Source organism: Epinephelus fuscoguttatus, linkage group LG14, assembly GCF_011397635.1.
Source record: "Epinephelus fuscoguttatus linkage group LG14, E.fuscoguttatus.final_Chr_v1".
Taxonomy (NCBI): Eukaryota; Metazoa; Chordata; class Actinopteri; order Perciformes; family Serranidae; genus Epinephelus; species Epinephelus fuscoguttatus.
This window is the reverse complement of record NC_064765.1, coordinates 18,003,035-18,245,998: the sequence shown is the minus strand read 5'-3', so window position 1 is coordinate 18,245,998 and position 242,964 is coordinate 18,003,035. Positions and strand designations below refer to the sequence as shown.

Sequence of the window (242,964 nt, the reverse complement as noted above, 5' to 3'; positions counted from 1 at the left end):
AAGCAATGTGTCCACATTAAACCCCTCCACCTCCTCAAGAATAATAATCTCTGATTGGCCTTTTTGCAAATGAAGTCGATGTTGGCATTGAAACCCAGTTTGTCATCCAGTATGATGCCCAGCAGCTGTCTTGTATTGTACTGTATTGTGTTGAAGGCTTTCGGCAAAAGTCAATAAGCATCACTTTTGTTTTAAAGACGTTGAGGTGCAAGGTGCAAATTTCTTGTATGACGAATGTTGTACATGTCTTTGCTATTGGTTTTTATAAGATTTTCTTTTTTTTCTTTTTTATTTGGAGAAAAAAAAAGAGAATCGGGATGCACCCCAACTGAGGGGAGCAAGATGATCATTTAAAACAAACAAACAAACAAACAAAATAAAACTAAAGTCTACCCCAGTGGTTTTCAAATGGTGCAAATACAGGTGATAACCACACGTTATTACTGAAATATTTAACTGGGCCTATACAAAAAAGTTATGAATGAATTTTTAAATGACTGTATCAGCATGTTGTGCGCACCCTTTTCCTAACAAAGAGAAGAGAGAATATCATTTCATTTAATTTAATTCAGTTCAGTTCAATTCACTTCAGTTTAATTCAAGTCAATTTCATCAAACTGAATTTAATTTAATTTAATCAAATTAAATTAAATTAAATTATTTATTAAATTTTAAATGACTGTATCAGCATGTTGTGCACACCCTTTTCCTAACAAAGAGGCAAACTCTGCCTAAAAAATATAATTTAATGTAATTCAATTTTATCAAATTGAATTAAATTAAAGTAAATTAAATTAAATTAAATTAAATTGAATTAAATTTCATTTTAAGGCAGAGTTTGCCAGTTTTTTGCTCCCCTTAATTTAATTTTAAAAAACCTTCACAGTGAACCTATTTGTTGCAAGTGGCAATTATAAGTGTGTGACACATCATATTATCTTACATTATCTTACATTATTTCCTGTTTAAATGGATGTGTTATTGGTGCTTTGATGTAATCTTAAAACATTTAAAATGGATTCTTGAATCATTTGGTTAATAAGTATTTCATGAGTACTAGTTGGTTGTCAATTGTTATTTGATATTAGTGAATACAAACAAACATTCATGTCGTGATGAGAGTGAGAACACATGTTATAAAGGCTATTGTGCACAGATACAAATACAGGTGTGCGTCATGACTTTAGCCTGCAGTCTGCAGTACCACTTCACGACAGTAAGCTGTGCCCTGGAGCTGGCACTGAGACAGTCAGTGATATTGATCCAAGAGCATTTACCGCTGAGGAAGAGGATATTGATCACTTTAATGAGTTCTCAAGTGACAGTAAATTGTCTCATTTAAAGCACTGCCTGGCGTCATTAGCCAGACACCCAGAACTCATCCAAACCTAATTACATATGTTTCAAAGTCTTAATATCAGACTACATGTCGGTGACACACAGGGCATTTCCTCACATCTTTAAAAGATCTTTATCTGACTGTATGAACAAAAGGAATAATAATGTCACAATAGCATCATATGATAATCCTGACTAACACTGATGGCATGTTTTGTGTCCTCTTTGTGTCACTGCAGCAGTGAAGGAGGGACACGGCAGCACAGTACGTCAGCAGCAGTGTTTCTATAACAGGAGCTGTGGAAAAAACAAAGGCAGGTCAATGAAGGGTGTGAGCGGCAAAGGGTGCAGGGTGTTTTTTTTCTTTCATATTTCTTATACAGAGAGAAATCATGGGGCCAACTGATGAGTCATTGCTTCCATGTGAAATATTGGCAAGAAATATGGCAAAGTGCAGAAGCTGTGGTGACACCAGTGAGAAGTGGTTCAAGGTTTCCATTTGTCACTGCTGTCTAATAGGCACGACTGAACCTAGACTAAAGCTGGCAACAAAAAAAAAACATGTTTATGACAATAGTCAAGCCTCAGATGTTAACTTGACTTCTGAATTGGAGGCAAAACTACAAAATGAGCTCTTCAATTTTTAACCCAAACTCTGAAATAACACTCTCGCCCCACATTTCATTTGCTAACCAGCAGAGGGAGTGGAACACCACAGCTGGAAGGACACTGTCAGCTTGTCCCATTGTGCTCAAATCGAAAGCCAACACATTCACATTCTCCGTTGTTGTTTGATGTTTGATTGGCATTTAAATTTCACTTCTTGCCTGCAACGATTTGACGCAGTGAATACCTGAATACTTCACATGAAAGTGAAATGAGGCATTAGGTTTGGTTTTTTTTTTTTAGCAAGCTGCTCCAGGTGTGCATGTTTTACAGGTGGATTGCACTTAGATTTTGCATGTATAATACACGTTATACAGATCTATAATTCATAAGTGCATGACAGAGCTGATTTAATTATATAGACGTATGCTTATGTGAATTAAGGTAAGGCATGGATAGCATTTTTCAATGACACAAAGTGCTTTCTGTGCGACATAAAAAGCACAAGGCAATGTGAAAAGACGCTCCTGATTTTCAAAGAGTAAAATAAAAACACAAGTAAGTTAGCATGGAATAAAATAGGCTGAACAGTAATGACAGAACACCTACAGTGTAGTGCAAGATGCGATTTCATGGAAGGCAGGTGCAAACTGAAAAGTCTTAAACTCTGCTAGAGCAGATCTCAAGTTTGTTCCAAGCACATGATGCATAAAAACATCCCTGTGTTTAATCTTGACTCTGTGACACAAAGCAGACGTGTCCCTGATGATCCAAGAGATCTGGATGTTTCATAACGGAGCAGCAGCTCAGACATGTGCTTTGTCCCTAAACCATTAAGTGCCTTATAAAGCAACAGCACAAGTCGACTCTTTGAGGCACAGGAAGCCAGTGTGTCATCAAAACATCCCCCTGTTACACTTTAATGTCCTTCACAACTTGTCGGAATGAGACGTGGTGCTGTTGGCTGCAGATATTTATCGCACAGACACTGATTACAGCTCATAGATGTTTGGTTTGAGCAGCGGAAGGGAAGGGAGGGGAGAAGGGGGGGTTAAATAGAGGCAGCGAACAGGTGCTTCTTCCTCAGGGTGTTAACAGGTGTGTGTGCAGGTATGCAGGTGAATGTGTTTTTCCACTGCATTGCCTCACATAATGTACGGATCATGCTATTCAAGGTGAATACACCTTTCAATTATCTTCATTATGAAAGCATGGAGAACATGATGACAGCAGACAAAGAAGTGATTCATTAACGCCGCGCTCACGAGGCTATGAATTTTAATTTGTAGTTTGTTCTCAGTTGACACAAAACTTGAGAAATTGGTTTCAGTTTTAACACTCGCACATCCATTTGTTTTTCTTGTGTTTTCTCTTTCTGTTTATTACATTTAGTTGTTTCAGTTTAATTAGTTAAGCTGTAATTAAGCAGTTTGGTTTAATTGCAGAGCCATTACACACATACATGTGACAAATAAATCTATAATCATCTTCTACAGCAGTCAGATTATACAAAAGAGAGCTGAATAAAACACAAGATAGATAGCTGCAGTTTTGGGGGTAATTTTGGTGTTGCATATTGTTGCTTTTATGACATTTAGCATGGTTTTATGTAAGTGTAAGATGCATGGTATATCTGAGTATGAATGTATGAGTGCATGTGTGTATAGATATGTATAGTTTTTATATTTATATAATTTAAAATCATGTACAGATACATTAATACTTTTCTTGATTTAAATTCTGCATCTATCCAGCTGTTAATTGTGAGCATGGATGTAAGAAAATTCAAACTCAAATTAAAAAAAAAATCTTCAAATATATATAAGAAAAATTAAGTGATACTTGGGGGGAAAAAAATGAAAGTAAAAAAAATCTAAATAATATTCTAAGTACAACAAGCCGAAAACAACGTTGAAAACAAAAGAACAAAAAAACAGATAAATAAAAATAAAAAAATCCCAGTGAAGTAATACAGTCAGGCTAATTGTGCACACACACACACACACACACACACACACACACACACACACACACACAACACATGAAGCACCACCAGTACATACTGATGCCTCTTATTATTAATGTCACTTCAGAATAATTTCTAATGTTTATTAAAAAAAGAAGAAACTTGTTTATGATGGATTCAATGCAATGCAGTGATTGATTGCTTCATTACAATCAATTGCAATTAGGAACATCAAAAGCCTCTGTCATGTTTTCTCTAATGTCATCGACAGACAACCATCATCACAGAAACATCAAGAAAACACATTTAATGTGCTTTTATGTCATTAAATATGCAAATGCTCCACAATTATCATGCCCTCACACTGCTGCCATCACACAATTATGACTATTTATCACGCCTCATGATGCTAACGGTCGATTGTTGGGAGATTTTTAATCATAAGTTGCGGGAGTGTTGTTATTGTCTTGAGTTCCTGTCGGGTCAGAAGTCGTGGTGAGTGAAGGTGTGTCCCTCCCTTAGGGCATCCGGTCATCCTGCATAGTGGACAGACCTGTTCACTGCCACCTGTGTGTGTGTGTGTGTGTGTGTGTGTGTGTGTGTCCCTGGGAGGCCCTGAGGATAAATGAATGGATGAGGCTGATGTGTAGATGAATGTGTGGATAAATCAGTGGAAGAAGCACATTTGACAGTAAGAGCTGACACAATTTTAGCAGGGGAGCAATCGAAAAAGAACCTGTGATAGATTAAACATGATAAAGCGTCCTCTACGGTGGCCCAGTGTGCAAGAAAATAAGATAAAGTGCCCTACGTGTCATGTGCAGCTGATGCAGATTTCTTTTTTGCCCCTGCCCCTCAGAAAGCCTGAGTCTGACACCATCTTGTTTTGACATATCAGTGGCCCAAACCCAATCATGTGTCATTTTACAGTTATATATAACGATGTAAAGCAGCAAATCCCAGAGGTGGCATCAAGTTTTCTTTGTACTCAAATTTAAACTTTGCATTTTGAGTCCTAAACAAGTCATAATGTGCTCTTGAAAAAAAGTACTGCCATTTAAACAACAGAGTCCATACTGTAAAGAGAAACTATTTGTTTTAACTTAAAAAAGTGAGTGTCCAGGCTGCCTTAAAATTTTAAGTTGACTGAATTTGAAAAATTTTCTTTTTTAAGTTCAGTTTTTTTAAGTTAAAACAAATTGTTTATTTTTACAGAGCATAATATATCCATAAAAAATGAATATTTTTTTTAAATTTGTATTTATTTGTGAAAACAAACTTGTTGGAAATTGTTGCATCTGTCTGTAATTTTCAAGCTGCAGTTCTTTTTTTGTTGTTGACCACTGCACAGTTGTGTAGGCAAATGAAATTATCTTTGGTATCATTTTTTCCAGCTGGTAATGTAACTTCATGGTTCTCTTCTGCAGCTTGACTGGATGCTGTCGGATTGGTTCTGGGGAGTTAAATGTCAGCTTGCTGTGAATGAACCATGTTGACAATTTTTTTTCCCAAGTTTTCAATTTTAATAGCAGTACCTGACAAACAAATAAAAAAACACATGACAGCAGCAGAGATAGAAATCAACACATCACGGACCTTACAGTATCAGAGGGCAGCAGCATTGCAGAAAGGCATACACATTACATGGGCAATCACTGTATAAAGATCACAGAGCCTAGATAAGAATCACAGTTCAGGGGGTACATAACTAATTCAGAGAAGCAAAATATAAAGGAGAGAGATTCAGACATTCACAGGGGAACTCAAAGGGTGCCAATGTGTGTGCCATGTCCTCTATGTACTAGGTCTGCGGTGCTATTTGGAGGGTAGTTCAGGAAAAGTGCCCACAGCTTATCAAATCTCTCTCGTGCACCTTTAAAACTGAGCTCAGTTGCTCCATTGGCAGAACTTTAAAGATTTCTCCATGACACTGGTTGTGTTAACATTTGTTGATTCAGGAAATGAAGTGAAATAACCTGACTTGTGGCACACTTTATAGATAACATGCCTTTTAATCTTTGGGCTTGGGGGAAGGTGTCAAGTATTTTCAAGTCAAAAGATTCAAGTCCAAGTGCGCTCACGAGTCATTGGTGTAAAAGTCCAAGTCAGGTTGCAAGGTTGGCAGTTTTTTTTGTTGCTGTTTTTTTATTTAGTCCAAAATTGTCAAATTTGTGACTCGATTCCAAGTCACATGACTTGAGTCCACACCTTTGGTAAATCCCTTTTTTTTTTCCCGTACTGGTGCAAAATGAACACAGTGGTGATTTTACAGGTACAAAACAAACAAAAAAAATGTGTAAAAGAAAATACACAAACACAAGGACAGAAAAAGAAAATAGGGTGACATATAGAGCTTGACTGGGTATAAATGTAAAAGACAAACCGAATAAGGATAATTCTAAAGAAAGAAATAATAGAAGTGAAGTGATAAATCAACAAACTGTTTTTATATTTGATTAATCTACTGTTATCTTGACTAATCAATGAATTATTAGGTCTACAAAATGTCAGCAAATGTCCATCATAGTTCCCCAGAGCTCATGATGACAGCATTACATTTTGTTCCACTATCGCAGACAGTTACGAAAATCAGACAGTTTTCACATTTGAGAAGCTGGGACTAGTGAATTTGCTTTAAAAAAAGATGTCAAATCAAAATTGTAGCTGCTAAAACTTCTGTTGAATTCCTGAATCATTTATCTCACTAAGTGATTCAGCTGCAAGCAATATGAGCCACCTTCCCTCTGTGTCTGTTGCAAAGCAGAGGTCATAGAGAGAACAGGTCACAGCTTCAGGTCACAAAGAAGTTTCCATTGACATCTTTTGAATTTCTTAAACTTTTACACCTCTGGCGCCAAGTTGAAGTGCTTTAGTGCCCTCTAATTTACAACAGACTGGGAGCTTTTACAGCTGATGCATAACTTACATTTCTCACCTTCAACTCTTTTTTTTGACCCACAAAAAGGTTTTTCTCAACGCCCTACTGTAAAAGACAATATATTTCAGAACTTGTCTCTCTTTAACAAAATATTCTTTGGGTCCTGTCTCTCCCACCAGTCGCTTGTGATGCGTGGGCGCCGTCCACCATCTCCAGAGGAATGCACGAACGTTAGCGACAAGCATGGCAGCGTGTGTTTAATAACTGCCAGGCCAGTTTTAGAAACCAAACAGACCAGCATGCATTTGTAATGACTGAAGAATGCAAGTACGTTAGGTAGGAACAGGGAATGAAGGGGATGTATTCATTATCATATGGCACCATGCAACAGGAAGTCCTCTCTCCAGTGAGGTGATACTCCTACCTGTGCAGGAATGTTAACACGTTATGAAGTGGCGGTGGAAGAGCCGGATTTTCCTAAATCCTCTGCGAGTCCAGGCTTGTCGGGAACATTTCTGGCGATGGCGACTCCTGAGTGACAGTGACAACATTATGAATAAAGGCTGGATTGAATATTTGCGTATAATTGAGCACAGCTTGTGACTGGTGACTGTGGGCGTAATGCGGATTGTGGTAACAAATCAACTTGCTATTGTGGTTTTTGGGCATCCCTCCAGAACTCTGGTTTCGATGGCATTGTGTGTTCTTCTTCACCATCAGCCAAACAGGATGAAGGGAATTGTGCGACAAAAGACACACTCACAATCTGTTTTTAGTCGCAGTAATAACACGGATATCACGAATAGGTAAAATTAAATATCCAACAATGAGAAAAGGTTTCTTTATTGTTATCGCTGTTTGCTTTGATGAATATCTGGTGTCCAAACGCTGGGAAGCAAATTGAATTAATGTAAAATTTCACCAGAGGAATCACACTGTGAGTATAATTCTTTGACGAGGAGCATCTCACACACAATTTCTTTAACTCATTTAAAATATTTCTGTGTTATTATCACCCTCTTTCAAACCAGCACACAGCCTCTTCATGAAAACTATCAACTAACTAACTGAATCAGCCCAAACTCTGTCGAATATTCAAACAAATTCGTGATAAAAGCATGCGCCAGAACATGTGACTGTTAAGATAATGATTACAATGACCGCACTGTGTCCATCTTACCTCCCGTTGGCCCTTTGCATGCCCAGCTCAGCCGTTTGTCAGTGTCATACCTGGCTATTATGTGTGAGAGAAGAATTACAGTGTGCTAATGTCTGTAATTATGGATCTCTTTTGCATGAACGCAGACGAAAGGTCACAAAGGCTGTAAAAGGACGCTTTTTCCTCGGCTCCATTAAAGAGCGTGTCAGATGGAGTGGAATTCATGAATAGGCTAATTAGGATACGAATATAGATCGTATATGGTCCTTTAGATTGTGGTCATTAGGCATTATACAGCTATTCATATGGCTGTCACATGTGATATAACGTGAAGCCAGAGTCCAACATGAGGCAAGAAAATTGTACTGTTTTACACACACACACACACACACACACACACACAAACCTTATTTCTTATTTTAAGTCAAGTTTAAGATTTTATTTTCATTTCAGATATACAAAAAACAAGCTAATTATTCCCTCATAGTAAATTTATAACTACCCTTGTTTTTTCAAAAATTACGTACTATATGAGAAAAATATTTTCCTAATATTGTCATTCTCCTTGTCAGTTTTCAATTAAGCATAGCGTTAGTTTAGGCAGGACACAATGTCAAGCTCAGCTCACATCCCAGCTACATCAGCTGATCTCAAACAACCCAATCAATTGATGGAGCAGCTGACTGATGGAAGGGAGTCAGCTGATAGATCACATGATGACTGTCTATGCAACCAGTTGGTAAATGTCATTCAGGGCACCCTATTTAAACTGCTCTGGCCTGCCTACTGTTGCTGCTTCCTCTGCAAGCTGCTTTGCAACCCACCTCCACCCCAGCTCCTCCTTTTGCTGTGTCTGACTTATCAGTGTCAGTGGGGGGGGGGGTCTTTACTGCTGCTCTCCCTGCCATAGGCTTTCCATGTAGGCACATTGAAGGGCAGGGAGGTTTGCTCTCTCTGCTTCAGGCTTTGCACGTAGGCGTGAGGAAAGGCAGAGAGGCCCCAGAACAGAGCCATGCCGCCAAATATAATCCAGACTGAAGTAGTCTTTTGTTGTCCTTATCCCTCTCCAAAGCCCTCTGAGGCAAACCTGTGATTTCTGGCTGTATAAATAAAATTGAATGACAAGGCGTTATTTTTATTACTATGCAGTATTTTCCTTAAAACATATGAGCTCATTCACAAGTAATTTCTCTCAATCATCACTTAAAGCCCACTATAAGTGTGTGGTGGTGAGAGATGAGAACGGGACTTTATACAAAGGTACAAAGATTTATTAAACAGTGCGTAGGCTCCACACTAAAAATGCATGTACTGACAAAAGCTAAAAATGGTGTGCGCCAAAAGATATTGGACCTTTTCTACAGTTAGGCTTCCACCTCACCTGTAGTTTCTAAACTACAAAATGTCCATAGGCATGGGCCAAAGTTTCTCCCATCAAGTCTGTTTTTAAAGATTACAATTTTCACATGAGAAGTGGCATAGCCTCTTTCAAGCCTCCTTTTGTGTGTATGCAGTGTTTATAAATGAGACCCCAGGTGCCAGACTGTAGGGAGAGCACGTATCCAAGAGATAGCTACAAAAACCGCAGACACAGCAGCCAAAACAGGCAAATATACACACTCTAGGATTTTGCAAGCTGTTTTTGGGATTGTTGCAGCCTGAAATGTCTGATTTTACAGCAGCTTTTCTGAAAGATTGAGGGGGTTTTTTGCATTGAAAATTGCAGGCTCAGGTAAAAATTGCTGTCATGGATTTGGAGTTTATTGTTGTTAGCATTCAGTGTTTCCCCCAGAATTAGAATTTAATTGTGATGGTGGGTGGGTAAACATGTTTACAGCCCCGTACAAAAAGCAGTTTTAATCTCTATAGCTAATTTCTCACCACATGAAAACTACACAGGGAGGTGAATTTTTATATAACTCACCTGTTTACATTTTATTAAGGCTTACAGTTATGGATAATTAAGGGCAGGCCTCTTTGAGTGACAGGCTGTCTGCGGCTAGTGCCCTCGGCTTCTCAGATCCACCGATTGCTCCTCTACAGCACTAGTCTCTCATCCAAATATGATCACCTCTGGCTCCAAAAAACACAAGATGGTAACAGCCAAAATGCCAAACTTGAGGTTTCAAAAGTCCACAAACCAGTGAGTGATGCCATGTTATCTACATCCACTATTTTAACAGTCAGTTTCCAAACAGTAGCAAACAGTTCCTGCATATAGCATACCTTTAATAGCCACATCATCAATGACATCAAATTGTAATAAATCTTAAATCATCTGACACAAAACTGTGAGCTGTCTTGAGTAATTTGTGCGTCAGATTATCAGTTCTTTCATGACATATTGAAGTATTTCTGTCAAAGGAAGAATTGACAGCATATTTGTGTCATGACTTATTATTATGACTCAGTGGAAGCTGCACGACCTGAAATAATCTCTCGACAGTCTTGAACCAGAGTCATAATCCTTCATGAAACGTCATGACAACACAATCTCTGATTCTAGTGGCACATGCAGTGACACATGATTGATCAACATTTAAACTGACAATTTTCCCTTCTGTTTCTATTGAGCGTAAAATCTTACACATGACACATATAGGTCACAAATGTGAAACTACAGTACTGCTATTACATATTTGGTTTAAGTATTGTTGGACAGTAAAGTTAAACAATGTGACTCTTCATGCAGTTGACCCAAACCCCGGATACAAAGCTCTGACACAGTGACGTATAGACAGACAGTGTTGTGAGAACCCACATTCAACACTGCTCACAGTTTGTGGCCTTTTCCTTTTTCTCACCCGCAGTTGTGAGAAGAGTAAGATAACACTTTGTCTCAACTCTTGACCCCGACGCACTGTATACGTTACACATCTCAGAGTGCGTGTGGGTGTGTGTGAGACAAGGTGACTCTTTTTTTTCCCGATCTTTGGTTCTTGACTGTAGACTTTTTGTATTACAATAAGAAATGACTTTAATTTCTGTCGCACTCAGTGGGTGCACATGATTAAGTTAACTGATTTAGTTCAGTGTGCAATTATATGTTTAGTTTTAGGCTGTTTCTCTGGCACGTTTGCAATTATTGGACCAGCAGAGAGGCAACATTAAAACTCTGCTTGATACATTAGTCATAGTAATCCAATAATATAACACTGTGAGAGGAGTCATTCTGCATATTTTCACTTTTCCTTTAGTGCTGGATTTTTACTTGCAAAAGAATATTTTCACTCTGTCACTGCTACTTTTATCTTATCTTACTATATAATGACGAAAACTGTCTGTGTGTCTGTGTGTCTGTTCCACGTTTTTCTCCTCACTGAGTTGGTCAATCCATGTGAAATTTGGCACAGTGGTAGAGGGTCATGGGAGGATGCGAATGAAGCAATATTACATTGGCCAAAGGGGGGCGCTATAGCAACCAATTGAAATTGCAAACTTTGAATGGGCATATCTCATGCCCCGTATGTCACAGAGACATGAAACTTTGTACAGAGATGTGTCTCCTCATGAGGAACAAATCTGCCTCAAGAACCCATAACTTCCAGTTATATAGATTTTCTGCCATTTTGAATTTTTGAAAACCACTTAAAATTGATCTCTTCCTAGGAAGTTTGAGCGATCTGCATGAAACTCGGTGAACATAATCTAGGGACCAATATCTAAAGTTCCCTCTTGGCAAAAGTTGGAAAACTTACTAAAACTGAGCTTCTATAAGGCAATGAATATTGCGAAGCGCGTGGCTGATCACATAAAGATGTATAACATCTCAAGGGTTTCACTGATCACCACGCAACTTTGTAGGCATATGACCACACATAAGCTGAGGGGACCCCTCCATTATTGACCCCATCAAACAAAATGGAGGCGCTAGAGAGCTAATTTCTTACCTAGGCCTAACTACCATATCGATTTTTACTAAACTTGGTAGATATGTAGAACAGGACGCCTCAAAGTGACTGGAGAAATTTAACTCTAATTGGCAACTGGGTGGCGCTATAACAACAGAAAAATGCTTAAAAATGGCTAAAATGCCACCAATCGCTGTGGCTCCCCCTGTGGCCCAATGTTTTGGGGGGGGGGTTTCTAATTTTTGGTATGACTAAGTCATGGTATGGTATGCTGTACTCAGTGGGTATGGACTAGTTTAACTAAATGATCTAAATACCTCTCCCAACATTCCAACAAGATGGCGCAGTGGTGCACAGTGTGTAATATGTGTTTCATCAACTGTCCTGAGGCATGAGCTTTGCACAAGGTTGCAGGATTGTGTGTGTGTGTGTGTGTGTTGGATTGGTGGCTCTTGGTGGGTTTTTTTACATTGTGGTGATGAGTGTGCAACTATCGTCCTTCACAAATGTGCTTTCATTGAGGTCAGCACCTCTCCAACATTGGAGTGTGTTCCTCCTCTCCCATATCCCCATAGGACTGGTGGTTTTTGTCTTCTTCTTTGGTGCAGTAGTAAAGTAAAGAGCAGCATGGAGGACTTGCACAAATAGAGATTCAGGCTAGTGTCTGCATTTTAAATATTTCTGTTTGGTGTTTTGCAGGGTTGTAGCTCCAGACAGAAAACATGCAGAAGTCCATATCACATTTTCCTCAGTGCAAAATGAGGCATGCATGATGAGATGCCCTGCATGTGGGTTACTCTACAGGTGCACCTACTCAATCATGCAGGGCTTGATTGAACACACATGAAGCCAATTGCCAGCAGGTCAAGTCATTACAAACACCACTGTGAGATTGGCTTCCTAACTGCCTGGCATTGCAGTGTGACACATGGGCGTCTTGCTAACTGAATCCTCTCTGCCTCTCTCCAAGCCTAAATAAACTGGCTTTTTTGGAAGTGAGGGTTTGTCTGTTTGTCTGTTTGTGTGTGTGTGTGTGTGTGTGTGTGTGTGTGTCAGAGAGCACTCTCGTCTGTCTGAAACCCGAGCAGAGAAAGACGAGCAAAACGAACAAAAGCCTGTGTTTAATTTTCTTTTTTTTTCTCCCCCCTCTCCATCTGTTGTCTTTGGTTGTTCTTCATATTTTCAGCACCCTGCAATCACGGCATCTTGTTAGCTTTGGATTCAGGTTAGACTTGTTGCAGGAGACGACAACTCCCTCCCTCCCTTCCTCCGTCCTTCTTCTCCTCCTTCCTCCCCCCCTCCTCTACTTTCTGTGTCCTCCACCCTCCTCATCTCCTCCTCACATTTTCTCCACTCCTCCATTCACACTTCTGCCTTGATTTGCGTTTTTCTTTTTAAACGGGTGACAAGCTGCATTTGTCTCGAAGGCATGACTATCTCTCCCGGCCTCGTCTATTCATTCTGTCCTTCCCTTTCTCCCTCCTCCCCTCCTCTCCTCCCCCCTTTGCACCAGCAGGTGAATTCTCTTTCAGGAGGGACTGTAGTCATACAATAGTAGGTGCATGTCTGACGGATATGACTCAAAAAGACAGTTTAAAGATTGTGAAATACCCCAACTATTGACCCTTGTCTAATTGAAACAGTGTTTAATTTAAGCTGTTCATCTCTGCGTGCAATGTTCCCATTAATATATTGTTGATGACTAAACTTTCAGCAATGTTAGAGTGAAAGTAGCAGTGTGAGACTGTGCCTTTTTCAGTCCGTTAAATAATTAAGTGGTCAGATACCCAACAGCTACCTTTCTGCATCTGAGCTTTTCACTTCTCTTAAATATTCTACATTGAGCCCTGTTCTGCTTTTTGACTAGACTGAATGTTTCAGAAAATGTTGTTTATGTGGTCATTTCATATTCAAATACAATCCCAAATCTTCAAATCCAGGGGCGTCGGTAGCTTAGTGGTAGAGCAGGCACCCCATGTACAAGGCTGTTGCAGCAGCGGCCCGGGTTCGACTCCAGCCTGTGGCCCTTTGCTGCATGTCACTCCCACCCTCTCTCCCCCCTTCATGCTTGCCTGTCCTATCCATTAAAGGCTTAAAAATGCCCCCAAAAATATTTAAAAAATCTTTAAATCCATGTAAACATACTTAGAAGATGGTGTTTCCAGCTGTCTGTTCCTGCTGCAAATAACTTCAGTTTGCTTGATCCCTAAAAATGTACTGACAGGTCTCAGTATTTGTGAGTGTTTCTGTTATTCTGTTGTTGTTGGTACACTTCCTGCTCTAGCTGTCGCATCACTCATAATGTGTGTCATTTCCTTCTTTGAGCAGTTGACACTTTCCATGGAGTAATTTATCCGGTTTGCGGCAGTAATTGCAATGTAAATGTCCAATCAATATGACATGCTGCTTTGTTACAGATTAAATATCATAATGGTGGAAAGTCTGTTGAAATATATCATTATATCATTATCCATTTCAAAGATAATTTCTACTCTTTTGAAACCTAAACAACGGAGAACACCCAGCTCAGTGTGTGATGCCAAACAGATGGAAGAGAGAAAGTATCTTCACACTTGGGCTTGAGCTTGTTGCATCAAACACAGAATCAAAATAACCATATTTTAGTTTGGATTAATAAGCCGGTGGCACGGTGCTGCAGTGGTTAGCATTAGGGCCTCACAGCAAGAGGGTTCCTGGTTTGAACCCGGGGTAAGGGAGCCCCTCGATGCAGAGTTTGCATGTTCTATGGGTACTCCAGCTTCCTCCTACAATCCAAGACATCTAAGTTAGGTAACCTGGTGACTCTTAATTGCCCGTAGGTGTGAGTGTGAGCGCGAATGGTTGTCTGTCTCTATAGCCCCTTTTACACTGCCAGATTTTCGGCAAACGTTGGGCCATTTTGCCGGCAAGATGTGAGCGTTTAGACACACAGAGCCGGAGTGGCGAGTTGATCCGAGGCGCTCAATTTTCCACCTCGTAGAGTAGTCATATTGGCGGAACCCTTTTTGGTTTAAACAGACCAAGGTGGCCTTCCGCAATGGGAGGGTTTGTTGAAGACTTGTGGGAGGAGCTGTTGATGATGCCACACGTGCGACCCACTGGTGGTGGATAAACAGGAAACAGCTGATAGCAGGAATTAGCGAGCAGCTAGTAGCAAGAGGGAAACACAAACCTGACAGACATTGTAAAGATGAGAAACTGGGGAGACAAGGAATTGCGCGCTCTCCTTGCCCTCGCAAACAAAGAGGCCATTAACCGCCAGATGACGGGGACGGTGAAGAACGGGCCAACTTACGAGAGAATTGCCGAAGGACTGACCAGCCGCGGCTTCCCTCCCACGTCACTGTTTACATCACATGCTGAGCTACACGTTTTGTTACTTGCTCACGCCCCCCATTGCCCCGAAAAAGGCGCATTCTGTATAAACAAAAGTAGGTAGACGGCATTTTGCCGCACTCCCTGATTTTGTTTTTATACCGCCAATGCTGAAAAAGACTGATTGGGCTTTCCTGCAAATTTGCACAATTCCTGTTTTAAAAAGGCTTATGTGTCAGCCCTGTGATAGTCTGTACCCCACCTCTTGCCCAATGTCAGCTTGGATAGATTCCAGACCCCCCACGACCCCGAACAGGTTAAAGCTGTTACAGAAAAATGAATTAATAACCCAACCGTAGCAAAAAAATAACAAACAAAAATAGGTGTAGATTTCATGGGGGAAGCAGAGGACACGTCCTCTTCGATATTTCGAACGTGAACCTCAATAACAACATGACAGTAGCAGAGGAGTTTTATTCTGACAAAATTAAAGACATTTACACCGTAAATTGATGCATAACAATTCACCAGAATGCAGAAAATTCAGTGTTTGATGCTCGAATTTTCTATCAGACGACCCTCAAACACCCCCCTTTCATAGGTATCCCCCCCAGATGTTGAAACAAGACCTATGCCCTTGCAAACAACCCATTTGTATTGGATAACCCAGCATCAGTGCCATATTGGCTGTAACTGGTTGGATATTTAGTATGCAAGCATTCTATTGCACAAACTTTCAAAACCTTTAGAAGCAATATCTATTTGAGTTATAGCTTTACATAAAAATAATTAAAAAAGGTTAAAAAAAAATCAATTTTAGACTCTAAAGATGTGAACTTTTGACTTAAGAAAGAAAATCCCTGTAATGAGCCTCTATTGGATCCTATAACAGACAAACAGATTAATTTATCTCCATGGCAGCAGATTTGTGGACCAAGCCTAAAGGTCACAGGGATTGTGCGGCAACACAGTACGTCAATCTTCCTTGTTCCCTGTTCTGCCATGGGGCACACCCTGCGGCCGCGCTTGCGCAGGGCACGTTGTGATTGTTCCAGAGGATTGAGGAGAAAAGGAGTGCGTGGTTCCTCTAAAACTCCGACAGGCAGAGACATGTAGAGCGAAACTGGGTGCGAGGCGAAGAAAGGAAAAGGGAGGGAGAGATAGAGAAATAGATTATGGGGAAGTATCGCAGGTGAACATGGAAATTTTCTTCTTCCCTGTAATCAGAGGAGGAATGTAGTGGGTGAAAGTCAATGTAAACTTTATTCAGACGGTGTATTTAGCTACTTTTTTTTCTTTTTTCGGATTATGAAATATGGAGAGGAACATTTACAGAAGCAATGCACATAAAATGTTAATATTTACACCCATATTTTTAGTTTGTGTTGCAAATTACAGCTCTAGACTGAATAAAACTGATATTAAAAAGAAGGGAATGATGCCTGAAGAGAGACAGTGAACAAGTGTGTGACAGCTTATATATAAAAGAGGTAATGTGTGTACAGGGAGGGCAGGACTGCAAAAAAAATGAGTTTCTGTTTGAGGGTTTGAACCCAGGGTGAGGTGGTCTGAACATGTTCGCTGCTTTATTTGGGATGATGAAGCAACAGGCCCTGGAAAGCTCTCCTCCTCCACTATCCCACGGGAATATCACCACTCATCCATAGAGGAAGAGGGACAGAGAGGGATGATGGGTGGACGGGGAAAAGAAGGAAGAGGAGGAGGGAAGGAAAGGGGTGATGGGAGGGTGGAGGAGGGAGCGAGATGTTTATCGTGAGGGAAAGGAAAGGTGGAGAAGAGTTGCCTGCTTCGTTTAAGAGTGATAATTGATCGAACCTGCACACATGCCTGATTGGGTGTCATTTCCCAGAAACATCTCCATGCTGCTGCCCTCATCTTCTACAGTTTCCACTTGACTTTGACCCGCCAGTGAACATCCATGCCTGTATATACGCTCTGACACTGCATGGTACACACAACTACAGACACACACCCAAAAAAGAAAAAATCTGACTCATACAAACAATTGAAACCCTGAGGAACATCTTGTCTTTTAATTGCATCAGAGTCTTGTTCTGTGGAAGATAAAGAGCAGATTGGTGCGACGCCAGAAACAATACTGCGTCTCTTTGTGGAGAATATGAGCTGTACTGTATCTGCTGTGAACCCGCAGCACCTGCGTGTAATGTTACTGCCTGCAGGAAATTTTTGCCAGAATATCTTTCTCCGCTTTCCTCCGGGGTGTCGATGGCCTGAGGCTACGGGGACGGAGTGAGCTTACCTGGCAGATATTTATTCTGCGTTAAAGCGACAAACGCTGTGATGTTTGATGCTTTGCTGATTCTTGGTGATCAAATTCCCCTCTCTTTAATAAAGTCGCTCAAGCTGGCAGAGATATAGACCAAGAAGTTATAGCACAGCGCAGGCAACTCTGCATGGGCATATATGCAATATCTATTTTATTAACAGCATAGCTAACTTTCTGTCACATGGCTTGTGTGTTAGTGCACACAGTGACTGTTTTATCAATATTTAATTTCTATTGCTGCTCTGCATGTCTGAATGTAGTGCTAATCTGTGTGTTGGTGCTTCGTTGCTGCTGCTATTGCTTGTTGCTTTGCATGGCTTCTGCTCTACCTTGCCAATTTCTAATTGCTGTAGTTAATGCTGTCTTTATGTCTTCATGCTGTCTTTGTCCTGTGAATGTGATCCTTTTATTGGTTTCAAAACACCTTGCCATAGGACTGCAGTTGAAAATCAGCCAGCTGGCTAACACTGATTAGTGTGCGTTGTCCCTATGAATAAAATAAATCTAAATCTAGTCTGAGAGCCCATTTCTCCCACGGCCCCAAAAACAAATGCCTATTGCTCTGAAATCCCGTTTCTCCAAAAATACACACTCTCTGCAGTTAGACAATCCAATCGCCAGGAGAAAAAATTGCATTGTAACACTGTGATGAAGGTGTGGTCAGGTTTAGGCACAAAATCCACTAAGAGATGTTTAGAAAAAGATAATGTTTTGACTTAAAACAACCATGTTTGGTGGCACAAAAGTCGCTGGAAAAGCAGGGACAGGTTGATGAAAAACACCTGAGTTTGGTGGGTAAACTGCTACTGGGAAACTGAAACTAACTGGACGGAGGACTTTGGAATAATGTCCGTTTGTTTTGGGGACAATGGGCTGTTGGAGAAATGGGCTTTGGGTCCAATTTTGGGCCATTGGAACAATGGCATGGTGGCCTTTTTCTTGGTGGGGTACTGTCACGTCCTGAGTCTCTTCTGGCTCTACTGGTCCACACAAGAAATTGTATGGCACATAAGCCACTGTAAAATCACAAATTGTTGTTTCTATGCTTTTTATTTTCAAATGAATTAAACAATTAAGATTTAGCGTGTTAATTTGTGAGCTTTACAGGTGCTGTTAGGTGGCTTTTGTTCCCTTTGGACAGAGCCAGTTTCCCGTCTTTATGCTAAGCTAAGCTAACCAGCTGCTTACTATAGCTGCATATTTAATGTACATACACAAAAGTGGTATCAACTTTCTCATCTAAAGCTCTGTTTGCATGAGATTGGTATCACCTGGGGACCTCTAGTAATTTGTAATAATTGTGGAGGTTGTCTGTGATCTTTATCCCGTGTGAATCTGCCATGTCCATAATGTGACCTATCATATTTCACCAAACACAGAGGTCGTGTGATGATATTAGTCCCATGCAAGTCAGCATTTCGTAATGAGGGGTTAATTTTTTTTAAATTTATTTATTCATTTAATTTTAATTTTTACTAGTTTTTTTTTTAGTTCTCTTTGCGTTTCTTCTGCCTCTTTCCTGGTTATGCAACCTGCTTTAGCAATTACAAATGAAATGTATGACTGAATTTTGGATGCAAATTCTGGAGGCTCATTTCGCAACCCAACCTTCAGACCCATTTGCAGAAAACAGATGAACAAACTTTCAAAAGATGATGAGATTGATGACTTGTAACAATGTGTGGCAGAATCAGTTCTGTTTGTTTAACCCACATTTAAATGAAAAACCAGAATTACCGCCCTGCAGTTATACACCTCCGTGCACCAGTCACGTTGCACTTATAGTTTACATCCATGTCTGTTAAAACATGGAAGCTTCACACACATCTTCCCCCCCAGCAGCACAGATGATCTATACAATCAGCACAGTTTCAATGTGGGCAGTGGAGATTAGAGTCACCAATTCAGTTTCTGATCAAATGTCTCCCCTTCTGTTCCCAAGATATAATGTCAAGTAATGGCCAGAAAAGTGTTTTATGCAGAGCAAGTTTGTGTGTGATTTTATCATAAATAGTTCTTGAGTTATAGCCAAAAACATGTTTTGTGTTTTGTCACACTGACCTTTGAACATCTAATCAGTTTATTGTTGAATCCAAGAGGATGTTTGTGCCAAATCTGAAGAAATTCCTTCAAGGTGTTCTTGAGACATCGCGTTCACAAGAGTTAGACAGACAAAGTTACAGTCATCTTTACCCTTTGACCTATGATTGCCAAAATCTACTCAGTTCATCATTTTCGCCAAATTTGCTAGAGCGTTCATGAGATATTGCGTTCAGGAGAATGAAACAGTCATACTGACCTCGACCATAGACCACCAAAATCTAATGAGTTCATCGCTGAGTCCAAGGGGAAAATTGTGCCAAATTTAAAGAAATTCACTCAAGGCATTCTTGAGATTTTGCGTTCACAAGAACCTGACAGGCTGACATTCATATGTACTTAAGTATGTATACGTATTGATGGACAGACAGATGGACAACCCAAAAACATACAGTAATGCCTCCATTCACAGCTGTTACCAGTGCAGAGGCATAAAAATTAGGTCAACCCTGTACGTTACAGCTGGTGGTGCTGTGTAGTGTTTGCTGTGTAGAGTTGAGTTACAAGTAACTGTATGCATCATATCTGAGGGATAATTTAAGTAAATTTTTTATCATGTGGGACTGCTCTGAATGAAATGGGGTAATTTCTAAGAGTGTTTTCACACCTGCCCTGTTTGGTTTGGTTCATTTGCGCTCAAGTTCGTTTGCCCCCTCAGCATGGTTCGTTTCGGCAGGTGGGAACACAACAATCGCACTCGGGTGTGCACCAAAACATCTGGACCGAGACCTTCTTGAAGAGGTGGTCTCAGTCCGGTGTTCCGTCCTGGATCTGAACCAACTGCAGTCACATGACACATTGTTTGGGTTAAACATGAGCATGTTACAGTCCTGGAGGATTATTAATGTGCACCTCCTCCTGTACTGCCTTAATATGCACATTCAGCACATCCAATGCATCAAAACATTGTTTTCTAGTTGGAGCCGCGCCTCGTTTTCAAACTGTATGGTTTGACTAAAATGAACAATGACAGCAATATAGTCCACGATGACCAGCGCTTAAATCAACCTGCGTAGTTGTCCCTCCATTGTGACATTAGAAAGTGTCACATTTATCTTGCAAGTGTACTCTTCTTCAACATTTTGTTTACTTCCTTGATTTTTCCCACATGGAAATTCTGACCAATCAAGAGCAGCTTTCTCGCGCAAGGCATTTGATCTGGTCCACTTGTAAATGCTGCTGTGAGAACACAAACCAACTCTAGGCAATTATGCAACTTTGTAACAAAATTAGTCCCTGATTCGGACCAAAGCAAGACAACTCTAGGGCTAAGCACCCTAAATCACTGAGGGTCCCTGGAAATATTGATCCCATGTGATTAGGGAATGGAAGCAGTTAAGCAAATTGTCCAAAATTTTCTGATTATTCTTTTAATGGGCCAAAACTTGCTAAACCCTTGATAAAGCCTTTAAACTATTCGACCAGCTTTCTGAGCTGCCCTAAGTTTCGTACACAAAAACTAGACAGTAAGGTTATAAATGTCCCCTGTGAAGCATGCTATTACTTGGGAATGTTTTGAGAATTCCCATCAGCTCAGGTCAGAGTGCAATTATGCACATTTCTTTGTAGTTGTTACTGCAGATAAGAGTGCAGTCCTCCAGAAGCTAAAGAAGAAGTGAAGTTGTATCTGCCTGGAGCCTGAGGGGTCCAGCATGAAACCTGATATGGAGATGAGCCCAATACCTGTTCTCTGCTTGGGTGGGACCACAATCAGTGGCCTTAACACCATAAAGTGTGTGTGTTTGTGTGTGTGTGCATGCATTTAGTTTAACTTTTTTTTTAAAAAAAATCCTGATATTTAAACACCCTAACCCTAATTTTCACTCCACTACAGTGTGTGTGTTTTTGTTTCATCTTATCTCCCAACCCTGACATAATGGATGTTGGATCTCACATGTTAACCTGCCGCAGTGTTCGTTAAATATGTAAACACACTCACACAGGTCTAAGATTTCAATTTACCTATTTGAATATCAAATATCAGTCTCCATTACTAAATCAATATTGTATCAGAGATGATGTTTCTTTAAATCTCGGCACTCCTTGAGTTTCTTGGCGGATGTTTCCCTCTGACTGGCATTGCCTGATTAATTTGTCTGTCAGTTGATACGGCAGGTCGGAGAGAATGCAGCCTGTGTGACAGCCAAGATTATCATCTGTCTGTATCTACCATTTTTGTTTGTGTATGTCTGTTGCTGTGCATGCACGTATGCTTGCAGACTTTATGTTTGTATGTAAGAGATAGAAAGTTTGCATGCTTAATTATGTGTGTGAGTGTGCCTACAGCCTGCATGTCATTCCACTGTGTTTGTTATCATACCGGTTGTGTTCATACCAATCCTCCAAAAAAAAAGTGCAGTCTGAGACAGAAATGAATGAGGAATGACAGACTATAAATACCAACAGACTTTCCTCTACCTTAAACAAACAGTTCATCTCTGAGTGTTTGGATTGGCCATACATACCAAACTTACTGTAGAGAAAACACCCCAGTTTGAAAGGACAGCGGGTACTGATGCACAAGTAATAGAGAATTAATGAAAGCTTGTGAAATGTCCTCTGAGTTCTGTCTTTTTTTCCGCTTTCAAAGAAGAAATCTTCAAAAGTCCTTGTGAACTTTACTTTAATCCACCTGAGTCACTCCGTTGAACTTTGCGTCGTCCTTGGTGAGAATTCAAATTATTTTTCAGAGGCTAAAATGTTTGCAGTTGCTCAGAGGCTCCTTTAAGAAAGAAGATTAAAAAACGCAGGCTTCATACATTTCTGGACAAAATACTCTAATGCATTTCTGCAGGCATCAATCTTTTCTTGAAAAGTTGTGCAACCTGGGAATGCTTTCGCACGTGTTACATAAGAAGCTAAGGTAATTTTAGGCAAGCTAAGAACTTATGTCAGAGTTTTATTAAGTTTGGGTAACTCAGAGTTTGGGATTTTGGCTGACCTTTATTTAAAGATGTGAAAATGTTATTATATTCACACCTGGATTATCATTTAAAGGTCCAGCATGTAGGATTTAGGGAATATATTAAGAGCAATGGAATATAATATAAAAAGTATATTTTCTTTCGTGTATGATCACCTGAAAATAAGAATTGTGTTTTCAGTGGAAATGTGTCTGTCCTCATCCTCCTTGACCTCAGTGCCGCATTTGACACCATCAACTGCAATTTTTTCCTGAACCATCTCGAGGAATGGGCTGGCTTATCTAGTACAGTTCTAAACTGGTTTCACTCTTATATTTCTGAAAGGTTTTCATGTCAGATGTGGGAACACATATCGTAAACAATTAATGTTGACTATGGTGTGACCCAAGGCAGTGTCCTAGGACCTTTGCTGTTTCCAGTTTACATTTTAACTTTGGGATTCATCATCCGTCAGTTTGATGTGTGTTTCCACAGCTATACTGATGACAGAGCTGTATGTATCTGTGAAGCCAGATGACACAAATACTCTGTTCATTCTAACTGACTGTTTGGATGAGGAAGAACTTCCTTAAGCTAAATGACGATAAGACTGAGATCCTCCTAGTTGGCCCAAAAAATGAGAGAGATCTCGTTCTCACTAAACTGGGTCATCGGAGTCCATGTTGCACCATGTTTCTACAGTGGCCCAGAATGGACAAACCAAACCCTGGCTCTAGATAAGACCATTCGCATTTTCATGTCAGCCACCATAGTAGCAGCTGCTCCTCAACGAGCTGAACAGTGTCGGAAAATCACAGATTTTTTTTTTTAACATTAAACTGCTTTATTCAGTGTTTTTACTGGTTTTAATCACCTGTTTCATTTGATCTGGAGAGGAAGAGACCTCCCTGTAAAAACCTCCTGACCAATGAGCACTAAAGAAATCCTAAAGAAAAAAGTTTCAGCTGGTTGCAATCTGCAGTCCTCATCATCAAATTCCACTAAATCCAACACACTGCTCCTTTAAAGGCAATATATATCTGGTATGCTATCCCTTACACCCTATGTGTTACTTTGCTTTAATGTCAGACACATACAGTAATTGTTTATAGTCAGTTTCCCTCCATACAGTCCTTTAATTTTCATGCACGAGGCATGCATTTGTCTTTATAACATCATGCTCATTTAATGAGACTGCAGGAATACACTCCTTATTTCATTCCTGTAAAATCCCCTCATTGCCTCTTTGTAAACACATTTGCCCTTAAGCAACGCTCAGAAAAATGCACTGAGCAACCCAACCACCATATTCTCCTCCACAGCTCCCCATTGCCCCAGGTGTGGAGTGTCCTAACCTCTAATAGCCAGCATGCAAATGTCAAAGTGCTGAAACTTTAAAGTGGCTGCAGAGCTCCAAAACTCTGTCGTTCCCTCCTGTTATCTCACCGTTTTCTCTCCTCTCCTACCCTTACTAACATTACCATCAGTTTGCTTTTTTTCTTATTCTCACTGACACCTCCTCGCCTCTCAGTTCTACCTTCTTGCCCTATTCGTACACCCCAAACCCCCCTCCTCTCCCCCCCCCAGCCCTGATCCCTCAGCCAGGGCAATGTGGAGTTTCTGGGAGTGGCTGCTGCTTGGCTGCTGGCAGGAATATTAAAAAGGAGTGGGGCTGAAGAGGTGGGGGGGTAGAGAGCCTGTCCAGACTGTTGGAGCCTCTCTAGTCCAGGCCAAACAAAGTGACAGCAGGATTCTGCTAAAGAGGTCTCACCATTCAGCGCAGTGTATCACAGCTCCGAGGAGGTCAGAGCTCCTGGCAGAGGTCAACAAATCATGCAAACACTCACATCGGTAAACCAGCTGCACACAGAGCCCCGAGACAAAAACAGTGGGCTGATGTCAGTGTCAAACACAGATGCACACACACTCTTAAGAAGATAGCTCCTCACAGAAATGGTCTCAATGGCATCCTTTAGTTTAGCAAACCACAGCTTGGGATGCTAAAGACTTATCTGAGCATGATGTCGCTTGACTGAATAAAAATTAAAGGCATAGGTTCTGTTTCAGCATTGTATATATATGTATAAAACACAGGGTTTGGGGGTCCTCTACTCCAAAATTTTAAGTGTCGGACACTTGAATACCTGCATTCTGGTGAATTTTTAAACATCAATTTTTACATTTGGTGTTAACATCTTTAATTTTTTCAAAATAAAAGTCCTCTGGTTTTTACTAGGACTGAGAAAGCATGTGTTCTAAATATTGAGGTCCCCCCTCCATTTCCCCTGAAATATACGACCATGATCTAAATGATACCAGATAGTATCACAACAAAAAGCTGTCAACAGCAATTAACATATTTAGATCATTATTTAAGTGAAAATACCCATACCTTGATGTTAAAATGTCCTGCACAAGCAAAATTCCTGCACTGAAAGCCTTAATTAAGCAAAAAATACACAAATACTATAACCAAAATTAACGTTAAGAATCAAAAATGACAATAATCTTCATGGAGAATGGCCCCTTTTAGTGTTATTGATGTTACAGGACTATTATTGTGACTATTTGCACTCCTTCATCTCTTCATGCCTGGATTACTGCAACAGCCTCTTCTCCTACCTGAATCAAAAATCTTTTAATTGACTCCAGACTATACAGAATTCAACTGCCAAGAGACGTGATCACATCACTCCAGTCTTAGCCTCTTTACACTGGCTCCCAGTCTGTCTTAGAATAGATTTTAAGATTTTACTGATTACTTCTAAGGCTCTTCATGGTCTCTCTCCAAGCTATATATCTGGCCTATTAGTGCCGTACACATCAGGCCATATGTTGAGATCCTCAGGCAGAGGTCTTTTGTCTGTTCCAGAGGCCTGGCTGACAACTAAAGGGGACAGAGCATTGGCTGTCAGGGCCCAAGGCTCTGGAGCGGTCTGCCTGGGGAAATCAGGTCAGCCAAGCCAGTGATTTCTTTTAAATCCCATCTTAAAACATACTTTTATCGGAGAGCCTTTCCTGATTTTGTAAAAGTAGAGTTTTAAGTTCATTTGAAATGTCTTTTATTTCCTCTGTTTTCATACACTAAAGTGTTTTTATCAGTTCTTTTAAAAGTTTTTTTTTTTAAGATTATTATTATTCTTGATATTACTGATGCATTCAAGGGTAATGCTCAAGAAATTAAACTAAAAAGAATAAGACATGTTGTGTCACTGAACAATGTGTCATCTTTTTGAGACTCATTTTATGTTTTCTACGATAAATAATCTGCTAAATAACCAGTTACCATGTAGATGATACCAAATACCTGCAACACACAGAAGTAACTGATACTAAGAGATATTGTTTGATATTATTTAGAAGCATAGTGATTTTCTAAACCACTCCATCTAGTGTGCTTGTTTCAAGGTTTCATGTCCAGCAAGTCGACTTTGAAAAGTGATTGCCATCAAAATGTTCAGATGTACAGTAGATTTGGTCTATAACTAATTTCTGTGCGTGCCAAATGCAATTTCAAAATAAAAGCCCTGCAGTGCTGCCAATGCTCACTATGGCAGTTCAGTGTAAAAAATGTATGTCTGGCCTCACAACAAACAAACTTTTTTTTTAATTTAATGTAATTTTCAAGGCAGTCTAACTGATATATGTCATGTAAAACCCATAGTTATGTCATCTTTAGTTACAATATAAATTTTCACAATTATGCAGATGACACACAACTTAATGTGCCTCTAACTAGTAGTGACATCTCTCTCATGTTATGGCATGTCTCTCCGATATTAAATGCTGGATGTCATAAAACATTCTCCAGCTCAATGAGTCCAAATGAGATCCTTGTTTTTTGGACAAACCTGACCTCTAATTTAAAAAATGAACCTTGGGAACCTGCCCTCTAACATAAAGCACCCTGCCCGTTACACTGGCTACCTGTTAAGCATAAAATTGATTTTTAACTTTAACTAATTACTTTAAAAGCCCTACATGGCCTTGCTCCACTGCCTGCGCTGCTCAGGTAGGACCCTCCTAACTGTTCCTGTAGCTTGCCTCATTATAAAAGGAAACCGGACAGCCCCACAGCTGTGAAACTCCTTACCCTTAGGTTAGCAAACTCAGTGTCTTTGTTTAAAACTCTCCTCAAAACATGATTTCAAGGAAAGCTTTTTTACAGTAAATTTGTTGTGTGTCTAGTTTTTATTACACACGCTGATTTATCTGGCCGTAGCCTATGTTCAGTGTTTCTATTGCTGTTTATATTTTATTTGTCCCATAAAACACTTTGTAACTGTTGTGAAAAGTGCTATACAAATAAAGTTGTTTCTTCTTCTTATTATTATTATTAAAATGAAATGCATTTACAATTTAGATATTTTAATGATATTTTAATTTTTCAATTTTATTTATTTATTTTTTTGCATTACTAGAAAAGAATAAAAACTATTCGAATGAGGAAGTATGATTTGTGGAAAATAAAAGTAGTTCAGGAAGAAGTTGTGCTAATGAAAAAGGAAAAGCACTGCAATTAAAGGAAACCTGTCAGAGCTTTACGGTAACAGGTGCACCACTCACTGATTTCCCAATCTGAGGAACGGATAGAGAGCAACATGCCCCGGGCTCCTTATATCTCTGTCAACCCTCAGCACACATTCCTCCATGACAAACAGGCATTGGAGCACATGCAGAGGAAAGAGACAGAGATGGAGAGATATGTGTGCTGTGTAGGAGTTGATGAGAAAGATCAGCCGCAGGTCAAAAGAGAAACGAATAAGCTTCCGTTTTGATTTGTTTTCATCATCTCGTGTGACTTATTCACTGCGGTTTGAGAGTTTAGATTTGCATGATCTTTATGTGCAGGGTTTAAGTCATGAGGGTAAGTGGTCAAACAGAGGTAAGGGAAAGGAGGAGCAGGAAAAGTAGGTGAAAGGAAGAGTCAACGGGAGACAGGAAAAAGAGAAAAGAAGATAGAGTGGGGGTTGATGAGAGGGCTCCTTCTCAGCAGCAGTCGTGCATAGAGCCAGCGCTGATCTCTGTTTGTATGCGACCATGCATGGCTGCGTGCTCACATGCACATGCACACAAACAGTCACACAACAGACCAAAGCGCCAGGACACTTGAGTCTTGGTTTCTCGCTCCAAGGGGGCCAGTTTCAAGGCATGAAAGGAAGTCGTTTGAACATCTTGTGACATCCATCCATCTTCCATTTCCACACACCGTTCCCACCTTGTCAGATTGGGTCAGAGATCTCTATGAGGACGCTTATACAATTTAGAACGTTCAAAAGAAGATTTTTAAGATATGTGTGTTAGATCCTTACACAGGGTAGAGATAGAGTTTGTCTAAAGGTACATGTTCTTTCCTTACAGTGACTGTACATGTGAATTAGGGAGTTAGGAAATTTCCCCTGTTGCAACCTCACCTTACTCATACTCCTGCAGACACAGTTTCGATATCTGGGATTACTTAAAACATTATATATGACATATAATGATAGTGTAGGAAGCCATGCCCTCATTTTGTCAGCATGGCTCTGTGCTCTGCAAGCTCGAGACACTTTTTTTAAGAGGCTAAAAAATTCCTGATAATTTCCTTGGAACTTTCCTGGAAAGCTTTAGAAGAGAAAGTAGAAATATTTTGCTTTTTAAAAGCCTCTTGTGGACAGATGTTGCAAATTAGCATTTTGCTACAAACACTTAATGCATTGCATCTGGTTCTTGTGCATAGATGTACAACCCTAATGCTATTGTGATGTCCATATCAACTCATATTTAACTAGGCAAGACCATCAGTCTCTTGTGCAAGGAAGACCTGGCCAAGACAGCAGCACAAAAAAAGTTACAACCAAAACAGCCACACAATATTAGAACACCTACGGACAATGACAAGACCCAACTGACTCATTCGTACCTGTCCTTGCAAGAGCTTTAAAGTCAGGTAGAGACACCAGTTCACGTAGTTTCCAATCTTTTTGAAGGTTATTCCAAGTAAGATGAGCAGAGCACATAAAGCTTCCTTTCCCAGCTCAGTCCAAACACTAAGAACAGACAGCAAAACTAAATCTTGAGTCCCAGACTATAGCCACAGTAAGACCTCTGTTCAATCAAAATACAAATGTACAAAGTGAACTAAGAAATATGTGATTTTAAAGCGATTATAGAAAATATAATACCTTGAATCCCTCCAGTGTGCTCTCGGTCTAGAGGGATTAAAGGTACTATATTTCCAGGAGGAACTAGAACGCGTTGCTGGAGAGAGGGACGTCTGGGGTGCTTTGCTTCCTGCTGCCGATAAGTGGATGAAAATGGATGGTTACTACCTTTATCGGAAGAGCTGCTTCATTCCTTTTTTCCCTGCATGTTAACTTGACCTGCTGTGCTCTAGGTAAAAAACTATCCATGCTAAACTACTGGAAGCTCACTGGAAGCTGACTGATTAAACAGTGTCCTTATACTATAATAAGTACCAAATTAAATAGTTTATTTTAGAAAACTACTTTGAAATTCTTATGTTATAATGTGGTGATTACACCCTAATTTCAAATTTTTAAAATCCTCTAATGTCTCACCTTCACAATTAAATTGATATCTCTTATATTTTCTGTTTTTTTAGAATTATTGTGTGACTAAACATATATTTAGGAAGTAAGTTGGCTGAGGAGCGCTACGTCACATATGTAGGTAACACAAACAGGTGCTCTATGGAGCCAAGGATATTTGTCACCCAAAAAAATGAAGGACATATTAGACTTTTAATTTGCTTTAATTACTCATAACCAAAAAGAAAAAGAAAAAAAACAAGGCACACTGCTTTGCAACAGTTAAAATGCCTTTAAATTTAGAGCATGGTACCATGTAAAATTAAAGGCTTTAGCAATTGCTGCTTGCACCTCACTGCAAATTTAAGAGGTTTTTAGACCTAAAACTATATTAAAATTAGTTTCAGAGGACATCTGTGTGGCGGGCTGTGTGCAGCATCAGGGCCTTCTAGGATTTGTCCTGTGTTTGAAGTGCAGAGAGAGAAACAGAGACTGAAGTGAGAATGGAAGTGTTGATCATTTTGATATGTTAATCTCGCAGCTCTAATGAAGGACAGATAGAGAAAATATAAGAAAGACAGGGTGAGAGAGGAAGAAACCATAGGCGAGAGAAACCGTTCACACCCTCAACGAGCTGATGACAAGTGTAGGAGAGGCTGACCCACGTCAGGTTACATCTCTGTTCACTTCTCTTCTCCCCCTTTTTAAAACTCAGTGTTTCACATTTGTCTGAATGAGATATTTGGTGAAGCATATGTGCACAAATTGACATAAGGGGTGTATGGAAACACAAAGACTTCAGTCAGCCGCATTCGGAGAGTCCAGTGCACAAAGATGGAGCTTTAATTACATATCAATCGTGAAGATGCACTTTAGGACATATACAGAGGAGTAATAAAGGTGTGCCGTACACAGAAAATCACCCTGCTTTCTTTTACTCTTCTGATTTAATGCCAACTTGCCTCTGGGCCTTTGTGTCTGTGTGTGTGTGTGTGTGTTACATTTACGAGGGTGTGTGTGAGTGTGTGGGCAAGCTGCACAGCACGCACTCTTGTGTGTTACCACGCCAGATTCCCTCAGGTGCCAGCCGCAAGAAGTGCTCGCACACACACGAATGAACAGATAAACAGGCCCATGCAATTACACACGCACATTACTCTGTGTGTGTGTGCGTCTCTGTTTGTGTGTTTGTGTAAGTGTGCATTAGTGTGTGGGTGGAAGATAGTATCCCTGAGTGACATGAGGACCTTACGAGCTTCACTGCTTTTGGATTCCAGTTAGCACGAGATGTGAGATTTGGCTGTACGTGCTGAGAAGTGTGTGTGTGTGTGTGTGTGTTTACCTGTGAAGTCAATGTGAAAGTGAACATTTCATCTTGAAGTGTGCATCGTAAAATCCACCTCCACTCATTTCTGAGACTTGTTTTATGATTGACATGTTGCATATTAACTGCACAACATTTTTTAGATGTCTATTGTAACTTTATGGATTTAATGTTTTTACAGCAAAATCATTTTACAAAATTGTTGTTGTAGATCAAAATGTGCAAAACCATTTAAAAGTAGTTAAGAATTGCTCCACTCGGATTTAATGCAACATTAAATTACAACTTACTGTGCATTTAAATGCACCAGTAACAATAATTACTAAATGATATAGTACATTATGACAATATAAACTTTTGATAATACCTCTGTACTTTGCTTAAGTATAATTTTGAATGCATGACTTTTGTTTGTAATGGAGGATTTTAAATTGTGGTGTTGCTAATTTTATTTCAGCTTATGCACTTCTGTCACCACTAGTAAATTAATACAGGTCAACTGGAGTGGGATAAACTGGGTGGGGATTTGCGATAAAAAATAAAATCTAAAAATAATTTAAAAAATGTCTATTAATTAAAATGATTTATTCAGCAGGATATTTGTTGTTTATTTTTAATGCTAAAATTATAGAAAATTGTGTATGTGTGCACATACGTACTGTATTTTGCTGTGTTACTGTGTAAAATTAAATATATTGATAAAAAAGCAGCTTTTTAATGCAGTTAAAGGACCTGACAGTGACTGCATAATTCTAAATTATTATTTTAATTTAAAATACATATAAGAATATATACATTTGTTTAAAATAATTTAAAATAAAATTAATTTATTTTATTTTATTTCCCGTTTAAATCCTAAGTGTACAACATTTTTAATTCTTGTAACTTTTCCACTTTATTTTGGTTGTAAAACCCTCATGTGTTAAACAAGCTTTCCTTAAGCCCAGCTCTTCACAGTATCCATTTTTGCATCTCTGATCCTTGGGAAATAAAGAAACCAAAACCTGAGTGTGACATGGAAATCCAGGGGGAGAGTGAAAAATGATACTGACAAAGCATTACCATGTTAAAGCTGAGTTCCAGAGTCATTACCAAACCTTTCACACCTCTGGGATCCCCAATCTCACTCTTTTATCCGCCGCCATAATGAGATTCATAACGCTCCTGCCTGGGATTGTCTTGCAAAGTGCTCTCCTGGCTGCACACACTCACACACATGCGAGCCAGTTTCTCTCCAGGCTGGGAAGAGTTAATGATCCTACACCTGTCCTATCAGACACCTGTTTCGCTCCTCCCAGCCAATCAGAGCAGAGCAAGTTCACACTGCTTGCTGAAATAAATCTGGGCCCCTGTTCAGAGGGAATCACAACACTTGACTCATCTGTGTGTCACTGCTCTTCTCTGCCAGACTGATAGACTCACTGACTCTCAGAGAGGGAAGCTCATAAAAACAGCGAAAGAGTTGAAATTAAAGGAACCTATCCCGGCTGACTTGGATTGGAGACATGACCAAAGAGACTGAGTAAGTTCTCAGAGGATATATTTTTTAAATGGCTGCTAAAAATATGTTGTTTTATCGGTGTGTTTTTAAACAAACTGCTTTTTATCTGTAACATAAAACATGTCGATACAGACTTTGTGTAACACAGTAAATGGCTAATGGTGGGTTTCTGTCTGGAGGGAAAGAATCCCCCCTTCTTCCTATTTGCAATGAGACCCCCATGTGAAAGATCCCAGTTTTAAGGACGGGGTGTTTTGCAGAGGAAATTGATACGGATACTTTTAACACACACACAGCTTTAAGTCTGAGGTTTTAGTGGGTCTGTTTCGGCTTGTGTTGTCACTCACCTAGGGGGCCACAGAGCACAAAAGGACTGGGAAATAAGAATCTCCTCTTGAGGTGTTGGACACAGACAGAGGGCAATGACAGCATGTAATGCATTGAATTACATAATGGCGAAACCCTAGACACGAGCCCCCCCCCTGACCCAACCTCTGTGTCTGTGTAAAAACATCTGCACTCGACTGGTTTTAGGGGGAAATGGAGAGTAACTAATGGAGCTGTGGTGTGTTTGCTGAGGCTGCTGGGTGTGAGAGGGAAGGAGACAGGTGCACCTCAGAGCAGGTGTATGAGTTTAGCTTTAGTGTTTGTAATGTCGCAGAAACATCAAGGAAATTTGGCGTTTGAATGTGCAGTATTTCATGCTTTGGTTTTCCAGGTGAGGCGATAAAATGCTCAGCTATCTGTCATTAAGAGAGTGAGAAATCGCCGGATTCCTCCTAAAGCTGGGGTTCTCCTGTGGTCGTGAACACCTGTGGTCTCTCCCTCCTGTCAGCACATTTAAATAGCTGTGTATCCAGAGTAAACTGCTGCTATTTGTTCATTAGCTACTTCAGACAAACTCCAAAGGAGGCTTATCCACATAGGCGGGATACTTACAATCCCAATGTCACTGCGAGTCTCTCCAAACAAATCCAATCCTCACAATCCCCCTTATTTTTACAATTGACATGGGAACCCAAAGCTTACCTCTTGTGGGTGTCTGTTTGCTTAGTAAGAAAATCTTGTCATCTCTTTTGAGGTCTATGCAAATAAGAGAGTTTGTGCAGGATTCAAGAATGTAGTTCTCGGGCCTGTCACAGTTCCAAAAACCACAAGATGAGTGCGTGTGTTTGGGGAAAGTAGTGGAGGAGGGTGGGGGGGTGTTGGTGGGTGGCCCTTGGCTCTTTAAACATTTTTGACACCACTGCTTTTGAGGGATGTTACTCAGCTCTGCGGTTTTGCAATCGAAACCCTCCATGCTCGGGGGCAAGCATGTGCAGTGGCCCGGGGCTCAGGCGCTACTGTTATACTCTCACTCTCACTCTGTCAAACCCTGTGTGTAATAGAAGCATTTTAATTACTTTATTTCATTTAATTAACCCTTGGATCAAAAGATTAACTACATTTTCACCATTTTTGTCCATGTACAGTATATTTTGATCACTCTAAACTCCGCTCTTCTCTCTGCAGGACTCTGGGACTGGTCTTTCAGAGCGAGAACTTCAACTATAACCGTTACAATAACTACGTCATGGACTCCTGGTCCTACCTGGACAGCCCTGTCCCCGAGCAGAACCACCCCAAACCCAGACTCCACCCAGGAGACGACCTGACAGCCTTAACCATGCTTTATGAACAGTGCAAGGTAGATAACGTAGCATCAGTAATAACTTTTAAACTGTTTAAACCTCTCTCAAACGTTCTCACTTTGACCAGTGTTTTAATATCTATTTTCTCGTACATTTCCAGAACCAGAAAGAGCAGAAGATTACTAGCTGCAACCGCGCCAACAACATCTGCAAAACAGAGAGGTAAGTTGAATTTATGCGTGTTTATATTACTTCCTGTTTATCAGGAAGTGTTAACTATAAATCAAGTGTCCCCCTATAATGCCCATCCTTTGTTGTCACTGAGTTAAGAGCATTAAAGAGTGTTAGGACAGAAAGAGAAAGGCAGGGCTCTGGGAGGCCATGAACAGGTGAGCAGGTAATCCCCAAGTCAAACACGGTCAGAGGGTTCATTGTCTTCCTCTCCCGTCTTTCCATCCATCTATCCTCTCTCTATCATCATCCCTGCCTTTCTTAAAGAGTTTCACAACAGGCGGACAGACGGTTGTTTTTCCTTCCCATTCCTCCTCCTTGTTAGAGTGGGTGAGAAATGGCCATTGTCGGGGCGCAGTGTTGTCCCCTCAAACATTTTGAGCAGAGAAACTCAAACACGGAGAAGAAAAAAAGGCGGATTAAGAGACAAACAGTACCCACCCAGACTGTCTTCCCATGAGTTCACCTCGCAGTAGCTGTGTGTGCTGACTGTTGTACGTTTGCACAAGGCCGTCTGCGGTGCTCCTGTAATGTTAGCACACGCTGCAGGTAGTCACTTTATGGATGTTTCCTTGTTCTCTTGGCACCTGGGTGGAGTATTACAGAGTCATGCTGATGTCGCGAAAGTGGCTTTCCTGTTGTGATTAATCTCCAACTTCCTCACCCATTTTTTCCCCTCCCCCCTACAGGACGCCAAGCAATGAGCTTGCTGCGCTGGAGGCGTCCGCCAACGTCATGAGGATCCTCTCTGAGAGCGTTCCCGTAAGCCATCCAGCCCAAGAGGTTCTGGGATCCAAGCCGAGCACCTCCCTGCCAATTTCTGTGCCCACCACCTCAGACACCTACGCCACCCTGACCAGTGTGGTGGCGGACACTTACGACAAACAGGAGCTCAACATCATCTTTGACTCCCTGCTGCAGAAGTGGCCTGAACCCGGTGCTTTCCCTGACCCCAGCACTGAGGTGTGTTTAGCATCATTATTCAAAAGCAGCTCCTCCAGGCCTCTTCCTCTTTCCTCTCACTAACAAATGTCCTTCTGCGGATTTCAGACTCTTCCCTACAGCGATCCTTTCCCCGAGGAGCAGCCCAGCCCCGTCTACTCAGGCTCCTACACCGGCTCCCCACAAGAGAGATTCAGGAGTGAGTTCCAGTTTTCCCTGGGAGCTCCTGTGGCTTCTCCTTACAAGTCCAGCGAGCTGCCCATGGTCTACCTGAACAAGGGCCAGTTCTACCCCATCACTCTCCATGGAGTGGACAGCAGTGCCTGCCTCGGTGTCACTAAAGTCAAGGTGAGTCATGGTGACACATCATCAGGAAAGGAACAAGCATTTTTTGTGCCAGTAATGTTTCTCCAGAGGTGTTGCTGTTTTTTCGGTCTGTAAGTCACGTAAAAATATTGGTGGCTTTTGTTTTTAGTGGCATCCTTCCCTTAAGGCTTTTTGTTCACTGGCCCATGAGTACATAAATTCCGTGCGTGCCACCAAACAAACCCTTCCCAAATATCTGTCCCTCCCTTGGAGCCAGCTCCTCTATGACTAATGCCCTGCTGACACCCTGCACACTGGGGTGGCACCATTAAAATGACAGTGTCCTGCCCTGTATAATTTATTCCTACGGTGGTGTAATGAGGCCAGAGTGCAGTGGAGCTCAGCTCTAAAGCAGGTTAGAAAAAAAAGAGGATCGGGGAGGAGGTGTGGCGTGGTTTTAAAACACAGGCGACAAACCTTTTCTTTGTCAGAGGAATCAGAGGATAAGAATAAACACAAACACACACCCGCTCACTGCAAATACCAGGTGACAATGTGGGCAGAAAAGAGGGATTTGGAGTGATAAATTAAACCTAACCTCAGTTTGATAAGCCAACCTAATCATCTGCTTCTCTGTCACCTTTCTTTCCCCACTTCAGACGGTCGTGATGGCTGTGTTCGAGAACGACAAGAGCCCAGAAATGCAGCTCCGCTTTTGGAATCACTGGCACGCACGTCAGCCAACCGCCAAGCAGAGGGTCATTGACATCGGTATGCTTGTCACACATGAAAAATACGCATGCAAAGTGACACCTGTGTGCAGACACGTACACCGAGGACACTAAGTGAAAGATTTCCTCACTTTTCTGTCAGGTGTTACATAAGAGAATCGACTCATCATTCTTATCTGATTATTCTGATTCAATTTTCTTTTTTTCTCTCGCAGCGGACTACAAAGAAGTGTTCAACGGCATCAGCAACATAGAGGAGGTGGCCTTCAACGCTCTCTCCTTTGTTTGGAACCCCAGTGAAGAGGCCAAGGTAAACACACACACACACACACACACACACAAACACACACACAAACATGCATAGATGTTTTTATATAACCCGGCTCTGCGAGGCCAGTTCTCCGAAGAGGGAAGGAACGCGACAGGTGGAAGGTTTAGAAGAAAAGAGAGGAAAGGTAGAATAGGGAGGTGGAGAGGAGAAGGAGTGGCTGAGGAGGGAGGGGAGGAATCCCAGAAATGTGTTTGGCCCTAAGGCTCCTGTCACCACAGTGGGCAAGGGCCACGGTGGCTTATTCGTGCTTCTCCGTGGCCCAAAGGCGCTGGGGCGGGGCCACCAAACCTGCTGCAGGTGGAGAGGAGCAGGAAGAAGGGGAATTATATGCAGAAAATATGAGGATATAGAGGCTTAAGACTGTGATTTAATGATTTAAAAAAGCAAAAATGCGCAAGGCAGAGTGTCATTATGTCTCTACACATGGACATTTAATGCAAGACATGGAGACAGGATGTCAACATGATGTACTTAAAATGCCTGCTCCTATTCCCACAGGTGTACATTGGCATCAACTCCCTGAGCACAGACTTCTCCGCTCAGAAGGGAGTGAAGGGCCTGCCTCTAACCCTACAGATCGACACTTACGACTTCAGCTCGGGAACCAACCAGCTCCTACACAGAGCCGCTTGCCAGGTCAAGATTTTCTGCGATAAGGTACGTCACTTAATTTGCCTTTTCTTACACACACATTCCAAAAAAATCTATGTGGAGTCATTTTTGTAACCATGTGATTGCATGCCCTCAGGGTGCAGAGAGGAAGATGCGTGACGAGGAGAGGAAGAGAAGCAAGAGGAGGGGAAAGGCCGATGCTAACAGTGAGTGTTGCAAACAGATGATCGTTTCGTGGTCTGATATACAAACGCAGAGTGTATTCTAACTTCCTGCTTTTGTTTCCAGCCAACAAATCTTTAGTGAGCAGCTCCATGGGCAGCGACAGCACCTTCTTTCAAACCCTGGATGACCACGTCACCCAGCCGGTCCTCTTTATCCCAGAAACACACATCAACAGCTTACAGCGCATGGTAGGTCCCCCCTTTAACTAAATCCTCTCCTACTGTGTTGAATGACTCATGCTCCCGACCCCTGTATCCCTGCAGGCACTAGTACAGGCACGAGAGGCGCAGGGAAAAAACTGTGGGAAAGTATGTAGTGGGAAAAGTGGGCTGGGAAAAGGGGAGGGGATGGTGCCAGGGAAAGTGAGGCGAAACACAGACATGATATTGGATGAGCTAATTGGAGTCGAAACCAGGCACAGGTACAAGCCGCTACAGCTGCTGTCAGTGAGATTAAGTTATGGGGGCTTACACACAAAAACACACACACACACACACCTGGTGCAACAGACGCCTGACATACAGTTTGCACCACCCTCATATTTTCTGTTTCTCTCACACACACTGACACATACACACTTTGTGAGGTTCAGACAGGCCAGTTTTCCCACACCATAGAGTCTATAGGGATGTGTATGAGTGTGTGTGTGTGTGTGTGTGTGTGTGTGTGTCCATGCGAGCAGAGGAAATGAGACACTGGAGGACGTCTCTGCATTTAGATTTCATGTAGACAATCACTCTGAATAATCTGTCTGTTATGAATGGCTAAGGCAGTAAACACCTTTGATTGGCCAGCACGATAATGCGTAAGATGGTCTCCTATCTGTGTCTTTCCATCAGTGTCCACGCTTACGTGGCTCTGTGAGACGTTATGGGAAACACAGTCCTTAAGTGATGATAACATTCCTTTTTTTGGACGTATTACACACAGACAGTGGTGGGAAAGGTGACTTTAAGCAATGCTTTTTTATCAGCAGAGTGGTTTCTAATCAGATCTCTGGTCTCTTTGTCTATCTAGGCCCCTCCCATGGACGAGACTGACAGGTAAGCGTAGTAAACATAAGGCAACAATAACAACATACAACTGAATTTCGAACAACTTTCCGGATTAACACCTAGTGCAAGTCTAATGCGAACGTCTGCTCTGCTTTTCTAGGAGTTCTATGAAGAGATTGTACCCAGACAGAGACCAGAACAGCTCTCCACCCAGCAAGCTAGCCCGCAGAGAAGACCCACAAAGAGGTAAAAGTCGTATATTTAAAAATCAATAATGAGAAAATGAGCTTTCCTCGTCTTTTGTGCTAAATGTTTGACTCCTTTTATCACTTTCCAATAGTTCTTCTGTACGTAAGGACACCCGCTGAAGAGGTCTTTGATGCACTCATGCTCAACGCGCCAACGCTGTCAGGCCTACGGGAAGCTGTAAGTAACAAACTTCAAACGCATTCCTGAATTATCTGACCTGATTACAGAGGTTGCGATAAACAGCTCCACCTCGTCTCTGTTCACGCTCACATAGCGCAAACTTTTCCATACGCTATCTCTCAAGTGTATCAAGTTTCTTTCAGCGGCAGATAATGCTAACCGTCATCTCGTATTCCTTCCCGTCCTCAGGTTTCAGAAAAGTACGGTGTGCAAAAAGACACCATTGGGAAGATCTACAAAAAATGCAAACGAGGGTGAGTATCTTATTGTCTCTATGATATTGTGTCTGAGTTGGATTAAAGTAGTCAGTGGTTTTAATCTTTTCGCTTTTTAAGGAAGCTCATGTCGACAGGCTGGGTAGGTATGTTGTTTGGCTCAGCCTCCTGGAATGTGTTAATTGCAGCTCATCCAAAAAAGAAAGACAGGTGACTGAGGGAGGATGAAAAGATTTCAAAAGTCCTGCAGATGAGTCATGGGCAATTGTTGTATTTATGTTTTCATAACCTCATCAGAACATCAGGAAGTTTTACAGTGTTGAAAGAGATTTCTGGTGTGGTAAAGTTGAAGCCTTCCAGTTACTTGCTGGAGGTTGTCCATTAAGTTGTGGCATTTTTTTGTCATGACAATGTTACGTGTCACATTGAGATAGGTGAAGTGAGTTCGTAAGAGTTGAAGGTGCTTTGAGTTAACTAAAAAACGGACTTTGATGTGTTTAATTTCCTTAAAAGTACTTGGAAAAAAGGTGGTACCTTCTCTTACGATGGTTCACAAAGATCTGCTATCGTCTCTTTCGGCAGGATTTTTAACTAATGCATCAACACACTCCTGCTGTCAAACTGATAATAGTCTGGGTCACCTCCTGTAAAATAACAGAGCAGATCAGAGGCCCTTTCTTGAGATGTAAATAAGACCTCCTGACAGAGACTGAAACACCTTTGGGTGATTTTCCTGCTGCGTGCTGCTGGCAGCTATCACTTCAGGGGGGGAGCAGCTAAGCTAACAGGTTGGGTGACATTCTCCCCGCAGTTCCCTCCCTCCTCTTCTTGCTTGTGTCTTCAATCAGCCATGTCCCTGCAGGCAGAATGCATGAGCCGCTGGTTAGTCGAGTCATTAAAGCCTTAAAGACTTTAAGGTTAGTGTTAGTGTTGGGGAGGAGAAAGACAGTGACCTGATTTACTACCCCTACCGACGCAGGAGGTTTACCGCCACCAGGTTTTTTACGCCCTGAGAAGCTTCCTTCAAATAAATGACATGTTGCTTACACGAACACATACTTGGGCGGAAAGTAGGGCACGGCACGTCTTGAAGCCGATTTGCACGTCCTAGTTTTGAAGATGTTTTTATTTATATACAGGAAGGCAATCCAGGCACTCCAAAAGATATAGCAGTGAGAAAAGAAATACTGAAAGGCCTCTATTGGAGTGGCTAAATCCTTAAGAGCCAAAATGATTCAGCCACTGTAGGTCTTCGTTTTTGAAGATCCGATGAGTTAGCCACTATATCCTGTTGTTTTCGATGAATACACGAACTAAGGTTTTAATCTACATTTGATTGCACAGATCAACCTGTCATTGTCCTCACGATCACTGAGGTTAACCTTGCATTTCTTGATTGTCTTTTCTTCAGGATTTTCGTCAACATGGACGACAACATCATCGAACACTACACCAACCAGTCGGCCTTCCTCATCGAGATGTCCGAGGTCGGCGGCGGTCAGTTCCAGGTCACCCTCATCGAAGTATGAGAGCCGGCGTCCCATCAGCCGCCTGCTCCACTGAAGGATGTAAACAGATCCCAGCTGCCAGTTTAAACCATCTCTAATAGCACTGCCCAGTCAAAGACAATGTAAGCTGTGGACCAATGATTGAACTGGGCCGAAGAGACCTCTCCAGTTTTTTCCAGTTAAAAACGTTTCTCGAGGTTGTGAATACCACTCACGCTATGATTTTGTTATTTGAATTTAATATTTTAACGTAAGAGCAATTAAGCCTGTATATATATTGTACATAGATTTTAATATGACAGTGTTTTATGAACTCGCCATGTGCATGTTGCAATCCATGTTACACAAACTAGCAATGTATTTCAAGTGTGTGTACAGGCAGTATGTTTTAAGCATTTTCAGAGGTTGCTATCCTTGCTGCTTTTAATGTATTCATCATTTCTTCTACAAGAGTCAATGGTGCGTTTCCTCACCCACAACCTGCTCACCGCCGCAAGTATCTTCCTGTAGGTTCCTGTTAGTTTCACGACTAAAATGGCCCAGACGCCGGGTTTAATTCAGAACCTAAAGTCAGACATTTCCACCCGTAAAACCACGCAAGACTTAGTATTGGCCATCATTTAGTCCAAAGTTGTGGACATTTCCTGCCTGTATGGTGTAACCACAGTTTTCCTGGAAACAGTTCAAACCCCACCCCAAAACCCTGACGCCTGCCAGAGGACTTTCAGAGTGTGCATGTGTACGTGTGTGTGTAAAAAGTTTCAGGATTTGTTTTTTTTTTTTTCCCCTTGCGCATCATTTCAAAACAAGCATGTATCCTTGTAATATTTCATTATTTTAACACGGCAAATCTGGTTGTATTCGTCACATCTTGCCTCTTTTGTACAAAAATAAAGAAAATGCATAATAAGGTGTTGTGGCTGTGTCTCTGTTATTACGCACACAGATCTGATTGAAAGGAACAGCGAGGATCAATTATCACCAGGACAAACAAAAGATAAGGACGAGAGATGCCTCCTGTTTGTGTGTGTGCAGCTACAATTATCTTCTCTTTCACGGCTTTTGACGTGAAGTGCATATTGAAAATGTACAAACAGCTGGTTGCTCTATCGGCTCTCTATAGATCAAACAAAAGTGTGAATCCCATCTGCATCAGAGAGGTTTGGTCTTATGTTCTGTACATGTGTCAGTGTGTATGTGAGATTAATGAGGGTCAGACATAGATGGAAATACAAACAAAAACAAATCACACTGAGAGCTCCAAAATAGGCATCACACACATGTTGGCATATTCAGAAAAGCTCTCCCTATTTGGTGACATTGACAGGGGAAAGCTGGGAGGCACTCCTGTCCTAGATAGAACGCAGACATCCTTCAGCAAGTCAAAGAGAGAGGCACACATGCACAGAAAGTGAGACAGAGAGGCAGACTGTCGGGGAGGCAGAAAGAAAGGCAAGCAGACGGGGAAAAAAAAGAAGGGGGACAGACACAAGGACAAACAGAGACAATTAGGAGGCAGAGACGAATGGGGACGCTGCTGAAGCAAGGATGAATGAGCAGGAAGAGAGCGCAGGAATAATGAAGAGGTGGTTGCACCATCTGCTGCCCGGGAGAGAAACATGTTAGCCTTTCAGACAAGAGCAGGGAGGCAGCCAGCGATTTGCAGTGAGATACCAACAACCCCTCCTGAATGGTAAGTGACTGTGACTCCACAGACTGCGTCTTAGTGTGTGTGTGTGTGTGTGTGTGTGTGTGTGTGTGTGGGTTTGTAGCATGAGAGAAACTGTTAGGGCTATTAATAACCCTACAGTATGTTCATCATTTTCAATTCATCACAAGCCTCTCCAGTGTTGTGCCTCTCTCTCTGCAGATGTTTCCATAACATCCCTCCTGCCATCTCTGCATCACAACAGATCTCAGCATCTGCTCAAGTCACTGCGTTTAAATGATCATTGAGAAAAAAACAAAGCTCAGTGATAACAAGTGTTACCGTAACAGAGAAGCTGTCCATGTCCTGACAGCTGGGTCAGGTCCCCGATCCTCATGTGTGTCATCACCCTTCCTTCCCGTCATAAAGTCAGAACATACCAGCAGCAGAGCAGGAATTAATGCCACGTTTCTAATTGCAATGTTGGCACATCAATCTGGATGCAGATGACATTTAATGGCAGGTATGTGTTTATGAAAATTACACTCCACTCACTTCGAGTTATGCAGCATCAACATGTATTCTCATGACACATTTTCACTTTATTAAATCTTTAGTATTCTATATTCTATTCTTGTATATTCAGGCACAGGGCAGTGAGTCTTAATTGTCTTTGATCTTTTCTAAATTGAATTTCCAATTACCCTAAAAGGTGATTGATCAGTCTAAATGTCATCCACCCTCCAGTGACATTTCCAGAGGTGAAATGTCCTGCCATTAATTAGATCAAATTTACAGATATGATTCATGTAGGCTGAGCATCCTCTCCATAAAATGATTTATGATTGTTTATGGTATGGCTTGTAAATGTGTTACACATGTGCTTTTAAAGTATAAAAATAAATGTGAATTCAGCATAGGGTTTGTGCCAGCACTGTTATTTTTGCGACTCTTTTATTGAATTTTTTTTTTTTTTTTTGCCTTTGCTAAAAACAAGTGACTTTAGTTGCTATTTAATTTAATTTAATTTAATTTAATTTAATTTAATTTAATTTAATTTAATTAATTTAATTTAATTTAACCTATTTTTAGTTCATTTTATTTTATTTTGTTTGTTATTTTATTTTGTTTTATTTTATTTTATTTTTTCGTACATAGTAGGCACATGCTTTGGTGTAAAATATTCCAGTCATTACAACTCAGCAGTTTATAACCCTACCCATCAGTGGGTAAAAGGTAATGCTCATTACATTACTCAAAGCGTAACCATATTCGATAGGGATAATTCTTTTATATGAAGTTATTTAGTTACGTTTTACATTTAAGTTTTAATGTTAAATTCCTTATTTTCTTATTTATTGCAAATAGGAGGTGCTTTGTTTTTGGATTCAATTAAAATCACAGAAAACTCAGAGAGAGTTATTTGTCTCGTATATGGTAATAAAATGAGAGTAGAGCTGTTGTTGAACTGTTTGTCATGGCTGTTTAAATACAAAAAAAAAAGAAGGTGATTCTTGTTAGTTGTTATGGTGACAACATATGTCAGTGGAGGCATTAAGTGCGTCAGAGTCACTAGTTTGATAACGCCATTTTGGACTATTCTCACACCTGGTTTTCTTATGAAACAGAAAAATACAACCCTGCACCAATCCGAGTTTGCTGGCTCTACATGTTGTTTATCCCCACGGTCTCTCTGTGCCTCTCAGCTATGTGCTGAGCAGTGACTCTCATTTCTTCTTTGGAGGCAGCTACAGTGCATCATGAAATAATGGCATCAGAATGAACACAGAAAAAACAGTTAGCCTACAGTGATATCTTTTTTAAAGTAATGGATCTGCAAATGTAACACTACTTCTCCACTGCTTGTTACGTCGTCCGAATGTAAACCTAATGACTTACACAGAAAGATATTTGCCAAAATATTATTTAAACTGTCTCTCTATGATTAAATTAATTTTGTTATTACAATCAGACGAGCCAAAGTAATTTGTATTAGGTGACAAATTACTAGGTGTTTTTTTGAAGAATGTCCTTCCTTTGTTTAAGTAACATTGGCTGTACTTAAGCCTTGCCGTTTGCCATTGTTTTGTTATTGTATGTAATGTTTGTTCTCCATACCATGTGATATAGTTGGTTCTTGGTTGGAAAATTCAACTGGAACACTCCTTGAAGTTGGATTTCCTACTCGGGAGGCTGGAGGAACCACACCAACAAACCTCAAAATCCAACATGGCTGCTCTGCACATTAAAGGCAGTGAAAGCTGTAATAATATTCTGTTTGTCAACACTTTTGTCTTACTTTGTCTCACTAAAACAGTTGACACAAAAAAACCTGTCCAGCTTCTATCTGTGGACATGTTGCCACAGTGTTTGTAAGCTCAAAATGCAGTAAAATGTTTTGTTATCAACTGGTATTGCTAACAATAGCTAACTTGGCTAAAACTGCTATTGCTAACAATGGCTAAATTGGCTAGAACTGTCTAAGTTGGCTAGAACTGGAATTGCTAACAATGGCTAAGTTGGCTAGAACTGGTATTGCTAACAATGTCTAAGTTGGCCAGAACTGGAATTGCTAACAATGGCTACGTTGGCTAGAACTGGAATTGCTAACAGTGTCTAAGTTGGCTAGAACTGGTATTGCTAACAATGTCTAAGTTAGCTAGAACTGGAATTGCTAACAATGTCTAAATTGGCTAGAACTGGTATTGCTAACAATGTCTAAGGTGGCTAGAACTGGAATTGCTAACAATGGTTAAGTTAGCTAGAAAGGGTATTGCTAACAATGTCTAAGTTGGCCAGAACTGGAATTGCTAACAATGGCTAAGGTGGCTAGAACTGGAATTGCTAACAATGCCTAAATTGGCTAAAACTGGTATTGCTAACAATGTCCAAGTTAGCTAGAACTGGAATTGCTAACAATGTCTAAGAACTGGTATTGCTTACAATGTCTAAGGTGGCTAGAACTGGTATTGCTAACATTGTCTAAATGGGCTAGAACTGGAATTGCTAACAATGTCTAAGGTGGCTAGAACTGGAATTCCTAACAATGTCTAAATTGGCTAGAACTGATATTGCTAAAAAATGTCTAAGTTGCCTAGAACTGGTATTGCTAGCAACTAGGGCTGGGCAATGTGACGATGTTATATATCATTGTTGAGATATAAGACTACATATCGTCTTAAATTTTGGATATCATTGTATCGTGATATGGCATAAATGGTGCCCCCCCACCCACACACACACACACACACACACACACACACACACACACACACACATTTTAAAGGCTGCATTACATTAAAGTAGTTAAAGTTTCTAATTGTTTTAACACTTGCCTCAACACACTCAGTGGTTATCCACATTATTGATGATTATTGATCAAAATCTCATTGTATTAATATTTTCTAAAAAACAAAGACAACCCAACAACAATAGTAATCCCCACAACTTTGTCGCATCAGAGAAGGTATTTGGCCAGAGATATTGTTATGTTAGATTTTGTCTCCCGGCCCTAGCATTAATGAATTGCTTTTGAGGAGGTTTAAAAACATATCGAGATATATATCGAGTATTGAGATATAGCTGAAAAATATAATTTTCAGGACATACTGCCCAGCCCTACGAACAACATCTTGGTTTTCTGATTTGCTGCACTGGAACGCGATCAACAGATGTGATGTCATTCCGAGCTCCGACCTCTGATTTCTGAGATACATTTAACACAGCATTAGCCCGCTATAATTGTTGCAGTAGTAGTTAGTACACATAAAAATGGCCGCCGCTCTGATCATCCATCTAAGATGATTTAATGGGAATGTCCATTCTACGTTCATTTTATTTTTGTGGTACAAATTTCATCATCCCAGTGGGGTTTTGGTTTCTAAAGAAAGTTGGTTAAGAAATTTGCACTATGAAGTGTGCTGACTGTAACATCTGTACTTCCTGCTGAGGAAAATTAAACAAGATTGATTCTCCTCATTAAGGACACCACTGATTGTGGCTGCCTGTGTGTTTGTGTGTGTGTGCATGAGTCACACGCATCTTCAAGTTGTTTTGCCTCCGTCCCAGGGGGCATTGTTTCTTTCTCTCCTCCTCTGGACTGAGACACCGTAGATGGACTCACTCTGCATTCAGACACTGGCCCAACGTAATTACTAACCCGACTGAATTCTTCCAAGGTCATAGCTGGCCATCAACTGTCAGGCTTTGAGAAAACAACAACACACCCTCCTACACACCCACACACACTGAACAGAATTCAGCTATGCCAACATTTGTATACCGAAGGCAATCAGGTCTTGTATATAGATGGGTCAAATAAAGCCACACACACACACACACACACACACACACACACACACTGTCACGTTGAGACTGGCCAGGTTATCGTATCCTAGCAACAGAGACAGGCATCGACCGTTCAGTCTTTTCCTGTCCAGCGCCGGAGCATTGAAGCCAGACCTCCTTCTGCTTTCTCCGGCTGCTGGAGCGGCTTGTCGTCTCTGCTCCGCTTCACACCTCTGTTGTTTCTCATATCTCCATCTCTCTGCTCCATCACTCGGACCTGACGAGCACTGCAACCACAACACTCTCTGACTGAATCTTTCTCTTTCACTCAGACAGACACAATGGAGAGCCTGCAGCTAAAAGGGAGGAGATTTTCAATGAAGAGGTAATGGACGAACTTGTCTTTATTAAGCGATGGAACTTTCATTGTGCATTTGCTAATGGCTGATTTAAACCTATATTGAGGGGAAATTTTAAGTTCTTTGTTTATTCAAAGACACAGATTGGCAGTGTCTAGTGAACACTGAGAAACAACAGTATCTCATTATCGTTGTAATCTTGTCTCATCCTCTCTGAACAGATCCACGCTGCTCTGAAGGGTCCCACAGTAATTACAAGCAGCAGCATCTTTGTTTTGCTCTCAGTGGAAATCACTTTGAGGACAGGTACGGTGCAGCTGGTATGTTTTAGTTTGACTAATTACTTAATCATCTTGAGAGCTTTGGTAAAGAATCAAGGTGGCGCCCCGTATAATGCACACTCCAGCCTCCATGGTGATGGGGATTGTCTTCGCCCCTTTGGGACTGGTGCTCGTCTTCACTGCCGCCATCACCCCTCAGTGGAGAGAAGGACAGGCAAGTCTGGGCATAGCTGTGTCGGGGTCGCTCCTTAGGTCGGGAGTGAAAGGTCAGGGCACAGGGGTCAGGTCTGGGTCGGTGGAGTCGCTGCTCTTACTGCGCTCCGATGGACTTTGGGAGAGCTGCCTCCAGGTGGAGCATTCAGAGCTGAAGCAGTGCTGGCCCGTGGCAGGTCCTTATCAGAGAGACCCGAGGGTTCGCCTGGCACAAGGTTTGATCCTGACCTCGTTGTTCCTGTGCGGCACTGGCATCGTTCTAGCGTGCATCGGGGTACGGTGTTGGACGGATATACCTCTGAGAGGTGTAGCAGCCACAGGTGGACTCCTGGTGATGATTGGCGGGCTGCTAAGCCTGACTGCCCTCGGGGTGTACACACACAACCTTGCAAGACTGGGGTTGGCAGATCCAAGTCAGGGGATCAATAACCCCAGGTTCCCTCAGCTGACCCTACGTGCAGCCGGCTCGCTCTACTTCGGGTGGCTGGGATCATGTTTACAGGTGCTGGGAGGAGGTGCTCTGCTGTTGAGCTTCAAACGACCAAGATACCCGACCTGCCCTTCCTGCCCTCATCTGCCTGTCTGCCCTGCATATCCTTCATGTCCAGAGATCACCAACAAGCCAGACACTGATGTGTATGAAGTCAGCTGTTAGAATGCGACACTTAAAATCCTTAAAGGAACAGTTCAACCCAAAATCTTCAATATATTTTCTCTTACCTGTAGTGCCATTTATCAGTCTAGATTGTTTTAGTGTGAGTTGCTAAGTGTTGGAGATAGCAGCCATAAAGATGTCTGCCTTCTCTCCAATATAATGAAACTCAATTTCACTTGGTTTGTAGTGCTCAAAGGACCAAAAATAATTAGGGCTGTCAAGATTAATGCGTTATTAACGAGTTTTATGACACGCAGTTAATGCATGTATGCTCTGTAATTATGACCCTCGGGCCACCCTGTAGTTTGGGAAATCAGGAAGTGATGCAGCAGTAACATTGTGGATGGCAAGCAGAAACAAACCTCTGTGAGCAGATATGGATAAAGAAAGGGTTTTTTTAAAATGGCAAGTTCAGCTTCAAAGCTTCAAATGGTTCTTTCAGCAAGACCAAAGTTATTTGCATGTACAGTCGATGCGAACTAAGTTACTGCAGGAGTACACTGAGGAGCTTAAAGAAAACAGGTAATGTTTAGTTAAGCTCTACAAGTGTTAAGTCGGACACTACATTGTGTTAGTATTACTACGTAATGTTACATTCAGGTCAATACGTCCATCTGTTGTTGCATGTTGGGCTTGAGTTTGCCATGGTGGCCCGGTCTCACTCCAAAGTCATTGAAATGTCGTCGCTTGAGCAGTAACTTGCAGCATCAGACACGGACTCAAAAACCTGTCCTTTAGCATCCTTTGCATCAGAAACCAACAAAAAAGGCCTCCTTTAACGTCAACATGACAAGCAGCTGGTTGCCATTAAAGTTTAACAGCACCCGACAATGTCAAGGGGAAACGCTGCGGGACATGGATGAAAGTTCAGGCGGCAAAAGTCCAAGTGGGGCGGGTGGGACAGGTGGTGGATGGGTCCAACAAACATCGACTTTCACCTGAGAGAGCAGTGTTTTCCTAAACCCATCCACGTGCGTTTGTTGTTGAAGGAAAAAAACATCAATTTGCGGTGTTGTACCTACGTAGTGCGGTTATTTCCTGTGAAAAAAGAAGTGTATCTTGAAAGAAGACAATGCATGTAACAGGCAAAACTTGACACGGTGTCCCAGAACGTCAACAACCACTGCACCCAGAATATCTCAAGAGTGCACGTCGTACATTAACGTGGAGAGTCCATGACCAAAACATCAATATGTGATGGGATCAGAGTATTGAAAACTATAAAAAAATATCCCTTTAAGGTACATTTAAAACAGATAACAAAATGTGCGATTAATTTGTGATTAATTGTGAGTTAACTGTGGACAATCATGCTATTATTGTTGATTAAATAATTTAATCAGTTGCCCTAAAAAAATACTTTTGAGCACCCGAGCAGCAGAGTGCCATCTAGTTCCATTATATCAGAGAGAAGGCACACATCTCTACGGCCCATATCTCCAACACTTGGCAACACACAGCAAAACAATCTAGTTTTAAAAATAGCACTACAGGTACACTCTAAAAGTGATCTATGCGGTTAGTGCATAACACTTAAAATTAAGGTGTTTTTTGGCATTTAAAAAATGAGTTTGTTTCATTAATTTCAGACAGTAGATAACTTATTTTAAGAAGTCGGTCAAAATCAAAAACATTTTTGACATTTTTTTAGTAGGATGTAATTAAAATAAACAAGTTGGAATATCTTAAATAAACTACTTTGGCCACTAAATGTCAACACAACTTTTGGATAAATATTAAGTTGGCGCAACGTAATTAATGTTTTTTTCAAGGTCAAAGCAAATCATGTTGGTTGTACATGATTAGATAGAGTTGGAACTACCAATTTTTTACCTTAGTTTTTTACGTTAAACCAGTCCATCAATTTTTAGACTATGTATGATGTATTTTTGATTTTGGGGTGAACCCTCTTTTTAAAGACAACATGAGTACAAAAACAAATAAACAAATCGGGACACGTGTGCACTTCTGAAAGTCACTTCCAGCTCATCAGCTGATAAATCTGCCATCTAATAAAATGAGTCAGTTCATAAATGACTATGACCCACAGGACGCTATCACTACCTGATGAATGGACTGTAATATCAGGTGTGAACATGATGGATGTAATCACCTCTTGACGTAGACAGAAACATAATTTTGGGGTGTAAAACTCAAAGCGATGAATGGTCATGGTTGAAAAGAGCTCAAGTTCCCGCTGCCTTTAAATGCAACATGTAGTGAAACATGACTGAAGTATCTCTTTGTGCTGCCTTTGACATTGTAGCCATGCCTTTGTACTGTTAGCAAGAAGCGTGACATTTTTTTGTGTCCGAACAAAACTGTGAAACGCAAAAAAAAATTTGTGATAAATGATGAGTTGCTTAGATAATGTTAGGGCTCAGTACAGTTGAAGGAGCTTGTTTTAGATTACCACTGTACATTTTTAAACCCTGGATTTCATCTGTAAATTGGTGAGAATGCTGTTTTCATTGCAAATATGGTTCTCTGGAGCAGAGACAGCAATCTTGAACAATTTTCTGCTGAAGTACTTGCAGTCTGCTTTCAATATTTTTTTTTTTTTCGATTCAGGCACTGCAAGCAATCAAAAAGACCAATTTTGGAAGTCAGCTCACAGTAAACACAACATAAATACTCTGCCAGTTCCTCAGCCTGCCAGGATTAAATCTTTGTATGATATTTCACTGAAGAGCCTTCATCTGATGAATGTGAGTTGAAAACACAAACAGTGAGACAAGTGTTTGAGGAGGAGGATGTACAACAGGGTGTTGTTTGTTCTCTGTAAATTATTCCTTGGTGTTTACAGTGTGTTCATACTCTGTGGTGCATTCTGCATTGAATAAAACGTTTCAACAAGACATCGCTGAGTGCTGCATCTTACATGCCGTCAAGAGTTAAAGCAGATTAAGGTAAATTTCAATTGGAAAAAAAAGCCTGTCTCCACACAACGCTGAGATCATGTCAGCCAACGCACAGCGGTCAAGGTCCCCTTCAGTGCATTAGCAGAAAGAACCTCGTTATGTGAACAGATCACGACCTGATGAGACAATGAAACAACTCACTTCTTTCCATCAGTCGCAAACAGCGTTGCCCAGAGAGTGACTAACGGTAAGTGAAATATTCGGCTGCCACTGGGAGTTCAATAAAGAGAATTTGGAACAAATGTGAGTCACTTATGACACGGCTGAAAAAACAAAGGACAGTTAATGTGGGCAGCGAGTGGAGTTTTACACTGAAATTAATAGAAGTCTGGAAAATGGATTATCTCAAACGATAAATTGGAATATGACGGTTCACTTTGTGCTTAAATAGGTCAAGTTTGAATTTGAGTGTGTTTTTGTATTTGAATAATTTGTGTGTGTATCCCCTCATACCTGCACCAATACACACAGTGCGCTGTCACACTATACAGTGCATTCAGAATATGCAACTTGATGCTAAAATCATTGCAATTCATTGTCGTCCTTTATGATTTTGTATATCCCACACTACCTATTTGTCCTTATCACACAGAAAAGTGGTGGACAAAACTCTGCTTTCTCAAGATTTCATTATGCTTTCGGTTCCAAATGCCTGTTCAGAAACTGGAAAAAGGGCATTTATGTATTCTGTACCCTCGGCATGAATTTGTTCCTTTAGATGCCGATGTTTTTAATCACCCTGGTTACCAAGCGACTTCTTTTAAATGTGAGTTCCTTTTGCTTTACTTCCCGTTCATTGGTCTCTTTTTGTGTATTTTGTGTTTTCTGTCTGTAGCTTTGTGTTTTTATTTATGCTGCTGCCTATCTTGGCCAGGTCCACCGGTGTAGATATGGACAGTGCAGGTCTGTGAGGGGGCCTGTGAGGTGGAGGGACCCTTGTGAATGATTCAGATTGCCACCTTGGAACCACACCTATATTTAAAAAATGAACTTGCATTAAATTTAAACTGGTGCCATTTGCTATAGGCAAATGCAAACTCATCTTTGTTATGATTTTATTTTCTTCTCTATAACAAATTCTATGCTTTTTCTACATAAGCTATAAAAAATATGAATAAACTAAAAAAAAAACATTCTATTAAATTAATAATTTCTTATTTCCTTTGATATTTGTGTCATATACAGGTATGCAATGATTGTTGGGTAGCATATATGTTGATGTTGCCTTATGTCAAGTCTCTATTTGATCATGTGACATGACGATACAATACAATAGCTAGTTTAGGCACCAAATCTGTCAAGACATCTACAAGCCCAGTGAGCAGTCATGCTTTTTCTACAGCAAAGTTGCAGTAAGAAAGGAAAAGAGAGAAACAAACAGGAGGAGAAAGAAGCAAAGCTCCCTAACTTTGCGCCTTATAACTAGTAACCAGTGTGCACAAGGGTCCGTCACAATAGCATGCACTAGGGCCTGTGGTAACTATCTTATGCCACTGGCGAGGCCTCCCCTGAAAACAAGATTCCTAATCTCAGTTGGACTCTCCTTGTTAAATAAAGGTTGGATAAATAAGTACAGATCAACCACCCTCACTGCTCCATAATGGCAAAGCTGAAACAGGAGTTCTTTACATTTCATTTTTGCAAATTAAAGACACCTGAAATTGAGCCCAGGCGCCTCCCGTTTCTCCTGCTCGTCTTTGAGATCTTTCTACACCTTGATTGGAGCCCAGCTGTGGTAAATTCAGTTGATTGGACATGATTGGACAGGGCACACACACACCTGTCTACACACATGTAAGGCCTCACAGCTGACAATGCATGTCAGAATCTGATGGAGCTGCCATCAAAGCTCAGAGACAGGATTACGCTGAGACCTAAAGACTAGTCACACAAACACGCTTTTTGAAGGTCTTGAGCTTGGGATCAACCACATTTTACTCAGCCTTATTTTGGTTTCAGACAAAGAGGACTGTGGTTTTATTTAAAGACCACAGCTGTGGGGAAATCACTAAATTGCCTGTGCAAAAAAGGAGTGTTGAATAAAGAAGAATATGTTGATTTAAACTCCCCAGTCGTCATCCTGAGCTTTGACTCCAACAGGAACTTCACAACACATCTCAGTGATGATCACGCTCCCTTTTTTATTATGCCTATCAATATTACAGTGAAAAGGTGCAGAACCATCTCTGACATCGTAGCACTTGAGGAGTCTTCACTTGTCTCGCTGCATTCACAGCAGCCTTGGGCAAAAAGGAACATGGAGCCAGAGCTGTCACACTGCTCCACTGTAGGGTTCATGTGCACAAGTCTATATATGTGTGTCTTTAAGTACAGAGTGTTCTCCACAGGGGGAAGAAAGCTAAAAATACCACAAAGAAAAAGCATCACCTTGACCAACAAGGGGCTGCAGCAGTGTTTCTGAAGCAAAGTCTCTGTGCAAAATATTTCCACTGTATACCTTTTTATTAAGGTAATGTCCATGAACAAATACATACAGTATTTATAGTAAAACTGTATTTACATATCACATTAAAACAGGCATTATTTATATTACAAATCCTCATTGAATTCTAAGAAAGGTTTCTATCATTAGCCTTAGAATCCCATAAATACAAAGTGAACTCACTGACACTTGGCAAATTGTTCTTGTCTCTTTTGTAAACTTGTCATATTTGTGTGTGTGTGAGCAAATCTAGGTCTAAATCTGCACTGCCGCATTTCACCGACATACTTGATTAAAGTGCTGATTCAATGGCAATTTTGACTAACCCTAATGTCAGCAGAGGAAATGCACCGCTCTCACATGGCAAATGTGTCACATTTGCCTGATTCTAGTAAACAGGGCAACTTTGCAGTGACGTGACTGCGTCTCAAATGTAGAAGTAGTTCTCCGCAGCCTCTCCGCTCTCCACCATTTCGCTCAGCTGCTCGTTTATCGAATCCTGCAGCGACCCCAGGGAGAGTTCTAACACTGGGCTGGTGCTCAGGGAGCCCTGCGAGATCTCCAGGAGAACATCAGATGGCTCCGCGTCCACTAGCTGCTCCCCGTCGCTCAGGCTCAGTCTGTGTGCGCCTTCCGTCTCTGAGGTGGCTGTTTCCGTAGCGACTGTTTCCAAGGCAACCGCCTCAGTGGGAGTGTCCTGGACTGCTGCGTCGTCCGCTGCTTTGGAAGCCTTGAGTGTGGCCAGTCTCTCGATTTCTTGAACTAGTTCCTCGTTTTGCTCCTTCCACTGACGGTACTTTGAAGCTGTGAGATCAGAGTCCTCTAAGATCTTGTTGATCTGCAGCAGCTCCACCTCTTTGGCCTGTGGGGTGAGACGGGTGTCAGTGACCACGCAGATATACTCATATATCAAACTTGCTGATTCTGGCTGTGGCTACAAGGCAGTTATTTGACATCAGTTCATTCTTATGTCCATGACCTCCAGTCAAAAGCAAAGGGAGTCACAGTGATTTCTAATTGACCAGTGTAACTTTGTCTATTAACAACTTAAAGGGACAGTTCATCCTGAAATCAAAAATACACATATTTCCTCTTACCTGTGGTGCTATTTATCAGACTAGATTGTTTTGGTGTGAGTTGCAGAGTGTTGGCGATATCTGCCATAGAGATGTCTGCCTTCTCTCTAATATAATGGTACTACACAGCACCTGGTTTGTGGAGCTCAAGTGCCAAAAAAATACATTTGAAATACTCAGCAGCAACGTCTCTTTCCAGAGATCATGACCCAGTTAGTTAAGATAATCCACAGACCTTGTTGTGAGCAGTTTCATGTTGGAACTATTTTTTGTATACCAAACTACACCTACTGACTGTATTATTGCACAGAAGGAAGGGTGCATCTACTGCTGGCTCACCTAGCACCACTGAGCTAGCTAACAGTACAGCTCAGCTGAGGATGACAACACATTCTCGCTACGACCTCGTCACATATTGACGTTTGGTCTTGGACTTTCCACGTCCACATGTGACATGCAAGGTTCCCTGGTTGGTTGGTTGTTGATGTTCAGGGACACCTTGTCAAGCCTGTTACATGCATTGTCTTTTTTCAAGATACACTTCCGTTTTCACAAGAAGTGTACAGTTTGCATACAGTCTCTTTCAAAATAAATGCACTACATCAGTACAACACTGCAAATTGTCATTTTTTTCCCTTCAGCAACAAACGCACGTGTTTGGGTTTCAGAAAAAAGAACAGGGTTTGGCTTTAGCATCTTACAAGATGCGAACACTGCTCTCCCGGGTGAAGGTCTGTGTTTATTGGACCCATCCACAACTCACTCCTGCCTGCCCCACTTAGACTTTTGCCACTTTAATTTTCATTCTTGTCCCGCCAGCTTTCCCCCTGATGCTGCCAAGTGCCGTTACACTATAACAGCAACCGGCTACGAATCATGCTGACGTTAAAGGACAGCTTTTTTCGTTGGTGTCTGACGCTGCAAGTCACTGATCAAGTGCCAAGTTTTGACAACTTCGGAGTGAGACCAGGTTGAGGACGATGCCATTAATGCTTACATCTCTGCTGTCACAAGCCTCTTGTCCATGAGTAGATGCATGCTTCCTTCTGCGCAGTAATGCGGTTGCTAGGTATAGTTTGGTTAAAAAAAATAGTTCCTACGTGAAACTGCTCACAACAAGGTCTGTGGATTATCTTGAGTAACTGGGTCATGATTTCTGGTAAGAGAAATTGCTGTTGAGTTTTTCAAATGTATTTCTTGGCGCTTTGAGCAACACAAGCAGAGTGCCATCTAGTTCCATTATATTCAAGAGAAGGCAGACATCTCTGCGGCAGATATCTCAACACTCAGTAAGTCACACTAAAACAATCTAGACTGATATACAGCACTACAGGTAAGAGGGGAAATTTAGCAGACCTGTTTCAGTGTATCAGTGATTTTGATTCTTCTCACCTTGAGAGTGCTCTGCAGCGCCCGCAGCGTGTGCGCTTTCTCATTAATGACTGGGTTCTTGTTGCGTCGAATAAACGATTTCCTGAAGTGGTCGTGTGTAAACGGCTGCTCCTGGCCCATCAGAGAAACCCCTCCTTCCTTTATGTTGTTTAACATCATGCCCATCTCATCCACTTGTCCTCCTTCTCACAGAGAAGAAGACACAGACAGGGAAAAGGGAATAAAGACACAAAAATCATGGAATTAGACACAAATAGAGAAGCAGGGTTTGGCTGACAACATTATGTGTTGATGGGTTGATGAGACAAAACATCCACAGGGTGAACAGGGAGGAAGAAAACAGCATGTCTTGAAGGAAATAAATTTTTTACTCACAGTATTATTAAAACATCTATCAGAGGGACTTTGAGTAAAGAAATTATTAATGGACAGAATAAGGAAGGAGCTGAGGCAGTCACACAGCACATACCTGTTCCTTTGCTGCCCCCTGTCGCAGGACTCGATAATGGCACCTTCGTCTTTGCCTTGGGGCGAGGCAGAGTGTGGGACTGCACTTTCTGAGCCACAGAATGAGACACAATAATCAGAACCATACTCCAAATGATGTGTGGTTATTTTTTATGCATGTGTAAAACTCTAAAGGCTGCACAGACCTTGTTTCTCCTGCGGGGCGAAGGTGATCCCTCGCTCTCTGATTCAGTCTCACTATAACACTCTGTCAGTGAACACAGGTGTTAAATTAATATCAATATTACACATCATATCACAGTAGGCTCACAATTATTCACACATACAACTTTTCTGATCATTTTCAACTGGCTTACAGGTCTGAAATCACACAAAAAAAAACTGCAGGTAACCATGGCAACAGCAATTATGTTTGTCCTATTTTGCCAGAAAACTGTGCCTGGTGAAACTGTCATATCCATAAATTAAAAGGACTGCAATGCTGACAAATACACAGACATTTATTGATTTTTTTGTCCTATAAATAACCATGATATGACTGAGGTATTCTGATGTTGGACATAATGGACTTAAAGGAGGAAACATCCCAATCTAGCCCATTATTTAGGTACAACAGGACACCTTATCATGCATTCTTAGTTGGTCAAGTTAAGTCAGTTTTAATTTTAAGTCATGTAAAGATGATTATATGTGCACCAAAGGCACTGCAAGACATTTTGGTGGAGTGAAACCACTACATGCATATTTAAGTGCATGACTTTTGATGATTAGAAGTACAAATATAAGCAAAGATTTCATTTATTAGACCTTAATTTATCTAGAAATACCTCTTGAGATTCAAAATCTCTTTTTCAAGAGCGTCCAAAATACAGAATAAAAATGTAAAGCTCTGAAACAAGCAATATAAAACACAAATTAAGATTACTACAAAGGAAAGCCAAAAAGTATGTTAATATACACTAGAAATGAACTAAAAAAATGCAAAAAAAGGGCAACTATGATAACAAAGACCAGCTATGACACACTGTGACATTGGCATATAGAAGTACGTGTACAAAAATCCTGCAACAGTGCTTTGAAAATGCCGAAAGGAACCAAAGAATGCAGCTTTAAGTCCTTCTGCAGAAGATTCCACATATGAGAAGCTGCGTACATGATTGCTCGCTTGCCAAACTTTGTACGTACCCTCGGTACAGATAATAAAAACATAGCCATTATAAAAAGAGAATGTTTCCTCACCTTCTTCACTGTCTAAATCTGTGCTGAACTTCTTGTGCTTCTGTATGGCTGTAATCAGACTGTTAATCCACCTGTAGAAAAAACAAACAAGCTACATCAACACAGATAAAGTAAATACAATTTCTCTTTCAGTAATCTTTAAGTTACACAGCTTTACATTTCAACAAAAGTGATCATTCCTTTATACAGCACAAAAAACAGGATCCTCTAAAGCCACCTGTAGGGGGCAGTGCAGACCAGCATCTGTTACAGGATGATATGACATCTCTGTTGAGCTCAGCGGCAGCAAAAAATGAATGAATGAAGACATCATGTCTTGTAGCCGAAGCTCCTAGTCCACATTTAGAGAGATGCATTTTAAAGCGGATCATTTATGTAAGAAATGTGGTGCTGGAGGCTAATCTGCATTATTAAACCACCTCAGCTCATCTGTTTAGGCTCTGGAGAAGAGAAAGAAAAGAGGAAAGGCTCCTCAGGTTGTCATCCATCCAACTTACTTGCCCATGTCACTGACATTGTCGGCAGCGAAGAACAGGTTCTGAAATCGCTGGTGGCACATTTTAAACACGCTTGTAGGGAGGAAGAACAGAGAGAGAAGAAACATGAGTCTCACTGCAGACAGATTAAAACACACAAGTCATCAATGTGCCCACATGGACATGATTCTCATTCTCCAGCTCTTCTGTCATTCATAAATTCAGATTCAGATACAACGGGTGCTTTTTATTTTAAAGGGAAACTTCTGTATTGTTGAACCTGGACCCTGTTTTTCCATGTTTATGTATCTATGTGACAGCTGAAGCTGAAGACAATACTTTGCATGCTAAGGCTGTAAGTTTCTTTCTCACCCTGCAATTCACTCTTTGCACGTATGCTCACTCACTATATCTAGGTGTCATTGTCTAGGTCTGTCAAGTGAGTCATCATCTGATTCACAATCAGCCAATAGCACAGCGACACACCTTCTCTGTCAGCCTATCATCTCACTGCTCCCCTGCTATTTTAATATGATTCTTTCTCTGACATCGTTCTTTCTTACTGCTGTTGTTCGCACCCTCCACTTCCCCATCGCCACTCAGGCCTTGTTTACACAGATACCGATACAAATAAAAACAGATTAAAAATAAAATAAAAAAAATTCCGGGTTTACATGATCCGTTGTGAAAATGATATGCCTGTTTACACAAAAACGCAAAAATGACAACTTTTTGCTGCAGTTAGCATGCCATGCCAGTACGTGGCGATACGCGAAATATCAAACACCATAGAAGAACGTTCTGCGCATGCACAGTGATTTGTTTTCCTCTTGGCGCTAGTGATAAAAACAATGATAAACTACATTTTAACCTTGTGTAGCATAGTGCTAAGTACATTTGTAAGCTCATAAGTACTCCCAAAAGTGCTAACAAAACATCAACAACCCGGCATATATCCACCATTGTTGTCGTGGCTCCCGGGCGCCTAATGGGCCTGCGTAAACTGGGTTGCAACATCATCGTTTTCCAAAATCTCCGTCTATCCTGTTTACACGTCTCCATAGACACAGATATTGTTAAAAACTTTCACTTTGGAAGCCATTTTTGAAAATCTCCATTTTTGTCGAGAAAAACGCCAGTTACGTGTAAATGACAGGTGCAAACGCAAAGATAAATACCCGTTTTCAGAAATATACGGAGCCGTATAAACAGGCCCTCAGTCTTTACAGATTCATCAGCCTCATACACCTCAGCAGCCTCAGAGTCAGCAGCCACCACAACCATCGGTGTCTGGACTCCATGGAGGGGGATTTATCCTGCTGCTGCTCAGATCTCCCTCGATCACGAAGTATCTCCTTCTGGTGTCTGAGCACCAAAGACTTCTGTTAATCTGTACACTCATTTTCTGCATTAAATATCATCTTAACTTCATTCTTCTGTCTCTCCTGATTGAAATAAGTATGTGGCAAAATTATGGAAAGGACCCTGGAGAGAAATGAAAGGTTTCTTAACCTTTGACTGGTCTGTTTGTTATAGTTACCAAGTCTCACTCAAGGAGAAATCTTGTTCTGAAATCTTGCGAGAGGTGACTTATTGTAGGAAAAACAACGGTGGAAGTATAGAGAAGTCACTCTTTGGAGAGCAGAAAACACAGCTGACCTGCTCAGTGAAAGGTAAGGGAAAACGTTTCATTTCTCCAGAGGGGCTTTTCTGTAATGTTGTCAGACACTCCTCATAACAATCTGTCTGTCAGCGGCAAAAACAAGCACTTTTAATAGAACATAAATTGACAGTTCACAATTGCCTGCAGGGATCACATTGCAGCCTGTTTCCATGCTGCAGCTGCCTCTGTCAATACTGAAAAAGTAATTTAAAAATTGCCATCTCCACAAGTCACTTAGATACAGAAAATGGGGAACTATAAAAATTCAAAAGTTTCCCTTTAGGAGTTATTTTAAAAATAGAGAAAAATGGTTTTGGTTTGCAGATTCCTGCATCATGTATATCACGTAAGCCATGTTGCATAAAGTCAAAACAGAGCATCCACTGTGCACAGGGACAGTAAAGGTTCTGTTTCACACTACCCAGTGGCGTCAAAAAGATTGAAATTCTTTATGAGTGCAGCACCCTGTCTTTGATAATACCAAGACACTAAAAAACCCTCCCATATTCCTGGATAAAGAGCATTTTAATGTGACCCATCACTGAGTTCATACTTACTATTTTCTCTTGTGCTCTCCGGCACTCTCGATGTTGTAGCTGGATATATTGACAAAACCTTCTGCCTTCTCATCCTGCAGAAAAAAAACACATACACACACATGATCAATTTTATTTTCAGGTAAAGAAAACATGGTACCACTTCAGAGATGAACTTTTCTCATAGTTTTATTCCCACCTGTTGGCTTGTGTACCAGTATAGGGAAGGCCCCTTGAGGATAAACCAGAAGCGCTGCCACTTCTGGGTGAGGAAGACGCTGCTGTCCTTTCTCTTCTTCCACAGCCAGCCGTCACAGTCAGGTCGACCCAGCTCGCGACAGGACACACGGCGCCGACTCATAGCCGTCGTTGATCCTGGAGGGACCAAAGGAGGGAAGAAGACGAGCAGAAAGCCATCAACAAGACATCAACGAACACATTTTTTAAAGAATAAACACTTGAACTTTTACATATTACTCTAGTTTCTTCCTAGCATGGCACCACATTTGGGAAATTAACCCTTGGGAAACATCTTCTAGAAACATGTTTATTCCCTATACTGCTTTTAACTGGGACTTAAATTGCTCTTGTTCTAATCTTGAATTTCAATGAACAAACTCTTACCTTTTGTAGAGGTTTTCTTTGTGTCCTTATTGCTCTGAAAAGACAAACCCATAGAATTTATTCTGTGTTTCATTCAAATTTAAACATTACCTATATGCTTTTAAATGTCTGGTAGTAAAAGTTTGCCTCTCTCACCGTGTGTCCCACCATCTCAGGGCAGGAGCTGACGCTGGCTCTTTGCTGGTCAATCCCCTGAGGTGAGGGACTTCTGAAAGTCCCAAATCCCAGGGATGGAGACGGACTTCTGGGTGAGGGAGACCGGTCTTTTCTTAGCCGTGGGGACAGTCTTGAAGGGTCCAAACTCTCAAACTCCCCTGAGAAACACACACGGATGTATGAGCTATTTAACCTGACTTTATAATATCAAACTGAATTTGTCAGCCGTCGGTGATCTACATTAAATATTCTCACTGTATCAAGATGACAAATCTCCTCATTGTGGTCATTGGTGGCCAGAAGGAGGCTTAGCCATGTACAGTCATGAATTCAACGTAACACCAGGTGAGTAACTGATGTACAAATGTGTACAGTGGTTATTATTCTTTCATGTCTCTTTAATAAAGATCTGCTGTCTTTGCAAAACCATCTCGGCTTTATGTCCCATCCAATATCCTGCCTCCAACAGTGGAAACAAGATGCTCCCTAGCAGAAGCCCCGAGCTCCCTCTGTGTTTCTCACCTGAGACTGACAGCCGTGACAGCCCCCCCTGTTGGCTTTGATATGAAGTGAGAGTCAGACTCCCCTCCCGCTCCCTGTCAGAGGCCAACTCTGACTCCTCCTGTCCCATAGGCTGCTGCTGTACCTCTGGCCCGTGAACAGCTTTCCTGCAGCGGAAAAACACACAGACCAATTAACATCTCACTGGTGGTGCATTCAGGTGCGTCTGAGAGGCTACCATGTCTGATATTAAAGGTTCAGCCGTAGTAATATGAGGTGAAACATAATGAACAACCTGTGTTGTCTTTTAAAAACATAAATATAACTCCTGACTGTTCGCCAGTGAAGTTTCTACTTGTTTTTCTTTACACTGGAGTTTTAGTTTAGCAGGATGTGACAGGATTATTTACAACCTTAATGCACCATCCACGCCTACTCCCTCCATTTGTCTGAGTACGCCTGCTCTCCATCAGCTCTCACTGTCTCCTTTCGCCTCTCCATCACTCTTTTTCCTCCCTTCGCCCATTTTTTTCTTATTCTCTCCCCCTTGTTCGTGTCTTTCTTCATCTCTCCAAACCCCCCTCATCTATTCATCTTTCGGCTCATCTCTTCATATGCTCTCACTTCCAGTCAGCCGTGGGTTGTGGGTGTGCACAGTGGAATTTATGGCATTTGCAGTGTGACCTCATCGCAAACCTACCGGGTCCTGGCAGATTAATGAGTTCAAAAGGGTTTGTGGGAGGTTGTGCTCTGCTGAGGAAATCACTGGTAGTTTAGCAAACCAAACTTACGTCAATGTAGAGTTATGACTCTTCTTAACAGACTTGCTTTTTATCGGTTATGTGAGAAATTCAAGCACTTCAAGAGAAATCAAGACACAGGTACGCCAGGATGATTTGCCTCCACGAAATTGTTTCATTCACTTTTTATTTAGCATATTCTGCTTATGTATGGTGTTTCTTATAATTCTGTTAACATTTGATGTTTCTCATATGTGCCTCTTGTCGGGTCTCCCGGATGGTCATATTACAAATATCAAACATAAGAGACTCTTCGATCTTCTGGCTTTTGCTGCCAGGAAATTATTCTTCTCTTTTGGACCAAGGCTGCTGCTCCAACAAAAAAGTTGTGGCACAATCTTATATTGCAATGTGTTCCCAATGAATATACATCCTGTATGCTTCACTCCTCAGCAGAGTCTTTTTATAATGTCTGGGACCCTCACTTGAAGTACATTGGACCTACATCGACCTGGATGTAATGCCCACCATCTTTTATTTAACTTCTCATTTTATTTGTTATGTCATGTCCGAGCTGCTTTGTTCTGCGGTGTTTATAAAAAATGTAATCACTATATTCTTGAATTTTTTTTCATCAATGTTTCTCATTAAAAAGTTTTGCATGTGTTCTTGTTTACATCGATTATTTGCTCACATTATTCGTCTTTCGTGCATTTTGTTGGTGTGTTGCTACATTTCTTTGCACATTACTGCCACCTGTTGACAGCGGTGGGTAGAGTAAACAAAAACAGTACTCAAGTAAAGGTGTTATTATTTTATAATTACACTGGGTAAAAGTAAAAGCAGTCATACAAATAAATACTTGAGTATAAAAAAGACTGAAAAAAGTATAAAAATACTCAAGTAGTGACTAACTTCATTAGAGCCCATTGATTAAATCAGCGTCTTACGTTTGGACAGGTTCTCAATAGGTAATGCAAATGTGAGGTGCACTTTACATCTACAGAACTTGCTGTTAAAGTTGTAGTTGGTAACTTTTATCAAAAAATAACTTCTGCCACAGTGGCTAAAACTGTTACTTTATCCATACAGCACTTAATGAGGCAGATAAAATGTAAAAGCTGGTCTGGCCGGTGGGCGGTGTGTGGTGCTGGCACTTTGGTTAACTGTGTCCAACAATGCGGCCAGGTCACAAACTTTCTCGTTTTACAGCTTATTAGTAAACTAATACATGTTTGTGACAACTTCTGGTGCAAAAAACAGGCAATGCAGTGACAGAATCTTGATTCATGACAACAAGAAAAAAAACTGTGTCACTAGCAGAGCGGAGAGACGCTTCTGGGACACGGTGCTGCGCATCTGGTTGAGTCACAACAAGCATTGTCTCGAGTGGCCGTGATCAGCAGGGGGTTAGTGTGTGGACAGGCTATCTTAATGCTTGTTTTTGGACCATTGCTGTGGTGTAAAAGTACATATATCTTGTTGCAAATTTACTCAAACAGGAGTAAAAAGTATTGCGAAAAACACTCCTATGGGCAAGTGGGTAGCCCTGTTGTAACGGAAATCCTTGCTGCGCTGGGCTGACATCCCAAACCTGACCAAGCCAAACCAAGCCAAGGCAAGCCAGCACATGACTGTCGAAAAGTCCCATTAGGAGTACAATTGTAAAAAAAAAAAAAAATTCAATTAATTGTTTTCATATGACCGGGTAAATATAACGTGTTACTACCCATCACTGCATGTTGATCAGTGTATAGAGTGAAACAGCTGGTAGGAATGTGTCTCATGTCACCTGTATGCATGTGCACTGAATATAAACAAAAAGGAGGACCCACTCACCAAGACATTGCTCCTATAATGCAACCAGCAAACATAATTTCCCCATGATAACTTTAATGTACAAACATTTTGTGTTTCTTTTATCTTGGTCATATAAATCATTTAGCCTAATGCAATGGCTGTCTTTTGATGATTTATGCCCTCACTCAAAGGACAAGTAAAAGAGGATTCTTGAAACGTGAAGGGAAGGTTCAGGTTGGTTAAAATCATATTAATATCCAGTTTTGCCCCCAGTGACCAAACACACTCAGAATATTAATATAAATTGAAAAGCTAATGTATGCTCTCACCTAAAAGACAGGGATCTGACAGAAGCTGCTACCCTCTCAAATATGGAGTGCCTCGGATTGTCCTCGTCCTCCTCTGAACTCTCTTCCTTCTCCTCTTCCTCCCTCTGAAAAGAAACCGGGAGAATACAAGCATGTGAATGTGCACACTCAACTGTGAGTGTGTATTTAGGGGTAAGCGGAGGGGTAAAGAAGCAAGTGTCATGTGGATTGTAATGGCAGCTTTCTCCTCAGGTCTCCATCTGCTCACTCTGCTTTAAGAGATGAGACAACAACACAGACACTGACACACACACACACACAGTCTGTGAAAGTCTCGGGCAGCGAGTGAGGGCAACAGGAGCTGAAACACACAGCTGATTCACATCTCCTTATGTGTGTTTTCTCACCCTACGGCGGCAGCAAGATCTGAGATAACATGGTAATAGTCACAAGGCGATGTGTGAAATGCAGTGTGTGTGTGTCTGTGTGTGTGTGTGTGTGTGTGTGTGTGTGTGTGTGTGTGTGCTCTTGTCAGAGGTTCAGTATGTAATCCAGTGTCTACAACAGTCACCATAGAGACTACTGAGAGTAAGTTTTCATGGAAACGGATCCCGAGAGATATCAAACGGAAACGGAGGTGAGGATTCTCATGACAGGGTTGCTTCAGGTTCCCCTGGTATAAACCGTGTAACCAATCCAGCTTTTAGAAAGATGATTTGATGTGTCACTCTCGGGTGTAATTATCCTAAACTGAAACTAAGTGGTAGGAAATGAAAATTGTACGCGTGCGACAAAAACGCTGTTGGCTTGGGGTTTATTCTAATGGCTTCACAAACGATTACACAATTTCCAAATGAAGTTTTCGAGCCCACAAGCTTCTGGAGGCAAAGTATGAGTAACAAGAAGAATGACATTCCTGAGAAATGTTGAAGTGCCTGTGTGGGCTCATCATGAGTAATTGTGCATACTGGTATACAGTGATGATATGCACAGTTTTGCCTAATGTTCTGTCAGAATGTGGCTGGTGGTGAAGATGCTGCGTTTGACAGCAAATGATGTATTGATGGATGCTGTTCATTAAATACCAAGATGCTCTGAAAGTGCTGGATGGAGCTGACACATGGTGAGAATTCTGCTTTCCTTCTTTTTCAGAGTTTTGCCAATTTCGTGAAGGATGAACCTTCTTGTGAACAAGGCAATCAGAACATGAGATTTTGATGTTCCTTGTGTGTGGATTTTTCTTTTGGGGCCAGGAATATCTACAGCAGGGTTGTCCCTTGTCACTGATTCTGTCTGTGATAATCATGGACAGGACCTCAAGGCACAGCCGAGCTAGGAAAGAGTACAGTTTAGGATCCTCAGAATTGCGTCTCTACTTTTCGCAGATGATGTGGTTCTGTTGGCTTCATCACACCATGACCTCCAGCATACACTGGGGCGGTTTGTAGCCGAGTGTGAAGCGGTCAGGATGAGACAATTTGAGGCCGTGGTTCTCTACCGGAAACCTGTGGACTGCACTCTCTGGGTTCGGAGAGAGTTACTGCCTCAAGTGAAGGAGTTCAAGTACAAGGGTCTTGTTCATGAGTGAGGGTAGAATGGACCATGAGATGGATCAGTGGTTTGACCGTCATGGTGAAGAGGGAGCTGAGCCAGAAGGCAAAGCTTTCAATTTACTGGTTCATCTACGTCCCAACCCTCACCTATGGTCATGAGCTCTGGGTAGTGACTGAAAGAATGAGATAATGGATACAAGCAGCTGAAAATGACTTTTCTCCATTAAGTGGCTGGGCTCAGCCTTAGAGATAGGGTAAGGATCACAGACATCCGGAGGGAGCTCTGAGTAGAGCCTCTGCTCCTTCATGTCCAAAAGGGGTCAGTTGAGGTGTTTCGGGCATCTGATCAGGATGCCTCCTGGGCGCCTCCTGTTAGAGGTGTTCTTGGCATGTCCCACTGGTAGGAGGACCTGGGGCAGACCCAGAACACACTGGACAGATTATATATCTCATCTGGCGTGGGAACACCTCGGAGTCCCCCCAGGAGGAGCTGGAAAGCGTTGATGGGGAGAGGGATGTCTGGGGTGCTTTGCTTGGCCTGATGCCCCACGACTCAACCCCGGATAAGCGGATGAAAATGTATATGTGTATGTTTTTGAAGGGGACCTATTATGCTAATTTCCAGGTTCATACTTGTATTTCGTGTTTCTATTAGACCATGTTTACAAGCTTTAATATAAAAAAAACCCCACTTTATTTCCCTCATACTGTCTGTGCTGGAACACCTGTATTCACCCTCTGACGAGACGCTCTGCTTTACTGTCTCTTTAAGCCCCACTACCGGAAAAGCCTCGTCTGTTCTGATTGGTCTGCATATCCTCGTCTTCCGCATCTGTGAATTGTTATTGCAGCTGAGGAATGCACATGTTCCAGCAGGAATATGATCCAAAATCAAGAGACTACGTGCTTCCCTGACATTAGCATGTGGCTACATGTAGCATATGGAATGTAGATACGTGCAGTAGTGTGCCTGGAGCAGACGACTATATAGAGAAATCTGTCAAACACTGAAATCAGCTTGTTTTGAAAGTAGAAAAAAACTACTTTTACATAAGTTACTTCATAATTTAAACTTTGGCCACATTTAATATGGACATCCAACACTGTAACATGACAGAAAACAAGGAAAAGCATAATAGGTCCCCTTTAAGACACCTCATCATAGATCAAAGTGTTGGTCGAGGGGATATTAATGAGCATCATTATGATCATCAACCTCTAGGAACCATTAATACATCCATACCAACTTCCCTGGCTAGTAGCAGAACTGAACACAGTTGTCTTTAGAAATCAGAAAAGCAGATACAGTACATTTAAAACTTTCCTACTTTAAGAAGTAGACAGAGTAATGAGTTGAGTCAAGGAGGACTTTGATAATCCCTGACCTGTGTGGAGGAGAGCTCGTATGGGTTTCTGCGTCGCAACGACCCCGGAATCTTCTTCAGGACCAGAGTCACTCCATTGGGATTCTCCTTCAGCTTCTTCACAAGGTTAGCTCTGCTCCAGCCCACCTGACGCAGCAAAGCACATAATTATTCCACCTTGAAGGTTATTGTTTCAGACGTGGAGACACTTTGCAGGAACGGTAAATGCACAGAGGTTTGTCTCAGATCTAAGAAGACTGCACATACACAGTGCAATGGAGCAGTGCAACATACCGTACATGCAGGCTTGTGTATACATGCTGTAACACTCACCACTATCTGGTCGTTCACTTGAATCACTTCATCACCAGCCAAAATCTTCAGATAGGCATCAGTTGAAGGCTGCAAAAGGAGACACAAATAACAACTCATTCTAAGTAAACCCAGCTAAATATAGTTCAGTGTAACTTTTGGTAATTTGTGTTCAATTCTTGGGAACAAATTATGTTCTTATTTCTGTCTGCTGGTGTCAACTACTGTATATTTTTACCTATTTTGTCGATGTAGGAGAGTTTTTTCAGGTATGAGGGCTTGTTTTTTTTTTTGTGAATGGTTGTTTATGAACTCCTGTTACACACAGTAAGAGTGCTGTTTTGATATATTATTTTCACACACACACACACCCATCTTCAATGCGGCAGCACAGAAGATCTAATAATATTAATAATAACACATTGGATTTATATAGCGCTTTTCTGGACACTCAAAGACACTTTACAGAGAACAATGAAATAATCCAAGAAGAGAAATAATGCCGAGAGGGAGAACAAGAACACCATTTTTTAGAGATTGTCAGCAGTTTCTTTGAGGTGTGTTTTGAGGGGTTTCTTGAAGGTGAAGAGTGAAGGGGAGTCTCTGATGTGTTTAGGGAGTGAGTTCCAGAGGGTGGGAGCAGCAATGAAGAAGATTTAAGATTTCAAGATTAACTTTATTGTCCCAGCGAGTGGGAAATTTGTCTTGGGCCCTACACCAATGCTGCAGCCATTGTTGAGAAAGTCCTGTCCCCCAAGGTGTGGTGGTTAGTCCTGGTGGTGGGGAGGTGATAAGGAGTTTTAAGTGGATACACTGGGGGATGGGGAGCCAGTAGAGGTTATGAAGGATGGGGGTGATGTGGTCACGGGTGTGAAAGTATGTGAGAAGACCAGCAGCTAAATTCTGGATATATTACAGTTTCCTAAGAGTTTTGGATGATGAACCGTAGAGGAGACTGTAGCAATAGTCCAGTCTGAAGGTGATGCATGAATGAGAGTCTCTGCAGCTGAAAACGAGAGGGATGTGCGGTGGCTGACAATATTTCTGAGATGGAAGCTTGCTGGTCAAATGAGGGCGTTTGATCAAAGATGACACCAAAGTTACGGACATGGGGGGAGGTAAGCACAGTGGAGCTGTCGATGGAGAGGGAGAGGTTATGGCTAAATCTGAGAACAGATTTGGGGCCGATGATAATGACTTCTGATTTGTCACAGTTACTGCTAAAAACATGTTTTGTGAGGTCACAGTGACCTTTTACCACCAAATTCTAATCAGTCCATCCTTGAGTCCAAGTGGACGTTTGTGCTAAAGTTGACGAAATTCCTTTAAAGCATTCTTGAGATACTGCATTGACAAGAATGGGACGTACGTATGTCTACAGACAACTTGATAACACAATGCCTCCAGCGATGGCTACCATGGTATGGCAAAATCTGACAGTAGTAAAACTTATATTGACTTGTGGTTTCTTCAAATCGCCCATCCCTGCTCTATTGTTCTGTTGTTAAGCAGCTGCACAGGAGACTAAGCATTGAGGGGCTCTCCAATTCATCCTGCCCACTCTGGTGTAACCCCATTCTTTCAGCCAGAGGAAACACTTTAAGTAATAAATCATGGCAGAGACTTGGCATTACTACAGATATTTAGACCTCTTGGACTCTTGCTTCTTAACATATACTTAATTATCTTATATTTTATATAGGAAATGTGAAGAGGGAGCGATTGCTGCCTCATGTCCAGAGTGGGATCAGTTTCTAAAGAAGACAATCCTGACAAGAAGTCTAGTCTCTGATATGTATAACTTAATGTCTATACCTGTCCCTAATGCATATTTTTCTGTCCAGCTGGCTTGGGAGCACGACACAAACACATCTCTGACTGCTTCCCAGTGGGACATAATTCGAAGGTTGGCTTTGAGATCCTCTAAATGTGTGAGATTAGATTATCCAGGATGGATGACAAACAGCAAGATTTATGGTGGCATAATTGTGGCAACCGAGGTTCTTTATTCCACCTGCTCCAGGACCGTCCAGCTGTTAAAACACCCTGGTTAGAAGTGATACCCAGTGCGCCCCAAAGTATGCTTGCTGGGCCTGAAGTTGGACAATAATGTTGGAGTAACTGTTGAGCGCCTATGGTTGCTTATCTTCTAAAAGACTAACTCTTCTAAACTGGAAGGAGTGTAAAGCAGCCTGCCTCACAAGGGACTCCTGGCTGAAGGAATATCTGGACTTAGTAAACATGGAACGGGCAGCCTGCCTGTTAGAAGACTTCGAGGGGCTGGAAGACCACTGGGACACGGTCTGTTTAACTAGCTGCCAGTTTAAAAGGCTTGAGATCCAATGTGTGTTACATATGCTACATGAATGTTACCCTTGCATCTTCCACACATCTGTGCCTTTCTGATCTGATTTCATTACAGTACCCAGGTTGATTTAAAATTATAAAGGTACTATCTCTGTGTGAGGCACAAAGATGCACACAGGCTGTGTTGTGTGTGTTCGTGGCCAGTGTCCACGTCTCTAACTGCAGTAGCAGGGGAGTCGAGGGTACTTTGCTGTTGACATCATGGAAAAATAACATCTCCATCTTTCTGTCCCACAGGAGAGCTGCCCTCACACTCATTTTACAAGCCCTCCTTCTTCTGGCTGACAAACACTCACTCCGTCTTTCCATCGCTGCAGAGTTTATCTTACCAGCCCCCTTTTATCCAACTGATCTTTGGCTTTCTCTCAGAATCATGTATCTCTGCTCCTTCTATGGGATGATTTTCCTGGAGAAGCTTTTATACAGATTTCCTCGTGGTTTTATCCAGTTTAACATCAGCTAATGTAAAGTGACTATCAAATTACTCAGCAAAAAGTAGCCCGATAAAGCTGTAACCTTATTAAACTAAAATGGACTTGCAACTAATACACACACATGGATATTATAAGCTGTGATGTGTCATGTTCTGCGAGATGTTTCTTTGTTTACAGGCAGTTTGCAGACAGCAACATTTGGTCCAATCAGCCCGAAGTAGATATTTATAAATGCAAAGCGTTTGCAGCAGAAGGGCTCAGATTGGTTTCAATTTCAAAGCAGTGAGGCAAAGAAAGATAAGCCAACAGCTAAAAATAATGTGTCACACAAAAGTACTTCCATGGGGATTTCTGCCGAGTCCGGAGCTAGTGCTTTCATGATAAATGAATGCAAATGAAAATGTTGTGTTTCCAGAATTCACTGTGTACTGATTCTGCAAACAACCACAAGAAAGTTAATGTGTTTTTGGAAAAGAGACAAGAAAAAGCAAACTATTGCTTTGTCTTTTTTAGTTTTGCTCCACACAACTGAAAATATACTTCCCATTCCTTCCTCATGAGACACCCAGACAGACAAGCAATAGCAGATTGAAACCTTTCTATCAGAGAAGTGGAAACAAGGGTGTTAACTAAGTGTTATCTCCTGCAGAAATATGTGACAGACCTGAGTCACAGCTTGCAACCTGTTAAACTCCAACATGCCTGCACACTTTTTAACAGAACTGGTTCAGGAGTGAAACATCGTGAGGCTCTTTTAGATGTGAGCCCGAGCTATTTCTCAAAGAGACAAACTGTAGTTGAAGTTAACCTTTTGGTCTGGAGTTCAAGAGGAGCAGAGGTGTAAGTCACGCTGCTCTTTAGAGGATTGGCTAAGAGCACTGAGATGGTTATTAACCCTGCGTGGGTTTGTGGGCTGAGTCAACAGTGAAAGTAAGGGAAAGAGTCTAACCTCAGCGACAGTTCCGGTCACGTAGTGGTTAATGGAGCCGGTGGAGGTTATCTCGATCCCCTAAGAGAAACAGAAAGACACATATCAAACAGATAAACCAGCATATTTTAGCAACATTGCGATACAGATTATCAATGTTGCACATCACTGAGTCAAAATGAGTCACCATAATGGACACATAAACAATGCTCTATATTGATACTGTCATCACTGATGGAGTCTGTGGAGATATTGATATCTGTCTCCAGATGTATTGATGGCTCAGCGTGTAATTACCCCTCAGCCGGCCCTGATTGATTATTTTTGAGTCATAATGGGCGTGGAGGGAACCAACAAATCACACCCCAGAACGCCCACATTAGGATCAATATGTATCACAAGGCAGCAGAAACATGAATGGATTTTAACTTTGAACTGAAAAGAGAGAAGCCTAAGAAAACATTTCTTCCCACCATTACTGATTTTAATTATTAATCTGTCAGCCTCTTAGCTGAGAATATCCAGGGATTTTACTGGCATTAGTTTGATGCATTACTGTAACACAGCATTTCAAAAGCTTAACGGTCTTAATGATAACATTTTTATGCAGACAAATCATTTTTAAGAATTAGAATTATCGCTCTGGGGTTGTATGCCTCTGCACACCAGTCAAGTTTCTCTGACAGTTTACATCCATGTCTGTGAAAACTTGGATGCTTCACAAACATTTTCCCCCCGACATCAAAGAAGATCTGTACAATCAGCAGTTTCAAGGTGGACACCCAGGGTAAGTATCACCAATTCAGTATCTGACCAAATATGTCCCTAACTGTTCCTAAGATATGACATTGAATAATGACTTTCAGACATTTGTGTGAGGTTTTGTCATAATTAGCATAAGAATTATTGGGTTATGGCCAAAAACATATTTTATGAGGTCACACTGATGTTGACTTTAGACCTATGACCACAAAATTCTCATCAGTTTATTCTTCACTCCAAGTGGACATTTGTGTAAAATTTAGAGAAATTCCCTTGTGGTGTTCTTGAGATATCACAGTGACGAAAATGAGACAGATGCAAGGTCACACTGACCTTGACCTTTGACCACCAAAATCCAATCAGTTCATCCCTGAATCCGAGTAAATTTTTGTACCAAATTTGGAGAAATTCCCTCAAGGTGTTCTTGAGATATCATGTTCACAAGAATATGACAGACAAGGTCACAATGACCTTGAACTTTAACCTATGTCTACCAAAAATTAATCAGTTCATTGTTGAGTCCAAGTGTACATTTGTGCCAAATTTGAAGAAATTCACTTATGCTGTTCTTGAGACATTGTGTTCACGAAGAATGAGACAGACAAGGTTACAGTAACCTTGACCTTTGACCCTTGACCACCGAAATCCCATCATGTCATCCTCCAGTTCAAGTTAATTAGAAATTAGAAATTTGCTCAAGCTGTTCTGGAGATATCAGGAGAATGAGATGGATGCAAGATCAGGAAAAGCTATAGGAAAGCTATTTGTCACATAAATGCTAACTACCCAACTAGTTCTCCAAACACAAGGCTTTCTATGCTATCATGTAAACATCTTTCTATACTAAAACTAAACTAGAAACTAAACTTAACTAAGACATTACCAGAAATGGATAAGGATATTGGCTGAGTTCCAATTTCATTAGTCACGTCCTGACACTACACGTACAAATTATAACAGACATATTCATGACACACACCACAACTGATTTTTGTCAAAGCTTAAAAAGTATTTTACATCCTCTCTTGATCTCAGCCTTCTCCTTTGTGACTGGAATAAATTTGAATTTGAGGAAAATGAAAGAGTAAAAATCGAGCTTTTACTTTTACTTACATTATGAATGGAACAGATTTTGTGCATTCAGTGAATTATAATTCTTCCGGCCTTTCACTTCTCTCTTTCTCTGTCTTTAGTTCCCATTACTTCTAATCAATTAGAGGGCAGACCTCGTTATCTCTGACATGCTCCGAGCAATTTCTCTCTGTCAGACGAGGATAATCAAGTTTTGTTGCTGGTTGTTGAGCACATTTGTTAAAATTATCCGCTGCAGAAAAATTGTGAAGAATTACCCTCGACAGTTATAGCTAAAACCCACTCTTTTTACCCGCCACACAGAAACACATACAAATATGGACACAAACTGAATGTATGCTTCGGTATCAGAGGTGATGAAATGAAACTAGAAAATCTGCTTCTAAGACAACACACACTGGAGATGATCAGGAAGACCAATCGAGCGAGCGAGCGAGCACAAGGAAATTGGAGTGCTATTATCATCTAACATGGGAGATTTTTAGCTAAAGGGCTGAGTACAAAAAGGGTAAAGGAAATTGGATGAACGCTTACTTAGAAATAAACAAAAAGCACACTAGATTATGTAGATAACAAGCAAAGGAGAGAGAGCTCTAATTGTTGCACTGAATGTACTGACTGAAGGCTAAAGCATTAAGAGATGAGACGAGGCAGAACAAAAGTTGTTTATGAAAAATACACTGACGTGAGACAAGGTTTAGGAGAGGATAAAGAGAACAGGAGCAGGCACAGGGAGAACCTTGAGTTAGATGAAAGAGGTGATGAGTGGAACCAGATGATGATGGGAAACTGCAGGCAGTGATGAAGGCAGAGAATAGATACTGAAAGGACAAAGAGAGTCAGAAAAAACAAGACAGAGAGTAAGAAGTGATTGTCAAGAAACACATAAAGCGATAACATGATGAGAGAATTTTTTAATAAGGTAATATTGAGATTATATATTAAGGCTGTATCCCCCCTGAAGTGAAGGGGGAAGCAGGAAAAAGGCTTTGACCAGAAAATGGATGATCCATGTTGGTGATGTGACAATGGAGATTTACATGATAGAAAAGGTCACTTTCTCTGTATACGTAAAGATGGATATTTTCATACAATTCTGGGAAAAATGGGTGCAATATGTTAAGCCTTTGAGACCTGACTTTGATTATTTTATTTGAAGGAACAGCTTTAACTTTCAATTATTAAGATTTCTCTTTTTCTCTACTGTGTTCTCTTCTTTGTCCAGATATTGCACTGTAAGGTGCAACTTGTGAAGCCAAGCTGCTGCAAGCATTTTATTTACTTTCATTTTAGCCTTCATTTTTAAGATTACTTATCTTTCAATATGTTTTTTATTTTTCATTTATTTTCTAAGATTATTTATCTTTCATTATTTTTTTATTTTTCATTTATTTTTTTAAGATTATTTATCTTTCATTATTTTTTATTTTTCATTTACTTTTTGAGATTATTTATTGTTCATTTTTTTAAAAATTTTCTCATTTATTTTTTAACATTATTTATCTTTCATTATGTTTTTATTTTTTATTTATTTTCTAAGAATATTTATCTTTCTTTATTTTTTATTTTTCATTTATTTTTTAAGATTATTTATCTTTTTTACATTTATTTTTTAAGATTATTTATTTTTCATTATTTTTTTATTTTTCATTTATTTTTTGAGATTATTTATCTTTCATTTTTTTTAAATTTTCATTTATTTTTTTAAGATTATTTATCTTTCATTACGTTTTTATTTTTCATTTGTTTTCTAAGATTATTTATTTTTCATTATTTTTTGATTTTTTTTATTTTTAAGATTATTTATCTTTATTTTTTATTTTTCATTTATTTTTTGGGATTATTTATCTTTCATTTTTTTCATTTATTTTTTAAGATTTTTTTTATCTTTCCTTATTTTTTATTTTTCATTTATTTTTTTAAGATTATTTAACTTTGATTATTTTTTCTATTTTTATTTATTCTATTTTTTTTATTTACTAACTTATTTATATTTGTAGCTTTTCTTTCTCTCTCTCACTGTTTTTATGTTGATCTGCACTGACAAAGGATATGTTAACACTGTATTTCAAAAATAAAATTTTAAAAATGAAATAAAAAAAACTTGCTAACATAGATATCTAGTTGTACTTTTAGTTAGAATAGTAAAGGGTACATGTCGATAATAATAATGAACCAACAATTCATTAGAAAAAATAAGAAGGGAGGGACAGCATATTGTATATTTGTGTTTATATCTGTTTTCATGATAATTAGTGTCCTGCTGCACCTTCACCACCCAGTTTCCCCTATCTGGGATAATAAAGTTTATCCTGACCTTGATTAAGATTTTTATTATTGATTAATCTCATGATTATTTTCTTGATGAATTTTAAAAAATCCCATCGTAATTTACCAAACTCTAAGATAATGTAAACACTCAAAAAAAATAAATAAATTAAAAAAATGTTCACTTATCATCAGATATAAAAATCAGCAAGTCTTCCCAGCTGAGAAGCTGAGACTGGGGAATATTTAATATTTTTGCTTGTAAAATGAACTGATTATTAATATAGTTCCCAACTACTACACTGTTGATCAACTAATTAATTATTCTGCGTAAGCTTTACTTCTTATCTACCATTTCTAGTGTATTGAAGTGACACAAAATAAATCCTTCCTTTGGTTGGACAACTTGAGGTAAGTGGCGCCCCAGAAATTTTCACGGGGGCGGCCAGATGGGGCCACTGACAACTAAAGTCATATCAGAATTTCAGGAATTTGCTCATGCTGTTGAAGCAGGCTGGTTAAAAACTATGTCAGTATGGCAAGTTAAGGCATCGAATACTGATATACGTTGGTTTATTATTATTTATTATTCATTTTACAGTTAATATTACTACTTATCTAATGTGCGTAGACTAATACTGGTACAGGTAACATTTTGAGTTCCACAGCAATCCTGCTTTACTGTCTTATGTATCTGCATATGCATGTTAGGTGACTTACTGTTCTTCGAATAGACTGGCTGTCCTTGAAAAGACAAATATACAGCTTTAATTTGATTGTGAGGAACAAAACATTCACTGGGAACAGGCCTTCTTATGTTAAGGTAAGACTCATGGGTACCCATAGAAATCAATTTCATTCAGGTATCTTGAGGTGAGTGATCAAGGGACTCCTTCAAATGGGCCATTTCAGGTCTTCCCTCACCAAATTTTAGCCTAATTTTGGATTCTCTTTCCAACAAGTGTCAGGGAGTTAAATTTACGTATAGCATGTGGAATTTACTGTAAATGCTACATGACATAGTGCAGTAAAAGAGTTAGCATTTAAAATAGTGAATTCACTTTAATTCTACTCAGCATGAAAAGTGGCTTTTCATGTGCTCTGTGTTTAATGAAGACAAATGGTCAGAATTGTTAAGCGCGAGAAGGCTTTACCAGCTGATCACCAGGTGCCACAGGCACTAGGTCGATGCTCTCAAGCTGAGCAGTGTGGGTAAGAAGCTTCTCGGGGCTGCAATTCAGGATCTCATCGCACACTGACACCAACTGACGGCACTACAGGATAAAGCATACCACCATTTACTATCAAGAACATCTCATTCAATCCTTTACAAAATAAAAGACAATAGATATTAGTTATTCTAAGATTCTAGAGCAGGAAAAAGAATCCAATACTTACCACAGATATGATGTCCTTCTCCTTTTCATAGACGGTGTTTTTCTGTTGGAAGAGTGAGACATGACCTGAGTTCCACCCGAACACTTTCACAAAACAGAGTACCAAAATGACACCACAGCAGCTTTCATAATGCCGTAATTGATTTGTGGAAATGGGGCAATCTGACTCAAAACACATGTCCTATTTCCTCTTCACAGCATGAGTCAGAAAGTGAAGGGCCTGAGGCAGAAAGGCATCACTCCAGACCTTTACTGGTGTTTTACCAGCTTTAATCAGAGCAGTGCTCTAATATAACTGAAAAAAGGCATAAAACGTATTCTGTGCAATTAGCAGTACAGCAAGTGGGCTATTCCTTTCTTAGTGTCTAATGTCCCCTAAACCCAAAGGATCACACTAATCCCCCACAAGCACACATGCGTAGAGACCACAGGAAGTCAGTGGTCAGTGTCACAGTCACTAGAGTCAGCTCAGTGGAACTAAACTGCTTAATCTCTGGATGGGAGGAAGGTGTCGATGACGCTCCTACAGCCTGTGAGTCGGCCTGGGAGCTAGAGAGATGAGGAGGAGGCTTTGAATGAAGGCGGATGATAAGAGGTTAAAAGAAGAGATGTTTACATGGCATACTGAATAGATTAATATCACACACCACTACAACCTACAGTAAGCTAATTTGCAATGCCTGATGGTGTGATGAGTTACATAAAGGACTGTAAGGGGAAACTAATCCCTGTGAAATGTAACAAGGGATCAACAGCGAACACGGCTGGATTTCGGGGCTAATTAAAGGCTGTGACACAAGGCTGCAGGGAGGGGGGTGACTCGGGAGGTTTCTGTCACTACTGCCAGTCAGTTCAACTTGTCTGTTGTTTGTTTGTGTGTGTGCTGATATTCCCCCTCAGGTGTTTGAGTGTGTGTGGTTGAGAAATGCAGAACCTGCGATATATTGATTTACACCACAACAAACCACTTATGGTTGTGTGTAAACACCTGAAGATGTTCAGATCTTTATCTTGATTCCTACTTGAGCTAAGTAGTCTTGTCATGGCTCATTGGCTGTGAGCTACAGTGACTGTCAGTGGGTGTGCTATCTAGCAGTCACAGCACAGTCCATTTTCTGATGGGGGTCACGCCAGTCGCAATACAAAGACGTGCAACTTAAAATGAATGTGGGCCAGGGCCAATGGCCCCTTCCTACCTTCTACGCCCCTACCTCTGGTACTTTTTCTTTAGTCTCTACATACAGACTCTACATTCAGTGAATGTAGAGTCTGTAGGCAAACCCCGGAGATCTTGCCTCTGGAAGAAGAGCGGAAGAGCCCTGGTTTCAGGTTGTAGGCTGTTTGTAGTCTGTGTGATATTGACCAATCACATTTGAGCCGGCTGCAGTTGTTGCCAGGTTAAACGGTCCGTGTAGTGAACTAACGAGGCGGAACATAATTGGCGTCACTGCAAACTCTGAATCCATCGCAATGGTTCAGTATATTTACTTATATATAAACGGAAGTCAGAAACGGAAATTTGCCCAAATCAAACCGGAATGCCAGAACATCGGGGTTCTGCCCCCAGAGGCTGAATACAGCCAATGGGTTCCGAGAATGCTTTTTCTTAGACTACTCCATGGAGGTATAAAGCAGTGGTTCGCAACCGGTGGATCACGGTCCAAAAGTGGGTCACGGGTCCGTTCTGAATAACCAACAGCTACTTGACAGAGACAGCAAACTGTGTCTCTGTCACAATATTATATATATTAAACTGTGTGGACCTTGAACTAATGACGAAGGAGAAACCTGGACCCAATGGCTGGACCAGTTGGGAACCGCTGGTATAAAGAGGATACAGCATTTGAGGCAGAGCCCTGTTTATTCCTCTGAAAGTTGCTCAGTGGCGCAAGAAGCCAAAAGAGTTTGACCTCCTAGGTGTGAAGTGACCCAGATCATCTACGTCATTGGGCCCATAAAGCAAGAGCACTATAGATTTTCATGAGCCAAGCGGCTAACTTCCAGTTTAGCGCTCCGCTAACTTAAATGGGGATAAAATTATTTAATTGTGCGGCTCTTCTAGACCTTCTAACGGTTACTGGACGAAATGGATCAAATTCTGACAGTGATACCTTTCATTTCATGGGGTTATGGTGCTAAAAATATATATTCACTGATTTACAGATGTCTCTTTCGCAATGTAAGTCTATGGGAAAAAGTCTTTTTAGGCCCAATGGTATCACATGTTGTACCAAGAAACTGTAATTCTACTGTTTGGCCACTATGAAAGTTGGCTTCAAGACTTGCTGCACTTCCCCGCAGACCTAAACTACGCCCATCTTCAAACTGAGCCTTCATTTTGATCTGAACTAAACATCTGTAAAGTTTCATGACTGACAAATTGTGTCTACAAACAGACAACAGTAAAGTACTCAAAACAACTTCTGTATAGCTGTCACCACAATAGGTTTCAACAGGACCACATTTTGCCATGCTGACGTACATGCGAATACATACTCAGACATGGTGAAAACAATACCAGCCGTTGTGACGTTGTCATGGCTGGTAATGCATTGAACACAGACATTCTAATCAGAGCATCATTACAATACAATACAAAATACGAAGGAGGTGAAGCTGTAACCTTCCTCAGGCCAAGTGCTAATGTCACCATCAACATATTATTAGTGCAAACAGACATGGGTGAATGCATCTGAAAAGGGATTTAGGGTTAATGTTAGCCATGAGGAGAAGTTCGTTTTCCCATAACACAATAAGAAACTCAAGGCAATCATAAGAAAGAGTTTTAAGACTACAGCCATACTAGTAGCTTAGTGAGGGTCACAGTCACAGTGATGTTTTGAGCTAAATGTCAGCATGCTAACATGCTCGCTATGGCAATACTAACATGCTAATGTTTAGCAGGTATAATAGTTGCCATGTTTAATATCATTAGTGTAGTGTGTTAGCATACTAATATTTGCTAATTAGTGCTAATAACAAAGTAAGCTAGGCAAGAGGGTTCCTGGATCAAACTCTACACCTCAGGGTGACACAGCCCTTTTGTTCTCCCTGTGTCAGGGTGGGTTTTCTCTGGGTACTCCGGGCTTCCTCCCACAGCCCAAAGACAGGTTAGGATAATTGACTCTAAATTGGCCGTAGGTGTGAATATGAGCATGAACGGTTGTCTGTCTCGATGTGTTAGCCTGTGATAGTCTGGCGACCTGTCCAGGGCGTACCAGGATTCACAGTTAAAAATGTTACTAACACTGAAACAACGGTTAAAACCACAGTAAATCTCATATCACTTTGCCAGATCCATGTTGTAAGTGTGATCTAGCAGTGGAGGTAACAGCAGCTGAGTTTTAAACCTTGTTGCCACCCCACCCTCGACCACACACCATCACTTCTCCTTTTGCCTCATTAGTAACACCTCTGTCTTTCTAGCTTCTCACCATTGCTTTTCAGACAGAAGGTAAATTTACAGCAACATCCACACCTCTCGGTTTCTGTTGTATTTGGAGCCACGCCACCGGAGGCTTCCCCACAACAGAACAACCTGTTCTGCATTTCTCTTAAGCAGGAAATGCCACATTGATGTGTGCAATGTGGGTGACAGGTACACTTCTGCCCTGGAACATATGCTTACAACCACAAACACACACATGCAAAATCACTGTCTGGTTTAAATGAGGCTGTTAAACAAAAGTCATAACATCTAGGGGTGTGAACAAAATCTGTTCCATTCCCGTCTGCTTTAAAGTGCATATAAGATTACGATTTATTTCCACACACACACGGATATTAAGCATATGACACTTATAAAGCATATGATGCCTTTAGCCACTGTTTCATTGCTGAGGCAGAGACACAAGAGAAGAGGAAATGGGATGACTGCGTGAGATGAGGAGCTGTGGGTTGGACGTTTAGTCCCGACAGCCTCCAGCATGTTCACGCTGCCTTCTATTTATTTCTGTCTGGATAAGATATTAACTAAAATACGTCCCTTGGAAAAAGCTGCTACTGTTTTTGAAGGAACGCCTCAGGTTTTGCGACACCAGATGTATGAATATGTAATATCAGACAGTACAGTTACAGAACAATTGAAGCAAATGCAGCTCTGGGTTTTTTTTTTTGCAATATCATTCCACTTATAACTAAAAAATTTTTTTTGCTTGGTCCTTTATGAGCAGCTCTGTGCCCAAACAACAGCACAAAAGTTCATAACACAGACCAACATTCAAGACTGACCTTTTATTCCCTTCATTGTAGCGACAGTAGTTACATATTAGCCACAATTTCACTGCATACATCAATAAACAACAGACAATCCCATGCAGCACGTCCTGCACTGAGATTCAACTTATCACGGTCATAACTCTGAAAAAACACCTGAAATGTTTCAACAACAGTGCCTGCAGCATCGCCACAAGAGGTGAGAAGCCTTCATTGTGTTGCCTTCTGCCGTACTGTAAAGCAGCATGCATCAATATCCCTTGATAAGAAGAAAGGCCTAGTGTTGTGTTGTGAAGGCTGGTGTGTGGCTTGATCAGGCGCTGAGCTAACTTTACAGCCGCGTTCTGTGCCTGAAAGCTGTTCTCTCTCTATAGTTGTCTAGGAAACAAAGACAAGCTATTATGTGGGTGTAACACTGAAAAAAAAAAGTGGACAACAAGAATGCACACAGGCATGCATGGACACACATGCACAAAAAGGCTGAAACTATGGCACAAAGATGCAAGAACGCAGACAGTTGATTAAACACAATTAATCAGATTTTTTAGACTTTCTTTTTTGTGTTATAAAGCAAAAGCTTAAGTCAAGTAAAGCCCTGTCATGTACCGTCTGTCTCTGCCTGTGTGTTTACATGCTTGGTCTTGCACAAGTGGGTATTTCCTATTTGTCACAAGGTCACAGACTTGCTATAAAAAGACAGCGGGTAGATCTCTTTTACACCTGCTCCTTATCTTTCCATCCAAATCTTACAACCCTGTCCATGCTTGTCCTTGCCTTAACAGCTCCTCTCAGAATGGGGTTTTTCTTTCTTATTACGGTCATTTTCTTCCAACAGGTCACATGGATGAGGCCCTTTCTTAATTTCTAGCTCGCTGTTTTAGCACAGTCCCTTTGAAATTCAAGCTTTTAACAAGTCTTTCAATAGCAGATAAATATTCATCATTGATTATTGTGCATCAATAGAGCAGTTTTTAGTGTATTGTGCTCTGTTTTGATATCTTTCCGGTCAAAGAAAAGCATTGCATAACCAAAATATAACCTTTTAAACAAACAGTCATAGATTTGTCTCAGTAGCTCCCAGTTCTTCAAATGTAACATAAATGTTAGAATGACTTTTAGGCAAAGGTTCTTCCATTTTAAGAGGTTAGATTTAGTGACAGAAATGTGCTCACGTACCTTAACGTAACGCTTCCAAATTCATTTTTGCTCCCACAGAGCCCTCTTTTTTCCTCCCTGTCTCTCTTTCCCTCTCTCGCCTGGACTTTGCTTGCTGCTTGGCTGGTTCAAAGCAGACTGAGCGTGTGTACGCTGCGAAACTCTGACTTGACAACTCCACTGTGGGATCCCAAAAACACCAGCTGACTAGCTGACCCTCATCGCCCTCGGGGTGTGAAAACACACACAGACAAACAGGAAATAAGAGACTTTTCTTTGGTATGAGGGATGTGGTGTAGCTTCTGTGGAAGCAGTTCCCCAGAAAGTGACGTCAGGATGAGGCTGCGGCCTCCTGACAGCACGTCAAAAATCTCACGGGGTGGGGGGCTGGGGGAATATCACGGGCCTCAATTAGCCAGGGGCGCATTTCATGACCCTGCAAGTCTGACTGTGTGCAATGGTCAATGCGTCACTGATGATGGTATAGACACACACAGGAGCTTATGTAACGTGACACAGCTGCATAGTACATGCAAGTATTCTTCTGCAAAGCCTGTGCCTGCAGATTTATAATGCTACGATGACAGCTTTACTGATGTGATGTGACCTGTCGTTTTCTCTTGTATGTTCAACAGGAGCGAACTCTTCTCAGCTGTCCAAAACTGACCTTTTAGCTCACCTGCCAAGGCTGTATGAATAACAACAAAACACCTGCCACAGCAAGTCCTGCGCAGGTTTCTAATACTATTACTGCTGTACCTGACTCAGAATTATGTCAGTCGAATCGGATCTAGCTCTTCAATATGAATATTCAACTATTCGGTCTTATTTTTTCCACATATTTTGAACAGGGTTGTTCACATACTATAGTACAGTGGTTTCTACCTGGTGCAGCCACAGGGTCCAGATTTCTCCTCAGTCATTAGTTCAAGGTCCACACAGTTTAATACATCCAGCATCATGCTTGCATTTAGCCATGTCATCAGGCTATATTGCTACTCTGACAAGTAGCTGTCTGTTAGTCACTTACTCCACAGCAGGAAACAGCACCTCAAAATAAAAGCTCTGTGCCGGAAATTCATTGTACTTCAAAATATAAAGTGTGTTTTTCAAACTCAACACATTTGTGACTCACTTGTGGTCCATTCAGAATGGACTCGCAACCCTCTTTTGGACTGCGACCCACCAGTTGGGAACCACTGATATACTACAGAAGCCAAGTTAGCCCACAGAGCTAATGCGTGCTACCCATGCTGATGATGATCAGAAGTATGCAACAACATTTTTTTGCCAACAGTAGATATCAAAGCCAGAGACTGTGTCGTATTAGGTTGCTGTGAGCCGTAAATTTACCACTTCTCAACAGAAGATAGAATATAATGGTATCTTGAAGCCAAGCCACTCTTCCTCCAGCAGCCTCTGTCTCACTCAGACTGACCCTGGGTCTTGGCATGGATGTATAAAAAAGACCTGAATACAGCATCTGAGGCGGGGTCCCGGTTATTCCTATGAAAGTTGCTCAGTGGTGCATAAAGCCAAAAAAGTTTGTCTTCTGTGTATAAAACTACCCAAATCATCCACTCTTCTGCATTGTTGAGCCCAAAGAGGAAGTGCAGTAGAGACTTTCAGTGTCTGAGCATCTAACTTCTGGTTTAGCCTTCTGCTTAGAATTTTATTCCAAGCTGTCTTTGATCACAAGATCATGACAACAGCCATCCTTGAACTTGTCTCACTGTGCAACGCAGGACCACCGTTTTAGAGCCACAACCAAAAATATCGCCACATTTCTTTCACAATGGTCATCTTTCGTCTGGGACAGCCAAAATCTTTCAGTGTATACCAGGCTTTAGTGAATGGGAAAAAGTCTTTTGGGGCCCAATGGTATCATGTGACGACCCAGAAGTTGTAATTCCACGGTTTTGCGGCAATGCCAAATTGGCTTAAAAGCCCAGCATTGCTCCTGGGGGCTTGAGTCTGGGTCTGCAGCATACTTCTGGGGACCGAAATGTACTTAGAAATACACTGCACACTGACTGACGAAAACAAAAAAAATGCTGCACGACTTGAGGAACCTCAGTTGACAAAGGGTGAGCCGTGATGCCAATCCAGCTGTGCCATGGGATTTTGTGATAACCAGACATTGTTATTCAGCTGGGCCTAGACAAAAAGATGTGAATGAATTTTTAATTGACTGTATCAGTATGTTGTGCGCAATCATGTCCTACACCGAAAATCTAATTTAATCTAATCTAATCTCTCTAATTTAAAACACCTTCACAGGGGACCTATTTGTCGTCTTTTGCATGTAGAAATTATAAGTGTGTGACACATCAAAAGCCCTGATTGGCAACCAGTGTGAGGGATGATAACAATTAAAAGGAGAAATCTGTGAGCGGGACAATGGATCGCTTTATTGTACGGAGCAAATTACAACAAAGCACCAGCAAAGACGACCTACCACCATCAGTAGACAGTATCATAAAAGCTACCTGTCTTCTATCTTCTTTTTTTTAATTGTCTTATGTCATGATAGAAGTGATAACACATGTTATAGAAGCGATTGTGCACAGATAAACATACAGGTGTGCCTTGAGATTTTGGCTCGCCCTTTGGTGTATTTTGGGCACAAAAAGTTTGACAACCACTGGACTAAGGGGTCTCTGACTGATGATTTGAATCTTCAACCTTCAGAGTGCAGCCCTGATTGATATGAAAGTACTTCATTTTCAATGTTATTTTGTGAATGAAATTAGCTACTGTTTGGTAATTAAAAAAATTGTATCTTCACTCAAAGAGTAAAGACAAGAAGTCTAAAAAATGAGCCCAACTGTTTCTAGTTCAATGACTACTTCACATCACACTGAACTCACTGGACAACATACTCTCGGTACAAAACTACTCACCTTTAAAACACCTGCGAGCACAAACACACAATGCGCACCAAAGTTCAAAAACAGGAATTGAGCAAACAATAGCCACACATTACCGAACGATGATCCAACTCTAAGAGGCACCGGCGACAAAAGCAGTGAGGGTTTTAACTTACTAATCACTCACTCATTCAGGGCCGAGCCAACAATGAATGAAAACAACAGTCAAGAGACCCAAATCTGATTCACTACGTGCGGCAAAAACATCCTATCACAGCCGACAAACTTAATAACTCTCTGAAATCCATACTTCCTTCCTGCCCCTCTGGTCCGTAAGAATAATGTTACTGTTACTGAACACCGACACACAGACCGCAAGTCTCATTTATCTCAGGCTAAATCTGCTTCAAGCCAACCCTGTATGGTTGGTACAGAGCTCGAATAATGCTTGAATGATCCCAGAAAAACAGAGCATCCAAAAAAAATCTACACAGACTTATTTCTACTTTTAAATTATAACCAACAAGCAAAAAACAGTGACGTACATGAGCGTAGGCTTGACCCATTCTTAGCAGTTCAGCAAAGTACAAAAGCAGCAAAAGAAGCATCACCTTGTGGGGAATTATCCAATCAGCGAGGTGAGAGCTGTACCTGTCGTGCTGGGCAGGCGTCCAAAGCTGGATATAGAGCGCTATATATAAACTCCTCTAAATACTGAGCCTCTTCTTTCACCCACAGTTCCTCTGCACCTCTGACTGCCTCCTTACCTCTCTCTAATTATCTCTCATTCTGCTGCTATCTCTGTAGCTCTGTCTTCTTTTTGTCTTCTCCTCTGCTTCACTGCTGTCAGGCCACTTATCTCTAATGTCACCACCTTCCACAGTTAATAGTCTCTCTCTGCCTGCTGTTCATTCAGTGACATGCGCTCCCCCAGGAGTCAGAAGTCATTTAAGAGCCGGTGCAATCCCTCCCTCAGTCTCCTCCTCCTGTCTCTGCCTTCCCCTTTGCTTCCCGCTCTGCCCTTCCCTCCCTCCCTCCCTTAGGCCTTACAACATATCCAGGCCTGTCCCTACTGTTACCTGTGAACTCTTTTCTCACCCTCTTTACATTCATTCACTTATAAATATTCCTTCTCCTCCCTTTTCTTTCACACATTTCACACTACCGTGAAGGAGTAAACAACAACAAACTCCAGCACCTCCTCTTTGGCAATCCTTCCGAACCTAAGCCTCTTCAAGGTACAGCTGCCTCCAAATATGCCAGGAATGTAAAGATAAAGAATTCATTACTCGAGCTAAGCCGAGGAGCAGGGGGTGTGTGTGCTTCTGTTTTTCTAGCTGCTTTTTAAGGAGTGATTTTAAAAAAGAAATCACACAACAGGTTGTAGTTCCTCTTTGGAAGTTTAGTGTGCATGACAATACCACTAGAAACATGGTTATATATGTGTGCTTCCTCTTAAGATAAAACACTGCACGTTTCCATGAACATCATGAACACGTGCAGTAACGTGACATCAGGTTTGCATCAAAGAGAAACATTCTTTGAGTTTTACTCCCAAAAGGCAGCCATTTGATGGACAGAGTATGGGAATATAAATGTAGCTGAAAGTTACTCAAGAGCTTTATGCACTTGACTGCTTAAAGGTGTAGTGTATAAGACTTGGGGGGATTTAGTGGCATCTAAAGGTGAGGACTGCACATTGCAACCAGCTGAAACCTCTCCTGGTTATAATTCCTTCAGTGTTCAGGAGGTTTTTACTGGGAGTAGAATTATACACATATGTCGCTTTCTCTCGAAAACAAACATACCAGGTGATTTAAACTGGTAAAAACACCAAATAAAGCAGTTTATGTTACAGATCTAGATTTTTCTGCCACTGTTTGGCTTGTCGCAGATGGGCTGCACAGCACCTGCTAATGCAGGATTTATACTTCTGAGTTGAATCGACGGCATACCTACAGTGTTTGCTGACATGCACCTCCCCAGGAATGTAACTACATGTTGCAGCTACGCAAACCTCTTGTCGATTTTTGTAAGCTGAAACCGTTTCCCTCAGTGGAAACAAAGCTTTTATTTGCTTAATTTCACAGATACGAAACAATAAATTGTGAGGACAATAAAGCCTCTACAAAAAAAGCATTTTAAGGATTTATCCTGGCTTCATATGAGTAGGAAAAAAGTCCGCTAGCTGCTAGGCTAATTTATACAATGTAAAACGCCATAGGCTTGTGCTAATAACATTAGCATGTTTATTTGTTTGGAAAATGTGTTTAGTATAAGACAGCTGTTTTGTCGGTGAACCTTGTGAGCTGTAATGGAATTTTGTAACATTACCTTTTGTTAAATGTTGCTGTTGTCCCTGGCTTTATATGAGTAGAGGAAAAGTCTGCTAGCCTCTAGGCTAATTTATACAATGTAAAATACCAAGACTTGTGCTAAAAACATTAGCATGTTGTATTTGTGGGGAAAATGTGTCCAGATAAAGACAAATGCTGTGTCTGTGAATGCTGTGAGTTATAGTGAAGCTGATTTGTGTACTTGTGTTTGAAATTGTCTCTATGAAGCCATGTTTAATGTTATTTCAGGTGTGTTTTGAAAAAACTAAACTTTACAGCATTTCACAGAAACCCCCTGCCGAATATTGTTTTGGAGGTGTAACTGCTCATCACAGAGGGACTGCTAACTACAGTAGTCAACGCAAAAACGCAAATGCCCTATCTAGAGCCAGTGTTTGATTTGTCCATTCTAGGCTACTGTAGAAACATGGCAGTGCAACAAGGCAATCTCCATAGGTTATGTAGATATAAATGGCTCATTCAAAGGTAACGAAAACACAACAATTCTTTTTCTCAGATGATTATATACACACACAAAAAATACTGCCAACAGATGCCCTTAAATCCTACACACTGGACCTTTAAAGCCATAAATGAACCAACCTTGTGGACAATGTCTCCCAGCTCTCTGCAGTAGCTGAATATATCCTTGCTGCTGGTGTATCCACTGAGCTGGGAAAACTGATACCTGGCAAGACAGGGATTACATTTCAAAGTAAGTCTGGGCAGAGACTGGAAGGATTTGCTGCAAGCGAGAACAATAATTTAATTTCACACAGGTAATTAAGAGGAACAAAGACAAATTAAGGATCTTAGAAAGTCAGACATAGAGAAAATGAAAGCAGGCAAACGGATAGGGGAGAACTTAACAGGTATCAGGTTTCTCTACAAGGCAATACAGCAACTCAGTGCACACACCAAAGGCTGCACCTCTAAATGATTTAACCCACAGTCATCCTTTTTTTACATAAAACCTACAGCAACAAAAACCCAAACTATTTTTACATGACACAGCAGAGAACATTTTCTGGGTAAAAAATAACTGCAGAATAAAATAGAATTTCGAGTACTGTATATATAACGGTTAGATAACTCCCTCTTTACAGACCTGTTGAGCAGAGAGAAGAGTCCTTTGGCGGAGGTGATGAGCTCCACAACAACCTGCAGAACGCCAGGAGGCAGCTTGATGGCGCTGCGTCCGTCGTAGCTGTTAAGGCGCCAGCGGCCCTGAATGCCCATCTGGAGGGTGTGAGCAACTGCACGCAGTTTCTCTGTCAGACCGCGTAGGTTCTCACCACCCATACCGTACGTCTGGAGAGCACACACACAGGTTAAAGGTCTAATCCACTCCTGAAATACTCCCACACTGTTATACATAATCTGATGTTTAATGCATGACTTCCTCTTTTTCCAACACCTCTAAGGGATCTGGTGTTTAAGAAGCTTCTTATTGTGATTTCGAAAATGGGTCTCTGCTGTATGTTGCATATCACTCCCTCTCATTTCCTGTGACCACTCTACTGTTCATTTTTGAATAAAATGTCCCAAAAGTGCAAAAAAAAAAAAAAAACCTTTGACAGAATCTTATTTCAGTGCAACTGTGAGTTTTGCAGCCGGGGGGGGAGAAAGCAATCTGGATATTGACTGAAATGTATATTGAATTAAGAGCAAGAGAGCACTTGTTCTTGTTTACAGAGCCACAGCTCAGTAAAAGCTCTGCTTCTCACACAAGAGACAGTATTTCTTGATGCAAAGTATTCTTGACTTGACTGTCGGCGTCGCTTCCTCTTCTGTCTGAGACCAGACATCGGACCTTTAAATGCACTCCCAATGCTGATAGGAAGAAAAAGCTTCTGCTATCGAGCTACATTACAGTAAAAGAAAATGACATAGACGTACATGTAGACAACCTATATCACAATATATGTAACTTTATAGCGTGATATTGATGTATACAGTATATCAATGTGACTTTCTGTGAAATCTATTGAGAAACTGAGTTAAAAAAAACCCACAACTTTGCCACAAAACAAACACAGAGTTTGCATGTTCTCCCTGTGTCAGCGTGGGTTTTCTCCGGCTACTCCAGCTTCCTCCCACAATCCAAAGGCATGCAGGTTAGTTGGTGACTCTAAACTGTCCGTAGGTGTGAATGTGAGTGTGAATGGTTGTCTGTCTCTATGTGTCAGCCCTGTGATAGTCTGGTGACCTGTCCAGGGTGTACCCCACCTCTCACCCAGTGTCAGCTGTGATAGGCTCCAGCCCCCCCGCGACACCGAACAGGATAAGCGGTTACAGAAAATGAATGAATGAATGAATGTTTTTGTAAGTGTCATTTGGGGCGACCATTTTAAAAATATGATCTCCTGTATATCAAAGTGAATGACTACTCTCCAGTTGCCAATTTGTTAATGGGCAATGTTAATTATTGTTTGTTTTAGTTTTTAAATGGTGATTTATGGATTATGGAGTTTTTACTGCTTTTAATTTACATTCCCCATGTTGTAGAATACACACAGTTCACCTGTAGTTTGTGGCCATATATATATTTTTTTTCTGTTTTTAGTGGTGAGCGCGCAGAACTTAAACTTTTCCCATGTGTCAAGCGTGTAGGAGAAAAGCGGGATTTACACCTTACGTCGTAGCCTGACATGCACCTTTCCCGAAATGTAACTATGCGTCGAGGTGACGCAGACTTCCTGTCTATTTTTATAAGCTGAAACCATTTCCCTCAGTGGAAACGAAGCTTTTATTACTTAAATTATACAGATAAGAAACAATAAATTGTAGGGTTGGGAACAATTAACCGATACGACCGGATATCTGGTTTGACAAGCGAGAGATACGGCTGCGTCAGTAGCAAAATCCTCAATCGATACGTTTCAGCCACGAATCCTGAGATGAATCGATTGTAGAGTCATGGATCGGGTATCGCGAGACTAGCAATCGGTTGACTGGCTTTAACAGTTTGCATCTCTAAAACAATGCGAGAGCCGGCGGCATGCTCCGTAACAGGCATTACTGACAACGACAATGGATGTAAACATCTGCGCCAGCTTGACTGGTGGAGCTGAGGAACAGAAGCTAATGCCGGTTGGATAAACCAGGGAGCAGCCAAGCCGCAGTAGAAACTAAAGGCGAATCCTGCCGGTTGTGGGTTGAACGGGGGTCACAGACACAGACAGAAATACGTATTCCTGTCAAATACGGCGGCCATAGTGCTCCGGGGCACAAGATAACGGCTTACCGGCGACCGAGAAGCCTGGTTCCAGGTCCGAGAAGTCTTCGTCAGTGTAATGACTGCCCAAAAATACCTGAACAGCCAAGCCGTGGCAGCACACAGGTATGTGACGTGTCAGAGGAGCTGTTCACATTTCCACAAACCTCACCGCACTTTAGGGACTGTTCTTTACTTGTCAGAGGAGGAGGGTGGCTGGTTGATTTTTATTTTATTCATTTATTTTATTTTGATCCCCCCCATTGTTAATCACTTATTGATGCTGTTTTTGAAGTATGAATAAGTCAATAAGTAATTTATTCCATTGAAATATCATTGATGTATTATAGAAAAGTAATTTATCTTTTTATAAATGACAAACACAGAGTGTAGCAAATAGAGAAATAGTCTGACATGCTGTCAGTGATAAGCTGCTAGTCATCACAGTCCATGATATCAACTAATAACAGGAGATGTCAGATTCTGCCCCTCCATTGCATGTTATTATTTTATTCTGCTTTATGTTTATATTGTACAGCACTATGATAAACTTTATTCCAGACTCAAGTCCATATAAGATACATACAAAAAAACAGACAATGTATGATTTTGTTGTTGTTTGTCTTTTTATTTTATTTTTGCCAGTGCCATACAGCAACAATGCTTGGGGATGTGGTCTTTTACAAATTTGAAAATACTCTAAAAATGTCACTTTTATAGAATTGGCTTCTTTATTTTATAATATATGATTAATGTCTACATCAACAAATGTTAACCATAGAATCGTATCAAATCGTATCGAATCATAGCGTTCCTACACTGTATCGAATCGTATTGAATCGTTCTGTATTAAAAATATATCGTTTTTGAATCGTATCGTAACCCGTGTATCTAGATACGTATCGAATCGTCTATCACAGAGAGATTCCCAACCCTAATAAATTGCGAAGACAATAAAGCCTCCACAAAAGTAGCATTTTAAGTCATATGTGTGATTTATCCTGGCTTCATATGAGCAGAGGAAATCTCCACTTGTCACTAGGCTAATTTATACAATGTAAAATGCCATAGACTTGTGCTAATAACGTTAGCATGTTGTATTTGTGGGGAAAATGTGTTTAGCATAAGACAGTTGTTTTGTCGGTGAATGCTGCTAGTTAGAGTGAAGCTGATTTGTGTACTTGTGTTTGAAATTGTCTCTATTAAGCCATGTCTAATGTGTGTTTATTGTATGTTTTGGGTGTGTTTTGAATCAATTAAACTTTACAGCACTTCACAGAAACCTCCGCCGCCAACTATTGTTTTGGAGGTGTAACTGCAGAGTGACATGGACACACCACCGCACAAGTATAAATGCTTACAATGGCATATGTTACATAGGCTACGGTGTAGACTCTGCATAGAGGTGACGCACAAATATAAATCCCGCTAAATACAGTGGCTGACAAAAACTTGAATGGCCCTATCTAGAGCTAGTGTTTGATTTGTCTGCTCTGGGCTACCATAGAACAACATGGCACCCTCTGTGGAAGAGGACCCGCCTCGCATGTAAATGTAAACGAGTCTTATTTTCAGGTGATTACAAACATAGTTTTGAATATTATTATACATATTTTTGATGACTTTGCAATAATCTCATAGTATTCTGATTAGACTACATTGTGTGTAATTCAATAGATTATGTTATAAGGTACAAGAACTGCCATGTAATTAGTATTCAGTAACTGACATTTCACAGTAACCTGACCCAACCCTGTTGATGAGACTATATCTCAGTATAGTTCATATAATACAACACAAATCAACCCAAGCTAATACATCAAACTGCAGCAAGGCATAGTATTTACAGGACAACACAGAGCCTGTCTCTCTCATATGCCCGTCCCCACAGTTTTCAGCCCAGCAGTGTGAGACGTGACTCTCCACAACCACTTCAGTAGAAGCAGGTTATGTTGTGACCCACTTGTCGGAGGTCAAGAAGTTTGGACCGGTCAGGCTTTGTTGTTACACATCAACCAGCCGGAACAATCGTCCGTCATCGAGTGCCCATGAATTTTTCATGGCCTGCATTGTGGCTGTTAATTATGTAACCGTGAATGTGTTTGGTCTGCTCCATGTGAGCGTCTGATGGTTGTTATTATAAATGAGAGCAGTGTTAGCACTTCACGGAGCATTAAGACACAGAGGCAGAGAGGCACACACACGTACACACACTCTACTTAAGGTAAAAACTGAAGCTGTACATGTGTGTATACGTTCTTGTCTTGTCTTATGTTAAACATTTTCATACGAGAGCACTTGTGTGAAGCTTTTACTACAGGGAGTATATATCCACGCACTCATTCATGCAGACTTTGAGTTAAACTGCTAATGCCTATTTCAATCAGTATTACAGTTACTTCAAAAATTCAACAACAAGCAGTTTCAGCAGCCCGAGCTTTAGCCTAATGTTCACAGACTGTTACAGCACCAGAGCTGGAGCTTTGCCTGATACTGTCCGGCTCAATTAGTCCTTCCAATGAAACAAAGGCCTCTCTGGAACCACACCAACACCCCCCCACACACCAACACGACTATTTAAGTGTCCTTAAACTCCCTCTCAAAATTGGACAGGGAGGGAAATTAATTAGGCAGCAGAAACAAAAACGGAGAATCAAAGGGGAGGTGGAAGCGCTTTTCTTTTTTTTTCTTTTTTTTGGATGACCACAAACTTCACCAGAAATTTGCATGTGAAGTATTAAGCACACGCTTTGCATTCTTAATCTGCTTTGTTTGCAGCTGAAGCATGACAAGTCTTTTGATATAAGCTAAAAGAATAACTATTTTACTATGATATGCTTGACTAAAGGGGTTTTTGATATGAAAGTGAAAGGCAAAAATGACGCAATGAGCTCCAGCTTGCTGCATGTTGCTAAGAGGTCTGAGTGCACTCCAGTGAAGCAGGACTTGTATGGCAATAAGTGCAGTTGTGTATTCTGGCTGGATTTGCAAAAGATTGTCCAGCAGCTGCAGGTTCTGCTGTGCAAACAAGAGCAGGGTCTAAAAACAGCGCGATGGGGGGGAAAATACACCTCTGCACTTTAATATCAGAACACGCACAACACCACAGCAGGACACAAAGATGACTGCTCTGTAAACAGCTCTCATCACACACACTACCTGCACAACACACCCTTGGATACACAGAGCACTGCTATGGACACAAACTGTACACAAACTGTCACACATGATTACGCGTCCTCCCTCACCAGAGAGCAGAGCTTCTCCACAGCCTCCAGTATCAGCTCCTGGTGTCCGATCTTATGTACTCCCAGCTTTTCCAGGTCTTGACAGGTCAGCTGGAGGAGGTCCAGACCCGACAAATGCCACTCTGACACTGGGTACTGATGGAGAGGGGCATCCAGACCTGGCAGCAAAAGCACAGACAGTTAGGGCTCTAACCGCATGCAGTGCACGAGTACAAATAGAAACCCCAGAAAGTCGTAAAGTCACATGTGTGTACATGTAGATACATGCAGAGGGAGCATGGACTAACAGATACAGCTGCTGGGAGGTAAGTTTGAAGCATGAAAAAAGGCTGCCGCTTCACATGTTGGGCAATTAAGTTTGGAAAGGTGAAGACGTGTCTGAAAAACAAATCAATTATAGAATTTACTTGCAAAATAGTCGACAAACTATATGCTGATGATATTATAAATGAATACCATACCCCTTAACTGTTTAAGTATTTGAAGTGAGGACTTAGTAACTGAAATCACTTCTAAAAAATCATCAAATGGGCTTATTAAACTGTCTTCATGTGTTATTACATGTCATAGAAGCGTGAGCGGATTATGAGACAATGGACCCCTACAGGCACAGACACATAAAAGACCCCACCACCTCTCCTATATAGGAGCAAAACACACAGACTTTGTGGTTTCGCCTCGTTTTTTGTTGTTTTGCATCTCTTTATAGTTGTTTTGTGTCCCTTTGAGATAATGTGTCTTTTTTGGTCATTTTTTGTGTCTCTTTGTGGTCATAATGTGTCTCCTTGTGGTTGTTTTGCCCTTTTTTGCAGTTCTTTTGCTTCTCTTTATGGTCGTTTTTTGTCATTTTGAGTCTCAGGCTGGTAGGTATGAATTCAAGTGATGGTTTTCAGGTTAAGGCCACTACTTTGGGCCCCTGTGCCTGTGTCTGGAAATCCTGTTCAGTTTCAATCCATGTATAAAATCATTCAAATGATTTACTTAAGTGAAAAACAGCAATACTTCACAATGAAAATACTCATTGTTCAATACAAATCCTGCTACTATTGTAAAAATAGTAGCTACAAAATGTACTTAAAGGTCCAGCGTGTAGGATTTAGTAGCATCTAGTGGTGAGGTTGCGGGACTGAAACTTCTACCATGTGCCAAGCATGTAGGAGAAATACGGTGGCCAAAGAAAAAAGACGCGAATGACCCAATCTAGAGCTGGTGTTTAATTAGTTTGTTCTGGTCTACTGTAGAACAGCAGGGTGGACTCTGTGGAAGAGGACCTGCTCCATATGTAGATATAAATGGATCATTTTAAGGTAACAAATTCTTATTTTCAGATGATTATATACTAATGAAAACATGGTTATGAATACTATACACAATTTCTGCCAGTAGATGCCCCAAAGTCATACACACTGGACGAATAAAGGACCAAAAGTAAAGGTACACGTTATGCTGAATGGCCCTGTCAGTTTTATATGTTATTGGTGCAAGTCAGTGGCATAGATATAGATGGTGCAGGCAGTGCGGTCGCACTTAGGCGTGTGGGGTGTCATTTTTAATTTAACTCACATTAAAGTAAAAATGACGCCATATACTATGGGGTATATGCCATTAAAAATGAAAAACCCATCTCTGTCATGATTTTCTTTTATTTTGTTTTCTTTCTATAACAAAATTATATTGTATTATATTACTTTGATACTATTGTTGTATACAGGTATGCAATGAGGATTGCTGCGTAAAATGTGTTGATGTCACTTAAAGCTATAGTGCGTAACTTCTGTCGCTTCCCATCGGATAATGCGTTATTACAAGTAATAAGCTTCCATGTACACAGAGTAACACTCGCCACACACCGTGTACACAGGGTAACACTTGCCTTTGTGGTAGGATCCACTTCTGAACCGTGTCTCAGCCGCTTCTCCACCATGTGGCTTTCTCTTTCTACCTGCGCTCTACCTCTTGCTATGACACTCTCCGCTCTTCCTCCCCCTCCCATCTTGTTGTGAGGAAGCATTTCCTGTGTGCCAGCGCGGGAATGTTGCCGGTCGACACACATACTAAAAATGATATATATTGAAAAATACTGCGAGATGTTAGAGGAGCCGATCGGCTTAATCAGCATTGTGTCATCTCCTCTAGCAGTGGCTTGGGTGAAACGGACATTTATGGACCTGTAGAAGTTACGCACTATAGCTTTAATGTCAAGTCTCTATTTGATCATGTGACAAGATGAAATGAGTCTAGTCTAGTTTAGGTGCAAAATCTGTCAAGACTGACAAGCTGGGCACATCTGCAAGTCCAGTGAGCAGTCACATCTCATACCTTTAAATATTTTACTGGGGGTCCTGGATGAAAACTGTCCCAAACTGTTCCTTATTTTTAAGGAAAAAATTGAGGTTTTCTGAAAAATACAGTGCAATGTCAATGTCTTATGGAAACAATTCTTGCTACAAACCATTGCAAAGTAGCACAACATAACATGAAATGGGAGAAAATTACTCTCGTAAAAAGTGGAACTATATATAAAATTATAGTTACACTCTACCTGTCATATACATTTAATTAACTCTTTTTTTACTAGTACTATTAACTTAATCATTTGAATTACTGATTTGATCCTACTAACTTATATGTCTTTTCTTTTATCCACGTTGGTATGTGTAAGTCTAACGTTTGTTAAGTTTTATTTGTTTGTTTTGTTTTGTTTTTCTTAGCAAGGCCATATTGTTATTTGCCAGTAATTAAAGGAAAAAAAGGGACAAGAGAGAAACGAACACGAAGAAAAAGTAGCTGAGCTCCATAAATCTGATTTTTTTTGGCTTTTTTTATAAACAGTTGCCAGCGGTGTGTGTGCATGCACCTTCTAACTAATGACTAGCATGCACTGGGGCCCCTGGTAACTATCTTAAACCACTGATGCAAGTGGTGCTTAAATCTCAAAACAATGCACCACACTGTAAAAATTCAATTAGTAGCCCAGGCTATTATTTACTTAACTCGATGAAATTAACAGGCCTATATTTGGGACAGGCGTTTAATAACTTTCACACAAAACTGTTGCTATGCAGCGATCAAGAAATACAATCAAACTGTTTATTTAAACCAGTATGGATATTACTTGTTTAGAAATTAGGCTTCAGATAATACATCAATTATGAATCACTCATTTGATCTCCGACAGACAGCAACAATACTCAGAACTTGGATTCATTTTTGTAAGAAAACGTTATTGTTATTGTAAATGTTATTGATAAAAAGTATATTAAATACCTATTTTGTTAAATGTTTATTTCATAGGGACAGGTGTAGTATACATAGAGATAATCCAATGCAGTGTATAAAGTGTGGGTTTAAAGTAGCTCAAAACTGTACTTAAGTTGAGTAATTGTACTTAGTTGCTCTCCAGCACAGGTAATACCTGTACTGCAGGCCAATACTCTCACAGGCTAGTAGTAATAGTAGTGCTTTTCCCACTGTAAACCAGCACACAGAAGAGAGTCCATATCTCCTTCTGGGATACAGGACAGAACTCCAGCTGCCCCGTGATTTCCTAGAATCCATAAAGACACTGTTGTCCCCTGTTTCTGATTAATCCACCTGAGTTGTTGTCCCTGATTAGAACAACACTACTGTGGCTCCTATCTCTCTCCCTCTCTCTTTCACACACACACACACACACACACACACACGCACAGGCCACTTCCTCATTCCACCTCCACCTTTCACTTCCAAGAGGATTTGCGTGACGCTTCTATTTCTGACTTTACCGTCCGAGCCAAAGTACCTGTGAGGCGATCAAGGCTTGAAAAAAAAACCCACACCACAACCCACCTCTGAAAAAAGCAAACACGCAATATGTTGCTCACCTTGGAGCCACTCGCTGACTCTCTCCTCGCTCCACGACGTGATAGGCTCCATGCTCGGAGTCCTGCTGCAGTCGCTCGTTCACTTTCAAGCCGTCCTGGCTGACTTCTACCTCAATGGGCTGCTGGAGGAAGGAAAAGTTGATCCCGATCTGGAGTCGGACGATGACGAATGGCACTCCTTCGCACAGGTACAGGTAAGAGTCCCCCCCCCCCACTGCTGTCAGCCAATAGTGCGGAACTGTCAGGGCTCGACCAGGAGCAAAGACCCCTCCCTCCTAACACCCCCCCCTTCCACCTCCTTACCTGCAGGGATAGTGAGTGTGTGTGAGAGGTGCTGCAGCTTTAAGGCGTCATAACTTCTCTCACAGTTTTACTTTCATGCACAATCATGCCATGCGCATTAAAAAGGCGCGGGGCCCAACGCAACACACAGCAGCGTGTGCAGACAGTGGGTGGACACAATAATAGCAACACCTGTGCAACAACAGTAATAACTCTGTAATAATGCTAATTATAGGAACATAAAATATCCTCACCACAATAAAATGAAAAATACTCACAACTTCTGATGCAGCTCCTCAGTGTTTCCCTTACACGGGCTGTCACAAGACTTGAGGGGATAAATAACTTGTTATCCAAACCAGCAGACCTAATCCTCTTTTCCAAGTCCACTGGTGAGGCTGCTCTCCCGGGAACCCTCCGGAAATGTTGTCTATTTTTATTCCTTGAACGGTTTTGACTTCTGGGCTCCAGTATATTGAAATCAAAAATAAAAACTGCCTCAACTGTATCAATATTTTATTGATGTCCAGTGTTTTTACAGCATGGGAACATCTGTGCTCGCTGAATTATTAAAAGTATCAATGATTATATCAAAAGCTTGCAACTGGAGGAATTTACTCATGAATAATTTACCCAGCAGATATAATTTCTGACTGAAGAGAGGACTGTTAATGTGTAATATTGCGTTCTGTGGTTGCTCACAGTTAGGCATATGGTTTCTCAGGGAATTAAATAGACAGCCTTTGTGTTTAACTCATTGTTATTTATTTTTCATAAATGCTGCAGGCTTTGGAGTTTAAAGTTCCTGTTGTGTTGAAAGATTACTTCCTTAAAATTCAATATTCTGCCTTTAATCCTAAAGGAGGCTGTGAGTCATAACAAGGCTATAACTATTGCGTTCTGTTTGCTCACAGTTAGGCATATGGTTTCTTAGTGAAATTAAACATGAATCAGTGTTTAGGTTTTAACTCCCATTTCCAGACAGGTAAATATACACAGGTAAATATGTCTATCTAGAGACAGAGAGATAGTAATCGTGATAATAAAATGAAGTAAAAAATACTTAATTAAATAATATTAGATAAAAAAAAATAAAAATAAAAGCTAAATAATGCACAATAATACATAAATAAATAAACATAAAAATAAATAACATCATTAACCCATTTTTTTAACTGTTTAGTAATTTATTTATTTTTTCCTTTTTTCCCCCTCTATCGTTATTATACTGTGAATGTATTGGTTGTTTATAGCTTCTGTATTTTTCTGTATTTTTTTACCCTTTTAACACTGACCGAAAAAATGCTTTTTTGGTGATGAATTGTAAAATAAAAAGCAAATAAGCTGTATATATGAAAATGGGCTTTAAAAAATAAAGTATAGAAAATAAATTAATTAAATTAGAGAGAAAAAAAATCTCAGTAAAAATTAATTAATTAATTTAAAAAAATACAATTTACAGTTTAAAAAAATAACACTAAAGAATTGTTAACTGAAAAGCAAATAAGATGTATATATGAAAATGGGCTTTAAAAAATAAAATATAGAAAATAAATAAATTAGAGAGAAAAAATCTCAGTAAAATTTAATAAATTAGTTAAAAAAATACAATTTACAGTTTAAAAAAATAACAATTAAGAATTGTTAACTAAAAAGCAAATAAAATATATATATGAAAATGGGCTTGAAAAAGTAAAGTATAAAAAATAAATTAACTAGATTAGAGAGATTGTCATAGTGATCCAAAAAAATCTCAGTAAAAATTAATAAATTTATTTATTAAAAAAAAATACAATTTACAGTTTAAAAAAAGAACAGTAAAGAATTGCAGGAAAATACCATATTTTTTCTGAAAGGAAAGCTATAACTGTAAAATATATAGTCTGAGTCAACAATTCAATTCCATTCATGCCTCTGACATTAAGTCGAGCACCTTAAGGGGTTCTGTGAATGGATCTATGCTGCGAGCTGCACTAGGAGATGATTGTTAATGTCTCACAGTATAAATTGCTCAACAGTTCCCAACAAATTTACAATTGCATGTTTCACTAGAAGTAAAGGGCAACTCCTGATGAAAAGGCTGTAGTCAGAAAGAGCTGCCCTCCGATATCTGGCACCCCCTGCTGTTATTCTCTTTGAACCAGGAGAAAGGGACAGAGGAAGGGGATAAGTTGGATTCATGTGTCAGCAGGTGAAATGGCACAGTGTCCCCATGCATGCAGCATATATGCTTTATGCTATATAGAAGATATTTAGAGGAAATTTGTTGGGCTGCTTACACAAAGTCCTGCTGAAGAATTGTTCATGTGCCTCCTACTAGTGTTGCTTCAAATCTACATGGTTTGACTTAAAGCACAATAAAAAACAATGTTGTTTGATACTATACATGCCTTTCAAAGTGAGTTTCAAAGTAAAAATAGACAGAACAGAAAAACAGAAAAAATAGATTTAATAGTGGAAAAGGGGTTCTGTAATTACAAATTCTGGCTGGATCACTGCTGATCATCTTTTGATTCAAGATGTTCTGTGCTGAAGGGAAAATAACTGAGCGTAAATGGAAAATAACTGAGCTTGAATGTAAGACATCGCTCCACTAGTCTGACAAATCAAGGCTGGTCTTATAATAGAAAACCAATAGATTGCAAAATTCTTGCTCAGTCTTGCTTAAAGTCTCCTTCAGCACCATGTGCTCCTGTCCAGTGCTCAGTGGCAGATCTTCCTAAAGGCAAAGACAGCACCCCCCTCTAGGTTTTTATTTTGTGACATTCAAAAAATAATAAAGGAAATAGAGGACTGGAGCAGAGTGTATTCAGAGAGGTTAAAGTACGAGGAAATTAAAAGGCAAAAGTCATCTGGAGTGCAGTGTTAAACAAGAAGAAAATGAAATTAGCAAATTTGCACACACCATATGCTCTTAGCTCTTTTTCTTGTTAGAAATAAATATAATAAATCAAAAATTATCCTCCTGAAGCCCTGTGTCCTCATACAAGGACATTGCATTTTGGGTTACCTGGACCTTATACTTCATTTTGCTTAACTTTAGCCCTTTTTAGATAGGAATTGTGCAAGTTTGCAGGAAAGCCCAATCAGTCTTTTTTCAGCATTGGCAGTATAAAAACAAAATCGGGGAGTGTGGCAAAATGCTGTCTACCTACTTTTGTTTATACAGAATGCGCCTTTTTCGGGGCAATGGGGGGCGTGAGCAAGTAACAAAACATGTAGCTCAGAGTGTGACGTAAACAGTGACGTGGGAGGGAAGCCGCGGCTGGCTGATTCTCTCCTATGTTGGCCCGGTCTTCACCGTTCCTGTCATTTGACGATTAATGGCCTCTTCGTTTGTGAGGACAAAGAGGGTGCACAATTCCTTGTCTCCTCAGTTGCTCATCTTTACAGTGTCTGTCAGGTTTGCATTTCCCTACTAGCTGCTCGCTAATTCCTGCTATCAGCTGTTTCCTGTTTATCCACCGCCAGTGGGTCGCACGTGCGGCGTCATCAACAGCTCCTCCCACAAGTCATCAACAGCCCCTCCCGTTGCAGAAGGCCGCCTTGGTCTGTTTAAACTGAGGGGTTCTGCCAATATGACTACCCTACGAGGCGGAAAATTGGGCACCTCGGATAAAACTCGCCAATCCAGCTCTGTGTGTTTAAACGCTCGCAGCTTGCCGGCAAAATGGCCCAACATTCGCAGAAAATTTAACAGTGTAAAAGGGGCTTTTGACCTTTTGTCCTCGTTTGTGGACACTTTTTTTGCCATCTAATGTTAGTAAGACCACAATACACAAATCCATGTAAAAACAAGATGGCAGCCATCTCCACCAAGTCAGCCTGCAGCCGATCCCGGCGCAAAAGTGGACAAGGTCCAAAACCTGATCACATTTTATGGTTGGAACTTGTTTATTTATGATTAATAACATATGTAGTTTGATATGGCAACTAATTTCATCAATTTTAGCAACGGTAACAGGCTAAGACTTGTTGAAGGACATTGAGACTTATTATCATCATGTTTGAGGATATAGGGACTTTATCATTGTTGTCAGTGTTTAATCTTTTATACTTATCAGGTGCTACTGATACCAAATAGCTGGGAGAAATTAAAGATGCGCCCCAAATAAAAGTTCAGGTCTCAGGAGGATACATTTCTTTGTGGCGGGGGGATAATGTGCTCAGTCCGAATATACTGCAGTGGTTTTGCTCCAGTGATAGCAGCACTCCTGCAACACATTATTGTGTTTATGCTGCACTTTTTCTTTATTTTTTCCAACTTGAACCACAAAAAAAGAAAAAGAAATCCAAGTCTGCTGATGTACTTATTGACTTTGAATCTTCCAATACTATACAATGGCTTGATCCATCCCTCAGTGAAAGTCAATAACCCAATGATGTGTTACTGTGGCTTGTTTGTGCTGAACTTGATCTCAGACCTTGTGCTCAGCCCGCCTTCTTGCCCTGCCCAAATACCAGAGATACAGATTCAAGCCTCGACATGCTGTCTTTGCTTGACAGCACACCCATTACGAGCCTACATTCATGAGGTTATGTAGTCAGCACTGTGTTATGCACTGGGAGCTGTTACTACAAAACATAGTGTTGACAAAAAAAGGAAACAAGATTGTATCTAACGAGCAACAATGGAGAAGTGTGTGAAACTATTGCCTACCAATCAATATTCCTCTCCCAGTCCATCTGCAGCCACATTGTTCTGTGACAAATGATAATTCCACTGATGTTTCAAGTACAATAACGCCATTTGTTCATCATCTTTGTGCGGCACAGAGCCGATTTTGAATCATTACAATGCCATCCTCTCCTGCCGTAGTCAGTCAGCAGAGATTGGATAATTACCCTCGCTCCACCATTGAGCGGCTAATTAATTTGTTCTATGCTGCAGCCCCTCTGATGGCGCTGAACCTTGCAGTGCAGAAATGAGCTCACTCAGCTCAGCTAAGGAGGAATCATTATCAAAGGTCAAGAAGCAATGTCGTGGAAACCCGACACACCCAGAATATTTATACTGAAATTACATGTGCTGAGATTACTGTATATAGTGTGATGTAACTAAGGATCCCATGGCCATTAGTCTCTGCATGCTGTATTTATCTGCACTGTAGACGGAGTATATTTAGTGTTGTGCTTTGGTGCTGCTTCTGTCTTTAAGTGGAGTCAGTTCCTGGTGGCTGTGTTGCATCAACAATTTAATCCCTCTGGATTAACTCAACATTTTGCTTGACGCATAAACTCTATTTTAATCTACTTTAGATGCAGCTCAGGTTTACTCATCCCTATAATGGGGGATCAGAAAAGGAAAGTAAAACAGAATCAAACACTTGATATCATAGTTGTATAGCTATTTTTTAACACACACACACACACACACACACACACACACACACACACATACAGATACACTGTGTTGCCTCCAGGAACATCTTTCAGTGTGGTGCATACCCGAGAGGCATACTCTTACTCAATTTAGTACAGAGGTCTTCAATGATTTTTAGGTCAAGGACCCCTTAGCTCAAAGAGAGATGGAGCAGGGCCTCCCACTACATATATTAAATAAAACTGATTTGCTCGTGAGATAATTCTCTGAATATTTTTTGGTCTTCTCTTGTTTGTGCTTGCCTGTGGCTGCTAAGCTAGCAGCAGCTGTAGCATGCCGAGATGCATTAGCCTCACCCTTTGCACTTTCATCGCTGGTTTTTGAGGTAGACATGATGCTCAAAAGTGTACGAGACGATCTGTCGATCCATCCACAAGATGTCCGTACACTTGGGATAAGAACTTAAATGTAAGCTAACTAGCTCACCTTGCAGTTATGGATGAGTGCCACACAGTGAGTTAGCGTTAGCTAGCTTACATGATTGCACAAGAATTCATGGGTAATGATTAACCCATAAATTACTGTTGTGTACTGTAAATTAAAGTTGTTGTGTTTTTATAAATAGTCTGATTTGTCTTTGCTAATAATGTGTTGGATTCATGTTAATGTGTAGTTCTGACCTATCTGGATTAAAAAACTTAAAGGTCCAGTAGAATTGAGAGACATATATTGTCAGAAATTGAGTATAATATAATAAGTATGTTTTCTTGTATACTGTATGTATAACCACCTGAAAATAAGAATCATTGTGTTTTAGTTACCGTTGTGTGGTCTTCGTTCATGGGGTCCGCCATGCACTGCCATGTTTCTGCTGTAGTCCAGAATGGATAAACCAATCGCTGGCTCTACATACAGCCATTCATGTGTTCGTATCGGCCAAGGTAGTTAGCCAACACATTCTCACATTGTCTGACCTCGTCACGTGTCGACGTGCAAGGTACCCTGGGTGCGTTAGTTGTAGACGTTCTGGGACACCGAGTCAAGTTCTGCCTGTTACATGCATTGTCTTCTTTCAAAATACACTTCCATTTTCACAGGAAATGTACAGTTTGCATCCAGTCTCTTTCAAAATAAATGCACTACATTGGTACAACAAAAGCACGTGGTTAGGTTTAGGAAAAAAGGACAGGGTTTGGCTTTACAATCTTACGGGAAGCAAGCACTGCCCTCGATGGAAAATGGGTGGACCTATCCACCACCGCTCCACCTACCCTACATGAACTTTCGCTGCCATAACTTTGGTTCTTCTCGTGCTGCATTTCCCCCTGACATCTCCAAGCACCGTTACACAATAATGGCAACCGGCTGCGCATCATACCAACGTGAGAGGATGGCTTTTTTCGTGGGTGTGTGATGCTGGAAGTCACTGCTCAAGCGCTGGATTTTGATGACTCCGGAGTGAGACTAGGTTGAGTTAGCAGCCCGTCTGCAACAAGCCGAACAGCATTGGCAAAACACTGATTCGTAACATGAAACTGCTTTATTCAGTGTCTTTACTGGTTTGTTTTGCAGAGGAAGAAACCTCTGAGGATAATTCCACTCACAGTAAAAACCTCCTGAACAATGAACATTGAGGAAATACTAACAGGTAGTCCATGCTTGGCACACAGGAGATGTTTCAGCTGCAGTCCTCACCAGCAGATGCCACTAAATCCTACACACTGCTCCTTTAAAACGTAAACTATCAAACAATAATTTGGCGACAATCCAGCAGTGTCTCCGAGGACTCCCTAGTGTTTGCGGACTTCCTGTTGAAGACCCAGGATTTAGTAACTTCAGTAGGAAGGAGGTCCTTACTTGAAAAGCAGGAACAAATAGTAGAATAAACTCAAGAGATACAGATGAAGTAACGTCTCAGGAAAGAAATAAAGAACCGAAGCCTGCAAATGAACAAAGATTAAAAATATACACGTCTGGCAGTGTGACAAAGGCTGAATAAAGTGAAAGAAAATAAGCAGGCCACATGTGAGAAAAGCAGCAGTGTTAAATGGACAGACTTTGAGATGCTGTCTCAGACCCAGCTGCCACTTCACAACTGGAGTGCGCATGTATTTCCATTATAATCGCTCTGTTTACTGCTGAGGAAACTACACATTGTCTGTATGATTCATTGTTTCTCCTTCTGCATACCCGACATCACTCACAGTCGCCTCACCTCTGCGGTTTCAACTCAAACTGAGAATGAGGTTAAACAGCAGTGTCGTCTTTGCATCACTTTATCTAATTTGCAGTGTGTCGTTTGGGGACCATATCTAACATCTCTTTAGTCACACTTCAGCACACTTCACTCCTGTAGCAATAGACCAACAACTCAGGATGGAGTTCTGCTCCATTGCACATTCATAACAAGCTAGACTGAGTCATATTACCCATGATGCTTCTTGTCTCGCTGAAAGTGAAGGATAGGGTATCCCTGGAGTCTCTGTCGCAGGACGGGAGACACCTCTGAGTCATTGCTGGACTGTCACCTGTGATGTCACTGGAGCATCATGAATAAAAGAAGAGATTCCCTGTGGTCAGAATGACAATGAACTTATGACGTCAACATGTCAGTCAATGTCAACGGACTTTCTGATAGGTTGCTTTTACAATGAGCTGTTTCCGTCTGGCCGCCAGCGACCCTCGTCTAACAGTGTATTGATCTGTGGAAGGTGTTAAAAAGAGCTCCCCCACATTCCCAGGCTTCTCTAGATGACTTTTCACCCTTCTGGATAATCTGCTTTTTATTCGTTCCCATGAATTGTCTTTATTAGTCCCTTGACTTTCAGCCCAGGCTCAAACTGAACATATGAAATTCATCATATCATACAGGAGGAGCTATAAACAGTGAGAAATGTCAGTGGCTGTTATCCTGTGCAAAATGGAAAAGGGGGAATATAAGAGGACAGCGAATAAGAGGTGAAAAGGACAGAAAAAACACACCACATAACAAACATAACAAACACCCATATAGCATTACGAGGTGCGATGAGTGTTCCCTGCTTATCCATCATGAAGACAAATCAATGGGTTAATGGGAGCTTTGGGAGGGCTGTGACTTAAGCTATTACATGCAGTGTGAGTGTGATGGATACCCCTCCCCCTCTTCTCTGTTGTATTCTTACCTGCTGACCTCCCTTTGGTGCTATGGATTTGGCAGAAAATAAATTAGCTGTACGTCAACCTTAAAGCAGACACAGCCAATTTTTCAGCTTCCCTCCCCCAGCATTTCCAAATGGTATTATTATTTGTATTGCTGTTGTAAAAACAACCAAAATGCTTGCCGTTTTCTAATCCAATCACCAGGAAAAATTGTAAATTATATATTGTATGTTTTTGCAAACCACTGATATGTTACATTTAACTTTATAGCCTATACATTTAAACATTCCCAGTGATGGCAGTGTTGGCAGCTGGAATTGACCCAATTCTGGGGCTTCTTTCATGCCGAGTCTCAGCCGAGTTGGGCAACCAGACCTGGCCTGCCTAATTTCATCCGGAATGCCGAGTAAGGTCATTTTGGCTACCTGGGTTATGTTTCTTATGCAATGCTGTGGTAAAAGTGTGGTTAATTTTGGGCACAAAAAACAATTGGTTATGTTAGAAGAAGATTATCTTTTGGGTTTTAACACGCACCTTTGGTGGACCAAAAGTTGCTGGAAAAGCAAGGGGTTGAACGGTGAAAAACAACCAGGTTCGGTGGCTCAAAAGCCTCTGTGAAATGCTGCTAGGTGACGGTGACAAACACCCAGGTTTGGTGCCACAAACATTGGTGGAGACACCCCAAAGGGTTGCCAACAAAAACAACTGGTGTTGTTGGTTTCAAACAGTGGTTTGCTGTGGTGTGCAGTTTTGCAGTCGTCGGCTTATATGTTACATCAGTTTAGAAATGTTGATGAATGTGATATGGGGTGGAACAGTGGTGCAGTGGTTAGCATTGTCGTCTCACAGCAAGGGGGTGGGGGGTTCAAGCCTGGGGTGGGGGAGCCCTTCTGTGTGGAGTTTGCATGTTCTCCTTACAGGGGTTTTCTCCGGTACTCCGGCTTCCTCCTGCAATCAAAAGACACGCAGGTTAATTGGTGACTCTAAATTGTCCGTAGGTGTGAATGTGAGTGTGAATGGTTGTCTGTCTCTATGTGTCAGCCCTGTGATAGTCTGGTGACCTGTCCAGGGTGTACCCCGCTTCTCACCCAATGTCAGCTGGGATAGGCTCCAGCCCCAGTGACCCCCAACAGCATAAGCGGTTATGGAAAATGAATGAATGACGTGATACATATGAAACATGCAAACGTAACGTATTTGTGGTTTGCAGACATGTATAATACCAATATTTTCTCCTGGTTCGGACCTGGGGGGGGGGGGGGGTTTGAACCCTGGGGTACTCCAGCTTCCTCCCACAGTCCAAAGACATGCAGGCTCAGTTAAGTGGTGACTCTACATTGGCTGTAGGTGCGAACGTGAGAGTGAATGGTTGTCTGTCTCTATGTGTCAGCCCTGCGATAGTCTGGTGACCTGTCCAGGGTGTACCCCGCTTCTCACCCAGTGTCAGCTGGGATAGGCTCCAGCCCCCCCTGCGACCCCCAACAGGAAAAGTGGTTACAGAAAATGAATATTTTCTCCTTCCTCTGGGCTGCAATTTCCTCAGAGCAAGGGTTTTCTCTTTTCCTCCACTGGCTACAGTTTCCACAGTTACTGTTGTTGTTCCACTGTCCGCCATTTTCACTACTAGGAGTATTAAATGCAAAGAACTTACACTGATACTCTTTGGTAACTGGGGATAGCTACTGATAGACTGAGAAAAACAGAGGCGCTGTCCTTTTCCTGTTTCGCACTTCCTTTGTGCTTCAAATCAAACATTCATGTTCTCCAGAGATCGTTGCATAGTGAAAGCAAGGCTTCTAGGAAACCAGACGATATTCTGTAGCTGTTACACTGTGCAATTAGCACTTACTTCATAATGATTTCTTCTTTAAAGTGCACTTTCTCCACTGACTTCTTTCTCTTTCCCTGGTGTGGAAATGTGGGGAAATAGGAGCCAACAAACAGACATTAATATGCATCTGTTGTGCCCATTTAGCAGCACTTCAAAATGATGTATCACGTAAACATGTTATATGTGCAGAAATACTGCCAAACTATCTACAGAAACCAGCGTATGAATATGAATGAAAGCCTGTGACAGAGAGGTGTTGTGTGTCAACAGCCTGGATGCAAAGAGCCACAGATGTGTCAAGAACATTATATGTGAATGCATAAAAAAGGCTATGTTCCCCTCTCCAGTCCAGATCTGTGTATTTAACCTGTCACAAAGCTGCGACTGCTGTATGCAGGATGGCATGATAAATAGACTTCATCAGTGCAGCAGCAGTTTTATGCACATACTGAAATTAAACAGCACATCCATCAGAGAACAGGCACCACATCATGGCAATTTATTTCTTTCATTTTGGTTTCCATGAAATGCCATGCCTTCGTTATCTTAATTTGCATCAAAATTGTATCCCATCCATCCACGGCGAGGCGGTTTGATGCTCTCCTGTTGCCAATAGTAACCAAAGATAGCCAAGAGCAAAATCCACTCGGCAGTGAATGAAGCAGAGAAGTGTTAGAGGGTGGAGGGGTGTATTATATCACTGAAGATTTCAAGCACCGTTACAAGAGCTGTTGTCAATGAAAAGCACGCTTCATCAATGCAATGTCCGGGACAGAATCAAACAGCACTGGTCACGACCCAAAATCTGGCCTCTTCTATTCTGTACATTGTTTCTATTGTGTAATCTGTGTTATGTAATTGTTTGCAACAATGTGTGTTGTTTTTAGACCTGGAGGAAGTGGTGATGTGGGTCTGCAGGGAATGTGGACTGAAATATTGTCATGAAATGAAGTAGTAGACATGGAAAGTCAGCTGCACACTCTGCAGATTGGTGCATCTTTTGTGACCAGTTGCATGTTTCATTATGCAGCCACATAGTGCTCTCATTCATTCCCATTTGTGAATTGTTTGACAGCTTCTCCTTTGAACGCAGAGGATCTATCACTCCTCTGATGCACCTGCTGCACCACAAGCATCACAGAGAGCAGGCCGTTCATTAATAGCAGGCTCCAGTCTGCATTACGTATTTGCAGTTTCATCCTTTGCCAGATGATGGCACGATCAGACCTGGGCGGAACATTTGGAAAAGGGGGTTGGGCGAAGTCCTGCAGGAGTCCACCAATAACAGCTCGAGTTGGAGGCTACTCGTACTACAGAGCCACACTGAGGTCTCTGCGCGCATCGCACACACTGTCGGGAACCGGGAGAAATCACAGGCACGCAGGGAGGAAGCCGTACAGATTTGATACGGCGTCGATTGCAAAGACAGCACGGACTCTGGTTAATTCCTTCAGGTGGCATTAGACTCCCGTACAGCCCGATTAAAGGATCACACACTTGGGCTTCTCCTCGTCTCCTCTCACGCTTTGTCAAATCCAAATCCCGTGTATCCACCGCGCGTATTTGGACGGGCAAGGTTTGTTTGGTGTTTATGGTGTTTTCAGCTGGATTATTACTTTCAACAAATACGCACAAGAAGCCAGACACCGCCGGAGTCAAATCAAGGGATTACAATTGTTTGTAAAGCTCTTGGTTGTGCTTTGCATGCGCGTCTTCGCCTCCGAGCACAGAGCAAAGTGCTGATAAATCCACTCCAACCTGGACTTTGGACCGGAGTGAAGGAGCCTCGGGGTGCACTTGACAGGAGCAAAATCCGGGGAGACCAGATTCGTACTTGAGCAGCTGAGGGGGAAACTGAGAATCCTGCGAAAATGCCTCTTGCTCAGATCGCGGAGCCATGGCCCACGATGGAACTAGTGCAGCTGGAGACGGAGGTAATGAGAGGTGAAATATGTCAACCATGTTCTAGTTTGATTGATCCAACCTGATTTGGTTCAGGTAAATAAATAAGGTGCGCATAAGGTGTGCGTTTTCATCAGCCCTCCATCCAAGAGTGGTCACCACTTTCTGGAAAGTTATTTTAAACTGCAGCCTACATACATAACTGTGGGTGAATAGACCTGATAAATAATTCATGTTATATGCCCAGTGTTTTCAGTTAAGTATGCAGTTTTAATCAGAGTTGAGTCAAAATCTAATGAATAGGCTGTCCATGTCAGTGTGCCAGAAGCATGCAGGGCCACAGCCTTTTACTGGCTCTGATTGTCAGTCTTTAACCAACAGGGAAATTTCTCATTATGACCTATTCATGTGAGAGCTTTCAATTGGCCCCAGAAGTAGCTGTCAGAGCTCAATTTAGAAATCCACTTTCTAGTCTTCCATTGAAGCTGCTGGGCAACTCCATTTCAAAGCTCAGCGCCAGAGAGAAGAGCAGTGTGTGATCTAGAGGCTTGTCCTCCCTGTCTATCACCTGTAGAGTGAATTAAAGTCCTCTCACACATGGCATCATAAAACTGCCCTCAATGTCTAACCTTAAGTTTGAGTTCTGCAATATAGGCTGCAGAATTATGTTCAGTGTGTTATGGTTTAATTAAGACCTGCACTTACTTGTGCTATCAGTCTCGTGCTTTAGCTGTGTAGCTGTGTGTGTGTGTGTTTCCTCTGCAGAGTTTTAATTAAATCTGCCTTGCGAGAAGTGTCTGATTACTCCACAGCAGGTAGAGGATGACACACGAGAGAAAAACAGAGCAGGCGAGTTATTTGTGGCCTCTCTGTTGTCCAGACTCCTATTATTTTGATGTGGCATCATTATTCATGAACTCTTCAGCTGCCTCTTGAACAGACTGGTTGCTTAGTGAATATGCAACCTTCACATTGTGGTGAGGATGAGTAGACACAGGCTGCGTGGAAGCAACCAGTGTCACATTAGGCTCATTGGTTTCTATGGATGGGGATCACCACAGGATCCATGATACGATATTATCACAGTACTTGAGTCACAAAACAATATTATTGCGATTTTAAACATATCGCGATAAAATATATTGCAATATATTTCCTTTTATCAACTGTAAATTCAGAGCAACATCCATATTATCTAATGAGATAGTTTTCAGTCTGTTCATCTCACGTCAGCCATTTTTGTCTCCCAACAGTATATTTATTGATTTTAACAACAATAAACAAGGACATACACATGCACGCATCCAGTATGTGTACATATACATCCATAGACACGCAAAAGAAAAAGACACCATGACAAAATTTCAGTACAACCGCCGAATGTTTAACTCACATATAATCAACCCCAAAAGTGTGAATTAAAAATAATTAATTCATGAAATGGGAAGAAAAATAAAATAAAATAAATAAATAAAATAAAATAAATCAATTGAATTAAATTAAATTAAATATACAAATACAATACATGAATGACTGGAGGAAGAAAATAAATTAACAGAAAAAGTGAAAATAACAGGGGAAGGAAGATCACAAATTACAGGTTGAGGATCATGTTAGTGCGATACAGTACACTTCAGCCATTTTTTTGTAGCAGCAAAATGTACCTAATGGACTGAAAAGTGCTTATATATTTCTAGTACACTAAGTTTAGTTTGTATTTGTCATATTAATAATTGATATAAATAAAAAAAATCAATACTTGGCACTGTGTGACGATACGATACTGCCGCACAAATATATCGCGATACTATGCTATATCGATTTTTTTTTTTCCCCACCCCTAATGTTTCCCATAGTATCTGTAGGGTGGTGTAGCTGCAAGAAAAGCTGTTTTTGAATCACTCAGTCATTTAAACAGGTGAAGCCAGTCACGATACCCCTGTTTTGTGCGTCTGATCTCTGTGCATGGTGTCCTCAATCAGCTTTACGAGAGAGCGCGCTGATTATAAACGAGGCCTTTGATTCACTGATGAAGCTGAGGAAATTGTTCGCAAGATTTTAGTGAAACATGATTACTCTCAGAGCCAGACTTGAGGCCTGTTTCATTAAAAGACAAGGTAATGAGTATCACTCATTAAAGCCATGCAGTAATCAGAAGAATACTACCACTGCCGAGGATGCAGACGTGATTTATTGTGCACTTGCAGAGAAAATTAATTGTACAGAGCAGATGATTAGTGTTGCTTATGATAATGGAAAACCCACAAATAATGCAGTAAGAAGCACTTTGAGAAACGTGTCATCCTGACTTGGTTTGTCCCACAGACTTGACTATTTACAGAATTGTGCAGCATATGAGTTGGCTGAGCAGCATATCACAGCTGAACAGATGGTGGTGCTGAGCCTGTGAAGAGTGCTAGGTTTAATATTGTAAAAAATACCCCGTCTTTGGTACGTGTAATGATCACAACTCTTTGATAAGCAACATTGTGATATCATTGCTAAAAATAAAATGTGTGTGCAAATATCAGCCTATATATATTGTAAGGAGGGGATATTTTTTGTTACCGTGTGTCAGCATCCGCCCGCTGAAATTAAGTATCTGTAATTGATTTGATAGCATCAGTCAGTGCCCATAAGAGCGGGATCTGTGCCATTTATCTCATCACCAACCTACCAGCCAGCTGCACACTTTGGTGCTTGATGGCAGAGCGAGACGGCTCGGGGCTTGGATTGATTGAGCAGAAAGAGCGAGCGAGACTGGAGGCCACGCCAGTGAGCATGTCGGGAGAGTCCAACAGGATGCGCAGCCACGGGTCAGCTTGTCATGTGGACAGATGGGACAGACACCGAGACACTTTTGCTGATTTGGAAAGAAAAGTATCATAAAGAAACCATTTTTATCTGCACAAATATGAGTCGCTATGATATGGCAGCTGATGATAAGTCTGTTTCCCCATCGCTCATTATGTGAGTGCTTGGAAGGTGTCATGGATAGGAAACCAGATTTACTGGCTTTTGTGCTCGAAGCTTTGGCAAAGCAAGCACTAACACATGTACAAAGAGAGCTATTCAAAATATTTGGTTGATTGAAGCCTTTTATTCATCATCAAACTGTGCCTGTTATGAATTAACTTCTCTGTGAATCATCTCCGATAAAGGCACTTCAACAAATCAAACCCATCCTGTCCCAGTTGAGTCACTACCACCTGCATTGGCCATTGCCATCAGTAGGTTAGTGAATGTCCTCCTCTAAAAGCCCTGAATCATGCTTCTGTCTAGTTATTGTAGATTTACTCTACAGTAAGATCTGCATTCCTTTCAGAGGTCCAGTGGGTCAGATTTAGGGGCATATACTGGTATGTTTTCTTTAGTGTGTAGTCACCTGAAAATGAGAATTGTGTTTACTTTACATTAAAATGTGAGAACATAGTGAGCAGGTCCTCTTCCGCAGTCTGCCATCTTGCACCTCCATGTTTCAGCAGTAGCCCAGAACGGACAAACCAAACACTGGCTCTAAAAAAGGCCATTCTCATGCTCGCATTAGCAGCCCCTCTGCGACAGATTGAACAGCATCAGGAAAACACAGATTTTAACATGGAACTGCTTTATTCAATATTTTTACTGGTTTAAATCACCGGGTTTGTTTGTTTTTGAGAGGAAGAGACCTCTGAAGATAATTCAGCTCCCGGTAAAAGTCCACAGAATGTCTGGATCTAAAGTTATCAGCGAAAAAAGGTGACAACACATTAGCAGCCCATCTACGACATGCTGAACAACATTGGGGAAACACCGATTTTAATATGAAATTGTTTTATTCAGAGTTTTGACTGTTTTTAATCATTGGATTCATTTGCTATGGAGAGGGAGAAACCTGTGTGGATAATTCGGCTCCCAGTTAAAACTTCCCGAACAATGAACACTGAGGGAATTCTAACCAGGTGTTCATGTTTGGCACATGGGAGAGGTATCAGCTGGTTGCTTTTTCAATTCTACTCAATTCTACAAACTGCTCTTTTAAGCCATTTCACTCTTAATACAGAATCAGTCCATAGCCAATCCTGAAACTTTATACTTTTGATATGATATAATTTCCTTGATTCACACAGCCAGAGTGCAGCTTTATCACTTTGCTCACTATAGCTTAAAGGGATAGTTCAGATCTTTTGAAATGGGGTTGTATGAGTTATTTATCCATAGTCAGGGTATTACCTACTGTACAGTAGATGGTGGTTGGTGTGCCCCGAGTTTGGAGAAGCAGGCAGGAGTACCGCCATGAAGCTAAGCAATCTACTGCTGTGGAAGGGGTCAACAGCAAAATGTATTTAAGCTCCTTCATTTTAAGTGTACGCTTTATTTAGAATTTTTTCACTGCTTCATCTTGCTGTCAGATAGCAATTCCTGAAACTGAAGCTGTTGCACAGCTGTCTTCACTCTGTTGACAAGAACAGTAATTTCACCTTGCAGAACACAAGATCTGGTTAACCTCTGCCTTGATTGGTTAGTTTTAACAATTATTTAACTTTGGTGAATTTCAAAGTAAAGCTTTAAAACACCCAAGTCAAACTTATATTGATTGTTTTTAAGTGGGCCTTTTTGTGCTTTTGCTGCTGCCCTTGTCCACAGCAGTGCATTGCTTAGCTTCAGTGGTGGTACTCCTGCCTGCTTCTCCAAAGAGGGGGCATACTGACTGCCATCTACTGTAGGCAATACACTGACCATAGGTAGGCATCTCATACAACCTCACTTCAAAAAGAACCATACCTTTTAAAATAGGTGTACTCAACTACAAATTGTGAGTGATATTTGGGTTCTTAAATCTCAAGAACTGTGTTTACAAAAAATACAAAAACAATCTGTAATATTAAGAGAAGTGACACTTTGTTTCGTAACCACATCTCTTAGTTCCTTGCTGCTTTTCCCCTTTTAGTCATGGTTAAAAATGCTGATTATTTTGCCCGCTCTTGCTGCATCTTTGCCGTGAATGTTTTTCTGCTTGTTTCATAGCATGATCAGACACTTTTAGCCAGCTTAGTTTTGTGTTTGCAGCCTGTGTTTGGTTTAAAATGGTTTGTTTGGTTGCTACTCTTCACAATTGCCACCGTTTCATTGCACTTTTCCTCCTTAGTCAGTTGAAGTCATTCTCAAATGCATTATTTTCACTGTCAGCTTCTCTTTTCTTCATTTCGACTAGGTCTTAACTTGCCATTTACTTTTACAAGCTGAACTCCTATCTGAAATTGAGCTCCTGTTCTGGATAAAATTGTATTTCGGACTGCAGTTCAGTCCCCCAGCTGTGGCTTCAAGTCATATAAATCCTTTGTCACTTTACACCCTCTTCAAATTTAAAGATCTCAGTGGAATTCTGTTCTCTTTAATAGATGAGACAGAGAAACTTAACATTGTATTTACACAGCAGGACTGCACAAGCCAAGACTTCAAGAGCAGGATTGCAACAGACTAGACGTCAAGAGAGAAAGAGAGGGGTTTTTTTTTTCATTTATTATGCAACCGTCCGTGCAGAGGAGACAGTAGGGTTAACATACGGAATGTGTGCCATGTTTGCAAGCCAGGCGTGGTCAGCTGTGCATACTCGAGGACTTGTTCTGTTCAGGATCGTGCTTTGCTCTGTGTGTACGTGCGTGCGCGTAGGCTTAGCTGCTGCTAATCTGGGTGTGACCTGTTGAACACCTGAGCAGGGCTGTGGGAGTGGAGCAGGGTTGGATGGGCATGTGATAACAAAATGCTTTGCTCCGTCGGTGCCCTGAGAAACTGAGTCCTGATTCGTTTTGACTATCAGAGTTGAAAGTAAATACGTCAGTGAAGCCAGGACTGTAAATATTCCAGTCACCAGCAGGCAAAAGTGCAGATTTGGTGCTGTTAAAGCTTCTTCTTCTTCTCTCTTCACTTTATGGTTGCTGACGTTGGGAGAAGCCTTTTAGCACACACTAAAAACAGACCACTGGAAATAGCTGATGTTCATTTTCTGGCATTGACCAGAAATGGACATTAGTAATGTGACCTGCTGTCAGTACTCACTGGCAGGTGAGATTACGGGAAATTTAGTCCGATAGGGTCACAGGCGCAGACAAAAAAGTGGCTATTGTATTTCTTAGTTGCCTAGTAACCAGGTAGCGCTGCTCTAATCACGCTGTTAAAACACAGATTTATCTCTCAAACACACACGGTATCAGCGCTCGGAGATTGTTTACTTACCTAATCATATAGAAGCCCTGTGAGAAATTAAAAGTTCTGCCGTCTGGCTCTGCAGGGCTTAATAGGCTGGTCTGTAAATCCTTTTTACAGCGTGCTTGTGGCCTGTAAATTTCTCCAAGTGAACTTGTGTGCATCTTGTAGCGTTTTTCTGTATGTGTATAATACATGCGCTTCCTTACAACGTTTCCTAAATCACGTTTGTTTCTGTAATGTCTTTAAGCAGATTTATGTGGCTATTTGTGTGTGTGTGTATGTGTGTGTGCATGCTTTCACTCTCATTGAGGAAGCCCAGGGGAGGGAAGGCACCATTAACTGGGCCACTTGGATCAGCCATGCAAAGCTAATGAGGTTGAAATGTGTTGAGCAGCAACGTCGGGAAGGCATTGTTGACCACACACACACACACACACACACACACACACACACACAGACAGTTGCACTCACACACTTGGGATTCCCACAGCTAGTCTTCATGATACTAGGTTAAACAAAGCTCACTGCACACACCTCGCTGATGGAATATGAGATGAAAGGAAGGAAAGAGTGTGCGGTGTAGATTTCTCTGTAAGATTACATTTTCACTGTAAAGCATGGCACACAGCACTCCCTCTTGGTTTCCCTTGAAATTACCGCCCCTAAAACACATCTGTGCTTGACTTCGAACTGCACTTGGCCATTTAATTGTTTCCATTTCTCCTGTCACCTCACATTACAGCTTTTATGACTGGCACAGTTTGGCTAAATTAAATTGCCTCCCTTGAGATGATGATTAAAGTCCAACCACATGAACTGTTGGTCTGTAAAAATGCCCTGAGTTGTAGCACCCATCCAATTTACAGCTGTTGCAAGAGTGAAACTCCGAGCAGGAAATAAGGAAGTGCATCCAGTTGCCAAATGCATCCAATCTCTCAGCTCAGATTGTATTGTGAGGTATTACAGCGACACTAAATTAGATCCACAGTCTGTGTTCCTTCTGTTCAGAAAGTCTTTTTCCCTTTCTTGTACAAGTGCTTTGCAAAGTCGCTCTCCTATCCCTGCCTGTGCTTCCTTTACGTCTCGCGCTGTATACCCCTTTCTGTTTTGTGTTTGATTGTTAAGGCCTCCACTTGTCATTGTGTTGACTGCCTGATGGATTTTGTGCAGTTGAAAGGAAGAGGAAGAGAGAAGAGGGCACAGAGGAAGTGAGGAAACTCAGGGTCGCCCCTCTGTTATGGAAAACAAAGCAGAAAGCGGAAAAAGAGGGAGGAGGAGTTATTCAGGGTGTTCTTATCCTTGGCTAGAATATTTGACTTTGGATTCAAGGGTGTTTCTTTGATCATTGGACAGGGTTAGTTATCATCATGGATTTATCTTCACATGCTTCAGAGGTGTTCCGCTATACATCATTGAAAGGCCTCGCTGCCCATTTTACATGTTAAGGTCAATGTGCTGTTCACAGGGAGTAGTCGCCTGTGAAAACAATTGCATTATAGTCGTCTGTGGCTCTATGAAAATTACGCGCTTGGGTAACCTCGGCTTGGGCTTGATTACTACATTTTTTTTAATAGAAAGTCTGTGTTACAAACTGGAGGAGTGACGTTTGGAAGTCATGGCCATTAGAGGCCAAGGAGGTCTGATGAAAGACACAAAGTTACATACCCAAAGACCTTTTCCTCTTGTTTTTATAGTTTTAGAAACAATGCATTGTAAGAATGGAAGATATGAGACACATTTTTCATTTTATTACTGGTCCCAGTGAATTACAGTCAGTAAAAAGGACAATGCGTCTCCACTTCCTCTAACTGTACAAAAAAGAAGCCAAAATATCCCGGATATGGCCGCGGCCATCTTGCCCTAACAGCATCATTCAGAGCCAGAGTCTACACAGTAGCACTCTCTGCAATATCAAGTTTGCACCTTTCAACCAGTCCCGAGCAGCACCATTGATCACGAACGCACCAGTTGACACAACCAGCTGTCAATCATGATGTCAAACCCTCTTTTTATGGTACTGAATATCTATTTAAAACCAAACGTATCAGAAAAATGAACACTTGAACATACACTTAAACTACAATGAGAGAAACCATCTTTGTGAACAATTTATTTAACAGGTACTTTGAGTTTTTATTTTGGCCCATGCCATTAGCTAACAAGGAGGGGGTGGGGTTTGTGACCTATACTGCAGCCAGCCACCAGGGGGAGATATTTTGGCTTCTCTTTTGAGACACATTCTGTTTGTAGAGGACATGACACGCCCCTACAAACAGTGCCCACCACTAGTACAAGACAGACACACCAATGCGTCAGCTATCTGAACCTGCTACAATGCTACACTACGTAGTGATAAATGAGACCAAATGTGGCAATAATCCACTTGGTAATTTGTAATACATGAAGATGTGATTCATTCAAGTAAGGAGATGTAACCCTTCACATTACCCTTACCATAACAACAACAAACAACAAACAACCTATTTTTTTTTTTATTTATTTTTTTTTCCTATTACTTAAAATACATTACTTACTAACTTAGCAGTTTCACTGGGACTTCTGGTTGTAGGGTTCTGATCGTGGAGTGACGTGTAGGTATGGAGGTCATGTAGCTGGAGGGCAGGTCAGGTTGCTGCTCCAGCTGCAGTTCTACCCATTCGTCTCCTTCAGGGGAGTTGTCATGTCGTTAAATGCTCTGCAAGATCTTTAACTGAAGAGGTCTGATCATATACGAATAAAGTTGAAGGTACTTGTCATGATAATGCTGATAATACAAATCATAATTTCAACCAATAAAATGACCTCAGGTATGTGGCTGAGATGCACACAGGACTTGCTACCCTGGACCTCATCTGGGTCAGGAAACAGTTTTAACACAGAAACAAACTCTCGGGATTAACAGCCTGGGGTCCAGAGGAAATATGTGAAGTTCTGTGATCCTTACATTATGAAGTCCTCTATAAATGTATAAATGCCATGAATCAGCTAGACCAGTGCTTTGCAGTCTTTTGGGTCTGAGGTACCCCACAGCTCTGTCCAGGTACCCCTTTATTAATTTCAAACGTATAACACCATTCATTATATAAAAGTGGATATTGCAGATTTTTTCATACAGTTCAACTCTCAATATTATCGCTTGGAGTGAAGCTGAATATTTCAACCACTTATCCATTACTTTCTGCTAATTGTTTGAACTGTTTAGCCTTTTTTTTAATATATCTTATGTATTGCCGTTAGCGTCTGTTTAAACTTCTGTTATCACTTGCTAACTAGTATTTATGCAATTATACATAACTGCAAAATGTAGTGTGCAGGCTGTTGGCTTAATATGTGGATATACTCATTTAACCCTTTTGAAACCTGAGCAAATTGGCTTGATTTCTTTTAAAAACTTTGGAAGAAGGCAGAGAGCAACAAAAGAAAAATTGCCCCAAAAATGTATCATGAAATTAGTAAAAAGAGAAAAAGAAAATTATTCACTACTACTTAAATTAGTAAGAAACAAAAAAATAGATAAAGTTTAAAACAAACAAACAATGAAATGACCTGAAAAAAGTACTTTAAAATTATAATAATTCTGTGACATAACTTTTAAATGTAATAACAACAACAACAACAACAACAACAACAATAATGATAATAATGATAACAATAGATATAATAGATGATAATAATAATAATAATAATAATAATAATAATAATAGATATAGTTTTTCCATAATTTCAAGAAAATTATTTAAAAAAAAAACTAAGTAAGCAAAAAGAAAATTAAAAATAGACAAACAAGGAAACGACCTGGAAAGAGTATTTAACACTTATAATAATTTTGTCATGTCATTTTAAAATGTATTAATAACAGTAATTATAAATATATTCTTTTCCATAGCATTTCTCTTTTTTATTATTATTAATGAAATAATTATTGCAACATCTGTTTTTCTATTTTATTTATTTAATTTGTGGGACCAAGCTGCTCATTGCCTTTTTTCCAGTATTTTTGAATAAATCGCACCAATTTGTTCAGGGTTCAAAGGTGTCTGAACGCAGCACAAGAAAAGTGATGTCACTCCAGGTTTAAAGGGTTAATGAAACCACAATTTCAGTTCTTTCAAATTTGTTGAACTACTGTACAATCTTTCCACATACCCTCTGGCAACAGAAGAAGTACTTTCCTAGAAATCACTGAGGTGGACTTTTATGAGCAATGACAAGTGATCCTAATTTGACTTGACATCACAGCAGCCCCTGTTTTTCATCCCAGGTATCTCACAAAATCCATTTTTGCCTCTGCTTATGTTCTCCTTGTTGTCGTCAACAGAATATGATGCACTTCTAATCACGCAATCTGACTTAAATCCTGCTGTAGTTCAAAGTTAGCCGCCCCATTCTGTCGTATGCTCATGTTGAGCCATTGTTTTACAAATAACAATGATTACCCGTTTCTGTAAGACTTACCTGCTGGGGTCTGGGGAAGGAATGAACGATGTGCATTTGTGTGTCAGCCCTAGATTATTAGGTTTGCCAGCGGAGGAGCAAAGTGCTGGATACAGTGGACTGTTGCCACCCACACAGTCTTGCAAATATTCACTTGTATCTCTCTCCCTCTCTTTCTGTGTCTGCCTTCTGTACACACACACACACACACACACACACACACACATGATATGTCCTGTCGCACACTCTGACTGTTTCTCACATCTGCTTTCTTGACAGAACGGGCAGAGCACCACTGAGGATGGAGTCACGCCTGCTGTCAAGGTACATGCCATCTCTGGAACACACACACAAATGCAACGACACACAAACAAATGCAAAGAAATACACACACACACACACACACACACACACAAACAAACGTGACTCAATATTCATGCAGCTTAACATCCAATAAATTAGAGTGAGGACTTGGACACGCTGCATAGAATTCTTTGGCTTTTGTTTGTGCTTCTCTGTGAAGGCGAGCAGCAGAAGGCGAAATTCCATCAAAGGGCAAATTCTTGTGTGAATCTTCATTTCGAGCCATCTCTGCTCTGCTAAGGCAGGAAAAGAAAGCTGTCATGGTCTGACTCACGTGGCCACGCAGATCTGTGACTGTGTACTGATTTATTCATTTAGGAATTGCATTGACAGGCCTCAGAGGCCATTAGCTGGCAGGAGTTTAATGTGTTGAATACCGTCTGAGTGAGGCTGATCGAGCGACAGTCCAGTTATAGTGATGTGTCTGCATCAATATCATGGGGCTGTAGTGTCGTACATTCTGCATGTCCTCATGTGTCCTGTCAACATATTATACACAGACAAGTACAGGCTTGCTTGCAAGTACATAAATGAACACGCTGGGAAACGACGAGTCAGCCCTTTCCTGCCTCTTGGCCGGCCTTTATGCTTCATTGTCCTGCTTGGAAACATGATCCAGTTTCCTCCTGCAGACTATTACAGTACTGACCATGTTCCTTCTCGCTTGGCCTCTTTTTTTTCTGTCCTAGCTCTCGTGGGAGATAGAGAGGAGCTATGTCGCCTTTTCTTTCAGTTCGGAACAATGTGCTGTGACTGAGGGAGAGCTGAGTGCGCGGGATGAGAAAGAGGGGTTTCAGTCAAAGGAGTCAGCACACACTGGTCAAAGCCACTAATGTCTGATGGCAGGGGGAAAAAATACACAGGCTTCGTAGCTTGTTAGGAGAATGGGCAGTATGGTTAAGATTAGGGAAGAGAGATAAGGCCAAAATCTTCTGTCACAATATGTACTTTGATATCATGGTAAAGACGTATATCACAATGCAGTAATTGTTCTGTAACGTAAACATGCCACACTTTATCACATTTTATTATTTTCTTCCTTTATTTGGAACTTTTATACAAACAATAGCCTCACATGAGACACTTGGGTTAAAAAAAGACTAAAATTCTTTTTAAAATGAAGCTTTAATGTTTCTGACAACAATCATTTTAAGTGTTACAGGTATTTGTATTCACATCTTCACTTTCTTATTCCATGTTTTCCCAAATCTCGTTAACTGGGTCTATGAGATCCCACGAGAATTCAGCCCTGCATTGAATAACTCCTGTGGTAGAATCCATTTTGCCAAATCTCTACCAGTTGACACATTTCTGTTGTTGCAGGGTATGTTTAATTTCACCCAACCCCTGTTGAGATCCTTGTTTATCAATATGGATACATGAATGATGTGCCAATATGCAAAATCACATAGTCAAAAACAAAAAACTTCCATAACATTTTTTATGCCGCTGCACCTGCAACAGCCATGGCCAGAGGTATTAATGTTTTCGGGTTGCCTGTCTGTCCATTCATCCATCCCATTCCCATGAATTTCTTCAAATTTGGCACAAACGTCCAACCGGACTTAAAGGGATAGTGCACCCAAAAATGAATATTCAGCCATTATCTACTCACCTATATGCCAAGGGAGACTCAGGTGAAGTTTTAGAGTCCTCACAACACTTCCAGGGATCCCAGGGGAGAGGGTGTAGCAACACAACTCCACTTAAAGGTTCATTCTCACTGCCACGATACGGAAATGTGGGACGGATTTGCGGAATATTCGCGCAGCACCTTTCCGCGCTCAAACCATACACACAGGTGCGGTACAGACCCGATGTAGAATTTCACGTTGTTGTGTTCCAAGGTCTGCGCGACTATAAACAAACAGTTTCTTTGGCCCAGCTGTGTAGTTCCGCCGGCGAATTCCGCGGGTTGTCAGAGTCTCGGCAGAAACTTTTTTCACCGCACGAAAGTTCCGCCCCGGTGTGCAAACTTCCGTAAGAACCCATGAAATCAACTTTTATATTTTTCTGCGAGAATAATCCACGCGGATATTCGCCCTCAGTGAGAATGGACTTTAAGGCAGGCTTACGGTGCCCCAGATTCAAACGTCCAAAAACACATAATTGAAACCACAAAATATCTCCATACTGCTCGTCCGTAGTGATCCAAGTGTCCTGAAACCCCAACATAAAAAGTTGTTTGGAAAAATGTCATTTAAGCTCTGTTTTTAGCCTCATTGTAACCTGTAGCTCTAACTGCCTCTCTGTGCACCGCGCTCACGTGTGCGCGCTTGCGCGAGACTGTGAGACATGTGTGTTCATGTGCTTTCGCTGGTCTTGCACGCAAGAGAATTCGTGTGAGCGCAGTGCACAGAGAGGCAGTTAGAGCTGCAGGCTACAATGAGACGCCGTCAGCCTCCATTAGGTGGAGTTGTGTTGCTACCTCCTCTCCCCTTGGATCCCTGGAAGTGTTGTGAGGACTCTAAAACTTCACCAGAGCCTCCCTCGGCATATGGGTGAGTAGATAATGGCTGAATTTTCATTTTTGGGTGCACTATCCCTTTAAGAATGTACTGATTAGAAATTTGTGGTCAAAGGTCACTGTGACTTTACAAAACATGTTTTTGACCATGTGCGCTAATTATGACAAAATTTCACACAATTGTCTACTAGGATAAAATGATGAAATTTTATATCCAAAGGTCAAGTCAAAGGTCACGATCACTGTGACCTCATCTGTCTCATTCCTGCGAATGCGATATCTCAAAAACAGCTTGAGGGATTTTTTTGTTTCAAATTTGGCACAAACGTTGACGTAGACTTAAGAATGTACTGATTGGGGCGTTGGTGGCTTAGTGGTAGAGCAGGCGCCCCATGTACAAGGCTGTTGCCGCAGCGGCCCGGGTTCGACTCCAGCCTGTGGCCCTTTGCTGCATGTCACTCCCCCCCTCTCTCCCCCTTTCACACTTGTCTGTTCTATCCATTAAAGGCTAAAAATGCCCAAAAAATATCTTTAAAAAAAAAAAAAAAAAAAAAAAGAATGTACTGATTAAAATTTGATGGTCAAAGGTCAAGGTCACTGTCACCTCACAAAACACGTTTTTGACCATAAGAATTCATACGCTAATTTTGACAAAATTTCACACAATGTCTGCTGAGATAAAATGATGAAGTGATGACATTATATATCCAAAAAATCAAAGGTCAACTTTACTGTGACATCATAGTGTTCTGCAAAAACAGTTTACTTGGTGTCATATCTCAGGAACAGAAGGGGAGACATTTGGTCAGATGCTGAACTGGTGACACTAATCTTGGGTTTCCACCTTGAAGCTGTGCTGATTGTGTAGATCTTCTGTGCTGCCGGGGTGAAGATGTGTGTGAAGCATTCATGTTTTCACAGACATGGATGTTAACTGTAAGCGCACCTTGACGGGGTTCACGGAGGCATGCAACTGTGAGGTGGTAATTCTAGTTTTTAAAGGTATACTATGCAGTATTGAAGGTAAAACACGCAGTAAACACACTCGCCAGCGAAGGTGAAAGTTAAAGCTAAGGCTAACCCCAGATTCACTCTGGTTTGGTGTTGCACCTCACTATATTTGCATTGTCTTCTGTGCTGTGTCTCTTGAATGACTGCGGCTTGTGGTCTGGCACCTGATTGCTACCTTTTAATAAAGCCAGACCATAAGAAAAGAGGGCAGAGTCTCTGCAGAAAAATATAGCGTCGCACACTTGTAGAGGGTCATAAGTGATGACTGAGAGGAATTACCTCTGTATGAGTCTTAACATTGTTTTAGGAAAATCCTGCAGAGTATGTCTTTAATGAAACCTGCTCCGAATCATTAACTTGGTCTGTCTATACGGATTTTGATATCTTTAGTCTCTATCTGCTGACACAGTGTACCAGTTTGAGTTCCAGTGCTCAGTTTTCCTGAAAACCTCCCTGTGAGTTCTCTGGAATCATATCTCTGTAAGGTAACATGATCTGTGAGATCACTGTGTCTCTAACAGAGTTAGCAGCTTTCCATGACAGAATAAATGTGACTGAAAAAGTACACTGAAAAAAAAACAAAAAAACAAACTGGATTGGTCACATTGTGGCAGATACCCGATCCCCAGAATAGGGTCAGTATTGGCGCGGAAACAGATCCAGGGTATTGGATTGGTACATTCCCTAATCGTATCATCACAGTACGACTCTGCAAAAAGTCGATTATATTTAATTATCGTTCAGGCCTGTGCAGTGCTGTAATTATGTAAATGGCATGTTGTGCTAATTGATTGGGGAGTATTTCAGTAATCTGATCAGTTATGCAATCTTGTTCATTAGAATGTCCATCAAGTGGGTTTAGGGATTTTCTGCCCGTCATCCCACAGGAGTGGTGGTTAATGTTTCACAAACAGAGGAATAGATGGCGCCAGGTAGTGTGATATGATTATGGATTTTGATGTGCATACAGTGAGAATAACTTGGTATAAAAACTACGTCACACTCAGATTGCAGTCGTCATAGACGGGGGGTAGAGCTTGCCCCCAGACTGTTCTGGCACCATGCAGACAGGGCACTTGCAACTAGGCGCTATGGCGATCGATGCCGAGCTGCCGTTTAAATGCTGGGAATCTGATAATGGCTGCTGTTATCTACTCTAGCCATGGGAGCTACCTGGCTCCAGCAGACCTAATGGGAGCAACGGGGGGTGGGTGAGAGAGGGGGAGGGGTAAAGGTAACAATTGAGAGGGAGAGAGTGCCTGTCCTTGCTGGCTGAACTGACGTTCAAGCCTGGAATAAACAGAAAAGTGTCCTTAGCATAAGGTATGTGTGTGAGTGTGTGTGAGTGTGTGTGTGTGTGTGTGTGTGTGTGTGGGATTGAGGGCGGAGAGGTCAGTCCTCTGCCCCTGGAGAAGACATGTAGAGCACTAATGAGCCATCTTCTGTGTCCTGACACACACACTCTCCGTCTCTCTGTAAGGCTCTTCGCATGCTGTAAAAACACACAGGAACATATTACTCAGCTAGCAGTGCTGCTTTTGTGCCCGCCATGCTTTTTCTGAGACATTAACCTGAAGCAGTAGGTAAGGCACCCTGGCAGGCTACTGTTCGCTTGGTTTTGACCCAGTGACTCTGTCTGTTTTGTCTGTCTGTCTGCTCACAGGGGGAGCCACAGCGATCGGTCACATTTTAGCCATTTTGAAGCATTTTTCTGTTGTTATAGCGCCACCCAGTTGTCAATTAGAGTTAAATTTCTCCAGTCACCTTGAGGCGTCCTGTTCTACATATCTACCAAGTTTAGTAAAAATCGATATGGCAGTTAGGCCTAGATAAGAAATGAGCTCTCTAGCGCCCCCATTTTGTTTGATGGGGTCAATAATGGAGGGGTCCCCTCAGATTATGTGTGGTCATATGCCTACAAAGTTGCGTGGCGATCAGTGAAACCCTTGAGATGTTATACACCTTTATGTAATGAGCCACGCCCTCCGCAATATTCATTGCCTTATAGAAGCTCAGTTTTAGTAAGTTTTCCAACTTTTGCCAAGAGGGAACTTTAGATATTGATCCCTAGATTATGTTCACCGAGTTTCATGCAGATCGGTCAAACTTCCTAGGAAGAGATCGATTTCAAGTGGTTTTCAAAAAATTCAAAATGGTGGAAAATCTATATAACCGGAAGTTATGGGTTCTTGAGGCAAATTTGTTCCTCATGGGGAGAGGCATCTCTGTGCAAAGTTTCATGTCTCTACGACATACGGGGCATGAGATATGCCCATTCAAAGTTTGCAATCGGTTGCTATAGCGCCCCCCTTTGGCCAATTTATGTAATATTGCTTCATTTGCATCCTCCCATGACCCTCTACCACTGTGCCAAATTTCACATGGATTGACCAAGTCAGTGAGGAGAAAAACGTGGAACAGAGACACACACACAGACAGAGTTTTCGTCATTATATAGTAAGGGGGTAGGGTTTGGCTTGTGTTAAAAATTTTCAGACCTAATATACCTTTATATTGTAATATTTACTGGAAATGACAGAAAACATACCCAACAGCAAGTAGGTTATTATTAGTGATGGTTATTTACCAGAAACTTTCAGCTCTCTAGTGATCTTCCTCCAGCCAGCAGCAATCTTATTTAGGTTTTTGTAGTGAAATAAGAGGGCATTGTATAGATAACACCTTGGTTCAACTTCATGAATCAGCCGTTCCTCGTCCATTGCAGTGCTTTCAAAGTGAGCAACAGGAATAAATAGAAACAGAGCATCCAACAAAAGTTCGGCTCAAATTGACGAACCTTGTCAGCTTGTTAGGACACCTCTTCCAAAGGCTTCACATCCAAAATTTTGCCATATTAGCGCATTTTTCGTTCTCTTGAGAAACTATCTTTGCCATATTTCGTCATCATCCCAGAAATCACATGAACTTTCTAGTAAACAACCACAACATGTGCCGCTCTTCCCCTTTCCCTCTCTACTGAATTTCATCTCCTTCATGTTGCCAGCTCAGCAGTAAACGGTGCATGGCCTGTCAGACACTAGTGACTCCTTTAAGCACGCTGTCATAAATGCTTATTAGCTACTACTGCAACACAAGTTGGATTTAGCACTGTGATGCAGTCATGCTGATGTAGACTGCTTTTTAATTTGCCGAAACCTGTCAGGATGACAAATGCTGGTTCAGCAGATTTGCATTAAATCAAACCAGTTTAAGCTCGTACTCCGGACTGGACCTGCAAAACCAGACACTGATCCAACTCTAGTAAATTCTCAGCACTAGTGATAGTATTAATATCAGAAGTGAGAAGACTCCAACAACCATCTCTGGTTTTATTGCACATTTCTCTGTTTGGCTTTGCCCCAGCTCTCATCATCTCAGTGCAGTTTAAAAGAGATAAAAACGTGAAAAAATAACTTGGATTCTGGTGTGATAGAACAGTAGCTGTTAACAGCAAATGGCCTCCAGTGAGATGTCTTGATGGAACGATCAGACGGCAGAGCACAGTCACCTGATAGGGTCCTCATCTGATCTGTCTCATCGCGGGGGGGATGATATTACCCAGCAATTTACTCCCTGGCAATAAGCCAGTGATCTGCTCCAGCACAAGTGTAGAAATTGGCCTATTTCTAGCAGCAAATCACATCAACCTCATTGCCCTTGAGGGTACCTGGGTGAAAAATTAGTTCAGAAAGCTGAAACAATGGATATGACAGCCTCAGTTTCCAAGACAGAAGTGCTGCAGGAAGGTGGTTTTGAAAAAGAGTGAGAGTTCAGCTTTTTACCACAGGACTGCTGTTGGGAGGAAGTGAAAATTTGTCAGCCTAGCTGGCAAAAGTGACCTCAACATGAGGACAGGAATCAGGCAGATAGCCATTTTGGACTTCTTGCAGTGGTTTCGTTAGATCTGCCTGCTGTTGGCAACACTGTTTTACAGGTGCGCGAACAAAAGGCAGCTGTATTGGCATTGATTTTGATTGTCAAATAAGAAAAACAACAATAATTCTCAGGTTTTAGCTTCTCCAGTGTGAAGATTTGCTTTTCTCTGTTTTTAAATATAATTGTAAGTTGAATATCTCTGGCTTTTGGTCCATTGGTTAGACAAAAAAGATATTTCTATTTTTAGACTAAATGCTTAATTGGTTAATCACCCAGGAAAGACTTCCTATTGATTTTCCTCCACCAGAATTGATGAGAGTAGCAATCACTTATCGACAGCATTACAGAATAGCCCACAAGAGAATAGTGCAAATTACCAGATAGCTGAAACCTAAACAAACAGAACTGGGATTTTCTGAGTTTGTTCAGAAAAGAGAGATTGAAATGGCCCTCTGCAAACCCCCATCAGTTTGCTCCTTCAAGAAACCACATCATTTACACCTGTAGAGCCGATGAAAGGAAGAAGCCAGCGAAAAAAAGTCAGGAGGCAGATAGCAGCGGTTCCTTATTTGCTGCACCTCCAGATCAACAACTGCTCTGATGTGAGCTGACAAATTGCAGACCTGATGAGGTTTGCAGGAGGTAATTTATTCAGTCTTGTTGTAATTTACCCAACCAAACAGGCTGCCTCACTAAATGAAGTAACAATAGTCTCTCATTGCTAATTGTGTTTTACTTTGTTAGTGAAGCTGAGTCACTTGGTCTAAATGAAATCATTGTGTGTTTGTGAGAGAGAGAGACCGCCAGAAACTTTTGGGAAAGAGAAAACTGCTTATGTCGTTGTTTACTTAAAATTTAAGCCTCATTAACTCAGCTTCTCTACTTCATCAGGACTGTGTGGGTGCGCTTTGATTGACAGTGGTGTGGGAATATTGGCAACGGCGCCCCAAATGTCATCAAACTTTGAAAATGCTGCAAAATCCTGATCTGTGCACAGACATCACCTTTTTCTAATTGAGCTGACTTCCTGAATCGATTCAATTTCGATTCAATATCAATTCGATTGGGGATATTTCAGTTACAGCACCAATTTTTGCCAGAATGTGAAAGAGATTCTCAGAGAGCTAATACTGTAAAATTTACAAGGAATTATTGTAAAAGAGAATAAATTCAGAACTGAATATTCTATGACTAAATGTTGTTTCTAGAGCAGTAACAGTGCAGTCACACTATAAGCTCAATATCTCACTGGAAACAAACCTAAAATGTCAACAAAATAAATCATATTCCTGACATCACAGTACTGAGTGAAGTTTAGAAAGAATAAAGAACACAGACATCAGTCAGTATCAGTCCTGCTGTCCTCTCTGCTCCTCCCTCTGCTGCTGAGGAGAGTCACTGCCTGCAGGTCACATTGCCACCGTTAAGATACATGACAAATTAAGTTTAACCTTTGACAGTTATTGTTGTTTCAGCTTGTTAGTAACAATTTGCCATCAGCTGGATAGCCCTCTGTGCTTGTTTATAACATATTAGCGGTGGTGGATGAGAGACTGCAGACAGAGCAGACTGAAATATTGCTGCTGCAGCAGCAAGCGGTAACGTTGGATCTTCTCAAGGCTACACCGTTTACTACCAGCGAGATTAACATGGGTTAAAGCTTCACACATCTGTGGGAAAAAGCACATTCTAAAAGATTGATCTTGGATTTTATGAATCGATTTATCGGGTCATTCAAACTCAGATCAATCTGAATTGAACAAATCTATTATTGTAACCTAGCACTAAAAAATGCAGAAATCAAATAGGTGAATAACTTACACCGTCTAAACTTTGGGTTACAGTCCATGCTGGACCCTGGCACTTAAGACCCAAACACTGAAACCATCTGATGCTCACGATTTGAATCACACCAACTGTTTTAAATGGCCGAACAGGCACCAAAAGCATTGTGAGCGTCAAATGAGGACCCAGTGACTAAAGTGAGTGAGGCAGAGGAGCAGCGAGAACACACAGCGCTTTTGGACAACAGCTGACATTAGTTCCATTAGCTTAGCTCGAAACTTCATGAACAATAGTTCATAAAGTTGTCATTCTGCAGTGCTAAACCAAAACAGCAACCACTGCCAGCATAGCCTGCCACTGTGTATCTTAACTGTTCTGCTTTGACGTCAGATACTTAAAAATAAAAGCAAGGTTCTGACCCTTGGTAGCTACGTGAGTATAACAGACCCACCTTGTATCATCTGTCATGAATGTACCGGTCATAGAACTTAACTTGCTACATAAACATAACAATAGCAATGAATTAAAATGGCATAGAATTATAATTAGCTGTGCTTTATGTGACTTTCACCCACCTGGAAGTAAAAATAAAAAGTGGACACACATAAAATGGCTTTATTGCCAACCAATTGATCAAAGCAGCAGCATTCACCCAACAGTTAATACAATGTTAAAGGCCACTCAAATGGAAATGTATAGAAAATCAATGGGAGTATCTTTAAAGGATACAAAGTAGCCCCTGGCTCCATTTAAAAACCAGCCTTTCCACAAAACACTGCTGGTTCTGTGATACATGAATTTCAAATCTGATGCCTGCAGCGCACCGTAGGAGCATCAATTAACGTGTGTCAAATGGAGTGTGTCAATTACTGCTTTCCGTGGGTCTTTACAGTTGATTGAGAAAGTGGTTTTGAAATATGGCAATCAAAAGTTGGCTACCACTTGATGGGTCACAGTAAGGGCTTAAATGATATCCTACTGTTCATACTTCATCTAATCATGGATCATAAATCTGAGTTGATGTCTTCATGAAAATATTAAATTAGCTTGATTAACATTGACCATAAAGAAGCAGTCAGGACAAACCAGCTTCAGGCCTCGAGCTTTATTACCACAGATTGTTGCAGGTGATAGATTTTTATTTTTTATTACATCTTTTAGTACAACATTAAATTATTGCCTGACCTCAAGAACTTGTAACACTCCTGCTGTGTGAGGAGAATTGGTTGTCATGGTTTCACATCAAAGTAGCTGACAGCCAGCCCGACAAAAGAAAGAGCGGGGTTGTAATTGGATAATTCCAGATTTCTGTGTTCCTGCGAATGGAGGACACACATGACAACACCGGGGGGGAACACAAGGCAGCTGCTAGAACCATTGTGGTGGACTAAACCAAGACGTTAATGAGAAATAATGTCCTTGGATGTAGTGACGTGGGATGTCGCAGTGTCTGGTTAACATTTTGGCTCAGCATGGTTGTGCATGGGGATTAAGACAGGAACGGTGTAGTAATGTTTTGGCAAAAATATGATTCTCGGGCTCTAGAAAACTGCAGAGCGTCTTCACTGTTAGTTTGGGCTGTAAATGGCTATATTGTCATTATTTCAAGCTGGCTGAGCGTATGGATGGATGATATGGAAGTGGTTTATGTTGCAGGGGTGGTTTGAAATGTTTCTTTGGATGTATTGATATTGTTTCCTCCTCTAAGTTTTCATAATAAAGAATACTACACACTTCTTACTGTTGCCTTTTAGGTCTACATGAAATGAATTTAATCTAACTTTTTCATCAAGTTTCAGACTTTTAAGGACAAGATGTCCTTCACATGGCCTTGTTTATGATGCATGATTGTGTACAACAAGTTATACATAATTTTGAAGTCATCAGAGTCAGAAAAATTTATCTGCAATTTCATGGTAGCTGGGCAAATTGCTGCTGCTGATGAAGATATGATTGAAAGCTTCAGTACAGCTACTAAATGGACCTTGTAGTGAGTGGGGCTGCAAGTGATGATTCTATTCATTATCAATCAATAGTTCATTTTCACATTTATGCACATTGCATTTTTAAATAAAAACAGTTAACATTTACCAAATGTTTTTGCAGCATGAAAATTTTATGACGTTTTCGTAGGGTAAGTGCCCAGACAATATTACAGTAAGTAAGATATAGAAATATTAGACTCTTATATAATGTTAAAAACTAAGATGAATGTAACACCGATTTTTCTAATAAATCAAACAGAATTGATTTGATCTTTCCAAGTGAGATTCTCATCTATTAAATTACCAATAAGTCTTGTTGATGTAACAAAATTTCTTCACCATCTATATGTATTTTTGCTAATTCCAAATTATAATTCAATCTTCCTGCAAATATCAAAAAATTAGATTTTCTTTTGTACTTTTAATGTCAATGTATTTGTTTGAAAACATTTTGAATATTCAAGAATGCAACTGTTAACTTGATCAAGTACTGACAAATTGTTATTTGAAATAATTAAATTAGTATCATCAGCAAATAATATTGGCATTATAGTGTTTGACACTGCTGCAAGATCATTTATATAGATTAGAAACAGTAGGGGTCCGAAAGTGGACCCTTGCGGTACCCCACCCATTTTAGGATAAACCAATGAAATCTATATCTGTGCACTTTTGCAAGTAATATGTCATGGCTGACAGCATCTAATGCTTTGGATAGATCCAAGAACATACCACATGCAAACTCTTTCTTTTCTAAGGCAGTATGGACCCTATCTACCAATTATAAAAGCACCATATATGGAGAGTTGTTTTTGCGGAAGCCATACTGGTGTTCGTAAAGTCAGTCAATCTGGTGATGAGGGTGTTTGCAGGTCCTTAAAAAGTCCTAAAATGTCTTTAATTCAATTATAGAAATGTTAGACTTTAAAAGTCATTAATAGCCTTGAATTTATGAAGTCTTATTTGCCACAAACATTAGATCTAATTTTGATTTTTCATCTTTTAAGTCATTTTTTTTATAGTCAAAATGGGTTAAACGCTTCTCTGTGAAACCACTGAACCTAATAAAGTCTTTTTACTTTGTACTTACACTTACCTGTTAGCAAAATGTAGATTGGCCTTACCCACTTCAGTGTTTCCCACAGAATTATAATCTGTGTATAAACTTTGAGATCCAGCGCAATGAACGGTGTCGCTTCACTGTGACTGATGTTCTGCTGCTCCATCTGTGCCTAGAGCATGCTCTGCACTGCAAGACTGTGGTTCACTAAATACCCCAACGGTATATATTCCAACAGCTCTCCTAATGAACGGTCCAGCTCCAAAAATATAAAACCGCACGTGGCGGCAGATGTTTTGTGGCAGACCTCCACAAATAAATGAATGTGTGGGAAACCCTGCACTCTAATAACAATATTCCCCCATAAAACCTACCTCTGCATGGACTCACATGCAGTATGTACTACTGTATAACAAGTAGTTACTGCAGTGCTTGAATGAGAAAAAATGACTTGCATGCAGTTGTTGCAGCTGTCGCAGTGAGAAACAAAGGGTTCCACACTTTAAAATTCTTGAGTTGAATATCACTTAGAATGTTCTTACATGCAACACTGACTGAATGTTAAAAAGAATACACTATGCTGTTAATAATATCCATAGTATGCAGTTTTGCTTCTATTATGTATGTGTGCCTTTTTGCCTTTCTTATTTCTGTTGGTGTGATTCCCACTACAGCATGAACTCCCACCTACCAGGCCCGAGGGCAGAAGGCAGAACGAGTTAATGTCTTTTCCATTGGTGTCGGTGACATCTTCTGTACTCCCTAATGTAGATAATGACTTTTTACTGCAGCTAGGTGCTGAGCGGGTGGTATTTGTGCTTTACTGACTGAGCGACGAGGGGGCACAGCAGAGCGGGAGATGGGAGTGAGGGAATTGACAAGAGCGGGAGAGGGGAGGGAACAGAGGGAGGCGCAAACGGCATAGGAAGACTGCAGGAGAGGACTACAGAGAGAAGAGTAGAGAGGAGAGGAAACAGTAGGCCGCCCCTGCACACTGTGGTTCTCCCTCCAGTCAGGCAGTCGTGCACACAAACACAGCCAAACAGTTCAGATCTTTGAGACTGAAGAAAGTCTTGGCATGCAGGAAACCTAAAAGGAAGAAGTGGAAGAATAACTTAGCACTTCACACACGCACACGCTGGTCTCTTGGGATTGATGTGTGTGAAGCAGATGCACACACAAACACTCATGTTGCTCTCTGTGAATCCAACACACCTCTAGCCGATCTGTATATAGCCTCAGATGACAGGCCACAGGCTTCCACATGGCAGTGCATCTTGTCTGTTCATGTGTGTGTTAACCGTAAGGAGGGCCCAGCGCAGCCTCGGTGTTGAGTGTTTCCAGGACTGATTAAATATTTACCAGTGGCGAGAGTGTGTAGGCAGGGATTGCAGCTTACATGATGAGCTTTTTGACCTCTGAGCCACCGTAGAGCGCTGCAGGGCTGGCGAGTCAGGCTTGCATAGCCTCGTGGCGTGTGTTTGTGTAAGCCTCTTTGTGTGCACATGCATGTTGTAGGCATGGCAACTGCTATTGCTTTCTTTTACAAACCTGGCCTCACACTTGATTCATGTGGCATTACTCACCTCCCGCCCTCCCCCTGCTCACAGACACTCACTAGATAGACACACGTAAATACTCCACAGAGGTAAAACATTGTATTATCAGTCTGTGTGTGTGATCTTGAAATCCTGGATGGAGTTAAGTCATGCAGATCCTCTTCTGTATATAATCTTAACACACTGTTCTACAATCTCTTTGCTGCAGTTGTGTGTCCTGGACCTCTTGTTGAGGGTTCATTGTGTGTCATGGTCATTTGGCACATGTGATCATCCGTCCTATTTTAAGATGAACTCAGATACGATGCTTCGGAAGTCACATTGATTAGGAGTTTACCCTGCAGTGCACACATCACTGCTGTGGCAGCTGCTGCAGGAACATCCAGTTCTTACTCGTGTGCATTATGCTTGAATGTATGTGAGCAACAAACGAGTAGACCTCCCTGCCTCTTTGAGTAGTTGTGGTTGCTACATTACTGGTAATGACCATAATTAACACAGTTAATGGCTGATGGCTGTCAGAGAAGTCCGAGACAACATTAGACAAACTGGTGTGTTGAAAAGCTGGGAAAAAAGACAAGTAAAGGGAGATAACAGAGAGAAGAAAAAGAGTCCCTTTCCAATTGTGAAGATTAATGTCACAGTTTTATCTGTACACTAAATATACAGCCAGCAGACACTTATCTTAGCTGAGCATAAGTCTGGAAACAGGGACAAATGGACAGCCTGTCTAGCCCTTCGTAAAGCCACAACTTGTTTTTGGGTTGTCCGTCCGTCCATCCATCCCATCCTCATGAATGTGGTATCACGCCTCATGGAAATTTCTTCAAATTTGACACAAATGTCTAGTTTTGTTCAATGATGAGCTGCTTAGTTTTGGTGGTCATATGTCAAAGGTCATGGTCACTGTGAACTTGTCTGCCTCATTGTCGTAAACGCGATGTCTCAAGAACGCCTAAAGGGAATTTCTTCAAATTTGGCACAAAGGTTTACTTGGACTTGAACTGATTAGTTTTTGGTGGTCATGAGTCAAAGGTCAAGGTTCCATGACCTTTCATTGATCTCATTCTCATTAACGGGATATTTCAAAAACAGCTTGAGGAAATTTCTTTAAATTTGACAAACGTTTACTGGGACTCAACAATGAGCTAACTACTTTTTGGTGGTCAAAGATCAAGGTCGCCATGACCTTGTCTGTCTCATTCTCGTGAATATGATATCTAAAGAATGTCTTGAACGAATGTCTTCAAATTGGCACAAAAGTTCACTTGGACTCGAGGGTGAACTGATTAGATTTTCGTGGTCAAGGGTCAAAGATCAAGGTTGCTTTGATCTTGTCTGTCTCATTGTCTTGAACGCAATATCTCAAGAAAGGCTTGAGGGAATTTCTTCAAATTTGGCATGAATTGTCACTTGAACTCAACGATGAACGAACTAGTTTTTGGTGGTCAAAGGTCAAGGTCACTGTTACCCTGTCTGTCTCATTCTTGTGAATGTGATATTTTAAGAGCACCTTTAAATGGTAATTTTGTCACTGTTAAACACACTTCATTCATAGATGACAGAAACAAATTAAAACTCACAAAAGCAATCTTGATCATCTTTCCACTGCTCCAACAATTGTCAACTCTGGTTTGGAATCTGGTGGATTAAGCAATGGTGATTTCAAGGCTGTTGGATCCTACTATTTGACAAATAGGTCTATTTCAGTAGGGATACTTTCCATAATGTTGTCAGACACTGAGCCTGTCACTGAAACAGCGACTTATAATTGATGTATATTGGTGGTGTACAAATGCCCTGAGTGGTTACATTACAGCCACTGCTGGCTGCAACCCTCTCGCACAATACTGGACCAGTTTCCAAATTGTTGACTTCATTAGTCACTTTGACACAAAAATGTGGGATAATAGGGTTCAAGTTAAAAAAAAAAACACACTCCTTTAATTAATGAGCTGGTTGGGTGCTAGAAGGCAGATTGTGTTAGCTTTGGACAGAGCCAGGCTAGCTGTTTCTCACTATGTCCAGTTTTTATGTGAAACTAAGCTGAAACTGTCTGCTAGGCTAGCTGTGTTTTCATATTTGTGATTTCAATCTTCTCTAACTCTCAGCCAGAAAGCCAACAAGCATATTCCTCAAAATGTCTTCTCACAGCCAGGGAGGTCTCCCCATGTGGTGTTTACTTCCTGTTTGTCCACTCACATCTTTCCTCCTTATGGGGAAGCACTCTCCTTAGTTGGCACGCTGCAAGTATTGCCCCTTGAGGGCTTTCAATCTGGTAAATTCACCCAACTCTCCTCCGATGGCCCAAGGGCAGAAAGAAAAGCAGACTTGTTTCTTTTGTACCTTTTGAGTTGCTCGTCTCTTCCTCTATTCCTCTCTTCCTGTCTTGGCTGTCTCCTTTTCTCTTGGCTCGCATCCCTGCAAGGGCTGTTTGCATTTTACCTCTTGATGAGATGCATCCTATCATTTTTAAACTGCTCCACTTCCTTGCACCTTTGGGTTTTGTTGACTAATGGTATGATTTATGTGAAGACACGTGTGTGCACGGGGCAGCTTTGCTTTGGAGGTGTGTGATTTATTTTTTTTTCTTCCCCTGAGCTCCTGCTGAAGCTATAATTCACACCAGGATCTTGTGCTACATGAAATCTTAGTGATTTTGTCAGCCTACATGTTCATGGAGTGCCAGGTAGATTACAAAATGGAACACATACATCCGTTTTCTTGTGTGTAATAAATAACCTGACACGATGTGAATATGGTACTACTCCTCAACCATCTGCTGCTCCTGTTTGCCAAGTTCCAGTGAATGCCAAGAATTATTTGCAAATACTATGATGATATCATCAAACCTGTGATCCTGGTTCAGTTTACTTCAGTATATCTGGATTTGAGCCCGGAGTTAAAATATTTGGTCTGCAAATTTGACTTCATCTATTTCTATGCTACACTGACGTCTCCTTTTCTTTTCCCCCTTTTGCCTCCTCCTTCCTCAAATCCTTGACATATACACATGCGAGCCACTTAAACTCGTGTCATTATAGTTGACCAATAGGTGATCATGAATAAAAGATTTTGGTCTGCACAAGGCAGCACTAAGGTGTGAATGTGCATAACCGGATGACCGTGCAACAGGATATTGCTGTAAAAGGGCACGCATGCCTAGAGGACCTTCACAGTCTTATTAAAGGTTAAATAAATACAATAAAAGTTAATGGAAGGAATGAGGATTGGCACAGATGACAGCTGCTGAGCTGTACTTCGAGCTTAATCCTGCACTAAGATGCGTTTTCCTGCTCTTCACAGCATCATCAAACATTTTCAGAGTTGGAAAGTGTCAAACACTTCTTAGAAAACCTGACCACCATCTTGCAAAAGAGTGTGAAATCTTGCCAGGAGAGCAATGCATTATATGCCGGCATCTGCTTGGCTGTGATCCCCAGTGAGCAGAGGCCTGTATTAACAAGGTCTGGACACGCTTGGAGCTTGACGGAGCTCACATTCCATTGCAGGGTTAGAGGGAGGGGTTAACAGGAGAGAGGGGTTAGATGTAAAGAGAACAGAGCTGTCTCTGACTAATTATATCACTTTGGACTTCAGGATGCAGCCTAACATGCACTTATTGCATTGTTGTCTTGTCAGTGAACATTCTATGGGTGTGTTTTGTGTATGTCTGTCTCTGGCAGTGTGTGTGCGTCTCCAAGTGCATGTGTGTCCTCAACTCAGTCGAACTTGTTAAAAAAAAAAGGGCATGCATTCAAAGACGCCATGTCGTCAGTTTATTCTTCCTGTTGCCAAAATAAACCCCGAAATGCAGCTGTTCGGATTAGTTTGTTTCTGTAGCTGTAAGCTGTGGAAATCTGTTCTGTTTCTGTGGGTGTTTTTTACGGTAGCAGACGATGGCAACTGAGCTACAAGTCGAAACAAGAGAAACATATACTGCAGCTTCAGACACAATGTTGATTCAAAAACATATATGAAAATATACAAAAGAAACTAGTTGCAAATGAAAAATTGAGCTGCCGAAAGCCAAAACAATTACATCATCAAAGACAATGTCAAAAACACACAAAATGCAACAGAGAAACGCAGCATATCCAGTCAACACTAGGGGGAGCACCAGGTGGAAGAGCTTGAGTTTTGATCCATGAGAGAAGAGAGAGACCTGATGAGCTTTGTTTTTTGAGTGAGAAGAAAAGTAAAGTGAAGAGGTCATAGGGATTTTATTTTATGTATTTATTTATTTATTTTTGTAAATTTCTTTTTATTGGTTTATAAAACCAATATATATGTAAACAAAATCCACAACCAGTTGAACATGAAGACCTTTAGCAAAAGAAAAAAAAGATGGAAATTGAATAAATAAAAATAAGGATCCACTATCCATTTAGAGGTGATGAAATTTTAATGTTTTGTTATGTAAATATCTTGCCTTTTATTTTACTTTCTGTTGGCTTTGCTGATGTACAGCTGGGTGCCCACGTTAACATGACATGGTGCCCACTGGTTAACTAATGTAAGACTTGGCTGCTCTACACTGCGCACCTGGGTTGGGTGCAGTGTTGCCAACTTAGCGTCTTTGTCGACAAATCTAGCGACTTTTTCTGGTGTTATCGGAGACTTTTGGGGACTCCACCGTGAAAGCACTTACCGTTCCTACTCTTCTCAATGAGCAGTGGGTGCTGCCGTGGGCTCCTTCCCCCGTCCCATAGCACTCACAGGTGGCCCAGTCCTCGAGCATTAGTCCCTCCCAGCTGCAGTCAGAGCAGGAGATGTTAACTCCTCCGCGTCCAGACTGCAAATGAGTCGTGCCCTGGCTTACAGTCAGGCTGGGATGTAAATGTAAGATTTTCTTTGTCTAAAATAAATCACTGAAAGAAAGTTGATTTGTAGTTGTAAACATATTCAGGGTGTTTTGGCAACAGTGGTTGGGTGGGAGCTAGCTAGTGGTGCCACTCCTGTTGGGGGGACGGTGTTACTGCAAAAACATGGTGGCAACCCTCCGGTCTCCCCCCAGGTAGCCCTGTTGAGTAAGTAGCTTCATTTTGAGCTGCAGTGTCCCTTTAGCATTGTTAGCTCTGTTAGCACCACTAGCTGTGCTGATGCAGCTAACAGTGCTAACAGAGCTAACAGTGATAACGTACTTAACAATGCAAAAGGGGTTTTGCGACTCAAAATTTAGGCACATACTCACTGGGGTGACGTGAGGGGAGATCGGGGGGTGGGCACAATATTTCCACAGCAATGTTGTTGGGTCCAAACTACATTACTAGCGGTAACCGCTGAGCGGCACTGGCAGATAGCCGGCATCAGACACAAGGGATGCGCTTAAACTTAAAATGCGCAGTAAACTGAAGAGAACCAAAATTAACCTGCAGACCAACACATGTACACACATGTTAATGCAGCACATTTCTCTCAATGAAAATGTTTTGGGCCATTGTAGTGCGTTTGCCCTTGTTGACCGTACATAATTTTCTGCGTGTGTTTGTTTGTTTTGTGCACACTTCTACATTTCCCCAAAACTGTGACTTTGATTGAACAGGGTGCAGCAGATGGGTGAAAAAATGTCAACTTCTGCATTTTAATAGGGGCAACTGCTGACGCCAGCACCGTGGCACAGACTCAGAGGTGACTTTGGTTGTGCCCATCACAGATGTGGCACCAGCACTCACACATTTACACATGCGTACACACACAAACACACCCTGACAGCCAGTAAGAATAGTAAGCAGGGTGTGAGCTCCAGGGTTTGTGTTTTTATAGCATTGTTTCCCTGACAACTCTGTCATTATATCAATCAGTAGTTTGAGAGCGTCATTGTCTTGGATCATTTTTTGTGACAGGACACCTAGAAGGCAGCCTACACACACACAAACACACACACACACACACACACACTTGTTTCTGTTTCTGTTTGCCTGCTCATCCTTTCTTACTCACAGATGCGTTACAGTCTTTCCGATCTAACATGACTCAGACTCAGCCTCTGAAATGACTGCAGAGCAGGATTATGTGCTGGACTCACAGTTGAACGAGCTAATTGCTCTTTGCGCTCCCCCTATGACCCATAATTTTCTCTCTCTTCCTCCTTTTCCTCCCTGAGTAGCATACATTAAACTTCATACCTCAGCACCTTGTTTCATGTCCTGGGTGTGTGATAAGCTGCTAGTTAGCTATCACGGTAATGAACAGAGAAGATACACCCATGGGCGAGCATTCACTGTGCAAAACCTGTTTGTACACAGAAAAAAATCATTAAAGTCACAGTTGAAATTTTGAAAATCGAGATTTTCAGTCGAAGCAAAGAGTCTGTTATTTTGATGAAATGTCAGAGGATTATGTTTCCATGAAATTAGATTTAGAGATCAAAGTATCTGCTTGTAGTGCCGTCAGAATATCTAAATCTTAGATCAAAGTCTGTAACGTCAGTGTAGAGGTAAAACACAGATCATGGACTTATTTAGTATAGAAGTAACGTGTCAGAGTAATCCCAGACTCTTATGTGCGAGGAATTCAAGAGTAAAAGTCTGTGTGTGTGTGTGTGTGTGTGTGTATTCAATTGTTAATATGTCTACACAGTGTTTTTTCAGAATAATAAACCCCTGCTCACATGGTGTTCTTGCTGTGTTCCACTTCCATTGTAAATCTGTGCATAAGCCTTGTGCCCACGCCAACAATTAGCCATAAATGGATGTCAACACACCCCAATTTAACCTGATTTGCACATAAATGGCAGTCATCATCGTGGCCCATCATCTAGCAGTGGAAATAACAGAAAATAATTATTCTGCAATCAGACGAGTCAGAAAAATTATGCACATTAAGCACCTCAAATAAGATTGGTCCTATATCAGGGATTGATAGAGTCCCACTCTCTCTACCTTTTACCTCTTTGTTGGCCACAGAGCCATAGAAGTCAGCCTTGTTGTCACAACACAAGCGAAGGTGCCAGAAAGACCACCGGGTGATAGACTCCAATGTCACTTGAAGCCATGGGAGTTCTGGGATCATGTCAGGAAGGATTAAGAAAGTAAAAGCACACTGGAGAGAGAACATCCTCAGGGTTGTCGGGGTAGAAAGAATTCACAGGAGTTTTCTCTTCTCATCACTAGAAGAGGGTAAGATTGCTAGGCAGTAACCTTTCACTCACAAAACGAATTACGATGCTTTTAAACAGCTTTTAGGACAGGGATTGCATTGAGATTGGAAACCTCATACTGTGTTCTTCTCTGCTCCTTTTTTAGGCCGGAAAATCAATACGGTCCCTAAAGACTTGTGCTCTCTGTCATCTTGTGTTGGCAATGACCCAGAACAGTGCCAAGCAGCAGCCAGTGTTTTATTACTTACAGTGATCGTTGGCAGCAATATATTACCAGGATGAATAGCCTAATGACTGGTTGCAGTTGGTATTGTACTTTATTCAACATGGCTGTACATAAATTGTAGAACAGTAGGCAAAAAATGTCCTCCTCAGTTTACTCTATCACATTCAGGTCAGCTTACAAAGAAGGTGTGAATAATTTGGATGCAGTAGGCACAGAGCTTTCAGGATATACGTTCTTCTGATTGTTTTAAGTTTTTGTTTAAAGAAAAAAGGAGTTGATGCAGTTAGTGTGTAACTTCCAGTCTATCAATGTGCACCAGCATGCATATTTCTGTTTTGTGTGTCTGATGCTACCATTAGGAGGCACAAAAGTCCAAAATTTTCCAATTCACACAGTGGCTTTAATTCAAATTTTGGTATACAAAGTGAGGCCTTGTTTTGTGCCCTTGTTTTCAACATGCATGGTTTATATCAGACCCAGTGTCTCCTTGACAATGGTACAGGCCTGGTGGGCCCCCAGGCAAATGGGAACACTCATTAGACCAAAAAAACAAAAAACATCCATCCATTTTTAACGGCTTATCCGAGAGGGCAGCAGACTGAGCAGAGACTTCCAGACGCCCTTCACCCCAGCAGTGCTTTTCAGCTCCTCCTGGTGGATCCCAAGTCGTTCCCAGGCCAGACGATATATGTAATCCCTCCAGTGTGTTCTGGGTCTGCCTTGGGGTCTTCTACCAGTTGGACGTGACCGAAACACCTCTAACAGGAGGCACCCAGGAGGCATCCTGGTCAGATGCCTGAACCACCTCAACTGACCTCTTCTGAGGAGCAGCGGCTCTACTCCGAGCTCCCTCCGGATGTCCAAACTCCTTACCCTATCTCTAAGGCTGAGCCCAGCCACCCTTCTGAGGAAGCTCATTTCGGCCGCTTATATCCAAGACCTCATTAGTTTCGGTTTATTACCCATACCTCGTGACCATGACCATTGTTCCAACACTATATTAAATCTGCAGCAGCGCACAGCAGTGAGTCCATGAACGAGCCATGTGTCTGTTGTGTGTTTATATTTCTGTAATAGCAGGGCAGTCAAATGCCTAAACTCCAGTTAGTCCAGAGAATATTCAGGTCAGGCTGTTTTGCCCTCAATGTTCTCACCATGAAGTGTGCTAAAAGTGATGTCATGTAGTGTTCTATGTGGCGTGAGCACTGTGCCGGACTTTGTTTAAATTACAGCCTTTAAATGCTATGTTGCCTGTCAGCATCTGGGCATATGATAACTTAGGAGGTATTTTTGCCTTGTGTGCTCAGTCCCAGAGGTTGGCATTGTTGTATACTACATCAAAGTACTGTATTTACCATTTTTAGAATATCTCAGGAATGCTGTGGTCTACAAACCTACTTTGAATTACCTCAACTTCGTCAATATTGAGCTTTTCAACAAGTGCTCCGCTGTGATTGTATCCCTTTCAGAAGCAATCTAGCATGGAACAGCAGGGATTTTCTGCAGACTTTAAAAACCAATAAATCTATCAATGAATGTCTTTAGCTAATAGCTGAAGCCACCTGAGGGCAAGGATGTATCCCATTATTCATTGGGTGTAGTCTGTCAGCAAATCACAGGCTGTGTTGCTGGGCATGATCTCTGAGGCCATGCGCAAAGGATAATGAATAAATGTTTGGAAAAATATTAAAAGAAACTAAAAGGTGTTAACACAACCTATAGGAAATACTATGACTAGTTTGTATTTGTATGAGCAACATGGCTCCACTCACACAGCACGCTCCTGTACTTAACATACTCTGCCATTCCCTCCTCATTCAGCTCCACTTTTGGTGATACTCTTTAATTGGACCAGCTGTCCACTCCTCTCTCACAGGACATCATTTGAATAAGTGGACAAGTGTGCTAATGGTGTTGTTGTTTCTATTCAACTAAGTCGGGAATTTTAATGCAGCTCCGGCTGCTATTGGAAAAAGGCTGTGAAAGCATTGCATTGTAAGTGGTGCTAATATTCCACTGTAGGAGGGATGAGGTAAATGCTACAGAGTCCTAACAAACATGGTCAGCTTTTACATTCTAATTCTGGTTATTTTTAACTGCCTATGTGTATATAACTTTTATTAGGGCCACTTTATTAGGTACACCTTGCTTGTACCAGGTTGGACCCCTTCAGAACTGCTTTAATTCTTGGTGGCATAGATTCAACAAGGTGCTGGAAACATTCCCCAGAGATTTTGGTCCATATTGACATGATAGCATCACACAGTTGCTGCAGATTTGTCGGGTGCACATCCATGATGTGACTCTCCTGTTCCACCACATCCCAAAGCTGCTCTATTGGATTGAGATCTGGTGACTGTGGAGGCCATTGGAGACTTTAAGCTTTGTGACATGGTGCGTTATCGTGCTGGAAGTAGCCATCAGAAGATGGGTACACTGTGGTCATAAAGGGATGGACACGGTCAGCAACAATACTCAGGTAGGCTGTGGTGTTTAAACCATGCTCAGTTGGTACTAAGGGGCCCAAAGTGTGCCAAGGAAATATCCCCCACACCATTACACCACCAGCAGCCTGAGCCGTAGATACAAGGCAGGATGGATCCATGCTTTCAAATAACCAGTGGTTATTTGAGTTACTGTTGCCTTTCTATCATCTTGAACCAGTCTGGCCATTCTCCTCTGACCTCTGACCTCTCTGCTGCTCACTGGATATATTCTCTTTTTCGGACCATCCTCTGTAAACCCTAGAGATGGATGTGCGTGAAAATCCTGGTAGATCAGCAGTTTCTGAAATACTCAGACCAGCCCGTCTGGCACCAACAACCATTCCACGTTCAAAGTCACTTAAATTCTGATGCTCGGTTTGAACTTCAGCAGGCCATCTTGACCATGTCTACGTGCCTAAATGCATTGAGTTGCTGCCACGTGATTGGCTGATCAGCTATTTGCGTTATAGTTGTACCTAATAAAGTGGCATGTGAGTGTATATCAGTCCAGTTGTAAAGGGCCAGTGGAAAGTTGAAGAGCCAAACACTGTGGACACTGTGACAACATGCCCTTTCGAAATGGTACCACTGTTACACGTCTCTAATCTGATAGAACAAATGCATCAGTTTAACAGCCTATAAATAGTCATACATCATGATACATCAATAAAATAAGAAATGGACGGCAGCAGGTGCTGCCTCCATGCAACCAAGGTCAAGTGCGGCAGAAGTATGGATACACAAGATTTTAAACTTTATTACCTTGGTGTGCTAATGTCAGCTAATGGAATGTCACTTATTTCAGCTGTAGTTAAAGCTATGAGGTGATTGTGGTATTATTTATCCCAGTATGGAGTGTTTGAATTTTCAAGCTGCTACCTGGTTTAAATGTTTCTGTGCATGAGTAATCAAAATTCACATGCAGACACAGCAGTGTGAAGAAAACTGCCTTTTTATAGGCTCTGCTGTTAACCTGTTTTGACTTGTCTTGTTGAACTTATATGAGAAAGCAGCTCTGCCTGCACACTGAAGTATGAACCCACAAAATTTCAAATAAGAAACCAACATTTTTCTTTAAAGACGGTAGTTTGTGTCAGAGTTTGACAAAATCCACTTTGAAACTAACTGATGATCTTATGAGGCTTTAATGAGAAGTGAATAGACTGATAGTGATCTTAGCCAAGTCATAATCACACTTGTGTGTCACTTTGTGCTTGAGAGGAGAGCAAATAAACTGCATCTGTCGACATGTTAACTGTGTACATTTAGTCATAAACACAAGCATTTCAGCTCACTATCATATTGATTTACAGGGTGAGAAGTTGTGATGATAATCTTGGAAGGATATGAATGTTGTTTGTTGAAGCTGATATTAGAAAAAACATAGCCGCGTTTAGTTCAGCTCGTGACAAGATGGCCAGATATGTGCCGTCTCTTTGTATCGACAAGCTGTGATAGTTCCCGCTGATGCTCTGCAAATGTCTGTACCACACAAGTGAGCCACATCCTGAAAGTTGATCTCAAAGTTTGATACTGAATTTTAAAGAGACGGTGTCTGTGTGCGTTAATAAAAGCAGCTCAAGGCTTCGACAGGCAGAGCCAGGATTTGAAGTGCCCCCTCTTTCAAAGCAAGCGACCTTTACAAGAAAAGAGAGGTTGAATAAGCAAGGATTATGGAATGAAAATGCAAGGATTAGTAAGTGAAATGCATTTTGGTGCTTTCTTTGTTTGAATATTCAGTCCTCATTCATGCCGTGTCCATGCACTAAGTGCTTTATTTGTTAGTTAAGTGCAAGAAGATTTTTGTCTTTCCTTGAACAGCAGCGGCCGCCACTGCTGTGTTTGCTGTAGCAGAATTGATGTAGGCTGCTCTGTGAAATTTCAACCAACCAAAATGTGCCTAAGACTTTCCTCTGTAAATGTTGCCTCTGCAGACAGTTTGGTTGTGCAGAGAGGCACTGTTTATCTAAAGTGTACTGCCTCTCCTGAAGTTGATTACAGTCCTCCTCGCAGCATCTGTGCTGCAACAGAAGACATTAAACAGTGGAAAAGCTTCTTAAGTGATTGGCAATGATGTGATCTGAATTGTGATTTAGTGGCAACATGACTGACCACAGTGGGCTGAACGATTAATCGCATTTAAACGGACATTGTGATTTAATAAAAGACGTTTTTCAAATTGCAAAAGCTGCAATGAAAGACAAAGCAACTGATTCAGAAGTACCTGGCTTCACGTGCACACACACTGCCCTACACTGTGGGTAGGGCAGTGTAAAGTACTGTGTGAAAATCGCCGACGGTGGGTTTAAGTGCAAACCACAAGTTTACACATTACATTGTGTGCTGTGGCGAGCATGAGAGAGTTAAAGTGGTTGAGCTGAGAGCAGACAGGTGTTGGCGATCAGAGCAGAGAGTCTCCCAACAATGGTCTGGAAGCTGAAGCAGGAACATTTAACATATTTACAACGAGGCACATGGTAGAGGCACAGTCAGTATGCACCGAAGCCTGTGTGATTTGTTACAGTAACTGACTGGAGCTCAGTAAGATTCATATTTATTTTGCATATGCTAATGTTCACACCACACCTGTTGTTCTGCTGTGCTTTGTTGTTCTTCTTTTGATTCTATTGGAGTCATGAGGGTTATATCACATAACGCGTAGTCCTAGGTCTTCAGCAGGTTGTCTTGACCATATCTACATGCCTAAATGCATTGAGTTGCTGCCACACGATTGGCTGAATTTAAAGGCTCCTGAAAGTTGTGATAGGATTTTTTTTTTTTTACAGTTGAACATATAGATAAATCTTAAAATTAGCTGCAGCCCTGGAATTATCTCTGCATGTTTTAGCTTTGTAGATTATCAAAATGTTGTTACCTACAGTAACCACCCTAAATGGAGTAGTTCAAGTATCTCAGGGTCACGTTCACAAGTGAGGGTAGAATGGAGCGTGAGATGGATCCGCAGTTTGGCGTGACATCTGCAGTGATGTGGACGCTGCACCGGACTGTCATGGTGAAGAGGGAGCTGAGCCAGAAGGCAAAGCTTTCGATTTGCTGGTCCTTCTATGTCCCAGCCATCACGTATGGTCATGAGCTCTGGGTAGTGACTGAAAGAATGAGATTGCAGATACAAGCGTCCAAAATGAGTTTCCTCAGAAGTGCGGTTGCGCCTTAGAGATAGGGTAAGGAGCTCAGACATCCGGAGGGAGCTCGGAGTAGAGCCGCTGCTTCTTCGTGTCCAGAGGGGTCAGTTGAGGTGGTTCGGGCATCTGATCAGGATGCCTCCTGGGCACCTCCAGTTAGAGGTTTTCTGGGTATGTCCCACTGGTAGGAGGCCCCGCTGCAGACCCAGAACAAGCTGGAGGGATTACATAGCTCATCTGGCCTGGGAACGCCTTGGGGTTCCCCAGGAGGAGCTTGAAAGCGTTGCTGGGGAGAGGGATGTCTGGAAGCTCAGCCTGCTGTCCCTGCAACCCGGCTTCGGATAAGGAGTTGAGAATGTATGGATGGATGTAACCTGTCAGTCTGCTACTGTATATGGCAACACCAGCCCTTGTCATTTCAATTACATGTCTACATGTGATCATGAAGACTTGACACTATGAGGCTACTACCGTGGGTGTCGACAGTTGGCCTGAATATGTCCACTGTGCCTTTTTTCTTTTCCATACTCTCAGTTGCTGCTGGCGCTACTTTCCCCACCTCTGCCTCTCCATCTTACACCGCACATGCTAATGGGAGTGATGGTGTCAGTTTCAGAAGCAGCGATGCCTGGCTCATTTAATTATTTTGCTAGCAGGCTGACGAGGAACAAGCAGACCTGCCACTTACTGCCTTTAATTCTTGTTTGATCGGACGATAAAAATCATGGCGATAACAACAAGTGGAAACAGCCTCTGGATTCTGTCAAAGTGCCGCATTGAGTGGACTCTGGTGTTCCAGCTGCACTTTAGATGACGACAGGGAGGGAATCCTGATGACGCACACACATACGCACAGGGACACACACACACACACACACACACACACACACACACACCTCCTAAATGAGAAAAAGCAGTGAAGCCTGAAGATGCCCTCTTTCATTCTCTCCCTCTAACTGCCCTTCATCATTTTATGCTGTACATCCCAGTACAGCATCCTCTTCTTCTCTTCCTCCCCTCCTCTTATCTTCCATCATAGCGCTCAGCACTCCGCCTTAAAGTCTAATACATCATCGTGTCTTGTAGTCCAGATAAAGCCTGGTTGTTTAACGATTTGTTAAGCAGGTGTCCTTGGCTGTCCTGCCCTGTTCTACCCTGCTCGCGTTTGTTCTTGCAAAGTTTCTGAACCAAACTTTCTGTGAAGTTGAGTCGCTCAAAGGCGAGGACGGCCTTAAATCAACTCAGACTGAGCGCCTTTTGTCACATCCTGAATGTTAGTTTTTTTTTTCCCAGCAAGGTCATGCGAAGTCTTGCAAAAGAGATGTTTGACATTGTGATTCCTGAATGAAAGGGCGTTTGGCCAATCAATAGCTTTCAGTGAATAGCCTGTGCCGCGTTCGGTTCATCTGTTATGTATAAACAACTCTTAGTGTTCCTACTCCTACATGGCAAGTTAGTCAGTTAACAAGAGAGTGGAGTGGAAAATCAGGTTCATTACGCAAGCTAGACGGACTTTGCTCCGGCGCGCGCGCGCACACACACACACACACACACACACACACACACACACACACACACGCACACAATCTTCTGGCTACAATAAAAGAGAAAAATCTATTAGCTAGGCTTATCCACATGCAGGCACACGCAAACCAAAGTGCACACACACCATCATTCACATTTTATCAAGTGTGACTCAGAGAGTTGTGTTTATGCGGCAAGTTAATTGAGCCTCTCCAGAAGGTTTTAACGCAAATTAAAATGGCTTCTTATTCTTCGCAGTCACTAACAGTCCTTGTTATGATTGCCTCTGCAGGCCCAGAAGGGGTGTGTGGTGTGTGTGCATTTTAGTGTGTGTGTGTGTGTGTGTGTGTGTGTGTGTGCGTGTGTATGGAGAAAGTGTATCGGTGATTAATGATGTTTCTGTGCAGTATGTAGTGTGTGTGTTTGTGTGTGTGTGTGTTAGGAGGGTTGCTATAGCGTTTGATTAAAGCGCCGGTCAGGAGGATGTCCTCTTATCTGAGCTTATCATCAACAGAAACTGATGTTAATGGCAGCAGCAGTTTAGGTGGCTTGGTGTGCTGGTTGACACATACACACCCCCACACACAAACACACACACACACGGAGCCCAGGAGATGGTTTACAGCCCAATTACCCAGCCTGCCTCTGTGCTAGAAGGGGGCTCTAAATCTTTGGATTCTATTGTACGCAATATAACCTCTGCTACTCCCTTCCTTTGCCCATCAGCTGTATTGTTCACCTCGCTGCTCTCTGTTTTCATGGGATGCTGTTAAGTAATCTTTTATCTCTCTGTGAAGAGTCTTTCGGACAATCTCAAAGGATTAATTTTGCCAAAAGCAATCATTAAAGGAAGACTCAGATTTACTCAAGTGATGTTTTTGGGAGTTTTGGGCCACAGTTTTTATTGGTTATAAATGGAGTGGACTCCCCAAAGTCGTGGCTGAAGATCTTGTTACAAAGTCCAACATGGCCGTGAGACACAGGTTGTACAAAAGCCAACTGATGAATGAATTCATCTTAATCAGGGGTTCCCCACTTCGGTTTCAAAGACTGTTTTTATATTGACACTGTTTTTGTAGCCTGGACGCTCATATTTGGATGAGTGCACAGTTGCCCACATACAGTTTCACATGGTGTGTGTTTGGGATACAGGTCATAGGAAATTGCAGATTAAATAGTCAACTGAACCCATTAAGAAGAGCAATGTATTCAGACAGCGTTTTTGAAAAACATGGGACTGACAGAATGACTGACTGACAGAATGACACACTAACACAGTTTCCGTGATTATGTACAGCATACTATACCATGTCATACCAAAAATTAGAAAAAAAAAACATTGGGCCACAGGGGGAGCCACAGTGATCGGTTGCATTTTAGCCATTTTTAAGCATTTTTCTGTTGTTATAGCGCCACCCAGTTGTCAATTAGAGTTAAAGTTCTCCAGTCACCTTGAGGCGTCCTGTTCTACATATCTACCAAGTTTAGTAAAAATCAATATGGCAGTTAGGCCTAGATAAGAAATGAGCTCTCTAGCGCCCCCATTTTGTTTGATGGGGTCAATAATGGAGGGGTCCCCTCAGATTATGTGTGGTCATATGCCTACAAAGTTGCGTGGTGATCAGTGAAAGCCTTGAGATGTTCTACACCTTTATGTGATGAGCCACGCCCTCTGCAATATTCATTGCCTTATAGAAGCTCAGTTTTAGTAAGTTTTCCAACTTTTGCCAAGAGGGAACTTTAGATATTGGTCCCTAGATTATGTTCACCCAGTTTCATGCAGATCGGTCAAACTTCCTAGGAAGAGATCGATTTTAAGTGTTTTTCAAAAAATTCACAATGGCGGAAAATCTATATAACCGGAAGTTATGGGTTCTTGTTGCAAATTTGTTCCTCATGAGGAGAGGCATCTCTGTGCAAATTTTCATGTCTCTGTGACATACGGGGCATGAGATATGCCCATTCAAAGTTTGCAATTTCAATCGGTTGCTATAGCGCCCCCCTTTGTCCAATTGATGTAATATTGCTTCATTTGCATCCTCCCATGACCCTCTACCACTGTGCCAAATTTCTCATGGATTGACCAAGTCAGTGAGGAGAAAAACCTGGAACAGACACACACACACACACACACACATACAGAGTTTTCGTCATTATATAGTAAGATACAGTAAAGACTGATGTGGTTTTACATCCCCTACTTCCTCCAAAGAAAACCTCAATGTCACTATCAGCATATGCAGATTGAGTAGCTAAAGGGGTGATGATGTACTGATGACCTACTTGAGTTAAAAATTGGTTTCCTGTTTTTGAAGCCATGATAGGAACCGGTGAGCGAAGATGCAGCACAAATAGTTCGTAAAGTTGTATATTATCATTCAGCTTTTATTCACCAAGATGAAAAAGTATGGCTAAGCTGAGGAGTTCTTCCAAACTTGCTTGACTGTCCACTCATGTTTCTTCTTCTGTAGACTTTCAGCACTGTTGCCATATTCCCTGGAGCCCAACCTGATGTAAGCATGTTTAGACATGGCGACAGCTTTAAGTACTATCTAAAGAGCAGACTCTCCACAGAGTAGAGCTGCATGATTAATGGATTCATTGATTGGTTGTCAACTACTGAATAATTACCAGCTAATTTGATCATCAAATAATTGGTTCGAGTTCTTTTTTGAGAGGAAAAGAAAGTCCGAACTTCCAGCTTCTTAAATGTGAAGATGTTCTGGTTTCTTCACTCCTCTATGTAGTAAACTGAATATCTTGGGGTTGTGGACAAAACAAGACATTTAATGAGGTCATCTTGAGCTTTGTTAAACACTGATAGACATTTTTCATTATTTTCTGACATTTAAAAGATCAAACAACTAATAACAGTTCGTTGCAGCCCTACCAGAGAGCACTGAGAAGTTTGTTTTTCCGTGTTCCACTCAGCATGTATCAGCATGTATCTGGGTCACAAGTATTTAAAAAAATGAATAATTGAAGATCTTTATCGAAAGAGATTATGCATGTTATGAGCTTATGTTATTTATTCATTAATTCATTTGCTGTAACTGCTCATCCTGTTAGGCACCGCGGGGGGGCTGGAGCCTATCCCAGCTAACATAGGGCAGGAGGCGGGGTACACCCTGGACAGGTCACCAGACTATCACAGGGCTGACACATAGAGACAGACAACCATTCACACTCACATTCACACCTACGGGCAATTCAGAGTCACCAATTAACCTGCATGTCTTTGGACTGTGGGAGGAAGCTGGAGTAGCCGGAGAAAACCCACGCTGACACAGGTAGAACATGTTTGAACCCCCTACCCCAGGTTTGAACCAGTGATCCTCTTGTGAGATGACAGTGCTAAACACTGGACTACCGTGCCGTCATGTGCTTATGTTAATCTAAAAAAAAACAAAAAAGAAGAATATTTTGCAATATATTGTCAACAGATATTTTGTTTTAACACTCAAAATTAGGGCTAGGTGATGTAAAGAAAATCCAGTATCATAATATTTTTCATTAAATACCTCGATATAGATTTTGTGCTGATTTTGTGGAGCCTTTAAAACCAGGAAAAGACGGCACTTACAACATTGCAGTATCCAAAAACTAAGACGATGTCTAGTTTCACATACCAATATTGCCCAGCCCTAACTCAAATACTGATAACAGGCTCAAAAATTCAGTATTAGTTTAGGAACTTCTCAGATCTGGGCACGTAACTCTGAGTATAATGTACTCGCACTAGTAGGGTTGATGGTCAGAATTACATAAATAAGACCTATCATGTGTGAAACCAGTAATTCTTGTTTCTACAGTGCCATATAATGTGTGTGAGTGTGTTAGGCCAGGCAGACATAGATATATGAATGAAAAACTCACAGGACACAACCAAAGATGTTTTTTGTGAATGAATCCATCAGTACTGTGTGTGTGTGTGTGTGTACGCGTGCACTGAGCGTGTCACGTCCAAATATCAGTGGGTTTCATCATCCCAGAACAGACTAAAAACCTACTAGACTTGAACCAGATGCCCTTCAGACTTATGTTCCATCCGTCTTTTCACTTCAGCCCCTCCTCCATCCATTCATGGCTGCTATGGGCCTAGTTGTCATGGTTACTGTGTCCTTGCCATCGCTAAGCCCTGATTGCGACTTGTGCCGCCAGGAAGAAAAAGGTTTATGATAAGGCATGTACCCACAAGAGCACAAACACACATACAAAACTCTCAGATGTTAAAAGCCCTCAGCAGTCTTTCCATTCATATCAGTTTGGCTTTAAATGCATATATACACAGACATACACTCCCTGTCTCACTCTCTCTCTCACACACACACACACACACACACACACACAGACACTAGTACAGTAGTGAGGACTACTCTGACAGAGAGTCAGCCCTGTTCATCATCCACTGTGTGTGTGCATGGTGTTATAGATAAGTATGTGTACTCAGAAAGGTCTCTGATATTAGAGTCACAAGCTACATCGCTAACCTTTAAAGGCCATCGTAACATATTACTTGGATAACTTCATTCTCACGCAGCATGGACGGTTTGGAGAGGATTCTGGCATCAAATTGCACATTGAAGCCGAGTACGAAGGCACAGAAGTGCTCTTTTTGTGAAGATGGAGGCTGGCAAATGTTACCTGGAAGCATCATCCAAAAAATGTTTCCAGCAGCGTGTGTGTGTGTGTGTGTGTGTGTGTGTGTGTGGCCTTGCTTCTCGTACCAGCTCTTGTCTTACAAAGAGGATGCTGGGAGATGGAGACAGACACAGTTGCCATAGTTTCACGCTTCTCCCTCTCAGGGTCGATTAAGGACAATGTTCCGACCACTTCCTCTCCTTTATAGTTCTCATTAATATGGATGCTGATGGTGTTTATTATCGCTGCTCTGCTCTTTCCTCATCGCTCTCAGTTTAATAAAAACCTTTGCTGAATTTTTTATGGTTTATTTGTCTTTTCAGGTTCCTGCATTTGTGTGTTCTGCTTTGTTTTTTCCTCTCCCTGTCTCTCATCTGTTTGTCTTTCTCAGCAGTTTTAGGTGTTGCCCCAAGGAGCATGTAACCTTTGACCTCTGTCGCCATGGCAACAGTGTCATATGCAATCCAGGAAATGCAAACCGCAACATATTTCATAGTTAATTTATTAACAAATGAGTTGATAAAACCCTGATCTGTTTATTCCCCCCTCTAGATAAAGACATTAATATTTTATCATCTCAGTGTAACACTCACACCTTGATGTCAATTCCTACAATGAATACACTCCTCCTGGGCTTCAGGATGAATTTTGTTCACACTGATTTAACATAGTCTGACATGGCCAAAGGCAGGGCTCCAAGTTTTAACCAGCCAAATGCTTGTAACTGCTGTCTGCGCTGGCCCCATATGTCATATTTCCAGCAGCTCTGGCAAGTAGACGACTCATCTTCATTCACTCATTTAATACTAAACACAATTTAGCAGCAACAGTGAGCTTTGTTTGTCCTTCTGCATTTTATTACATTAAGAAGAAAATCTTATTTTTTAATACTAGCCTCACAAATCATTTATATAGCAATTAGGGCTGGGCAGTATAATGATATTATATCAGTATTATTATATGAGACTAGATTATGTCTTGGATTTTGGATATCTTCCCAGACTGCTCTAACTATTCTCTTATTTGTTTTACTCACTTAGTCATTAAATAAATTTATGTTACTATGTTATTCTGCAAAAATGTTGTGATAGTCAACCCTACAATATCATCACAATATTGATATCGAGGTATTTTTATTTAAAAACATATAGTGAAATTTGATTTCTTTCATATCTGTCAGCACTAATAAAATGGGTCAGATGACTGTGTAACATAATTAGTCAACCAAAAGATGAACCCACTGTGACCTCACCCTACTCCATAGTCCTGCATGGGTCTGACTTTCAAAAGCTGCTTCCAAGCCAAGATGTGACATGCAATACTGCATCCACCCGACTACCCGCATATATGGACATATATGGTCTGGAACACTTTAACCAGGAAGAAAAGAAAACTTGATGTCCATTTGCAGCATTATATTTGGCGGTATGGCTCTGTTCTGGGGCCACTCTTCCTTTCCTAGGCCCACATAGAAAGCCTCTTCCACGTGCCTACATGGAAGGCCTAAGGTGGAGAGAGCACACCTATCTGCCCTTCCATGCGCTTACGTGGAAAGCCTCAGGCGGAGAGAGCACACTTCTCTGCCCTTCCACGTGCAAATGAGGAAAGCCTGAGACAGAGAGAGCAAACCTCCCTGCCCTTCCATGCGCCTACATGGAAACTGAACAGAACAGAGAAGCATCAATAACAAACAGAAATGACACTGATAAGACAGACACATCATGTAAAGGAGGAGCTGGGGTGGAGTCGGGTTGCAAAGCGGCTTGCACAGGAAGCAGCAACAGTAGGCAGGCCAGAGCAGTTTAAATAGGGCACCCTGAATGAGATTTGCCAATTGGTTGCATAGAAAGGAATCATGTGATCTCCATCAGCTGATGTAGCTGGGATGTGAGCTGAGCTTGACAACATGTCCTGTCTGAACTAATGCTATGCTCAATTTCTGCAGCCTGACTCACACAAAATCCCTCTAGCTTCTCTCGGCTCACTGTTGTGATTTGACAGCCCGCAACTTGACTGTTTTGATTTATTCTCAGCGGTCTCATCAACTTAATCCAGCCACAGCAGGCAGCTGTTTTCAGATAACAAGCTTTGATACACCCTGTTTGTATTACATACGTAACACCAGTCATCAGACAGAAAAAGCTGACAACTATCTGCTGAACATGATGGTGCATTTAGCAGCCAAAGAGATGGATATTTCCCTTGGGAGCTGGTGGAGACCAAAAACAGAGCATAAAAGAGAGAGAACATTGGAAAGCATGCAGTAAAAACACAGACAGCTCAGCCTATGCCCAGAATATACAGTGATATTCTGGCTTGTCATGGTGTAAATTATAGTGAAGTGTTACAAACAGGAAGGGTTAGTTGCCACCTATCTGGCCTCAGTGCAGAAGATAAAGGCGAGGCTGTCAGGGTGGCAGAGCCCAGCTGGTTAAATATTTCCCACAGATTTATTTAATCTCAAGTGTTGCAGGCAGTGGAGCCCATATATCACCATGACTGATAGTCGGATGTGTTTGGAGCAAGACACAAGGTTATGAATAGTGTTTAAGACAGGTTCAGGAAGGATGCCCACAGCAATGTTTTCGTTTATGCCCATGTGTGTTTTGAGTGTGTTTTTGGCTAGTGGCTGTGTTGATATTTAAGGAAAGAGGAGAACCACAAGAGGGAGGAAGCAGGAAGTATTGACTGAAATATAGAGCTGCTATTTCAGACTGCTCTGGTCTCTGCGAGGAGTTTGAACTATGACAATGGGAATGGTTACGTGATGACAGAGAAATTAGAGACGGGTGACGGGAGATAATTGCTCACGCCATGTTATTGTTTGTGTGTTTGCTGGTTGTACTCCTTGTGCGTGTGTGTGTGTGTGTGTGTGTGTGTGTAATATGCAGGTTGCTGCTCTGTATTCTATACATGGTGATGTAGAGTGCTACACATTTCCACTGCAGTCAGCCAGCTTTAACTCTGATGACCTCATTGTTTATATTACGAGCACCCACTCTTTCTTCTCTTCCTCTGCCTCATCTATCTCTCCCATGGATCTCTCTCTCCCTCTCTTTTATTCTTTCTTACTCCCCGCTGCCATTTCTGTTCCTCTTTTATTTATTTATTGACCATCGCTGCCACTGTGGATATTACACGAGGCCATTACAGACTTATGTCAACTGGCCGAGCGCTGAACTGCCTATCATCTTACTGCTACCCTTGCTGGTGATATTAATAGTACAGATGCAAACGCAGGATTTCCTCTAGCATCTGTGCTAATTCTGTAACATCCTCCCTTAACTTGTCTATGGCATGCGATATAGAACTAGTATCTGTTCCACAGGAGACGACATTACAATAAAGTGTTGCAGTTTGGTGCAGTGCATTATGAGGTTGGGTCAGTTTAGTCGTAGCTTTATGGTTTTTAAATTGTTTTTGATTACAAATCTGGTTGTTCCTAAAGAAATAAAGACAATAACACAGAAATATAAATTTAGGGAAATAAAATAAATAAATACAGAAATAAATACAACATTAAAACTGAATAAATACATTTAAAAAATGCATTTAAATTAAATTAAAAATGAATTCAAATGAAATTAAAAAGGAAAACTAATAGGAAAGTAAATAAATAGGGAAATTAGTACAGAGGTAAATGTGTAAGTTAGAAAATTAAAACAAATGTCAGGTTGTGTCACCTTTATTAATTTTCTCTGAAACTGTGTAGACCTTGAATTAATGACTTCTCTTTATTAATTCATTCATTAATGCTGAGATTTGTTTTTAATATTATTTTTCGTACATTTAATTGCATATTAATTCATTTATCAATTTATTTATTAACTTATTTATTCATATATTTATGTATTTATTTATTTATTTATTGTTGGTAGCTTCCATCCTCCATAAAGGCTGCACCAAAGAAATTATTCAAAACAGTGACAAGGCCAAAAAAATTATAGAGTGCGTTTTGTATTTTACACTTTATTATTTTGTAAATAATAATAATAATAAAACACAAAATAAAGAATTAAAAAAAAAACCAAAACATTAAGGAACGGCTTTTTTTTTTAACTGCGTTACAGAGCTATTCAGTTGTATTGATTTTTAATAACTTTTAATGTACTTGAAGTGTACACTGTTTAGCTGTATAATCAGATCAGGCCTCCATATCCGCATATGCAATATTAAATGACATGGATTTGGATCGGAGCCAGTAAAAATGGATCAAGACATCCGACGTTTGTACACTTTTTTGGGTTTTGTAGTATGTGTGAATCAAGGGGTTATCTCCTGGTCTGAAAATTGAAGCCAATGTGGAGGTGCTTTCGAATGGCCAGCAGGGGGCGACTACTAGTTGTGAAAAGAAGTCCAATTGTATGTAAGTCGATGAGAAAACGACCCTACTTCTCACTTGGTTCATTACCTCAGGAAACAGTTTCCTAATTAGTTAATGTTCTCTAGTTTAAATTCTTCTTCAATATTGCATGTTGTTTCTTTTGTAAATTATGGTCCCATTCAAAGTAAAATAGAAGATAAAGCAGGGTATGCTTTAGGGCGTGGCTACCTTGTTATTGAGAGGTTGCTACCACAGTGGTATCCTGAGTCTCTCAGTCAGATCTACCCCTAGTTGGGTCTGGATGCCATGGTGTAATTGGATGAGCAGGTGGGCAGATGGTCCTAAAAAGGATGGGTATTAACCTCAGTGGTGCCCTCCGCCACAAGGTCAAGGATCAAAACATATTAGCTCACAGTGACACACAGCCTGTGACAAGTCAGACACCACTCACCAAACCCAATGACCTTTTCATTATTCCTTCTTTCCTACATCTACAAATCTTTGTTTTGGTTGTTATGACGTAATGCGCTAAAGAGAGCACTGATTCCAGAAGAAAGACAGTCATCGTCTCATGTCATGAATGTCAAGTATTGCTCATACTTCTGACACGCATACACAATCTGTTTCTCATTCTGCTGTGTAGAAATAATGTACTGTAGATGAAGCTCTTGTCTCTCATCTCTCGAGGATAACCGCAACCGAACCGGCAAAGTCAGAGATAATCATGTTAAGTAGTGAGGGATTAAGAATATAGTCTTTGCCTGGCTGCTAGTTCTTTGTTCTTAGCCAGCCTCAACCTGAACTTTTTTTTCCGATCGGTTTTTTATGACGTTCTTTAAATCTGTTCTCAGCCTGCCTGCCCCAGGCTAAGCTAGTATTAAAGCACCATGATGGGATGTCTGAGGATTGCACTGGGACCAGGGGAATGTCCAACTGCAGCAAAGCCTCTCCCACTCCTTCCTTCCTCCCTTCCCTCCATCTCACCTCTCCCCTTTTGCGTACCGGCCCTTCAGTCATGGCTGTCACAGCAGGTGTGGCCAGAGGGCAAACAACGTAAGTGGGAGAATGAATTGGACAGGGGAAAGGACAGAATGAAGGTGGACAGATTGTTGGAGCTGTTGGGTGAAGTGGAAAGAAGGTGTGTCACAGGAACAGCCAGGAAAAAAAGATAATAAATGGGACAGGACTAGCTGAATGAATGAGTCAGCCCTTTCCTCCAAAATTAGCTGCCCTTTTTGGTACCTGCTTTCAGAGATGATGAAGGGTGAAAAGGGATGGAGACAAAAAGAGAGAGACATTCAAAGACACAACTGTTTGGACAGTCGTGCATAGAAACTCTGAACTAGAAGCTCCCATTTCAGTACGTATGTGTAGACCCTTTTAGGGCCGACGTCACAATAACGTCATTTCATTAGCTGGAGGCAAAACATGACTCTCCACCACAGGGCTGTAGGCTACACATGAGTCTTAATATGTCATCATGTTGTGTTATTGGGAGCCAGAATAGAAGGAGTCACTTACCAGCCACCACTGCCCGTCAACAACAACAAAGAACTATGGTTAAATGCAAAAATGCTCTCATGTACAGCACACACCTTTTAGCGGGTTAGGGAAAAAAGTATTTACTGTTGTAGGGATGAATAACGTCATGTGTATTAAGGGTTATCATGTCCAACTCATCAGAAGTTGGGGAGGTATTAAGAGGAATATTGGATTTCTCCATAACGCTAACTTTTTAGCGCATTAGCTAGCATTAGCTTTGATAGCAAAACAAACCAGAGGAAACCGTTAAAGTGTCGTCCTCCTTTGTAAGACTGGTATAGTAGTCAACAACAAAGCTTTCTGTGACATCATCCATCCACTGAGTGAGAGCATATGGGTCGGCCAGTCTGGTCCCGTTGGTCACTGTTTACTTATTCAACTCTTGCGGTTCCGGAGAGTCAGTGACCTGACATGGTGCGTTCGTAAATTCAGTCTGATGCTCTGCAATCAGTTTTGTGCCAGAGTTTGCTCCGGCACTTGGAATGAGTATTTCTGAAAGCACTTCTCGCATTGTCTTCCTCCATTGTCTAAAACAAGCCAAAAGAACTAGCTAGCTAATGTCTGTAGTGAACTGTTTTGCCTCCAGCTAAGCCCCGCCTACCCAAAAAAAGTCATACTGTTTACTAGCAGTAAAATGGTCTATAGGAAACCCGCAGAGTTATAGACATACATGCCTCATGCATTTGTTTCTCTGTAAAGATAATTCCAACAATCAATCAGTTGATTGGCAGAAAATTTACCTGCAACTAATCTGACTGGGGATGGGAATTAATAAGATTTAACTGATACCAATGCCATTATCAGTTCTGCTTATTGATCTGATTCTTTATCAGTTCTTGTATTGATCCCTGATTAAGCAGGTTTTAATATCTCTTAGTCTGAACACAGTGAAGCAACTGTCTGAACTTATCTAAAATAGATGAAATGAGAGAATATTTATACAGCCTTCATTTTCATTTACGTTGTCTTTGTCAAATATTAACCTGCAAATCCTGCCTGTGTCGTGTTCATGTTGTTATTACATTGGATATTTACCCTTAGTGGATGTGCTGTTTGGTTGGGAAGCAGTTAAGTTTAGGACTAGATCTTACAATCCCTTGATGCACATACTTGAGACTATGGCTCCCACTCTGAAATCCCCAGACAGCATTTTTACTCCCACTCAGAGGGTTAAGGTTAGATGGATAAAGAAGTAGGAAAGAACATAGGTAGAAAGAAGAAAGAAAGAAAGAAAGACAGAGCACAGGGAATCAGAGCCAAGGAGAGACATCTGTGCATCCGGCGACCGGATCGGTGTGGACAGCCACTCTGCCTCCCCTTACTCCTGCATTCTGATGAGGGAAGAGAAAAGAAACTAAAAGGAGAACTTATCTTAAATCGAGGGGGAGTTTAACTGGTTGATTGTTGTTGCACATACCTGTGATTGTTCGTGAAAGTTGGAGCCATGCTGGGGCAGGAGGTGGGGGTGTAGGGGGGGTAAAAGCTTCATTGGGGTCATCAGGTTGGTACCCTCCTCCACTGGTGTTTCGATGATAGGCCCACGACACCTCCAGAGGCCTCATCGGCACCACCTGGCCGGGATCCCAGGTGTGCCCCCCTCTGCTTTTACTCTCTTGAACCCTGCTGTTGTTGGCGGTTTTTCAGCGCCCAAGTGGTGTCTTTCCTCTTGATCCATAGCCACTGGCTTGCCTGTTCAGCTGCACCAGAGAGGGCTTTGATGGCCTGACAATGGGCTTGGCCTTGAATTCCCATTTTCTTCTTTTCTGGTGACTTGCCTACGAAGCCTCTGCAGCCTGCTTCTACTGGGCAAACCTTTCCTTTCCAGGTGTTGCTCAGTATTTGCTGCCAGCTCATCGTACTTAAGGCTCTTGCGATCATAGGCCTCCTCCACAGCATCCTCCCAGAGCACAGTTAGCTCAGTGATGTAGATGAGGCACAGTGAGGAGGACCAAGGCACGAGGTCTGGTCTGAGGGTAGTAGAGGCGATCTCAGATGGGACGCTGATTCAGATCTGCCAGTAACCTCCAGTCAGAGTGTTGATTATAAATATATATTAAATGTATCAATCATTAATAAAGCTACTGGACAAGGTGATTAGAAAGCTGTAAAAATATGATGCATTTTCTCATAGTGGATTTATTTTTGATATACTGCCTACAGTATTTTCAAGAGTCTCAGTTCTAATTATGTAATCACAAAATCTTAGTCATAGTCAAGGTAATGCTGCAGTGTACCTATGCAGTGTGTTGCTCCCTCTGTGTGTGTCTGTGTGTCTGTGTGTGTGCACTCAGGCAGACAGAGTCTAGTGTAGGATATTTGTTTTCATAGTAATGAGACTGAACCACGGTCGGTTGGATGGATGTTTAGACTGCTCTGTCTCCCTCCATGTACACTAGTCGTTTCTGCTGTCTCCCACTCTGGACTTTCTCATTTTTTCTCCTCCTCTTCGTTCCAACAGTCAGAGCTGTCATAGATTTGAGAACGTGCAGGTGCTGCTGCTGTTCCCTCTTCCTGGAAAGAGGAGAGGCTCCAGTGAGACGAATACTGTAACTGTCTTGTGTTTTTCAGTTCGCTCGCTGTCTAAATGATCTTTTTCGCTACTGTTCACGCCATGATGACAGTGCTTTCTCTCATTTTGTCTGTTTTTTTTTTCTCTTTTACCACATCCTGTCCAGTTTATGCGTCCCTCTTTCGAACCTTTATTGTCATACGAAGTAGGTTAGGGCAACAAAACACTTTGACAAGCACTGGCTGTTGCTTAAACCTGTGTGACCTTTGCTGCTGTGCTTGGACCGTTTGTAACAGCAGTCCGGTCTCTGTCACCTCCCATATGCTCCCCCTGGGCCCCACTTTTTGCCTCCCTTGCTTGTAATTAATGTCAGACCCAACAGTGAGATTTGGAGGAGGCATGAGCTCACAATGTGAACATGCCCTTACTTGGCTACAGCTCCTCTGTCATGGCACTCTTGTTTGGAGCGCTGGCCTGGCTGTAGCCCTGCACTGGCCCCTTGTGTTTATCAGAGACTATTACACCACATACATCTGCTTCCCTGCTGTCAGAGAGAGACACAAGTTACTTAAGGTGCAAGTGCCGACTCTAATTACAGCCAGCGCATTTAGTTTAGCCAGATGAGACTCCTAAGGAAATGCAAACTGCCCTTTTCTCAAAAATCTCTCAGATTCCTGACAAGCATGCATTAGCATTCAAATCAATTTCCTCTCCTTCTCTGGGAGCTCCTATCGTTGCCAACAAAAGCTTGTGTAATCATATAGAGTGCCTTATTATGCAAAGTGAATTTCTGTTTTGTTCAACTTCACATCAAAGTGTGTAAAGTAGGTTAGTAGACGTGTCTGGAACTGCTCTTTGCTCCTGCGACTGTGTCTTTTCTCCGTCTTCCTCCTGTGCTGTTTTTTTCCACCGTTGAGAAAACGCTTCCCTAAGTGCTCAGTAGCTCCGTGGGTAGCACGCAGTGCGTGTAACATTAAGGCTGAGTCCTTACAGCAGCCCGTGTTTGAGTTTGGCCCGGGCCCTTTGCTACATGTCATCCCCCTGCTCTCATCTGTTTCCTGTCTGTCTCAGAATTCAAAAAAAGCAAAAATCCCTGAGAAAACGCTCCCTAAGAGCCACTTCACGCAGCTCTGTCACTATTTCCTACTCTATCCCCAACAAAACAACCTGTTGCTCATATTAATTTTTACAACTTCGCTTCACTTCCTAGTTTCGTGAGCCTGTGTGCAGATTATATCTGTCATTGTGGTATTGCATACAGAAAGTGTGAGCTAACTCTGACACAGAGGCTGTGTATTTGTAAGACCGTGAGTGTCACAGAGACTCACTGACACCAGTGACATGGAAATATCTGGACATGTGGAGGCTCTTATTCCGCACCAAAACCCGCACACGAGAGGCAAGTGGCCACTTTTTTAAAATGTTGTTCATTAACCTCCAGCTGATGTAATGTGAGTGTAGGTGGGGCTGGTGTGATATAGATGTGTCAAAATCTAGGGACCCTCCCAAATCTTCAGTCAGCTGTATGTGTGGTGTGGTATTTTGAGAGGAGAGGAAGGGGTTTCCTTTGTGCGGGTTGATGTGTTGCTAAGCTGCTGTCTCCTCAGCTGTGAAGCAGGAGGAAAGGCAGGAGGACGTGTTTATCTTCCACCTCCTCTAACGCTAAAACACTTTGTAAATGGTTAGTTGTGCTGGCTCACTTAAACGCTTTTCATTTTGCACATGGAGTCCATTTTCAAGGCAGTGTGTTCAGCCTTTGCATTTTGCACTAAATACTCAAAACAATAACACTGAAACACTTCACTGAGGCCATTGTAGTAAATCCGAAAGCTGTAAATTAATTTCAGTTTAACACCGTCTAGCGCTGTGTTTAAAATGACACCATTAAACTGTCAAATGAGTCCTGAGCGTCTGCGCTCACTCATCCCTGGATAATTTACATTCTATATATTGCTGGCACATTTGTGTGTGATCAGTCAAATGAGTTTGAAATGAGCAGCAGTTGTTCTGGGAAACTGCGTGCAGAAATATGTTTAAAATATCGAGAAGAAAGAGAGTGCGATCAGCTCTAGAAAAGAGGAAGTGAGAACTAGGAGGGAAGAGAAGTTTCCTGTCATTAGTGAGGCAACCATCACCACGCTGCCCTTTTCTAAACCTCTCTGTGAGTGTGTGTTTTGTGAGCCTGCAAGAAAACTTTTAATATTTCTGTAAAAGTGGAGGAAACCTACTTCATGGAAGTGTGTTGTCTGTAACCCATGTTAACCTCCAACACAACCACCCCCCCTCTCCCAGAACCAGTCCCACATCACCTGGATAGAGAGGGACTTTGCCAGTCTTAGAACCCAGGTAAGCTCTGACTCTTCTCCTGCACAGCAGCAAAACATCAGAGCTTCTCCTTCACTAAGCAAAGACACATTAAGGCTTCATGTTGCTCACAGTAACATCTCTGCATTTCAACACCCCTTTATTCTTCAATCCCACTATTGCTATAATGAAGCTTTTCCGAGTGTGTGCTGCATTGCAGTGTAATCAGATGTTTGTGAAGTGTACGTCTGCTGACCTAAGAGAGAAGTTGACTCATGCGCTGCTGTATTTAACAGCCTATTCTCTTCCTTTGCTGAAGAAATTTACTGCACAGAGCAATAAAGTGAGCATTTAAGGACCGGTGAGAGCTGTTTTAGGAGACAGGATAAGCAGGAATAGACTATTATGAGGGGGAAGAGAGGGACATGCCCGGCCCCAGACAGGAAAGTCTCTGGCATCCACGGGCAGTGAGTCGTCCGAATCGTCTTTACGCTTCTCATCCTCTCTCTGCCTGCCTACTGTACCTCTTCACGTCCTCTAACTTCTGCTCTGTTGAATTGTGGGTAAAGGGAAGTGGTATAGAGCTGGGTTTTGGGGTCAGACCACTTTGGAGGCAAAAACACTGGTAACACAGAAACATATGTGGTGACATGTATGATTCTCAGTTAGGGCTGCAGAAACACCTCTCGTAGCACCTCTCTCCTTTTTTTTCTATTGTTTCAGTTTCAGTCCACCTCTCTCTCTCTCTCTCTCTCTCTCTCTCTCTCAGCCGCAGATGTGTGTGTGGGACTTGTTGGGTGCAGGACTGTGAGAATAAGCGCAGGCTCTTCCTTCCTGCCCGCTTTGGTTCCAGTTCACTTCAGCTGCAGTCAGTCACTGAGGACACACAGGGCTAATCAGACCTGCACAGAGAGCAATGGAGAGGGGGAGGACAGGAGAGATATTAGAGGAGAAAATGAAGATGAAGAGTTAATAAAATATTACAGCAGAGAGATAGATAAAGGGAAGAGATTTTTTTTCCATATTTACTGGATGTCCACAGAGTTAATCCTGACATGAGTGCACAAATGAGTCCGAGGTGAGCCTTCAGATGATGTATGGCAGGTAGCACGGTTTGCCTTGTTATGGGCTTAGGTAGGATGATGAAGCACAAGTGTTGGCAATGCTGAGATGGAAAAGGACAAGAGGAAGTTCAACCTGAGCCGCTTGCTGAGCCTCTACCTGTCCAAAAAGAACAAAGTCCTGGCTGGCAGCCCCGCGCACGGTAACAGCTGCAGATCGACACCTGCAACAGACAACAGCAGCACTGCTAACACTTTACCTCCGCCGAGGAACCACTGGACGGTAAAGTGATACCTCCTCATGTTGGCATCTTGATAAACTCTGAGTAGTCTCCAGGGAGCTGTTAGTGGCGCCGTGTTGTTGTTAAGCACGGTAATTTTTAAATGAACAAGCAGGGAAGTGGGATCTATTAACGCTGCAAAGTGCAGATGATGCTCGCTGTTATCTGTGGTTGTGTAGAAACAGGGTGCAGCTGGGAGCCTGCATGCTCAACCAACTCTGGTTTCCTGTTGTCAAATAGAGACCCAAGCTGCAGTGGCCTGTAGTGTTGGCTGTTTACACTGTATTGCTGAAACTTTATCATTTCCATCACTGTATCATCAGGCTTTTTGTGATTAACAGATAAATGATTTGGTTTCAAGTTGATGCTAATTCATTTTAAGTATTGATTCATCAGATGTTTGTTTATAAGTGAAAAATGCTCATCACAAGTTCCCAGTACCCAAAAAGATGTGTTCACATGGCTCGTTTTATCAATACAACAGTCTGAAACAAAAAGATATTCAATAAACAATCATAAGAAATTAAGAAAAGCAGCAAATAAGAAAATGTTTGGCTTTCATCAGTTATCCATCAACTAAGGCTGCAACTGACACTTATTTTCATTTACGGTTAATCTGTCGATTATTTTCAGTTTATAAAATGTCAGTCGGTAATTCCTGCAACCTCAGATGACGTCCTCAAATGTCTTATATTGTCCATAACCTCAAATATTCATTTTACCGTCACAGCGGAGCAAAGAAGTCAGAAATATTATTGTTAAGACGCTGGAATTATAAAGTTTTGTCTCTTTCTCTAAAAATACTCAAACAGATTAATCGATTCAGTCATCTAATAAACTGGCGATTAATTTATTAGCTGACAACTAATCGATTAATCGTTGCAGCTCTACTGTCAACTGTTCAGCACTAATTTCATCCATAAAATATCAAAAGTGACAAAAGCCCATCACTTACAGCCTCAAAATTGTGCATTTTATTGCTTATTTTGTTTAACCACTGTCCAAAAAAGACAAACAGTAAGCAGCAAACAACAAAACTTTACATTTGAGAAGATTAACCCAGCAAATATGTGATATTTTTACCACACCGCAATTGACTTGTGAACGTGTCAAGCTAGTGAAAAAAGCACTTTATTTTGAAGTACAGTGAATTAGTGGCTCACAACTTTTATTTTCAAGTGCAGTTCCTGATGTAGAGCGAGCGACTAACAGACAGCTACTTGACAGAGACAGCAAAGTAGCTCGAGGACATGTTCAAATGCAAGTATGACACTGAATTTATTGAACTGTGTGGACCTTGAACTAACGACTAAGGAGAAATCTGAAGCCTGAGGCTGAACCAGTTGGAAACCACTGATCTACACGACTACAGACTGAAATGTTTTGTCTGTTGTTAAAGGTGCCTGCAGAGGACAAAGTCAATGAATCAAAGTGAAGAACAGGAAAGATGTTTTACTTTCCAGTCTCAAATTTTGAGAATATTCTGCAAATATCTGTGATCCTCGAGGGTTGAAGTAAAAAAACAAAGATGTTTCCCCACCAACCAATCAGTTGAATTTAGTACACTCCCTGCAGGTAACTGTAGCGCTGTGGCTCACTGTATTCACAGGGTGTGAAACTCAGGGCAGTATGAGTACAGAGAACTGAAAAGCCAGTCTCTAAAAAGGGACGTGTTGTTGTTGACATTGTTGATGCTTTTATGCATATCTGTAGGGTGTTATGGGTGAGGTTGACACCAGGTCAGCCATGTGCGTGTTGATGTGGTGGTGGAGTTGTGAGCAGTGCCAGTGCTCCACCCTGTAAAGAAACTGAGATGTTGTCATAAAAGTCTCTGGATAAACAGAGAACGTAGAAAGGAACCGCTGGAGGCATGCCGCATTGTTTGAAATGTGCACCGCTGCTGTGCTGATGCTGTTTGTGATGTTGCAGTCGCCATCATTTCCAGAAACTACTTTGGCCAGAACCACAGGGTGTTATCACTCATTCTTAGACACACATCTCAATTTTCTCTGTGCTTCCTCTTTCCAAAGTATTTGATTTTGATATAGTGTTATTTACAGACACCTCTGTGAGAGAACTTCTCCTTTTTCACAGCAAACAATCTGACACTTTAGGTCTTTTACACAATCTTCTCGAACATAGTGTCCTCTTTGTTTCAGCCGTTTGTTCAGCGATGACTGACTGCTGTATTAAACTTTATTCCTCTGCTTTGCACCTTTCAGGAAGATGGAGACATCAAGGAGATCAACATCACCCATGTGGTCAAAGAGGGCTCGGAGAAGGCTGATGCCTCTCAGTTTGAACTGCTCAAAGTGTTGGGGCAGGGATCCTTTGGAAAGGTAACTGCTGTCTGTGCTGCTCGCTCTGTCTGATATTGTTCTTTGCACTCTTAGATGTGAAGTCACAAAAAGTGGATTGCGGTTGTGGATGTTATCATGAATTGCGCACCATATGCAACCCGCTATCTGCCCCGTCTCAAGGTCTGATCCAAAAGATATTGCACTAGTCATATTACAGAGCAAACACGGCTATAAAGTTTTGCAGCTGAGTGCAATCTGCCTTTTTTTTCATCCATGTTGCAAAGTATGAATGTCGTCTTTGCAGAGTAATGGCAGAGAGAAAACTTGCAGAGACATTCCTCAAAACTTCAGACTAGGAATTTAAACATGACAGATATAAACTGTTTTTTTTTAATTTAATATCCCAGTCTGTCAGCGCGCCTCAGTTACCAGCAAGTCTCTAAAGACGCTGATAATTTACTGCGTGCAGCTGTTAGCACTGATCTTCGTGATTTGGACTGTGTTTGCAGTGAAGCTCATTTGAATAGACGGAGGCCAATTTTGGCACAGGAGCACTGATATCCAGTTAGGGGTGGATTTCCCCCATTTGTGGGTGCTTTGAGAATTACACAGATCCTTTTTGTGCAGGTTTAGCAGCTGCAAAAGCAATGCAGTCTTTCTGTGAATGCGCTTGTCAGACTTTCAATCTCTGATCTGATGTAAGAGGGTTTTCGTTCTGCTTATGCAGGTGTTCCTGGTGCGAAAGGTGACCCATCCTGATGCCAACCAGCTCTACGCCATGAAGGTCCTCAAGAAGGCCACACTGAAAGGTACAGTAGCCTGTGATGTGCTTGAGTGGTGTCACCACAGCGGGACGATGTAAAAGGTTTGAATTTCCTGACCCCTTCCTGTTAACTATGTAAACCCGAGGCCTGTACTATGACGCAGGATTTGGAGTTAACGAGGTGACTTCAGGGTTAACTCTGGGTTTTCAGTACTATGAAGCTGGTTCTCTTTTTACCGGAATACATCTCATGCTGAACTGCAACTTCATGGTATCAGATCACAGCCTGTCAACACCTGACCTCTGACCAATCAGATCACTGAAAAAAAAAAGTATCCATAGACAAAAGTCGAGAGTCTCAGGTAAAAAAGAGCACACCTACATGTTGTTACAGGTCAGTAGAATCATTTCATTGTTGCAGGGCTCTGCTTCCACTGGTTTTAAAACAAATGGAGAGATAGTTTACACACTAATGCAAAGTTGCAAAGTTATGCAAAGTTTATTTTAGTCTGCGGAGATAGTGTTGCTAATTTACACCCTGATATCATCACTGTAGCTCAAAACAACATCAGACAATCTGCGTGATAAGAACTAGGAAAAAAAGATAGTATAGAAAATAGAGAAAAATAATCCACACACTGTTAACTGGCTCCTGTTATTATAAATGCTACATGTGGGTCAGATAGATGCCACTCTTTACTTCAGCAGCAGAAACAGTCTGGCGTTACGTTAAAGTGTTTCATGTGATATATTCAGAGTAGTTTCTTCATCTTCCAACTAAATAGTAAAATATACTCTTTACTGCCACGTCTCCAGCGACGGTGTATTTTTAGATATTATTTTCAATATTTCTACATTTTCCATTATTAGATTACAGAGTATTATTTACATCCCACGCCACTGACATTTTACTGTCTTGTAGTCGCAGACGCTTTCAGTACCGTTTCATCTCATATGATATGAAGCAGCCTACTTCATTTATGGTTTTGATGGTGTCTCTGGTAATTAACACCCCCACTTCCTCCACATGGGCGCGCTTGTGGCTGGATGGGAAAACCCAGAGTTGACTGAGCTAGTTGATAACCAGCTTTGTGGTGCCGGTTATCCAGATGGCCAATGTTAGGGTTAGTCAAGACAGATAAGGAAAAGATATCCTGGGTAAGTTGAACTGGCTTTGTAGTACAGGCCTCTGTTCTAAAGCACACCAACAGGCTTATCATTGCATTAATGATAGTGAATTTTATGTATTTATTAAGTGCTGAAACAATTAGCTGATAGTCAAAAAATTAATCCACAGTAAGTTTGATAACCAAATAAGCAATTTGAAGTCGTCACTTTAAAGGTGTACTATGCAGGATTGTAATAACTGATCGTAAACACGCTCAGTGGCAAAAGTGAAAGTAAAAGCCAACTCCAGATTCACTCTTGTTTGGCACTGTGTCTCTCTGATGCCTGCTGCTTACGGTCTGGCCCCTGCTCACTACCTGCTGTGAAGCCGCACCTACTTACGGCAACAAAAAAGATTATTGTGGGTGTATCAGTACAATGGACAACCAAGAAAGGTCTCTCCAAGGAGGAGATACCTGCACACCAGTGGCGGCTGCTGGTGTTTCAAACAGGGGAAGCTCACTTCAAGTTTACATCATAAAATTTGTCATGTTGTAGCGAGGCAGTAACTTATAAAAGGAACATTTCATTGAAGCCGTTTTTCAACCACAGTCATGCCATAGAACCACAGATTTTCAGATGGGTTTAAACACCTGAACTGCACTGTACAAACGGTGAAAATGAGCTATATTGCTTATGGAAATAAGGAACGCCGGACAGCACTCTGTCAGAAGACTCCACTCGCAAATATCCGAATGGGACTGAGCTTGAAATGAGAAGCGCTGTCAATCACAAAGGGGTTCCGCCTTTTAGACAGTTCCCCCAATCATCATGCAGACACCAAGCGTCCTCTCCCGCCTACCGCTCCATTAGGTCCCAGGGAAGCTGAGCCTCCCTGGAAGTGACGATTTTGTCGCATTTATCCAATGACCGTCTCGCTTTGCTGCATGAAAAAAACCTGCTCAGTGCTAGACTCACAAGTCAGTCTTTAGACGCTTTGCTTAACTAAAGACTGATGACTTTCTCCCTGATTTTGTGTTTAGATGGGCAGATAAAATTTCAGAGTTTAAAAAAACTCCCTACGTTGCAGAACCAATAGTAAATCTGCAGGGCGGTCCTTCGGTGGCTCGCCGAACTCTTGTGCTCATAAACATAGTCCGACTAGAAACACGTGCAGCAGTACAAAATGGCTCAAGTCGCTGTAAGTCCTTCATTTCCACAATCTTGTGGACTGAGAACACGTTTGATAAAATGGAGTTAAATCGCTCGACATCCGTTTTCAAGCTCTCTGTGTGTTTGTGTCCTTGCAGACGAGAAAAGGGGGAGCGCACATTTCCGGGAGGGCGTGTCCTTTTCAAAAATGCAAGAGCCGTTGCTTTGTTGCCGGCCGTTTTCACCGGTGTGTTAAACACACTTTAGAAAGGAGTGTCCCCAGACTATCAGAAGGCGGAGATCTCTGATTGTCTGGTGGCGAGACTAGCTCAGCGCTATCTCACAGAAATGCTTGGAGGCTCTGCGTCCACCATGCTGACATGGGAATGTATGACAGGGAGGTTACATTTGAAAACTGGTGATAAACAGCTGACGTTTGAACATCATAGTCATGATGTTCAAACGCATCCTAGAGCACGTTTAATGCAATGTAAATTCTTATTTTAATGTAAACTCAATAGTGCATATTTAATTGTCTCAGAGCAATCGCCCCTGCCGCACACCAATGCAATTGGGCTGGACAGCCACAAAAAAGGTTCACAGGCTGAGATCAATGCAAAAAAAAAAAAAAAAAAAAAAAATCACTTTATTTAGGACATCCCTGCACAAAAAGCAAAGGGGCTCAAAGTGCAAAAAATAATTAAAAAAAGTTAATAAAAACAGCAGCAAACGTCTCAGTCCTTGACTATCATCAGTGCTGAAACGTTTGCTGCTGTTTTAATTCACTTTTTAAAAACTGTTTGTGCAGGGATGTCCTAAATTAATTGACTTTTTTTATTGATCTCAGCTTGTGAACCTTTTTTAGTGGCTGTCCAGCCCAGTTGCATTGCTTACTATTTTCTCACATCGATGATGAGAGCAAACATTTGTTGCAACCATGTATTTATTGCCTTTATAGAGCTGCAGCTTACTAGCTTCAAGTGCATGTTGGACTGTTTTTAAAAAGCTTTCTCTTTGGTTTCTGTGGTGATTTCAATGTTTGTTTTGAAGTGGCGGTACCCTCAGTTTCATGTAAAAGGGTGTATCTTTTCCTGTAACTCATGGGGGACTATATACAGTCAGAGATTGTAAGCACGCGACCACTTGCAGTGGATTTTTTTTTTTAACTTTGCGTACAGGTGGTCTCAGGTGGAGTGTCAGATTTGTTCACACGGTCCCCAACAATGATGTGGTTACTTCAGAGTGTGCAGATGTAGAGATTTTTTTTTTTTCATCTTTAAATTCTATTTTTGTTGGCATGAGAATTGAATGTAAGAGTATAAACTGGTTTCACTTTACTCACTGTTCAGAGTGCACAGCTTCCACACAGTCCCACGCTGACACTCTGCGTGGCCCCCGACAGCCTCTGCGATTATAAACCAGCAAAGTATTGATTCTGACTTTATTGTGCAGTCAACCTGAAACCAAATTTTGCAAACCTAATTCGTCCTTGCTGTTTCGGGACTGCAGTGAGTAAAGTGAAAATTGTTGGAGGGCTTTGTCAGCCTACTTTTCAATAATTTAAGTTTCATACATCCGCGTTTAACTCTGGGCTCTTGTTCATCCTTCAGTGAGAGACCGTGTGAGAACCAAGATGGAGAGAGACATCCTGGCAGACGTCAACCACCCATTTGTTGTCAAACTGCACTATGGTGAGTCAGCCCAAAGCTTTTTTATTTCATTTTACTTTCCAAACCTAGGAAATATTGGATCTACGATTTCTCGCCTGTCTTACTGCTTTAAATCCCAGAAACTTTCCTCAGTAATGTTTCCTGACATACTGTTGAATCATATTTGAGTGAAACGTGTGTGTTTGTAGCATTCCAGACTGAAGGGAAGTTGTACTTGATCCTGGACTTTCTCAGAGGAGGCGATCTTTTCACCAGACTGTCCAAAGAGGTGAGAGTGATGCATTGGATTTTGGTGTTTTGCTAGCTTTGAGTCCAAAAGGTCCAGTCGTTTATCGCACTTGATCTGTCCATTGTCTCGCTCTTGTGATGTTATTCTTTCTCATTCATTCATTATCTCTCTTCCTGTGTCTCATGCCTCCCAGGTGATGTTCACAGAGGAGGATGTGAAGTTTTACCTAGCAGAGCTGGCATTAGGACTGGACCACCTCCATAGCCTGGGCATCATTTATAGGGACCTCAAGCCTGAAAAGTAAGAGCAAGCAGACACACTCAACACACACAAACACATGTAAACAAAAGATGAACCATGAGTCTTGGATCCAGAGCCATCTGGACAGTCATGTGACAGACAATAGCAACCTCTCTCTCCAATATTTTTAGACTGCACAGGCCATCAGTAAGAAAATTCCTCGAACTTGGCACAGTTGTACATTTGTAACGCCAACTCTCATCTCATAAATTCCCAACTGCAACTTTCTTGTAGTCTTTGTGGAAAATCTGTTATCTGTGCTGCAGTGCTCTCTGAAGAGGCTTTTATTTGGAGTAGTCTAAAGCAGGATTTGTACTCGTGTGGCAGACCCTACACCGTAGCCTACACCATTGTGAGCATTTATACTTGTGCGGTGGTGTGCCTGTGTCACTCTGCAGTTACACCTCCAAAACACTGGTTGGCAACGGAGGTTTCTGTGAAGTGCTGTAAAGTTTAGTTGATTCAAAACACACATTAAACACACATTGAACATGGCTTAATAGAGACAGTTTCAAACACAAGTACACAAATCAGCTTAAACTCGCAGCATTCACAGACAATTGTCTTTATCTGGACACATTTTCCCCACAAATACAACATGCTAACGTTATTAGCACAAGCCTATGGCATTTTAAATTAAATTAGCTTAGCTGCTAGCGATCTTTTCCTCTTCTCATATAAAACCAGGGACAATTGCAACATTTAGAAAGATAACGATACATAATTAAGCTCCATTACAACTCACAAAGTATACCAACAAAGCGACTGTCTTATACTAAACATGTTTCCAAACAAATACAACATGCTAACGTTATTAGCACAAGCCTATAGCATTTTACATTGTATAAATTCAGTACAGCTCTGTCGATAAAACGTCAAAACAGAGTCACATACCTGGATTCCAGTGTCTTTAGCACGTAACAAAAGCCTTTGTTTTCAGCAACACAGTATAGACGCAGATCTTTGCACAGGAAGTAGGTGATGGACTGTTGGAAGGTAACGTTAGTTTTGTCAAGCTAAGTGTGTCCAGTGTCGGTTGGTTTTTTCGGCAGAGGGAGTTTAGTGTCAGCTTGGCCGTCAGCAGCTAACGCTATCTCTGGATGGTGGCGTGTGAGGTGAGCCCTCATGTTCATCGAGTATTTTATTCTCATATGACACCGCTTGCAAATCGCATGTGTCATATCCAAGTCCTTCTTTTCTTCCATGTTAAAAAAATCCAAAATAAAAAGTTAAAAAGTTAGTTAAAAAGTCCGGATGTTTGATTTAAATACCGACTGTGCATTTCTAATTTGTTTCTCCAGTGGCTCCATCTTTTTTTTTAATGAACTTCCTGCCAATTGCCGCTGACTGAGACCTCTGCTGACCTCACCAGCACCATCTAGTGGACCAAATAAGCAATTGATTTTATTATTCTAGTACAAAAAGTTGTATCAAAATGTGTATTTGCAAAAATGTATAGTGTAAAAGATCGATATTTAGCGTCTGTGTATCGATACAATATTGCCACGCAAAATATCACGATACCATGCTGTATCGATTTTTTCCCCACGCCTAACAGTGATGAGGTTTTTAATCAGTCAAACAGTTTATTTGTCACATGGTTTTACACAAGGCAGTCCAATCACCTCCTCCGAACTGTGCATTGCAGTAAGCTCCTTATTGTTTCCTTGACTGCTCTTCTTACATTGTAGGCTTCTGCTTTCTAATTGTCCATGTTTCCAGACTGCAGCCCTCAGTTGTAGGCTGCGTTGTGTTTGTTTGTGGTGTCCCAGATGGCTGTGGCAAATCCATTTCTATTCAGCGCTTGGAATTAAAACAAAACATTGCTATTGTACAAGTTATTCCATTGTATTGAACTTTAAAGGGACCCAGTGGAGTTTTCAATTTGCACTTTGAACAATTCTCATTCCTCACCAAAACGCCTCGTGTGTGTCCCTCAGGCTGAACAAACATTTTGACTGCAAACCTGCCTCATTAAACATTCGCGAAACCTTTTCAAGTTTTGAACCCTGTCTTGTTTACATCAGCTGTCTTCCGCATTTTAATTGGGACGTGGCTACTTTTTATGGTGCATTACTGCCATCGGTTGTTGATATACATTCTTCAGCCTCTGCAGTACCCCCTCGCTCATAGTGTGCAGTGCTGCTAGTGAAGGTTATTATATTGTAAAGGTTATTATTATATTGCAAACTCCAGCAGAATGTGCGGTACGACATGTCTTAATGAGTGAATTAATTTGATGTTTCTTTCTTAAAGCATTCTCCTGGATGAAGAGGGACATATCAAACTCACAGGTGAGCATCCTACTTCTTCCTTCACACCCAGTCTCTCTATCAGGGACGCACACAAACACAATCACACCCACACACTTTCCTCTCCTCTACCTCGATGACCTTCATTACTCACAGTGGTGTGACAGCCTTATCTCGCTGACTCCAGATATCCTCATGCATATGGGCCTGTACAAGTTAATTATTACGCTTTATCTTCTCGGTCTACCTCTATCGTCATCCATAATCACACCACTTATTTACTCCTAGGTCCTGCTACCATTGAACCGAAGGTGACCATTGCAGGTTATAGAGAGGCAATTATAAGAAGTCACACTGAGGGAGAAATGGACCAGAAGGAAGTGCTATGAAATAGTGTTTATTAGATTGAGAGGCAGGTTTCTCTCTCTCCTGTCTTACCTATAAACTTACTAGTTACTGAAGTAACTGTCACAGGGTGAGGCTGTGGGTGAAGTAAGAGCATGGGGACAGCTTCTCTGTGTAACTTGATCCACTTTAATGTCCGAAAAAAGAGTGTAGGACAACTGATCATCGACAACAATAGTGGCATCTCACCTTATATATATCACTCTGCCAAACATAACTCTCATTACCTGCACATTCCCAATTTAACATAAAGAGCAAAATAAAATATGTGAACAATAGTTAACATTAAATTGTGTAGATGCAAAATAATGCACAGAGGAAAACAGTGGTTAGCATTGTCACCTGACAGCAAGAGGATTCCTGCTTTGAACCGTGGGTGGAGGTTTAGAACCCCGGGGTGTGAGTTTGCATGTCTCCCCGCGTCAATGTGGGTTTTCTCCAGGTACTCCGGCTTCCTCCCACACTCCAAAGACATGCAGGTTAATTGGTGACTCTAACTTGGCCGTAGGTGTGAATGTGAGTGTGAATGGTTGTCTGTCTCTATGTGTCAGCCGTGTGATAGTCTGGTGACCTGTCCAGGGTGTACTCCACCTCTCACCCAATGTCAGCTGGGATAGGCTCCAGCCCTCCACGACCCCTAACAGGATAAGCGGTTGCGGAAAATAAATGAGTGATGCTTAAAAGGATAGTGCACCAAAAAATGAAAATTCAGCCATTATCTACTCACCCATATGCCAAGGGAGGCTCAAGTGAAGTTTTAGAGCCCTGAAAAGAGATCCCAGGGGAGAGTGGGTAGCAACACAACTCAACTACATTCAAACGTCCAAAAACACATAATTGAAACCATAAAATATCTCCATACTGCTCGTCTGTAGTGATCCAAGTGTCCTGAAGCCCCGACATAAAAAGTTGTTTGGAAAAACGTCATTTGAACTCTGTTTTTAGCCTCATTGTAGCCTGTAGCTCTAACTGCCTCTCTGTGCACCACACTCACGTGTGCGTGAGACCGTGAGACATGGGCACTGCGTTCATGTGTGTTCACGTGCTTTTCGCTTTTGCTGGGTACAGAGAGGCAGTTAGGCTACAATGAGGCTAAAAACAGAGTTCAAATGGTTTCAATTATGTGTTTTTGGACGTTTGAATCTGGGGCGCCGTAAACCTCCATTAGGTGGAGTTGTGTTGCTACCCCCTCTCCCCTTGGATCTCCGTAAGTGATGTGAGGTGAGGAAACTTCACCTGACCCTCCCTCGGCATATGGGTCAGTAGATAATGGCTGAATTTTCATTTTTGGGTGCACTATCCCTTTAAGACAAAATTAAAAGTGCTCTAGTGTTGTCAGTTTATTGATACATACGAATATTTTGAATATCTGAAACAGTTTCAGTACTCATCCTCTGCAGTGGCGATATGTTTGCTACAGTCATTCTGCTTTTCTCTGCTACTAACCAAGAAAAGTGGTCGCCATCATGTCTTGTTGTATTTATCTTTTAATAAACATTTTGACTTGTATGCCTGCAAGGTCAATTTTCCCCACCGTATCGAAAATGGTACAAAATTTCAATATGTTTCAAGGTATTGCATCAAAGTTAGACGTTACATTATCATGTCAACACTGAAGTGCTGTAAAATAAGTGACCAAAGATGCACATTAGTCATATTAGATTTTGTGTATATCATTTAGAATAACACATTACAGTAGGGTGCTGCACTCCGATGCTGGGTAGTGATGAGCTGACTGTGTCCTGTGGTGTGTTTTCCAGATTTCGGTTTGTGTAAAGAAGCCATCGATCATGAGAAGAAAGCTTATTCCTTCTGTGGTACTGTTGAGTACATGGCACCAGAAGTTGTGAACAGGCAGGGACACGACCACAGTGCCGACTGGTGGTCATTTGGAGTACTGATGGTGAGCTGGATCATTTTAAAGCCTTCATTCTCATGTAAAACTCTAATGTTCTACTGCACTTGTGTCTATGAGCGTACATGTAGATGACAGTTATATGCTCTGTCTCCCAGTTTGAGATGTTGACTGGAGCGCTGCCGTTTCAAGGGAAGGACCGCAAGGAAACTATGAACCTGATTCTGAAGTGAGTATTCAGCAATCTGACACAGAAGCCAGTAGTCACATACTGTTGCTTTTGAAAATGCCTCTCTTGATATCCGGTGAAATAATTTGAGCTGCGCGCCGTCTGTCTCTCCCTGCAGGGCACGTCTGGGAATGCCTCAGTTCCTGAGTGCAGAGGCCCAGTCTCTGCTCAGGGCTTTGTTCAAGAGGAACCCCGCCAACAGACTGGGTTAGTATCAACTCATGAATATTATGTTCACCAAAGGCAACATAAAGGCTGTGTATCTTCATATATGTGTCTCTGGTTGAGATTTTACTGTTGTTTCTTTACAGGGTCTGGTGCTGATGGTGCAGAGGAGATCAAACGGCATGGTTTCTTCTCCACCATAGACTGGAATGTGAGTGTCTGAGGATATTTTAATATATGCGCAGTAAAAAATGCAGAGAATTTTCATTTAGAGCAACCACTGATCTTTGTGGGAGGAAAACCTTAAACTATGTGCTGTGATTGAAAGTTCTTTTTCCTTTTAGAAACTCTTCAGAAGAGAAGTAAAACCTCCGTTCAAACCGGCGGTGGCTCGACCAGATGACACCTTCTACTTTGACTCAGAGTTCACCTCCCGCACTCCTAAAGGTCAGAGAGCTGCATGTTTACTGTTATGCCTACCAAATGTGACAAGACTCTGAAAAGGGTGCGGTTCGTTTGGGCAGGTGTGAACACAGCAATCGCACTCGAGTGCGCACCAAAACAACCACGCCCAGACCTTTTTGAAAAAGTGGTCTCGGTCTGGTTACAAACGAACTCTGGTGTTTGTTTGTGGTGAGAACGTGTTCCGACCTCGATCTGAACCAACTGCAGTCACATGACACATTGTTTGGGTTAAACATGAGCATGTTACAGTCCTGGAGGGTTATTAATGTGCACCTCCTCCTGTACTGCCTTAATATGCACATTCAGCACATCCAATGCATCAAAACATTGTTTTCTAGTTGGAGCCGTGCCTCGTTTTCAAACTGTATGGTTTGACTAAAATGAACAATGACAGCAATATAGTCCACGATGAGCAGCGCTAAAATCAACCTGCGTAGTTGTCCCCTCCATTGTGACAGTACTCTTCTTCAATGTTTTGTCTTCCTGGATTTTTCCCACATGGAAATTCTGACCAATCAAGAGCAGCTTTCTCGCGCAGGCATTTGTTCTGGTCTGCTTGTAAATTTACAAGCTTGTCTAGAGTTGGCTAGAGTTGCCTAGAGTTGGTTTGTGTTCTCACGGCAGCTGTCGTGAGAACACGAACCAACTCTAGGCAGTTATGCAATTTTGTAACAAAATTAGTCCCTGATTTGGACCAAAGCAAGACGACTCTAGGTCTGAAAGCACCCTCAAAGACAATGTTAGTTTTTAATCACAGGCTATGAGATTTTTAAAGACTGGGGATCTTACAGGGTCATGATTTGCAGGACTATAACTACATTTCTCAAGATTATCTCCCATCCTGCTCCTGGTGGAAAGTATTACACCAAACTCCCTGTAAGAAATGTGATGTACTAACAATTCCTTACGTGTCCACAATAGGGCTGCAACGATTAGTTGACTAATTGATGACTAATCAACTATTAAAATAATCGGTGACTGTTTTAGTAGTCGACTAATCGGTTTGAGTCATTTTTCATAGAAAAGTACTATAAAAGTACCCCAAAATTCTCTTGTTGCAGCTTCTTATGTTCAAATATTGGCAGCTTGACACACTCTCCCATGACGGTGAACTAAAACCCTTTAGCGTGAGTACGAAACAAGACATTAGATGACATAATTTTGGGGTTTGGGAGAGACAGGCCGACATTTTTCAACATTTTAACACATTTTACGATAAAATGATCGGTCGACTAATCGACGAAATGATCGACGGATTAGTCAACAGTGAAAATAATCATTAGTTGCAGCCTTAGTCCACAAAGACCCATAACTCCAGATATTCACTCGGCATCAATATATTCCATACAAATAACTGTATTTGCATACAAACTTTACCTTTTGAATTTGTCATCTGAGCTCTCCTCCATTTCCACAGTACAGGAGAACCAAGACATGTTCACCTCCTTGAGTCCCCCACATGTTTAATGTATACCCATTTGCTTCTTGTGTGGTGCTGGAGAGAGCGCAGCTATTGGTTGTTGAATATATTCACATCATTGAACTTGAGTACTTGCATGAGCTAAGTAAAAAAATGTACGATAATATTGAACATGTTTGATTTTGTCAGAAAAGCAAGATGAGAAAAAGACTGACTTAAGACAGTTTGGAGTTTTATGACCATCTTAAACCAAGCACTCTAGATCACTGGAGCGTGCACCAACTGAGGTAAAACTCATTGTCTGCAACAGTGAGATCTCTTGAAAAGTTGTTTGGTGTTAGGCCAGCATTAACCGACTCCATGTCTATTTCCTTCCTGAAAGCAGTTCAGTGGAAGTATTATATTTGTCCTCTCTCAGCTTAAAAAAAATCAATAGCAGACGTTTTTTAATTTAAAGGAGACACCAGTGTGACTACGGCAGCACTAAGATGCAATAACCCTTTATTATAGCAGTGCTCATTAAACATACATAAGCTTGAAAGCGGGGTTTATTGCAATTCGCACATTTGAATACGTACATCTCTATAACATCACTTCCAGTGCATATAACTATAACTTTTTTTAATACTTGACTTTCCTCACTATCTTCCAGACTCCCCCGGCGTGCCCCCCAGTGCTGGAGCTCACCAGCTCTTCAGAGGCTTCAGCTTTATTGCGTCAACTCTGTTGGAGGAGGAAGGTTCAGTGGAGAAGGTCAAGCCCCCGCCGCACCCAGTGGTCCAGGTCAGAATAAGTTGTTGCTTTTGTGTGTTTCTTTTCATTTGAACTAGCTACCAGGAGATCCACTTTCAAACAAGCTTAAAAGTCTAGTGATTTCCTCCCTTTTTCAGTCTTGTGTTATCACTGACTACACAGCTATCTAAAGAAAGAAGGGGAAAAGACAGATGTGCAAAGTAGACATAGACAAAAGGGAATGAAATGGATTAACAGAGGTGCCTTCAGACCCTCTTTTCATGCCTGACAGGAACAGTAATTAGCTCTGTGTGCTAGATTGAGAGAGACAGTTTTACAACGAGCAGGAGAAAAAGAAAAAGTAGATTCAGTTCCCTTTGGAGAACCACTGACATCCCTCTGCAGCAGTTACATGGGAAGAACCTGCTGTTCAGCGACGGCTACATACTGAAGGAAGACATCGGCATGGGCTCCTTCTCTGTCTGTAAACGATGCGTCCACAAAGCCACCAACACAGAATACGCTGTCAAGGTATGAACATGCATACAGACATATGACTTGATACCACATAATGGGATGGTTAAACCCAAAGTCAAAAATACACACTTTCCCTCATACCTGTGGTACTTTTCATCAGTCTAGATTGTTTTGGTGTGAGTTGCCAAGTGTTGGAGATATCAGCTGTTGTAATGTCTGCCTTCTCTCAAAGATAATGGAACTAGATAGTGCTCTGCCTGTGATGCTTTTTTTCCATATTTTATATTAAATTTACATCTCAAAAAAATATTACATATAAAAAAACAGACGAACAGAATACTAGACCCACATACAAAAAACCCACCCAAAAAACAAACAAGAATAGGATACATTTTGTTGATCTTTTCTGTGGAGTAATGTTATCTATGCATGACTTAAAACTGAATCAACTGCAGTCTAGCATTATTTGAGCTTAGATGGATCCTCTTCATCCTCTCATTCCACACCTCCTCAGTGAACTCTACACCAGATCTGCCTCCCATGCAGATTTGATATGGTCTGATGAAATAACAGTCATACGTCAGTCACCGTGCAGAAGGAAGCGTGCATCTACTCACGGATAAGAGGCTTGTGCTTGTGATAGCGCAAGAAGCAAATATTAATGCCATCGTCTTCAGCTGAGCTGTAACGGTTTAAGGCTAGTTCACATTACACAATTTTCACCGTGATTTTGATGTCGCAGAGGATCTTGAGAGCCACCTTGGGTCAGTGGTGAGTCGGCAGATAGTCTGCCACGACGAGTCCTCGTGTGAACGAGCCTATGAGCAAGTCGCCCCCTTGTCTGCGACTGAGACTGGATATCTGGCTAGAAAACTGGAGAAGTCTGACACGACAGCACGCAGGAGGACGGAAGAAATGTGAGGACAAGCTGGCAACAGGGTTGCCAGGCCCGCTTATTAGCTGCGACTTTGGGCTTGTTTTTTTGTAAAGTCGCTTACAAATATTGGTAGTTGCTGGGCTTGTTTCTAAAGTGGAGTTGCTTATTTGGGCTTGTTCTCTAAAAGCCGCCTTTCTCTATATATATCCGTCGCTTCTTTTGGGCTTGTTTCCATATCCCTGGTTGCTTGTTTCTCTCCCAAGATCTGGCAACACTGACAAGCCAGCAAGCAACAACAACAATGGCTGCGTCCACAGGATCACGGGGACCGCGGCCCTGGAAGCAGATCTGATTCAACACTGGGCAGAATATCCATGACTTTACCATGTGTTGTGTCCAAGTTAAAAAACGTAGTTTGGCGACGTCACCGCCTTATCTGGGGCTCTGTTGGTGAGGGCTCGGTGGAGAAATCTTGTGGTGTGCACACAGGTCGTAACGCAGTTGGTGAGACTCCCGCTGACAGAAACACATGTCGCCAGGTATGAACACTCAAAAGATTTCGATAGTCTCCACGACGCAAAATCAGGGTGAAATTCATGTAATGTGAACTAGCCTTTAGCTAGCTCAGTGGTGCTAGGTGAGCTAGTAGTAGATGCACGCTTCCTTCGGTATGGTGAAACAGTTGATGGGTGTAGTTTGGTAGAAAGTAAATAGTTCTGACATGAAACTGCTCACAACAAGGTCTGTGGATTATCTTGAGTAACCAGGTCATGATTTCTGGAAAGAGACATTGCTGTTAAGTTTTTCAAATGTATTTTTTTGGCGCTTTGAGCACCACAAACAGAGTGCCATCTACATCTATTATATTTGAGAGAAGGTAGACATCTCTACGGCCGATATCTCAAGTTCACGGCAACTCGCACCGAAACAATCTAGACTGATTTACAGCGCTACAGGTAAAAAGGAAAATGTATATTTTTAAGTCTTGAAATATTAACTTTTCATCTCTGTTTTTGTGTTTGACAGATGATTGACAAGACCAGCACAGACCCCTCAGAGGAGATTGAGATTCTGCTTAGATATGGACAACACCCCAACATCATAACACTGAAGGATGTGAGTATAATAGCATGCACTGATATCACACTAGTGTTTGCCTCGGGCGGTAAGTGTGCTGAATGTCACAGCTGGTGATATGATAATGTGTGTGTTTCTGTCTCAGGTGTACGACAATGGTAAGCAGGTGTTCATGGTGACGGAGCTGATGCGTGGAGGAGAGCTGCTGGATCGGATCCTTAAACAGAAGTTTTTTTCAGAGAGGGAGGCCAGCGCTGTGCTTCACACCATCACCAAGACTGTAGAGTACCTGCACTCACAGGGGGTGAGGACACTTAGAAACACTTATGGTGCCAGTGTCTTCTGGGGACACAAACATCTGCATGAAGCTCAAACCAACCCCTCTCTTCTGTCTGTATCACTCCCTCCCTTTTGTTCCGTCCTCCAGGTGGTGCACAGAGACCTGAAGCCCAGCAACATCCTCTACGTTGATGAATCAGGGAATCCAGAGTCTATCAGGATCTGCGACTTTGGCTTTGCTAAGCAACTGCGTGCCAACAACGGCCTGCTGATGACCCCGTGCTACACCGCTAACTTTGTAGCTCCTGAGGTGAGCCGAGTCACTTGTCAGTCTCATTCCTTGAATGCTGTTGAAACTTCACAGTGTTAGACTGTTGCATTAAATGTGAACCTCATTATAGGTGTTGAAGCGTCAGGGCTATGATGAAGGATGTGACATTTGGAGTCTGGGAGTCTTACTGTACACCATGCTGGCTGGGTGAATACCAACTCTTAAACCTTTTTCTTGGCAGTTTTTTCTTTCTCGCTGCTCCTCATACTCACTCTGTGATCTGTCTCTTTTCCCTCCACCAGTTTTACTCCATTTGCCAACGGACCTGAGGACACTCCGAATGAGATCCTGAACAGGATAGGCAATGGTCACTTTAGTCTGACTGGTGGCAACTGGGACACTGTGTCTGAGGCTGCCAAGGTAGACCTGACTGGCACAGGGGTGTGATTTATTCTAGGGGAAGAGAAGACATGTCCCCTTCAGTTTCTCAGTGCAAAAACAAAAAACAATGTTATATATATATAGAAACAAAACAAGAGTAACTGTGCACACTAGAACCACATAGAAACAGCACCCCATCAAGCTCCCAGTCCCCCTTTAAACTCTCCTGCTCTCATTCAAAGCAGTTAATACCCTTTTCCATTACCACTTTCGGTCGCACCAAGTCAAACCATGCTGCACCAATTTATTTTTCAATTATCAGTTAAGGCACACTGTGCCACTCCAAGCTGCACCAGAAATAGACCTTTTCTGGGGTAGGGCCAAAAGCTGGCCAGCCATCCACAAGTGGGTAATGGTGACGTCTCGCCAACCACAGCCAACCCCTGATGACCCCCCTTCTCCCCCTGAAACAGGTGTTTCTGTTTGTGTTTGTAGCTTTTAACTGAATCTCTGGTTTGAAGTTTAGTTTCTCTCCTGCATGCTGTTTTATCAGCATCTTGTGAAGTTCCTTCTAATGAAAACCATCATTTCCTTATTTTGCAGCTTCACAATAAAAGCTTTTACATAACAAAATAACAGGGACATTTATTGTGAAGAATACATAGGAAATGAAATGTTTTCCACTGAGTCAGCAGCACTTTGTTAGCAGCTTTTCTTCAATAAAGGAGAGTCTAATAATATGGCAGGGAGGAAGAGTAAAAGCAGGAACAGCCACAGTGAGATGTTCGATGTAGAGCTGTAAACAACAGGCTCTTACTGCACCTCTGTAAACAGCTCAGCACCAACAGGTAGACTTCTTTGCTCACGCTCAAGACAAGCTCGTTATCAGTTAAAGACACACCTTTAAGTGCAGCACTCGGCTGGCGTGCCAAGTCAGCCAAGCCAGCACATGAGCAAGTTTCGCCCCTGGACTGATATCTCTTTTGCTCATGTTCCTCATAGATAACTCAAGTTTCCTTCTGTCACAATTTCATATTTATTGTGTGCTTCTTTTAGGAACTTGTGTCCAAGATGCTTCATGTGGACCCCCATCAGAGACTGACTGCTAAGCAGGTCCTCAAACATCCCTGGATTGTCCAGAGAGACAAGCTACCCAACAGCCAGCTCCCACACCAGGACCCCAAACTGGTCAAGGTAACAGATATGAAAGGAATACTTCCCCAAAATGACTATATCAAGTTACTCACCTCAATGTTACACTTAATTTCTGAAGAAAACTTTTCTCACAATGCCTGCGGATGACTGAAGAATCAAGAAATTTCGAAAATTCTTGATGAATTAAAATTATCGGGGTCCACGTTTAACAAAGGCAAAACTATAACAAAACATCTTTTTTACGAACTTGTGTTGTATAATTCAAGTCTCATTTGTCCAGGCGAATGCTCAGTACTTTCCTAATTGATCATCTTCTCCAACAGGGAACTGAACTAAAATTGATCCATGTTTTTTTCAAAACCAGACTCCATTAACAAAAGCAGACAACATGCAAGAAAAACGTTTTCTGAACTAATTTAAGGGGACACAAAGTGAGTAAAGCAGGATTTATATTTGTGCATCAGCTCTATGCAGACCCTATGCCGTAGCCTACACATGTGGCCTACGCCTATGTGAGCATTTATACTTGTGCCATGGTGTGTCAGTGTCACTCTGCAGTTACACCTCTGAAGCACTGGTCGGTGGTGGGGATTCTTTGAAGTGCTGTAAACTTTAGTTGATTCAAAACACACCCAAAACACACATTTAACATGGCTTAGCAACAGTTTTAAACACAAATACACAAATCAGCTTCAGCTTATAACTCGCAGCATTCACAGACACAACACTTGTCTTTATCTGGACACATTTTTCCCACAAATACAACATGCTAACATTATTAGCACGAGTCTGTGGCATTTTACATTGTATAAATTAGCCTCGTGGCTAGCAGACTTTTCCTCTACTTATATGAAGCCAGGAACAACAGCAACATTTAACAAAGGTAATGTTACAAAATTAGGCGCCAGTTCAACTCACAAGGTTCACCGACAAAACAACTGTCTTTTACTAAACACGTTTTCCAAACAAATATAACATGCTAATTTTATTAGCACAAGCCTATGGCATTTTACATTGTATAAATTAGCCTAGCGACTCACAGAGATTTCCTCTGCTCATATGAAGCCAGGATAAATCACACATAGACATAAAATGCTATTTTTGTGGAGGCTTTATTGTCTTTACAATTTATTGTTTCTTATCTGTGAAATTAAAGTAAATAAAAGCTTTGTTTTGTAGGCGTTTGTAGAGGCAACGTAGGAAGCAGGTCTTCGTCACCACTACATGCAGTTATATTTCTGGGGAGGTGCACGTCAGGCTATGGCATAGGCTCAACATTGACGCAGAGCCTACGCTGTAGGTACAGTGTTCATTCATTACAGAAGTGTAAATCCCACTTAATTGATATACAAATGGTCATTTGGGGGGGTTAGGTATTCCTTTAAAATGACTGTAATTGCTGTTGAGTGGCTTTCTTTTTCAAACCCACATCTTGGATAGTTGGTTATTTGAGCTACAATCACCATACTACTTTTTCTGCACAGGGTGCGATGGCAGCCACCTACTCTGCCCTGAAGAACTCCCAACCAACCCCAGAGCTAAAGCCAATTGAAAGCTCCTTCCTAGCTCAGAGGCGCGTCAAGAAGCTTCCCTCCACCTCCCTGTAGAGACTCAAAACAACCGCTCGGCTCACTGGAGACTGACCAAAACCGCACCTCCTGGCTCCAACCACCCAGTCAGCTTGCACGGGGACTCAAGTGTCCACCCGCCTCTACCAGCCAAGGAACACTGACTGTGGTCCTGCCCCCATCTTGTGACATCAGTTGTCTGCTATCATCCTCCTTGTTCGGGCTCGTCAGCTGCTGTCTGCCAGTCCCCTTGGACTAGCAAAAGATCGTGAAGATAGCTGGGGGGCGATGAGGGCAAAAAAAAAAAATGGCTGCAGGTTTTTGGCAGATGTATTAGTGCTGTGTGTGTGTGTGTGTGTGTGTGTGTGTGTGTGTGTGAATGAGTGTGTTCGTGCATGACCAGCCACAGAGTCAATGCAGCCATGTTTTTCGATTGTGACAATGACAGTTTTCTCTCCTCATCATTGCTGTGATTGGTTGTCATCCAGCTTGCTGCACGCCTGTCCATCTGCCTGTTTCGTTGTCCGTCTTCTTGTTCTTTTTGTAAAGTTGATGAGCTTTATATTACCGGGTGTGCTGCCAAAATCAACCTGTGCCGACAGCACAACAACAGAGTACTGTCCAACTGCTGTTCAGTGTTTTTTTGAAAGAGCATTATTAACATAAATATTAAACATTTCTGCCATAAATGCCTCCTTGGCTTCGGTACAGCCAGGACACGTGGATTCTGGGAAATGTCAAATGCTGATGTTTTGGTTAATGTCACTCTATGCTTGTGTTTTGTTTTACAGAGAGTGTGAGCGTGTGTGTGTGTGTGTGTGTGTTTGCGTGTGTGTGTGTGTGTGTGTGTGTGTGTGTGTGAGTTGCATGACTTGCAGTGTGTGTGTGTGTGTGTGCGCTGTCTTGCGGGATGCTGCAGGGTCATGTGCATGGTCCGGTGACGTGATGATGTCATGTGGCTTCCTTGTTTCTCTCTGCTCCCTTTTCTCTGCTTGGTCAACCTGCTGGCAACCATTTGAGATGTCTATTATTTTTATTACTACAAAAACTAGTAAAATAGGTGGCTTTCTGTGAAAGAAAACTTGCCCAAGGAACAATGTGGCATGTTAAAATTCTATATTTGCTTTGTTTTCTCATTTTCTTTTCCACTGTGTTTCTTGGATAATGCATATTGAATGCTGTTTCCTGTGTTGGCTGCTTTCGTTGTTGATCGTTTTGTTTTTTCTTTTTGTCCAAAGAACGTGGTGATTAAAAATAGTGAAAGACATGCTGAGCACATCACAGTCTGTGGACTTTAATGCCGTACAGGTCTCTCCTTCTGTTTCGGGATGTGAAAGGGAGGAGCTTGGCTAACTGTGTCTGTATTTGAAGCACTCCAACACAGCCTCTCTCCCCCTTTAAAAACTGTCAGATCACTGGTTGTTAATATCACACAGACCCTCAGCAGTCTCGTGTTTAACTCTTTCATACGTGGTATTTAAATCATTCCATTGACTCTGTTGACTATATATCTTGTTTTCATTTTATTGGACCTCTATTAGAGACATCCTGAAGAAGAGTGAGTGTGTGTCATTGTAAGTAGCTTCACAGGATAGGTCCTGCTTTCAGCTCGGTGCCTGGGCCTACAGGTGAGGCAGAATGTCTTACATGGATAACACATGATAAACAAACCAAACGGCCTGTACGCGTGTAGAAGGGAAGACCTGTGTGGCTAAATAATCAATGAACCAGCTGTCTTACCTCAAAAGGGATCAAAGTTATATTCTAATTCTTGTTTGATGGCAAAACTCTCCCTCCTTTGACTAAATTTATGGTAAGATGTTATTGTATGATAAAGATGAAGATTTTTATATCTTACAAATATTAAAAATTCAGTTGCTACGACAAAAAGTGTCTCTCTTGTTCTGTTTTAGTTTTACCCTAAAGTGATTTAGCATTTGTTATTTGGTTAACAGGTGACTCTAAATTGCCCGTAGGTGTGAATGTGAGTGTCAATGTCTGTCTCTATGTGTCAGCCCTGTGATAGTCTGACGACCTGTCTAGGGTGTACCCCACCTCTCGCCCAATCTCAGCTGGGATAGGCTCCAACACCCTTAAGACCCCTAATAGGATAAGCAGTTACAGAGAATGTATGAATGAATGAATATTTTATTCCATTTTTTGTAAACAATACAACATCAGTATTGCAATGTATTGTCATGCATGTTTTGTCCTACTGTCCTGCTGTTCCGGTGGACTGTTGTGTTTTTCTCATGTCGTCAAAAGCTGTTTTCAATCTGCCGTCTACCTGATTTCATGTGAACGCAACAATGCCTTTGACTCAATAAGGAACAAACCAGATCAAGTGAAAAGTAAAGAGACACTTCAGACACTTAGAATAACAATCTGAGTTGCTCTGTGGCAAAATAACTACTTTTAATGGACATACAGTGACGATGCTCAATTGCCCCATTTGCCTCCATTGCAGCTCGTTCTGCAGCTCTGAAACACTGCAGGCTCCCTCAATACAGGACCCATTTAAAAAATAGTTGCTCACGTCAGCCTATTTGATCACTTTACACTGGAAAATAAAAACGGGGGTTGAAAAATGCAGAAGTTATCCTTTTAATAGCATCTAGCCTTTAGGTTGCAGAACTGAAACTTCTCCTGAGTGCCCAGTGTGTAGGAGAACTACGGTGTGAAAATGCCAATGACCCTATCTAGAGCCAGTGTTTAGTTTGTCTGTTCTGACCTCTGTGGGAGCTACACTGGCTCATTCTAAGTTAACAAGAACAATTCTTTGTTTCAGGTGATTATAAACTAATGAAAACATAAATTCAATGTACCATTTCTGCCCATAGATGCCTCTTAAAATTCACACACTGGACCTTTAATGATACTGGATGATGTATGATGTATGATTGTGCTTCGCTGCAGAGGCTGCTATGTGGGGATACTCTACTCTTATGATGTCAAGTGCCCCCACTTTGGAAAAACACTGGAAGTAATGGCACATGATTAACGCCACCTGCTGCCCAGCTGCACTTCAATTTGGTTTTTGTTGTTATGTGCTCGTAGTAGCCAGAGTCTTGCATAGTACAAATGAGGATGTCTGTTTTATGAAGAAAAGGTTGAGATTAAACACTTCGGTGCCCACAAGCCGTGGGATATTGTTAAAAACTGAACCCCTGGTAAAATAATTCTAATGATAATCAGATTAAATGTGGACTGGTACTAGATCTCCAGGGAAAATGACCTCAAGCATCTTTTTGAGAGAATTGCCAAACATGAAAGCAGCAGGAAGACGCCATAAAAGTGTATCTGTGGCAGAGCTGACGTGGCTACCCCAAACTGACACAGCAAGATGGGGAAGAGGCAGCAAGATGGAGAACAGGTATGTGCCCAGTCGGATTATAACCTGTTTTCAGCTGCGTGGGAAAGGTAAAATAGAGCATTGTGTCAAACAGTGAAGTTATGTAATTTTATGGTTTTGTACCTGTGCAAAGCAGTCATTGCCCCACTACTGGCTGGAATATATACGCTTTATAAACATGAAGTTGCAGGATATGACAGTGTATACTGTGATGATATGTTCATGGTAAAAAAAAAACACACTCTTTTTAAACTATAAAGTGTATCATTTACAGGTACACTGGATGTTTAGTGTTAAAGGCTGTAGCATGAGGATTGATCTGACAGTGTGTAACTGATGTTACATGTGTATCGTGTGATGGCCTGTGGAAAGAAACTGTTCTTGTGTGTGGTTGTTTTAGCGTACAGTATTCAGTTGTGCCTAACAGAGAAGTGACATTTGAACCAAATGTGTCCAGGGTGTGAAGGGTCTGCAGCGATGTGTCCTGCCCATTTCCTGACTCCGGACATGTCCTGGATGAAGGGCAGGTTGTAGTCTGTTCTGTGGCTCTGTGACACTTCATCTTGTTAAACAGGTTTTATTTTGGAAGAGGAGAAGGAAGAAATGATTTTGTATTTAGCTGAGATACACAATTCAATACATCAGATTGGTATCTGTGTCGATTGGGTATGTACCATGACATTTCTGATCCAGTTGTGAATGCCATTCTAAAAGCAGCTGTCAGTTACATATGTTCAGTCATTTTTTATGTAAAGATTATTTGTATAGGGACAAGTCTGTAGCATACGTAAATGCCACACACAGCATTTATAGCCTAAGCTAATTTGCAATGCCAGTCCCTAGCTGGGTCTTCGATACCAAAGACTCAGCAACAAGAACACCAGTAACAGTGCAAAGTACAAACAACAATAAAACACAAGACACAAACTGCAACACATAATTAGCACCACAGAAGAGGAAACATCAAATTAGTCATGACTGCATAACTGATTCCTCTTTAAAAACTGTTTCAGGTTGAGTTTAAAGTGATCGAAATCAGGATCCAATTTGAGTTCTGTAGGTAAGGAGTTCCATGTGTTAATTCAACGGACGGAAAGCCTTACAATGCCCACTGGCTGCTCCACGTGTTACTGAGCCAGGAGCTTTAAGTGCCACATCAATCTCTCACCTCCTATTACATTACATAAAAAAATATTCCAAGTAGTTCCAGGCAGTGAAGTACACATATTTGAGATTAAGGAGAAACAAAGTACTAGTATCTGCAGATACACTCGGGGTTAATTTCACTGAGAGTTGGATCTCTATTATGTACCTAATTATCTGACCCCCTGCTCCTGCCTTCCTGTGGCTCCACAGCTTGGTGTGTTTCCACCGCTGGTCACTGGAGGGAGATAAAGTGCAAGCTTTTAAGTAAAAGTTAAATTAATACTGCTCTGCATAGTTAAATGCTTTCTGTTATGGCACTTAGCACTGACCATGACTGATGCCTCTCACTCTTCTTAATACTTTATTCAACCACTTGTGGTAACTGACTCATTCAAAATGTAAATATTTCCTCTTTAAACGGCCGCCTCACTTAACTGCTGCACAGTTTGTCATATTAAATGTAAATTGTGCGTGTGTAAATTATATTTAGTCATGCACAATGGAAACAGCTCACAATATATGCATGGAACTGACTCTGCTTCAGCGCCTCTCCATCTGGCTCTCCTTGCCTCGAGCATTTTATCTGTCATGTTATTCCATCTCCTCCTCCTCCTCCTCCTCCTGCTCTCTCTGTCCTCCAGCATGCAAACACTCTAACACTGTGAACCATTGCAGCAGATTCTGTTTAACAGTATCAAGTCTCAGTATCACCGCATACATCAGCCTCTGTATGCACAGCAGCGCTCACTTACATAACAGTCACAGTAACGGTCGGTACTACTTTGGGGCTGCTGGTTTCTCTTGCTCTCACTGATGAGATTTCTGCTGCTAAGATACACAGTCGTGTCAGAGAGAGATGCAGTCTTAAATTATCCATACGCTGACACACATTTTAGCCTCCCATTGGGTTCTGCTCTCTGTGCTTTGACGTCACTGTGCCAGTAAGTCACACTGCAATGACTTCCTGCTCCTTTACACACAAACACTTGCACACTCACACACACACACACACACACACACACACATACAGAGCCACTGACTCAGCCTGCAGCAGCAGAACAAGGCTGCTGATATTGATTACAGATCAGCGGAAAACTAGCATCATCACCATCATCTGTCTCCTGTCTCAGAAGAGAAGAAAGTAGTGCAGTTTTTATCCAGGGCCTGTCTCCTCAGTTTACTGCGGCTGTCAGCTCAAGCTGCTCTGCTCAAATAGAGGCTGGGTTTTCTTCGAAGGATGGGAGAGTGTGTGGGTGTGTGTGAGAGTGGATGCAAATCTGATCAGAGCTGTAATGGGACACTGTCCAGGGCTGAATAATTGAATAGTACAGTCAGTTCTTTTTGTTTGTGTTTTTCTCTCATAGCTGTGACGTGCTGCTCGTAGCATCCCCTGTGATTTTGTTAAATTGCACATGCAAGCACAAAAACCTAAGATTGACACTTAATCTCACTCCTGCTCTCTTTACATCACGTCCACAAGGTTAATGTACAGTTTACATGGTAGCACAGCGGTCACCCTGCACACATACACAAACACAGTGCAAGCTTCTTTACATACAACACATGCTGCACAATGCATATTTGGAGGACATTATGCTAGTGTCCCTATCATCATGTTACTAGATGCATGTGATATATATACTGTATATGGTACATGCAATATATACGATAATAGCTGCACCAGCTATGAAGGTTACCAAACAACATCAAGAGCATCGCTGCTATAGAGTCCCAGAAGTGATAAAATGGGTATATTTGTAGATACGTAAAGCAAAATCTAAAAATGAAAAAGCTTAGTTCCGTTAATGCCTTCTAAATTATGTAGTCTGTACAGTATTTATAACTTCTGTGGCTCCATAAAATCAACTTAAAGTAACAGTGTGTAAGATTCAGGAAGATTTAAGCGGGATTTATACTTCTGCGTCGAATCAACACTGTGCCTAACGCACACCTCCCCAAGGAAATGCAACTACACGTCGCAGTGACGCAGACCTCCTGTCTATTTTTGTAAACTGAAACCATTTCTCTCAGTGGAAACAAAGATTTTATTTACTTTTATTTCGCAGATAAGAAACAGTAAATTGTGAAGACAATAAAGCCTCTACAAAATAGCATTTTAAGTCTTGTGTATGATTTATCCTGGCTTCATATGAGCAGAGGAAATCTCCACTCATTGCTAGGCTAATTTATACAATGTAAAATGCCATAGGTTTGTGCTAATAATGTTAGCATGTTAGACAGTTGTTTTGTCGGTGAAGTTGTCAGTGAGTTGTAACGGAGCCAAATCATGTTTCGTTACCTTTTGTTAAATGTTGCTGTTGTTCCTGGCTTCATATAAGTGGAGGAAAAGTCTGCTAGCCACAAGGCTAATTTATACAATGTAAAATGCCATAGGTTTGTGGGGAGCTGAATTAGGTCTCTTTCTCTCCAAAACACATGGACCCCGTGATTCAAACCAGTATAAACGCTCAATAGTTTCGCGTAAAAAAAAAAATCAGTGTTTTTCCAACACTCTTGTCGTGAAGGTGCTGCCTACTACTGTGGCCAACGCATAAACACTAATGGCCCTATCTGGAAAGAACGCTTGGGTCATCCATTCCGGGCTTCTGCAAAAACATGGTGATATAACATTTCTCATTTTCAGGTGATTAAACAAAAAAGATACTTACTAAATTATATTCCATATCTGCCAATATATTTCCATAAATCCTACACACTGGACCTTTAATCCTGACCCTCAGTAAATTGTTTTTTCTTTCTGACAGTCTAACAGACAAGAAATGCATTCCAGTTTATTTGTTAGCGCAGAGTGACATATGTGAGCTGCAGCTGTTGTCCCCTCCTCATCTCTGCAGGTCAGACTTTATTTACCAAACTCAAACTGATGATGTAATCTTATCAGTGTAACTGCTGCCAAGTTGCAACCCTGCAAGCATGCAGTCCTGTAGACACACACATACACACACACCACACAGCTCTGATGCTTAAGATGAACAGCTGAGGGAAACTAAAAACACTGAATAAGTCATTTTATCCCAAAGCAGACTGAACAAGGGAAAGGCACACAGATGCTCTCACTCCACGTGCGCATGCACCACATACACACACACACATATCACACAGATTAAAGTAATCTGGAACAGAGGGTGGGGTATGGGAGATTGAGAGCAGGCTTTCATCACAAATTTAGCTAAAAAGAGAGAGGAGAGGGGAGTAGATGGAGATGGAGTTAGAGAGAATGGTATTTTGAAAGGATTAGGTATTTAAAGACTTAAATTAATTCTGCATACTGACGGAAGAGACAGAGCAACTTGTTGTGTGTGTGTGTGTCTGTGTGTGTGTGTGTGTGTGTGTGTGTGTGTGTGTGTGTGTGTGTGCTCAGAAATGTAGGCAAATGTGTCCAACTACACGTGTTTGACTTTGTCATGACAAAACGCTTTTTGGTGAGGCATCTTTGTGTGCGCAGGCAGGCCAAGTCCCGCTGCTCAAGATGTTTGCCAATGATGATGATGGCAATCTGTGTGTGCAGCTCGGCCTCACCATGTGGGATTAGTTTAGAGTGAGTGGTTTTTAACTGCAGCATGTTGCGCAACCACCAGAATCTTCCAAAAATGGGCATCATGTTGAAAAAAGAAAAAACTCCACTGAAGCATCTTGACTTGATTCCTAAAATCTTTACTTACTCATGCAGGCGTGTTGATATTGCACAACTGTAGAAATCCAATGGAAATTGTGCAGCAAGGCCTAGCCTTGTTCAAATGTCAGTGAATATACTCAGCATTTAATGTCTCTTGAAGTAGTGTTTAACGTATCCATTCTTTCATGTACACAGTTTAATACTGTTCAAAATCAAAGCTTCTTCATGAACTTGGTATATTTTTAGATTTAATTCAATCATAATGATCTTATTTAAAAAGACGTTTCACCCTAAAATCTACAATGTATATTTCCCCTCTTACCTGTAGTGCTATTTCAATTCGATTCAGTTCAGTAAGCTTTATTGGCGTGACATTTCTTATGTGTTACCAAATCACAACTACAATTTAAGACAATGAGTATTCAAAAACAATTGACAACAATCTATTACAACAAATGCGTAAACATACATTTTGAGGGAGAAAAAAAAAACTTAAAGCAACACTTTCCTTTCTGGATATTTTATGCTTTTCTTTGTTTAGTTCAAAATGCTATTAATAAGCTGATGGCACACTAAAATGTAAGTGAATTCCACCAGAGATAAACACTCATAATTGTACCATTCTCATATGATTCTAAGAAAACTCCAACCAATCAAGCGTCCTGTCTGTCTTCCCCACGTAGAGGCCTCTGACTTGACATAACCGCTTGCCTAACAGTTGCTAACGGTTAGCCTACTGTAGCCTAACGTTGCCTGCGCCTCTGTGTTATCTTCCTTGTTTGTTGCCAGTCACCAGTACTATCTAACATTAGCGTTTATGTTATATTATAAAACTCATCAGTCATCACTGACCCTGGATAAGTTTCAAAACTCTGGGGTTGTGTTTGACTGTGCAGGACAGGTAACGTTATGCTTAGTTTGCTTCTAATATAACATTTAACGTTAAATATGACAACACAGCATTCAGTTGCTAATGGCTAACATTAGCCTACTGTAGCGTAGCCTCTGAAACATTAACGTTATCTTCCTTGTGCATTTCCACTTACTAGTAACATTAACGCTACTATGTAATGTTAGCACTGTAACCTTACACTTACCTTACCTTCTACAAATTCTCAAATCCTACATCTATCTTGGACGTAATGAGGACGTAATGGAGGAGGGGGGAGTAGGCCTTTGGAGGGAGGCAAGAGTTGTGGATGTTCAATTTTTTTCTAAGTGCTGTGTGAAATGCAAGAAAGGTAAGAGTAGCTTTAAGTGAAGGAGTAAATAAAAAGGCAGAGTGTGACGGCCGGGCTCCACTAGGCATGTCAGCGGCGCGACACGTCTGCAGCGCGAGTCCCGTGGCAGCTCGCCCCCCTGTTAATCAATTACAGTGGCTCCACTGGCCACGGGAGCGGTGCGTCAACCCTTGTCTGTCGCGCAACAACTCTCTATTTTACGCGGCTCTTCTATTTTTGTAGCGCTACGCTCCCCTACGCGACCCTCCAGCAGATAAAAACTACATGAAATAGTGTGCTAAATGAGCACAGTGTGTTTTTAAATGAATAAACCATTATCAGAGGTGATATGTGATGATTTTTTTTCATGCATTTACCCATGTTTATCCAGTACAGTATAGTACACTTGTAGATAACTCAAATATATGTAATAACTTAGGTGGAAAATGCTTTCATTTTCATGCAGCCTACATGCAGCCTCTCGGCTCGGCAAACGGTAAACAACCCCGCTGGCTTCTCTATGTGACGCTTCCGTACGCAGTCAGTGGAGCCCACATGAATACGCCGCGACACTACGCTGACGTGACGCTTACATTTGCAGCTGGTGGAGCCTGGCCATTAGGGTCACTTGTTCAGCTCGGCATCCATTGTTAGGGGTGTTCCTGTGGACTCAGAGTATATTCTTGCAGATCTCAGTGTGTAGGACTTCAGTTTCAAAGTCTTGATTTACAAAAGGGCCCCACACTACCATACAATAATGTTGGTTCAATTATAGACTGGAATATTTTGAGCCAGAGTCTAACAGGTATATCTATGTTTGAAGACTTTTTTTTTTTTTTTTTACAGAAAAGAAATATCTACTTCCCTTATCTATCTGAGATCATCAACAGCCAGATTGAAATTTCCTGTTGAGGTTATTTTTGTGATTTCAGCGTGTGTGTGTGTGTGTTCTATGTCAGTGGATCCAAGTAGGAACCTGATTGGGTTTCCCTGACACCTGGGTCGTTTCTGGAGGATCATAATTCTTGTAATACTTCCTTAGACAGAGCGAACAATAGTAGATCATCTGCAAAAAGTAGGATATTAAGGCTGAGACCAGGGATCTTTGACTGTTCCAGTGAGTTTGCTAATTAATTAATATAAATAAAACAAGGGTGGGGTTGAGACTGCAGCCCTGTTTCACCCCTTTACTTTGAGGGAAGAAAGCTGTTTCCATATTTCATCATTTTCACAACCTTAATTATTAGTATACATGGTTTTAATTATTTCATAGGTTTTCCCCCTTACACTTTTTTTCAAATAATTTTAGAAACCGAAATGCCAAATGAAGTCAAATGCTTTTTTGAAATCCGTGAAACAAGGGATGATTATCTGGGTGTGGTCTGCTGCTGTTTATTAATCTAGATTTTTTTTGGGTGTGTGTTGCTGTATGTTGGAGATTTAAGCTGCAGAAAAGAAGGCAGTTTTTAAGATTAATGTATTTTTGATTTGGGGGTGAACTGTCCCTTTAGCTGCTCTATTGCCTTAGCGTTTTGCTGCTCCACAGCAACACAGCTGTCTTTGTATCTCCTTTAATACTCTGATCTTTTTGCAAAGGTCTTTTTTCCTGGCTTTTTCAATAGCATGATAAAGACCTGAAGAGCGTCTACTGGGTTTCCTGTCATTTATTCTTTCTATAGCTCCATAAAGAACATCCTTCCCTTCTTCCTCCTCTGGCTTCTCCTGCTTTGTGTTCTGCCTTTCTCTCTCTTCTCTCTTGGGATCAGTGGATCAGTAAAGCTAAAAGCAGGGGGAGAGCCATCAGTGCTACTGCTAATGCAATACCAATCCTGAGATAAAGGCAAAGAGCTAAGTGAACACTCAAATATGCATGTGTGTGAGTGTAGAGCACAAGCTCTGACCCGCTAAAAGCGTCATTGTTTTGATTCACTCTAGCTAAAGGCAGTTATTTAAAACATTACGGCTTAGTGCTCCAGTGTTCCCTTTCCAATTGTGTGTATGTAGGCCTGTGTGTGTGTGTGTGTGTGTGTGTGTGTGTGTGTGTGTGTGTGTGTGTGTGTGTGTGTGTGCATGCAGATCTTATCTTGTGTCTTACTTCATACTGTTATTATATCACTTCTGCAATGCAACCGCAGAACCAGTCAATATTTGTCTAGACGGAGAGGAGCTTAGCAGCTAATGGAGTGGATATTATAGCAAGCAGAGGAAAGAAACTGGAAAAATCAAGATATTATATCTTGATGATATAACTGCTCACTATCAGACTTCATAAAGTGGAAACTGGTCAATATTGCTGCGACAATTCTGCTGTAAAACGCGAGTTCAGGTTTCAGTTTTTCATGTTGCAGCACTGTTGTAACATGGTGATTAAACAACCAAAAACAGGTGTACCTGTTCGCCTTCAGTAGGCCACAGAACAGAGCAACAAGCACTGTATTAGATTCAGGATTACACACATCACAACAGCTTTAATTTGGGTTAAATGCTCTGAAAAATTGGACTCTGTGTGAGATTGCCTTCTCACTTCACCCTTAGTTTTCTGCTCAAAAGAACATTTAATTTCAGCACATTTGCAAATGTTTTTAGATAATTTGATGCTCACTTTATCTGTTGAAATGATTCAATTCAAGAGCACAAGCAAACATCTGGCTACAAACAACAGTATTTGCAGTGGCAGAATGTTTTTGTTAGGCTGGTATGATTTCTTAAGTGCACTTTGTGTGCTGTGCCAGACAATCGTATGAATTCAGTCTAACTAATCAAATTTACAATGTTTGACTACAATCTTTCCCCCTAAGACACCAGATTTGCTGCAAAAACAGTTTCTTAGCAACAGTGACTTTCATTGCTCGCCATCTCGGTACTAAATTACGAGCATAAATGTCAATCTATTGTGTAGTGTTTCTGTTACTAGAGAAAATCTTACTGTAGGTGTGTGTGTGTGTGTGTGTGTGTGTGTGTGTGCCCTGTTTGTGTGCAACAGTGTTTTCTATATGTGAATTAAAGAGGAATATGTTGTTTGCTGGAAGGCTATGAGTGGCGGTAAAAGGAGGGAGGGAATGAGTACCGGGAAAGGGTGGTAACGCTAAGCAGCAAGGTGATAAAGGAGGGAGAGAAACTGGAGCATCACCCCTCCCTTCTGCTTTTGCCATCTGATGTCGAGACGGTGTTGCTAGGGGCAACCATCCGAGCAAGAGAAAGGGAAAAAGAGGGAAAGGAAGGACCAGCTGGTAGGGGGAATGGCAGCAGAGCTGCTGGGAGAACAGAGTGAGCCAAACAGCATCAGCACAGAAGAGAGACCCGATGTGTCTTGCCTCACTCCGCCTCACTTGACTGAGCAGAGCTGATGGAAGCAGAGCTCCAGATGATGACGACGAAGCAGAACAGTCAAGCAGAGGACACGACAGCCTGCCAGCATCAGCAGCACAGAGGCTGGCTGCCCAATCATCAGCTGACATGCTCATGAGCTCAGCAGCCAATGAGCTGCCAGGAGGCTCCTCCCCACCACAACCACTCAGATGCAGAGACGGCACTAGCCCGGCTCAGATCTCTTATTAATGAATGGAGCGGTTCCCAGGCTGGATCACTGCACATCTCCGCACTCTCTGCTTGGCTGCTCTGCGCTCTGACACAGGAAGACAGGGGGAAAACATCAACAACAACAACAATAACAACAACAACAACAAGGACAACAGCAGCACAGGAAGAGATAAACAGTGGCCATGAAGGGACGACAAAGAAAAACAGACACCCAAGAGGAGGACACAACCGAGGACATGGCAGCAGCTATTGAAAACAAGGACCCACATCCTGAAATCCTCCCACCAGATTCACCTTCTCCATCATCATCTTCTCCCCCTCTGCCTCCATTAGCCGTGCCACCTTCTACATCTGCCTCTGCCCTCCTGGTGTTGGCCTCTCCAGCCACCCGGCGCTCCATTTCCATGGGAGACTTCCAGAGGGTGACAGGGGCTCTGCGAACTGGCTCTGAACCGCCATCCACCTCTGCCACGGCCCCCTCCTCCAAGCTTGTAACCCCTAGCTCCAGCATGGAGTTTGAGGCAGCTCGACGGCGCCTCCTGGAGGTGGAGGAGCGCCAGCGTGTCATCAGAGAAATGGAGCGACGGCTGGAGGAGCTCAGGGAGGTGTTCGTGCGCTCGGAGCAGGAGGTGGTTGTTCACGGGGAGGTGGTGTCGCGGATATCCAGTGCAGCCCAGCAGGGGGAGCTGTACGTGGTAGAGAACAGTCAGCGACTGAAGAAAGGCCTGAGGTTCAAGAAACATCGACCCACCATCGTCTTCTCCTCCATGCTGGGACTCCGCACGTGCCTCCCCTGGCCTGTGAAGCTCAAATAGGACTATAGAAACTCGCATTTCCAATTTCCACCACCACTGCTTTAGAAATGTGCTTTACATCAATGGGAGGGTAGACCTCCATTCTTAAGCTATCACTCATTGACACAGCTGCTCTCCAGTTTCCACCTCTCTGCTCTTGTATCCTGAGGCTGGTCCTCCAGGTCTTTAGAGTGCCTACAATAATCACAAATGCTAGTAAGGAGCTTCCTGTTGGGTGCGTTTGTGGGTGAATTCTCTGGCTTGCAAACAAATGAAGCCAGTGTCGGTGCAATGTGTACAGGATGTCCTCATTGTTTTTAAAGATTCTTTGCTGCTTGCAGTGTGGTGTGGTGTTGGACTTGCAAAGGAAAGATTGTGTTGCACAGTTGATGGATGAGTCATATTTCAGGTGATGTGGGAGGAGAGGTTCAGACAGGCCTGTGAGGCTCTATGTCTTAACTTATGTAGCAATGAATGGAAAGCCAGTAAGGATTGCATTATTATTATGTCATGTTAACCTTTTAGAAGAGGGAGAAAGAAAGGAAGAAAGATGAAGAGATGGAAGAAAGCACTGAACAATCTGCCTCTCCAATACATCTAGAGAGAAGTGAAGGGCAGTGAAACAGAATCAGAGGTGAAGCTGTGATAGGGATTGCTGCACTGTTACATAAAACCAAGGATGCAGTAAAGAGGCGGGAACTTGAAAAGAGTCTGACAAAGAGAAAAATGCACAAAAATGTGGAATTTAGCCGGCTGAGACAAACACAGAACACGTGCCTTGGCTTCCAGGTGACCACTCGTCCACTACTGTTTTTTGGCAGCGTAATCAAGGACAAACAAACAAGCGAGCAGGAGAGGAGTACAAGCTGGGACGATTCCACCTGTGGCCTCTTTTTATCCAGTCACCTAGCAACCGCTCAAATCTCGATCCTAAATCCGCTTCCACAAACCTACAGAATGTATCCAGCAGAGTACTGTAACTACAACAGACAGCTGTGGAGGTCCCCCTAATATTTATTTAAAATACATGGCTATATAGTGGAAAATGCTATTGCTTAAAGCTGCTGTCGATGCTGTTCATTTACTTAATGAGTAGGGGATGCGTTTAAAGTTAAGCAATGCATGCATCAAGCAAAGCTAAGATAGGCCACCACTGTTTGCTGATTGTGTCTTGGTGTTTTATGTGACAATGGCAAGCTAGTTAGAGTTTTGCCCAATAGAAGGACACGATTACAGTGCTTATTGTGCACAATAACAGCTTCACTGCTATCATTATAAGGTTTTTTTGTGGCACATAGTGAAGTTAGACAATATGTCTTCATTCAGGGTGTGAATGTCAAAGGTTTGTTTGGCTAATTCCATACAGCTATCAGTACCTACATTATGACGCTTCACATGCACAGCAGTATCTTTGTCCCATATACATCCAATGACCTGATTTCTACATATAGATCACACTCATTTTTGGCCTAATTCTTCTCCTCCTTCCCATTTCTCTTCTCTGTGGATTAGCAATGACTAAGTATCTCTTGTATTCAGCTACTCCACCAATCCCTGGCTTCAGCTGTACGTGTGTGTGTGTGTGTGTGTGTGTGTGTGTGTGTGTGTGTAGAAAGCACAGCCAATACACCAGGGATATCTATTTTTGGCGTTCGAATGTTATGGCAGAGAGGCAGGCACTCTATCTCAGTGCTGCATTTGTCGAGAAAGGGCATGTATGGCTATGTGAGTGCAAGTTAGTATCTATATGTGCTACTTTCTAAAAATCCCTGATGGTGCTTTGTTTGCTCTCTTATTATAAATGACCTCACCGAAGAACAAAGCAAGGCTGTTTACAAGAGAGGCACATGGTTCCACTGCATAATTGCAAAGGTCTCCATAAAGTCATCAGGTGCACTTAGATATATCAGTTTTAATTGCTTCCTAGTTGCGCATGATGGGGAAATGATACTGCATCATTTGAGATGCATTAGAAATGTCTTTCTGTCTCTGTGAAGTCAAGGGTGGCAGGCAAAGGCACTGATGTGTTACTCTGAGACCAGGCTGTATGAGGGAACCTGCAGGCAAAGTGAGGAAAAAATGCATGTGAAATTAGATGTGAAGACCAAATTCATGAGTTTAATAAAAATGTAGATTGATGCAAATGAAGTAGAGTGAACACATAGGTTAGCTTTGGTTATTGTTTAATTGTGACTATAAGGGCTTAAATGATCAGTTTGTTTTAGTTGATTGGGAGCACAGTTAAAGAGACACTCCACTAATTTTACAAATGAACGTCAGGTTACTCGTCACAGAGATTACCACTCGCCCTGTTGTAGAATGTCCTCTTTTTAGTCCTTAGGAGGGGACGTCTGGCAATGTCATAGTGATGCCATCAGGGTTATCTTAGCTTGGACTTTTTTAAAAACCGAAACCCTTCATTACAAACTAAGCACCAGTGGTTTGAAAGAGGTGGATCTTTTAGAAGGCATCAAGGTCTAATGTCAGATGGTTGCCTATTTATTTGCCTGACATCGCTGAACCAAATCGCAAATACAAGTAAGTCTTTTGATTTGCAAGGGGTGTTCTCAACAACACGTTCTCACTCCGACTTCATCACATATTGACGTTTGGTAATGGACTTTCCACATCAGATACGACATGAAAGGTACCCTGGGTGCATTGGCTGTTGACGTTCAGGGACACTGTGTCAAGTTTAGCCTGTTACGCGCATTGTCGTCTTTCAAAATACACTTCCGTTTTCACAGGAAATATAACGTTTACGTGCAGTATTTTTCAAAATAAATGGTTTGCATAAGTACAACACTGCAAATTGATGTTTTTTTTCCTTCAACAACAAATACACGTAGTTGGGTTTAGGAAAAACAAACAGGGTTTGCTTTATAATCTCATGGGATGTGAAAGTCAGTGTTTGTTGGACCCATCCACCATCGCTCCCACCCACCCCACTTAGACTTTAGCCGCCTTATTTTCATTCTTGTCCCACCACGTTTCTCCCTGACGCCTTTGGGCACCATTAAACTATAACAGGATCAGCTGCGTATCATGTCGCCAATGTTAAAGGACGGCTTTTTTCGTCAGTGCTAGTCATTGCCCAAGCGCCGGATTTCGACGATTTCGGAGTGAGACCGGGTTGCGGCCCTAGATCAAAATGCTTCTGGATGCAATTTGATAGACCTCCAACCAGTCAGAGCAACGGAACATGACGTAGCATTGAGAGACAGTGAACGAGTCTTGCCGTTTTTGCCGTCAGAATTTGAAAATAGTTCTACATCAGCTCTCTTCATCATCTTGGCTGGCGCTCTTCTTCACTAAGCTAGGTTCATGCTTACCATAATGTCTCCGGTGCTAGGGTACATGAGCCAAAAATGACATCATCACATAGGTCACATCAGTCATCATCTAAAACCTCCTATTAGATGAACAGGTGTGACTGGCCCGGCCTTGTAGGCTGGTAAAATGTCAAAATGGTAGGGGGACCAGACAAATCTGCCAGAGCAAATTAAACATGAGCTCCCAGATTCGTCTGGTTCCCAGGCTTGGTATCCAAGAGTATTATTATTAATATTAGTAGTATCCAGCATTTCTGAATCCCACATTTAATCTGACCCTGAACTGCACAGAAGTGTTGGAGTACCCCTTTAAGTGAAGAAAATGTTTCAGTGTTGCTGCTGACTTTCTCAGATTTCAGATAGCCATGATGACCTTATCATTGAATGTTGACTAACTCTATATAAGCATTCCACTTGGACGATGACGTACTGCTTGCCATTTTTGTGCACATCTATACCAAACAATATTCATCTAAGCCAATTGCTAGCAGAATGCTTGTGCAGAATAAAATGGGTCTAGACGGCCTTAAACATGTATTCATGGTCCTATGTATATAGCTAGAGTTATAATAGAATATACAGCTGGCCTATATATTTCTTTTCACATGCCTTATGCAATGTTTGTGCATTGGCAGTAATAACTCAGTGATAACACTGATGATGAAGGCCGAACTCATGACCATCATAGACCTCATTATCTGGACAGAGGAAAAAATAACTTGTGCACTATTGTGCGACTGCACCTTTTGTGTTTTTCTGTGAAATGAAAAAAAAAAGACTACATTTCCCAAAGATCTCTGGGCCCACTTGCAGAATGAATGTACTTGTAATTGAAGTGTGTTTTTTTTCCTTCAACACTGAATATACAGTATAATCACATCTATCTTGTTTGAACCTGTGGTTGGCGATAAATCCTCTTGTATTCATTTTCAGGCCATTGGAATTACATTTAAGGTCACATGAATGACTTTTGATACAACAGATTTCAACCCTTAAACTAGATGAAATAAATAGAGGACTGGAAACTACGACCAACTACAGTTACAGCTCTCAGACCCCTTTACTGACATGAATGCTGGCAAAGCACAGGTTCAATACTTTTAAACTTTTACTGCTGTTTACTTATCCTTTGAATGTTTTTAATATTTTGTGTTCATGTGATGTGAGGTGTGTATTTATGTTGTGGTGGAACAAGCACAGAATTTTTTATTTTCCTAAAATCAGGTGTTTATGACCTTTAGTCACTTTTTGATGATATTTCTGTTGATTGAGAGCTGTATATTCTACTTTATGAATGTTAAGTCAAATTTAACTTGTGTGCAAATGTTATATGCTTAAGAGTAATAGCAGGTTTGGAGTCAATTTGCTTTGCAACAGTAATTTGCGTAATTACGAACCTTAATTCAATCATTTGTGACAGATTTGACTGATCATGTTCATAGGAAATAAAATCCACTTTCCAAGTTGAGCTGAAAATCAGCTGGATTGGAAGTTAATTGTCCCCAAACCTCTGGCGTACTAGCACTGCTTCTTAAACAACTTTTGCTTTCTGCTGCACAGTGAAAGAATGAATGTTTTGCTATGTTTAACGCTTAAATTTGCTACCACTTCTTTAAAATGTCTTTACACTGTCATTTACTTGAGCACAGAGCTACAATGTACAATTACTAGTGAATATCAAATGATTTCATTTTAAGCATTATCAGGTTTTGTAAAATAGGCTGAATTATTAGAATAAATTGACAAAATGACTAAAATGTTGTCGTGTTTTATGTCTCAGACTGGAGAGAAAATCCTTTCGCTCTCAGGGATTCTGCTGGAAACCGCTAACTTGAAGTGCTTCAGGTCAGATCTCTAAATGTTACATCCTTTGCAGTTGCTAGAGAGGTCTAGGAAGCATTAGAGTCACCTTGCAGCAGCACACAGCAGTGTAGTGCCTGATCAGCAGAAAGCTGCTCGTTGACGTAACAAGATGCTAAGAGGGAAAAAAAAACTGTGAAAAAGCACCATCAGGCACATACATTCAAGTCATTTGCTTTTCCATCACCATCAGAGTCTCTTCTCAGCTGATGGATGTGGTAAAATGGACGTTAGATAAGCCCGTGTTCAGATGGCAGAGGGCAGAATTACTGGAAATATATTCCACTTCCAAGTGCTCATTATTGCAGGCCAGGATTTGTGGAACATTAAGCTGATGTTTTTGCTCACTTAATGAAAGGCATTACCCATGTAGATGGGTTTTAGACGGGCACATCTGAATATCTAGGGTAATAGAAAGTTAGAACATCCTCTAATATATTCTATTTCCAGAGATTACAGACCCTGATGCATACATACTTATCAGGATGTCCGCAGGGTCTTAAAAAGTATTAAAAGTTGTAGCTTGTTTTTAATATTAGTCCAGAACAGGTTGTATGCTAAAGTTTCCAACAGTTTAATAATTGCAAAGCTGCAATGTGAAATCCTGTGTAGTTATGGAATCCTGCTAGATTTGTCATCTGAGAAGACAACTATTTGTGTTTCAGATCCCACTGGTATCTATAAATGGATGTAGAAACACCCATATACATTCAACTGCATAATATGAATATCAGCTTCACCACTCGTTACATCTGTCAGTGACAAAAACAGCAAATTTATGACATTTTTAAGACATACTATACTTGAATTATTTTTTAAAGATATTTTTTGGGCATTTTAGCCTTTAATTGACAGGACAGACAAGTGTGAAGGGGGGAGAGAGAGAGGGTGAGTGACATGCAGGAAATGGCCACAGGCTAGAGTCGAACCCGGGCCCCTGCGACAACAGCCTTGTACATGGGGCGCCTGCTCTATCAACTAAGCCACCGACGCCCCTATACTTTAATTTTTTAATGACATTTTTATGGCATATATTACAATGACTGTTGTGATTTTTTTTATGGCATGCTTTACTATTCCTTTTTTATGAAGATTTCATGACATTATATACTGTGACATTTTAAAAGCATATTATACTATGTAATTTTTGACAAAATCTATACACATTTTTAATGTGTATAGATATTCAACTATGACATTTTTCTGAGATTTTTACAGCAAACAATAGTATGACTTTTCTTTAAACTCTTTTATTCATTACCTACAATATTACAACATTTTTATGGCACACTTAACTATGTCATTTTTGGCGATATTGTTGTATGGCATGCTATGCTATGACATTTTTGATGAAAATTGTACACTGTGAATTTTTAATGGCACTATGACTTTTAATAAGTTTCTATTATATTTATTTTTGTGAAATACTCCATCATACTTTTTACATGATGAAATATTTTTATACCATGCTATACTATGAGGTGTTTTATAACATACTGTACTATCAAATAAGTGCAAAAAAGTCATAGTATAGTATGTTAGGGGGAAAAAGTCAGTATATTGTGTTGAAAAAACTGCTATAAAAGTCATCCTATAGTATGTCAATAAAAAAGAAAAAAATGTCAAAGTATAGAATGTCGACCCAAATCATGGAAAAAGTCACAGTATAGTATGTCGACCCAAATCATGAAGAAAAGTCATAGTATAGTATGTCGTCCCAAATCATGATAAAAAGTCACAGTATAGCATGTCGTCCCAAATCATGAAAAAAAGTCATAGTATAGTATGCCGACCCAAATCATGAAAAAAAGTCATAGTATAGTATGTCGTCCCAAATTATGAAATAAAAGTCATAGTATAGTATGTCATCCCAAATCATGAAAAAAGTCATAGTATAGTATATTGTCCAAAACCATGAAAAAAAGTCATAGTATAATATGTCGTCCCAAATCATGAAAAAAAGTCATAGTATATTATGTCGTTCCAAATCATGAAAAAAGGTCATAGTACAGTATTTCGTCCCAAATCATGAAAAAAAGTGATAGTATAGTATGTCGTTCCAAATCATGAAAAAAAGGTTGTAGTACAGTATGTCGTCCCAAATCATGAAAAAAAGTCATAGTATATTATGTCGTTCCAAATCATGAAAAAAGGTCATAGTACAGTATTTCGTCCCAAATCATGAAAAAAAGTCATAGCATATTATGTCATCCCAAATCATGAAAAAAGTCATAGTATAGTATGTCATCCCAAATTATGAAAAAAAGTCATAGTATAGTATGTCGTCCCAAATCATGAAAAAAGTCATAGCATATTATGTCATCCCAAATCATGAAAAAAGTCATAGTATAGTATGTCATCCCAAATTATGAAAAAAAGTTATAGTATAGTATGTCGTCCCAAATCATGAAAAAAGTCATAGTATAGTGTGTCATCCAACACCATGAAAAAAGTCATAGTATAGTATGTCATCCCAAATTATGAAAAAAAGTCATAGTATAGTATGTCGTCCCAGATCATGAAAAAGTCATAGTGTATTATGTCATCCCAAATCATGAAAAAGTCATAGTATAGTATGTCATCCCAAATCATGAAAAAGTCATAGCATATTATGTCATCCCAAATCATGAAAAAGTCATAGTATAGTATGTCATCCCAAATTATGAAAAAAGTCATAGTATAGTATGTCGTCCCAAATCATGAAAAAAGTCATAGCATATTATGTCATCCCAAATCATGAAAAAAGTCATAGTATAGTATGTCATCCCAAATTATGAAAAAAGTCATAGTATATTATGTCGTCCCAAATTATGAAAAAAAGTCATAGCATATTATGTCATCCCAAATCATGAAAAAAGTCATAGTATAGTATGTCGTCCCAAATTATGAAAAAAAGTCATAGTATAGCATGTCGTCCCAAATCATGAAAAAAGTCATAGTATGTCGTCCCAAATCATGAAAAAAAGTCATAGTATCGCATGTCGTCCCAAATTATGAAAAAAAGTCATAGTATAGTATGTCGTCCCAAATCATGAAAAAAAGTCATAGTATAGTGTGTCGTCCCAAACCATGGAAAAAAGTCATAGTATATTACGTCGTCCTAAATCATGAAAAAAAGTCATAGTATAGTATGTCATCCCAAATCAAGAAAAAAGTCATAGTATAGTACGTCGTCTTAAATCACGAAAAAAAGTCATAGTATAGCATGTCGTCTCAAATCACGAAAAAAAGTCATAGTATAGTATGTCGTCCAAAACCATGAAAAAAAGTCATAGTATAGTATGTCGTCCAAAACCATGAAAAAAAGTCATAGTATAGCATGTCGTCTCAAATCACGAAAAAAAGTCATAGTATAGCATGTCGTCCCAAATCATGAAAAAAAGTCATAGTATATTATGTTGTCCCAAATCATGAAAAAAAGTCATAGTATAGCATGTCGTCCCAAATCATGAAAAAAAGTCATAGTATATTATGTCATCCCAAATTATGAAAAAAAGTCATAGTATAGCATGTCGTCCCAAATCATGAAAAAAGTCATAATATAGTGTGTCGTCCGAAATTATGAAAAAAAGTCATAGTATAGTATGTTGTCCCAAATCATGAAAAAAAAAGTCATAGTATATTATGTCGCCCCAAATCATGATAAAAAGTCATAGTATAGTATGTCGCCCCAAATCATGATAAAAAGTCATAGTATAGTATGTCGTCCCAAATCATGAAAAAAGTCATAGTATAGTGTGTCATCCAACACCATGAAAAAAAGTCATAGTATAGCATGTCGTCCCAAATCATGAAAAAAGTCATAATATAGTGTGTCATCCAACACCATGAAAAAAAGTCATAGTATAGCATGTTGTCCCAAATCATGAAAAAAAAAGTCATAGTATATTATGTCGCCCCAAATCATGATAAAAAGTCATAGTATAGTATGTCGTCCGAAATTATGAAAAAAAGTCATAGTATAGTATGTCGTCCCAAATCATGAAAAAAAGTCATAGTATAGTATGTCGTCCCAAATCATGAAAAAAAGTCATAGTATATTATGTCGTCCCAAATCATGATAAAAAGTCATAGTATAGTATGTCGTCCCAAATCATGAAAAAAAGTCATAGTATAATATGTCGTCCCAAACCATGATAAAAAGTCATAGTATAGTATGTCGTCCGAAATTATGAAAAAAAGTCATAGTATAGTATGTCGTCCCAAATCATGAAAAAAAGTCATAGTATAGTATGTCGTCCCAAATCATGAAAAAAAGTCATAGTATATTATGTCGTCCCAAATCATGATAAAAAGTCATAGTATATTATGTCGTCCCAAATCATGAAAAAAAGTCATAGTATAGTATGTCGTCCCAAATCATGAAAAAAAGTCATAGTATAGTGTGTCGTCCCAAATCATGAAAAAAAGTCATAGTATATTATGTCGTCCCAAATCATGATAAAAAGTCATAGTATAGTATGTCGTCCCAAATCATGAAAAAAAGTCACAGTATAGTATGTCGTCCAAAACCATGAAAAAAGTCATAGTATATTATGTCGTCCCAAATCATGAAAAAAGTCATAGTATAGTATGTCATCCCAAATCATGAAAAAAGTCATAGTATAGTATGTCGTCCCAAATCATGAAAAAGTCATAGTATATTATGTCATCCCAAATCATGAAAAAAAGTCATAGTATAGCATGTCGTCCCAAATCATGAAAAAAAGTCATAGTATAGTATGTCGTCCCAGATCATGAAAAAGTCATAGTGTATTATGTAGTCCCAAATCATGAAAAAAAGTCATAGTGTATTATGTCGTCCCAAATTATGAAAAAAAGTCATAGTATAGTAGAAGGGTCTGCAACCTTTGCCATTAAAAGAGCCATTTTTGACCAAAAATAATTTGAAAAAATCTGTGTGGAGCCGCAAAACATGTTTGAGCCTTATCATCAAGGTAAATAACCTATAAAGTCTAAATTAGTGTATACTTATGGTCTAAATAAGCATTTGTAAATACGTTTTACCACAAGGTGGACACTGTGCAGAGCACTATTAATAATTATCTGGTACTTAAATTTTGCAGAGCTGGCAGTGAGAGCAACCAAATCTGTCCACGCACTACTACATTCTCTATTTTATTCAATTTACTTTTTTGGATTTGGCATCCATAGCTAACCAGCCACTGCTATCGAGGTTCAGCAACATTTGGATTTATAGAATGAATTGCCATAGACTTCTTTTCTCAAAGGCTCAAGGAGCCACTGGACAGGGGCTAAAGAGCCACATGTGGCTCCGGAGCCACAGGCTGCCTACCCCTGGTATAGTATGTCATCCCAAATCATGATAAAGAGCTGCTTTGAAATTCTAAGGTTGGAGGTTTGTCATATGTACAGGAAGGATAACTCTGTCGTTATGGTTGCTAACCTTAGTGTGGGAGACGGGGGCCTTTCAATGCTGCCTCAGGAATATGCTACTGCAAGGGGGAACCAGGACGTCAGGCCAAAGTGCGGATGTCATCATCATCCTCATACTTCATACACGATTAATGCACAGAACAGTGAATGGTGTTCTGTGCATTAATTCACTATATAAAGTGTAAATTTAAGTCTTTAATAAACCTTGCATTTGTTTAGTAACTCAGGTCATTCTCACGTGCTATTTTACAATCAATATATTGTGTGTTGTAAATGTGAGGTAAAGCGTGTTGCTGATGTAACTGGTTTAAACTAAAAGTGGCGATGAGTTCTGAAACTATAAGGAGAGTATTACAAAAGGTCTTTAAAGGTATTACATTCTACTTCAGGATTCCTGCAAAGAGCTTGCCTCTTGAAAAAAAGCTAATAATAGACTCCAGCCATACTTCTCTTCCACCCAGGGGCATTAAAATCCAGAGATTAGTGCAGGCTTTACTATACATTTCATGGATTACTGTTATACTCCACAGCGTGTACATTACACTGAATTACGGTATATTTCTATGAATAAACATAAAATGGATGAGGGCATTAGTGAATTAATACTTTTATTGTGCAGTATGTAAACACAAGGGCAGCCCTGATGGTGATGGTGAATTGGATGTGTGTATGGGCTATTCAGTTGACGGAGCAGAATAGGCCGTGGCATTATCATCCTGGCTGTTAGCGAGGTGAGTTATGTAAGTGTAAGTGACAGGTTGGAATTTCATCATCCTAGCTCTGGTACAGAGGATCAGAATTAACATCCGGATGGAGACAAAATGAGGCTGGGAGGACAGAGAGCTGCAGGGAAGACTGCCAAGGAAGATGGAGGGAGAGATTTAGCTTTAGGGAAGAACAAAGGATAAAAGGAGGAAGCCAGAAATGGCAGGAAGAAGTGAAAGCTGTCAAAATGTATATACATTCGTTCAGCGTTACTCAGTTTTGTTCTGGACGATGTTTATTTATCCAAGGTTGTTTTACTCAGACTAATGCGGTCCTTTTAAGACAGCGCTTTCTTTAAACCCTTTGCATAAGCAGCATAATCATCGCCACTAACCCCTGTCACAATGAGTTTTATACACGTTGGTACACAGTACTAGGAAGTAGATTTTATGTGCCCTCACTCACTGAATAATTTAAGAGACGTGTGCTTGTGTTGAGCATTAAGGAGTCAGTACATTTGGTCTGTAGCAGTGCTCTGACTTAAAGACAGCCACACTACATGGCTTAGGTCACTTTCCTCACCCCAGATACACAAAACATCACCTTGATTACACTATTAAAGACTGTACAGCACTTTATTAAATGTGTTTTATGTTACAAATATAATGAGTTAATGTATTATGGTTTACATTTGACAGTTCCTACTTACAGTTGTACTCTAATGCATTCACCCCCTGCTTCACAACACAACAGCGGCAGAAACAGTGACTTGCAAACAGACTTGTTTGTTCAAACTCAGCATTGATTTAAAGTGAACACCTGCTTCCTGTCCGCCTTTACCCATCACTGTCGGTGTTTGTTTGCAGTTCACTGAGACAGGATCCTCTCTGAACACTGATTATGCAACTGTGTCTATTCCCTTTTGTTTTTTTTCTCTCTGACAGCTGTTAAGAAAACTAATGAAGCAGAACAGAGGACACATGACATTACCAACACAAAGTAACACTACCTGTAATGATACAATCCTTTTATAATGCAGAACAGATGAGAAACATGTGATATATACTGTACATCAGTGGACATTTTCAGTATGTACAAGTTTGTGTGAGAGCGGTGAAATGTGTTACTAGTATAAAAGTGGAACAGTTCCATACTTTCCTAAAGGATCCTAAATCTTGGAAGCTAGTCTGTGTGTACAATAAGTGCAAGTGTGCTTGTGTATATCATGTGTGATGCACACGTGGCACCAGTGAGTGTGTGTTCACTGAACAAATGACTGCAGTGGGGGTGCTGTTACTAACAAGCTCTCTTTAAGTGCCATTTCCTCGTTGAACAGAGAGTCTTTTCTCTCTCTCTCTTTTTTTTTTTTTTATAACGCACTGTCGTTATTCCAGGTTCTCCAGAGACAGATGCCTGGAGCCAGAAGAAACTGGATCCTCCGCTCTCCTTGCAGCCAGTGAGCTGTGCCCAGGGTCATGATGGCTGAGCTAAAGTTTCACATCTCTGCCCAGAAGCCTGCCGTTTCGTTGGAGACAGACTGGCAGGCACGGAGCCACTTTCAGAGCCCCGGGGCAGGCTGCAACACACACTGGGCAGGTTCAAAACCTTCAATCCAAGTCTTAGTCCGCTGAGATTTAAAAGGCTAAACGGTTTCCGTTCAGAACAAAAAGCAGCTACATCCCCATTTACAGCAGCTGGCTGGGTGCACATTTACAGCTCTGCCAACTCTCTAGAAGATTTCTTCTTCTTGAGTTTAAAGTGCATTAAAGGGTTCTGCCCTGCAGGTACGTTTCACCTCTAGTTACAATTCCTTGATCACTATAGACATCTTTAAAACAATGCATCATTAATGGTTAACTGGATGAGAGCAGTTTCTACCCCAGCCACAAATGCATTCGTACCTATTAATAGTGGTTCCTGGTTTTAGGCAACTGCAGTTAAAAAACCAAGGATAGACCAACAGGGGGAAAACGCTGTCCTTGAATAAGAAGTTTTATGGGGCTCTAAAAGATGTCCATTCCCTCGCTGGTTTCCAGAATGAGTAAATGTTAAAAGGTATAAATTCCTAAAACAGTGCCATATATACCCTCAGGTGTCTTTTGGCTACTATATCCTCATGTGGAAATAATCTCCAGTCTGACTCGAGGAGAATTTCACTGTCCTCTCCTGTAGATAAAACCCACTGTGTGATGACGTTAACTCTTCAGTAAGTATCCCGCGCTGGTTCTGATCCTCTGTTGCTTCCATATTTCCACGTTCCTTCAGTCTGTTAGCTTGTGTACATAGTTGACAGGAAACGTCCCACTCCTGGATGTGTCCCCTTCTATGTGACCAACCTGTTAAGGACATCGATAGATATATAGATTACTTTATCAACCCTTTGAAACTTGGGGCTGCTTTCAGATGCCTTTCACAAGTATCTAAACCTTTGAACTCTGAGAAAATTGGTGCAATTTCTTTTAAAAAAAAAAAAAAAAACATGGGAAAAAAGGCAATGAGCAACTTGGTAAGAAATGTTCTACAAATTGCAAAAAATTAATAGATTAAGAAAATTATTTTTAAAAAGCTAAGGAATAAAGAAAACTATATTTATAATTATCATTATTATATATCTAAAATTAGGCTACATAATTATTATAATGTTTAAGCTCTTTTTTCCCTGGGTAATTTCCTTGGTTTTTTTTTTTTTGTTTTTACTTTTTTTTTTTTTAAATGTATTTATTTATTTATTTAACTAATTTTCTTGTTTTTAATTTTTTTTTTTTTTACAATTAATTTAGAATTTTTTATTCTTATTTTTCAATGATTTGTTGCTATTTTTAAGGGTCATTTCTTCTTTCACTTCTTCTTGCCTTCTTCCCCATGTTTTTAAAATAAACCAAGCCAATTTGCTCAGGTTTCAAAGGGTTAATCCCAATCCACTCCTCACCAACAATACCTTAAATAGGTGGGAGAATTTTAACTGTACATATATACATGTGTGAGGTGCACATAGTGCAAGAATTACAAGGTTAAAGTCGGTGTTATATATTTAACTTCCTGTTAAATCTTTCACAGTGACGCCCACGAGAAATGGACAGAGCACCATCAAGGAACAAAGAAGTTGTAGTTGCACTTACCCACCAGTGGGGGTCATTAGTGGCTGTGACCACAATGATCTCATCTTTGAAAAAAGCGAGCTGCTCAGAGCTGACTGCCCTGCAGTCCACCAAAGCCTTGACACGCTTCTGATGTGGCCTGCTGCCAGACACCTGGAGGAGACATGAGATATATTTTCCAGTGTGCCACCAGCAGATTTATATTGACTGTGAAATCTCACAGCTTTTTTTCTTTTTTTCTTCAACTACAGGCTGAACACAATGAAAAGGGGTTTCTGTGTGTTTATACCATGGCATTCCTGCGGGGTCGTGGGACACAGGTCACGGCAGGTGAGGGTGGTGCCACTGGAGCGGGTGCTGGTGTGAGGCCTGGTCCGTTCCCCACTAAGCTGCAGTACAGCTCCTCCTGGCTGCCCACACAGGAGGGAGACAATACGCCACACTTCCCCTGGTTGCCTCCTCCACTGCTGGTCCGACGATACGATGTGGTCTTCTCTGAACTGGAAGGAGAAGTCACAGGAAATATTGCTAAAGAGTTGTTTTTTAATGTGACAAAACTGCTGGATGATCATTTTCATCTGTGCAGTAACGAAGATTGTCATAGGGATAGGAAACAGTGCTGTCTCACCTGACAGGCCCTATGTGACTTTGAGACGATGTTGGCGTGACATTGCCTTGAGACCCAGAACTTGCAGCAGGTTGGCCGTCCCAGGTCTGCCTATGTCCCCGCAGCACAGCTCCCTGTCCATGTGGAGACCTGGGTGGTTTCCCCGCTTGGTTTTCTGTGTTGGGTGAAGAAGGTCTTTGTCTTGCCTGTGTCTGGGGACTGGAGGAGTGAGAGGCAGGGTTGGAGCAGCGGCGTGGAATGGGGGTGCCTTCCTGTGGCGAGACCGAAATCTGGGGGTCTGAGCGACCTGTGGAGGGGAAGAAATATAAACCATTAGAAGAGGAGCAACACTGTATAATTGTATCTTAACTGTGTTGGCAGCAGTGCATGCTATCCTAAACAAAATCTAATTAAATGTAACCTCATTAATCCCTTCACTTCACAGCTCACCTCTCTGGATGGATTTAGCTGGCAGAGGCGGTGGCATTGATGCTCCAGAGGGGGCGCTGTTGACTGGAGGATTTCTGTATAAGAAGTCTAGATTCTCATATGTCTGACAAGGCCTGCTTGCAGGGTTACCATTGGCACCATTAGCTGTACTCCAGCGGGCAAAGGCACTCCCACCACCTCCATTTTGAGGGGGAGAGTGTTTTTTGGGTAAGGGGCTCACCTGGAAGAAAGCGGACAGGAGACCAAAGTTAATTTCTATATTCTTCCCTAAAGTTTCTTTGTGTCATTTTCTTTTTAATCCCTTTTTCTCTTGCAGTGGAAACCCCCGATACTGTTCCTGGCAGAGCCACAAAGGCAGTAATGAGATTGGATGTGTGCGTTTTGTTTACCCTCTCATCCAGGTCATCCTCGCTGTCGTAAAACTCCTGGGACTGTGTCTCCCACATGAACTCCACATGGATCTGAGAGTTAAACTTCCCACTCTGGGCCAGCTCCAACTAAAACACACACAAACACACAAGCACAAACACTTAAAATATGCCCTTACACACATTACGACACACATCCAGTACTAAACAAATACCAGCTTTGATGCAGTAACTGTAGTTTGCTCTATCAATTAAGCTTCATTTCTACTACTTTACTGGAGTGGTTCGGTTCTTGGCTGTTCTGGGATCGCAGTTTTGGGAATTAAGGTACAAATAAGTACAAATATTTTAATGCTTCTGTATTAGCTGTTTGATATTTTAAGACTGAAACATAGAAACAATGAGATAAGGGGAAAAAGGGGGGAATTTAAATGATGTCAACACAATATATCACAAATCCTTATCTAATTTTGGGAAAATCTGCTACTAAAAAGTCCCTTATGACTGGAAATGATCAGTCGTATTGTTTGGTCGTAAGGTCAGTGTGACCTTAGGTTCAGCAGATGTTTCAAAAAATGAAAAACAACCACGAAAGAGCAAAGCAGGTCAGATAAAATCACTAACAGAAAGTCTCCTCTGAGTCTCTGTGAGTCCTACCTCATTGCAGTTCTCATAATAAAAAAAGATACTCTCAATAAAAATGAAATTAATTCAGCCACTAAGTAAACAGGGTGAATTTTAAAAGCTGTGCACAATCAAACAGGATATTACACAAGCCAGGTCTGATTCAGCAGGGCAGATGGCCGGTAAGAAAATAAAACCAGTTTATAAATGATACACACTGGGACCTGATGAGGATAAGATTCTTTGTCCTGGGAGTGAGTCCTTTGCAGAGCTTTGCTGCACGGGGAGTTTTTTCAAGGTAGTGTTTCCAGCTGTGGAAGTTGTCTTGTTTTGCTTCTGGAGCTGGCTTTCTGGTAGGCATTTTAAATGTTGCAACTCGATTCCTCGGCTGAATTTACCTCCTGACTGTGTGTGTTCCTTGACATTATGAATTAAAGTTAGACTTTAAAAGAAAGGAGAGAAAGTAGTGTCTCACCAGCTCTACACACTGCATGTGCTGCAGCCTCCGTGCGGTATCAAGGGCCGTCTCTCCTGCAGAGTTCACTATGAGAGATTAAAATGAAGAAATGGTTAAGTATGTCTTTATTGCACTGTGTGAAAGAGAATTAGCGTTAACAGAGCTAAAGGTACCTGTGTGTAGGGATGCCTTTGCTTTAAGCAGTAACTTGAGAGACTCGGGCTTGTGATGCAGGACGCTGTAGTGAAGAGCTGTGTTTCCTTCTGCTGTTCTCTTCTCCAGACAGTTGCTGTAAAGTTAACACACAGTATAATCAGATAGTGTTACCAGCTTTTTAAGCTGGGCTGCAGTGGTATAAAGATTTCATGATTGTACTGTGGTATGAAAATTGATGGTTATACTGGTAAATAAATGCAAACGGACAGAAAATCTCACCTTTATTTCATGTATAAGGCTGCCCCCTAATAGTCTACCAAACGGTAGTCGACCAGAAAGGTCATTAGTCGGCAAGATTTCATTGGTCGCTTAGTCGCAAAACTCTATTTGGAGCTGCGCCATGTCAAAATAAATCAAAACCTATATGACTGGACCATGTGGGAATTTAATTTGAAAGGACAGACACGGGAAGAGGCCGCACTCAGCAGTCAGACAGGAGTCAGGTTTCAAACCAATCACAGCCGACAGATATCTTTCCCTTCTTCTGTAAATATTCAGTCTGATAAATATGGAAAAGTTGATCATGTTAGTGCAGAGCTACGCTCTTGAAAGCTGGCACAAACAAGGCTCACATTTCTAGTTTAATGTGTATTGCCCCTAATTTCCAGGGCTGGTACCTATGGTTATCCCACAGGCTAGTTAATAACATGTCGGGCAGGAAATCCAAAGTGTGGGATCATTTTGAGAAGGTGAAGGACGAACCCAAGGTGATACGTAAACTCATCTTCATTGGTCGACTACAAACATGACGTATCATCTGAAACATGGAAGTAGCTACATGCCCATTAGCCACTTAGCACAATCATTACTGCTTTGCCGGCAGGTATCAAGTTTGTTCAACCAAAAGAACCCTTCAGTTTTCATTGTAGCCAATAATAACAAGAATAATTGTGTAATACTGTGACACCGTGAGATTTTTCCGAGATGGTTACCATGAAACTTTCACACTGTTGCAACCAAGCAAGTCAAACAATACTGATCAGGGCTGAGTCATTTTGAAGCAAAGAAGATAAGAATCATAGAGGACTACTTGTGAGTGCCTGACCTGTTCTGACAGAGGAAATCCACCAACGCCAGGGAGCTTTTTTCCTCCTGACGCACAGCAACATGGAGAGCTGTCTCTTTGATCCCCTGAAACAGGAAGAAAAGAGCACAGATGAGGCCAAACTGTTGACCCTCAGTCCATCTGTACAAAACCTTTCTCACTGTTAGTCAGTGGCCTCGAGTGACTGCAATTTGTATCTGACATTCAAGTGTAAAGACATGCTACTAGAATACCAGAGACGCTAATGTCAGCAGCTGATTGTGAAACCCGTTTGTGTGTTAAAAAGTGAACACATGCCTGCAGCCTTAAGCATCATCTGTTTGTGTGAAGTGCAAAAGGAAGGGCTGAAGACAGAGAGAAATGCCTTCGTAATTCAATGAGCTTGTCTCACTTGTTCTCTCGAGACGCGAGCCCTGACCTAAAAGCTGAAATAATAAACGAGGGCCTACCAACACAAACAAACACACACATATACACACACACACACACACGGGGAAGTCAGCGCACTATTACACAGGCTGGTTAAGCTGAGCAGGAAGTGTATGACAGGGAGGATAGAACGTGATTAAAGACAAGAAGATGAGGCGTTTGAGGAGAGACAGCAGAGGCGGGGGAAACGAGATGAGTGGGTGAGAAGAGATAAAGGGGGAAAAGATTGAATTAGAGGCCAGAGGAGATGGGAGGGCCTTTGACTACCCACCCACATCAACCATGCACACAAGAGGACAATTAACACATACTTCACATACTGTAACTATCCACACACCTCCTACATACTGTATGTGGTGGCATTTATTGAACACTAGGAGGATTTGATTCTATTTTAGCCATTTCAGCCACACTTCTAAACTGACAGCATCATGTTAGTAACTTTTTGAAACACTTCATAAATGTATGTATGGCTTTAAACAAGCTGGGCCTTGTCAGGATGCAGCGGTCATGAATCCTAAATGCATGACAACTCTGGGAGTTTAAATGTGTCAGAAGATGATATGAATTTATTACGTGTGTTCCCACAACAACAGAGGACGCATTTCAGGAACGAGGAGATGCTGGTGCTGAAATCCACTTGTGGCTGTAAATTATCCTCACCTGTCCATCAGGCAGCGTGAGGGGTTTGGAGAGGTCCGCTCCCTCAGCGTAGAGCTGTAGAAGAGAAGTGAGGTCACGGCTCCGCACAGCGTCGTACAGCCGACCGGGGTCTGCTTCTTCTTTACGCAGGACGTACCGACGCTCAGCGTACTTTGCCACAATGTACTCCTTTCTGGCATTCCTGGTGGTTAGATTAAATTATTTTTAATAAAAAATACAATAAACATAAATCACCAAATCGGATTGTTGGTGTAAAAGAAATCAGGGACTCACATGTCGCTTTGTGGCAGTGGTTTGACAGAGTCATTTGGAAGGCCTGCCTCCATGATGTCATTGAATCTGGTGTTGCCAATACTGACAGCCAACTGAAGCGACACACAATGCAGCCACAAAGATGTCACATAAAAAGTATTCGATGAAAAGCAGACAGTTACATCATGTGTCTAATTAGGAAACCCTGACAATACAAAATCCATCTGGACTGTGTCTGTTTTTGTGTGTGCTGTGTGTGTGTTTCCATGTGTGTGTTTAGTACCAGAAGCTCAGAGGTGCTCAGCAGGTCCAGAGTGAGCGACTGGATCCTTGAGTAGTGGACACCCAGCTCTCTGTGAATGCCAGAGCACTCGATACAGGTCAGGATGCCCAGATTGGTCGACAGCCATGTTGGATCTGAGACACGCAGAGCAAAAAAGAAGCCAGCGGACTGTTAGGAAGCCATTAACACTCTACAAACACAGCTGGGATTGATAAATGTTGTTGGCTATGACTATTGTCCCGCTCATTAAATAATTAAAACTCAACAGAAAATATTATCCCGTGATGTATTTCCTCATTTAATTATGCAGTTATCATCAATAACTGGCTGACCTGGTGCTCCACAGTCGGCGCAGGCCTCGTTGCCAGGCATGTGTCGAAGCTCAGCGATGATGGCTCTGGAGAGTTCCTGGAGCCCGCTGTCCTGGACGTGGAGCTGGTCTCCTACCAGCGCTGTGTTCAAGGCTTCCTCCTTGCTGTTCTGCAGCACTGACACCCAGCTAAAGTACAGGTGCACAGCGTACAGAAAACAGTTAATAAAAGTGACAAATATTTATTTTCCAATTGACCTTTCGCCCCTTTGTGATGGTCCAACAAGCTGTCACAGTAAGTATGGAGCCCACAATGTAACTAACGGCACTCCCTGAAGAAATATTATCATATTTTTGGAAAACTGAAAGAGTGATTCCAGAGAGAAGCAGACAGAGGGGTCTACAGTCTGTGTTTGAAGGATATATCCAGGATGTCAAACTGACTCAGCAGCAACAACAGGTTAAAAAGACAAAGATAGTTAGAAGCTAAAGCCAAACTATAGGCTACAGATCACAGTGTAAAAGTGAACCACCACATCACTGCTGATCGCCACAGAAGACAATGAATATAAAGGGAAACTTTGTCGTGTTTGGCTTCCCACCGGGACCTCTGCCAATGATCGGGCAGGGATCTCTGGGGGAAGTCAAACAACGTTCATCTGCACACAATGCGATGACACACAGCTGGTTGAACATCAGCAAAGTTTCCGTGCTTCCCTTCACTGGTTCCTGTACAGCAGGGTTGGTCTTTGTTTCACTGTTATAATCATTAAAAAGCAAAAGCAGCATGTGTATACATTCAGTAGGCTATATCTTCAGTAGCTAGCTAGCTAACCCTACACTTTTCAGGGTTTGATTTTGGAACAGGGAAGAAACTTATATCTTTTTCCAACCTCTCCAGGTAACGAGTATCATTAATACACGATGTGCCCCAGGCACAACATTTAGCTCCAAATCCACAAAACCAGCCTGAAAATGAAGGAAATCTGAAACAACTGCATTAGAGTCAATGGAGCACAGCTGTTTTGTTGTCGAACCCTGGTCTGAGCCGGCCCGAAAGGGTCGAATTCCACATTTTGTAAGAGCTCACTTTGAAGGAAAGCTAGAGTTTGTGGCACCAAGGAAAATAAAGATCTGATCATCTCAGTCATTTCCGCAGAAGATCAAACGTATTCCACCATGTGTTTTGCACGTGTTTGTGCTCGTTGTAAGTCATCATCACTCTCACTTTCTCAGTTTCGTGAGTTCTCTACCACCCAGACTCATACTAAACCCCATGTCTTTCATTTCTGAAGCTTTGGTACTTTTCCCTCTAAACCATTTCCATCTCTCTCTGTCCCTAAACTCACAGCACATCACATCAAAGAATCTGCCTCAAGGCCCACACACAAGGGAAGGGTAAGGGACAGAAAACCCCACATACACTTCCCTCAATCCCCACATCACAAAACAAAAAGTTCCCTTGCTTGCTGTCTGTGGCTGGAAAGAGAAGTCCCACCCAAAAGCAGCTGGGCCAGGGGGCTCCTAGAGGACAGCCTTTTCTTTCTGCATGGTTTAGTTTCTCTCCCTTTTTGGGTATTGTCAGCCCTGCTTGTTCTTCACTGCATACATCATCAGAATTTACACTCCTCTGTTTTCCTATTTTTCTATTTTATTATCTTTTGTATGCCTCTCTTCATTCTGAGTGCTTCTTCCCTATACAGGCCTGAGCTCGAATAAAGGTGCATGACATGTAACGACTTGCTTACACAAAGAGAAAAACAAGAGGTAAGAAAGGGAATCGAGTAGCAGCCAACAGCGCTCTCAACACTTACATCATACATTCCTGCTCGTCTTCTGCCTGGAAGTGGTACGTCCGATTATCTATGGAGAAGGGGAAATGGTGGTAAGTCATCGTTAGAAAATAAATTACTCAAGTAATTAAGAAGTAAACAGGGTTTTAAAGTTAACAGCCTGGTGGAAATAATGGTTGCATGACTATAAAACAAACATGACGCACACAACTACCCCTTTGTCACGTCACAACAGTTGAGATTAATCACGAGGAATCTCTGGCATTCATTTCAAATAAGATGTGTCTGATCTTAATTTCTATTAATGTGGAAGCCAAACAGGCACACAGCTGCACTGCACATGACTCTTTAGAGCAGTGGTTCGCAATGGAAGTATGAAGCTGAATGTATTAAACTGTGTGGACCTTGTACTAAAGACTAAGGAGAAATCTGGACCCCGTGGCCGAACCAGTTGGGACACAATGTTGTAGAGTGAACAAAATCAATTGCTGGCAAAGTAAATGTTCCATTAAACAAGAGAATCTGGACCCCAGGGCTGGACCAGTAGGGAACCACTGCTTTAGAGTCTTTAACCACATGTTAAGGGTAAAGTGTGAAGGGTCAAAGGTTAAGAATGAACCTACGAGTGACCAGGTCGAAGGTCCTCCGGTCCTCTGGGTTCGGTCGCACCTGACAGGTCAGTAGGTTGAGCTTGGCTGGTGGTCGATTGATCTGAAGACACAAACACAGCTACTGTCAGTACGTATTGGAGAAGTTGGACAGATTTCAGTTTACAGATTCCCTTATGCTTGGTGGCAGTTTAGCCCATGTGTCCTCACCGTACTGTGGGAAATGGTCAGGCAGCCAAATTTCACACCACACTTCCTCTTCTGCCAAACCTTCCTGATCCTGCAGGATGAGATGCCAACAAAACACAGATTACATACACAAACTATTGGCATGACAACATGGACCTGGATGATTTCTGTGCAGTGCTTTAAGGGTGCTTTCAGACCTAGAGTTGTCTTGCTTTGTTCTGAATAAGCGACTAATTGCCTAGAGTTGGTTCGTGTTCTCACGGCAGCATTTACAAGCGGACCAGATCAAATGCCCTGTGTGACAAAACTGCTCGATTGGTCAGAATGTCCATGCGGGAAAAATCCAGGAAGTGAACAAAACATTGAAGAAGAGTACACTTGCAAGATAAATGTGACACTTTCTAATGTCTCAATGGAGGGACAACTACGCAGGTTGATTTTAGCGCTGCTCATCGTGGACTATATTGCTGTCATTGTTCATTTTAGTCAAACCATACAGTTTGAAAACGAGGCGCGGCTCCAACTAGAAAACAATGTTTTGATGCATTGGATGTGCTGAATGTGCATATTAAGGCAGTACAGGAGGAGGTGCACATTAATAATCCTCCAGGACTGTAACATGCTCATGTTTAACCCAAACAATGTGTCATGCGGATCAAGGTCGGAACGCACCAGAGTTTGTTTGTAACCAGACTGAGACCACCTCTTCAAGAAGATCTCGGTCCAGTTTTTTTGGTGCACACCCAAGTATGATTGTTGTGTTCACACCTGCTCAAACAAACCGCACATAGAGGGCAAACAAACTTGAGTTTGATTGAACCAAACCAAACAGGGCAGGTGTGAAAGCACCCATTGTGTTAAAAGTGTTAACAAATACCCTTGGATGGAGTAATGGAGATCTACACACTGCTGGCTCGGCTTACTCCGATTCACAGCACTTCACTGTTGTTTTTCATTATCTTGACTGAATCAGGTAAAATGGCTGAGGAGTGAGGACGTGTTCTGTTTTGTGTCAGTGGCCTGAGGAAAGTTTGGTCTCCCCCCATCTCCCATTTACCCTACTGAACCACATCCCCTCTCCTTATCACACTGTAATCTAGCTCTAAATGTGTGTGTGTGTGTGTGTGTGTGTGTGTGTGTGTGTGTGTGTGTGTGCGTTCGTGTGTGCATGACGCAAAGGCTGGATCCACTCAGTTAGCCAGTCTGCCAATAAGTTCCACAGGAGGGGCCCCTGCTTGAATCTTCATCTCACAATAATGAGGACCAGGTGGGGTGGACAAAGCCTGAATTCCCCCTTCTCTCTCCGTGCCTTACTTGCTTACTCCTCACCCAGCTGTGATCGCTACTGCTCTCGACAGCAGCTTTTCTTACATTTAAAAAGCTTTCATCTGTTAAAATATCAACAATAAAGTAACAAAACTACTTGTGCTATCACTTAACGAGCTGCACACTTTAAGTTAGAGGATTATTTATAGACTTTGCAGCAGATTTTGATTTTAATACGCATGTTAATCCCATCTAGTCTTCCATGTGTTTCCAATTCTACTACAATACTTGTATTATAACTGCGTGTGACCTGACATTTAGACGCTGTAACCAATGCTTTTACACACCCATCACTCTTCTTGAGCAGGAAGCCAGATTTCTCTGTCCCATACTTCTTGTTGCCCTGTGGTTGGTGGATGCTGTACCCGTTGCCAGAGTTCTTCCTGTTCAGATACTCCTGGGATACAAAGAGAGATTTGGGACTTTACTTCAAAAGCTTCGAGCCAGTTCTGAACATGTAAAAGAGTATAAAACAATTGTGGCAAGACAGGGTAATCTGATAGCATTAGCTAGCATTAGAGGCGTCTGCCACTGGCCTTTTTAGAACACATACAGACAGTGTAGATCTAAAGTATGCCAAATCAAGGCACTTTACATGTAATGAGTTTATAATGATGCTTTATAACTAAGCATACCTCTTTCCCCTCAACTTGCAGAAGTAATCTGAGAGAATCCCTCAGCTGAGTGAGCTGTTTCACCTCCTCGTCCTGGTCCAGACGTACCTAAAACACACACCATAAAAGCCAGTGAATTGCAGCAATAAAAAACAATTAGCTGGAAAAACACCATGTTCATTTGATCATATGCAATGTTTCTTTTTTTTAATTTATTCCAAGAATTGGGTGTGGAGTGACAGTACATCAGAGCTCTGTGTAATGGCCTACATAATGCAGAACAGAGCTCAGCACCGGGGTGTGTCGTCCTAGGAGGTTGTGCATTTTGAATTAAAGCAGCAACAGCACGTTGCATTCAACATTTAGTCAGTTTAACTGACTGACTACATTTTTTTTTCCTGGGACCCATAACACACAGAATCTGTCTGAATTTCCTTCTTGAGGCTGAGGTCTGGCGTGTCTGAGCGGGTCTCTGTTCTGCCCATGCAGAACCAGAAAAACCTCTAACGCTCCTAGTATCACAGTTAACAGCCTGTTTCCAGAGCTCCATCCAGAGTGGGGATTGGAAACCAGTCGGAGTGGTTGGAGAAATAGGTGTGCACCGGGGAAGGAATGAAAATAAGGGATGCTTTCAGTTTCATCTTCTGGAAATAGGGGGAAGTATTTCTGGGAATAGGCTGCAATAAGTCTGCCTGTGGGTTCAGCTGAGGGGGGAGTTTCAGAGGAAAGGGGAAGGGAGGAGGTGGAGGGGGGGCTGAGGTTTTGGCTGTTGTGAAGGAATAACAGAATATGCTATAGGAGGTACTAAAACACAACATGATTTATAGCGAGAGCTTCAAGTAAGTGCCTTCTTGGACACAGTTTTACCTATTGTGACCGATAAGTGGGAAAAAGTGTGTGTGTGTAGGGGTGAATTTGGGAGTTTAATAACATCAGTATGTCTGTTCATGTGTTTTTTGATAACATCAGTTTGAGTCAGGACAACAGCAGCAGCCACAGACCCTCACCTCTGACCTCTTAATCATGACAAATTCTAGGTAATAGCAAAACTGTCTGCAGACATTAGATGACTAACATCTGCCCTTATAAACACTGGCTGATATAACGCAGGTGAGGAGACAAACCAGCAGCAGCTTCTGTGTGTTTACCGTGTGAACAGAGGCAGCGAGCTTCTCGATGAAGGGAGCGAGGTTCTCTGCAGCTTTCAGCCCGTCCTGAAAGAAACTGAGAACAGAAAAAGAGCAACTGCTGAGTCATGACGGTAGCTCAGTCCACACATCCTCGTTCACACCAACGAAAACATCACATGCTAAAGCTGTATAAGCAACTCTGTTCCCACATAAAACCCTCGGTGCTATCAGAATGAGTAAAGAGTTAACAACAGTAATAATAGCTTGCAGAAGGAAAATAAAAACCAAATAACCTCAGCTATTATGCAGAATCTTTCACGGAAACCTTGAGGTAGGATTCAAATCAATTCCACATGTTTTATAGGTCAGGAAAACTTTTAAAAATAATTCATTGTTCCTATTTCACATCTAGAACAAAATGGCAAAGAGGTAAAAGACAGTAAAAAAATGATGTCGGCAGAGACTGACCTGAGCTGGGCCTGGAAATATTTGATGAGGCTCTGGAGAAGATCGGGGCCCTGACGCACCTTCAGCTCCTGGATCTTCAAAAGATACTGAAAGCATAAACACAGACAGTTAAGAACAGCTGCAGAAATGGCAGCTCTCAAAGGAGCAGGCCAGATGGATCCACAAAAACACAAAGCCTGAATATGAAAATGAGGCATCCAATAAATCCTTCATTTTTCAGTACCCATAATTTAAGGCTCATCTTAAGGCATTTTCAGACCGGGGGAACTTTTTGCATAGTTCAAAGAACCCCTCTGTTTTGTTGTGTCTGCACCGCAAGAACAAGGAACGATTGTGGTTCTTAGAACGCTGTTTTGAGGGAGTTTTTTTAGCTTCTATTTTAGAGTAGGTACTCTCCAAGCACAAGAGGAACCATAAGTGAATTAACTGTGCAGTGATTGGTCGAACACAGGTGATGTAACACTGGCAACCCCCATTTTTAAAAACCTGTTAACCATGTAAACAACAGATGACACAAATAACATAACAAAAAAAGGGAACAACACGGACAAATGGACCAGCAGTGAAGTCAAGGCTTTTCTGACCACATATGTGAAGCCATTTCGACTCGTCAAAGTGAAAGTGACGTTGCCACACCAACTGTTGGCCAGCTTGCAGTAAAGCCCTGTGTCCACCAAACACTTTCGGTATGGTACCTTTGGAACCAACAGTAACCCTTCAGACATGGTACCTAGACCCTAGGTCCGTTCAGCTTTTCCACCTCAAACAGCACCCTTGAATGTGGGCGGGGTTGTTGACACTCACTGCTCCGTCCAGCACTCACTGTGTTTCCTCATTACCGGTGACGCAGATGGAAGTCTGCACCTTATTTATTGTCCACAGAACGAGGTTGCACGCCAACATTGTCAGAACAAAATAAAACAGGCTGCAGTGAGAGTCTCTCTCAATGGGATATTTAAAAGTAGCAGGTTTGTGCAGTAAATCCTTCTAAGGCAAGCTCAGGGGTTTAGTGTTGCCGTAGCCAAAGGAACAACAGTCCATGACACTTATTTTCCTACAAGTGAGGATTAGAATATATGCAGTTCACATAACCCCGTCACAATTAAGATATATTTTTAAACACTTGAAGATCCACTCATTACTAAAAGTGTATGTCATATAAGGACTAATGGAAATCAAAGTGAAATTTAAGATGTGCTGATGGTGACGGGGGGGGTGGGGCGGCTTGCAACAAGTGGAAATTCCATTTCCCCTGCCTCTCCTCTTTGTCTCAACAGCTGGTCTCAGTCAGGATTAAACCTTTTTTTTCTCAGGGTTTTCTCCAGCCACATGTGCACCAACACATGTAGCTGGCACTGCACCACCTGTATGTACCAGCACAGCCAATGCGTTTCCAAAGAACTTACTCCAATTTTAGCTTTCATGAAGTATTTTCATCTGCCTTTGAACTGCACTGTCTAATGTGTGTGACAGAGCTCTACAAGACACAACCAATTAAACTCATGTTTGACTTTCTAAAAAACAGTTTTTTTTCCATCATAGGAATTACTGGAGAGACACAAAAGGGTTCGACCCCAGCCATCTGTCGACCGTTGAGGGAATATGGAATCCACAAAGCAGACCACCCGTGTGAAGTAAATCATCACTTCAGGTATGTGAAAGGTGTGCGGGTCTGGTATTTTGACTGGCACTAATCCCTCACCTCACACATTTGCAGCTGAAAGGTCCTTCTCTCTCGCTCCATGTCCTCCTCTCCGTCTGATCCTCCCGTCCTGATCAGACCCAGCTGCCTGGTCTTCTCCTTCCTCTCCTTCTCTAGCTTCCCTCTGATGGGGGAGAGGAAAATATAAAGAGCAAAAGTGAAAAAGAAAGAACGTTATGCTTAGGCATTTGTAAGGCTTATATCTTCTGGTCAGTTAGTTGACTGTTGGTCGACATGCTCTGGTTTGACCCAACTGTCACTGGTCAAACAATTGCTGGTGTTGCTTTCATAAGGGCCATGTGTCCACAAAAGTGTTTTTATTCCTCAGCTGAAAACACCAGTTGCTTATGTTTAGCACCAGAAGATCTGTGACAATCTTTGTGGTATTTGTCCCGCCCCTTCTCCACTGTGACTGGGACATCTGCGTAAAAGTGACATCGAAGAGCGCAGCGATTTCTCCAAAGCTAAACATTTTTCAGCTCAAATTTTTTAACCAGAAAACAGATAAATAATCATTAAAGACACCCAGTGTCAGATTTAACTTCATGGATTTATTTTACAAAGACACCACAATTCAAGGCTGGATTGCAAAGCTACTGAAAGGGATGCAATCACACGAGCCCTCACTGGAGCGCCAGGACAGCTAATGTTAGCTTCTGGGCAAAGCAAAGTAGGTTTCTGACATGCAGAATTTGGCGTTAGTGACATTATGCTGTCTACGATGTTGTCGTCCTCCAGTATGTCCAATTCTCAGCTCAGCTAGAAAAACCTCAGGTTCAGCGATACTATACACAAGTTATTTTTAAATGTAACATTATACATCACTTTTATATTTCACTTGCCTAATTGGACAACTAGCCCAGTAAGACCATCCTGATGATGTGAGCTCAAGATTCTGTTTTGCTCTCTGTATCAGTCTGGAGTCAATCCTGCCCCAAACATTTTGAGCGGGCCGGGGCACAGGCCTCGATAGATAAACTTCTTCAGCCAATCAGCATAAAAAAAAACACAGGGGAACATCTTCACCACCAACGGAGCCAGATGATAAATCAAGCATTTACAAAATCCAGTCAGAAGAACAGCGAAAACATCTTTTCCTCCGAGAAACTCTACGTTTGCATTCTCTTGTTTTTGTTTAATTGTTGTTATTGACTCTATTTGTCTCTACTGTCCCTATTTCTAACGTTAGAGTTGCATTACTGTTTCAGGGGTGACAGCAAAAAAAAAAAAATCCTAAGCCTGAAAAAAAAAATTTCAGGCTCCAATCTACTTCTGATTGGCTAGTAGCCTAACTTTGCTCTGGTTGGGAGCGAAAGCCATAGATTGAGAGTGAGAGGTCTCCGTTTTTTCTCACCGATCGCCACACGCCGGAAATCCGGCATGGTGTGGCTTGCATTTTGCACCATCAACCACAACACATTCCCTGACTGGCTGCTTATGTTGGCAACTACGGTGTGGATCCCTGATTGGCCCTGATTGGATTTAAATTTTTCGGGTAAGTGTTTGGGGCAGCATCAGGTCCAGACTGGTACAGAGAGGTAAGCAGAATGTTGAGCCTGTCATCAGGATGGTCTTACCAGGCTATCGGACAACTAGTCTGAGTGGGCGGAAGTTTGCTGCAGAGATCAGCCTCTCATTGGGTGGAACGAGCCACCCGTTGAAGTCCCGCCCTACCACCTCCGGTTGTGTAGCAGTTTTCAACCGTTTTCAACACGTCCTTTACTAACTTTTGCGGTGTTTGATCTTGCGGGGATGTAGCCATTTTTCTGCCATGGTTCGCATTCTGTAGGCGATATTTTTGTGGGCGTGTTACACCAAAAACTGTTTTCCCCCGGCAATATTTTTGCAAGCACACCGTTGCTGTGGCACCGCCCAGAACGATTGTGATTGGCTGAAAGAAGTACAAGCAGCTGGGGTGTTTTTTTCTCCAATCTCAAAGTGAGAGTCGGCCCAGCCAGACCTTTCTTTTCTTGAGAAAGGTCTGGTGAGCGAGACTATCGGACAACTAAATGAGGCATTCCACTTGCCCGAACACAGAGTTTACTTGACCTAGGCAAGTGTCCCTGCCTTGTTGGACACACAGAGCTACCAGGTAGCGTGCACTGTGGTCGATTTAGTTATCTAGAGCTAATAAACAGAACTTTTCTCCCCATAGACCAATCAATTGGTTAACAAGTAGGCAAAATGCATGTTGACCTGGACTTTTTTTGGTTGACTACAACCCCAGTCATTTAAGTGCACAAAAAACTTCACAAATCTTTAATCTGCAGGATTCAACTCTCTTTCTGTAATGATTAACTTTTTGATCATTTTAAGTGTTTTCCCCCTCTAACACCTTCCTCATACAGAGAGAGGGGGGATGGGAAGTTGGATGAAGACAAGAAGGGAGAGGTGAAATCTCCTTACAAAAATTATAAAACACTTTAAACCACTGTCCAGTGTCAGAATGAGATCAAATGGTGTCTGCAGAGTGCAAGGCTTCAGTTTTATTTCATAGCAGTGTAATGGAGAAAGGCCATGGGCAGTGAACTATTATCCTATTAACCTCTGCTGTTACATCAATGTCTATGACCCAGCAAAAGACCAGCAAGAACTGAAAATGTGCATTGTGATTCACCTCAGGCAATAACATCTGTTTCAGCCATATGAATGTGAGGTAACAAACTAAGTGTGAGAGTGTGGTTAATTACATTTTTATATCATACTCCTTCCAACTCTTCTCCATCTGTTTCTTGAGCTCCTGTAGAGAAGAGTAGAGATAAGCGTTTACATGACAAGGGTAATGGTTCACAGGTGAAGCTGTGTTTCACAGTGCTGGTTATTATCTGCGTATATCTGAACAGAGCAAGACAGGCCACGCACAGAGATATGATTACTCACATTAGGCTAACGACTGCTATCTGGCTGAACAGGATTTCAGTAGCACTTTGCCTTCCTTCACAGTTAAAGTGAAGCAATGCTCAGCTGTGGGATCAGCTGGTTCAAAGACAGGGCAGTGACAGGAGCTTACAGAAGCATTAGCCTGGTATTACTCACCAGTCTGTCTGCATGGCAAATCAAAAAGACAAATACTGGGCAAGACAGATCAGTTCAGTATTTGAACATAGCTCAGTCTTACACATTAATCTACATAAACAGCCTCATCTTATCCAATATTTTAGTAAGCTCAGCTCGGCCTGCGACACAGGCAGACAGACTTACCCGCTTAAAGAGGAAATCTGCCCTGAAACTGATTTTACATTGTGATATTTCAATTATTTTGGACAGTAGAGTCCACATCTACAGGCATCTGTACTCCTGAACAGCACAAAGCCCCACATTCAAAATAAATCAGTGTGGGTGCTGACCTAAAAGCTGGTCCTTTATTCACTGGAGAGCCTGACTATACCTTGACAAAATCAATTTTTTAATAAAAGACCAGATATGGATATTTTGCCATAATTATGTGATGTATCACCAATGTTACCTTCTTTAATCTAGTCTATATTCAGGCTGGCACACTATCAGATTTTCACCACAACAATATGGTGACTAAAACACTTAACATAAGAATATTATTGCGATACCTATAGAAAGATTTTGGGGGGAAAAAAGCTATCAGTCAAATTCATCTTTAACTTTGTTTACTGTGCGTTTTGTTTCTTTGTTGGAAAATCAATTGCTCAAAATTCAAGTGTAAGGAGGTAGAAAGAGAGTTTGTAAGTAGGGGTGTAACGGATTCAATGAACAACGATCCAGTGTCATCAATGCAATGTGACAACATCGACCCATATCGTCATCTTTAGGATACGCTTTTACTTTGAAAGTCTGTGTCATTTTCAAACAGCGGCAGGTAGACAGCAAGCAGCCAAGAGAAAGACGATGAGGATAGTGTTATTTACTCAGGAATAAATCAGCAGTGTGGAAGTATTTTGGATTTTGGGTAACAAAAGGGACAGAGCACATGTCGTACGTAAACAATGCCGTTATGAGATAAAACGCGACGTAACGTTAGCTGCCTGGTCGGGCAGCTCACTCCGCTAACTTCTCACTACAGCTACATTAGCTGCTCTGTTTCAACTATGTTTGGCTGAAAAAAAAAAAACATGCATTCAAGCTGAATTTCATCTATGCTGACCTGTCGGGAGGTGCAGAGACTTAAACCAACGCTAAGATAGAAACTGTATTAATAATACATGTAATTTAATAAGTTCTAAATAGAGGAATGCTTGAGCCAACAATAGGTGACTAGCAAAAAAACAACTGATGTGTCTGTGAATGCTGGCAGTTATTATTAAGGTGAATTTTATTTGTTAAATGATGTTGTTGTTAATCCATGTTTTACGGCTGTTGGGAGAAGTTTGCCTTCAGAGCTTTAAGCCAGACACTCCTGAAGTTTTATGAAACAGATGATGGTTTGGGCAGAAAGCCCTGAAGGTTAACTTATCCCACGTGCTGTGTTAGTGGAGTCAGTGTTAAGTAAACTTTACTGCAACTAAGCGGTTACAATTATTTACATATTCATGTGTGGTTTTATCTTTTATGGCCAAAATCAAAAAAAGAGTTTGCAGCTTCCTCTGTAACTGACTGTGTTAAATGGGCAGATATCGTATCATTGTCCAAAGAATCAATATAATATTGTATTGTGATGAAACCAGTGATTTACACTCGTATTTGTAGGCATAACTGTACAAAAGCAAGGAAAGACAAGGGGATGATTTAAGAGGCATGTTATTATTTACAATTTATTATCATATGTGTATTACTAACATAATATCAGTATTTTAGTTTTTATATCACAGTTATTGTCAATACCGATATTTCGTGATAGTGGTAGTATATTACAGTTGATGACAGTTGATAGAATTTGCTTAAATTTGTGGACTGTAGCTGAGTAAAAGAAGAAAATGTATTCATGTGTAATTGGGTGAGAGCTTATGACATTATCAGTATTAAAAAAGCTTTGGTTTTGTCTGCATTGCACTGCTTTAATTTCCTGATCAGCTTCAGGATATGCATCACTACAGGCTGTTTAAGTTCACAAATTAAAACCAAACTGTAAAATGTTATAGAAGTATTTAGGGTGGAATTTCACTTTTAGGCAGGTGTAGTCTTTTCTGTCCTAAAACAAGCCATCCTCATGTGTATACTTGTTAAACCAGCTGTTTTATTAGCATTTAATGAGTTTTTAATAAAGTCTAGACTCACCTGTCTGCCGTCCCGGAGCTCTGATTTCAGCACATTCTCCAAAGGAAACGCCATGATGTTGTTGAGGTTTTGCACCTGCGAGAGGAAAGCATTTAAATAAAGAGGTTAAAAATATTTCACATAAAATTACAGGTGGCCCTTATCTCTTACAGTATGAGCAAACACTTACATGCACCCACACAGCTCTGCACACTCCTATGTCCCTATGGACTTATATTTCTGGGAATGAGTGTGGATAACTCAAAAACACGGTGATTCAGTCATTTTGAACTGGTGATTCATGAAAAGAAAACACAGCACTATAATCACCATTACAAGTTTTTTCATCCGAGGGGGAGCATGACGCAATGACTTTCATGACTGTTTGTGCAGAGCAAAAGGGAAATGAGATTAATTTAAGGTTTGGATGGAAATGAGATGAACTGAGCCGGGGATCTGGGGAGAATGATTCACAAAACAACCAGCATGACCCCGCCAGGTCACACTTTACAGTAATAAATAATCACCACAAAGGTCCCCATGGAAATACCTCACATCTTTACTTAGGCATGCAGCACGGCTACAAACATAATCCATCATCTCCTGTTCACAAGTCTCAAGTTGACCACTGTCAAAACTTACAGAGTCTCTTGTCAATGCGGCCTTTCCATGGATCCTGGTGGATTAGCTGCACCCTGCTCTTAACATAAATAACATCCAACCACTTCCGCGAGCTGACTGCAGAGCTGACTTTCATATATTGACACAGAGGCCTGGATACTGGTAAGATTGTTTTGGTTGGCATCCAAAAGCTGAGGTAACTAATAGATAATACACGGTGTTCTGACACAGGGAAATAACTATTCCCAAAGCGTCAACACATGTGCCAGTGACACTGGTCAACACTGTATGAAGACTGGGACACTGCTGGGACAAGCACTCAGTCACAAATGTGAATTAAAGGGATATTTTGCTGATTTTCAACCAGCTTTGTATCATAACAACGTGGGTAGTATGTGTAAATGAACTGTGGTAAACTTCCCTCCATTTTACCAGAGCCCAGATCTCTCTGCTCATCTCTCGACTCAAGGACACATTTCATCATCCAGTGGATTTTCCCTGGCTCTAGGGCTGTTCCTCGAACTACAAATTGCACTTCCGCATTTGCGTATGTCTGCCACCACATACACAGAATGTAGAAGTGGATCATTAGAAAGACATGCCCTCTTGCCCTTAAACTGTAAAACTATGAAGTGCTGATCAAATAAAAACCAAGATTCTGTGACTGTATGGCCTATTTCTCGCCTAAAATGTCTTCAGAAACATATTTAAGTGCACTGTTTGGCTGTAATATGAGAATTTGTGAACAAAAAGCAGCCATACTGTTTCCAGTATTGTAAAAACAGAGGGTGAAAACACTGAGATCAAACAGTAAAACTAGGCAGCGCTGATCAAATATGAACCAAGATTCTGTTTCTGCATTGCCTATTTCTCACCCAAATGTTTTCAAACACCTATTTTAGCTTACTGTTAGCCAGTAAGGATTCAGGATTGTTTGTCATCAGCTGGCCGTCATATTGTTTTCTTTAGAAAAACTACCCAGCTCCTACTACGTCAACCACATGCGGGAGTGTTTATTGGTCTGGTGCTGTGCAGTACATTCTGGTAGTTGTAAAGGCCAAAACATACTGCCAGCGAACGTCACGTGTCAAAAAATACACCACCCCTGTGGCGGCTAGATGTCCGTCGATACTCTTGGTCGCGCCACCCCACGGCACTTCACACCACTGTCCTATTTCCAGCCTCGCTGCACCCAGAATTAAATGCATTTTGCCCACACTCGCTCTCTGCTTGTACATATCAGCTCCCGTAGCAGCTCTTTGCCCTGCTCCTACGGCAGCTCGACTCCTCTCCTCACCATTGATGCAAAGAGAACTATGTTGCTGTTGCTGTATCTCATGTGTGACAAAGAATGGATGAGGAGAGGCTCCTTGTTGAGGCTGAGAAATATCCCGAGCTAAACGACTCACAATCCTGTCACTATAAAGACAATGGCCCAAAAGATATTGCCAGGCGAGTCTTAGCTCTGGAGATCGGCTCTTCAGGCGAGAAATCAAGTTTTTTAAGGGGCTACCCACACATGATTTCAAGTTAATGCAGAGGTGAAGGAATTACAGATATTCCGGTAAAGTTCAGTAAGTTTGCGTGGCTGTCCATTGACGAGCTGTATTGCAACATGTCCAGTGTGCTAGAGGCAGTGCCGATGTGTTTTCAGCTAAGTTCTCTACCTCTAGAGCTAAAGAAAATGCCCCAGCCATTTTCCTCTGTGTTCACTAGTCAAATAGAACCAGTTTCAAATGTATTTGCATTGTCCTACAGCATAGACAACCTAGTTTCATAAAAAAAAAGAAGACCATCTTTACAGCAGTAAAATTCTTTATGTGACACACTCGGGTTGACTTAGCTCATTAAATCACCCTCCTGTTAGTCTTCTGAACCCACTTCCTGTTCACATCTGTAAGACCTCGTCTCCCCTGTGAGGCCTTGATTGACACATTGGGAGGAGTGTATTAGACGGTGTGTGTTGACCCCGACATGGAGGTCTGGGATGAATTATCATCGTCACAGAAACTATCAGTGGGAGAGTTCCGGACGGCCACAAGTTTTGAGAGAGGCGCAAACATGCAGCTGCTGAAAAGCCCTTTCCTCCATGCATTCATGCACGTAATGTGTGTGCATTCACTCCTTTTACTCTGCGATAATGACCACACACGTACATCTGATATCTTGTGGTTCTTTTATTCTGCTGCCGTTTCAAATAAACAGACAAAATTTTGCTGATGCACTCTCTTAACTCTTGTCTGAGTATTTTGGAGCCATGTAATGGAGCAGCTTCTCTTTCCTCTTTTAGTCTTGTCTTTATTTCCATCCCTCCTCCGTTACACCACAGTTGCGTGTGTGGTTTGAACTTTCTAGTAAAGGCAGCTAATTCAAGGAAGCCTCCACTTTCCTTTCCCCTGGTCGTCCACACTCCTCTCATCTTTCCTTACCAGATTTTTGAAGAGGGCCGTGACCTCTCTGGTGAACACAGCCAAGTTGAGGAACCCTGTGGAGACTTCGTTGTTGTCCTGGGTCAGGTGGCTATTCCCCAGGTTCTCCAGCACCTCGACGTACTGCTCCTTGTTGTCCACATGGGCTGAAAAACAAGACACAAAGTGAGTATATAGTCATAGACAGTTAAGAGATGACTCAGACATGAGATACTTGTGCAGAAAATCTTGAGATGGCAGATTGGCTTGCCCTGTTGCACTGACAGTATTTTAACAAGACAAGCATGTGGGATAAATTAGTACTGGTTTCCAGCCATCCTGGAACTGGAGACAGGCAAACATATAGAGAGCCATGTTTCTCTGGGGCTTATAGGTCACTTTCCCAGGGGTCATGACCTTTGCGGGTTCTCAGTTTGTTGAATTTATGTGGAAAAAGGCTGATGGAAAAGAATCTGAGCTACGACTGGCACCGCATTGGTTTACATTTCACTGAATGAGGTTTTACCCTACAGCTATTTCAAAGTGAGGCTTGAAGAGGGACGTCAAATAAACACTAGTTGCGATTCAAGCATGGAAACATGGAAACAATCATTTTCAATAAACAAAGATGGGCACCTGATGAACAATTACAACCAACTGTCTGCTCACAGTCTGACTTTGGGAGTCCCAGACATTAATGCAAAGAATAAATAATTTATTTATGGTTGTGAATTAAAAATTCAAGGACGCAGTAAAGGAACATCTGCAGAAGTGTCCAAAGCAGAAATAACCAGAGGGAGTGCAGCAAGTTAATCTCTTCTGCTCCAATTTCCACCTCAAGACAATTATAAAACAGTAAACTGACTGCTGCTGGGAGACAGTCTGTACTGACTGGCTGAAAATCAAAAGCGAAACATTTCCATGACAGCAAAATTGTAAAAATTTAAGGAAAGAATGCAGACACACTGCAGGACGGAGGAGACAAAATCAAGACGGGGAGACGGGAGTACTGAGCTGCTATGGCTGCATGAGTATTATAACAAACAACATACATGCATGTATCAAAAAACGAACCGCTGAGTCACAGAGGAACTGAGCGGATGATTTTACAGCTGACCTTTAACTATCAGATACCAGCCGAGCAACTCAACTCTTTCACTGGTCTGCCAGAACACACACAGACTCGCAGGCCACAGCGTCTTGGCAAAAGAATGGTACTTAGCGGTTTATGGGAACGGAGAATGAAAGAAGAGAACATCTCGCCATGTGTGTGTTTTTGCATGTGTGACACAGTAACGGACCATCAGACCAGCGTGGGGGAGGAGTGGGCGTACGCATGTGTCTGTATGCGTGGTGAGTCAGACTGTCGATTAACATCAGGAGTGATTACGGGTTTCAACAACATAATGACAGAAGGAGGGGGCCCTCCCATGATCACAATACTGGAAGTAACCCATATGATTTTATTTATATACAGAAGAAATAAAGAGTGAATACGTAAGGAGAGTAATCATGGAGCATATACAATATCGCGACTGACGGTATCTGGTTGCCTAATTCTAGGCAGCTGCTTCGCTTACTCGCTGACTCATTTTTACTAAAAACTATGAGTTGAAGCCTCGAAATGAGAAGCAGGCTCGTAAGCGGGTGCAGAAAAACAACTTCAGGATATGTTTAGCAGTTCCTCTGTTTCTCCCGCGCATTTTTGAGGTGAACACTCACATCTTGTGCATGCTCGCTTCAGATAGATCCATAGCAAGTTATACTGATGTCCTGCAGTGACACATACACACTCAGAAAACATCCACTTAGTGACACACTGGGTCTGTTAGTTCACTGTGTAGCACCTCGTTGTGTCGAAACCACACATACCATTCGCTGTGACATAGACACACACACAACCACCACAAAACCATACACTCTGTGTGGATATAAACACAATCACCCAACATCCCACTCACTCTGGTCCCATAACAAGGGGCCTCACTCATAAACACCACTGCCCACATGAGCCTAATGATGTCATCTCAGCCAGGCTTGTACAATGAGTTACGCGGAGGCTCCCCTATGTGCTGAACAGCTCATCCTGCCATAATAAAGGCTGACCTTTACTTAAAAACTAGATGCTAGAGTTTACATGCTTGTGGGGAAAGAAATCGATCTTCATGGACTTTGTGGGTGGTCGAAAGTTGTGTTTGTAAAGTATTAACACCATACAACTTCTGTTCAATATTACAAGATGAAAGTTCATTCTTGACCTGGTAAACAGTAGTTTCAACACAATATAATATGTATGTTTCCTTTAGTGTATAATCACCTAAAAATAAGAATAACTGTGTTTTCATTACCCATAAACTGAACGGTTTATCTGTATATAAGGAGCAGGTCCTCATCCGCGGAGATCGCCATGATACACCGCCATGTTTCTACAGAAATGCAGAACGGACGAACCAAACACTGGCTCTAGTTATCATGTCTGCCACCATGGTTAGCAGCCCCTCTGCGACAAAAGCATCTAAAAAACACAGATTTTTTTAACATGAAAATGCTTAATTAAGTGTTGTTACTGGTTTAAATCATTGGGTCAGTGTGTTTTGGAGAAAAAAAAAAGAGACCTCTCCTGACAATTCAGTGGTCGGTAAACTTAAGTTTACTCCAAATACTAGTGTGAATGAGACTATATTATGTGACCCACTGATACTTACCAAGTCCAGAAGAGTGTATAGCTTTGATTGTCTTCTTCAGCCTCTGTAGGGTTGTTAGGTCTATCTCCAGAGACTGCAATAAATCAAGACAGAGACAGGTGTGAGAATTAAAAATCATGACATAAAGTAAAGATGTTTGCACTTGAAAATGCCTCCATTCAACTCAGAAGCTAAGGCTGTTTTAGGCTTATGTTAATGACTGCAAGTTTAGGCAAAAGCACTGATGCAAAAATCGTGTAAATCCAAAGTTGCCCTACAGTATTTTCTGGTCACTGATTTGCAACTTAGCCCGAAATGGCCTCCAAATACACCCAGAGATATCAAGGCTTCTCCTAAATGTTCAGATTAGGGGTTACAATCTTTCATATATATACAAGAATTAGTGCTCAGTTATGCTGACATGTGTTTGCTTTACTGTTCTTGAGGCTTACAGTAGGCATGTCTGTGTGTGTGCGATTAGTTATGCTTAGTTTTCTCACGCTGCGTGACTAAGGTGAACAGGTGAGTCAGCACTTGCCAACAAGACGGTCGTCTGTCTTGCGTTGTCATGTACAGCACAACCCTGAGTGATGTCAGATCGTTTATTTCACTTTCCAGGCTGAGGCAACACTTCCTCACACTGAGACACACGATACACAACGCAGACAATACGCAAACAGCCAGTCAGCTTCACTGTAATGGGACAATCCATCTCTTCCAAACCAAAAAGGTTTGAAACTACGTCTTGTTTATTCCGCTCACACAGGCCACTTGTTTTACCGAGCTAGACATGCGGCACTCCACCTACGTGCCACTAGAAATAGCTTTTAATGAGCCAGTAATCTTGACTTAACAGAGACTCTGCCTTGTTAGATGGTGCTGTTTACATGCCCCAGTCCTTCCCGGTCAAGTCCACTCCCTAAGTGTTAGTTCACTAATTAAAAGGCGGTGTGGGTGCCTGCGTAATGCGACCCTGCAGACAATGAATGGGAAAGTGATTTAGTGGAGCCAGGAGATGGGAGTTGCTTGCTGCTGCTGCTGCTGCAGTTTCCTCTAAGTTGCTTGGCAGACGGCGGATAAACAGTGGAAACAAGCTGGTGCAAGTTAATAAAACAGGTTGTGTTTGTTGAGTTATGTTAAATAAATCAGGGCTCACACCATACATGCACCAACAGACCGACAACCCACCTGCCAGCTGAGACAGACAAACAAACAACACACACATCCCTTCTGGAGAGAATAACGATCTCCACCCATAGGTGTACCTATGTTGAGAAATGACAGCGTCTTCTACAGAGCCTTTTTGTGCCCGTATACAAGGTTGTGTTCACCTGCTGTCAGGGCGTGTGCAAGACTGCTGTCAACTGAGCGTGACTAACTGATACCTGATCCTTATTCACCGCATTAACCAGGCATGATGACACACTTAGCTGCAGGAAAACTACAGTATTTCATTTCAAACATGTTAGCCATGGGAGAAAACTTTACATCTCTTCCTGAAAAAACATTTATGGAAACGACATAAAGCCAATTACAGCCTAGAGCAATAGAAAATGAAACCATCCCTTATTCCCGTCTTTCTCCTTTTCATCGCCGCCTCTAATCAGGGGTAATAAGTAACAAGCAGCCGAGTGTGTGTCAGAGTAAATGGTGTCTCTGTTTCCCCGCCTGCTGTCGTAAAACCACACACATGCCCACACATTACCCCAGCCATTAATCAAGCTTGTCCCTGCTGAGCAGACTAAACATAATAACCATAGATCTATCTATAAAAGGACTGTTGCATTTACATCTGTGTGTGAGTCCGTCTGTCTGTCTGTCTGTCTGTCTATGCACACATGTGTAGGATTCCAACATGTCCCTCCCCTGTGCAGCAATCCCAGCTATGTATTTTCCAGCATGTCATGGCCATAAATAAGGATATTATTCCAAGATAAACAGATCAGACAGCTGTGTAAAACTCTTTATAAACCCTGGTCCCTGGACTCTGCTGTCTCCATCTCTGCTCGGCAGTCACTTTGTAGCCAGGAAAGTCTTAATGAAGACCTTTCATGAAGACACTGAACAACTGGGTTCCATTATTTAATACCAGTATTGCGTCATTCTCCATGGTGGTTATCTAATTTTAGAGAACTTATCATCAGTTTTCAATCTGTTACAGCAACACCATGGTGTGAGATGCACCTTAGGTTACAGCGTAACAGTGAACCACAGTGTTATGTCACAAGAAAGACAGACCAGGAAGGATCTTGTTTGCACTCTTGGATTATTTGTTTTATGACGAAGTTCACATCAGCCACCCTCTGCTTCCTCCTTCGCCCGAGAAGCTCTGGGAGGACAAATTTCAAACAAACACACACACACACAGACCTCAAACAGGCCTTGAGCCAAAACACCACTTTAAACAGAGAAAATGCACAAACTGGCCCTCACAGACACGCTTGCCACATGGACAGACGTGTGAACAAAACATGACTCTGTCCAAAGAGCCACACTTGTTTGTGTCATGTCTGCTGCTCTGTGTGTGGCTCTATTTGTGTCCCATCTCAGTCTGACTCCCTTGAGGTGGAAGACAAGGCCAAGTCATCTCTCTGTGTGCTGCATTACCTCATGTAACCTTCACTTTCTGCACTGGATCCCTATGAGTGCTATCATCTAGCCTTTTCTGGAGACACACACAACTTCATAAGCATTGCCATGCAGCTATGCACCTATATAGGGTCTCAGACTGTATGAAAATGGTGTAAAAACCTCACAGGTCAGAACCAGAATCTTGTCCCATTGATGTTAGGGGTGCACAAGGTCACCCTCAGATGTATATGTTGACCGCTCAGCTGTATGTGCTCATAAAAACACACTGCACCTGCCCCCTGGCTGAAGGTATCCCATTAGCATGCAGCTTTTGGAGTGAAATGCCTGTTCAGTCAAAACCTGGGGCAAAGTCTCCACATTTATCTCTGAGCTCACCTGGAAACAGCTTCACACAAACTTTAACGAGATAACTGTGCTGTAAAACCCCCCGAAGCTCACACCTTAGAGAAGCAGGCTAAGCTAGCGAGCCTACAGGTGAGTTTAAAGTCCTAATTCCGCCATATATGCTACCTGGACAGGTAAACAACAGACAATAGGTGCGTGTCTCCCGCTCCACCTTTCTCACCTCCTCCACTGTTGAAACCGTGTTCCGACAGTCGCTCATTTTGGACTGAAAACTTGAAGTCCCCGGCGAAGACAAGTCCTCGTTTGTGAGGACCACGAAGTCCGAAATGCTTATCCTCTCCGGCATGTTTCAAACCAAGCGCGTGTGACAGTCACTGAGGAGAAAAGTGAGCCGAAGTTTCACGCGCGCATGTTAATTCCCATTTGAAGACAGAGAAACTCTTCACTCCTCCATTGTGTGAAAGAAAGCACGATAAGACACTGTATTCCTCAGAGTGCAGGTCCCTGAACGCGTCTTTAAGGTGGAAAAAGTAGTCTGAAAGAGGACCTGCTCCCTCACCAAGTTTGGGCTGCACTGTGTGTGTGCGCGTGGAGGTGCGCCAGCGCTCTATTGTCCGCCCAATGAGGGAGGGAGGGAGCAGCCTCCTTCATCACGTGGGAATGTTTGTGCTTTCTGGCGCTCTGCAGAGAGAGAAAAGAGAGAGAGTGTGTCCTTGCTCTCTCGTCTCTTTTCATTCTTACTTCTCATTTCTATGCAAACTCCAGAGAGTCTGCAGTGTGGTCGCCATGGATATGCATAATACCTCATTCACAGGCTAAACTGAAGGGGAGGATTCCAGTGGATGAGGGCATGAGGTGATGGGTCTTATTGCAGAGAGGAAGAGGCATGCAGTTGATCAAGAGTCACTAAACAATGTTATAATTCAAATCTGTGATAGTTTGTTAAAAAAA

The 242,964-nt window shown here is 41.5% G+C and overlaps 5 protein-coding genes across 11 annotated transcripts; 3 read left to right on the top strand and 2 right to left on the bottom strand.

The window, feature by feature from the left end:
* The first annotated feature begins 31,640 nt into the window (after positions 1–31,640).
* grhl3 (grainyhead-like transcription factor 3) lies at positions 31,641–40,845 on the top strand. The gene is made up of 15 exons (XM_049595412.1): positions 31,641–31,800; positions 33,292–33,466; positions 33,571–33,632; positions 34,331–34,604; positions 34,692–34,931; positions 35,549–35,660; positions 35,836–35,930; positions 36,450–36,608; positions 36,700–36,769; positions 36,852–36,976; positions 37,806–37,831; positions 37,944–38,029; positions 38,124–38,209; positions 38,402–38,466; positions 39,839–40,845. Exons 1-15 carry the CDS (start codon positions 31,784–31,786, stop codon positions 39,954–39,956), a joined length of 1,710 nt encoding a protein of 569 aa, XP_049451369.1. The 5' UTR covers positions 31,641–31,783; the 3' UTR covers positions 39,957–40,845.
* Positions 40,846–41,007: 162 nt separating this feature from the next.
* Positions 41,008–50,195, top strand: cldn23l (claudin 23-like). Of its 3 annotated transcripts, XM_049595430.1 has the most exons (4): positions 41,008–41,628; positions 41,806–42,106; positions 46,203–46,255; positions 46,451–50,195. In XM_049595430.1, the coding sequence occupies exon 4, from the start codon at positions 46,623–46,625 to the stop codon at positions 47,376–47,378; it is 756 nt and encodes a 251-aa protein (XP_049451387.1). In that variant the 5' UTR covers positions 41,008–41,628; positions 41,806–42,106; positions 46,203–46,255; positions 46,451–46,622; the 3' UTR covers positions 47,379–50,195. The 3 variants fall into 3 exon arrangements, with proteins under 3 accessions (XP_049451387.1, XP_049451390.1, XP_049451389.1); XM_049595433.1 differs by lacking the exon at positions 41,806–42,106 and having other exon boundaries at positions 46,207–46,255; XM_049595432.1 differs by lacking the exon at positions 41,806–42,106.
* Positions 50,196–52,743: 2,548 nt separating this feature from the next.
* Positions 52,744–97,241, bottom strand: cnksr1 (connector enhancer of kinase suppressor of Ras 1). The gene is made up of 21 exons (XM_049595401.1): positions 97,103–97,241; positions 93,240–93,397; positions 87,883–88,085; positions 87,378–87,462; positions 76,200–76,241; positions 75,956–76,075; positions 70,701–70,760; positions 66,972–67,040; positions 66,660–66,785; positions 63,743–63,846; positions 60,895–61,040; positions 60,352–60,530; positions 60,217–60,250; positions 59,792–59,967; positions 59,614–59,687; positions 57,415–57,486; positions 56,918–56,988; positions 55,864–55,925; positions 55,680–55,767; positions 55,211–55,392; positions 52,744–53,604 (listed from the first exon to the last, which is right to left on the bottom strand). The coding sequence occupies exons 1-21, from the start codon at positions 97,152–97,154 to the stop codon at positions 53,170–53,172; spliced, it is 2,538 nt and encodes an 845-aa protein (XP_049451358.1). The 5' UTR covers positions 97,155–97,241; the 3' UTR covers positions 52,744–53,169.
* Positions 97,153–188,472, top strand: rps6ka1 (ribosomal protein S6 kinase a, polypeptide 1). Of its 5 annotated transcripts, none has more exons than XM_049595403.1 (22): positions 97,153–97,290; positions 120,484–120,528; positions 167,676–167,792; positions 168,481–168,562; positions 172,386–172,466; positions 172,634–172,713; positions 172,868–172,974; positions 175,231–175,268; positions 177,392–177,534; positions 177,645–177,715; positions 177,834–177,922; positions 178,027–178,091; positions 178,225–178,327; positions 180,418–180,548; positions 180,903–181,028; positions 182,878–182,967; positions 183,074–183,232; positions 183,356–183,517; positions 183,609–183,685; positions 183,781–183,898; positions 184,916–185,053; positions 186,499–188,472. In XM_049595403.1, the coding sequence occupies exons 1-22, from the start codon at positions 97,153–97,155 to the stop codon at positions 186,619–186,621; spliced, it is 2,283 nt and encodes a 760-aa protein (XP_049451360.1). In that variant the 3' UTR covers positions 186,622–188,472. The 5 variants fall into 5 exon arrangements, with proteins under 5 accessions (XP_049451360.1, XP_049451359.1, XP_049451362.1 ...); XM_049595402.1 differs by having other exon boundaries at positions 97,153–97,296; XM_049595405.1 differs by lacking the exon at positions 97,153–97,290 and adding an exon at positions 108,991–109,613.
* A 23,709-nt stretch (positions 188,473–212,181) lies between these two features.
* Positions 212,182–242,618, bottom strand: asap3 (ArfGAP with SH3 domain, ankyrin repeat and PH domain 3). The gene is made up of 26 exons (XM_049595644.1): positions 242,234–242,618; positions 239,098–239,170; positions 236,414–236,559; positions 233,385–233,459; positions 230,888–230,937; positions 228,198–228,321; positions 226,496–226,581; positions 226,046–226,121; positions 224,919–225,005; positions 224,571–224,680; positions 222,979–223,048; positions 222,784–222,871; positions 222,182–222,230; positions 220,390–220,556; positions 220,058–220,191; positions 219,796–219,887; positions 219,523–219,703; positions 218,431–218,516; positions 217,343–217,458; positions 217,188–217,255; positions 216,110–216,217; positions 215,721–215,940; positions 215,292–215,577; positions 214,953–215,163; positions 214,685–214,816; positions 212,182–213,901 (listed from the first exon to the last, which is right to left on the bottom strand). The coding sequence occupies exons 1-26, from the start codon at positions 242,357–242,359 to the stop codon at positions 213,827–213,829; spliced, it is 3,036 nt and encodes a 1,011-aa protein (XP_049451601.1). The 5' UTR covers positions 242,360–242,618; the 3' UTR covers positions 212,182–213,826.
* Positions 242,619–242,964: the final 346 nt, after the last annotated feature.

What these genes read in the sequence shown, in the direction of transcription:
- asap3 (XM_049595644.1), bottom strand. Translation starts at nt 242,359, where the DNA reads ATGCCGGAGAGGATAAGCATTTCGGACTTCGTGGTCCTCACAAACGAG. An exon ending in GATTTCCTCTGTCAGAACAG is followed by an intron (nt 217,459 to 218,430) that starts GTCAGGCACTCA and finishes TTAACTTTACAG; the next exon opens with CAACTGTCTGGAGAAGAGAA. An exon ending in AGCTAAATCCATCCAGAGAG is followed by an intron (nt 215,578 to 215,720) that starts GTGAGCTGTGAA and finishes TCCCCTCCACAG; the next exon opens with GTCGCTCAGACCCCCAGATT.
- cnksr1 (XM_049595401.1), bottom strand. Translation starts at nt 97,154, where the DNA reads ATGGAGCCTATCACGTCGTGGAGCGAGGAGAGAGTCAGCGAGTGGCTC. An exon ending in AGTCAGCGAGTGGCTCCAAG is followed by an intron (nt 93,398 to 97,102) that starts GTGAGCAACATA and finishes TTTTGCTGCCAG; the next exon opens with GTCTGGATGCCCCTCTCCAT. An exon ending in TGGCACCTGGTGATCAGCTG is followed by an intron (nt 70,761 to 75,955) that starts GTAAAGCCTTCT and finishes TGTTTCTCTTAG; the next exon opens with GGGATCGAGATAACCTCCAC.
- cldn23l (XM_049595433.1), top strand. Translation starts at nt 46,623, where the DNA reads ATGCACACTCCAGCCTCCATGGTGATGGGGATTGTCTTCGCCCCTTTG.
- grhl3 (XM_049595412.1), top strand. An exon ending in TCAACAGCTTACAGCGCATG is followed by an intron (nt 36,977 to 37,805) that starts GTAGGTCCCCCC and finishes TTGTCTATCTAG; the next exon opens with GCCCCTCCCATGGACGAGAC. An exon ending in TACAAAAAATGCAAACGAGG is followed by an intron (nt 38,467 to 39,838) that starts GTGAGTATCTTA and finishes TCTTTTCTTCAG; the next exon opens with GATTTTCGTCAACATGGACG.
- rps6ka1 (XM_049595402.1), top strand. Translation starts at nt 97,153, where the DNA reads ATGCTCGGAGTCCTGCTGCAGTCGCTCGTTCACTTTCAAGCCGTCCTG. An exon ending in ACTATGAACCTGATTCTGAA is followed by an intron (nt 177,716 to 177,833) that starts GTGAGTATTCAG and finishes CTCTCCCTGCAG; the next exon opens with GGCACGTCTGGGAATGCCTC. An exon ending in CGCCGCACCCAGTGGTCCAG is followed by an intron (nt 180,549 to 180,902) that starts GTCAGAATAAGT and finishes ATCCCTCTGCAG; the next exon opens with CAGTTACATGGGAAGAACCT.